At 37.9% G+C, this 243,793-nt stretch overlaps 13 protein-coding genes and 1 long non-coding RNA gene across 20 annotated transcripts; 7 read left to right on the top strand and 7 right to left on the bottom strand.

Moving 5' to 3' along the window:
* The first annotated feature begins 3,157 nt into the window (after nucleotides 1-3,157).
* Nucleotides 3,158-8,310, top strand: LOC136264057 (cartilage oligomeric matrix protein-like). Its single transcript, XM_066058740.1, has 23 exons — nucleotides 3,158-3,284; nucleotides 3,443-3,547; nucleotides 3,652-3,754; nucleotides 3,863-4,054; nucleotides 4,150-4,320; nucleotides 4,457-4,621; nucleotides 4,679-4,843; nucleotides 4,902-5,066; nucleotides 5,127-5,291; nucleotides 5,355-5,488; nucleotides 5,540-5,755; nucleotides 5,816-5,959; nucleotides 6,015-6,089; nucleotides 6,145-6,252; nucleotides 6,316-6,475; nucleotides 6,533-6,666; nucleotides 6,727-6,889; nucleotides 6,947-7,042; nucleotides 7,102-7,335; nucleotides 7,404-7,600; nucleotides 7,664-7,836; nucleotides 7,895-8,037; nucleotides 8,093-8,310. Exons 1-23 carry the CDS (start codon nucleotides 3,207-3,209, stop codon nucleotides 8,134-8,136), a joined length of 3,330 nt encoding a protein of 1,109 aa, XP_065914812.1. The 5' UTR covers nucleotides 3,158-3,206; the 3' UTR covers nucleotides 8,137-8,310.
* A 1,024-nt stretch (nucleotides 8,311-9,334) lies between these two features.
* Nucleotides 9,335-13,126, bottom strand: LOC136264062 (uncharacterized). The gene is made up of 3 exons (XR_010704944.1): nucleotides 12,962-13,126; nucleotides 12,808-12,911; nucleotides 9,335-10,065 (listed from the first exon to the last, which is right to left on the bottom strand). It is a non-coding gene; the product is annotated as an uncharacterized lncRNA (long non-coding RNA).
* Nucleotides 13,127-13,797: 671 nt separating this feature from the next.
* LOC136264061 (uncharacterized) lies at nucleotides 13,798-22,983 on the bottom strand. The gene is made up of 5 exons (XM_066058744.1): nucleotides 22,807-22,983; nucleotides 22,681-22,732; nucleotides 18,699-18,814; nucleotides 18,513-18,639; nucleotides 13,798-14,513 (listed from the first exon to the last, which is right to left on the bottom strand). The coding sequence occupies exons 1-5, from the start codon at nucleotides 22,851-22,853 to the stop codon at nucleotides 13,971-13,973; spliced, it is 885 nt and encodes a 294-aa protein (XP_065914816.1). The 5' UTR covers nucleotides 22,854-22,983; the 3' UTR covers nucleotides 13,798-13,970.
* Nucleotides 22,984-40,495: 17,512 nt separating this feature from the next.
* LOC136264055 (uncharacterized) lies at nucleotides 40,496-47,234 on the bottom strand. Its single transcript, XM_066058736.1, has 9 exons — nucleotides 42,018-47,234; nucleotides 41,810-41,968; nucleotides 41,618-41,761; nucleotides 41,481-41,563; nucleotides 41,346-41,427; nucleotides 41,203-41,296; nucleotides 41,005-41,078; nucleotides 40,777-40,945; nucleotides 40,496-40,719 (listed from the first exon to the last, which is right to left on the bottom strand). The coding sequence occupies exons 1-8, from the start codon at nucleotides 47,112-47,114 to the stop codon at nucleotides 40,793-40,795; spliced, it is 5,886 nt and encodes a 1,961-aa protein (XP_065914808.1). The 5' UTR covers nucleotides 47,115-47,234; the 3' UTR covers nucleotides 40,496-40,719; nucleotides 40,777-40,792.
* Nucleotides 47,138-65,362, bottom strand: LOC136264807 (uncharacterized). The gene is made up of 3 exons (XM_066059576.1): nucleotides 65,275-65,362; nucleotides 47,208-55,531; nucleotides 47,138-47,143 (listed from the first exon to the last, which is right to left on the bottom strand). Exons 1-3 carry the CDS (start codon nucleotides 65,360-65,362, stop codon nucleotides 47,138-47,140), a joined length of 8,418 nt encoding a protein of 2,805 aa, XP_065915648.1.
* LOC136264059 (tyrosine-protein kinase transmembrane receptor Ror-like) lies at nucleotides 65,310-74,566 on the top strand. Its single transcript, XM_066058742.1, has 8 exons — nucleotides 65,310-65,463; nucleotides 66,463-66,508; nucleotides 66,649-67,094; nucleotides 68,142-68,168; nucleotides 69,347-69,592; nucleotides 72,254-72,513; nucleotides 72,570-72,759; nucleotides 72,809-74,566. The coding sequence occupies exons 1-8, from the start codon at nucleotides 65,400-65,402 to the stop codon at nucleotides 74,275-74,277; spliced, it is 2,748 nt and encodes a 915-aa protein (XP_065914814.1). The 5' UTR covers nucleotides 65,310-65,399; the 3' UTR covers nucleotides 74,278-74,566.
* Nucleotides 74,567-79,543: 4,977 nt separating this feature from the next.
* LOC136264056 (DENN domain-containing protein 3-like) lies at nucleotides 79,544-96,035 on the top strand. 2 transcript variants are annotated; one of them, XM_066058737.1, is made up of 38 exons: nucleotides 79,544-79,742; nucleotides 79,942-80,104; nucleotides 80,496-80,623; nucleotides 81,001-81,043; nucleotides 81,854-81,962; nucleotides 82,019-82,130; nucleotides 82,371-82,419; nucleotides 82,473-82,618; nucleotides 82,675-82,821; nucleotides 83,070-83,197; nucleotides 83,310-83,434; nucleotides 83,490-83,539; nucleotides 83,590-83,661; nucleotides 84,259-84,353; nucleotides 84,417-84,494; nucleotides 85,361-85,554; nucleotides 85,617-85,663; nucleotides 85,720-85,809; nucleotides 86,015-86,073; nucleotides 86,121-86,214; nucleotides 86,416-86,459; nucleotides 87,259-87,389; nucleotides 87,860-87,963; nucleotides 88,012-88,088; nucleotides 89,806-89,933; nucleotides 90,095-90,202; nucleotides 90,497-90,606; nucleotides 90,829-90,973; nucleotides 91,248-91,291; nucleotides 91,349-91,450; nucleotides 92,040-92,121; nucleotides 92,177-92,246; nucleotides 93,074-93,146; nucleotides 93,894-93,978; nucleotides 94,038-94,159; nucleotides 94,792-94,914; nucleotides 95,643-95,705; nucleotides 95,761-96,035. In XM_066058737.1, the coding sequence occupies exons 1-38, from the start codon at nucleotides 79,614-79,616 to the stop codon at nucleotides 95,902-95,904; spliced, it is 3,813 nt and encodes a 1,270-aa protein (XP_065914809.1). In that variant the 5' UTR covers nucleotides 79,544-79,613; the 3' UTR covers nucleotides 95,905-96,035. The 2 variants fall into 2 exon arrangements, with proteins under 2 accessions (XP_065914809.1, XP_065914810.1); XM_066058738.1 differs by lacking the exons at nucleotides 93,894-93,978; nucleotides 94,038-94,159; nucleotides 94,792-94,914; nucleotides 95,643-95,705; nucleotides 95,761-96,035 and having other exon boundaries at nucleotides 92,193-92,246; nucleotides 93,074-93,148.
* A 35-nt stretch (nucleotides 96,036-96,070) lies between these two features.
* On the top strand, nucleotides 96,071-105,744 carry LOC136264058 (tyrosine-protein kinase transmembrane receptor Ror2-like). Its single transcript, XM_066058741.1, has 8 exons — nucleotides 96,071-96,277; nucleotides 96,670-96,715; nucleotides 96,771-97,210; nucleotides 98,370-98,396; nucleotides 98,675-98,920; nucleotides 102,422-102,699; nucleotides 102,961-103,162; nucleotides 103,888-105,744. Exons 1-8 carry the CDS (start codon nucleotides 96,220-96,222, stop codon nucleotides 105,540-105,542), a joined length of 2,952 nt encoding a protein of 983 aa, XP_065914813.1. The 5' UTR covers nucleotides 96,071-96,219; the 3' UTR covers nucleotides 105,543-105,744.
* A 7,735-nt stretch (nucleotides 105,745-113,479) lies between these two features.
* Nucleotides 113,480-116,470, bottom strand: LOC136264060 (NACHT, LRR and PYD domains-containing protein 4-like). Its single transcript, XM_066058743.1, has 5 exons — nucleotides 116,446-116,470; nucleotides 116,248-116,387; nucleotides 115,934-116,194; nucleotides 115,822-115,866; nucleotides 113,480-115,764 (listed from the first exon to the last, which is right to left on the bottom strand). Exons 2-5 carry the CDS (start codon nucleotides 116,297-116,299, stop codon nucleotides 113,507-113,509), a joined length of 2,616 nt encoding a protein of 871 aa, XP_065914815.1. The 5' UTR covers nucleotides 116,300-116,387; nucleotides 116,446-116,470; the 3' UTR covers nucleotides 113,480-113,506.
* Nucleotides 116,471-128,625: 12,155 nt separating this feature from the next.
* On the top strand, nucleotides 128,626-134,934 carry LOC136264027 (uncharacterized). Of its 2 annotated transcripts, none has more exons than XM_066058703.1 (5): nucleotides 128,626-128,745; nucleotides 128,797-128,857; nucleotides 132,103-132,218; nucleotides 132,282-132,408; nucleotides 134,302-134,934. In XM_066058703.1, the coding sequence occupies exons 1-5, from the start codon at nucleotides 128,693-128,695 to the stop codon at nucleotides 134,842-134,844; spliced, it is 900 nt and encodes a 299-aa protein (XP_065914775.1). In that variant the 5' UTR covers nucleotides 128,626-128,692; the 3' UTR covers nucleotides 134,845-134,934. The 2 variants fall into 2 exon arrangements, with proteins under 2 accessions (XP_065914775.1, XP_065914774.1); XM_066058702.1 differs by having other exon boundaries at nucleotides 128,788-128,857.
* Nucleotides 134,935-135,867: 933 nt separating this feature from the next.
* Nucleotides 135,868-139,735, top strand: LOC136264806 (uncharacterized). The gene is made up of 5 exons (XM_066059575.1): nucleotides 135,868-136,275; nucleotides 136,961-137,269; nucleotides 137,335-137,455; nucleotides 138,875-139,282; nucleotides 139,371-139,735. Exons 1-5 carry the CDS (start codon nucleotides 135,868-135,870, stop codon nucleotides 139,733-139,735), a joined length of 1,611 nt encoding a protein of 536 aa, XP_065915647.1.
* A 9,830-nt stretch (nucleotides 139,736-149,565) lies between these two features.
* LOC136264178 (plasminogen-like) lies at nucleotides 149,566-169,495 on the bottom strand. Its single transcript, XM_066058885.1, has 5 exons — nucleotides 169,256-169,495; nucleotides 151,970-152,241; nucleotides 151,503-151,704; nucleotides 150,496-150,897; nucleotides 149,566-150,024 (listed from the first exon to the last, which is right to left on the bottom strand). The coding sequence occupies exons 1-5, from the start codon at nucleotides 169,458-169,460 to the stop codon at nucleotides 149,756-149,758; spliced, it is 1,350 nt and encodes a 449-aa protein (XP_065914957.1). The 5' UTR covers nucleotides 169,461-169,495; the 3' UTR covers nucleotides 149,566-149,755.
* LOC136264613 (uncharacterized) lies at nucleotides 161,790-164,648 on the top strand. Of its 5 annotated transcripts, XM_066059388.1 has the most exons (9): nucleotides 161,790-162,053; nucleotides 162,108-162,315; nucleotides 162,846-162,909; nucleotides 163,032-163,136; nucleotides 163,392-163,456; nucleotides 163,517-163,545; nucleotides 163,596-163,734; nucleotides 164,143-164,207; nucleotides 164,267-164,648. In XM_066059388.1, the coding sequence occupies exons 5-9, from the start codon at nucleotides 163,448-163,450 to the stop codon at nucleotides 164,340-164,342; spliced, it is 318 nt and encodes a 105-aa protein (XP_065915460.1). In that variant the 5' UTR covers nucleotides 161,790-162,053; nucleotides 162,108-162,315; nucleotides 162,846-162,909; nucleotides 163,032-163,136; nucleotides 163,392-163,447; the 3' UTR covers nucleotides 164,343-164,648. The 5 variants fall into 5 exon arrangements, 4 of the variants coding, with proteins under 4 accessions (XP_065915460.1, XP_065915462.1, XP_065915461.1 ...); XM_066059390.1 differs by lacking the exon at nucleotides 162,846-162,909 and having other exon boundaries at nucleotides 161,790-162,249; XM_066059389.1 differs by lacking the exon at nucleotides 162,846-162,909 and having other exon boundaries at nucleotides 161,790-162,315.
* A 15,204-nt stretch (nucleotides 169,496-184,699) lies between the features above and the next one.
* On the bottom strand, nucleotides 184,700-199,444 carry LOC136264805 (uncharacterized). The gene is made up of 4 exons (XM_066059574.1): nucleotides 199,433-199,444; nucleotides 199,298-199,379; nucleotides 185,230-185,275; nucleotides 184,700-185,174 (listed from the first exon to the last, which is right to left on the bottom strand). Exons 1-4 carry the CDS (start codon nucleotides 199,442-199,444, stop codon nucleotides 184,700-184,702), a joined length of 615 nt encoding a protein of 204 aa, XP_065915646.1.
* Nucleotides 199,445-243,793: the final 44,349 nt, after the last annotated feature.

The following is a 243,793-nucleotide window of genomic DNA, read 5'->3' as shown; positions in this document are numbered from 1 at the left end:
TAATAGAGTATAGATTGTAGATGTTGTATACTGGATCAGGAAAAACAAACAAGTGTTATATACAGGCATACATGCATTATCATAGAGTTTGGCATGCTTGCCAATAGTGTGTTAATACATAGAAAAAAACTCCCAACTGCCTGCATGGCCCTACAGATACGTAGCAACACACGTTCCTAATCAGTGGGCATGGTTGTTTTTTGAATAGCTCTCTACACCTGCAATTACATCTAGTTTGTTAAATTACTATCAGGACACATGCTCCAATCCGGACACCAAGATCTGGCCTGCTGTTTTATTTTTACAGAATAAGGTGAAACGAAAACCAGACCAGCCAACTGAGGGACTTACATCTATGTTAAATGCTGGTCATAGCAATCTATTAATTGTAACAATAGAAGTTGATTGCACAAAATACCAACACCTATGCACACTGACATTCTAAAAACCACTTAACTTGTATAAGCAAACAGCCTGTATGCATGTAGTCCTGCAAGTACTCAGTATATGCATTTAAATGAATGCCATCCAGGCATGTCTATGCATGCATGTGACACAGGTAAGTTTACCATCTAACCTTAAAACCGGAGCAGCGGAACCTATGAGGAATCGAAATAGAAGTACTGTATGATACCATTCAAAACCAGCCATTGTCATAGTATGGTAATGCCGACGCCATGCACATTTGTCCATCCACTAAGAAAGTAGGCCTTGAAGGTCCCCAGCTGTCAGATCAATATGTTTCACTCAAATTAAAGGAAGCGCCGTACCATTGCAGTAGACAATTCTAAATTTCTAATGCATGGCCGGCTGAACTGACTTCATAGCAAAGTAACACTGAAAAATTATTTGGTATAACAAACAATCATAATAGCTAAATTTTATAGTAAGCAGTTCAAAACAAAATAATAGTTATAACAAATCACAGTATACACTAGAGTGATGTAATATTATAACATGCATAATGTGCGCATGAAATATTTTACACTAGCTAGATGCATGTTCTCTGACTAACTATAGTGTTATTGTTTGTCTAGATATCTGTATTCAAATTGCAAATCAAAATTATGGGTGCCAACTTACATAACCATTGACGTATGTAGAGACTCAATAGAGACATACAACTTGCTTTACTATATAGCTTAAAAAGATCACCAACATCTTAGAATCAGTTTACTCTCCTTAAAGGTTTTGTTGTATTATGATTCTAGCTTTCTCACAGGGCAAGGAAGACTTTATTGGGGAAGTTGTCCATATACCTGGAAATTACTTCACTCATTTCAACAGAATGTATATTAATGATATATATATATATACAGCTATACATGCATGCATGTGTGTGTGTGTGTGTGTGTGTGTGTGTGTGTGTGTGTGTGTGTGTGTGTGTGTGTGTGTGTGTGTGTGTGTGTGTGTGTGTGTGTGTGTGTGTGTGTGTGTGTGCTTCCTTTGCTTTATGTATATTATGTGTGTGTGCGTGTGCATGCGTGCGTGTGTGTGTGTGTGTGTGTGTGTGTGTGTGTGTGTGTGTGTGTGTGTGTGTGTGTGTGTACAGCCAGGATATAATGGCTGAAGAATCAAGCTAGTCCGTCCGATCAATATCAGGGCACTAAACAAGAACAAGACTACATGCACTGATGCATGCTATATTTATTTATTTATTTATTTATTACTGTGTAGGACTCCATCAAGGAGTATAACACACAGATACAAAAACAAAATCAAAGTAAATTCAGATGATTTAACAAAATGTCCTTAAAACAGTTTATAGATGGCTGATTGACCACATCTTCTGGCAAAGTGATCCATAATTTAATAGTGGATGGTAAAAAGGAAAATAAGTACGAGTTGATTCTTGCTTGTGGGATTCTGAAACATTGTGAATGACCTCTGGTAACTGATGACATTGATGTTAGTGAGATAGATGGAACTTCCATTTGACAATTGATTATCTTATAAAACAAGACTAGTTTGCAAAATGTACGTCGTGATTCTAGAGAGGGCCAATTAAGTGATGTGAGCATGTTAGTAACACTACTTCTCCAGGAGTAATTGTTCATTGTATACCTTGCAGCACTACGTTGAATCTTTTCTATGGCAAAAATATCAGATTGAAGGTGAGGAGCCCATATAGGTGAAGCATATTCTAGTATGGGTCTGACAAGGGACTTATACCAATGAGATCTTACAGAAATTGGAAAATGATTGACATTCCTCCTCAGAAAAGCTAAGGCTGAATTGGCCTTATGACAGATGTTATGAATATGATTTTTCCAATTAAGATGTTCATCAAATGTTATTCCTAGATATTTTGCCTTGGATACCTTTTGAACTAGGTGATCAAATAAGTAATAGTTATGTTCAATAATATGATGTTTATTTGAAATTGTAAGATGTACACATTTAGCTGGGTTAAATTCCATTTGCCATCTCCTGGCCCATGCTTGTAAAGTATATAAATCCTGTTGAAGATGCTTAGAGTCATTGGGAAAATGAATGATGTTGTAAATTAAGATATCATCTGCATAAAGTCTAACAGTACACTGGAGATATTGTGTAATATCATTTATAAATATTAAGAACAATAAGGGTGCCAAAACTGTGCCTTGTGGCACACCGGAAGTATATGCATGCATGCCTATATATATCGCATTCTAAATACAATTATGTGTACAGTAGCAATAACCATAGATAATATAGCTAGTTAGCTACCCCCCATCTATATGCTACCTGATAACTCTGTATATACTATGTGTATATCAGTGCTCACAGTGTGTTGGCATAGTCTAGTAACTGTTGATTGCAATCAAGTTTATAATATTTAGGCTATATAGCTATATTTTGTTCAAACTGAGAGCTAGTATAGCTATTTAGCTACAAAGTTAAGAGTGGCTGAAGCTTAGTAGCGTACAAGAAAGCTCACCGCGTTGTGGTTAACTGCAGTAGCTACATAAAATATTAAAATTTACTGACGTTATAACGTCCGTTGAGATTCTGCGAATGGGACTGTTTACATTGCCGCGGTTAGCAGCGACACGCATAATTAATTTTGTAACGTAAAACCGGTATACGTAAGAAACTTGTGACCTCAGAATACCGCATAGCTGGAATTGTTAGCAATTGCAGAAGCCATTTGGCGCCATAGTTAGGTACACTATAAAAGCAGCTCTTGCTACACACAGCTCATAAACCTTTTGCAACTTCTGCAAATGTGCAATCGAATCATGAGCAACCTGTTAGCTTATCTGTCGATTTTGCTGCTGGTGAACATCGCCATCGCACAAAGCGTAAGTAGCTCGATGTGCAGTTGTCGTTGATGGTTCAGCTAACCAGCCGCTGTGGTTCTTGTTTTAGTTAACCTGTAACTATACAATGTACTGAGTATTGGCACACGCGTAGCTATAGCTTTATGCATGGCTAGCTATATTCATTCTTGTAATTGTAGGACCTCGCCTTTCAATGTCCATATTGTGATGCATTGGAGTATGGCGTGTTCAGACACGGTGAAACTTGGACTGAAAAAGACCCTTGTGTTAAATTCCTTTGCAACGTAAGTTACAGTAAATTTAGTGGTCACTCTAGCTGCAGTAGCATGCAGCTATAACTACGCATACAATTTGAACAGCAGCTATAATAGCAATTTTCTTCTTGCAGCATGGAGCAGCACTGAAAGAAGACGTGAGTTGTGAGGAATTGTCCTGTGAAAACGGTACAAAGATAATGATTCCAGGCCAGTGTTGTCCTCAGTGTGAATCAGGTACGCTAGTTTCGGTAAAGTAAATTATGTAGATAATCTATATAGATATATATAGCTATACTGTCATCATGCATGTATGAGTAAAGTGATATGACTATTATATTTCAGCAATGGAGACTATCATCATTACTTGGTCACCATGGTCAGAATGGGGTAGCTGTAGTGAAGAATGTGATACTGGTAGAAGGGTCAGAACAAGATCTTGTGACAGTGATAAGTCAAAGGACTCAATGGATGTAATTTTCGATTGTGTTGGACATTCTCTTGATGAAGAACCATGTAACACCCATCCTTGTGCTGGTGAGTAGGTAATATGCATCATATAAGCTTATAGCTAAGAATGTGCAGTGGATGATTTTGAGGTGTATTAATTTAGTAATAATTATACTTTTCAGTTAATGGTAGCTGGTCAGAGTGGTCTCCCTATGGCACATGTAGTCAGTCTTGTGGTGAAGGTGTTGAATTCAGATTCAGAACTTGTACCAACCCACCACCTCAACATGGTGGCAGTGATTGTGAGGGTGAAGCAGTGGACAGCAGGCCTTGTAATACCTACCAGTGTCCAAGTAAGGAATTCCACAACACATTACTGCAGCAATGCTAAGGCACATGCCATGATAAGATAATACTGGCTGTAGCTATTGACTTATTGCAACATGTAGCAATATGAAGTATTACATACCTGTGGTCTTGCTACTATAGTTGATGGTGTGTGGACAGAATGGAGTGTGTGGGATGACTGTAGCAAATCTTGTGGCAATGGGACTCATACTAGAACTCGAACATGTGTACCACCCAAATTTGGAGGTGCTGACTGTGAAGGAGTTGACACAGAAACTGGTGTATGCAATTCTCATCACTGTCCCAGTAAGCACATGGAACTAACTCATAAGTATTTAATTGAACATAATTTTTTACAATTAGTTGATGGAGTATGGTCAGATTGGAGTGAATGGTCAGAGTGTCCAGTCACTTGTGGAGGTGGTATTCAAGTTCAGTCAAGAGTATGTACACCTCCTCAATACAATGGTAAATGGTGTGAAGGTCACAGTCTTGAAAATCGAACCTGCAATAGTAGAAGATGCCCTGGTATGTCATTAATACTATAATAAAAGTACATTTATACACCCCCAATTCTTTTGTTTAGTTGATGGTTACTGGAAACCATGGAGTGATTGGAGTACTTGTAGTGCTAGTTGTGCTGGAGGAATTAGATCAAGGAGTAGACGTTGTACGAGACCAAAATTTGGTGGTAAACAATGTCAAGGTGATGACTTTGAAACTGAAGAGTGCAACACCCAAAATTGTCCTGGTTAGTTCAGTGATTGTTAGTTTTGATGGTCTCTCATTGTATACATGTGATCACCATTAGTTGATGGAGTATGGACTGAGTGGTCAGAATGGTCTGAGTGTTCAGTAACATGTGGTGGAGGAGTTAGGTCACAAACAAGGAATTGTACACCTCCAATGTATGGTGGCAAGCAATGTGAAGGATCTAGCATTATACAAGAAACATGCAACCCAGATTCCTGCATTGGTAAGATACAGGACGCATGGCCAACTGAATTTATAGTGTTTAATCATTTGACATTATTTATAGATGCTTGCCGACCTAATCCATGTTATCATGGTGTCACCTGTTTGAATGATCCTAATTCCTTACACTTGCATCGTTGTGATCCATGTCCAGTTGGAATGACTGGTAATGGGACACACTGTGAACCAGTTAATGAAGTAAGTAGCATTGTGATGTTCTTCCTCACAATTCGTTATCTTTGAATTTAGTGTCAGTTGGCTAATCCTTGTGCTGATGGTGTGGAATGTATTGATCTTAAACTTGGATGGAAATGTGGCAAATGTCCTGATGGATACAATGGTGCAAGAATAAGAGGAAATGATTTGGTGTCTGCTTCAACTACCACACAAGTTTGCACTGACATTAATGAATGTCAAAAGAGAAAATACCCTTGCCATGATGATGCAGATTGCACTAATACTATTGTAAGTGTGATTACTGAACTAATGCATGATACATAATTAATTATACTGTTATTCATTTAGGGTGGTTATAGTTGTACATGCAAGCAATACTACAGAGGAGATGGCAAGAACTGCACTGTTGACAATGCATGCCAACTTGGCCTTCACAATTGTGACAGTGATGACTGGTGTGTCAACAGAGGCAATGGAGAATTTAGTTGTGAAGTAAGTTTGATAATAACATGTGTGCAACACTATTATGGATAATGTCTTATTGCAGTGTCCGATTGGATTTGAGGGTAATGGTATTGTTTGCCTTCCTGATAGTGATTTAGATGGAATAGTTGATGAAAAGGTTAGAAAACTATTAACCATTGTATGCATTCCATTAAGACTGTTCAAACTTGCAGGATAATTGTCCTGATACACCTAATGGTGGTCAAGAAAATGCAGATGATGATATGGATGGAGATGCTTGTGATAATGATGCTGACAATGACGAAATCCAAGATGAAAATGTAAGTGATTTTATCTTCATTAATTTCAGTGCGTCATTAGAATACTTTTGTCTTGAAACACAGGACAACTGCAAATTTATTAAGAACATAGATCAAAAAGATACGGATAATGATGGAATAGGAAATGAATGTGATAACTGTCCGACTACACAAAATCCAGATCAGAAAGACAGTGACAATGATGGTGAAGGTGATTTCTGTGATAGAGACATTGACAATGATGGTAAGAAGACTCAACTCTACATGTGATTGTTGCATCCAGCCATGTGTGTATTTATAGGTTTGATTGCAAGTTGGGACAACTGTCCATTTGACTACAACCCTGACCAGACAGACACAGATAGCAAATTTGGTGCTGGAGATGGTGCAGGAGATGCTTGTGATAACTGTGTACATGTCAGGAATAGTGATCAAGTATGTAACACACTCCACATTAGTGTACATGTTGTGATTACAATATTGTACCACTTGTAGAGAGACAAAGATGAAGACACTATTGGTGATGCTTGTGATACTGACATTGATGAAGACAATGATGGGGTACAAGATGGTAGACCAGATGGTGGTGTAAGATTTTTTGATAACTGTCGCTCCCTTGCTAATGCTGACCAACTTGACACTGATGGGGATGGATCAGGTATGCTACACAACACAATGTATTTAAGGTGTGTACTTTAACATGTTGTTCTGTTAGGTGATGCATGTGATAATGATGATGATGATGATGGCATTAAAGACCATGTTGATAACTGTCCTAAAGTATACAATCCTCTGCAACAAGATACCAATGGTGAGCTTTGTAACCTAACTGAAAGAATATGGAGTTGTGATTGTTATTGTATGTTGCAGTTGATGGAACTGGTGATGCTTGTGAAAATGATTTTGATGCTGATGGCATCGTGGATACTGAAGATGCTTGCCCTTACAACAAGGAGATCAAAATAGCAAACTTCAACAGTTACAAGACTGTTAAACTGTCCAACAACCAAGCAGCCAGGACTGAGAAACATGCTCAGTGGAAGGTGACTGGAAATGGATCAGAAATTACCCAATTAGTTGATAATCAACCAGAAATTCTTATTGGTAAGTTACATTATTGCAGCATATTTATGATCATCATCCTTTACTGTACAATGTCTGTACTCCAATAGGTGAAGATAGTTTCATGGATTTGGATTTCAATGGGACATTCTTTGTAAATGATGACGAAGATGATGATTATGCAGGCTTTGTTTTCAACTATCAGAGTAACAAGCGTTTTATGGTGGTTGTGTGGAAAAAGCAAAATGAGATTTACAGTGAGCGTAGCCCATTTGTATCTAGAGCCTTGTCTGGAATTCAAATCAAGGTATTGTTGTTGTTGTTGTTATGTACAAAATACATTGCTTATTTACTTTCCACAATTTGGTAGGTGGTAGATTCACAATCTGGACCTGGTACAATGTTGAGGAATGCTTTATGGAAATCACGAGATACCAGAAATGAAGTGAAGACAATTTGGCATGATTCTAACCTTGTTGGATGGGAATACAAGAAAGCATATAGATGGAACTTGAAATACAGTTCTGATAATGGCTGTATGAGGTAAGACTCAGAATCTGATATGATATGAACTCCACTTGAATTTATATTCTATCCTCAGGTTAAAGTTCTTTTCTGGATCAACACAAATCGTAGACAGTGGCTGTGTGTGTGACACAACAATCACAGGTGGAAAACTAGGTGTATTCTCATTCTCACAGGCCAATGTTATTTGGTCGAATATGAAGTATTCTTGTTTAACAGGTGAGAAAAGTAATCCTATTGCAATGTAACATATTCACAACTTGTTATCTTACAGACAATAAGTGTGAGACTCCATTGGGAAGAACATCAAGAAGATAACTGCTCATTAAATTAATCCTACTTTACATGAACTATAGAAGTTGACAATTAAGACTATAAGTCTTAATACACTCATGTATATAATGTTTAATATGTCATCACATGTATTGTATGTATGTATGCGTGTATCAAAATTGTACCATTTCATCATATATAACTTATTATTGTATTGAATATTAACATCACAACCAGCAAAGATTTGATGTTTAAAATTCCGACTCACTGTTTCCAGCCTTTCCTAGTGGGATAGTATTAACTAACAAGATGTATGACTACTACATTGCCAAATCAAGCTTTACCGGCTATATACTGCAGGATAATTAAATGGATTTGCTTACATGCATAACCACTTTTAAGTCAGTAACAGTAACTGATTCTCACTGTGTCTTATATTTTCAAATTTTATCTCCTATATAACTATAGATGAAAGCCTTGTAAATTTTTATACAGAACATTCCGTAGCTATATACTTGATGTTCAAGGGGGTCAATCGATTTCCTTTGAAATAAGGACTAACCTCAGCTAGTGCTACACTGTATACAACAATGCAGACAGTTCATGGTGTCCGTTGAATGAGCATTTGGTAACTCACCCAGGTCCAATTAAGTGCCATCATGGAGCACCCTGAGACAAGAAGCATAGTACTGCGTATTATATATCTACAGATATCTTTGGAACAATGTGAATGCATCCTACATGTTTTTCAACCTCCTATAGCTAAACAGTATACATGAGAAACAATAGAAAGTCTTCTGCTGAAATCTGTGCTTTCAGAAATATATTTTTGTCATGTCATAAACAAGTTTCTGTAAGTACCATACAATGCAACAAAAGTAGAATTATTATGGTATTATATGCGTAAGTAAGTTGTATAACTATAATAATTATGCATTTGCATGTACGTATGATTATGTATATACATGATGTGTGATGCCACTATATGTCTAATATTATATCACAGTCAGATTTTACACTTATCAGCCAGAGAGATATACAGCCATAAATTGCTCTGTGCTACACTTAAGTGCAAATATAGTTGCGTCAAACACTTTGATATTAATAAAATGTTTGTCCACCTTCATATGGAAGAAGTGTATTGCAATATAATATGATATGAGTGTATGTACTACAAATCAAAGAATCAAGGAATCTATGTTCATATGCAAATAAATATTCATAGTTTATTATTTGATCCATGCAGCAGTAACTAATTTTTATGAAAATGGTCATTTATATGAGCATAATATGATAGCACATGATGATTCACACAGAAATGTACATATCATCTAAAGCGAATGTTATTGTCCTTAGCAAAATACAAAAAGGTAAAGTTTAATAGCAGTTAAAGCAGCAAGTAGCACAGCAAAGGAAATGTCTTTGCCACAAGTTATCAGATAAATATTGCCATAGTCAAGTCAGTTTGTATGGCCTTGGAATTGATAGAAGATGGAAGGCAACAATCATGCTAACGACACTCAGTCTGATGTGTCAGAGTGGTTCCTCGCTCATAGGTGTTGCAGTTATGGTAGTGATCAGTGGGTGTATATTTGTCAAATGTGAGACCAAATATTCCAGACAGATGTACACCAGGTGCAGGTGGTATCCCATTACAAGCTGTACACAGATCTAACACCTTCTTGGCATCAAATAGAATAGCTCTAGTCCAGTGGTAATCTATGTTATGATTAAAATAACCTTTATAAGCAAACACCATTGTTCCTTTGTGATAGGCTACTACCATTTGTTCAGGGGGTTGAAAGAAGCTTTGTTAGGTACACTACACCATTCCTCATAACTGGCATCTTTGACACAAGGTTGATAATAATCAGAATAGTAGAACATCTTAGTATAAAGTGGATTGTACTTCATATAAGTGTGTTGCCAAACAAGAGTCCATCCTCCTCCATCAGTTGTCATGTCACAATAGATCTGCGTGAAAATTGAGCTACTTGAACATCTTATACAAGTAATACAATGCTAATATACCATATTTACTTGATTAAGCACCACAATGTTTATTACCTTAAAGTTAGCTCTAAACATTGATGCAGCGACTATTTGAAATGACCACCACTAATGCTCAAAAATGATGTTGCAGCCCCTATTTTCAAAATCAATCATTGTACCACTCGAATGCGGCTACTAAGGTGCAGCATTTAACCAAGTAAATACAGTAACTTGATTAGTTCCTTTGGCTTGCAAATTATTAGAAGTTGAAAATTATTAAATGAGATCCATTTGCTAAAAGGTAATGAAATAAGTGATATGATTGTATATGTGGGGAAATCCCTTTTTGGCTTGTCGATATATATATAATCTGTTCAATACTAAGGTAGAGAATTTCTACATATGATATATATACATAGCATAAAATGACATTTCATATTTTACTACTATTTTTAGCACATGGATCCGTACATCATTTTTTAAAATTAAAAAGTAGGTTTTCTCTTTGCTATGCTATAACTACATACTCTATATTATAAAAATATAACTAGACCTGTGAGCTGTAACAGTTCTACCAGAACGCTTAGTCTATGACAATTCACCTAACTGTTTTGTTAGGGTAACTGCTTTTTTAGACCTTCTGATCTTGCTTTTGCAAAACTTGGATCTCAGATTAAAGGGGCAGTATGCCAAGCCATTGCAGAAACAACCGGACTGACTCAATTACCAGAAAGCGCATGTTTCAATTATCAGATGGGTGTTATACTAATAAAAACAGTGGGATTCCATAGTACAAAGAAGTGGCATGGTTGACAAAAGAGTGTGTTATGTTTTTTAAAGGTTGTAATTCTACTGATAAAGGAATGGACAAAGGTTAACAGGTCATGTAAATTCAATACTGTAGATTTGGGGTTGTTGTAGAAGTGAGTTCAGCCTACACCATCATCAATGGCACTTTGCCTTTGTCACATTGAATTCCCATGGCAGTCTACTGTTAATTTCTATTTCAATGTTAATCACCAAACAATAAGCCAAGTCATAATCAAGGCCAGTGGTCACTGAAACTTCCACAGAAAAATACAGTACAACTTGGATTTTAACTGGCATAACCTAAGATGGCTGTAATGAAGGCAAATATTGGTGAGAATGCAGTCCAGAATAGTGTACTGCCATCTAACCAACCGCTGAGAAGCGTATGGAACCTAATACTCATCTCAACGACTGGAGTTCAAGCATGTCATCATGCTTAGCATCTGGAAACCAACAAGAGATTAAAAACAGATCTAGAACCAAGAGAAAGACTTAAAATTGGTTGGGAGCTGGTTGTTCCACTATTAATTACTGTAGATCCCTTATGTGATCATTGTGTGTTTAATTATCAAGCAATTTATGTGTGTATTTTTACAAAAAAAATCTTACCTGATACATTACGTGATCTGATGTGCTGAAATTTTGCATGGATGTTGATTAGACCTTCATAAATATACAGTGCGAGGCCATGACCAGTCATTGGACTATTGTCTGATAATTGAAACACACAAGCATACGGATTTCCGGTGATTGAGCCATGGTTTCGATAAATGATTACTTCAATTTTACACATTTTCAGCTGCTACTGGTTAGGGGAAGCACCTTTTGACACCACACTTGGTACACAGGAAGACAAATTCAAGCGGAATACTTCTGCCAAAAATTGTGCACCAGGAATGTTCTGTTGAGAAGGGACGTGCGTGGGAATAAATGTTCTGTTAATTGATTACAAGTACTGAAACCATACAAGTGTGACAAGCATTTTACGCAATGAACAGCAAATCTCACTTCCTTACAGCCTGTTACAATAACTTGGAATCATTTTATTGCGGAATTACATGTATATACAGGTTATACAGGTCAGCGTTGAAACCGGGTCACTACTGCTGACCCGGATGACCCACTGACCCGGATGTGACCCGGATTAAATTAAGCCGAGGCGCGCGATAAGAGCTATGTTTCGGGTATTCTCGAGCGAGCGAGACTACGTTTTGAGCGTTCGATTCGTGTTGAGTAAACGAGTAGTTATGTGATAACTAAGCCGGTAAGTTTGTAATTTAAAATCAGTCAGTGGGTTTGGTTCCACGTAGCTACTGTGAGTTTACAGACAGCAATTGGGTGTGGCTTCATACATACTTAGTATTGCAATTTCCCAATATATTAAAATGGGTGTGGCTCACAAAAGCACTTATCCTGCTGCAAGACTAGACCTAGACTATATACAACTCATACATTAATCGATTAGTGGGCGTGGCTCCACGTAAGCTTGCAGACAGAAACGGACACAGTTTCATGCTACAGACTGCACTTACTAATAAATGAGTATGTTTGTAACGCGATAAGTGGGCGTGGCTCACGAAAGAGCTAAGTGACTAGCGTTTATAGGTTCCACGTCGTTAAACGATCATTTCGTTTCTCACGTGATCCAATCCGGGTCAGACCCGGATAATTTGTAAACCGGGTCAGACCCGGATGACCCGGAGAAAATGTGACCCGGATGACCCGACCCGGTTTCAACGCTGATACAGGTTATACAAGTCAAGTAGAAGATTTTGAATGGCCTAAATGCTCAAAGGTAATGCAACAGCATGGAGTGCTTGGAAATGTAGCCACAAGAACAGTAGCACTAGCCCATAGCAGACCATTAATAAACTGAACAGGTTTGTTTCCTACAAGTTCTTGTGTGATACTTACAAGTAGGTACCAACTGCTAGAGCCTGGCTGAAGTGGCTGTTTGCGATTCGCATGAGGTGGAACTTTACAGAGCGGTTCTTTTTGCTACCAAACAATGATGTGAACTGCAAAGGAGATACCTTACAAGTAAAACACTATAAATTTATACCATTACCATTGCTTTAGTGTGCAATTATCCTATTAGAAGACCACTACAAGTTTGCCATTTTGTGGCATGATGCAATAAAACACAACAAGTTATTATATCATAAACATACGGGATGTAAAATTAGCACTTGTACTGTCCCTTTAAGCTATCCCACGTGATAAACTGCTGTGGGGTGTTTGCTACAACCTGATTGTATTAATGAAGCTATCCATTTCTCCTCAAATAATTCTGTGCTGTCTAACTATATAGGCACCATGCAGTAAGGTTTGTGTTAATACAAAAAGTTAACACCTTGATGCTTCTTGCATGAAGAAAAGAACAACAGGAGATGAAAAGTAAAGGAAAAACAGAGTGTGGACAATTGTTAGAGTATCAAAAGGTACATGCCACAAGTTAATTTGTTTTAGGTTGAATAAAATTAAGATTGTGCAATATGGCAGACAAGCACACAAGCAAGCAGAGAGAGCAGAGACAGAGAAGAAGATAATTGATTCATTATTCCCTTTAACAACAATCATAAAATCGGTGTGTGGTATTGGCTTTAGTTATTGGTTAGGATGAACACTTATACATATAGCAAGCATGAGGTACTGGATTCAAATCCCAATGTTTTTCACTCTTTCATTCATATTCTGCTATGAGTACCTCTTTTCTCTCTGCTTCTAAATGGTGCAACATTTTTACTGTTATGCACCAAGACACTACCGAGATACACGGTAGTTTGTTATGCAACCCAAAAAGCTGGCACACCACACTGTGAGTATATTGACAGGAAGAAAGAAAACATGTGTTTCACACATTTGTAGCTCCATGCTAGGCTTGAGTACTTATTCTGTAATCCATTTACGTTGGAATTTAATACAATTTTTAAAGTAAATAATGTAAATACAGGACACAGAGAATATGTCACATAATCCTAATGCTTTTGTTCTTTTTTTGTGCAATAAACTAATAAAATATGACAAAAGTTAGTGCAGCATCACAAAGTTCAGCAGTGGCAATTTCAACATTACATTTATCGAACAAAAATTGCCATAGTCATATCAGTGTTATATTTGGTGCTACTGATGGAAGATGGAATGTGACAATCATGCCAACGACACTCAGCCGGACTTGTCAGTGTAGATCCTCGATGATAAGTATTGCAGTTATAATAGTGGTTGGTGGGAGATGCTTTATCAAATGTGAGACCAAATATTCCAGTCACAGGTACACTAGGAGCAGTTGGTACTCCGTTATTGACTAAACATCTATCTATCACCTTCTTGGCATCAAGTAGAATAGCTCCAGTCCAGTGGTAATCTATGTTACGATTAAAATAACCTTTATAAGCAAACACTATTGTTCCTTTGTGATATGCTACTATCATTTGTTCAGTGGGATTGAAAGAAGCTTTGTTAGGTACATTACACCATCCCTCATAACTGGCATCTTTGACACAAGGTTGATAATAATCAGAATAGTAGAACATCTTAGTATAAAGTGGACTGTACTTCATATAAGTGTGTTGCCAAACAAGAGTCCATCCTCCACCATCAGTTGTCATGTCACAATAGATCTGGGTAAGATAACACAAGTACAGTATATGTATGCAAGTATCAAAAGTGAATAATTTGCCATTTTTTATAATTTCTGTTGTATAATATGTTTGCCATAATATGGGAAAGCAAACCATAATCACACTCACCACAAAAGGATTATAGTAACAAATATAATATATGATCCAAATAAAAATAGCCAAGCTGTCAAAAAGGTTGCAGGGTTCAGTTAGCTAAAAGCCACATTCTGTTTTCACAGCTTGGTGGTTTTGTGTGGATTTCACTTCTTTTATAAGTCCAGCCTATGAATTATCCACAGACACAATGATGACAAGAGTTATAATTGTATTGTATTGCAAGTTATATATCATTATTTGTTAATGCTACTGTAATACTCTAATAGAGCACATAGTGAAGTCTTCTTATACAATGCAAATAGCCTGTGAAATAATGAACTATTAAGAATTTCCTTATATAAAGTAAGGGAATTGCCTGTGATAGCAGTGCCTTAGTGATTAAGGATATGGGTGTTAGGTGTGGGGTCCCTGGTTGAATCCTGGCAAACATTTAGTGCTCTTTTACCCCATAGTGGCTGTTCTATTAGAGTATCTCAATCACAGGACTTGGATTTCACATTGTACTCTGTAACTGCTACTCCAGTTGCCTTTTTAAATCATTGAAAGGCACTGCTATGATGTTTAGCTCATGTACACATTTTTGAGTTATTCCCATATGTAATTTATCCTGTACCTGTGGCAAAACTTAATTTGTTTACATGAATAAATGTTTTTAAGAAAAATATTTTAAAAAATGAAAGTTTAACCACCCATACCTTGGGAATGGCTGGAGCAAATTCAATCAAGTTTGGTGTGTGGCATGCTTTGTCTGGCAGACAGCTACAATGCAAAATGGTGTGCTTCTCAGAAGGTACCATGCATGGAGCTAAAATCATATTTTTTTCTTCCTGCCAATATATGCGCATGTGGCATGCTGGCTTTCTTTGGCACTACTGTGTCTACAACTGACAACTACAATTTTTGCATCACTAAAGCTAAAAACAAAAAACTTTTCCCAAATCAGAGAGGTAGTCTTCGTTGATCTGACATTATGTCAGATCAAAGTCAAAGTTGATCTGACATTGTATGGCAATTATGCTTAGTAGCATGCATAAGCATGTCAAGTTGGGGTATACCCCCTGAAAACTTTTAGGATTTTCAAAGCTTGGATGTGAGTATTTTGACATCCAAAACTCCTTCAGAAGCCATCCACTGTTACATTGTGTAACCACATACGTGCATAATAAATCTGCAATAATAACATTATGATGATTCAGGGGCGGCTACAGGGGGGATCAAAGGGGGCTCTTGACCCCCCTCCAAAAATTTTTAGCATACCAAGATCGAGATACTCTAATAGAGCAGTCACTCTAATAAAGCAGCGACAGTACTAGAACAGTGTGTAGTGAGCTATTTAAGGATTTTTATGTACTTTATCAGCTATAAATGCGTGGTTAGTGAGGTGGGCAGCTATTTTCAGCTGGCTGTGACCTTTTTTTTTTTGGTTTCACCTTATGAAAACAGAGACAATGTAGTGCCTCAGTTCATTTTTGAACCCCCTTTCCATAAGTCTGGATCCGCCCCTGATGATTGGATATGAAATTGTCCAATGTGATGTTTGACATGTATATCATACACTATGATAGTAGTGTATAGTAGGGACCACAAAGGAGTAGGCATGGCCCACGAAATAACATCACCCAAAAACAGCCTCAATTTTCCCAGACGACAATGAGGCAGTATTGGTTAAGTAAAACTCAGCCCAAACAAGCTTTCAGATCAACCCAAAATGCTTTCAACAAGTTGCTATGGAATTTAAAAATAATTTATTTAACGGAATTTTCTACTGACTGACTGAGTAACTGACTGTGATGCCTTCAGACAAATGCAACTTGATAACGGCTAAGGCTACGGGCTTGATTTTTTCACTGTTTGACATCGTTTTGGCCCAAGAGGTGCCTTTTGGCATACCACAGTACACACAATGCATTCTTCATGGACTTACCAGTGTTCTCTTTTGTGTCCCATTCATCTTTGCTGGCAGCAAAAAGTGTCGATTTGGCGATAGCACGTGATGGCTTCCCTTCATAACGGAAATCATCCTTATTTTTAATAGTGGCTGTTTTGATTGCAGAGGTGCTTTTCGAACAGTTCTTGATTTGTACTGTTGCATAATGGGTTGAACATACGTGATAACAACAAGTAATGGATGCTTCCCTTTTCAGACGATAATTGATATAACTGGGACGTGCGGCTCCATTTCTTTCAGTGCGTGTGGATTGCAGAGGTGCTTTCCGAACAATTCTTGATTCGAAATGCTGTGTAACAGGTTGAATCTAGCTGACAAAGAAGTGTAATAGATACTTCACTTTTCAGGACATAGCTGGGGCATGCGGCGTATATATTCAGATGCAGTATGCGTGGGTTCTCCACAGTCATAATAATATTTTCAAAAAAAGTTAACAAATAAGTACACAGAAAGTTTTGGAGTTTTCAACTATAGTAGGGACCATAGCACATTGATAAAAAGTATTGAAACAAGCTGGAATAGTGCACGATATTAAATCACAGTAAAACAATAAGAAGTGTTACTTATATCCCTACTGTGCTCAAGAAATGCACAGTAGGGATATAACATTTCTTATTGTTTTACTGTGATTTAATATAGTGCACTACTCCAGCTTGTTTCAGTACTTGTTATCGGTGTGTTATGGTCCCTACTCTAGCTGAAAATTCCAAATTTTTCTGTGTACTTGTATGACATATCTATATCAATTATAGTTAGTTATGGTTTAAGCAACAGCAGGACATTTAAAACCCCATTTAGAAGCCACTAAACAGTGTGTGAACGTGTGGTAAAATGGTGCAGATTGCACTTCATTGAAAGGTGCAGGCTCAATTCCCCAAGTCAGACAACTTTTTTTCCCCGCTTTTTGAACCTTTTAGGTACACCTTTTTGAAAGCTGTTTGACTGCTCTAATAGAGTTTCTGACTGTTCTATTAGAGTATATCGATTTTTTAGCAGAAATCAGTCAGCCATCCTTGACCGGTTCAGTAGGTAATTGAGCGGTCTTCGAGCTTAAATGTCTGATGGCTGACCGTTATAATCCACTCTGCAAATGTATCACTACTAGTAGAAAAAGTTTGAGCTATGGGTTACTCTATGGGAATGAAAAACAATTATAGAACTTTCTGTTGGCAACACTAACAAAACAATGGCTTAATTATCCATAAAGTACAGTAGAAGTGTGAAGTGTACCTTACAGACCACCAACTGTGCTTGTACTTTACGAAACTTCAAAGTTTAATAAAGCACAGTCTAAGCAGTTCATTGTCAACAGCCACCATGAAAGCTGAGCCGAACAGTGCCATGTTTACACTTTTTGAAATGAGCTAATAAATAGAAAATTGTACAAGTTAGTATAGATCACTACTATAAAAGTGTTTAAACAGAGGTGTTCATCACCTCAAGTGCAAACTTATTTCCTACTTAACATCAGCTTGTTTCCAAGAGTAGCTACATTTATGAGTAATTGATGATGAGTAAAGAGATTGGAGTAGGGATGGCTCTAGGGAGTTTCTGAGGTTTCCAGGAACCAGTCATGTTTAGATTGAGATACTCTAATAGAGCAGTCACGGTGTTCTAAGCAGCAGTGCAGCAAGCTACGTAGGTATACTTAAGGATTTTTATGTACTTTATCAGTGATACTAATATCAGTGGAGGGAAGTTATTCTCAGCATGCAGTTTTAAGTTACCTTTTTTGGTCTTCACCCTCTTGATCAGAAACCAGTCACCAAAAATCCTAGAACCACCCTTGTTGAGGATATAGCTGAATGATGGATAATAGCATATTATGAAGAGTAAAGGTTCTACTAAGACCTATGCTAACTCTAATATCACCAAAAAGTGGTACAGTTTTGTATCTGCTCCACTTTACTGCTCTAGTACACAATCCACCTTACTTGTCTGTCCAAAACCCAGTACACTCCACTCTGAGGTGGTCTAGCACAATCAGTTGACAATGCCTCTTGTACTTCTTTACAACTTTTAGCACTAAGTGCTCTAGATTTCCCTGTGGATGCCACCAACCTATATACAATACAAAATTTTGCTCACGTTAGATATTCACTAAAATATTAACTACTTACTCAAATGGAGTCCATTTTGCATTTTTGCATACCCAAATCATCAAAGGATCAACTGAACTATAAAAACTTTCTGCTCCATTGTCTTTGGTACAAATTTTAGTTGGAGAAGATGAACGCTATAGTACAAAAAGTACATAGCAATTAATTTTCTATGCCCCTACATTAGATATGCAATAGTCAAAATTGTATATAACATCAATTATAAACTTCAAAATATAATCACTGCTGATAGCTGTACATCACAATAATTACCTAATGTAAACAGTAATGTATGTAATGTACAGAAACATGTAATGTACTGGTCTTATTAGTTTACTGCAATCTGAAGTGTGAGTTTAAGTTTTGTCAGCAGCTGTAACCATGCAGCTACAAAGGGCTTTGCATTACAGATACATAGTTGGGTGTGTGGAACCATAAGTAATGTAAAAATTGTAAAATTCTGAATTTAAATTTTGTAGTAGCCATTATTGAAGTGTGACTGCAAAAAAAAAAGCATGCTGGTATCTCTGAAAGTGGAATAGCATTACACAGCAAAGCACAAAGAAAGAGGATCAAGACACATGGTAGTGTGTCGTGCGGCCAAGAAAGCCGGCGACCACACTGTGAGTATATTGACAGGAAGAAAGAATACAGCTTTTTCGTGCATGCATAGCTCCATGGCCCCTTTTCCAAAGCACACCATTTTTGCTTTATAGCTGTCCCCCAAGTAGGGTACACCACATAGCAAATTTGATTAAATTCACAACAGCCATTTGCGAGATATGGGCGTTCAAAGTTTCAGTTAAATTTCTTCGTTTTTTTCTTCTTACGCAGTAGGTACGGGGGGCTACAGGGGCTTCAATTTATTTTTGCACACTTTGCAAAAATTGCTATAAAATGCAAATGTGTAACTCGATTGCCTCAATCTTTGGCACAAATGAAGAGCGTGTAACGGTGGATTCACATACCACGTTTGCTGTAATATGAGGAATATTTAAGGAGTTATGAATGTTTATTCATGCAAAAAAGATCAAACTTTTGTCACAGCTACAGGGTAAACTAAGTACAGAAATAACTTGAAAATTAGTGTGTAGATAGGCTGATAATCATGGCAGTGCCTTTTGATATTTTGAATAGCAATAGAGTTACAGCGATAAAGTTATACAGCAAAAACCAAGCATGTGTAAAATCGCGGGATCAAGATACTCTAATAGAGCAGTCACTGCGGGGTAAAAAGTGTGCAAAAAATGTAAAAAAAAACTTACCAGAGTTCGAACCAGGGACCTCCATAACTAACACCTGCATCCTTAAACACTGAACCACTGCTACCTTGGCTGATCACCTCACTTAATTTCTGCTTTATAAATGAAATTTCTAGTTGAAATCTGTTTATAATCAAAGTTTGTAATTTCATAGATCTACCAATAAAAGTTCTAGATTGTTCTAGAACATTCTATGTATGTTCTATTGGAAGTCCTCAAAAAAATGTTCACTCTATTAGAGTATTACAATAACATATTTCAAATATTGAATTAAATCATGCAATGAAATACATTTATAAGTCTGTCTTCAATAATCATCATTGTATCTACATAGAAAAGAAGAAATGTGAGTAAAAACAAACCTCAAAGTCAGCCATAGGCTGGTTTTGGGGCCTTATAAAGTACAAAAAGAAGAGAAATCCACACAAAAACAGCCAAGCTGTGGTGCGGCCTTAAAAATCCTGGGTGAAAAAAGTTGTGAAATTAAAGGTGGCAGCCAAGAAATGGCTGCAATGATGTTAATGCTAAAAATTTTTAATAATGGCTGTGAGCATTGTTAAAATTTATTAGCATTAACATCATTGCAGCTATTTCTTGGTCACCACCTTTGATTTCACAACTTTTTTTCACCCAGGCTTTTAAGGCCGCACCATTTTTTCACAGCTTGGCTGTTTTTGTGTGGATAAGAATAGCAGCGTTGATTTCCTTCCTTTTGAGCTTCCACACAAAATGATATTTTAAGTCTATCAGAATATTCTACTAAATAAATTGTTGCCTTCATCATTCTTTCCTTTGAGTTACTATTGCAAACAAGTTAACGAACCAGTGAAAGTAAAATTTTTAATTTTAGGAAATACTATTAAAAGTGCTGAAACAAGGGAGATATCACCTGATGCACACATTTAATCCCTATGTAAGACAACTGTGAGCTGTGAGGAAAAGAAGACTTTTTACATTTGAGTAGGGATCACAGAAAGAAAACAAAGAAAAGAGGGAAGTCATCTACATGCACCTGCAGCCTTGCTACCTGACATTCAATTCCTATTTCAGCCTGTCAATAGTATAGCTATGACTATAGTCATGATCAGTGGTGTAGCTAGCTATTTGGACTGCAGTTGTCTTGACTGTCATTTCACCTTAAGTGAATTAAAATTATGTAAATATGCAATGCTCAACTAATGCCCCAGTATCATGTGATCAGCCAGATGTGAGCCATGCATCATCACTGTCAAATCAAGGGAATAACACTATTTTAAGTCAAGAGAATAACACTATTTCATGCTTATGTGCTGAGTGAGGTCTACTTGAGTAAAGACTAAGTGATCAATTACGTTCATTTACTGCCAGCTCTGCATGACCAAGATCATTAATAGTGACCTGATATGGTAGCTACAAATAAAAGCTGCTAGCGATTGAAGATTGGATCAAGAATGAACCCTCAAGAGTTATGATAAAGTGTGAATAAACAGCAATCAGTATCTGATCATGCAAAAGAGCTATATAAGTAGTACAGTGTCAATAAGCTGCAGAAATAACAGCGCAGCAGTATATTTAACTAGTTATAGGCACAGCTGTCTACTTTAACAACAAACGTATAAAGAGTCTACAATCATATCTCATAATAATTGCATGTGCTTGCATGGTGAGAAGGTGTCACTGAAAGTCTATCTATTCCACTGGTCACAATGCAATACAAGTATTACAGAGTACATACTGTATATATACAAAGAAGGTAAATTTAATTAAGTGCGTGGAAGTCAATAAATATTTTCATTGCTCAGTATTAGTGCAGGGTATTTACTTAAAAATGCCTAGGCTTGCATTGGGAGAGCACTACTTTATCTATCATCGTCATTGTATCTATAGATACAAATAGTTTGTGTAAAAACAATCTTCAAAAGCCAGTTTATGCATGGTTGGCAGCTTTTTGGGATATTTAAAATACAAAATTAAGTGAAATCTATGCAAAAGCAGCCATGGCCACAATCTTTAATTTCAAAACTCTTTTAAACCAGATTTTGAAGACTGCACCCCTTTATACAGTTTAGCTACTTTTGTATGGATTGTTTACAACACCTTTAACAGTATAGCTTAGACAACTGAGAAGATGACATGGTCAGACAAATCTATACAAAAAGGAATGAGTAATATATCAGAACTTCAGTGCTGGTCACTGTAAAGTGCTAATAATAATAAATAATAATATATGTACACAGCATGTAATTAATGTAATTATGTATGAAATCATCCTGAACCTTAGAGTCAGTCATCTGTCAACAACTTGATCACAGCATGCCACTAATTTTTGTAAATTTTCTGTTTGCTTTCCACAGTATTAAGCCCATCATCCTCTAGGTTATAAACCAAAAAGTACCGGTTCAATGTGTGTATAGGATTCACTAAATCTGTTATAGCAGTCACCTGCAATTCTGTTGTCTGAAGCTATATGCTCCCATAGTCTTAAGAATAGCTATACATTACAATCACAAAAACACCTAGCTACAAAAGCAAAGAAATTTTAACAATATGTGTAGAAGAATTTTAGCCTGTGACAGTGTTCGATAATCTCATCATGATTTGTACATGCTTGAAGATTTTCAGTCAGATTTGCACTAAACAGAAGTTCAGTGCCTTACCTAAAGGAACGTCAACACGAACATGGCTGCGTATTGGTATAGCTAGCTATTGAACACCAATAATTCACAAAATTAGCTACTAAACTAATCAAATGTGTAACTCACTTTAGTAACAGTTGACAAGAAAGTATTATCAGTTGTTGAGGCCACTGTAGTGCTGCAGTGTTTGAAAGAAACATTAATGTATATAGCTACAAAAATGGAAATCCGGCTTAGAAATAGCTAACTTACCTTAATAGTACTATCAACATGAAACTGAGTTGTGGGAAGTAATCCATGGTGCAAGATGTTGATCTTATCGAAATCGTCACTTGGACCGTGTGAGTTGGCCGTGGTCACAGTGTCAATGTTGTCACGTGCCAATCATCTCAAACATTTTAATAGTCTGGCGGCACTCCCCTTTCCTCTAATTCGCAGAGTACGTGACATGTACGTTGATCACGTGAGTTAAATTCGTTTATTGCACACTGATTTTTACATCTGCTGGATCAACTCTAATAGCAGTCAGTTGTTCCAACCAACCCAATTTTGTGTAGAAATTAATTAGAAAAGAATTGATCACGTGACACCCAGAAATTAATGTTCTAAATGTTGTTGAATGATTGAGATACTCTATTATTTTATTCAGCAGGACCCTCCAGGGGGTATAATGCTGTTGTGCAGTACAATTACAATCAAATATTACATGATTTAATTATAATTATTACATGATTAGTGCTAATTTTTGTTTAGGCCATCATTATTAAATTCCTTGTTTCCCATCACCACCTGCATCGATTTTTAGGTACCCGCACCATAGGCTGGTTTTTGGGCCTTATAAAGTACAAAAAGAAGTGAAATCCACACCAAAAACAGCCAAGCTGTGAAAAAATGGTGCGGCCTTTAAAAGCCTGGGTGAAAAAAGTTATGAAATCAAAGGTGGTGATTGCCCAAGAAATGGCTACAGTGATGTTGATGCTAAAAAAAAAATTAATAATGACTGTGTGCATTGTTGGTATACGGAAAATTAACATCTCAATAATTATGGTTTCGTTAGATGAAGAAGGCAAGCAGCCTGATTGAAGATAAAAGAAATGACAAGGAGCAGAGGATCTACACTCGTCGGAACCCCAAAAGACACACCCCACTGGTGAGTTTATTAGGCCACTCCAAGAAAATTCATTGTTTCCCATTTCATTGATCTCAAAACTGTGTTTGGGCAGGTGGTTCATTATTCATTATTCATTATAGCTATGCTACAAATTTTTAAATTCATGACCTACACAACAGCTAAAAAAGGCATGAAATACAGTATCATAAAGTATTAAGCTTCATGGGTTATGTCTCTGAATAAGGTTATTGCTAGAAATAGTGCCTGTGTACAACTGCTACACATTCACGTGATAAATAATGAATAAATTGTTCAGTTTACAGCATAATGAATAACACCATGTGGAAGAGAATTTGTTTGCGGGCGGGAAATTTGAAACAATGAATTTTCTTGGAGTGGCCTTGTTGTGGCACAAAATGGTGGCTGTGTGCTACCTTGTTTGGCCTCTAAGCTTGCAACTGTGGTAGCTGCTGCAGCTGGTGAGTTAGCCCAGGACCAGAGACATCAAGATGCTGTAGAGGAGGTGGGGTGTGACTTTGTCCCACTTGTTGTAGAAACTTTTGGTGTTTGGTCACCATTTTGTACTTCAAACCTTTCATCCCATTGCCGGCGTTGACCGCACCATAGCCAGAAGTAGTGTGTCAACCAAACAGGCTCGTAAACATTTATATTACAACAACTTTCAGTTTCTTTATGAATAATGCCTGTATGATTTTACAGTACTGGGCTTTGCAGTGTGAGGACACTGAGTTTCCTTTCCCCAAACCTCTGTTATGATTGTGCTTGTAGTTTAGTTGTAGAGTAGTTTGCATTGTAGTTGTAGTTAATTTTGTGTTTGCTAATACTTCATTTTTCATTAAAAAACTGTGGTCAGTGAGTGAGTGAGTGAAGTGAGGCAGACCAAATTTCAAAGTTTGGCAATTTTTAAAAAAAATTCTGTATCTGGTTACTGGTAAGTGTTTTCTTGTTTTTAATGCTGTATTTCATGTTAGATGGACTAATATTATTCCGTAAAGATGATTTTTGTAGTGTGAGATGTCTCTAGGATGGTTTTGAAGGCGGCATTTTAGGAAGAGTGCGTAATTTTGGGGGATCCCTACTGGAACAGTACTACCGTACTGTTTGATAAGTCCAGTGAGTTGGTCGTTGCAGTGACAAACTGTCATCTGTGACATGACGGAAGCAATAAGCATGGGTGACAGAAGTAAGAACAGGACAAAAATTCAGAAGAGGTCCCCCACATCATGAATCCAACAATTTACACAACAGGCCAATAGAGCTGGAATTACGAGAGTCCAGTGACAAAAGAGTGGTACCACACAACCTCTCAGCCATCTTCTGATTTAAGTAGATGAGTGGCATCTACTTAAATTAGACTCAATTCTCTTCTAGTTTGACATCTCTATTACTTTTGCAGCGATCTCAATTTCCTGTATTTATTTTTATAAAGAAGCACTTTATATTAGTTTGTTTGTTTGTAATATACATCAGTCAGAGAGCCTCCATTAAGAATGTTATTTGAGTTGCCTAAAGGTTTGCATGCAAGTGTACCATATAGATACATGTAAATATGCATGTATACATGCATATACTATTGTATCTTATTCTTTTTAGTGCATTGATATTTTTATGATCCATTTAGGAATTAAATAAATTTTAAGGAGCAAATAATATGAATACAGGACACTGAAAAATATTTCACTTAATCTTAATGTTAAATGTTCTTTCATGCAATAAACTAATAAAATTAATAATGACAAAAGTTAGTGCAGCACCAAAAAAGTTCAGCAGTGATAATTTCAACGTTACATTTATCGGACAAAAATTGCCATAGTCATATCAGTGTCGCTTCTCCTGTTACTGATGGAAGATGGAATCTGACAGTTGTACCAATGACACTCGGTCTGATGTGTCAGTGTAGATCTTTTATGATAAGTATTGCAGTTGTCATAGTGGATGGTGGGTAAATATTTGTCAAATGTGAGACCAAGTATTCCAGTCCCATGTATGCTAGATGCAGGTGGTATCCCATTACAAGTTGTACACAAATCTAACACCTACTTGGCATCAAGTAGAATAGCTCCAGTCCAGTGGTAATCTATGTTATGATTAAAGTAACCTTTATAAGTAAACACTATTGTTCCTTTGTGATACGCTGCTATAATTTGTTCAGTGGGATTGAAAGAAGCTTTGTTAGGTACATTACACCATTCCTCATAACTGGCATCTTTGACACAAGGTTGATAATAATCAGAATAGTAGAACATCTTAGTATAAAGTGGATTGTACTTCATATAAGTGTGTGGCCAAACAAGAGTCCATCCTCCACCGTCAGTTGTCATCTCATAATAGATCTGTGTGAAAATTTAAATTAGCCAAGCTATGGAAACCCCTGGTAAAAATTGTGAAATCAAAAGTGAAGGCCATTAAAATTATTAAAGTAAGTTTAAGGTGGCAGCAAAGAAATGGAATAAAGTTAATGCCAATTAATTTGAAAAACATAGCTGTATCATTGCTTTTCACAGCTTAACTGTTTCTGTATCTGGTCCCTGTAGTGAAAATCTAGAAAAGGACACATTGTTAGGAGTCAACCTAAAAATGCAGGATGTAAGCTTATAGCTGTTAATTAACTCTATTGAGTAGCACATTAACCACTCCACTAGAGTATCTTATCAAAATTCCAGTAGTTGAATAGTGGTCTGGCCAAAACTGAACCAGCCAAACCAGTTCCTATGCCCTTGGGTCACCATAACATTTGTATTTCAAAAAGTTCCAGAGCTGGCCTATGGCTGGCTTCGAGGTTTAATTTCATTTTTATCAATCTTTAACCTGTTATTACAGAGAGGCTGTATCGTACATTGTTTTGTTGAATATATTTAAAATTGCAGTACATTTTGCACTTTAATACAACACACGTGTAACATTCTAGAACTATGTAGATGAATCAATTTATTTGACATAGATTGAGGCTAGAACTTTTATTTACGTGGTAAATCGTAGCTTAAAGCTTAGGGTAACTAGATTCCTGGTTAAATCCAGATCAACTTTTACACACATACATACTTTAAAAGCTTCTGCATGACTGTTTTGAGAATCACAGTTGTACTCTCATTACACATGCTCAGTTTAAATGTAGTTACGTGTAACTACTTTAATTCCTTTTAGACCACTGAAAGGCATTCAAATGACAGTTAATTATATAATTATTATTATCTACATACTAATTCTCTACTTGTACCTGTAAGTAGTTTATCCTAGCTGTGCAAGTGTGACAAAAGATCAATTCTTGTTCACAAAATCATTCATAGCTCCTTTTACAAGTGTAAGAAAAAATTCAAGTATTAAAAAGTTATGAAAAAAGGGAGGTCATCTACACCTGCAGTTATACTAGCTGACATTTAATTCCTACATCAGTCATACTGTAGCTATACTGTTGATCAACAGAAGTAAGAATTATAAGTCAACTAGTATAGGTGTAGATGACCTCCCTTGTTTCATTGCTTTTATCTATGACTCCTACTCAATTTAATGTAAAATTTCTAATTTTTTCTTACACTGAATAAAGAATTAAGAAGTGCTTCTGCAATCAATCCAGTCACACAGAAATAAAGCAATGAAGCCATGCTGTTAGTTATCACCAATCAACACCTATGCGGTAGTGAATAAAGAAATGAGACACAAAGGAGGACAAATGATACGTCATGTCTTGGGCCAAAGTAATGTTGAACAGTGAAGAAATTAAGCCTGCAACCTTACCCACAGTCGAGTTATGCTTGGCTGTCAGGAAGTTGGTCGGTCAGTCAGTCAGTCAGTTAGCAGAAAAATAAAATTTCATAGAAACTTGTTGGAAGGGTTTGGTGTCCCCTCTCATAAAAGTTAGCACACAGCAAGTAGGTACAAAGGAATGCTGCTAGATTTGTGTTTGGAAATTACTTGAGACATTCAAGTGTTACAACCATGCTACACAAACTTCACTGGTGAACAATGGAAAAGAGAAGAGATGAGCTAACTCTAACAAAATTATCAATCATCAAGTAGACATCCCTTACGATCACATCCTTCAAATCACTCCTAACTCCACCCGTAGTAGTAGTAGTAGTAAGAAACATTTACACTTACCGTCCAGAATTAATTCCTATCTGAACTCTTTTTTCCCCAGAGCTATTAGATTGCAGAATTCTTTTCCTGATCATGTTGTAGAAACTGACAATGTATAACTTTAAATCTTACCTAAGTTTAGCTGCTAGCTAATCATGTACTCATTTTTGAGGTCTTGTGCATCAAAGCTGGTTCCAGTAGCTTTTATTTGTGTGGTACAAATTTCACATTTTCTTCACACACACACACACACACACACACACACACACACACACACACACACACACACACACACACACACACACACACACACACACACACACACACACACACACACACACACACACACACACACACACACACACACACACACACACAGATCCAATTAAAAGTATCTAGTTGAAAATAGAAAACCTAAGATCTAACTACTGAATTCTGTTTAAATTTCATTAGTTCTGTGTTAATTTTCTCTTTAAACTGCTCTATACAGTATCTCAACCCACAAACCTTTTTTTTATTGTGAGTGACTATGTATTCAACTTAACTTGTTGTCATTCTCCTTTTGTGAAACAATTGAAGTTTCCTGTTAGGTACACTGCCTTTGTACTGCAAAAACTTGATAGTTTGATGTTTCTGCTACAAGCCTGCAATCTCAAAAATTCTCAGCAGTTCCTGGAACCTCAGGAAACCCCCTTCCATGCCCCTGGGTATACACTTGTGTTAACTGTGTGATCCATATTACCTGTCTGTCCAAAACCCAGTACACTCTACTCTGAGGTGGTATACAGTTAGTTGACAATACCTCTTGTATTTCTTTACAACTTTTAGCACTATATTCTCTTGATCTCCCTGTGAATGGCACCAATCTACAAAATAAAATTTGTTAAAAGATATTCATATAATGGCTTACTCAAATGGAGTCCATTTTGCATTTTTACATATCCAAATCATCAAAGGATCAACTGGACTATAAAGACTTTCTGCTTCATTGTCTCTGGTACAAGTTTTAGTTGGAGATGATGAATGCTATATGGTACAAAATACATATGTACCAGTTGTTATATACAAATGCTATATATACATGCCAATATTCATAATTACATGTAAAATCAATTGAGAATATCTATATAATTTAAATGTTGTACTAACATAAAGCAATTTTAACCTGCCGTGTAAGTATAACTAAAAATGCATGGACGTACCCAACCAGGAGGTTTCCATGGATTCAGGAAATCTCTTATGCACTGCTTTAAAACATTTAAAAATTGAGACTTCAAGTTTTCAAAATCAAAAAATTGTCATGAAAAACAGGATTCACCATAAACCTTAACTCACATGGTCATTTAATTTAATTAGTATTTAACAATAATTTGAGTGAACAAGTTCATGATACTTCAATAAAGTATTCAGGCAATATCACCTGTTTAAACAAGCACACACAAAGAAAAATTATGAAAGCAGTAAAACCGCAAGGGGTGTTGTCTATACCTGCAGATACACTAGTGGACGTTTAATCCCTATAATATATACTTCAGTATAATATATATATATATATATATATATAGACATAAATTATGGACTAAGTGTCCACTATAGAGTAATATATCTGCAGGTCCTTTATTTCATTAATCTCTAGCAAAATTTGGAATTCCTACTTTTCCTTGCGCTTGTTTGTTTATACTTGACTGGGGAGCTTACGCATACAGCATCAAAAGTTAGAGTGACATTAGACATGCCATAAAATGTATTTTGCACCTGAATATGCGCCCCACCATCAATTACTTTGAAGTGAAGTGGCCATTATGCTTTGTTTTCAGCTATGTTCAGCCAGTTACACAGCATTACACCCAAAGAACAGAATAAGAAAAATCTCTATGATCAATCCAGTATCTACAAAACAGCCACAGGGAAGCCATAACGCATACACCTCTGTGAATCAACACCATTTGCACTATCAATGAAAAGAAATAGGACACAAAGGAGAGCAAAGGTAAATCCATGATGCATGCATTGTATATACTGTGGTATGCCAAAAGATACTTGCCATGCTGAAGCGACATCTAATAATGAAAAAATTAAGCGTGCATGTGGCCTTATGAGTTACACTTGTCTTAAGACATATTAGTATCTGAAGACATTATAAATTAGTTGGTTAGTTAGTTAGTCAGTCAGTCAGTCAGTCAGTCAGTCAGTCATTCAGTCAGTCAATCAGTCAGTCAGTCAGTCAGTCAGTCAGCAGAAAATTTCACTATTTTTAAAATTTTGTAACAACTTGTTTTGGGTTGCACTGTGTACTGAAGACACTATTGGGCTTGGTACCATGAAAGTATTGTGAGGCTGGTTTCTCAGTGGTCAGTTTTTGTATGAATGTGCAAACCTCCTGATGATCTCCAAAAATTATACAGCCGGTATGATAGAACAATCACTTATGGTACTGATATAGTTCAAAAACTTTGGTTTGATTACTAAGAAATCATACTCACTGTAATTTTCACATCATACTTGCTACAGTCAAACTTGATGTAGATGTACTGTTTTCCATATGTGTACTATTTGACAGACTAAACTTATGTGACTCAAAACTTCATGTGCTTTGCTTCTCAGTAAGAGTATTTGGGGCTCTTACTTTTTCATCATGAAGTTTATAGCCTAACATGTCTATTACCCTTCACGCAGAAGAATTTTACAGAAATCAAGTGTATAGGAATTTTATACCTTGGTTATAGATTGTCACACAATGTGCAAATTTATTCTCTATATTAGCCCATATATGATTGACAATCAACTAGTATACTGTAAGTAGAGATTAAATTCAGATGATGACCTTCCTACATAGCATGTAAAATTCCTGGTAAATACAGTATGATAGTTCTGAGCTGTATGGTAGGGATTATGAAAATTTGGGGTTTTCCTGCCCAAAACATATCTCCCAAAACTAGCTTTACTTTCACAACAGCTTAGCAGTATTGGTTAGGCATAATTAAACCCTTTAGAACAACACCAAACTTAATAATAACTTTCTTTCTGCTAACTGACCTATCGATAGATGTCTCCAGCCAAGCACACCTCAACTATGGTGAATGTTATGGGCTTGACCATGATTTCTTCATTGTTCAATGTTGCTCTGTGCCTTAATTTGCACCAACCACAGCAGCTACCTTGCATGCATCATGGACTTACCTTTGTCTTCCTTTGTGTCCTATTCTTTTTCCACTACCTTGTAAGTATTGACTTATGGTAACATGTCATTGCTTCAGTGCTGGCTATCACAAGAGTCATCTGTAATGTCTGCAGTGACCAGATTGATTGCAGAGGCCATTTCTCATATTGTGTTATGATTGTAACACTGTAAAGCAGGTGTGACCTAACATAGCTGAATACAAAGTGGAATGAGTTTTTAGTAATTGATAGTTAGGGCATGTATTCAGTCATGTAATGGCTCAAGAGTAATGATTATCCATGCAAAAACAGTCAAACTGTGCTAAAAGGTGCATCTTCAAAAGCCTGGATGAAAAAAGTTCTGAAATTAAAGGTGTGGATTATCATTATTGCAGCCATTTTTTGGCTTCCACCTTTGATTTCACTTTTTTCACCCAGGCTTTTAAAAGCCGCACCTTTTTGCACAGTTTGGCTTTATTGTGTGGATTTCACTACTTTTTGTACTTTGTAAAGCTCAAAACCCAACCTATGGCTTTGGGGTTGATTTTACCCACATTTCTTCCTAGCTATCTACTATCTATACACATAATGATGATCATTGAATACAGAAGTCATAATTGTATTGTATATTGCATGTTTTATTTGACTACTTGTTTATAATTATTATTGTAATATTATGATAAATCACATACTTTTGAGGACTTCTAACACAATGAACATAGAAGTTCTCAAATTTCCACTGGTAGCTAAATGTAAACAAGAACAAGAAATTTCAAGGGGAAATTTAGTGAGGTAATCAGTCATGATAGCAGTGGCTCAGTGGTTAAGGATCTGAGTGTTAGGTGTGGAAGTCCCTGGTTTGAACCCTGGTAGGTTTTTTCCAACATTTTTTCATTTTACCCAGCAGTGATTGTTCTATTAGAGTAATTCGACCTCACAATTTTACTTTTTTTTCCTATGTAACTCCATAGCTGTCCCTTAAAAGCAATTCTAGTATAATGATTGGCCTATTTACACATCAATCTTCAAGTTTTTTTCCATATACAGTTTCACCCTGTAGTCATGATGAAAGTTTGACTTTTATGCAAATAAATACGTATTCATAACACTGTGTATATTTATCAGATTCATACCAAACTTAGTGTGCAAATTCACCTTTGTACACTCTTCATCTGTATCAAATTTCAAGGCATGCAATTGAGTTGCACGTTTGTGTTTTGCAACAGTTTAAAATTTTTATAAAGCATGTGGAAAGAAAAATCATGGCCCCTATAGGGTCCTTAAGAAGAAAAAATTGAAACTTTGGCCACCCATATATCATGAATGGCTTGATACAATTTTTCTGTGTGGCCTACCATACTTAGCACACAGCTATAATGCAAACATAGTGTATTTTGGAGAATGGACCATGGAGCTATGCATGTACATTTTCTTTCTTCCATTCAACAATATAATACAATGTGGTGCACCAGCTTTCTTAGCCACATAATACATAATTGTTATTATCTAAAGAAGGAAATGATAGATCTTGTAGATTTGAGCAGGCATCACAGAAATGAAAAAAGTATAAAATTGAAAACTAGGAAGGCTATCTACATCTGCATGCAGCTATACTAGTGGAGATTTAATCCCTAATTCAGCCATTACATTAATATGACTGAAGTAGGAGTAAAAATAATCTAATCCAAAACAGCCAAGCTGTAAAAAAAGTGTGCGGCCCTCAGAAAGGCTATGGTGAAAAAAGATGTGAAATCCAAGGTGGCGGCCAAGAAATGGCTGTGATGGTAGGTTAATGGTAAAAATTTTAATAATGACAATTTAGGTAAATTTTGTGAAGCGGCACAAAAATTCACTTGAATTGTCGTTATTAAAATTTTTACCATTAACCTACCATCACAGCCATTTCTTGGCCGCCACCTTGGATTTCACATCTTTTTTCACCATAGCCTTTCTGAGGGCCGCACACTTTTTTTACAGCTTGGCTGTTTTGGATTAGATTTCATTTCTTTTTGTATTTGTATACCAGCTTTGGGACTTTTTTAACCTACGTTTTTTTCTTTACTACAGGAAGAAGAAAAGATGAAGTAGATGTACTTTAAATATTTTATCAGAAAATGTACAAAATATATATATAGTATAATACATATTTGACCGCATTTGCGAAAAGGGGTCTTCCACACACATCCAATTTGCCAACTTTGACAATTGATAACTTCGGATTGGAAAGAGCTATTGCCTTGATATTTGGGCAGTGGTGAGCACCACTATAGCTGAATACATGGTGAAATTTTCAGGTTAATATGTTACTTGAACACTGAGTTATGGTCTCCAACGTTTACGGAATTGGATGTGTGTGGAAGACCCCTTTTCGCAAATCCGGTCACATATATTGATTACAGAAATCTCCATGGTGGTTTCTTTGTAACTGGACACTCTACAAGGTGACTTCTTCTAATTGCTCTCTCTACAGGGTGAATTGTTTGTAGCTGAACTATCTACAAGGTAACTTCTTCTAGCTGATCTCTCTACAGGGTGATGTGTTTGTAGCTGAATTTTGTATAGGTGATTTGTTTGCAGCTGAGCTCTTTACAGAATGGTTTCTTTGTAGCTGAACTCTCTAAAAGGTAACTTCTTCTAACTGATCTTTCTACAGGGCAATTTGTTTCTGGCAGAATTTTCTACAGGGTGATTTCTTTGCAGCTGAACTCTCTACATGGTGGTTTCTTTGTAGCTGAACTCTCCACAAGGTAATTTCTTCTAGCTGATCTCTCTACAGGGAGATTTGTTCGTAGTTGAATTCTGTACAGGTGATTTGTTTGCAGCTGAACTCTTTACAAAATGGTTTCTTTGTAGCTGAACTTTCTCCAAGGTAACTTCTTCTAACTGATCTTTCTACAGGGTGATTTGTTTGTAACTGAACTATCTACAAGGTAATTTCTTCTTGCTGATCTCTCTACAGGGTGATTTGTTTGTAGCTGAATTCTGTACAAGTGATTTGTTTGCAGCTGAGCTCTTTACAGAATGGTTTCTTTGTAGCTGAACTCTCTACAGGGTGATTTGTTTGTAGCTGAAATCCCTACAAGGTAACTTCTTCTAGCTGATCTCTCTACAGGGTGATTTGTTTGTATCTGAACTCTCTACAGGTGGTTTCTTTGTAGCTGAACTCTCTACAATGTGACTTCTTCTAGCTGAACTCTCTACAAGGTGACTTGTTTCTAGCTGATCTCTCTACAGGGTGACTTGTTTGTAGCTGAATTCTCTACAGGTGATTTGTTTGTAGCTGAACTCTCTACATGGTGGTTTCGTTGTAGCTGAACTCTCTACAAGGTAACTTATTCTAGCTGATCTTTTTACACTGCATATTTGTTTGTAGCTGAGTTCTCTACAGGGTGATTTGTTTGCAGCTGAACTCTCTACATGGAAGTTTCATTGTAGCTGAACTCTCTACAATGTGACTTCTTCTAGCTGAACTCTCTACAGGGTGACTTGTTTCTAGCTGAACTCTCTACAGGTGATTTGTTTGCAGCTGAACTCTCTACATGGTGGTTTCTTTGTAGCTGAACTCTCTACAAGGTAACTTCTTCTAGCTGATCTTTCTACAGGGTGATTTGTTTGTAGCTGAATTCTCTACAGGGTGATTTATTTGCAGCTTAACTCTCTACAAGGTGACTTCTTCTAGCTGAACTCTCTACAGAGTGATTGATTTTTTTTGCAGCTGAACTCTCTACATGGTGGTTTCTTTGTAACTGAACTCTCTACAGGGTGATTTGTTTGTAGCTGAACTCTCTACAGGGTGATCTGTTCATAGCTGAACTCCCTATAAGGTAACTTCTTCTAGCTGATCTCTCTACAGGGTGATTTGTTTGCAGCTGAACTCTACATGGTAGTTTCTTTGTAGCTCTACAATGTGACTTCTTCTAGCTGAACTCTCTATAAGGTGACTTGTTTCTAGCTGATCTCTCTACAGGGTGACTTGTTTCTAGCTGAACTCTCTACAGGTGATTTGTTTGCAGCTGAACTCTCTACATGGTTTATTTCTTTGTAACTGAACTCCCTGCAAGGTGACTTCTTCTAGCTGATCTCTCTACAGGGAGATTTGTTTGTAGCTTAACTCTCTACAGGTGATTTGTTTGCAGCTGAACTCTCTACATGATGGTTTCTTTGTAGCTGAACTCTCTACAAGGTAATTTCTTCTAGCTGATCTCTCTACAGGCCGATTTGTTTGTAGCTGAACTCTCTACATGATGGTTTCTTTGTAGCTGAACTCTCTACAAGGTAATTTCTTCTATAGCTGATCTTTCTACAGGGTGATTTGTTTGTAGTTGAACTCTCTACATGATAGATTCTTTGTAGCTGAACTCTCTACAAGGTGATTTCTTCTATAGCTGATCTTTCTACAGGGTGATTTGTTTGTACCTGAACTATCTACATGATGGTTTCTTTGTAGCTGAACTCTCTACAAGGTAACTTCTTCTAGCTGATCTCTCTACAGGACAATTTGTTTGTACCTGAACTCTCACATGATTGTTTCTTTGAAGCTGAACTCTCTACAAGGTGATTTCTTCTAGCTGATCTTTCTACAGGGTGATTTGTTTGTAGCAGAACTCTCTACAAGGAAACTTCTTCTAGCTGATCTCTCTACAGGGAGATTTATTTGTAGCTGAACTCTCTATACATGATTTGTTTGCAGCTGAATTCTCTACATGATGGTTTCTTTGTAGCTGAACTCTTTACAAGGTAACTTCTTCTAGCTGATCTCTTTACAGGGTGAATTGTTTGTAGCTGAACGATCTACAAGGTAACTTCTTCTTACTTATCTCTCTACAGGGTGATTTGTTTGTAGCTGAACTTTCTACAAGGAAACCTCTTTTAACTGAGCTCTGTACAGGGTGAATTGTTTGTAGCTGAACTATCTACAAGGTAACTTCTTCTAGCTGATCTCTCTACAGGATGATTTGTTTGTAGCTGAACTATCTACAAGGTAACTTCTTCTAGCTGATCTCTCTACAGGGTGATTTGTTTGTAGCTGAATTCTGTATAGGTGATTTGTTTGCAGCTGAGCTCTTTACAGAATGGTTTCTTTGTAGCTAAACTCTCTACAAGGTAACTTCTTCTAGCTGATGTATCTACAGGGTCACTAGTTTGTAGCTGAATTCTCTACATGGTGGTTTCTTTGTAACTGAACTATCTACAAGGTGACATCTTCTAGCTGATCTTTCAACAGGGTGATTTGTTTGTAACTGAACTCTCTACAAGAAAACTTCTTCTAACTGATGTCTGAACAGGGTGAATTGTTTGTAGCTGAACTCTCTACAGGGTGATTTGTTTGTAGCTGATCTCTATACAGGTTACTTATTTCTAACTGATCTCTTGAATTCTGTTCAGGGTGACTGCTCTATTAGGATGACTGCTCTATTAGAGTATCTCGATCTCGCACTTGCTACACCAAGTTGGATTTCGTGTTATAACTCTGTGGCTTTAAGTCTGATTTTTCTACACCATTGAAGAGCCTTTCTAAGATGATAACTCCATCTGTACAGCAATTTCCAAAGCATTACCCCAAGTGGTTTATCTGGTAGGCGTGGCAAGCATAATAATAATAATAATAATAAAATTAAAAAATTAAAAATTAGCTAACCTCGATTGCGTAATTGTTACACACTGTTGATTTTTTCGCTGTATCTTCCTGGTTTTTAGCTCGATTACTTTCAAACCACAAAAGGTTTGAGGTTCAATAGTTAACCTATTCACCCACCGATTTTCAGCTTCTTCCCATACGCGGTTTACCCTGTAGGCGTGACAACATATTGGTGTTATTTTTCGTGCATAATCGCTCATAACTCTTTGCCTGTTTATGGTATTCCAGCCAAAGTTGGTACCGAGATGCGCCTTTATACTCCCCTTCTGTGTGCCAACTTTCAAGGCAATCGGATAACGCGTTCGCGTTTTATAGCAGTTTTTGTAAGTGTGCGAAAAGAGGAAGAAAAATAAGAAGAAAAAAAAAACGAAGAAACTAAGCCAATTTTTGAAGTCGCATATCTCAGGAATGCCTGAAGCGATTTCGCTCAAATTTGGAATGTGGAGTGCTGAAGGTGGAGGGAATCTACACAGCAAAATTTGTCTTGTTTCATCAAGGCAGCACAGAGCTACGGAGGTGCGAAAATTGCGTTTTCTTTCTTCCTGTCAATATACTCACGGGGTTGCGCGCTGGCTTCTTGGGCCGCACGACACACTACCGTGTGTCTTGATGTCCACTATAGTATATATACGTAGCTATGACCTCCTCCCTTGTTTCAGTGTTTTTTTTTTTTTTTAAATTTCTATCAAGAATTTGGTCCAGTATATTAGACTGGAACTGAATTCATCTATAATACATTATTTTGAAGCACATTACACTGAGCATGTTTCTTTTCACTGGCAAATGCCACAAACAGCAACACTGCCAGGCCAACATCTTCAAACATGAAAAATGAATTAGTATTGAAAACTAGACATGGTCATTTTTGGCACATGTGCTTACAATTCTAATACCCTGTGTAAAGCTGTGGTCAGACTACATGAGACTATCATGAAGCTACTGTACCAAACAGCTTGAAGAGAACAGAACTCCATAAAGTATTTGAACACACTACAAGCACTAAATCAGGAGCAGTGGAGCAGGCCAAAGAGTGAGGGGGCCAGGCCAGCTGTAAGTTGAAGACCAAAAAAAAAAAAAAAAAGGTCACAGCCTCTTGAAAATAGCTGCTCTCCACCAATTATATCTCCTTAATTTTATAACTATGTATACGTAGCTAAGTAACTTGCTACACTGCTTCTCTGAATACCGTGACTGCTCTATTAGAGTATCCGGATCCTGACTGTTCCATTAGAGTATCTGGATCTTTTCTTGCAAACAGTGTCCCATAAAAGTGGGGGGGGATGGCTCCCCTGGCCCCCCATCTCCACTGCCTATGTTTAAAATATCTACTCCTATATAGTCACTCATAGTTTGAACAATAAAAAACTAAGTGTACATCCTTTAAATCACAGCAAAAATAGTGTTCCAATACTACCTATTCTAACCCCGTCTTTATTCAGTATTGGAACAACTATTTTTAAAAACTCCCTATAACGAGACAAAATGAACCTCAAATCTATAAACGACTCTAATGTTATTCACTATTGAATGCTGTGGTCTGTTGAATTTTTGGACTATTGGTTCCAACACCAAAACATAGACGGAATAAATACAGTCAGTATTTGTGTATGAATTATGCTGTGAATGTTGCTATTACAGATGACAAGTAGTGGGCCAAGGTCAATGTTTGCATACATACAACAATCTAGCAGCAATACCAGGTAGAAATAATACTGTGAAGTGGGCCCTAGGTTCAAATATAGCCATTATCAACAATCACCTGTATGGCTTACTACATGTACCACATGTACCACATGCCATTGTCTATTTTGTTGTGTACACTGATAACACAGGGATCAGTTGGAGGACCAATGAACATGCATCAGTACATACTCTGTGCAGTGATAGTACACAACTGATGTATAAATTTTTAGCAAGGTGTAAATAACAAGACAAACTTTTTTGTGAAAGACTTGTCCATAATTTAACTGTCAAAAAAAAATCATTTTTGTCCATAAGCTCATAATTGCTAATTCAATTATAAACTTTTGCTCTTTTGACATAATCCAAAATTTCACTCATTTCAGAGCTATATAGTTCCCTATGAAATTTCAGGTCATTAGGCCTAAGAGTCCTTGCTTCCCATCACCTTAAAAGTGATCATCCAGTAAGGAAAGGTGGTTATTTTTCATTAATAACTAAATTTTCAGTATTATGGTACAATTACAAATCAAGGTAATATATGGAAGAGATAAAATAATATTGGCTCCTCCTGATTTTTGGTAGCTGTGATGGGAACAAGATTCAGCCTAACAATGTACTTCAGCATTATGACACTGTGCAGCCCAAGAAATTTTGACACTAACTATTCCATTATCTCAATGTTTACTGATTGTATGGGACTAATAAACTACACAACTATACATAGAGGAAGGCTGGCTAGGTGGGTTGAAGATCCACTTCAATGTTAGGGGAGGGAGCTTGAACCGTTTTTACAGCAGGAATAACAACCAAAATACTCTAATAAAACATTCAGTTAACTCTATAATGATCCAGGTTAACTTTACATATAATTATCAAGTGCCTAATTAACTCACTTTGGCAACAGTTGACAAACTGTCAGCAGTCACTCCACTACTACAGTGATCAGGGGCGAATCCAGACTTTTTAAAAGGGGGGTTCCACTTTGGAATTGCAACTTCAGCCTAGCTGTAGGTTGAAGACCAAAAAAAGGGGTCATCACCTACTGACAATAGCTGCCCCTCACCATAGATGCCCTCTCCAATTATATTTCCTTATTTATAACTAGATACATAGCTTGCTACACTGCTCCTCAAAAGACTACTGTGACTGCTCTATTAGAGTATTTCAAGTAAGAGCAGCTCTCTCAAAAGAGAACCCCCCCTGGATCTGCCCCTGGTGATTGAAAGAAAAATCAATGCAAAGATGTATGTCCTCATAATACCTTAATAGTATAATCACCATTATATATATAGAAACAGAGTTAGGGGTAACTAGTTACTTTTGTAACTAAGTTACGTAACTAATTACTTTTAAAGTAACTAGTAATATAACTAGTTACTTGCTTTGTAACTAGTAACTTGTAACTAGGAGTAATTGTCTGAAAAGTAACTAAGTTACAATAGTAACTAATTACAATAATTACATTGTAACTATAATTAATTATACTTTAAAAGCAAGAGCACTTCAATTTTTGTGCCATATATGCTACAGCCACATTAAGTAGACAGATTCTGTGTACTGTTCTCTATGATTCAGCTTGAGTAACAGACATAGCAATGGTTAAAACTGACCTGAAAAAGCCACAGAATTGTTATTTTAAGTGCACATATTTATTACATCCCTTAATGATGCATATCTGAGCAAAATTCATGTTACAAAAGCTAAAAACAAGTCATAATTTATACTACGAAAGTAACTAGTAACTAGAGTACTTAGTTACCTTTTGAAAAGTAGCTGTAACTAAGTTACATGGGATAAAAGTAATGTGTAACTAGTAACTAGTTACATTTCTGAAGTAACTACCCCAACTCTGTATAGAATATAGGACGCTGGAAGTAATTCATGCTGCAAGATCTTGGCAAACGTCAAGCTGCCTCTTCATCTTGCCATAAAATTATCTTGACCATATATACTTCTATATTTCTATACAGTGCTACTGTGCAGATGCTCTGGCAATGACTGTTCTTTGTTTGAAGGGAGGAATTCTTCTCATCCGAATTTGCCATTGCAACTGGGATCTGATAAAGAAGACTCATCAATACCTTAATTGTGTCCATCTATCTAGATGATGCATATGTGTGTATTATTAGTACTGTGAGTACATGATCTCCTGGTTTTTGACTATCAAGCAATCTATCATTTCCATTCGACTCCTCGTCTGGTTTTACTAACAGTTGAATTGTCTAGTCATTATCAACATTTAATGACATTAACATCATCACAGCCATTTCTTGGCTAGCACTATGTCAGCTATTTAACGGCTGTAACCTTTTCCAAAAGCTAAACAGTTGAGTCATTTCCATAGGTACAATAGGTATCACATACAATAGTTTATGCAAACAAAGTTGAAGTTCTTGGCATAATGAACTGTACTAGAGATTAGCATAGCAACTAGATAAAAGAGCAGGAGAACTGCTACCTTCGTCAAACTGATCTCCTAGAGTGAATTGCAAGAAAAGTACATGTATGTTCTACCTAAGTAAAGTAAACAAACCTGCAATTGTGTATATTTATTGCCATGCTTGCCTGGGAAGGAACTCCTCTGAGTTATATTTTTGTAGCAAGGGAGACACTTTGTTTCTTTTGTACATTGCAGATTTTGTTCGCTGCTGCATCAGTCTCTTTGATGAATGGTCATGATCTGATGGTGGCCTCTCACGTTCCTGATACATACACAAATACCAATATAATATACTATCACTGCATGCACACTTTCACATACTGTTTTGAGTAGTGCATCGTATCTCCTTATTTCTTCAGATTCACTTATAGTTTCCTGTAGCTCTCTCCCAGAACCTGCAATGATCATTAATTCTCATATAGTAAGATAGTAGACACTGTATGAAAACAGCAAGCAACACTGCTGTGTTCACAGGGCAGGCAACTTATAGCTAGTGTCTGCTATTTTAGATTGACTTACCAGTCAAGTAAGATTGTAGTGGTGAGGACAACTGTTGAGACATACTCGAACGTTGTGCATGTTGCAGTGATACTCTATCCACAACACTTTGGATCTGTTATACAACAAATAACAGTTATATTACTACCTAATAGTCTACATACAGAGTCTTCTGAAGTGTCATATTGCGCAACAACACTGCTCATTACAGAATGAAGAGACATATGCTCATCAATTCTAAGAGGCCTACATGAAAACAATAATCATACTGTGAATTTGCTGCTGCTGTGTATGCTTACATTACTTCACCGGTCACTTCAGGTATATACTGTTGATCACTTTCCTGATCAGTTACAGGTTGTTCTGGTTGTACTCTGAAGTTCTATTCATAAAGTAAACTACATATAACATGCGTTTACCTCCAAGTCAGACTTACACGTCTGCGCCTCTTTCGATACAATATCACTACCAGTATAAGTATTAGCACTGTTACAGGAATAATTCCTAATATACTAACTGCTATTAACCCATTTCCATTATTAGATGTAATAGGACTAGAACATGAACCATGACTCACCACCTAAATTAGAATGCTATCATTATATAGACCATGCACTTTGGTGCATACCTCATAACCAAAGACTGCTGACAGATTTCCTTGTCTTAAAGCATCAAGAGAGCTTTTAATACACTCAGAAGCTACTGGAGATAGTGTACCATTACCAAGTACAACAAACATAACCTGTGTACTATTCATATCAACTTTTTGAAGGTTTACATCTTCAATCTAAAATTTTGAACACAATATTATGTACCAATAGTTTATCAAAACTTACATAGAACAGATTGCTGCTTGGATTACATTGCTTGTCTTGTAACTGAAGAAAACCTGCATTAACTGCAAGAGCAAGCTTACTTACTAAGGAATTGTCTCCAGTTAACGCAAAGAGTTCTTTCCTCAGTTTCACAATGAAACAGTATTGAAAATTTATACTTTTGGTACTTGGTATGACATCTGTTGGACTAACTGTCATTGAATGTGCTGGGCTTTTAGAGACAACTATTGTAGTAGACAAGTAGATAGAAGATGTTGTTGTGTGTATTGTTTCCACACTAAAGGCTGAGCTTGTTGAATGCTGTGCAATAGAAGAGGAGCCACTAAAAGATGTCACACCTGTACTGGAATTTAATTGGTTTACCATAGAATATGAAGATGGTAGGGACACAAGTGATGTTGAGACGTTGTTGTCAGCACTTAACAGCTCTGTTGATACAGTAGTTAAGACACTAGTGCTTGTAAACTGCTGCAATGTAGAATTTACTGAAGAAATCGACATCAATAATACTGCAGTAGGCACATCACTGGCTGAAATTTCGGTAGAAGGTGAAGAGGAACTTGTTACTGTTGTAGTATATATGAGCACTGTTGTAGAATGAACAAGTGATGAGGTTGAGTTTAGTAATTGTAATGGGGTGGTGACATGCAAGGTACTGGCACTACTGGAATCAATCATTGCTGATGACAATGAAATGTTGAGTAGAGATGACATTCTAGAGACAGGCATAGCTACAATACTACTGGGTGGGTCGGCACTACTCAAAACACTATTGCTTGATAATGTGGTGGGTGGCACTAAAGTACTTAAATCAACCGACCCTCTTGTTGGTGCATGCAATTTGGTTGTAACATTCTGAAAGCTAGTTGTGAGTGTTTCAAGTACAAAACTTGTTGAATTAATTAATGGCCGTGTTGACATATCCATTGCACTAGAAGCGGTAGCATTTCCACTAGTCTGACTCATTTGACTGGCTGGTGCTGAAAAGCTTTGCAATACAACTGATGTTCCTGATGACGGTGATTCACTATCCAATACTGAAGGACTATTTGTGGTTACACTAGCAATAGAAGACAATGTAGTTAGTGAGGAAGTTACTGTACTAGCCATAGTGGCTGATGAACTAGTCATCATCGCAGGCAAATTGTTTGCACTAGAGTAACTATGTGAGGATGAAATGTCTGTTGTTACAGCAGTGAACATAGTATTAGAATAATTAGATGATATGGAATTTAGCAAAGTGGTAACAGTGTATTCTGGTGATGATATTAGACCACCAGTTGTAACCAAATCCGTAACTACACCAATAGTGGTTATGTCAGTTAACACTTGTGAAATTGTAGTCACCACTGAAGGATGGGAATTAGATGACACTGGTGAAACAGATTGTTCAAATATTTCAGATGTAACAGGTGAAAAAGCACTGACAGTTGTAACTGCTGCTGAGGAAATATTTACACTTGCAGTACTTTGAATAAAGCTGGTAGTTACTTTACTAGACAATTGTGTTGATAATTCAGTATACAGTATGGTATTAGATCTGCCATGTGTAGAAGATGATGATGCAGATGATACTGATGTAAGTTGTGGCAATACAGAAGAGGGAATATCCTGTATAACATAACTTGACAAACTGATTGTTCTAGACAGGCTGGCAATGTCAAGTGACGATAATTCTGGCACACCAGTAAAAGTTACAACTGTGGTACCACGGCTTGGCTGATCAGTTACTAATGATGACAAGTTAAGTGTTGTAAAACTTGGAGCAGTCTTAATCTTTGTTGTACTTATATTGGTAGCTTCTAGCTCTGTAGTCAATGAAGGTAGTGTTGTACTGGATAATGTGACTGTAGAAACACTTGTAACTTGTAATGGACCAGGTAATTGTACAGTGGATGTTGTATATTTATGAAGTACAGTAGTTGTGGGCTCTGGTAGTGATTCTAAACTACTCACAGTCATCAAATATGTAGTTGCGCTGTTTGTATTGGAGACATAATCAGGTGTGGTCATCACCTCTGGCTGAGACACAGGAGAAGCTAATATAGATGATGATTGAGTATGTGTAGTGATGATGGTTTCTAGATGAAGTGATGCAGCTGATTCATTTGCTGTTATTACAATGGTCTCTAAAAACAACGCTGTGTCAGAGTTAGTCACACTACTATTGAAAAACGTAAGTGATGTACTTTCTGTTCTACTTAGTGAATGTGTAACTGGAGTAACTACTGTAAAGTGAGAAGTTGGTGAGTCACCAGTGAATAACTTTACAGTAGATGTTGGTGTACTAGATGTTAGTATAGAGTCAATCGGTTCACTTACAATGATGGAAGTATATGTGATAAAATCCATCACTAATGTGATGGATGTTACTGGTGAAGTTGTTATGGACATTTCTACTGACAATGGAGTTGTTAGAATGGTAGGAGATGATGATATAAAAACACTAACAGAATCATTTACTGCTGGAATCAGAGTAGATGGTGATGATGTGTTGATGGTGGTTGTTATATTAGAAGGTCTTATTAGTTCATCAGTTGATGAAGTTGGTGTTGGTATGATAACAGCTATAGTAGAACTAACTTCATAATCACTTGAAACTGGTGATGATGATATTTTATATACAGGATTTCTGGCTGAGGTACTATCATACATTACAACAGGACTGGTACTCAATGGAACTATTGGTAGCACTGATCCAGTGGTATAGATACTGTCAGTTTCATTTAATACTGACTGAAAACTTATCAAATTCATTGATGTACTTGTTTCTGGTGTAGCCAGAATTGCTGCAGACCCATCCTGTACCAATGAGTAAGTGTCCTGAGCTACACTAGTGAAGGATTGTGATAATGATAACAGATTGTCTGTTGTCACACCTCCTATTACACTACTAGTAGTTGTTGACAATTGGTATGTAGTAGGTACTGAGCTGGTTGAAGATGATTCAACATGTGAAAGCGACGTGACAACAACAGATTTCACTATGTAGTCAAGTGATGACAGATCAGGTAGACCAGTAGAAGCTACAACTGTGATACCACTGCTTGACTGATCAGTTGATAGTGATGGAGGTTTTGGTATTGTAGAACTTGAAGCAATCATTATGCCTGTAACACTTATACTAATGTCTGCTAAGTCTGAAGGTAATGATGATGAAATAATAGAGGCTGTTGGAACTTGTAATGATTCACGTAATATTACTGTGGATGTATAATCAGCTGATGAAGTCAATGAAGGCCTAACAAGTTGTGATGTTGTATCTGGTAGGATCGGTGAAGTAACAATATTTAATGCAGTGATAATACTTGTACTAATCATTGCTGGAGATGATGAACTAGAGAGTGGAAAAGATGATGTCTTTGATATAGACAAAGTTTCAGTATTAACATTACTTAACATTGCAGTGGATAGTACTACAGGAGATAAATCAGTTACCATTCCTGGTATGAGAGATGGATCTACAATGAAAGCAATGGTTGATGCTCTAGTACTACTAATAGGCTGAACAAGTGAAGATGGCAGATTTACAGAAAGACTTGATGTAACAATTTCAGAAGTAAATTCAACAACCATGGAAACTAACCCAAATATTACTGTATCTTCATGAGGCACAGTAGCACTGGTTTCTGGCAAACTACTCACTGTCGTCAAGCCTGTAGCTACACTGGAGACGTAATGAAGTGTGGTTGTCACCTCTGACTGAGATAGTGGAGATGCTAATATAGACAATGGAGGCGATGAATGAGTATATACAGTGGTGATGGTTTCTAAATGAAGTGACCCAGTTGATTTGCTTGTTACACTGGTCTCCATTAGTGATGTTGTACTAGTGGGTACAGAATTAATCATGCTACTGTTGTGAAAAGTAAGAGATGAGCTTATGACAATAGTAGTTGGAGTAGTCATAGTCACTTCTGCTCTACTACTGTTCATGACACTTAATAAATGTGTAACTGGAGTAACTACTATAAAGCGAGAAGTTGGTGAGTTTAGTGTATCAACAGTAAATGACCTTATAGTAGATGTTGGTGTAGTAGACGTTAGTATAGAGTCAAGTGATGATGTAGTTGGTTCACTTACAATGATGGAAGCATATGTGATAAAATCCATCACTGATGTGATGGATGTTACTGGTAAAGTTGTTATGGACATTTCTACTGACAATGGAGTTGTTATAATGGTAGGAGATGATAGTATAGAAACACTAACAGAATCGTTTACTACTGGTATCACAGTAGATAGCGATGATGTGATGATGGTGGTTGTTGTATTAGAAGATCTTATTAGTTCATCAGTTGTTGAAGTTGGTGTTGGTAGGATAACAGCTATAGTAGAACCAATTTCATATTCACTTGGAACTGGTGATGATATTTGATATACAGGATTTCTGGTTGAGGTACTATCATACATTACAACAAAACTGGTACTCAATGGAACTATTGGTAGTACTGTTCCAGTGGAATAGATACTGTCAGTTTCACTCAATACTGACTGAAAATTTGTCATACTTGTTTCTGGTGTAGTTGAAACTGCTGTAGACCCATCCTCCAAGTTGAATGATGTGATTTGTACCAATGAGTAAGTGTCCTGAGCTACACTAGTGAAGGATTGTGATAATGATAACAGACTTCCTGTTGTCACACCTCCTATTACACTACTGGTAGTTGTTGACAATTGGTGTGTAGTAGGCACTGAGCTGGTTGAAGATGATTCGACATCTGAAAGTGACATGACAATGACAGATGTCACTATGTAGTCAAGTGATGACAGATCAGGTAGACTAGTAGAAGCTAAAACTGTGATGCCACTGCTTGACCGATCAGTTGACAATGGTGGGGTTTTCTGTATTATAGTACTTGGAGCAGAAGTGACAAAACTTGGAGAAGATGATGTCATTGACATAGACACAGCTTCAACATCAACACTACTTAACATCACAGAGGATAGTACCACAGATAAATCAGGTACTATTCCTGATATGTGGGATGGATTTACAAGAAAAGTGATGCTTGGCGTTCTAGACTGAAAAAGTGAAGATGGCAAATTTACAGAAAGAGTTGGTGCAATTGTTTCAGAAATAAATTCAGCAGCCATGGAAACTGAATTAATCACTGTTGTTATATCTTCGTGAAGCACAGTAGCACTGATTTCTGGTAAACTACTCTCTGGAATCAAGCCTGTAGCTACATTGGAGACATAATGAGGTGTGGTTGCTACCTCTGACTGAGACTCAGGAAAAGCTACAATAGATGAAGAAGACGATGAATCAGTATGTGCAGTAGTAATGGCTTCTAAATAAAGTGATGCAATTGATTCACTTGTTACACTGGCCTCTAACAGTGACGTTGTGTTAGTGGGGACAGAGTTAATCATGCTACTATCGTGAATAGTAAGTGATGGGCTTATAGCAATAGTGGTTGGTGTAGTTATAGTCACTTCTGTTCTACTACTGCTTGTGACACTTAATAAATGTGTAACTGGAGTAACTAACGTAAAGTGAGAAGTTGGTGAGTTTAGCGTATCAACAGTAAATGACCTTATAGTAGATGTTGGTGTAGTAGACATTAGTATAGAGTCAAGTGATGATGTAGCTGGTTCACTTACAATGATGGAAATAGATGTGATAAAATCCATCACTGATATGATTGATGTTACTGGTGACGTTGTTGTGGACATTTCTACTGACAATGTAGTTGTTATAATGGTAGGAGACGATAGTATAGAAACGTTAACAGAATCATTTACTACTGGTATCACAGTAGATGGTGATGATGTGATGATGATGGTTGTTGTATTAGAAGATCTTATTAGTTCATCAGTTGATGAAGTTGGTGTTGGTACAATAACAGCTGTAGTAGAACTAATTTCATATTCACTTGGAACTGGTGATGATATTTGATATACAGGATTTCTGGCTGAGGTACTATCATACATTACAACAGGACTGGTACTCAATGGAACTATTGGTAGCACTGCTCCAGTGGAATAGATACTGTTAGTTTCACTCAATACTGACTGCAAAATTGTCAAATTCATTGATATGCTTGTTTCTGGTGTAGTCAAAACTGCTGTAGAATCATCCTCCAAGTTAAATGATGTGGTTTGTAACAATGTATAACTATCCTGAGCTACAGTAGTGAAGGATTGTGATAATGATAACAGATTGTCTGTTGTCACACCTCCTATTACACTACTAGTAGTTGTTGACAATTGGTATGTAATAGGTACTGAGCTGGTTGAAGATGATTCAACATGTGAAAGTGACGTGACAACAACAGATGTCACTATGTAGTCAAGTGATGACAGATTAGGTATATTGATAGAAGCTACAACTGTGATACCACTACTTGACTGATTAGTTGACAGTGATGGTGTTTTTGGTATTGTAGTACTTGGAGCAATCTTTATGCCTGTAGCACTTACATTTCTGTCTGCTAACTCTGAAGTTAATGACAATGAGGCAGTTGGAACTTGTAATGAATCACGTAACGTTAGTATAGATGTATAATCAATTAACAAAGTTGATGATGGTTGAACAAGTTGGGATGTTATATCTGGTAGGATCACTGAGGTAACATTATCCAAAGCAGTGACAATACTTGTACTAATCATTACTGGAGGTAATAAAGTGAAGGTTGGAGATGATGTCTTTGATGTAGACAAAGCTACGATGCTAGTTAATGCACCAATATTAACATTACTTATCATCTCAGAGGATGATGCTACAGATGAATCAGTTACTATTCCCAATACTGTGGATGGATGTACTATAAAAGTGATGGTTGATGCTTTGGTACTACTACTACTGCTACTAGGCTGAAAAGATGAAGATGGCAGATTAACAGAAACAGTTGATGCAATTATTTCAGAAACAAAATCAACTGCCATGGAAACTGAACTAATTTCCATCCCAAATGTTGCCATATCTTCATGAGGGGCAGTAGCACTTGTTATTGCACTGGTCTGCAATAGCGATGCTGTACTAGTGGGTACAGAGTTAATCATGCTACTGTTGTGAAAAGAAAGTGATGGGTTTATAGCAATAGTGGTTGGTGTAACTATAGTCACTTCTGTTCTACTACTGCTTGTGACACTTAATAAATGTGCAACTGGAGTAACTAACGTAAAGTGAGAAGTTGGTGAGTTTAGTGTATCAACAGTAAATGACCTTATAGTAGATGTTGGTGTAGTAGACGTTAGTATAGAGTCAAGTGATGATGTAGTTGGTTCACTTACAATGATGGAAGCATATGTGATAAAATCCATCACTGATGTGATGGATGTTACTGGTAAAGTTGTTATGGACATTTCTACTGACAATGGAGTTGTTATAATGGTAGGAGATGATAGTATAGAAACACTAACAGAATCGTTTACTACTGGTATCACAGTAGATAGCGATGATGTGATGATGGTGGTTGTTGTATTAGAAGATCTTATTAGTTCATCAGTTGTTGAAGTTGGTGTTGGTAGGATAACAGCTATAGTAGAACCAATTTCATATTCACTTGGAACTGGTGATGATATTTGATATACAGGATTTCTGGCTGAGGTAATATCATACATTACAACAGAACTGGTAGTCAATGGAACTATTGGTAGTACTGTTCCAGTGGAATAGATACTGTCAGTTTCACTCAATATTGACTGAAAATTTGTCAAATTCATTGATAGACTTGTTTCTGGTGTAGTCAAAACTGCTGTAGAGTCATCCTCCAAGTTAAAAGATGTGGTTTGTAACAATGTGTAACTGTCCTGAGCTACAGTAGTGAAGGATTGTGATAATGATAACAGATTGTCTGTTATCACACCTCCTATTACACTACTAGTAGTTGTTGACAATTGGTGTGTAGTTGGTACTGAGCTGGTTGAAGATGATTCAACATCTGAAAGTGACATGACAATGACAGATGTCACTATGTAGTCAAGTGATGACAGATCAGGTAGACTAGTAGAAGCTACAACTGTGATACCACTGCTTGACCGATCAGTTGACAATGGTGGGGTTTTCTGTATTATAGTACTTGGAGCAGAAGTGGCAAAACTTGGAGAAGATGATGTCATTGACATAGACACAGTTTCAACATCAACACTACTTAACATTACAGAGGATAGTACCACAGATAAATCAGGTACTATTCCTGATATGTGGGATGGATTTACAAGAAAAGTGATGCTTGACATTCTAGACTGAACAAGTGAAGATGGCAAATTTACAGAAAGAGTTGGTGCAATTGTTTCAGAAATAAATTCAGCAGCCATGGAAACTGAATTAATCACTGTTGTTATATCTTCGTGAAGCACAGTAGCACTGATTTCTGGTAAACTGCTCTCTGGAATCAAGCCTGTAGCTACATTGGAGAAATAATGAGGTGCGGTTGTTACCTCTGACTGAGACTCAGGAAAAGCTACAATAGATGAAGAAGACGATGAATCAGTATGTGCAGTAGTAACGGCTTCTAAATAAAGCGATGCAATTGATTCACTTGTTACACTGGCCTCTAATAGTGATGTTGTGTTAGTGGGGACAGAGTTAATCATGCTACCATCGTGAATAGTAAGTGATGGGTTTATGACAGTAGTGGTTGGTGTAATTATAGTCACTTCTGTTCTACTACTGCTTGTGACACTTAATAAATGTGTAACTGGAGTAACTACTGTAAAGTGAGAAGTTGGTGAGTTTAGTGTATCAACAGTAAATGACATTACAGTAGATGTTGGTGTACTAGATGTTAGTATAGAGTCAAGTGTTGATGTAGCCGGTTCACTTACAATGATGGAAGTAGATGTGATAAAATCCATCACTGATGATGTGATCGATGCTACTGGCGCATTAATAGTGGACATTTCTACTGACAATGGAGTTGTTATAATGGTAGGAGATGATAGTATAGAATCACTAACAGAATCATCTACTACTGGTATCACAGTAGATGGCGATGATGTGATGATGGTGGTTGTTGTATTAGAAGATCTTATTAGTTCATCAGTTGATGAAGTTGGTTTCAGTGTGATAACAGCTGTAGTAGAACTAATTTCATATTCACTTGGAACTGGTGATGATATTTGATATACAGGATTTCTGGCTGAGGTACTATCATACGTTACAACAGGCAATGGAACTATTGGTAGCACTGTTCCAGTGGAATAGATACTGTTAGTTTCACTCAATACTGACTGAAAAATTGTCAAATTCATTGATATACTTGTTTCTGGTGTAGTCGAAACTGCTGTAGAGTCATCCTCCAAGTTAAATGATGTGGTTTGTAACAATGTGTAACTGTCCTGAGCTATGCTAGTGAAAGATCGTGATAATGACAACAGACTGTCTGTTGTCACACCTCCTATTACACTACTAGTAGTTGTTGACAATTGGTATGTAGTAGGTACTGAGCTGGTTGAAGACGATTCAACATAAAGTGATGCGACAACAACAGATGTCACTATGTAGTCAAGTGATGACAGATCAGGTAGACTGGTAGAAGTTACAACTGTGATACCACTGCTTGACTGATTAGTTGACAGTGATGGTGTTTTTGGTATTGTAGTACTTGGAGCAATCCTTATGCCTGTAGCACTTAAATTTCTGTCTGCTAACTCTGAAGTTAATGACAATGAGGCAGTAGACACAGTTGGAACTTGTAATGAATCACGTAACATTAGTGTGGATACATAATCAATTAACAAAGTTGATGATGGTTGAACAAGTTGGGATGTTATATCTGGTAGGATCACTGAGGTAACATTATCCAAAGCAGTGACAATACTTGTACTAATCATTACTGGAGGTAATGAAGTGAAGGTTGGAGATGATGTCTTTGATGTAGACAAAGCTACGATGCTAGTTAATACACCAATATTAACATTACTTATCATCTCAGAGGATGATGCTACAGATGAATCAGTTACTATTCCCAGTACGGTGGATGGATGTACGATAAAAATGATGGTTGATGCTCTGGTACTACTACTGCTACTAGGCTGAAAAGGTGAAGATAGTAGATTAACAGAAACAGTTGATGCAATTATTTCAGAAACTGCCATGGAAACTGAACTAATCTCCATCCCAAATGTTGCCATATCTTCATGAAGTGCAGTAGCACTTGTTATTGTACTGGTCTCCAATAGCAATGTTGTACTAGTGGGTACAGAGTTAATCATGCTACTGTTGCGAAAAGAAAGTGACGGATTTATAGCAATAGTGGTTGGTGTAGCTATAGTCACTTCTGTTCTACTACTGCCTGTGACACTTAATAAATGTGTAACTGGAGTAACTAACGTAAAGTGAGAAGTTGGTGAGTTTAGTGTATCAACAGTAAATGACCTTATAGTAGATGTTGGTGTAGTAGACATTAGTATAGAGTCAAGTGATGATGTAGCTGGTTCACTTATAATGATGGAAGCATATGTGAAAAAATCCATCACTGATGTGATGGATGTTACTGGTGACGTTGTTGTGGACATTTCTACTGACAATGGAGTTGTTATAATGGTAGGAGAAGATAGTATAGAAACATTAACAGAATCATCTACTACTGGTATCACAGTAGATGGTGATGATGTGATGATGATGGTTGTTGTATTAGAAGATCTTATTAGTTCATTGGCTGATGAAGTTGGTGTTGGTGCAATAACAGCTGTAGTAGAACTAAGTTCTGGAACTGGTGATGATATTTGAAATACAGGATCTCTGGTTGATGCACTATCATACATTACAACAGAATTGGTGCCTAGTGAAACTATTCTGGACATTGTTGACAACACTGGTGATGATATTATTTGTGATATCGTACTGATAACATGATTACTGGATGACAATAATGATGTAGCTGATTCAAGTATGCTATTGGTACTAGGCAATGAGTTGGTTGAAGTTGATTCAACATATGACAGTGATGTTGTAACAGTTGTCAAAAATGTTGACTGTTCGGGTACACTAGTATAAATTAAAACTGTTCTACTACTGAGTGGATGATGATCAGATATTAGTGATAATGATTCCAGTATTGTGGTACTAGCTGGAGCAATCCTTATCCCTGTAGCATTTAAATTTGTGACTGCTGATTCTGTGTTCAATGGAGACAATGATGATGAGTTTGTAAAAACAGTTGGAACTTGTATTGAATCAAATAAAGTGGATATATAATCAGTTGATATGGTTGATAATGGTTGAAAAAGTTGTGATGTTGTGTCTATTAGGATCAGTGAAGTAACACCATTCAATGCAGTGACAATACTTGTACTAATCACTGATGAACTTGAGTTTGGAGAAGATGTTGTTTGTGTAGACAAAGTTATGACACTACTTAATGCACCAATATTAACACTACTTAACATTGCAGTGGATAGTACTACAGCAGATGAATCATTTACTACTCCTGGTGTGAGGGGTGAGTCTGCGCTAATAGTGATTGTTGGTGCTCCAGTAATAGGCTGAACAAGTGACGATGGCACATTTACGGAGATAGTTGATGTAATAATTGTTTCAGAATTAAAATGAACAGAAACTGAGTTAATCTCCGTCTCAAATGTTGTTATATCTTCATGAGGCAGAGTAGCTGTGGGTTCTGGCATTAATTCAAAATTACTTTCTGTCACCATACTGGTAATTACACTGCTCATACTTGAGACATAATAAGATACACTTGTCACCTCCAACTGAGATATTGGAGCTAATATAGACAATGAAGATGATGATTGAGTGTCTGTGCCTAAATGAAGTGATGCAGTTTCACTTGCTGTTATTATACTGGTCTCTAGTAGAAGTAATACTGTGCTAGTGAGTACAGAGTTAATCATGCTACTACTGAAAAAAGTAAGTGACGGGCTTATGACAATAGTGGGTGGTGTAGTTATAGTCACTTCTGTTCTACTACTGCTTGTGACATTTGAAAAATGCGTAACTGGAGTAACTGCTGTAAGGTGATAAGTTGGTGAGTTTAGCATATCAACAGTAAATGACCTTATAGTAGATGTCGGTATACTAGACAATGGTATAGAGTCAAGTGATGATGTAGCTGGTTCACTTACAATGATGGAAGTAAATGTGATAAAATCCATCACTGATGATATGATGGATGTTACTGGTGAAGTTGTTGTGGACATAATGGTAGGAGATGATAGTATAGAAACACTAACATAATCATTTACTACTGGTATCACAGTAGATGGTGATGATGTGATGATAGTGGTTGTTGTATTAGAAGATCTTATTGCACTTATTAGTTCATCTGTTGATGAAGCTGGTGTTAGTGTCGGTTCAATGACAACTGTAGTAGAACTAACACTTAAAATTGATGATGATATTTGAAAGGTGTTTAGCTGATGTACTGTAAGCAACGAAAGTGACGTCTCTTGTAACTCATTTGAAATATGTGACAATGATGGAGTATTGTCCACTAGGTAAGTACGCTCATGTACTGATTCTTGTGGAAACACAGTTGCAGTTGAAATACTTGTACCAATGCTACTAGATTGACTAAGCATTGACAAAAAGCTCATAGAAGGCACTGGTACAACTGTTCCCGGGTTAAACAGCACAGTGGCAGATCCTGCATGAAATGAAGTGAGTATGCCACTGCTTTGGGTATTCATGATTGGATCTTGTGTTGTTACTGGACTGTTAATATCTGTAGCTACACTCATTGTTTCACTGCCACTGGGGGTAATATGAAATATTTCATGTACAAGTACAGAGCTTGCTAGTGATGATTCAATAGGCAATAATGATGATGGAATAGTACTTCTCAGTATAGACCCATGTGATGATAGTTGAGTTGTGCTTGTAGAAATTACACCCGTAGCACTACTACTGTTAGACTGGTCTAGTGTTGATGATGACAATGTAGCATTTGGAATAATACTTGCATTTGTATCAGTAAGTGATAAGACTGTATCCCATGGAGAAGTAGATGGGACTGGAGAAGATGACAAATGACTACTTGTTGTTACCACTGATGATGATACATGATCAATTGTAATGACTTGTACCAATGGTGATGCTGAGCTCAAAGATACTGATGAAGTAACATTGTGTGTGGTTGGGACAACACTTGTATTGATTATTACTGGAGATGATGGACTGGACAGTAGAGAAGATGTTATCATTGAAGATAATGATTCAATACTTACAGATAAAGTGATATTTGTTGGTGTAATGGTCATTTGTTCATGTACTCTGGTTGAATGTCTTACTCCAGTGGAGGTAGCAATGAATGCAATGCTGCTGCTTGGTAGAGTAAGTGAAGTAGAAGATGTAACAATTTCAGATGTTAATGCAACAGTGGAGTGAATTTGTTCACTAATAAGCATGGAATTAAGTGATGAAATGATACCATCTTCAGATATCATATTAGTTGGTTCTAGTAATAGCACTAAATTGCTTTGATCTATAGCAGTATTGCTCTGAACTGTAATACTTGACACATAAGTAGATGTTATGAAGGTGGTCGTTGTTGGAGTAGATTGCACTGCTATCAGTGACACACTGTTAGTAGTAACGTCCATTGTTCCTGTAAGAGTACAACACATTAGTTACACCTTTATATTACTTATTTTACCATTTGGAGTGTTCTTATGTTAACCCTTACAAAGTACTTTGCAAAAGAATTAGCAGGCAAGGTAAATGTAGAATCAAAAGTATGCTTTTCTGATGCTGAATGGGCATGTCCCTTCAGTGTATATTATTGACCATGGTGACTACATGTCAGAAGATGCTGCCTATGAACCATCTGACTACTGGAAAGTAGCGTACAGGCAATACAGCCTAGGGTATCTTGGGAGAGGCAATCATAAAACCATACCCTCTTGTGTAGTATGGAGAGTGTGTGATCAATACCCATTTAAAACCAGCTACATGCCTACAGTCAGCAGGGGTGAGATTGTATACGCACCCAAGTGAGCAATACAGTTTCAAGTTAAAACAATTACGTTTCTTCTGTGAATGAAGGCTATTAATGGATCGCATAAAAGTACCCTCGAAGGTTACCTTCGAATCCTTTTACACCATTTTGTCATGGTTAAGTTGTAGAGATGAAGGGGAATTTCCTTGTGTCATTACTTTTAGTTTGTTTCATTCCTACTTAATTCCTAATAATTTTAACTCTTTGAACCAAATCAAAAGGAAAAATGGTACCAGACACATTAGAAAAGCAACTCCTGACTATCAATAATATTACTAGCAAAACAAGGTGTCCATTTTACTTCTTTTGCAGTTGTATTTGTGGCTAGAGTTAGATACTATAAAAATATGCTGAAACTGGAAACTAGACCAAACATGTTGACATGTTCACCTCACAATATCACATTCCTCATGTAATCCAGAATAACTGGCAATCACTCTGTGATCTAAACCATTCAGGTAGTCGGTGTGTAGATAGGCTGATCATCGTAGGAGTGCCCTTTGATAATTTGAATAGCAATAGAGTTACAGTGACAAAGTTATAAAGCAAAAACCAAACAAATGTAAAATCGCAGGATCGAGATACTCTAATAGAATAGTCACTTAAAAGGTGTACAAAAAATGTCAAAAAAACTTACCAGAGTTCTAACAGGGACCTCCATACCTAACACCTGCATCCTTAACCACTGAACCACTGCTTCCTTGGTTGATCACCTCACTTAATTTCTGTTTTGTAAATGAAATTTCTAGTTGAAATCTGCTTATAATCAAATGTTTGTAATTTCATATATCTACCAATAGAAGTACTAGATTGTTCTAGAACATTCTATGTATGTTCTATTAGAAGTCCTCAAAAAATGTATACTCTATTAGAGTATAACAATTATAATATCAAATATAAATCATGCAATGAAATACATTTATAAGTCTGCCTTCAATAATCATCATTGTATCTGCATAGAAAAGAAGAAACGTGAGTTAAAGCAAACCTCAAAGTCAGGTTTTGGGGCCTAATAAAGTACAAAAAGAAGTGAAATCCACACAAAAACAGCCAAGCTATGAAAAAATGGTGCAGCCTTAAAAAGCCTGGGTGAAAAAAGTTGTGAGGTGATGACCCATGAGAAGTTTTAAGCTTAACTAAAATTCCATGAGTTTAGAGCTACTGCTTGTGAGACCTTGAGCTTGGTAGTGAAATTGTGAGTCTCATGGTGAATTGGTGAGGGTTGGAAGGCCTGCTATACTCGGTTTTCCCTGTAGCCGTGACAGACGTTTGATCTTTTATATGTGAATAAATGCTCATAACTCCTTGGATATTCCTCAGATTCACAGCAAACTTAGTGCGTGAATCCACTGTTACACACTCTTCATTGGTGCCAAAGATCGAGGCAATCGGGTTACATGTTTACATTTTATAGCAAATTTTGTTATGTGTGCGAAAAGAAATTGAAGCCCCCATACAGCATAAGAACAAAAAAAACAAAAAAAAACCAAGAAATTAAAACGAAACTTAGATCTTGCAAACGGCTGTTGAAAATTCAATCAAATTTGCTGTGTGACGTACCCTACCTGGCAGACAGCTATAATACAAAAATGGTACGTTTTGGAGAAAGGGCCATGGGTTATGCATGCATGAAAAAGCTGTTTCTTTTTCTTCTTCACGGTGTGGTGCACTGGCTTTCTTGGTTGCATGACACACTATATCGTGTGTCTTGATATGCTAATAAAACTCATATACACTGACTAAACACTCTTATTGAACAGTCACTTTTTGTTTTCAGTATTCAGATAATCAAGGATACACTCTGTACAAGTGACACCTCTGCAATCAATCCACTGGCTTTGCATGTAAAAGAACTCCCATCTTGATAGCCACCACAAGAGCAGGCATTAACACACTATGCATGGAGTCATTAGCACAAATCAGCACCTTTGTGCTGGTGCATGCATTACCGGGAACTAAGTACTGTAGTAGTAAGCCTTTTGCCCAAGTAATTTCAGACAGTAAAGCAATCAAGCCTATATAGGCCTGCGTCAGGAATTAGCCATTGCTAGGTAATGCTTGGATAAAGGCACAGTTAGTTAGTTTGTCATTAGAAAATTTGATTCAGTATTAATAAATTCCATATATATAGAAAATAGTTGAAATAATTTCACTCTGAAGGCACATTTGGGCTTGACATATGACCTAATCAATTACTGGCAAGTCATAGTAAGGGAATGGTGAAGGTGGTTTTACATCACTTGCAGGCAGCTTTTTGTGCAGGTAATAATATTGCAGATAATAGTAATAGGGGCGGGAAGTGGGGAGAGGTGGATGGGCTTAATAATGAAGACGAGTGGAATCCAGAGGTCCAATTTAGGCTCTCCATGGACTCTCCTTCCACTTCCAAATGAGGAGAACACAAAATTAATTGTAAGCTCTCCTAGGCTTCCCAGCTCACTACACAACATTCCAACAAATTCATGGCACCAAACCTCTACTCATGACCTTCACAGGGTCTGATATGTAAAAGCTGCTGCAGAAATCAAACTCACCAATTCTGAATAAGATGGAGTGGAATATGATAGTGTATTAGGCCAGCAATCCATTTGTGGTAAAATGTGAATTTGATTTTGTGTGTGTGGAAGCCATGATGCAAAATATATAGTCATAATGAATTATGGAATTTCCAACCAGAGACCTGCTCCACACCTAACACCAGGGTCGTTGTGCTTGTCTGCACAGGTTGCTGGAAGACTTTCAATACACCCGTTGTGTTGCAAAGCATTGATGAAAGTTCTACTTTAAAATAAATGAAACACTTCAATGTGCTATTGTTTAATGTACTGTAATAGTCATACATTTCACTTAAATACTCTAATAGAACAATTGCTTCCATTTAAAATCCTTTGGGGTAGTAACTTTACAACAGTGGGAAGAAGCAGAGTAAGTGACAGTCTAAGAATTTCATGTAGCAGTGGTGATGGCCTTGAGTTGCCATATGAAGACAAGTTAATTCATTGTTGGGTATCTCAGTCAATTGGTTGACACTTTATAGAAAGTTATCAGTGAGTTTCATATAATATATTATATTGTCTCTTCTTTGTGATAAAGGTGATGGGTGGTTCTATATTGTTTAGAAATAAAAGTTTTATATTTTAACTGAATACTGTATTACATTGTAATGCAAATATGAAAGTGAGACTGGCTTTAATTTGGGGCTGATACAGAAATGCACATCTATGTCTAAACAGCTTTATCGTAACAAACTTGCTGAAGTTACCATTGCTAAAGCAGGAGCCAATACACGCCGCAAGACACAAAGGAGTGTAACACTCAGGATATAGCTACGTTTTATCTTTTGTAAAATGCCATTACAGCCACAGAGACAGTAGTAATTTCCTGGGCTGTGCTTGGTTATCAGGTGCTACCACTTAATAAGCAGCCATAGAGTGTTAACACAGCTGAGGTATTTAAAACAATGGTGATTTCATTTCTTGTCCCCTAAAGCAGAGAGAGAGTACTTCTAGTACATTGTTATGGCTTCCTTTTAATACCATGAAGGTGATGCAATAAACCACTGAGCAGCAGTGAATATAGGATGACTGCCCTATATGGACTTGCAGTTTAAGTAATTAGACAGATATGATTGCTATAGAACCACTAGTATCATGCTCCTTCATGCTTTTGACACTTGTAAGCTCCTGGCTAAAGGCATTTCGTGTTTTCTTTTTGTTTTGATATCGCGTAGTTTTCTGACTATATTCAGCATTTAGCTATGACTTTCCGATATGGTGTACATATCCACTCACTGTCTGTATTTGCTTATAGAAAACTTTTAAAGAACAATGTTGTAAGGTGCGGATCTGTCTGATGGCAGTGTTGCATGGTAGGGTTTTCCTTTTTGTGAGATATACAATACTGTTAACATACACAGGGTTACATTTAAAGGATGGGAGGCGCTCACCCCCCTGACAAACTCCCTTCCTCCTTGATTTTTAAGCAAAAGTTTAAAAAAAAGTCTCACAACAGCTGTAGTATTAAATGAAATGCATGATGTGCATGGGACATAGTGTGTTTGAAAGTGCATAACTGGTCTTACCAAGAGTCCTAAATATATTATGTACTCTTCAGTGGTCTTACAAACATTTTCACCATAATAATTATAAGTACCTCATTGACTCAAGTTCACCTAAACTACTACTTTTCTACTCTCTTTTGCATTTTGTCAGGTGCAGTAGCTGAGAACTGTACCTGAGAATGTATCAGGAACAGTAATAACCTTGTGCATGGCCATTCTCAGGTACCTGGCCTGAGAATGCTCCAGAGGCAACCTGAGAGAGTCTAAATTGAGGAGGGCATGTCCCCAGGCCCCCCTAAATGCCATGTGTATAACATGCACGAACATGCCCCTTACGCTCTTGTCCCCTCCCCCTCATTTTCCTACCGCCCCATACTCTCCCCCAACACTTGAGTATAGATGATGAAGACCTGATATATAAAGTTTGTAATTATGCACCTTTTATAGGCTATAGCTTTTCAGTGGAATCAAAAAAACATGTGTTGTATCCTATATCTCATAGTAATTTATTTATTATTTATTAGACAACTATCCCTCTAGGGACCTGGCAAGGAGGCTAACAGTAAGCCTGTGAAGCAGGGAGTCAGAAACCTGTAACTGAAAACTATGCTTAATGCAGAAAAAAATCCCAGGCCAGGCGGTGACTTGATCCACAGACAGCTTGCAGTCTAGGCAAGTGCCTGAGGAGCCACACAGTCAGGGGACCAGGATTTCCTCTGCATTCAGCCAGTACTCAAACATCTTGACCTCTCGTTTTTTCATTAAGGGTTATTTATTAGAGAACTATCCCTCTAGGGACTTGATGAAGTCCTCGGATACATGCAACCACAACTGAAACCAGGCAAAGAGTCAGCTGTGTAGGCACAGCAATGATTATAGAGCACAAAAGAAAAACAGCCACTGGCAAAATAATTATATAATAGCTAAATTTATTGTTTTTATTTTATTTATTATTGTATTACAGCACATAAGTACTGAAAGCCATTGGAAAGTCCTACCAAGGGCTAAAATTGTATGGTGTACAATAATTGGCTTTTAGATTTTGACCAACTTGAGTCAAACTGTAGTATATTATTGTACTCGACTTTGCATACCCACGTAACATAATACTGTCAATTGAATGTGACCAAATAGTCTATGCAGTGAGTAAACATTAGCACCTTTAGCAATGTACTGAGTGGACGGACTAGCTACAGTAGGCAATTACGTCAGTGCATAGCTAGATTATATTATCTATGGTCAGTGACACTTCGAACAATTTCACGTTTGAAGTCCCGACCATATACTGCTGCACACCATCACATGCACTATATATATTATACATTTAATACTAATTCTGACCTTGTACCATCATCAGACAGAAAATACCTTGAAAGTGGACCAGGAGTGACGGCAACTTCAATGGCTGCATTTTTGTCCCCAATCTCACACCTAGCCGCTGAGGTCACATGACTGGACACGCCTTGCCAAATCAATTCGCTGAAGAGTCAGAAAAATTTGGGAGTAGCTTCAATTTCGACTGAGCTAGTATGTTAAATAGCTATTCAGTGAGCACTTCAAGTTGTGGTGAATTTTTGATCTGGAGGATGATCTAACAAAAAGGACGGGGCCGGGCTGCCAATTACTGGCACACTGCCATAAATAATCACTATGCCTATATATGGTGTCCATGCATGACGGGTTTTATTATGATTATGATTAAAGTTCTTGGTAAAGGCACTGAGAACCTGTATATCAGAAGGCCTTATAAAGGCCTAAGATGTTTATATTAACTTCACTAAGTATGTTTGAAAAGTAGGAGAAAGAAGAAAAAATCCATGACTGCATGGACCTGGGTTTTAAAGCGGAGCTAGCTATATAGACGTTGCATGTTACTCTATAAATAGCAGCTATGCTTAGATATTATCTACTATACAAGTGTGATGCACTGTACTTGAAAAGCATAATTTTTTTTTCTTTGTTGAATTTGTTAAACATATAAAGTATACGCATGTAGTTACACGTTGAGCTAATTAAGTCCTGAGAGAAAGCCATCATTAATGATTAAATAACTATAGTATAGATTACAAGGATGTGAATCCTTCAGTGGTCCACAAACAGGACCGGCAGGCGTATTGGATGGCATTACAAGTTCTTGAAATTTGGTCGAGAACTTGGGTCATTTGTAGTACACCACTCGATCCCTTTTTTATTCAAATGTCAGACGAGCATGTGGTAAGATTTATGATCAATCAAAGTTTTCACTACGTGGGGACGCCATAAAGTACATTGTCTGTTACGGCCCTTTTCCCAAACTTGTAATGAAGGTCAATCTAGTACCTACACACATCCACTCTTGACACCTTTGCTGCTGTCACTAATCATCTAGTTGGCTGAAAATTCCTGAAATGCTAGTTCTCTTGAGACAAAATCTACTCGGGACTAACATACATGCATAGCTACCGTAAAGCGGTTCTGTTGTATGGTATACTTCAGCACATTAAGCAACAACAAGTAGCTTGTTTCACTATTAGGTAATAAAGTCTCCATTTGAATGTAGCTATAGCTACGTGATATATGTATGAAGAAATAAGGGCCGGAAATTATATGCACTGTATATTATACTTCTAGTTATGCTGAGCTAAAAGTCATTGGCTGCTATTACTATGCACAAATGGTTCATTTTAAGTAGATATATAGCATCTCATGTAGGCTGTATATAGGACCAGGTGTTTTACAGACCTTCAGCACTTGCATGTGCTATAAAATACCTTAAATAAACTAGTTCCCGTTTAGATCCACATGGGGTACTTTGAGATAATAAGTCACTCTCTAGAGTTTCTAGGATACAAGTACATGAAATTAATCTCCAGGCCATCTGACAGACAAGCATTCGAGCGTAAATTGGATGGCTGCAGGTTCAAGGCTACCATGGCAACGTTGAAACCGGGTCACTATTGCTTACCCGGATGACCCACTGACCCGGATAGCTATCCGAGACCCGGATGTGACCCGGATGTGACCCGATTGACCCTGATTAATTAAAGCCGAGACGTGTTTCGGGTAGTCTCGGGCGAGCGAACGAGTCTACATTTTGAGCGTTCGATTCGTGTTGAGCAACTTCAGCCTAGCTGTAGGTTGAAGACCAAAAAAAATAAATAAATAAATAAAAAATAATAATAATAAAAAAAAAGGTCTTCACCTACTGACAATAGCTACCCCTCACCATAGATACCCTCAGTTTCGTGCTACATACTGCACTTACTAACAAATAGGCGTGGCTGAGCATATGTTGGTAATGCGATAAGTGGGCGTGGCTCACGAAAGAGCTACGCGATAGCGTTTATAAGTTCCACGTCGTCAAACGAACAATTTCGTTTCTCACGTGATCCAATCCGGGTCAGACACGGATAATGTGACCCGGATGACCCGACCCGGTTTCAACGCTGTGTAACCATGGATTTTTCTCCTTTCTGCACCTTTTCAAACATACTTAATATAACATAGGTATAGGACCAGGTGTCCAAGCTTCAGCCCTTAAATGAAAATTACATATAATATGACAGACGTAACAGTGCATGCATGTCCCTATATATGCATACATGCATGCAATAATGGGTACATTGCATAATGCATATGTATAGCTAGAGTACAGTATACTACATATACAGGTGAAGGTTCAGTTTGTCCAACAATATGATGATGTCAGTTGCTGAGCTTAAGCTATGTACATAGCTACATACTATAGATCACACGTGTTGCTTCATGCTGTTCAATAGCCTATATATAATACACACCGTCTTTAGAAGTTCTGTATACTAGCAAATAATATTATTAGGCTCTCATCCCTGCCCACACCGCAGTTTTTCTTACTGCACCAAGGATTTTTTGTACCACTGGTGGCTGAGTGTAGCCATCCAGCACCTTTTAAAGTTGGTAAGTAGCTAGAACAGTCCAAGAAAACTACATTCTAAGTCATTTAAACTAGTTCCGGCAGCTATCAGTCTAGTTAATAATATTTTTTTTTAAATCAGTCCTCCCATGTACACTCAGGCTTGAGCAAGAAACTACCTCTTATATAAGCATGTGGTTCAACAAATAGATTGCTGATAGCTATTTGCTGATGATGTCACGATCTACAAGGAAATCTCATCACCTGATGATGTTAAATTGTTGCAGTTTGATCTCTCAAGTATAGCTCAGTGGGCGAAAAAGTGGCTCTTGCATCTCAATCCAATTAAATGTGATAGCATAGTGATTTCCAACAAGCGTTCCCCAATTTTACCTTCATACCATCTAGATTCTTCTGTTATTCTACACCATCCTGTAATTCGATACCTAGGCATTATAGTTGACACAAAGCTGAACTGGAATGAACACTGTAAATATGTTTCAGCTAAAGCTACTAAAGCACTCAATTTTCTTCGCCACTGCCTGTTCAATGCTCCTTCATCCATTAAATCTACTGCTTACAAATGCATTGTCCGCCCCGTTATGGAATATGCCAGTCCAGTTTGGCATCCTCATACTGCTAAAAACATCAATGCTCTGGAATCTGTTCAGCGTAGAGCTGCCCGTTGGGCTTCCAATAGTAGGTGGATTCCTTCATCTCACTGTTGGAGTAAGTCTTCTGACGAATGCATCCAAGCATTAAAGTGGCCTACCATTCAACAGCGTCACAACTAATTTACTATTTGTTGCATTCATGATAGTCTCTACCACAGGAATTCCTTACCATTTAGTGAACATTTTCAGTTGTCCCAAGCTCCCACAAGGTGTCACCCTCTATCTCTCCGGCCTGTGACATCGTCTATCAATTCGTTTCGTTACTCTTTCTTTGTGAACAGCCCATTTCTGTGGAATACCATACCCCATACCATCCTGCGAATTAAACAGCCACCCTTGTTCCGTTTAGCCCTCCGTCATTTTCTTTTTTGAATCTTCTGTATACTTAATGTTCTTGCTTTGTTAGTATTTATGTTTGTTCTTGTAGTAGTTTTGTTTTACAGGTGTATTTGCTTATGTCATTGTTTTTGTAATTTCTGGTGTGTATGTGCTTTTTGTGGGAAGTACGCCTACAGGCTTGTCCTTTTGTACAACCCGGTCTTTTGACAAAATTGATAATAACATAACATAACATAGCTACTCTAAAAAACCTATGAGACTGTCTTGTTACAGCCTAGTCTTGTTATGGCCTGTCCTTTGAATCATATGACACCCACGCACATGTGCGTGCTTGCATGATTTAGCCAATTGTGGTTCAAGTATCAACCCAAAATAGAAAGGCACTGCTTTTAGTGTATATAGCACTTACGAGTGCTGACTCGGCCACAGTTATTGTGTGGCTTTCCTTTGAGGTTTGTCATCCGGTCTAATAGTGACATAAAGTTGACACCGGACATTAGTCCCGCTTATTGGATTCGTTGCTCCTGAACATTCATGACATTCAAAGCGATGTTAGCCGTGCTAGTAAACCTGGTGGTGATACTGTTACAAGTAAATGGTAAGCCGATCATGTCTCAGTTTGTGTCTGAACAATTACTGTCAGAATGTGGTCAGTACTAACTGTACGTTTGTGTTATGAGTCGGATAGGGTTACTGATGCGTATCAGTTCGTATCATCAACGCTGATCAACGTGTGCACATGCCGTGGCTAGCTACATGAACCGGCACTGTTAGTTACTCCCATCACGATATCTACAGTGGTGTTATGTTGAGTAGTAGATTTTCGAAGCTTGTCCATGGAGACGTACTTAACGCGGCCTGGTGGCTTGTGTTACATTAGTTGTGTAGTGCATTAAGAGAGAATTGAGTCGAATCTGCTAGAGCTGAGCTAGCTAACTATACTAATCCGGGTAGCTATATTGTACACGTAGTAATTTTGTGACAGCCACAGGCTAGGTGGTTTCGGAACTGAAAAGTTAGGAATGAGGTGTACATAATATTATATAGTTTGTTATGTGACGTCTTTACTGCATGCCATATGTATATCAGTAGTATCAAGAGTTATCTAGCTACATTGTAATAGCTGTAAATATTAACTTCATTAAATTACCCAGAATTCAGTTTTCTTAGACTGCTGTAGCTAGCTTAAGGTGCTGGATGGCTGCACTTGGTACGTAAATCCTTGATGTAGGAAATAAAGCAATGTAAGAAAAAAAACGAAGCTGAAGAGAACCACAAGTCCATGACTCTTGAGAGAACTAATAATTAAATTTGTGTGGCCTTACTTAGACAAGGGTATATACTGATATTTGCATGTAGTTCGGTATACATATGTAGAGCTAGTTGGTTACCAACTATATGTTGAAATCTATCTGGTACACTGTTTTTAGTTTCTATCATTAGTCACTTATTAATAAAATGTTAGCCACACAACATAAACAGCCATACACATGTCAATTATCTCTTTGTTTGTGACAAACACAGATTGTCAGGTGTATATATGTGTGTATTTTCATGTGACTGAGAGAAACCTGATACATTTATATTTGTGTTTCAGCTCAAGGTGTGCCTGTGTTTGAGGATTCTTCTCAAGTCTCTGCAATGTAAGATTACATGTTGTGTAACAGTGTTTCTTCTTGTAATAATAGCCATACAATGTTGACATACACTTGTGCAATGCATTCTCATATGATTATGGGAATTGTCATCATAAGAGGATTAGGATGTTATTTCATTCATATAGAAACACAAAGGATATTGTATGTGAATCATACAACACTACTGGATTTTGTCAACGCTACCTTGGAGTGCTGGGTAGTCAAGTGAAATATGCTCGGAACACGTCACGTGCGGACAATATTTCAGAGTATGATGAAAGTGCTGCCCAGTTGCACGAGTTGTTACTTCATAGATTACCAACGCATCAAAAATGCTTAGATATCATAATTCCTTTTCTTTGTCGGTGGGTTTTTTCTAGCTGTGATCCAGCTTATAATATTCCAGTAAGACAGCGTGTCTGCCTTCAAAGCTGTCAGAGGCTTAGTACATTTGAATGCGGTGAAGTATGGGACATAGTATTACAACAAATTGCTATACTTGACTTTGGAATTTTGGATGCTCCAATGTGTAGTATTTTAAGTCCTGCCAATGGCGGTGATGCTCCAGATTGTATTGATGGCATTGCTGGAGGTAATGCTTGTGTGTTGTGTTGTGTGTGTGTTGTGTTGTGTTGTGTGTTGTGTTGTGTGTGTGTGTGGAGTGTGGTCTGTGTCTTTCTGATTAAATCATTGTTTTATTCCTGACCTAATGGTATTACCTAGCACCAAGGATATCTTAGCAACCTCAGATTTTATGCACCTGAGGCATAAACTTAACTGACCCATTATTAAAAGTAATCCCCACAATGATCACAGAATACTAAAGGTTGTTTTTAGAGGTTTATCGTATCTAAACTAGGTTAATCAGATTACTCCATTTGTGGAAAGGTGTTGCTTACTTAACTCCAGAACATGATCTCATAGTTACTAGATTCACGTCATTATGACCTGTTTGATAATTTACATCATGTCCTGTAATGAAAACTTACCAATTCATATATCCTGGCGTCCATTATGATATTCATTAAGGAATTGCTATTGTTAGAAGCACCTGGCTTCTATCTATATTGTATTGCTTTCAAGTGTGTATAAAAGTAGCGTCCTATGTTTTTATTGTATGATTTGAGTGAGAAAGCTATGCAAGATTTTAAAGTCGTTGTTTCTTGGGGGAAGGATTGAAAATATAACTACCAGCATTAAAATTGAAAACTTTAGAATGGAGCTCTCAAGATGAGGTTGTTTGTAATAATCCATACAAGTACTTCCTGCGAAACTTCATTATCTATGTGCACAAAACTTTGATTAAGCGAAAGTTTGGTTAGACAATAAAATAACTTCACAAAATTAAAACTATATTCAACAGATGATTCACCCAATTTTAGTCTTTACATTTGTCCATTTCATTTATGTGAAAAGGTCAATTTGTTGCTATACAGGATCACATAGTAACATTATATCATTACAATTTTGTCCCTTTTCTGATGATATATTCAAAGGAAGGGTGTGTTAAATCTCTATTCTTAGGACTTCTGTGTTCATTTATTATACAAAATATTCACACAGTGTAAGTATGTATGCTCTGTGTATGTGTTACAAATGTATTATATAGTCTTCTATTGTTGTTGTTTTTTTAATGTAGGAGAGATTCCAGAATTTTCACAAACAGGTTAGTTGTATTTGTAATAGTAAAAGTGCTCATACAATTATGTATGTATTTATTATGTAGTTGAATCTCATTTAGGTATGCATATGTGTACAAATATATATAGTGTGTGTGTGGGGGGAGAGGGCAGCATAGCCAAGTGGTTAGGGCATTGGCCTGGTAATCGAATAGTTCCAGGCTTGATTCCCAGCCGGACTGGGCCACTTTAGTGTTGTTGTTTCCTTGAGCAAGAAACTTTACTCACATTGCTCCAGTCAACCCAGCTGTTAAAATGGGGACCTGGTGCCAACTGGGGAAGCAGCCCACCCAGCTGTAACATCAATGGGAATGCTCAACTGTCCATGTCTCACATAGCAGTTGAAGGTCTAGGTGGGACTTCAGGTGCCCAGAATTTCACCTATGAGACATAGTACAGCCTCCTGCGGGTTACTAAACCTGTCCCAGGAGGGCATGCCTGCGCCGACCCATAGCACCTGAGTAGCGCACAGGTGCCCCGGTGCTGGCCACTGGGCAGCATGACTGCATAGCGGCAGCTGAAGGCTTTGTGTGTGTGCGCGCGTGTGTGTGTGTGTGAGAGAGAGAGAGAGATTGGTACCCCTGATGGCTTCAGTTGGATATGGTATTTGCATAGTATTAATTAACTAGACATGTTCTCTCTACATCTGTGTAAAATATGTTGTATCACATCACTAATCCAAATATTGATTTCCACCTCATAAGCTTACTGACACTGTTGGTTCTTATAGTAGTAAATGGTATGGTCATGAAGGGAAAGTGGTCATAAAGTACTGGCATGCACAGTTTCTTGTGCTTGTGTACATTTCTTTTTATTTTATTACCCAATATATAGAACTTAGACCTTACTATTGTCATTCATTCAGTATGACTCCACAGCTTTAAGGACACAGTACATACACACGATTTACACTCAAGCATCTTAAATTTTGGTGCACTTAATTATTTTGTCACATTCAAGTATGCATGCAAATTTATAATTGTAAAAAGTCAATTCAAGGGCTTGCCACCTTCATTCTTTAGGTTGGTATACAAATTGCATTTAGGAGAGTTTTGTTTGGTGCAATGTGATCATGTTTCACTGTATTTGTCATAGATATGTATGAGTAGCAGTGATATACATCTATGTTGTGCTATTAGTGAATTATACTTATTTCCATTCACAGCTGACTGTTTTTCTGGTCAGGGAAGAGGATACAATGGTACTATGAGCACAACCATATCAGAAAAAACCTGTCAAGCCTGGAATGTACAAGCACCACACCAGTTCATCCTACCATCTATACAGTATCCAGAGATAGCTGGAGGTCACAACTACTGTCGTAATCCTGGCTCCAGAGCTCCTAATGGTCCATGGTGTTTCACTACTGACCCAGACACCAGATGGGAATATTGTGACGTACAAAAATGTGGTAAGTCCCTTTATTGTGGACAGTAGAGACACATGATTATCATGCATGTCTGTAATGGTCTGACTTCTGGCTTGTGTAAACTTTGGTAATGAATGTTGTGTCTGGTCCATAATTAGTTGGTAGTGGTATGGTGATCATTGAATGCTTTTCTGTGGTATGGTTTTAAAATGAAATTCAGTGTACTTTACATGACTGTAATACAAAGAAAAAGAGTTCATAATGTGATGGAATTGGTGCTCAATACTGCTCATAAATAGTGTGACCGTCTCACCAACTTGTTAACACAACTTCCAATATTCTTTTTCTCAGCATTATGTAAAATGTCCAAGTGAATGGATCACCAAAGTTTCAGCCTATTGTGGTGAATGGTTTTGGAATTAGTGCTAGTCTATAGGAAGAACAAGAAAATCGATTTGTACAGCAAACAAAGTACAGGCACTTAAGTTCGCAGCCATAACTTCTGTTTGCATTGGCCTACAAACATTGGAATTGACTTAAAATGTTCACCATAGATTTGCAAATCAACCAAGGTATAGTGTTAGCTCTGTAGTCACTTGCGCATATAGGTATGAAGGCGGTTTAGTTACGTTTACCACATCATAAACAAACACATGTGACACGCATACCATTGGGGCTAACAGAAATGCAACAAAGATTTTCATGAACAGGTGAATAAGACGGTGTATAGTTTTAATCAATTTGAGTCTTCCTTCAATAGTAATGGCCTGATAAAAGCTGTGTCTTTTTCTTTGTAGCATGCATAATTTTATGATTTTTTTTTTCAAAATGCATGCTTGTGCGAACAAGTTAGGTTTTGGCTGAGACAGTCACAAGTACTAGTGTGGCATGTAAGTTTTCTTGAGCTGGCAACACATTATTAAGTATAATGAACTCTCCTGGTGGTATATATATGCTGGAGGTTTTCAAATCTCATTACATGTTTGGTTTCTGCTGATCATGTTGCACTACATTCCTTAGGTTGTGTTGATTTCATGTGTTCTATGTTACAATACTGCTCAATGTAATATTTTACTGAGAAGCATGGGAATATGCTACCACTTACACTAGTCTTGTCATGAAAACATAATTGCTAAAATGCATCTTGAAGACTTGTATGTGGTTCTATGAATCAAGTGTAATCCCATTACAGATTATCTGAATACAAATATGGTTTCCTTGTCTACTGATTAACTTACGTACATGCAGTTTCTTTATTTTGGCAACTTCAGCAGTTAGACAATACAATTAAATGGCTGAGATGCAGAAACAGAGTTTTTATATTTGTTAGTGTATCTACAGTTGTACACAACATGCCAAAATAATTCATTGTCAACGTTAAGTCATGTACAGTATGTAAAGACGGTAAATTTGAAACTTGAGACTGTCATTACTGCACAGCTTTTTAATAACACATAGCTTTTGGTTTTCGCTTAACTTGTGTTTTTAAAAAGGAGCCTATTATTTCATAGATTGCAGTAAGCTTGATTGTTTACTGAAGTATTTCAAAGATGTCTTTAATTATGGTGTATGATATTAACATTATTAAATGGAATTTTCTTGACTGATGACTTCAGACAAGCGTAACTCGATAATGTCTAAGGCTACAGGCTTGATTTTTTCACTGTTCGATGTTACTTCAGCGGACACGTTCCTTTTGGCATACCACAGTATGTCCAATGCATTCTTCATAGACTTACCAATTTTCTCCTTTGTATCCATTCGTCTTTGCTGGAAGTGAAAGGTGTCTGTAGCACATGATGGCTTCCCTTTGAAATGAAAATTGTTCATATTTTTCATAGTAGCTACTTTGATTTGCAGGGGTGCTTTTCGAACAGTTCTTGACTTGTAATTCTGTGGAACAGGTTGAACATAGCTGACAACGAACCATAATGGATACTTCACTTTTCAGCAATAATTAATAGCTGGGATGTGCAGCGCCACATCTCTGTTTTTGATGCGGTATGCGTGGGTTCAACAGTTTTAATAATTTTATTTACAAAAAAAGTTAACAAACAAGTACACAAAAAAAATGAAATTTTCAAATAGAGCAGGGCCAGCACATCGATGGTGCATGATATTAAATCACAGTAAAACAATAAGAAGTGTTATATCCCTACTGTGCTCAAGATACCATAACGGAAATGCACAGTAGGGATGTAAAACTTCTTATTGTGCACTACTCCAACTTGTTTCAGTGATGTGCCTCTATAGTCTAGTTGAAATTTCCAAAAATTGCACACGATTATCCAAACTGATCAAAAAAAAAAAACAAGATGTAAGCCTACAGCTGTGGCTAAATGCATTTAAACAGTACATAGCTTTGTTTTCATGTTTGCCTATCAAGTGTTCTCAGATCTACACTTGAATATGTAGTTAACTCAGAGGAGGTCGGCAGTGCTTTAAGCACTACTTTAAAGTATTACCTTAATTGCATATTTCGGCTTGAAATTTCTTGTGACCCTTAAATAGTCGCAATACAAAAACTACCAAACAGTGCAGTCACAGGGGGTTGTTTGATATACAGATTGCACTTATAAGCATATTCCACACATTTTATTTCATCCCAGAATATCAACTTTTGCGTAATGAATTTCTAAAGGTGCTTAATTGCTCCTCTGTAGCTAACTGATTATGTCACAGTGTCTTTTTTATTGTATGCAGACCCAGCTCCAACTTGTGAGTTTTATGTTGGCTCAGTTTGCTATGGAATGGGTGCAATTGGAAATGATTATGTGTATGTTGACAACAGTGATACCAGCCAGCAAGATCTTGATTCCAGATTGATGAGGCTAAACAGTACCCTACAGACCAAGATGTCCCTTGACATACCTCATTACTGTGACGACATGATATTAACATTGATGTGTCATAATTCATTTCAACTGTGTGACCATAACTCAACTACGCCTGTTCCCAGAAGGGTTAGTGACAGGAAATGTATTCATCCATATCTTTTCATTATTATTGCTTTCTATAGATCTGCAGGTCCTATTGTGAAGCAGTAAGCACTGGAGAATGTAGGCCATTGTGGGATGAATTGAATCTTGCATCTGTGTTAGCAGTCATTCAGCTACCAGATTGTAGCACTCTACCATCTCCAGAGGCTGGTGATTCTTTGGAGTGTTTTATTCCATATAATACTGGGAGACGTCCTAATAATCAATCTGGTTAGTAAACTACCCAGACATGTCTGTTTTATTTTTATCTGTTTTATAGAATGTTATCTTCCTAAGGATAAAGGAGTAAATTACAATGGCACTGTTAATGTCACTGTGTCAGGAAAATTGTGCCAAAAGTGGGACTTGACTACACCGCACTTTCACCCCCTGACCTCACGTTATCGACCATATCTTGAGGGACACAATTATTGCCGTAATCCTGAAGGGCGTGGTATACGTCCATGGTGTTATACAACAGACCTGAGTACAAGATGGGAATATTGTGATGTTCAACAATGTAGCACAAGAACACCTTCTGGTGGAGATGACAGTAATGATGATTCCACTATTATTATTGCTATCATAGTACCAATCTTGTTTGTGATTGCCGTATTGTTAACCATCATTGTGTTAGTCATAGTATACAGAATATTCCTTTATAAAAGAAATGAATCTAAAGGAGTTAAACTGGAAAATGGTTCTCCAGCAAGGAAAGGCTCCATTCCTAATGACTATACAGGGGGTACGTCACTCACACCCCTTGATGCTACAATTAAAATTGGTGACTTTAAACTGCCACACTATTCCAGAGCTAACATTACATATATTAGTGATCTCGGACAAGGAAATTTTGGTATGGTATTAAAAGGCCAAGCTAAGGAGATTATTCCTGGTCAAAGTTCTACTATAGTGGCTATCAAGGTTCTGAAGGAAGGCTCAAACACTAATGCTAAAAATGATTTTCTCCATGAAGCTTCGTTTACCAATCAATTTGATCATCCCAATATTCTCAAGCTGTTAGGAGTGTGTTTAGAAGAAGAGCCATTTTGTATGATATTTGAGTATATGGAATTGGGAGATTTGAATAGCTACTTGCGAAGTAAAGCAGTGAGTGTCAGTCAACCTAGTGCCATCTTATCTATTCAACAAACAGTCAATATGGCTGTTGATATTGCTTCTGGGCTAGAATATCTTGCTTCGTGTCACTTTGTCCATCGTGATTTAGCTACAAGAAATTGCCTGATCGATAGTCAGCTTCATGTTAAGATTGCTGACTTTGGACTCTCTAAAGATGTTTACAGTAAAGATTATTACAGGCTGGGTGAAAAGTCATTGCTACCAATTCGGTGGATGCCACCTGAAGCAATTGTCTTCTCCAAGTTCACAACACAGAGCGACATGTGGTCTTTTGGCATTGTTCTATGGGAGTTGTTCTCTTCAGGGGCCCAGCCTTATTATACACTATCTAATGAAGAAGTTGTGGATTATGTTACAAATGAGAAAGTGCTTCGATGTCCAGTGGATTGCCCATCAGAACTGTACGATCTTATGCTTGACTGTTGGGCAACAATTCCTGAAGATCGGCCGACTGCTTCAGATGTTCGTGAAGGTCTCCAGAACTGGAGTCCTGAATTATCAGCTCAGAATGCTGCTGATCATTTACAATATGTACAAATGAATGCTGCCAAAGATGCAGTACCCAAAGTTAATGGCACTTTATCACAGAGCAAAGAAACGATGGTGTGAATTGATTACGTTAGACCTTGTATATAAAGCTATTTCACTCTCTTGTGACATTCAATCACTACATAACCAAAATACAATAGTGTGTGTATATGTTAGGTAAATATTGATGTGTAAATAAAATGGTGTGTGTGACTGTGTTATTTGTAAAGTTATTCCAGTACAATTTAAATAACTGCATGTATATGGATTATTTTGGTATCAATGTTGAAAGTTGGGAGCAAAACTCCAGCACAGTTTTAGTGGGTTGAACATCACATTAACATTCAGTTTTTTATCATGTACTAGCACTTCATTTTCATTTTATGTTTCAATACACTCAGTGTGCAAAAGATGTCTACACTTGTATTGAGCTAAAAAACCTTCCAGTCTCTGGGTTCCTGCATGGTGTTGTACAAATAGCTGTTGTCCAACACTCATTCATGCATCTATACAATAAGCGTCAGATCAGGGCTGGGGGAAGCGTCAAATTATTGGTCAGGCAAAGTTATCAAAATAACTTTGTGATGGTAAATTTTCATGGATAACTTACTGTTATATATTACAGTAAAATGTTAGTCAGGCTCTTACCTGGGCTGCCTAGATACTTCCCCCAGCCCTGCAGATTTGAATGCCATGGAAAGTAGAGAATATGGAGATAGTTAGCTATGTATTATACTTTAGTGACAATATGTGATCATGTGCACGTGCAGTGGATCTATTCACTTACATGATTTTCTTAGTTTGCCCAATGCTGTCTGTATTAATATAAGGGTTCATGTAGAGAGCTGTACATGTATCCACCATTCTGTACCTTATTTTACTTACAATAATACATGATTTACAACAACATTGGTACAGAGGACAAAGAAATACACATGTATCATGTATGTATTGAAGGTCTACAGGTCTATTATGCTCATAATTGCAAACCATAATCAATTACAACTAGTGATGGGTGCATGTCACTCAGTCATGATCAATCATAGCTATAAAAGAAGTATCAATTAACAGTTGCAAGTAGCTCATAATAATTCTTGTAAGCTATATATATATATATATAGGAAACAAATTAAAAGTAATATGTATGAAAGAAATTTGAGAGGGGAAACAATGAATGCTGAACAGTTGCATGAGTCCATTTAGGCTAAATAACTGTACATGTGATTGAAAAAAATTCAAGTTCATCAATACAGTAAATTACAGTGCATTGTACGTAATAACTAAACAGCCTCCGTGCATGCTCATCATCACAACTTACCAATGTATACTTAAATATTATATGTACTAGCTATGAATGCTTATATAATGCAACAAGCTATATATAGTCCATTTTCAATAATGGCATTTTGGCAAAGACCAGACATAGAAATACCAATGCCTAGTGCCCGTCCATATGTCTTCTAGAGCTGTTACCCTCCCATGCCTTACTGATAAACTTGATAAGAATAAGTACGTGCAGTTGTGAGTTGAGCAGCTATCATCTAATGCAGACATTAATTCATCAACACATTTCAACAAAGTTTTTATTTTAAGACTATAGGATTGGAACATACTCCCTCTCAGTATAATTGATTGTGATAACACTGACCAATATAAATTCAGCAATTTTGTAGAACCTATATATGCTTATTGCAGCTATAGCTATGTATATACATGTGGCTCATTCAATGTAATATTGTAGCTTTGTGGACTTTTTTCTTAAGCCAACTCTGCTCAGTAAAATACTAAATGTAGTCTACTATCTGGCTGCATGTGTCATTAAGCCACCTATTGTTAATTTGATCAGGAAGTTTACCTAAACCAATGTGGGTAGATATGCACACAGCTCATTAGTCGGAGTTAGCTGAATGCTCTATATTAGAGCATTTTGATCTTGATCACTATAATCCTGTTGATCTTCCATTGTTGCTGGTTAGCTAGTCACCACTGGAATACCTGTCAAATAACGCTTTAGTCAGTGCCCATGTGCTGTCAAGGGGTGAGCTTAGAAGTGAAAGGGTTAACTTGAAACATCCACCCCCGATATTGATTGGACCAGGGGCTCTTCAGCCCATCCCTTCCTCTTTAGTTAGAGATATGGTCCTTGAATTCATTAAAACATTCTGACCTATAACAGGTAGACTGTTACTGATTGCTGATGGGAAAAATGAGTACTTGTAACAGGTGACTGGCTGGATGAGCTATGCATGGCCTCGGGAAATGTTATTTAGGTGGAGTAGAAGAAATGGTCATTCAACGGACACCATTGTAATTGTAATTGTAATTGTAATATTTAAACAGGGATTCCACTCAGTGAAAAACACTGATTTTCAGTGGAGCCCTGCGAAACAAGCATACATACATACATACACAAATACATATATACATACATACATACATACATAAACATACAACACAAAAGGGTATACAAAGAACAGTACACAAAACTACACAGATACAATCAACTAAATTTATCATGATATAACCGTACAAATTTAGATAAGTTGGTTGCTTCAGTAACAGTTGATGGTAAACTGTTCCATATCATAGCTCCCCTGTAATAAAAACTTCTTTTCCCATAATTGTTGTTTACTCTAGGAACAAAGAGTCTATTAATGTTTCGACCAATATGACCTGTGATATCTCTGGAATAGTGAAATATATTGTGGAGATACGAAGGTAGCTTCTGGTGAATAGATTTAAAGATCTGTATAGCTGTATGAAACTTACGACGTTCCACCAAAGTAAAGGAAAACTTGCTCTGGTACAATGCTGGCAATTTTTTCATAAACTTAGAGTGAGTTCTTTCAATCAGTGCAGTAAACTTAGCGGTGGTGGGGCACCACACAACATCACAGTAATCAAACAATGGTAGGACAAAAGCTGAATAAAGCAAACATAGCACTGCAGGTGTCAAATTTCCATACCGAAAGATTGATGAGAGTCTTGATCTAGCTCTAGAGGCTATATTAGTGATATGTAAGGACCACGATAATGTGGGATCAATTATAACACCCAAATATCGAACCGAGTCAACTTGGCTTAAAGCCATACCCCCAATTGAGACATTAAAACTTTTGCCCGAAATTCTTTGCCGACTTCCAATGAGCATGGCAGTTGACTTCACAACATTAAGACATAAATGAGAACTACTGATCCACCGAGCTACCTTGTCCAAATCAGATTGAACTTGTGCTTCCACAACACCCAAGTCTGAATGGCTATAATGTAACTCAGCATCATCAGCGTACAGGTCCATAGTAGAGTAATCAACGACAGATGGCAAATCATTGATGTATAAAGCAAAAAGCAATGGACCTAAAACAGATCCTTGGGGCACACCAATTGTAACAGTGCCCCAGTCTGATGTGTTACCATTAAACACCAGACATTGTTGTCGATTTAACAGATAGTCACATAACAGGGCATAAGACGCTCCGTGAAAACCATAACACTGCAACTTAGAGCACAGAATCGCATGATCAACAGTATCAAAGGCCTTAGCCAGATCCAAAAACACAGCTCCAGTGTATTCACCTCTATCAATAGCCCTAATCCATTTATCTGTTACATACAGCAGCACATCATGAGTGGAATAACCAGAACGAAATCCTGACTGATGAGGTGTCAGTAGATTGTACTTGTTCAGATGTGAAACCATTTGATCATACAGGATACGCTCAAGTATCTTAGATAAAGTAGGCAACACAGAAATTGGACGAAAGTGAGACATACTAGTACAGTGCTTCACCTTAGGCACTGGGGTCACAATAGCCTGCTTCCACTGATTGGGAACAGTGGAGCTTTCAATACATCGATTAATCAACACAGTAATCACCCTCACCATAAAAGGAGAAGCTTTAACAAACCGAGCAGAGACCCCATCAGCTCCAGTAGCTTTATGAACATTTAGGTTAGTAACAACAGATGACACCGTCCCAACATCAACACAAGAGAACCGCATCTGAGGCACAGACTTATTCTCCAGAAATTTTTCTAGAAACTCACAAGCTGGCACACTACCAGTCACGTTACCATCACATGGACATCGTTATATCAGCCGGACCAGGCTACTAGCTGCAATTGAAACTGCACTACTTTGAAGTACTTGCATTGCTTGTTCTTGCATAAAAATTATAGGAGCATAGCACAACCAGTGTGGATTAGAGAACTGCACTTTTCGAGGCCTTCCGGACCATCAATTAACGGAGGAGTGATGCATATGCCGGACAACAAAGAAATTACTTCCACATTGCAAAGAAACGTTATCTTTTTAGCTAACTACATGTCAGTCTATGTACATCATCAGGGGCGGATCCAGAGTTTCGAAAGAGGGGGGGAACCTTTCTGAAAAACAGTTGAAGACCAAAAAAACTTGCTGAAAACCAGTTGAAGACCAAAAAAAAAAAAAAAAAAAAAAAAAGATCACGACAATAATAGCTAGTTATCCTTACCAACTATATCACGTCTGTTATGTAAAATAAAATCCTATTTGTAGCTTCATAGGTAAGCTACACTGCCTCATGAACATTGTGACTGCTTTATTAGAGTAATTGACTGCTCTATTAGAGTATCTCGATCTTGTATGCAATTTCTTGAAGGGAGTGGGGGGGGGGCATTTGCCCCAAATGCCCCATCCTGGATCCGCCACTGATCATTCTATGTAGTCACCCCCTGTGGTTGGTAACGAGTAGTCAGCCCCTCCCTCCCTCTTTAATGCAGTCTCATAAAGGCGCCAAGTACCTAACCTTCAATGCACGGACCATAGCCAGCTATAAAGTGCACAAATTCCAGTGCATAGCTTTGGTAAATGGTATGTTATGGCATTTGAAGTCATCAATGGCACATTTTAATAAGGTACATGGGTAGTAGTGTCCGGAATTAGATGCAGTCCGTTATTATGTGGTGTCCGGAATTTGAAAACATACTCTACGTTCGGTGGATGTCGAGGTGGATGTAGACAAGTCCATATGAATTATTTCAGTTGTACAGTATCATCAGTTCTTTTTCTGCCATATGTTGTAAGCATATATTCATTATACATTAATTTGTGAAACTGATAATGGTGAAAACTTGCATGATGTTAGACATAGCGAGGATCTGAAACATATCAGTTGACAATATTAAAGTGGCTCAGCTAGTTTACAGCCTGCGTGGATTATTCGAATTCTATAAATCTATGCAAAAACTGAGATGCAAAAACCCAGCGATTCTGATAGTTCTTTTGTAGAATGATGTCAGATTAACGGACATACGTGTCATTTAATAGATTACGTAATCTAATAAAAACTTGCAAGTGGCAAATAAACTCTGCGCGTTAAACCAAACAGTTTTCTTTGGGTGGTGTACTTTGGAGGAGTATTTGAAAGTATGGCGTAATGGAAGCAAGTAACGGTAGTATAGAACAATCCTACAAACTGCCTAACAGTTTGATTGATGCCTGTGTGGTGTACGGCCTGGATGAACAACCTAGCGAGACCCTACAATCACGCTTTTCAAAAAGCAAGGTACGAATTCTCGAAATTTAGCCGCTAGCACGCACTATGGGTTTTTAGTGAGACCATGTTGTACTATACATGCAGTAATGAGATAGTACTCTAGTGTGAAGCACTGAGCAACCAAATGTCATAGTTATAAATCCTAGATAAAAGAAAATTCCTGTGAGAACTAGTAAATATGCTAATGATGTTGTTTGTATTGATACAGGACTTGTGTGCTGACCTTGCTGGTACAGAGGTTGAACCACAAGTGTTGTCGATAATCACAGCCACTCAGTGGGCAAAAACTAAGAGTGAATTTATTGCTGCAGAGAGGTCGATCAGTCTACCAGGAGATATCATCCCTGCATTGCATCACTCATTCTTCCTGGGTATGTTGTAATAGTTTAAACCCCTTGTAAAACATGTATCAAATTTAGATGGGCTCCTGCTAATATGCAGGGAAAAAAAATCCCAGTTATAAAATAGGTCAATACTAAATGGTGCTAGTCAAGAGTTTTCTGTGTGTGATATGGTGATGTTTTCAAAGTGTTAAATGTGTTTCATTGGTTGAATGCCTGTCAGGTTGATTTTGATTAGTCATTTCTGAGATGTTATAACACATGCATACCCAAAGGTCTATGAATAATATTCGAATTAGATTCTGTACATTTTGATTGGTTATTTGTGACTACAGATGTGCCACATGCACTAGTGTACACGTGCATGTTTTGTACACACCCAAAAATAGTTGAGTTTATAATTATCACTTTTCTTCTTCAGATGGAGCAGTGATTGCTGCACCTGACCAAGTACCCATTGCAGTTCTAATATCGACAGAGAAGAAGATAAATGACATATGTGCCTACTGTACTGGCTTCAGTTTCTCTCGTCCATTCACAGTTGTACAGGTGAGTGGCTTAACTATGTTTATCACGGTCCTACCTCTACTAGCAACTTGGGATATTTGACAATTGATTTGTACTAAACTTACAATAGTCCTTAAATTGCTAAATGATACCATCAGACTATATATGTGCATGTGTGAATATCTCTTCTCCATAAATACATAGGCTATATAAGCATTGCTGAACTTTTTAGGTGTAAGCAATGCTATAACTGCTAAACCAGCCGATAGCTAAGTGTTTACACATAACCAAGTTCAGAGTGTAGGATGTGTGCATGGTATTTCTATTGTGTAGACAAGCATTTTGTACACATTTTGCTGTGTTAGTAGGTGTACCAATAGTTACTGTAGATAGTTTGGTATGTGTTTATGTTACAATAGAACAATGATGGGACGTTTGGTTTTAGTCCACAAGCAAATAGTGGTAAGAACATGTGTGTGTGCATGCGTGTGTGTGTGAGTGCGTACCTCTGTGTGTGTGTACATGTTGTGTATGTGTGAGACATAGTTTATGTCATAGTGCACAGGTACATATTCCAGCTTTCATTAGATTGGTGGCTGTATTGGTATGTGCTGTGTATGTGTGTTTATGGTGACGTTAAAAGACAGAAGGAGTACACTGACCATAAACTGCCATATTCTAGCTTGGTTTGTTATATCAAGAGTTCTACTATTACTGTATGAACTTTTGGTTATATATACAAGTGTGAAGTGACCATAACAAGTATGTGTTGTATGTTACATGTACTACACGTGTTTGATACAAAATGGGATATTTAGTCAACTGACTGTGCTACAAAGTAGTTCAGTATTTGGTGGTGATTTGTTAGCTGTTCAGTGTGCATGGTGATGAGTAAAGACAAATCAATCGTACTTAGTTGTCAATTACCTGTGCAAACAAAAGTGATTGTTCTCAACATCTCGATTATATACTCTGTGTTTAGTTTGTATTGTACTGTACATTTGCATATATTGAAGAACGATGGCATGTGATGTCACACCACAGTTTTAATTGGTACTTGTGGCAAGTGCAAGAACTAGCACTTGAAAATGTAAAGTATGTAATTAGCATTGCTGGCTTGGGTTAGCCTGTCTTGCATGTGATGAGAAGCAGCGATTATTTTAGCAGCAAAGTACTCATGTACATTGTGCATGTTTCTTGTATGTATATTGTACCTTACAGTATGTGTGTACTGTATTATTTCAACACTGTGATATGAGCTGTACCCTCTAGGTGACACATCAGTGGAGGAGGAGGATAAGAACATCATTTATCTGCCGACTTGTATAGCACTAGTTTCTCGTAGTCCACTATTCCATGTGCAGAAAGAAATACTGTCATGGTATGGTGTTGTAGTGTGCGTGCGTGTCGTTTTGTATATATGTACTTGTCCCATAGGTTTTTCCAGAAGTTCAGTGATGTAGATAACACACAGTTCTTGAATGCTGTTGAAAGTTTTGCTAGACAACTATTCATGATCCCCGTCCCTCCTCATGGCAGGATTGCCATTGTAAGTATATTACATGTACTTCCTCTGACTGTAAAGCAATTCCATAACTGAACCTTTCAAAGCAACACCCTGGAATATGAGGACCTCAAGACACTTGTCCATGGTCTTATTTCATTAGTGTACATTTGCTGTAGTCAGGGAACCTCTAGTAGGGACACTTAAAAACAAGGTGTCCAGAATAGAATAGTTTCACCGTAACTGAGTTTTGTGTGGTGAATGATGAGTGTACTTTTCTCATAGGAATTTCATTTATTTGGTCATACCACTTGTCTAAACCCTCCAATATCTGGTAAGCCATTTCTTTCAGTAATATTGTTCTCATTATCATTTGTTGTACTACAGAGTTTGGTCATCTTGATACTCGGCTGAATTATCCATTTCTCTCATTGTCAATTGACAACGTGTTTGAAGTAATGAGTGCCTTATTAACTGAACAAAGAATATTGTTCACTTGTACAAGCCATACTGTACTGGCATATAACATTGAGGTTAAAAAACCTTTTGGTTTAAAACTATTTAAAAATTTTTTTCTCTCTTTCTCCAGTGTTTCTTATTGTACATTGCACCATTTGAATGGTGCCACACTTGTATCCCCATTCTACCAGAACATGAGTTTGAAATTTTTAAAAGCAATACTATTTTTATCGTTGGGTGTGGAAAGAAATACCTGAACTCAAATCTAATAGACAATGTAAGTGTACATGTATGTAAGCTTTATGTGTACTGTAGATACACAAGTTTTATCACGTAGGTGATGCTTGCAATTTTATTTCTCTTAGAATGTCTTACAGAGTAAAATTTTGTCATTCACAATCCCTTGTGCACATGTATGATATGGTAAAAATATTTAGAGTCATTTACGACATTTAGAGAATGACTCTAAATAAAGGACACAATTTGTACTGTGTGTTTTTGTTATGTGGACCCACTCATGTGTAGGCCAAGAATCTGGTGATAGTGGATTTAGATGATGATCAAGTTCACTACAGAAACTTTACTGGTGCTAAATTTGGTGGTCAGTGTGTCCCAGCATTGCCCAAACATCGTATTGATGATTTTAAAGAGCAGTAAGATGTACTGTGTATGTACGTGTATGTGTGTGTGAGTGCGTGTGTGTGTGCGCACACGGTGTAAGTACTGTGTGTTAAGGATATAGCACACAAGATTTATATTACACAGTTACTCCAAGCTACCACAACATTACGATCTATCGATGGTGGACAGACTAGTACAAGTCTCACCTAAAGACCGTATTTATGATCGACGACAATTTGAGTACCAAACTGACTTCAAACTATTAGCACGTAAGCAACAACATCCATAGAGACCTGTGTTTTATTTGTTTCTCATTCATTACAGTGTTACAATACTTTATAGCAGTTATGTTTGATGAAGTTATTCATCTACCGGTAACCAGTGGTGCTGTTGTTTCATTTGTTAATATTATGTTCTCTTGCAGGGAAGCAATACAGTTCAGGAGTGTGGTACATACCTCAGTGCTGCACCTTATGAACGAAGATTTTACGACTTAGTTAGTGTAGTGTTTTGTGTCTCCTTTCTCACTGTATTGTCAAGTACAGTACATACAATACATATTGAGGGAATGTACATTATGCTTGGAAGAAATTTACTTCTTTGCATCCATTACCAGCCAGCTGAGAAGTATTTATATGTTTACACAGTGTCATCAACTGCAATATAATTTTACAATAAAATCACAAAAGGCGCTGTATACAGTACACGATCAAATCTATGCATATTATGTACTTCAAGTTTTCCATCATCATGCATGTGTAAAGAAACGCATGATGAACCATGTCTTGTCTTGAGAAAACAGCTTGTAACTATCCCCAGTGTTTCAGACCATCTTCTCCCATTCCTTCCTAATGATAGGCATAATTAACAACTTGAACAACTAACAGTAGAAGTTTCCTTACATTTCCACAACTGTAACTCTCACACAATAGGATCCATTTACCACCCTGTAGGCATGAGGGCTTCAGGGTAAGTGCACTGCATTATAAGAAGTTGTGGTGTAGTTGAAATTGTACATGTTTTGGGTTGGATTTTTGGTGATGTGGTATTGTGTACTTCATTGCTGTTTGTATTTGTGCTTAATTTTATTTAGTTCTGTAATACAAAGATGTTTGCAAAAGCATACACAAGACGACGGAACAAAGCACTTCATGATTCATTTACCAGGCTATGTGATGTACACAGAAGGTATTTGGAATTACAGAGTACAGCGTTTGTTGTATTATGAAATATGTATTGTGTTATCTGTAGGTCACGGCATAAAGGCTTCTCTGTGGATACTGATAATCTTTTTAATGCTTCATCTAGTCCAATTGCCAGACGAAGAAGGTATTAAAGTTGTAACACAATGATATGACCCTTGTACACATGTTGTATACTGGTGAAACTACCCGTGTACACATTTTAAATTTCTATTTTTAATTGTTCCTGGACATAGACCATTTTTGCAGTAGAATTTTCCTCAGGGCCAGACACCTTCTATCCATCTAGCCATCTCTGGAGTACACACATTAATCTTCTTTTCACATCACGTGAACAACTCGTGCATGCTTGTCTGATTTACGTCTTCAAGTCTGAGACTAGCATTATGTTCTGATTTTTGTACAGAGTGCACGAAGAACTGATGAGTTTTAAGAGAAATCATGGATACCAATTTTTGTCATTCCTACTGGAAAAGATCAAACAGTTACAGTAATGCACCAAACATGTAACTGGCTCATGAACAAGTTACTCTGATAGAGCAGTCACGTAGCTAATTTTGAGGTTACAACTTTAATATTTTGTATATTATATATATATAGTGACACGGACTTCTAGCAAATAAAAAAAGAAAGAAACAAGCCCTAAGCCAGCTTTGGGGTTTGCATATATACAGAACGTAGATACCAAAAAAAATTCTAATCCTAAGTTGTGAAAAAAGTGCAGCCTTGGTCAGTGTGAAATAGATGTGATATAACAAAGGTGGCAGCCATTTCCAGTAATATTACTGTCAAGTGAAAAAGATGTTATTGTTACAAATTAACTTCACTGCAGTCATTTCTTGGCTGCCACCTTTGATATCACATCTTTTTCTCTCTGCTATTTTTATAGTTGCACTCTATGGCTGTATGTCATTTGTACTCCTGAATCCAATATGACTTAGCAGGGATCCCAAGTAGCTCTACTTCAAGTGTTCGTGGCTCTTATACTCACAGGTTTGGATCACAGAAACTGCAGCAGTTGGCAAAAGACAATCTTGTTCAGAGTGAGAGACATTTTTCGATGCCTTTAGGAGCTAAAAGATTGGACACCCCAAGAGAGAGAAGTAGTACTGAAGCTGATGACGTGTACTTACCTGGCATTGGAGTTCACCATATCCTTACCTTGCCTTCTCTGTCAGAAACTAAAGGTAGTTGAATGAAACAGAAATCTAGTCTAGTCAAATTTTATTCAATAATTTCCAACATATAGAGAAATATTATGAGGCAATGATGCTAGAATTATCAAGACTTATTGAGGTAGATTTGTCTTTCTGAATATTTTGCCTCTTTACAGTATTTTGTACCATTTCAAGGGAAGCAAAAATCCCATCGAGTCAAGTTTGATAGCTCCTGCTTTGTATCTGAGAGCCTGTGCAAACCTTGCAGCTGGAAGGTGTATCCAGGTAAGGTGAATTGTGTTTTGTATAGTGCATGTGAAAATAGTGATGGATGCACGTGTGTATTCCATATATCATCTCTGATCACTTGTTCTGTGGGCTTACTTTAATGTAGCTTAATTGTTGGTGTGTGTGCGTGTGCGTTTTTTGTGGTGAACTGTGTGTACTGTAGTCTGGATTTTGCTTTGTGTGCGTACATACACATTTTTAGGGTTTTGATGATTTTGAAACTTTGAGCAAACACTCAGTTCAGCTCTTACCTGATATAAGGTGATGTACATGTTATCATAGTGGTTAACACACTGTTTCATGTGCAGGATGATTCGTGAGATAACAGCACTGATGTCGACCAAGGACCGGGCAGTTCTGAAAACTAAACCATACTGGTCTATGTTTTCAACTAAACATCTTGTTAGTTTCAGCTGTATGTAATCATGTGCCACTGTTCATTGTTCCTCGATCTGTATAATTGTGTGTGTGCGTGCATGTATTTGTGTGATTGTGTGTACGTTCTTGTGTGCTATCTGGTAGAGCTACTGTTGAGCACGAAGCAGTTGTATAGCATGCTGAAAAGAATCTTTATTATGTACGTTATACATATATTCTGTGTAGATCAAGCAAAGTTTGCAGAACCGTGCCGATCAACAAATTGCTGAGTTGAGTGTGCTATGCATATATCATTATAATGATTGTGTCACTACCATATAGCCAGAAATTTTTGAGGGACGAAACTTTCACAAAATTGTGTAAATATGATTTTCACTTTTTTTTTTAATCCATGAAAGCTTAGAAAACGTTTCCTTAAGTAATAGCTATCTGTATATAACCTCAAACAGTTCATGATTATATTGTTATTACAGTGGAACCTCTCTATTATGGACATTTTGGGACCCAGAATTTTTGGCCGTTTTTGCTGCAATATAGAGGTTTTCCTCTTTCAGAGGTAAAAAATGTATTAACCGGACCTGTTGGGACCAAAATTTTTGTCCACATTTTGGAGGTTTTTTATATTGTGTCCTTAATTCGGGAAATTTGTTAAGAGAGGTTCTACTGTACTTACGAAATTTGCGAAAGTTTCGTCCCTCTTTATGGTATTTGTGTACGTGGGCCCATTCAATATGTAGCATGGATATTGATTTTGACCTGGTGAACTGATGCTTCCAGGCATCAGAATTCCACTGAGCTGTCTATCTAGATTCAACTATCTTCACATTGGCCAGAGGGCTTAGATGACTCTAGATTTTTCAACAAACACTTTGTAGGTACTACAACTTGCAAAAATCTGCAAAATTTAGAAAGACGTACATGTACATGTACAGTATATAGAGGAACACTTGCAAAATGTACAGGAACACTTGCAAAATGTACAGGAACACTTGCAAAATGTACATCTGTGTACCGATACAAGTCGCACTGCATAACATGTTGAATGTCATGTCTTTCTTAATCTTGTAGTTTGGAGGTTTGTGTTCCTACAAAGTCACTGACAAAGGAGCAGTTTGTGGCCACAATGCAACATAACAGAATTATCAGCGACGCTGACACAGCCATCAGAGTATTTCATGCCCTTAGGCAGGACAAAACAGGTATATTGGGATACATAGATCTCCCAATTATAGAATGATTGTTGATTTCATTTGACTGCATCTTGACCAGGTCGGTTGTAATATTTACCAAGATGACACATGTTTAGTAACTCTGACTGCTCTATTAGAGTATATATTTGAGCTTGACTGCTAAAGCTACCTCCTATTTGTAATTTGTGTTCAATTTGTGTTAGAATGAAACAGAAAATAGGTAGTTTGCGTTAAGAGGATTATATGTCATCTTTTAAAAAATGTGTTTATTCTATTAAATGCGTATCAGCATATCCAGAATAATGTTTCTGTGAAAACTGATTCATAAAATGAATACGTGAAGGCTTTGTATTAGCTGGACATGGAACAATTTAAACATTACTAATCATCTTTCTTTATGTAACCACTGTTGTATTGTCATACAGAAAAATGCAGTATTTTCTATATTATCATAGAGTGAAATTGTAATGTCCACACAGGGAAGGTGGAGCCTGAAGAGTTGGAGGTGTTTTATGATGCTTGGAAAAGTGTCTTGAATGTAAACAAACATGCTCAAATGTTGGCAGGCTTCAAAGGTGTAGAGGTTAGCAACACTTAAGTCCATCATTAAAGTGTTATGATGTATACACAGAGTATCCTTGTGTACTACAATGACTCTAAGGTGATTACTAGTGAAGGAGATGGCCACCTTATTCTGACCTCCTACAGGTAAGTATATATGTATGTACCTATTCAAAGGTACCAGGCCTGCACAGATTGTAGCACAGTGAAAATCCATCAGCTCCCCCTGAATACTGTTTGTTCTAACACAAATGGCCTGAAAAGACCAACTTCACAATTTTTGGCACCAGTGAGTGTTACCTGCTTGTTTCATTTCAGTGTAAAGGTGTCTGGCCAATGTCAGTGTTTTTTCAATGCTATGTGTTTACAAGTAATTAGTTAATCACTCCAGATGTTGTTTACAACAACTTGTCAGCTGATGATAACAACAGCAGCTGAACTAGTATCATGACAACAGCTATATAAGAGTTCTCGAAAATCATTAAAAATGGTGTGGTGATGTTGGTGCAATAAAAGTCTATTAGTCCAATTTTTCAGATTCTCAGTGAGAGCAATTGTGCAAGAAATAAATGGCTTTTTCTTGCTAGATTTTTACAAGAGATCTTAATCTTTTAAGGCTGGTATGCGGGATTGTTAATTCATTCGTCCTCTTTTATCTTTACTATAGCAACTCCCAGTATGTGCGGTGTCCTTTCACTGTTTACCCTATAAAGAATGTACTGTATACTTAGCACAGCTTCATGTACTCCACTGAAGATTGTAAGCGTATGTACGTACAGGCTGTACATAAACAAAATAATTACCATACTGGTGCAATTATGTACTGTAATGAATTGAGACATACTGCTATCTGTATTTGTGCTTTCAGAATGTAGATACCCTCAGTTGAGTACTTGCTATATACTTGAAGTATTGGTTAAAATGTTAGTGTAGCCCAGCTCTACATGAAGTATGTTTATCTGTACAATTGTGTTGGCCTTTCTGGTTGTCCATTCTTGTTCCTGGAAAATTGTGCATCTGTTTGTGTGCATAACTGAATGCTCAAGACAGCTTGTGTTTGTCTGCATGACTGTCAATGGTCGAATTCTCCTTATTTCATTCCCATGGTGTGTGAATCAATAATTTAAAGAATGACAGCTATTTGTTGACAGCTATTTGTTGACAGCTATTTGTTGACAGCTATTTGTTGACAGCTACTGTAGTAAACACCTTGGTGGGTGATAGCTAACAACAACAGTGTTACATAACTGCATCAAAGTTTATGTGACAATGTTATTCTATGTGATCATAATCCAACTGTTCTCAACAGATTAATAAGGTTCCCAGCAAGAGTTCATAATATATATACTGAGGAGAGTATCCTACTCTCATATACCCCTGTAGAAGGGTGTATCATGAAGTTATGACGTAACAACAAGATGTTGTGGTTTGTGACGTAGGAGCAGCCGTAAAAGTGCAAGAATTGTTAGCACACTGGAAGCGGTCTTAACCCATGAAGGATTGTAGTTCGGTGAGAAACGCTTAGAGCTGGGGTTAAATTGGGTGCTAGTGACGTTGTTAGGCACGCATTCAATCGATACCATGTTCAACTAATAACATCATTAATTATACAAAGAAAAACGGGCGAACTCAGAAGTGCTACGTCATAACTTCACGATACGCCCTTCTACAGGGGTATATGAGAGTAGGATACTCTCCTCAGTATATATATATTATGATTTATGAACTCTTGTTCCAAGATTTTACTACAGAAAAAAACTAAACAGCTTTAACAGTATAGAGATGTAGGGATCAGAGTTGTTGAGTTACTGTATTACATGATCCCATACATGTGTCCCTTTATAGTGGCGTGTGTGTGTTGTAGGTTGTTGGTAAAAGTGGCCTCATCTGTCAATATGATATGTGATCTAAAACTTCCTGAATGGAAGTTGGTGAAGTGTAATGCTTCAGTGGAAAAACGTCTACGCCCAGCTGTATCTTTTGAGAGTACAAGTGAGTAGTATGGGTTATCCAAGTGTCCACTCCACTGTACCTGTTCCTAGAATTTTATCTTGCATTTTTGAAATCACAACTGTATGTGTAGTGCCTGTATTCATACATGTAATGATAAGTACATAGTGTGATGTATGTTATGTTGTTGTTTACTTGTGTAGATTCGGAAACTTCTTCATCACCTTATGCTGTATTTGGTGATACATCAACCAGAGATTTTTGGTATAGACTGATTAAGGAGCTACGAGCAAGCCTACAGCTTGTAATTAGTAAGATATATATGTCCATTCCACTATCAGTCTGTTTATTAGATACAGTTTTTATTATATGGCATGCGTTTTTGAGATAATGTGATTTTCTCCAAATGACCAATTTTAATTCCTTGCCAGAGTTTGTATGTATGCTGTACATGTGGGATGAATTTTTAACTCAGCACTGACCCTATACTGTTGTGTATAAACACATGTGTGGGCTGTGCACTTGATGTGTATGTGGTGTTGTGGTGTTATACACGCTTAGTATTATACCCAGTCGTGTGCTCATGAACGTTGTTTGTGTTGCAGTAAAAAGAAATGTGGACATCATGCAACAAGCAGAAACTAACATCATGTTGTTTAATGCAATATTTCATAGTCCACTACAGTGTAGATCTGCTATACTGAAAGATCCTTCAGTAAGTGGTGTGTGTGCGTGTGTGTGTGCGTGTGTGTGTGTGTGCGTGCGTGCGTGCGTGCGTGCGTGCGTGCGTGCGTGCGTGCGTGCGTGCGTGCGTGCGTGCGTGCATGTGGGTGTGTGTGTGTGCTCTGGTAAGAATACTGTTATATTTGAAAGGCTTTTGTGTGTGTACACTGTCATTGAGAGACATACAAACATACACACTGATATTATTGTACAGATTATTCTCCAACTATCCACCAAAGATGTCACACTAGAGGACACCACATCATGTGATCACTCATATAAACTACTACAACGTATTAACCCATCCAAAGATGAATCCTCCAAAGCCACAATCAGCTGTGCCCTGTACATTCCATCAGGTACAACACACATTATACTGTCTAGCTGCTACTGTGAATTTTAAATGCCTTTTTACAACAGCTGGTGCAAAGTATTACCTACCATAGGTTTTATGTATTATGTTTGTCACTATTATATTTCATGAGATAATGAATCAGCGAATATTTCTATTGCTCTGATGTAGTAATGAATTTCTGTAGTTCAAAGAATATATAGATGTCTGGATAAATCAACAATGAAAAATATTCATAGTACTAAACACAGTGCAATAACACTTGGGTTTTGTTCCAACAGGTTTGGGTTCTCAGGAGCATTCAGGCAAGCTATGGCTGGGACTGGTAAGGCAGTTACGGTTGTTGTTACACTGAATGACATAATGTTGTGTTACACGTTAGGGTAATGGTCTACTGAAGGTGTATACAATGGGATATCAGTTGCATAGTGACCAACTAGCTCACAAGATCACTGGAGTCAGTCAGAGTAAAGGAGCTCGACTGGTGAGTTATACACTGTACTCTGTGTATTATGGAAACTGCATAGACCCTTAGCATTTTGTACAGTACCTACTGGCAATTAAACTGTATAGTAGGTTACAGGAAGTTTGAAAAGTTCACGTATAATGTTTTAAGTTCTATTTACGAATATGTTGCCTCTATTTATGGCTGGTCCTATTTATAGTAGTTGCTGGGAGTAGAGATTGAGCATTTCAAAACAGTCACAATTCTGTACAATGCAATAAATTGTTGTACCATCAATTGTTTGTGCACTATTCATTTCATTATGTAGTTTTTATTTATACAATAATAATAATGTTTTAAGAAATTTCTGCTCCATGGCTAGTAATTGTTGTCTGCTTTCACATAGATACTGAAAATCCTGTAAACCATTAGCTAAATGTATTCACTGTTTGCCTTGTATAACATTTGGGGGTAACAAAATATATGGAAAGCCCTATACTTCACAGTGTAAGGCTGTAGCAGGGATCATGGAGGTTTGTGTCTTCCCACCAATAATAAATATGGTCTTAATAATGAGGTAGACTTGTTAAAGAGGTGGTTACTAAATGAAGTTTACACCCTTTTTTAGTCGTTCTTCCTACTGGTCTATGATACAGTATGGGCCACTGCTAACAGGAGTATCATTATTATAGATGCTGATACTAGTTCAGGTTAGTCAGAAACTGGTTTAACCAGTTTGTCCTGATATATATCCTGTTTCTATAGTAATTTCACAACTCAGCTCTGATCTAGAAGATGATCCAATTGTATTAGTATTGAGTTCTTCACAACCAAGGTGGGTTCATAGTGTATATATTACTTATAAATAATATGGTCTCAGTAATGAGGTGGTCTTATTGACAAGGTTGTGGATTACACCAAAGTTTTCACTATAATGAAGTGGTCTTTTTTATGAGGTTGTGTTACTATACATTTACTGCATGTTATATGGGCATGGTGATGGAAGTACTGGCCACTATAACAAGGTGGTCTTATTAACAAGGTGGCTACTATTGAATGTTTGTCACTATTTTATGAAGTATTGTTAGCACCCAAATATGGCATAATCCAATTAGCTAATAATGCTATCTGCTGTGGCATGTGCAGTTGTTGTTGGTATGTGTTTTGGTAAGCAATACCCCTCAGAGTGTATTAAACATGTGTTGTTGCTGCAGAGTAACAGGATAAACATTTGGTGTGATTCAGTTTCCTCAACTATGGTCCTTGGTAGGATATACATGTATTGTGAAGGGGACAATCTTCAAAAAAAACCATTGAGGACAAATCATGAATTCTTCCTTGGTACTGAAAAAAGTTGCTATCTAATAAGTTTATAGGAAACATTTCCTCCTCCCAGCTTAACATGTAGAGTATACCACACAGTTAAATACAATGTCATCACTCTCCTTTAAATTATAATGTGCCACACAATTGTGGCACCATGTGTAGGGAGGTTATTCTTTGTTCAACAAGGCCACAAATATTTCTAATGAGTTATGAATATCTGATCATTAGCAGAGCATGTGGTATAGTCCCACCTAGTTTGTTTACTACCAAAACCACCAGCCTTATTTGTAGCTTCCCACATATAGTGTGCTAATTGTGTTGTTCCCATTTGTGTAGTGTGGTGTGGTCACTGCTTGCTAATGGGACACTAATAACATGGAACCCTTATACAAGGGAGAGGATCTCTATAGTAAGTGCTTCACTGTGTCTGTTATTACATTGGTACCTGATTGTATGGTGTGTGAAGTAAATGTGAAGCCATGTTTGGATGCATGGTTTGTCATTTCTCATCTTTAATTTTACACGTACTGTGTCATTTTTGCTTGGCACAGATTTGAAGCCACTTTGATACTGCCATGTAGAGAAAAACTGGCTATTTGCTACAAATTTGCCAAAGTTTAAACTCCTGCCAATTACTCGTTACACCTGAGATTAGCATCTTTATAGCTAACAATTGAGCTTGACTTTACCAAAGTTTGTTTCATCAATGCAGTTTAACTGGCTATTCTCCAAAGTGTACCTCTGCTAAAGTTTCCCTCTTTGATATACTTTGGATTTCTAATATTTTTAGGTACCTCAATCGCACACTTATAAAATTCATGTAGTTAAGATATGAGATTTTGTGTGTGCATGCTACCAAGGGATTTCCTGAACTTAGCCTCAACAGGGCATTATATCATGCATACACTCAAGCATTCTTTTGCAAAGGAAGGTTGATAACTCAGGCCTGCTACCCTTCTAGAAGTTTGCTCACCCAACCTAAATAAACAGTGTTGTAAAGAGTAGTGCTTGACTTGTAATGGGTTGTTCAGTGTATCCTCCGTAGAGGCTGTTGTACAGGCAGCAAAAGTGTGTGCGCATGTGTGTGTGTGTGTGTTGCCCTAATTGATTGCCCTAAAGTTGTACTCCTTTTAAAAACATGTTCTACTTGTACTAGGTGAAAGTGTCGGTTAAGTCGTCATCAGATGAGATCCCTTGTGTGTGTATTAGCATGACTTCTTGGCAGGACCAGTTGTGGATTGGTCAGTTAACACTACACACTGCTAATACTCCAATATGGCGGGCATCTCTTTGTTGACAGGTACCAACAAGGGAAGGATTATAATTGTACAAAGTGAAACTCTACAAGTCACAAAGGAACTAGTGGTATCTGAAGAAAGAAATTGTCAGATTCGCAGCATGCATGTATCAAATAGTGGGAAAGTTAGTATATAGAGTTTTGATTGTGTGTACAGGAAGTCTGTGTCATGTTATAATTATAGTTACAATAGCTATAATTGATTAAATGTCTTCTTGGCTACCCAAGGGGATCCCCAGTCAATTCCAAATGTAACATACAGTAAAGTATATAGGTTTGTACTGGAAATGCTATTTTAAGACCAGTTGTAAAGATTTGTCTTGATCTCTTTTCCTTTCAAAATACATACGTACGGTACAGCTTTAATCCAATGTCGTTCAAGCAAATTGCTTTCCATTAAATAACTCACTAATTTAGGGGTGTGACAGCCATTTCGCTCATGAATTTTCATCTTAAGGCTTGAGGGATGAAGACTTGTGAGGAAAATGGTAGCCACACCCCTTAATTAGCAAGTTATTTAATCGCGAGCAACTTGCTCGAGCGACGCTGGATTAAAGCTGTACCGTATATACACCCTGTAATTTGCCCAAATGTTTACTGCTACTATTCCCTTCAGTATCATACACTGTACCATTAGTGCTGGTGGTGTCAATGGTGTGTTTACCTGACATAATACACTGAAAGAGGACCACTTGATTGACAGTGTACATACTAGTAGTAAACTCTTGCAGTATTTTCACATCATTTGTGTTTGCAGATTTGGTGTAGCACTTACAGGCCTAATCTACTGAAAGTGTTTGATGCTGATACTTGTACTGTTGTATTTGCATATGATGAGCTGGACCAAGCTGTATCTATCTCCCTACCTGTTGACAATCAGGTTGTGTGTGTGTGTGTGTGTGTGCGTACGTGTGTGTGTGTGTGTGTGTGTGTGTGTGTGTGTGCAGACAGTATATATATATATGTGTTTTGAAACCTTTTCAGTTACACATGCAGTTCTGTTGTACTGTAGCTTGCTCACAGCTAGCTTCTTGGTACTTCCGCTAACTGTAACTATATGCTTTAACTGTTCATCCAATTCTTCGCAATATAAAATATTCTATACTCCAGACCATTGGCCGTAGCTTTAATTTTTGTATACCAATGTACTTAACTTTTAGTGATGAAAATACAAGGAGATGTATTAGTCTCACACCAAATCTTTAAGGACTGAATTTACATAGCGATAGTATAGGTGGTGGCATCACGAATATTTTATACACTAACATCTACAAAAGTATAGACCATATTGAAATGTTATATTATGCATGTGGTTCTTGACAGTAAACTAAAGTATTGTGGCTTATGTCAGAAATGTGTATCACTTAATTTTGTATAGTTCATGTATAGATAATAGACGTATGGGGTGTCTATTATCTATGGTACATGCAATGCACCCTTTCCATCACACACAGTTGGGTGCATCTGTAAAGCAGTGAAGTAGGTTTAGTTGAGCACACTGCCATACCATGCATGTCAAATTAAACATTTTAAATTCAAATAATTGTCTATTGTGTGTTACCATGTCATAATGTCGCAGGAAATCAGAATGGATTGTTTTTCAAATAGGTATGGTGCGGTACAAGGAATGGCAAGGTTTTGATATTTCAAGATGGGGACAGTACAATTAAAGTGAGATTTAAGCATCTCAAATAACCACTACTCTTATAATCCATTTCTTATCCAGTATTGTAATACCATCAAGGCTCACGATGACACAATACATTCTATGGTGGCTACTGAAGATGGACTGGTTGTAACTGGTAGTGGTTCAATGGATGGAACTGTAGCCTTGTGGCTTTCTACACCACAGGCCTATAAAACCCTGTAAACTCATCTTTTTTATCTTGTAATTTTAAAAAAATGTATGCAATCTGTATTATAATTACGCAATAATGTTTTAGTACAATAAATGATGTAATTATTACATTTTTGATTAAAATTTTTTTGATTGCTTAGAAACCATTCATTTGCCCCACCCGCAACGTTTCCTGCGAGTTGTACTTGCAGCAATTAATTGTTGGTAACTGGTGAAGAGTTTTGTGAAGACTAAAGAAGTGTTCACTTCTTGCTGCCTCGTTGTTGCTGTTGTTTACGTGTGATTTCTGGGAAACGTTTGGCGCGTACTGGAAGAGAAGGAGCTAGGATGAATCTGTCTCTATTCGTTTATGCTATATCATCCCTTCTACTGGCGTTAGTGTGTGGTAAGTCAGTTGCAACTGTATAGGCTAGCGATTTAGCTTTATAATTGTTTCAACTTTTTTTATAAAGCAGCTGGCAGTGATCAGTGAAAGTCGTTAAAGCAACAGCCTGTCACGAGGCCGTGTGTGCGTATTGTATATCTCGTGCAGTTCCAATGTAATCTGTATTAAAAGTTTGGAAGAAAAGCTGTCGATATAGTTAGCACTTTTGACAGCTATACTGGTGACCACTTTTGCGGGTTCACTCATTGAGGCCATCTATATCAAAGGATTTGGTAACGAAGGTGTGTATTGGTATTGGTCACTGAAGGGCAAAAACAAAATCGTTTTCCACAGTAACTGTTTATGTTATCTACAGGACAATTTGTACATGTACATTTTGTTGTACTTTGCAGGTCAAAGTACCTCAGATCCGGAGCCAGTATTTGAGGAACCTCCAATGTGAGACCAAATACAAGCTATCATATTGCAGTGTTTAAAGGTCTTATTTTTGTAGGAATTATATATTTGGAAATCTAACATGTGAAACGTTTAATGGAGGTGGATTATGTGCGCCATTTCTGGGACCACTTGGAGCTGATATTATTGTCAATCATTCTCGAGTTTCAGGCATCGCCGACTATGAACAAACGGCTGTGATACTCCAGCAAGTTTTAAATCAAGTAGCTCATGAGAAATGTGTGGAACTCCTAGTACCACTGCTATGCCGATACGTGTTCATCACATGTGATCCAGCATTTAATGATACCGTCTATCAACCGATATGCCGTCGTGGCTGTGATGTTGTCAGTCTATTTACATGTCCACTTGTCTGGCAGTTGCTGATATCCCAACTCGGCATATTGGAGTTCGGAATAGTTGATCCTCCCCTTTGTGACCCTCTGGGGGATGCTAACGGTGGTGATGCTCCTGATTGTATTGATACTACTGATGGAGGTATGTGGTATATGTGACAACACACACGGTGACACACTACACAGGCAAACATACAACACATGCAATGAATGGAATGCAGGCACGCCTTGTAAATCCAAACTTTGATCTGGATTTGTGTTAAGTAAACAGGATCACTGTTTATATTGTCAACAATTTCTCAAGGTGCAGGCAATTGTACAAATAATTGTAAACACACAACCAAAAATTATATAAAAGCTTATGATGAAACAGTTAAACATATTCCTGGTCTTGTGGCACACTACCCAGCCATTAGTGACAGACCTCCCACATGACTTGACTATGTAAATTATTGACTTCAGGCCTTGTTAACAAATTTGGCCTCTCATGTGGCCCATCCTGTTATTACAGAAGGTGGTCATGAAATGAAATCCTGTGGTTATATCACCTGTTAATTTACATACCTAGTATGGGTATTGTTGTTACAATGAGTCAGATATGGTTAGTACATCATAAACCAAACTATTAGTTCAAGAACTTTATTATTTAGGCAGTTGTTTAATCGGCAAGCCACAATTAGTTCAAAAATGTTTTATTTTCTTTGATGTATATATACAAATAGAGTGTAGGTGATTGGATGTTTTGAAGTGTCGAAGCTGTGTTGGATGGCCATGCATACATAGTATTGAAACAATTGAGATGGTATCTATTATTAAACGTGTTAATTTTAATTGGTCGTGTGTCCCAAATGGCCTGTGGATCAAGTTTATAAACCTGCTATATAGCTTTGTATTGCTGGCTTGGAAGCCATATTAAATGGAATTTTAAAAGTGCAATTATTTGTAGATAAGATTGACTCTTGGTGGTTCTCTTTCATCATGTTTTGCAGCTTCCAGAAGATTTTGGTTGGTTTCCATTTGTTTTGAAGCTCACTATCATTTCTAGTGCTAATTGCCTGGTCTGTATTGAGCTCCTTAAGAATTTAATTCTCAATTGTATACCTAGCCTTGTAAAGATATTCAGCTCTGTACTTGAAAGGGTTTTTGGGCACATTTCTGGACAAGTTATGAAAATGACAAATTGCTTCTAATCTAGGTTTATAGCTATATATACATGTGTACTTATTCTGTTGGTAATATAATGTTGTGTATATATATTTATATATATATATATATATATATTTTTTTTTTTTTTCTTGTAGGACCCATTCCAGCCTTCACAGTCACCTGTAAGTATCGTGTGTTTCCTTGCATTTGTGATTTGTGTCTTGCTGTCTCTGGGGTTATGGGGAGCATTACACATCCTTGCATGTATAGTTGTGTTTGGATGAAGCAGTTGTCTGTCAGACTCTGTCAAACACATCTGTCAGTCAGTTCTGTTGTTCTTTCTAACACTTTGCTTTTTATTACTTAGCTAGGAGGTAAAGGGTAGACGAGTTGTTGACACTTGATGTTGATGTACAGTGTGGTTGTGTGTATGATTCTTTGCTTTGTTTTGTTTTCCCAGCTGACTGTTTTACTGGTCTGGGAAGAGGGTACAGTGGTACCATGAATGTGACTAGAACTGGAAAAACCTGTCAAGCCTGGGATGTACAGGCACCGCACCAGTTTATCTTGCCGTCCAGTCAGTACGTTGAGCTAGATGGAGGTCATAACTACTGTCGTAATCCTGGCTCCAGAGCTCCTAATGGTCCATGGTGTTTCACTACTGATCCAGACACCAGATGGGAGTATTGTGATGTACCAAAATGTGGTAAGTATTTAGATTATTACTTGTCATCATGTGTAATAGGTTGAGTCTATCATGTGGTATTTACATTAATGATTTTAACTAGCTGTGTTTGATGTTGTGTATTACAGAAGTAATGTTACAAGGTTTTATGGAAAATGGTGCTGAGTGGCTTCAGATCTGAAGTTTATTTTGAGCTCTAACTGTAGTTATTTTCTGTTATTGTTTGGACTGTTCATTTTTTGGGATTTAACCTCATTGTTTTTAACTATCAGTTTATCAGTAGATGTCTATAGAATCTACTTTTGGTTATAGACCAAACAGCTAGTAAATGGTAGTAAACACCACAGGTCAAAGAAAGCTAAAGTATTCACTAATAGTCTTAAATGTTATCCCTTGAAGTGCATGGACACATGTAAACTATAAACTGGAAGTAGAATGGTTGTAAAGATGGTGAGAATTCTTTCACAGTCTGTACACAAGCTCACTATTTAGTTGATGATGTCAAGATATTTTATGTAATTTTTTGAACGTCATGCATCATGATGCATGTATCTCCTTGCTAAGTACTGTATGAAATGCTAAGCAAAAAAGTTAGGCTGGAGTGGTGGCAGGCACCATTAGGTGTTCAGATATCAGGGACGATGATGTAGTACAAGTTTCAGTCTTTGTGCACTGTGTGTTGTGTACACACACACATACATTCGGGATGTTGCACTTCATAATGAATTTGCATAAACATTGCTTATATATTACAGGTGTGAACAGTACTTACAATTGCCATGTTAGGCTATAGCAATTTTGACTTGAGGAAAGCACCACATATTTTTTCTTTGGATAGCCTGAATATCAGGATATTGTTCAATTTGCATGGGGAAAGTATATACATTTAGGCTGTACTGTTCGGCCAGGCATACTTCCTCTGCATTCAGACCAGATGTCAAGTTTTGGCAGCACAAGCGTTGTGAAGTATCTCCATTCCTGTGGTCCGAGGGACTATCTGTCTGGTGGCACCTTGTCTAGATCTACAGCTGATCATCAGAGTACTTGTATGGCTTTGACCATTCCAGTGGTTTACTATGAGCAATAATACAACTGTCTTGATGAAATTCATGCAGTGCCTGTGTTGGTGTACTTTAATCTATACGGCTTTATTGTAGCTTTATTGTCGTTTAATCATAACCATTTACAAGTTTAGTTTACACTTGAAATGTTTCAGTACAGACAATGATGCAATGATGTTTTGATTCAACTGACATGTGGTCGAACCATCCAGACTGATTGTATTGCTTTGCTTTTCTATTATTTCTCTGTTAGTAAGGAAAAACACGGTGGTAGAGACGTAGCCAATGGTGAATGGTTCCAGTCCATTAATTAAATATATACCCTGTACAATAGGCTGGCTTATAGTGGACCGAAGTTTCCCTGCAGAAGTGTAGTAGTGTATTTTGTAGAAGGTATTCTTTATCAAACATCCTATAATGAAATCACTGTGTCTAGAATACTGTTTACAATGTATATTTCTTGTATAAAAATTTGTCCAATATCTACTTGGTTATGTTCAATTAGTGGTAAATGTTTCAGTAGTTGTGTGTACATTAGAACATGCAAGGTCACTATTATATAGACATTCTGTGGCTGCTAATGGTGACCTAGGTACAACACAGCTGGCTAAATGTTGTTCCTAAATAGTGAAATAAACTTGGTTTACAGTGATGGTTGATTTCTGTTCTCTATTTTATAGTCAGGTTAGTAGGCATGATAAAGTCTTAGTTTCCGACGACAACGTCTCTGTTCCATGGAATTAGTGACTATTCACTTGCACGTGTACCTGTTTGTTTTTGAGCCCTTATAATGTTCTTGAGGCTGTCCTTCACCTAAATACTTCGTTGTCACTTCATTTCATCACTACAGTTGACATTTTAGGTGTAGTTCTCCATATCTTTACTTTGTTTATTAAAGCCAAATCGAACTGCAGGGTTGCAACCGTTTATACTGGTACGTGGAACGAACTAGATTTCAGAGTGGTTTGACATGATTCAGTTTGATACGGTATATGTTTACTGTAACTTGAAATCGCTCTGATTTGAGATAGTTGGCTAGTGTAAACAGGCTGTTAATGTTGCTATTTTGTAGTACAAAATATAATGTGTTTGTACAGTTATCTTGTATTTTGCCATGTTGTCGTGATGTAGTATAAAAACTATTTCACCATTTCAAGTTTGGTAGCTTTGATATATACTCCTTACATTGTAGCCACTAGTTCCCTCTTGGTAGATGGCAGCTACCAGCTCCCCTCCTTTCAATCCTTTGCTGACTGTACTGTTTACATCATGGATATGGCTTAGGTGAGATTTGCCCACTCAGTGTGTGTCCTGGCTAAGGCTTCTCACTTTGAGCTTAATAATGATCCTGTCCCATGAACCAGAGACTGCACAGCTGTTTGTTCTGTTTGAAGATAATAGGTCACCCACCGGCACATCCCCTATGGCCAAAACCTACTCTCTGTGCACACACGATAGTTGCCCCGACACTCCAGGCTTTGTCAAGTCTCTTTGTGCCACACCATATCGTTATTTAATGGAGACCCTCTCACAGCACACGCTTATTGATAAGCATACTGAACTATTGAATAAGTGCCATGGGGAGAAAGGGAAAGCCCCCTAGACTAGATCTAGTGTGAGGATAAGACTTTTTACAGCTTTAGGTTTCAGTGGCAAAACCCATCATTTTTGTGACCGTTTTTACCAGTAGGGTCAAAGGTATCATGAACTATAGCCTGTACTGTTTTTATGTTTATGCTTTTATTCATAATCCAAAGTTCATGTAACTACAGGTATCTTTGTACAAAGTTTTATCATTACCACAAATGTGTATTACACTGTCATGTCTACACACTGTAATTTTCTGCAGTATTTCAATTATATTCACATTTCTCCCACAAGTTCCACTGTCTATCTGCTCAGTCGTATCCTACACAATCACTATAGTTACAACACATACTAGTGTATATGTTAAAATAATATTAGTGGAGTATTTTTTTGAAATTGAAACAATTAGAATTCAGGAAAGTGCTGTCTTAAGTGCTCTTTCATACAGTACAGTAAGTACACTACTGTAAATGGCTATAGTGCAAACATATTTACATACCTAAAAAAAATACATATCTAAAAGCAGCTGTGTACAACAAAGGAGCTTTTATCATGTTTCTTGCTCTTTTAGTCCATACACTACTATCGCTGCTTAGTAGTTTGTCTCAGAATTTTAATGCCAACAGATTTAATTGTTTCAAGCCTTACGTATTGTTTATTAACAGATACATTAAGATGCCAGAAAAATACTGACAGCTAATGAAAGAAGACACCTTAGTAGCTGTAGTTTTGGCTTTAATGTTTATAAATTTTCTAAGGATTGTTGCTGCTAGAGATAATAGTATTTCAGAGTGCAGTATTGTATTTTCATAATTGTTTCAATGCTACTACACGTGTTGTGGTTTATAGTGACCACATTATTTGCATCTTTCAGATCCTAAACCATCTTGTGAACTCTACACTGGTAGTGTGTGTTATGCCAGAGGTGTCATCGGGAAGGACTACGTATTTATCAACAACACTCAAATCGACTCTACCTTAACTGATCAAGCGTACTGGGAAGATGCTATGGTGAACTTCAAGTCAAGTCTTGAAACAACCGTACAGAGGGTCGGTGCTCCTCAGTCTTGTGTAGATGATATGCTCTCCCTACTCTGTTTTCACACATTTCCAGTGTGTGACTACAGTTCTAACACTAGTGTCCCCAGACAGGTATGTAGATAAGAAAATACACGTATATATGCAGTGTGTATGTATGCTTGGTGTAACTAGTAGCCTGCAGATCCTCCTTTTAAGTAAAGCATTTTGGTGGAAGACAGGAGGACAGAACCCAGTTAATTTTAACAGACAAAGTTTAAATATGATCATTGTTTTGATTTACCCCTGAAAGAAGGACAAACAGCATTTATGACATTATAATATGTGTTTCTATTGTAACAACCAGTCACAGAGTTTATCTGACATACTTACCAGATCTGCAGGTCATACTGTCAAAGAGTCAGGACTGGACCATGTCAGATGGTGTGGAACAATTTCCTACAACTAGCTGCACTGCAGAGAATCAGACTACCTGACTGTGACATGTTACCGGAGGCCATCGGAGGAACTTCACCAGAATGTTTCATACCTTTTAACTCTACCGATCGGAGAGAGAATCATCCTGCAAACTCAGCAGGTAAGAACCCAGGACTGTAAACACACATTCGTATTAGTCTCGCGTGCCAGACGATTTGTGTGGGGGCGGCAAATAAACCGTCCGGTCACTGTTGCACCCATTCCGGGACCACTGCCGGGATGTTGGCAGAGCCAATCAGATCGCTTCGTGCACTCTGTGACGAAACAACCACTAATAATTCAAATTCTTAGTGTAATAAAGAACTGAATCTCGGCTACGGATCACTTTTTCGAAAGTTTAACGACGCCATGGGCTTAGGATCTTTGTTTCCCTAGTACAGGGCTCTTAAAAGCGTTCGTATAAGAACGATCGTGGTTCGCTACGGATTTGTGAAACGACAGAGTTGTCGAGGGAAACGTTCAGCAATGTTTCGAATACGTCACCAGGACATTACCAGTACAATTATTGTCTTAGTCTGCTTAAAAAGGTGATTGGAACGATTATTGCATCATCCTTGGTGCAAAACAATGCCGTGATGTAATCTAATTGCATTCCAATGAGTTCACGGAAAGTGTGCAACAGTGACCAGACGGTTTATTTGCCGCCCCCACACAAACCGTCTGGCACGCGAGACTACATTCGTATATGCAGTAAAAATTTATTCCCCAAGTATTACCACATGAACTCCCCCTATCCCCTTAAAAAATACTGTGGTATGAATTATGATTAGAAGTATGCTGGTTAATATTGGTGTGTGTAACTGTAACCTAATTTTGCCACTACAGTGTGCTACAACTTGGAGGATAAAGGAGACTTCTACAATGGGACTATCAATGTCACGGAGTCTGGGAGGGTCTGTCAGAAATGGGACTCAAATACTCCACACGTTCACCCCCTGACCTCTTTGTATCGTCTTTATCTTGAAGGCCACGATTATTGCCGTAATCCTGAGGGACGTGGAGAGCGTCCTTGGTGTTATACAACAGATCCAACTCAACGGTGGGAATATTGTAATATTAACCCTTGTAGAGCTGCTTCTGAAAGTGATAGCAGTGATGATGAGTTTCCTTTAGTGACAGTTTTAGTAATAATCATTCCAGTTCTTGTTGGTATTTTGATAGTGCTCTTGATAGCATTTTTAATGGTATGGTGTTGTAAGGAGAGAGCTAGAGGCAGTACCAAACTAGTAGCTATGGGTAATGATTACCAAGATGCTGGTCATCTCAGAAAAGAAGCATTCAAACTTACGTGTAATAAAATTGACATTTATCAAGCTGACAACTTAAATCCAGCATACGTACAGCATGGTGATCTTAATGTTACATCTCTTACTGGTGGTGTAGATCTTCCCAGTTTCCCACGTGATAACATTGTCTATATCAGTGACCTTGGGCAAGGAAATTTTGGAGTTGTAATCAAAGCTGAAGCTAAAGACATCATTGCAGATCAAGAGACTACTGTTGTGGCTATTAAAGTTTTAAAGGAAGGAGCAAATGACCAAACTAAGAAAGATTTTTTCCGTGAAGCTGTACTCATGCATGAATTCAACCACCCTAACATTTTGAAGCTGTTAGGTGTTTGTATAGAAGAGGAGCCACTTTGTATGCTGTTTGAATACATGGAGCTTGGTGACCTAAATGGCTACCTGAGAAAGAGCTGCAGTGTAGCAAATGGTAGCCAGCCGAATTTGATAAGTGGTAGTCAAGATGGGTTACACAATGGCCTCCCTATGCAGAAACTTGTAAACATGTCCATCAACATTGTGGCTGGTTTGGAATACTTGTCTCAACACCACTATGTCCACCGTGACTTGGCTACCAGAAATTGTTTAGTTGACACTAACTTTGTAGTCAAGATTGCTGATTTTGGATTATCACAGGATATTTATGCAACGGACTACTACAGACTGGGAGATTCTGCGCTACTGCCGATACGCTGGATGCCACCTGAAGCTATCATGCATGCTAAGTTCACTACTCAAAGTGATGTGTGGTCATTTGGTGTTGTCCTGTGGGAGATATTCTCTGGTGGTGCCCAGCCTTATTTTGCTCTGTCTAATGAAGAGGTCGTGGAGTATGTACGCACTGGTAATGTGTTGAAGTGCCCACCAGGTGCTCCAAGTGAGCTCTATGATTTAATGGTGGATTGTTGGGCTACAGAACCAGATGATCGTCCAAATGCAACAGAACTGCATGTTGGGTTACGTCGCTGGAATCCTGACATTTCAGCGTCACTCTCTGATGGTTTGGCACAACCCAACCAAGGCCAGTACCAAAACATGGCTACTGTTAAAGAAATGGAAAGGAAGAAAAGTCTCACCGTAAAACAGCAACTTAACACACAGCAGTCAGGGTCAAGTGAAGGCTCCCGGTTTGGTTCACAAAATTCTGAATCCCCAACTCTCAGTGACACTGACGTTGGTGTACCCCTTAATCCCTAGTTATTCAATTGTAATGATGCACTATTAGCTATAAATGGATTTCACGCATAGTGTAAAGTTTGTTGTATACTACACACTCAGTCCATTATAACTGGTACATTGTAAGATTTTTATTGTGTGTGATGATGGTACCAGACATTGTATATTTACCATTTGTATTGCTGTTGTGTGTGAAATAATATCTTCTATGTTGTGTTATAAATGTTTGTTTTCTCTAGTAGCTAGTGGGAAGATTCTTAGATTCATCTATATGTTACAGACAATGTAATGCAGATGGGAAAGGTCTTGTCAGAGCCATGTCTTATGGTGACTAGATAACATTCAAATACTGATACTCAAATGTACCTTGGTTCTTGTCAAAATTAATGCTATAACAAAACAGTCAGTTCTTAGCCTGCCATTGTACTTGCATTATTAGAGTATTGATTGGAGGTTGCATGTTATATTTTTAAACCAAACTTGGTATAATATGTGTCTGCCCTTTATACAAACCCAGTTTGCCTTTCTCAGTAGAGAAAACTACTGTTAACACAGCATATGGTAGTCAGTCAGGAAATGTTAAGAATGAAGAAGCAGTTGCAACTCCAGAACTGTTGTACAGTCATAACATCTTTGATCAATCAACTGATTGCTCTATTAGAGAATTAGACAGTTTCATAATATCAATAATGCAAACAAAACCTCATAATATCAATAATGCAAACAAAACCTCATAATATCAATAATCTCATAATATCAATAATGCAAACAAAACCTCAGGTATGTAGGACACCATGCAGAATAATTTAGCCCAGACCCTCACCTTGTATATATCATTGATGGAGTAATCAGATGTATTCTAATAGAGCAATCAAAACTACTCTAATAGAACATTCATAATAGAATACAGTTTTAAATGGTACTTCAGTGGAACCAAATTTTATTGAAATGTGACCTGGTCTGCAAAAATGCGTTATAGCCTTTTCGATTGCATGTACTTGACAACCTGTAAATTCACTTGTGAATGGAAATTTAGTCCCCCTTATACCCCTAATGTAGCACTATGGCTTGGTATAATATGAAGGTGATTGGTTGAAAACAGGAGGAATCATGATTAGTCAAACTTGACAATTTGGAAATGCTATAGTGTATAAGATCCCTTTTCACAGACCGGGCCACAAATAGTTTATAGTATTAATTCATAAATTTTAATTTACATAATTTGTCAGCAGCTGAGGCAGTGTGCTCCCAGACCCCTGCACCTATAACTCACTAAGAAATTTGGAACCACCTATGAAAAATCCTGGATACACCCCTGTCACCAAAAATGAAACTGTAGCATAGGTCATAGGAATTAAACAAGCATTTAGAGAAGTAGTACCGTCTTTTCTTTTACCTATTTCACAAAAGACTCTGAAGCTCCACAATTTCTGCAAGCACACCATTGCTTAACATATCACCTCACCTTTCAGAATCTGTAATGTAAAAAGTTTTTAGTTAGATTTATGACAAACATACATGTAATTACGGTATAGTCACTGCTACATCCTGCACTCCCTGTGTTTAAATAAGAGTGTGATGTTGTCCTTGAATATTAATGTAACTTAAAATCAGCCAGGAGTACATTTGTGCTTTTTTATTTGACAACAGTATTAAGGTAGCTATGTATACTATTCATGTATTTTATTTATATAACATGTATTGAGCAGTTGAGATAGTCAGTGTGTATCATATGTGTACAGTGGCAAGATTTGAAAAAAAGAGGGAAGATCATAGGAATATATAGCAGGGGTAAGAGATATCATTTTTTTACATTTATAGTTCTTGATACTTTGTAGTTATTATGTACAGATAACTAATATAATTGCAGCAACATAAATAATTATACTTTCTGAATGAATAGTCTTCATCGAATATGAGCTGTAAATAGGGATCAATGACAGTGGTGATATCCATAGTTTATGACTCTAAAGTCATGTAGTTATGGTGGTATACAAAATCATGCATTTGTAAAACCATCCCAGGCCCATTGTCACACTGATACACTCTCTGTGTTGCATGCGATGACTGTTCTATTAGAGCATTTGACTGCTCTATTGGAGTATCTCAATCTTGAAATATTATTTTAGTTAACTGGTTTGAGGGTGGGGAAAGTGGCACATGCATGTCCCTTGGACCCCTCTCTAGATTAAGCTGATTTGGTTAAACCCTAATAATTATTTTGCATAATTATTATAATGTGTATTGTAGGGTTAAGTCAAAAGAGCATGGGAGTGCACTAGTCTTGCCTGGCCAGACTGCCTTTGTCATTGTGTAGGGAGAAAATGACAAAGAGAAAAAAGTGGTATGGCCAAGCAAGAGTAGGGGTGTACTTGCTTCCAGTGCACCTTCTGGATCCACTCAGCCCTGCATGTATATTGCAAGTTGTATGTACCATTGAAAGACGGACTGATAGTCTTAACCAAGTTAAGGTATATATAATAGAGCTATTGATGACATCTCACAGTAATAGTACCCAAAAACTTGCATAGCAGGCCTGTGTTGTCAAGCTACATGCATCAAAAGCTCCTGTTGCCCAGCAATATACTATATATAGAACAAAGCATTATGTGCCTCCCGAGGCCAAAGACATGCATATGCACAACAAGCAAGCTACGTAGCATCATATAAATTATGCATTAAACAGTGCCCTGTAAGTTGCATGGACATGTACACAAGTTGCAGCAAACCATTGCTGTTGCACCAACGTACTATATAATATTTGCTTGTTTAAGGTGTATGCAAGCATCATTAAGCTGATTGTTCAAGGCAAAACAGCTTTGGCTCCTTGTTAAAATAACTCTGAAACAAATGTTAGTTATGGCAAGGTAACTATCAACAAAGCCATAATGTTAAATTTGAGGTCTCAAAACTGAATAGGAGTAAGCGGAGCAACTGAGTGAAAATCATTTGTTTCTGCATTACTAAATTTACAAAGCCCAGTTACCATTTTTTGTACTGCAAGCATTATAATATCATCTAAACCAAAACAGCCAAGCTGTACAAAAAGAGTGCAGCCCCCAAAAAGGCCAGGATGAAAAAAGATGTGAAATCTAAGATGGCGGTCAAGAAATGGCTCTGATGGTAGGCTAATGACAAAATTTTTAATTACGACAATTCAGGTGAATTTGCGTTGCCTCCTCCACTAGGATTCGGCACCAAATTCACCTGAATTGTCATAATTAAATTTTTTGCCATTAACCTACCATCACAGCCATTTCTTGGCCGCCACCTTGGAATTCACATCTTTTTTCATTTTGGCCTTTTGGGGGGCTGCACTCTTTTTTTACAGCTTGGCTGTTTTGGTTTAGATATCACTTCTTTTTGTATTGCAAGCCACAAAGCCAGCCATTAACTGGCTTTGGTGCTTCCTTCTAACTTGTTTTTTTTTTCTTTTCTGCAGGAATTGTGGAACAAAGGAAGAAATTTTGTGTACAGCTTTTTGTCTGATTAAAAATATTTTTATATTTAACAATTAAAGATAATCATACTGTAGGTAATAAGGTGACTTCTTATACATAACTGAACTGTAGTTGAAACTCCCATTGTTTGTAGTTGAACTGTTTTCAGAGTGACTTGTTTCTAGCTGAACTCTCTACATGGTGATTTGTTTCCAACACATATTTCTACAGGGTGATTTTTTTGTAGCTGATCCCTATAAGGTAACTTGTATCTAGCTGATATCTATACTGGGTAGCTGATCTTTCTACAGGGTGACTTGTTTGTAGCTGAACTCTCTACATGATGGTTTCTTTGTAGCTAAATTCTCTACAAGGTAACTTCTTCTAGCTGATCTGTCTACAGAGTCACTTGTTTGTAGTCGAACTTTCTACATGATGGTTTCTTTGTAGCTGAACTCTCTACAAGGTAACTCTTCTAGCTGATCTTTCTACATGGCAATATATTTGTAGCTGAATTCTCTACAGGGTGGTTTCTTTTGTAGCTGAACTCTCTACAAGGTGAATTCTTATAGCTGAACTATTTACACAGTGATCTTTTCGTAGCTGAACTCTCTACAGGGTGATTTGTTTGTAGCTGAACTCTCTCAAGGTGATTTGTTTCTAGCTGATCTCTCTATAGGGTAACTTGTTTGTAGCTGAACTCTCTACAGGATGGTTTCATTGTAGCTGATCTCTCTACAGGGTGACTTACTTATAGCTGAACTCTCTACAAGGTGATTTGTTTGCAGCTGAACTCTCTACAGGGTGGTTTTTTGTAGCTGAATTCTCTACAAGGTGACTTCTTCTAGCTGATCTCTCTACAGGGTGATATGTTTGTAGCTGAATTCTCTACAGGGTGATTTGTTCGCAGCTGAACTCTCTACATGATGGTTTCTTTGTAGTCAAACTCTATGCAGGGTGATGTGGTTGTAGCTGAACTCTCTACAGGGTGATTTGTTTGTAGCTGAACTCTCTACAGGATGGTTTCTTTGTAGCCGAACTCTCTGCAAGGTGATTTCTTCTAGCTGATCTCTCTACAATGTAACTTCTTGTAGCTGATCTCTCTACTGGGTGACTTGTGTCTAGTTGTACACTCTACAAGGTGATTTGTTTGTAGCTGAATACTCTACAGGGTGATTTTTGTAGCCAAACTCTCTGCAGGGTGATTTGTTTGTAGCTGAACTCTCTACAAGATGGTTTCTTTGTAGCTGATGTCGCTACAGGTGACTTTTTCTAGCTGATCTCTCTACAGGATGGTTTCTTTGTAGTTGCAACTCTCTACAGGGTGATTTTTCTAGCTGAACTCTCTCTAGGGTGATCACTTCACCTCTACAAGGTGGCTTCTTCTATCTGATCTCTCTATAGTGTGATTTGTTTGTAGCTGAATTCTCTACAAGGTGACGTTTTCTAGCTGAGCTCTCTCTTGTTTCTAGCTGATCTCTCTACAGAGTAACTTGTTAGTAAAGTTGAAGTTTTTACATGGTTGATTTTGGTGGTTAAGCTCTCTGCATGAAGACTTGTTTGTAACAGAACTTCTACAGAGTGAATTGTTTGTAGCTGAACTCTCTACAGGGTGCATGACTTGTTTATAGCTGAACTCTCTTCAGTGTGACTTGTAATGTTCTGAATCACTACAGCAATATATTTGTAGCTGAACTCTCTATAGGGTGACTTGCTTCTTACTGAACTGTCTATAAGATTAACTGTTTGCAGCTGAACTCCCTACAATAACTTGTAATGTAATAGAATTCTATAATGGAGTAAATAAATTAGCTGAATGCTCTATTAGGGTGACTGTTCTATTAGACTTAGAGTATCTCGATCTCGTATTTGCTACACGGAGTTGGCTTTCGAATCATAACTCAGTGGTTTGTAATCCGATTCTTCTGTACTACTGCAAGGACTTTCTATGAAGATTATTCCAACTATACACCGATTTTCAGCTGATTACTCTAAGCGGTTTGCCTAGTACTGTGGCTAGTAGACGTAAAAACTAATACTTTAAAAAAAAAATCGATTGCATAATTGTGACACAGGTTGGGTTTTGTGTCATATCTCCATGGTCTTTATCTCGATTCCTTTCAAACTACCAAAAGGCACTCCTACGATGGTTACTCCATCTACATAGCAATTTTCAACTCATTCCATGAAGCGGTTTACCCTGTAGGCGTGACAACAAATCAATCTTGTTTTACGCGAATAATCGGTCATAACTCCTGAGCCGAACCATTCATCGGATTTGCACCAAATTTGATGCTAGAATTCGCCTTTGGACTTCCTTTCTGTGGGCTAAATTTCAAGGTGATCGGAGTACGCGTTTTCGCTTTATGCAAGTATGCGAAAACACGAAGAAAAAAAAACAAAGAAAAAAATCGAAACTTTGGTAGCTCGTATCTCGGAAATGGCTGGCGCGATTTCCTTCAGATTTGGTATGTAGACTCCCCTAGCTGGCAGGAAACTCTGTAACAAATTTGGTTCCAATTGGAGTAGGGATCACCGAGATACAAAGGTGTGAAAATGACCTTTTTCTTTTTTCCTGTCAATATACCCACGGTGTGGCGCGCCGGCTTCTTGGGCCGCACGACACACTATCGTGTGTCTTGATATTTAGTACTACCAAAGAATCGCAGTATCATAATATACTGAATAAAGATTTTTAGCAATACCACAGACAGTGGCGTAACTAGAATTGTACCGACACCAGGGCCCAGTGCAATAAGTTGAAGTTGTATTCACAAGTAAAGCTATTACAGTCCTGTTGGGTTTTCATCCAGGCCAGCTTTCGTTTGTGCTGCGAGCTTCATCAGATACATTACCAACTCCGTTAAATTTACGTCGCTGGCATATACAAACTGGTGCAACTTGTTCACTTTGTTTGTCACCTCGTCCAACTTGTCACCATGTGCTAAATGGGTGTCCTGTGGCTTTGCAGCAAGGCAGGTTTACTTTTCGTCATGATGCTGTTTTATTATGTTTGATGTCTGAGTTGCAAGCTTGTTTGGATAATGTAGAAATATTTGCTGATTTGGATGGCAAACGTGCGTCTGACTCTCCTCCTGCCACCATTCCCCCTGCTGTACTAGTGTGTTCTCACCGACCTGACATTGTTATATATAATGCAGAAATGAAATCTGTTGTACTTCTGGAACTTACCTGCCCATTTAATTCTCGTGCTGACCTTTCTACTGCACGAGAACGTAAGCAGGAGAAACCAGAATATCTGCAAATTATTGCTGAGCTTGACCGCTTGGGTTTTGTTAGTCATTACCACACAGTTGAAATTGGTTGCCTTGGCCATTACCTTACAGAGACAGTAACATCTATGAAAAGAGTTTCAAATCTGAGTTTTTCCAAGACGAAAGCATTGCTTGATAGAGCAGCTGCTGTGGCTATAACTTCCTCTCAGAGAATCTTTTATGCATGTAGTAATCCAACCTGGACACTTTAAGTTAAGTTTATTTATATTTTTTCATTTATTTATTGATTAGCAAACACCCAACAGGGTTTTTACGCTAATGTACAAGGTACGTACACATAAGTGCCTAGTTTAAGTTACAATAACATAAGTGCCTATAATTTAGGTTACAATAATGATTAGTACTAAGTTACAATAAGTGCTAAGTTACAATAGGTGTTAGGTTACAACTAGTGCTAAATTACAGTAAGTGGTAAGTTACAATAAGTGCTAGAATTACAATGAATACTAAATTACAGTGAGGGCTAAGTTACAATAAATACAATAAGTGCTAAGTTACAGTTATAAAGTAGGAGTAGTTGATTGTTTAAATGTTTCAAGATCAATGGTAGATAGATTAGGGATACATAGATCGTTCCAATGGGGAATAGTTCTGGGTAGGAATGAATAGAGATACGTGTTTACTGAAGACTGTATATGATTAAATTTCTGATCATGATGGGCTCTGGTAGCAGTTTGATTTAATGATGGCAGACAGCGATTTGGGACCAATAATAAATGATTAACTATCTTGTACAATAGGATGAGGCGTGCTTGCTTTCTGCGTTCTTGTAAAGATGGCCAATTTAGTAGTTAATTATTTTTGTATGTATCCTTGCCATGCCTACGCGGATCTTATCTTTGTAGTCGCATGTGTCCGAGGCTCTGTATGTAATTTTGTCATTTCATCATTATTCTGATGGTTAAAAAAAAAAAAAAAAAAAGTGGAATTATCGAAACGATAATTATTTATAGAGGCGCTTGTACTGATAACCTGGTAGTTTGAAGTGATTTTACTATAACGAAAGGTAATATAGCTTTGCAGCCTAAAATGTGTGCTATTGTCAAGGTCTCGATCGATTATTCGGTGAAATAGTCTTTTCTACTACCCTATAGCTAATTCAGTGGGCGTGACTTGATTGCTGACACCCGGGCCTGGGCCCGGGTAGGCCCGGGTTTAGTTACGCCACTGACCACAGAGCCTAAATGATGTCCAATATTACTACAGATATGAGATATGGACAAATATAAAATTAAATTAAGAAAAGTAGCTACATACACACAATGTTCAGTTTTGTTTGAAATCCTCTACTTTCTCTGCTCTTGATAACTTCTTCTTGTAGAGATCTAATCTTCCTTTCAACATCATTAGGATACCAGGGTAGTTCCAGCACCTCCAATGTGTTGTTATAGTGGAGGGATTGTATTAAATGCTGAGCAGCCTCTGTGCTAATCTTGTTGAGATTCATGCCTAGTTTGACCAGCGTTGCATTGTTATTGAGTGTGGTGGCAATGATATCACAAGCTTCATCCGTAATGTCATTATCACCGATGTAGAGTTGCTGCAGTTTATTTTCCCTGGCTAGTGCTTTGAAAAGGACAATGGTTGAAGAGGATGATAAGCCAGTAACAACCATACGTAGTTTAACTAGCATAGAGGAGGGATGGGACAGTGCATTATAGAGAGCAGGGTCTTCTCCAATGGTGTGGTTACCACTAATTCGCAATACTTCAACTCTACAGTGGATGGTGAGATCACTGATGAAGGTGGAAGATGAACTGGTTAGGTCATTAACCGACAAGCCCAGCTCTTTAATTGTAACGTCACTCTGGGATAGATTACGGTGTAATACATGAAGACCATGATCTTGGATATGGCAACCACGTAAATCAAGCTTCTCCCACTCCTTGTGAGATGAGCAGATAAGAAAGAGTGTAACACACTCAACATCATAAGGTGATAGACTAGTGTAGTGAAGATTGATTACTTTATTATTAAAGGTTACTCCATTTTGTACGGAAGTGTAATAGAATTTGTCTCCAGCCTCATGGAATGAACGAAACAAATGAAGGCATTTTAACTGATTTTTCAAAAATTGCTCAGAAATGGTAATTGAACTGTGCCCCGCTGAGAGAAATTTTTTAAAAGCAGACCATTGGCACTTGGTAAGTGAGGTGTACATTGCAAACATGTTAGAATGAAGATTACTCCAGAATTTGGCTTCAAGTACTTGCAGCTCTTTGTCTGGTAGAAGATGAGTGATATGGTAAGCAGCCAAGAACTCTTGGATGGAAAAGTGGACAAAGTTAAATGTCATTACATTCCCTGTCAAACCAAAATGGTGAATAGTTTGCAAGAGTCCAAAGCCATTGATTGCTCCCGGAATGACTGCAATATCTGGACAAGCTGCTTTCATCTCCTCCAAGGTAAAGATTAGTTTGTTGCTGTTGAGACCCTCAAGTGACAGTTCAGACAGCTGTTTGACTATTGTATTATAAGGCTCAGGAAGGCTGACTAGATCGTTGATGGTGTTATCAAGAAGGTGACCACACTTGGCAAGATGTCGACAGATTGTCAGACAGATAAAGTAGTTGTAGAGCTGAGTAGAATTTCTGGGAAGAGGGATCCCTTGCTTGTACAGATAAATCAAGATCACCATATTAAAAGGGATGAAACACAGACCATTTATAGTTAGGTTACATTCAAGATAATCAGTGAACACTTTGACTGCATCTGGCAGTGCTTGTTTAATAAAAGTTACTCTATCTGTTTCAGTGAAACCCAATATGTCTACCCTAAGTGTTGCTTGTTTGCGGAGATTCGATGATGCATGTGGACGAGATGATACAATCAAGCCACAGTTTGGTAGTACACGACGTTTAAGAACTTCTAAGATCAAAGTATTTTTTTGCATTTCTAATGGAAATTCATCAAAACCATCCAATAGGAAAAGGAGATCTTGGCCACCATTCTCAAAAAGGTAATCCCTGCAAGCAGCAGTAATTTCTGGTGCTCTTTGGTGCCCTACACAGAACAACTGGAGGAGGTCATGGACTGATGTAGTTTGTTGTACAATAGGATCGCGCAGGCAGACAAGGAGAACAAACTTAAATTTTTTTAATATTCTCTTTTTACCCCATCGGTAAGCAATTTCCTTTAGAAAAACAGATTTGCCAATACCGGGAGGACCTTCGATCAAGATAAATTGTGATTCATCCTTATTTTCTAGTGGGGATAAGATTTGCTCAATTTCTTTAGTTACAGCACTATTATCAATGACCTCTTGTAATGGCTGATAGCTAGGATGATATTTGGGGACTGGTTGATTACTAGCTAATGAAGCAATGTCACCTGTTTGTGTCAGTTTAGTGATGGCCATGGCTTGTTGTAAGTTGCGATGTCCTTTGTAATGAATCAGTAGGAGAGGTATAAATTTTTTTGGCTGGTCTGGTGGCCAAGTGTTATCATCAGCCATAAACTGTAATTGTATGTTAACCTGGCTCACTATGTTGGACAATATGGAGACCCCTATAAAAATCATCAGATATATAGAGAAGAACATATAATTATGTCTACTGACTCTACCTTGGTCAATGGTTATTAATAACACGTCAGGTAGTTTGGTGATTGCTGTAGTTAGTAAAGACAACACAACATAGATATTCATGCAATTGTTCATCTACTAGCTATTGGTCACCTTTATCTGAACGTTGATCAGTGGACACTGCAGGTGATTCAATCACCTTCAACAACCTCTCCCAACTAGCAGAGAGGTCTATTTCAAGCCACTTTTCCAACATTCGGTTACAGCACCATTTCATGTTAGTAGGATAACCAGCCTCTATGCTCTTTAATTCTCCATTTGGTAAACCTAGTAGTATTCCTATCACTTTCCAGTCTGCAGCATATGGTGGAGTGATGTGTTCATAAAGATCTCTCAGTAGTGGAGTAATACCAGCTGCATGATGAACTCTGTATACTGCATTAGTATCCAGATATAAGGATACTTACCCTTCTCAGGTGTTTTAAACTGAAGTAGTCCTTCGTAATCACTTTGATCCATGTCCTTTGAATGTCATGCACTGCGTGTAGAAGTATAATGAAGGATTCGCTGCTTCGTCCAGTGTAAATCGGCACTGTCTCTTCACTGACTATAGTAATGGATTCAGGTAGCAGTGTACCGGCAGCATCACTGATGTCATGCCTTACTTGTATTGAGTTGACTAAAGTTGACTAAAGTTTACAAGTTGTTTCCAGCCACGCCTTTTTTGTGGTTCGAGACTAACTCCTCGATCAGGGTCGATTGTGGGTCGAGCTGTGGGTTGTGTGGTGTTCTTCTGAAGCTCTTGACTTTAAAGGTTGTAGTGCCGTGGCGAATTGATACAGTCTGGAAACGGAGTCAGAAAGTTTTGCTTGGCTCTTCGTTTGATTTATTTGTGTCCTCTCCCGGCATATTTTTGTGATAGTGCAAGTATTGGATTAAAGCATAGATTCTGGTAGGGAATGTATAATCTATGATAGGGTCCGCAACGTGAAATTTCGACCTCCGAGAATCAACTACCAAACCACCCACAAATGCTAGGCTAGGTACCACTTAGAAAATGCCAGATTGGCGTTATTTTTCATTAACGTATTGTCGTGCAAATCGGCGAATATGTTTACAAATTATGAGATTTTTTGCTATATCTTCAAGGAAATGTCTTTTAAAGCTATAATATGCGCTTTCAACCTTTCTTACTAACTGTACTCTAAACTAAAACCATCAGTGGCTGCATTGTCTGGAGCAATTTCCAGCCGCAGCATCGCGAAAATGAAATTTCTGACTTGAAAAGGGTTTCGATGTCACTGGAGCACACAGTATCGATGCCAAAGTAACCCTCCCAGGTCAAACTGGTCTGGCATGGGTCCAACTACTACCACACCAAAATTGTTTGCCATCTGGCTGAGCTCGACGGCTGTCAAAAATTCGTCAAAAATGCCGATTTTATTCACTGACGGGAACTTTTGCTAGCCAGATGTGCTAGTTTATTTCTCAAAAGCTTGCTAGACCCATAGCCTGGAGCTTTCATTCATAGGATTGGTCTGGCAGCTCTTCAAGCGACCTCAAAAACCGCCAAATGCCGATATCCACGAATTTTGCCGATATCGACCAATTTACAATGCGTTAAAGAAATCTTGCACACCAAACGTGATGCTTTGCCTCTCTAAAGTCATACTGCATCCTTGTTTAGTTATATTCGTCCATAGGGTGGCACTGGCGGCTCTCTTATCTAGGCCAAAATCTATCAAAATGCCCATCCGATCTCGCCTTTTGTCATCAGTATTAGAACGTTTTACATGTCAACTGAAACATGTTGGTTTACCTCTCTACATCCTTGCTGGACCATTCAATCACCTTCTTTTGTGTAGGCAGTTTTATTCAGTCTCTTGAAAACGCCAGAGCACGCCAATTGGGCGCAACCATCAATATCAGTTAATGCTTAGCTATTTTGTTTCATTGGTTCCACGCAAGAATATAAATAAATAAATAAAAATAAATAAAAATAAGAATGACAGGAGAACTAGCAGAAAATTTTTTTTTTCACGCTACTGAGAACTTTTTTGTTACAGTTACAATACAAATTACTCTACAACTAAACTACAAACACGATTAATTACAACGCCGGGGGGTTGGGGAAAGGAAAATCAGAGTCCTCACACTGCAAAGCCCATGCAGTACCGTAAAATCATACGGGCATTGTTCGTCCATAAAGAAACCGAAATTTGTTGTAACAAGTGTTTATGAGCCTGTTTGGTTGATGCACCACTTGTGGCTGTGGTGCGTTCAGCGATGGTACGAAGGGTCTGAAGCGCAAATGGTGACCAAAAACCAAAAGTTTCTACAACAAGTGGGACAAAGTCACACCCTGCCTCCTCTACAGCATCTTGATGTCTCTGGTCCTTGGCTAACTCACCTGCTGCAGCAGCTACCCCAGCACAAGAAGAAGAAAAAGAAATGTGAGAAGGCTGGGTAGTGCTACGAACAGACACATCAAAATAAGCTGGACGACCATGCTGAAAGTCAGGGTGGTACACATCACCTGGGCGAGAATTATCTTCATAAGAAACACGTTGTTCCTTCAAAACTCCTGAGTGACTCTGGGACAAAGCATGACAAACAATGCCAACTAGAGCATCATGGCGACGAATTCTCATAGGACCATGAGAACATTCTAGAAGATGGTCACCAAATTGGTCAATGGAAGTAAGACACACACATAATGGGGAAAGTGGAAATAGAGGGATTCCGAGCCACAAACGAAGGCCAACAACAAACTCAGGACCAGGAATAGCCAGAGCAAGGGAGACTTGAGGAATAGCTTTGAGCCATCCATTGCTAGTACCAGATGAGTGAGAGAGAGCAGTAAGTCGAGCACGGTTTCGGATGTTGAAAGAAGCAAATAGTTGGTCATACTGATTTTGATCTAACAGAGCCTGTAAGTCCTGCTGGGTAGCAGAGGGAATAAAGATATCAGATGTAAACCTAGCAGAAATTTAATAGAGCGCAAATGGAGTTTGCTAGCTCTAAATATTGTACTCTACATGTTTATACAAATGATTACCGAAATGCAAATTCCGATTATCAAAAACCACAATTGAAATTTCCATTCGTGTAGAGTTCAGAAGGGTGGATATTTAAAACTAGACTAACTCCAGTTGGGTTTTTGCTGGGTTTTCGTGGAATCAATGAAACAAAATAAGCAGTAAGTGGTGTTGATGGTTGCGCCGTGGCCCAATAGGCGTGCTCTGACATTTTCAAGAGACTGAAGAAAGGTGCCTACACAGACGAAGGTGATTGAAACATCCAGTAAAGATGTAGAAAGGCAAACCAGCATGTTTGACTTGTAAAACTTTCAAAAACTGATGACAAATGGTGAGATGGCATTTTGATGGATTTTGGCCTAGAGAGCCGCCATTGCCACCCTATGGACGAATATAGCTAAACAAGGATGCAGCATGACTTTAGAGAGGCAAAGCATCACGTTTGGTGTGCAAAATTTCTTTTAACACATTGTAAATTGGTCGACATCCGGCGCAAAATTCGTGGATATTGGCATTTGGCGGTTTTTGAGGTCGCTTGAAGAGCTGCCAGACTAATCCTATGAATGAAAGCTCCAGGCTATGGGTCTAGCAAGCTTTTGAGAAATAAACTAGCACATCTGGCTAGCAAAAGTTCCCGTCAGTGAATAAAATCGGCATTTTTGACGAATTTTTGACAACCGTCGAGCTCAGCCAGATGGCAAACAATTTTAGAATTCGATGATATTTGGTGTGGTAGTAGTTGGACCCATGCCAGATCAGTTTGACCTGGGAGGGTTACTTTGGCATCGATACTGTGTGCTCCAGTGACATCGAAACTTTTTTCGAGTCAGAAATTTCATTTTCGCGATGCTGCGGCTGGAAATTGCTCCAGACAATGCAGCCACTGATGGTTTTAGTTTAGAGTACAGTTAGTAAGAAAGGTTGAAAGCGCATATTATAGCTTTAAAAGACATTTCCTTGAAGATATAGCAAAAAATCTCATAATTTGTAAGCATATTCGCCGATTTGCACGACAAGACGTTAATGAAAAATAACGCCAATCTGGCATTTTCTAAGTGGTACCTAGCCTAGAATTTGTGGGTGGTTTGGTAGTTGATTCTCGGAGGTCAAAATTTCACGTTGCGGACCCTATCTATGATTAAAGCGATATAACGATGTCTGACGGAGCCAATGGATGAAGTAGCCTCATGCCCAGCCGGGCTCGCGCTAATGCGCAAACACCGTCTGGTGACAATGTTCGGGCCCGGAAGTGCTATAGAGTAAGCGATCGGACACCATCTATAATCGGACACCATCTATAATCGGACACCATCTATAATCGGACACATTTTCTCAGAAACTACCAGGCCGAATCTTCTGAATTTTGCCACAGGTAAACTTCACACTTAGCGTAGCCAGCAACATAGCTTCCAAAATTTGGGCTGGAAAGCTTTTGTGGTTGCTTTGCTAGAGCCGATTAAGGCAGGGTGACTGTACGAAAACCTATAATATCGGAAGCTTACCTCTTTCATCGGACACCGCCCAGCAATTCTCCACTAAAAGATGAAATTGCTCACAACCACCATTGACTGTTAGGGTAATACATGTACTTTCAAAGAAGCCATAGTTTGTTTTTTTCCTCCACTCGTAAGCGGAGCTGCAACCATTAATATGCGGGTGGGTCGCGACCTCTAATCGGACAGGGCAGAATTTCATTCCATGCTGTTTGATCAGTTCAAAGCTACCTTTAGTTATAATTAGCTATGAAAATGAAAGTTGTGGTACAATGGATTTCCAAAGAGTCGTAAAATTTTATCATTTTAGCGATCGGCCGTATATGCTACAGTGCATGCATGGGGTTGCACGAAATGACTTATCGACGGTTCCAAAGAACTTTTAGCACTGAAATACATAGATGTAGCACAAAGGGAGAGACTAAAGTCCCTCCACCCCTCCACTTCCTAATTTCATGATGTACTCTAATAGAGCAGTCAGCTACTCTAATAGAACAGTAGTGTGTTCAAACAAACATTTAGATGCAGTTTTGAGTAAAATTCAGTCACTTTTAATTGTTACCAAAATCTATTTCAGAAGACTAGCTATATACTTTTCAACATTCTTTTGGGGGGTTTCCTCCAGACTAGTACTCCCTTGATAGAGCATGCCGGCCTTGCATGGGAAGAATGCTTCTCACTCTCAACCAGCTACCCATGCATTCTACTTAAGCCCCTCATGTACCTAATTAATTTTTGCTATTTGTTCTACATGTCACACATGCTTTACAATATGCTAAACAAAAGGTAGTTTTGTATGAAATAAACAAATAACTATGTGATATATAACAAGATATTATAGATTTTAAAAAATGAACCAAAGAAAGCCATGACATGTACATGCACTATACAGCTGTGACAAGTGTATATTATATTATAGGTTACAAAAGCATATAATTAGCTCCACCATAATTAATTTAATCCTCTGCACTGCATGGCTGCAGAAATGGCAAATGTATAGTGATAGTCATCCTTGCTGGCTGTTACTCTTGCTACTCCAGCACATAAATATGTGGTGTGTCACTCTTTGCATCTCTCACATGTGACCCAATTTCTTGACTGCATGGATGATAGAAGCTCCTAGCAATGCACAAGTTTTTGTTTTCCACCTGCAAAAATTAGCTACACATGCATGCATGCATAGGTGGCGGAAAGGGGGAAGGGGGGGGCTATAGGGGGCTGAAGTCCCCCCTCAGAATGATACTAAGCCGAAATTATCCTTCTTGGAGTGAGGCTGAAAACCGCGATAAAGATCGAGATACTCTAATAAAGCAGTCACAGTATTAGAGCAGTGTGTAGCGAGCTATATGTAAGGATTTTTATGTAGTTTATCAGCTATGAACGTGTAGCTGGTGAGGTGGGCAGCTATTGTCAGATGGTTGCGACCTTTTTTTTTTTGGTCTCATCTTACCAAACTATAGAGACAATGTAGTACCTCATTTTCATAAGTCTGCAGCAACAACTTTGACAGGGTGGGAGTTCCAGATTCTGATGGCTGGTTTGAAAGGGCAATCAATGGATGAATTTCATAATAACTAAAGTTGTCCCTAGCAACCTGAATTTTACAATATTTGTAGGCTAGGGGTAAATGTCCATAGTAATATCTCCAAATTTTAAAAGGATAGCATATATAGGTCATGAGATATAACATTTTTAAGTTTGTCATTTTTCCATACATTGTCTATGAGAAGAGGCAACAGTTGCCGGCAATCATATAAATAATGTGTGGGAAAACAACAAATTCATTTAATGTCATTTCTCAATTTAACATTATTTGTAGCTGTGAATCTCACAATCAACCTCTCAAAATTTAAAAAAATGGAGTATATAGATCATGAGTTGTGACATTTTGAAATTTGTGGTTTTCCCATACATTATCCATGTGATTGCCCAGAAGGGGCAATTGTTACCCTCTCCCATAGATAATGTATGGGAAAACTGTAAAGTTTAAAATGTTATATCTCATGACCTATATATGCTACCCTTTTAAAAATTGGAGATGTTACTTTTGACATTCACACCTACAAAATAATGGAAATTCAAGTTGCTAGCGCAACGGTTTAAAATTCCTTATTATGAAATTTATCTATTTTGACTTGCTTTATACTACTCAGTGGTGCAGCTTCAGGGGCAGTAGTTTCTGAGGTTTCCAGAAACTCTACATTGAAATACTCTAAAAGAGCTGTAAATTACCCTAATAGAACAGTCAAATTTTCTCACTTATTTTACCAGTAAAAAAAGTTTGAAATTGTTTCTCAAAGTATATGAATCCTGAACACATTTTCCCAGAGAAATGCCCCCATAACCCCCAGAATGCCCCCATGACCCCCAGAATGCCCCCATGACCCCCAGAATGCCCCCATGACCCCCAGAATGCCATCCATGTCTGTTGTACTCATCTATGTAAGGCCACGAAAAGTTAATTATATGTTTCTAGTTCCCTTCCTGGTAAATTTTTTTTGCTGAATGAATTGTGCAATCACCATACAATAATCTATAATATTTTATACCTTGAAGGGTTTTCATTTCTTGTAAACACTTTTTTCTTATAAAGATACACTAACTTTATACATTAATCTTGTATAATTCCATGTACTGCCATGTCAAATGTAGTGTACCACATCAAAAAGTTGCAAAAAAAAAAAAAAAAAAAAGCCTGGTCACCTGGTCAATTCTGGGGAATTTGAAGGACCAGAAACATATAATTAACTTTGTATGGCCTAATAACTAGGGCTATATATCAAGTATTTTTGTTCTAGTTCTAGGACTTGGTGGAATGATATTACTCATCCTGAATGTGTTATTGGTGTTAAATCTATGTATTTATGTGATGATGGGTGTTAGTAATTACTATATGTGTGTGCGTGTAGCCGTGTATAGTTATTGGTTGGTTGATGTACTGTACTTTTGTTTTTGTATCTGTTTGTGTTGTACGTGGTAGTTGACCAATTGTTATGTAATTGGATATCAATGTCTAGAATAGATTATAGATAGGTCAATCTATCTACTGAATTCTATATAGTTAGCTTATTTAACAAGCTTTATGATATCTATAGCTCACTAGGGTAGCAGCATTTTTTACAATAATTTTGAAACACTTTAATCAGCTAGTGAATGCTTTATTAAAGTATTAAGTGACTATTTTATATAGAGTACTTAATTACAGGCAGAAATACAACATCATAATAATTTATCAACAGTTTTTTGTCACATGAAAGGAATTGTCAGAATAAATATTGAAACTTGGGGATACTGAGAAATGTATTTAAATAATTACTACACTTACATGAAGTTAAAAAGAAATTGCCCATGTTCTTTAATGGAAATAGAAAATGGTATAGTCACAAAACTTGTAGAATTTGATTTATAGAGTTTGGGCATCAACTTGATGTATTGAAACCACTGTTAAATGCTCTGGAGGCGTTCTTTTAATGTTCTGCAATTTTCATATGCAAAACTAGGGAAACTAAGGGTTTAAGCAATCACCATGAATTTTTAGTACTAGTTTTCTACTGTCCAGTGACCAATTCAGAACATTGGAGTGATCATAGATTAATCCACCTAGGATTGTGATGGATCTAATGTAAAAAAAAATATTAATAAACTATTTTTATCCAAAACTATGATAAATCTACGTACTAACAGTTTTGGTATTTTATTGGATAGCCACACTATTCATGCAGCTACAAGCTGAAGAAAACAAGGGTATTCTATGATGACTTTATGATGGGAATAAGATTATGTGCATAAAAAATAGGAATACAATAGCCATTGTATTGACGTCTTGTATTAACAAGATCAATTTACATTTCTAACTTTTGCTAAGAAGTTACTGGTCCAATAAAAATGGGCGGTTTAGACAAAGCACTTTCTATCCAGCTCAAAAAAACATATTATAGGTGTAAAGTGTATGGGAAAACTATAGATGCTGGGAGATTAAATACCTTTAAATTTGGTACATTCTCTTTAGCTACTTATTAATATATCACTTATAATACATAACTAAAGCCTGTTTAAAATTTGCTTTGGCTTGCAAAATATGCACAGCAACCAGCTATTTGAGCTAGGTCAATGCAATAGAGTCTATATGTATGCATGCTTTGCCATCAAGTAATCGGACCTGTGAGAGAGTGATTGCTTGATGCAGTGCCTTGCACTCTGCCTATTATCTAACACTTGGAATATTATGGAAGGTTGTGTGTTTGCTGAACATCTATAATATGAAGATTATGCCGCAAGCATCATTGCCCTTATGCACTTGCAGTAGTTATATTATATATTCAAGAACAGAGGAGAGTAACTGCGTGTATAACTTTCCTGCAAGTTGGACTGATTTGGACATGTGTTGCAGCATTAATTAAACACATCATGATGGAGTATATATATATATACTTCATCATTCAGTGAACTTGTGTGCGCCTCAAGTAAAAATGGAACATTATGGATTTTACTATATAATGAATAAAAATTATGATAATATGGGCATGCATGCAACCTCATGCTAAATAATTGAATGGTCAATTGAGTTGAAAAGGTAGCTATTATACTTTTCAGTCAGTCTAGACAGCTAACAAGAAGTGCACTCGTATTTTTTTTTGTTAAAAGTTTATATTTTAATTTCAAAATGTTTCACTCAAACCATTTACATTATTTTACTCATCACTTTTATCATCTTGTGTGTATGTATCCATGTCTGTATAATTATGTAAACTATGTTTGAACATCTATAACCAGTTGATCATGGGATGAAAGCTCTATTGATTCTTTATGTAAAGAAGGCTCAGTTGACCAAGAGCTGTGTGATAAGAAATGTAAATAACTTTAGCAAAGTATATTTATAGTTGGTGCTGAATTAAGAAGCAGCATGGGCGCCTAGATTATATGACCAATATTCAAGTCTCATACTTCAAAAAGTTATAGTTTGCATCAAATTACTTAACATATTTACACATGTACTATATCCATGTATTTGTGCACCGATTGTGATATATTACTGTACAAATTCCCTGTAAATTAAAAATGACACAGCTATATACCTATTGTATGAAGTGCTTCTAAACAACAAAGATTGAAAAAAATTGCTTTTGTGATTGTTTTTTTGCATTCATCATTTAACCAAATACTTTCTATGAGTATAAATACATAGAAATGCAAAAGTCTTAATATAACTACATATCTAACAACTTTATGTGTAAAAACTATAATTATGTGAATGATTAACACAGCAGTTGTAATAGATTGATACTTGACACACCATAGGAAGGATTATCTACATACTGACCACTACCAGCTCTTCCACTCATGGTCTGATTTGCTGGGTCATCTTTCACCATTGTCCTTACTGTACCCGATGTTGAGACTTCATAGGTTGGATTGGTGTCCATTTTTACTGTATCAGGACACTGGATGAGCTGTAAGGATGGAAAATTAGTGTTACAGTAGTCATTAAAAGAATACAACATATAACTACTTGTGGTAGTAAAGCCACCATCACCTTTGGTGGCTCATCAGCTCCTGATAGTACTCTACCAGTTTACAGCTTAACTTGTCCATGTACATTAGTAGTTAGTGAAGACTGATAGGTACGTATAAGTGTAAAAAGTAAACTAGGTACATAAGATCCTATAATTCAATAACTCTATTATAGCATACACAGATTCTACTACTTATGAGTGATTGTCCCTACCAATGTGTGCTTTATTCCAGATGTGATGCACATGTTCATCCCCTAACAGCATTGCATCATCTTTATCTTGAAGGCCACAACTATTACAGAAATCCTGAGGGACGTGGAGTGGGTCCTTGGTGTTATACAACAGATCCAACTCAGCGGTGGAAATATTGTGATGGTGACCCTTGTAGGGCTACTGGAATAGCTTCTGAAAGTGGTAGCATGCAGTGATGGCCTTTCCATTGGTGACAGTTTTAGCAATAATCATACCAGTTTTGTTTGGGATTGTGACACTCCATCAGAGTATATATATTTATTTATTGTACACACACATTTATTGAGTTCAGGTACTCACACAGAGGTGCAAGTATGGCGATACATATGGTGTATTAAAAGTCTGTAGGCTTATGCCTACAGCCAAAAATATGGTAACTATAAAGTGATAAAGATCACATGATAAATTGTCTATCACATGATCAGTAACACACCGACTATAGGGACAGAGGTAGTGCAGTGTATGAGGATTGAGGGAGTCAAAGTCACGAGTGAAATGATCCCAGAAATGTGACTTAACCGAGTTAACTCTGCTCCTGATAGTGTCAACAGACATATTAAATGTGGATTAACAGAAGGGCATTCCATAAGCGACGTGACAGATCCTTACGAAGTAAAGTGTGTTGCTTGTTAGTGGTAGAAGGATAATTTGAAGCCTCCTAATCTGGCATTGGTTGAAAACTAAATATATATAGTGTATATTATTCCAAAATTTAATTGTTCATAAAAAATCACTGCACCCCTGAAATGTACATTATCTATGGGTCACCTCAAACCCGTAAAGATATTGAACAATTTGAAGTCACTGCTTACTGGATCTTTATGCTGATGATGCTGAATTACATTTTTGTGGCTCGGATTTAAGGGTAGTGGAAAATGGTTTACAATCAGATCTGAATTCTGTGGCTACATGGTTAGGGAGCTCACGTTTGTGTTTAAATGTTGATAAGTCTAGTTGTATGCTCATTGGTAGCCGTCAGAGGGTGACAGGTCAGACCCTTTCTGTCTCAATTGGTGGTAGTGTGTTGTCTCGGGTGCATTCTGTTCGGTATCTTGGGGTATTAATTGACTCTGCGTTGTCTTGGAACTTGCATATTTGTAATATGTTGTCTAGAGTTAGATCAAGACTTGCTTCAATTATTCGGTTTGGGTCTCTGCCACCTGCAGTGTTGTGTGTATTATATTCAGCATTTGTGATGCCACTTTTTGATTACTGTGATGTTATCTGGACTCCATCTACGGCAAAACAGACTTGTATGATTGAAAGGATTCATTCCAAATTTATGCATAAGCTGCCATCATCTTTCAGTTCCAAGTTTCAATTTACATTGACTGAACGTCGCCGTTTTCATACGACTATTCAGATTTTTAAATCTTTACATCGAATTTCTCCTCCTTATTTACAGGATATATTTCAGTTTTCGAAGGATGTTACTGGTCATCTTAGTCGTAATGTTAAACGTTTATTTGTTCCTAGAGTGTTTACCAACTATGGCAAACGAACTTTTTTCTACCGAGGAACTGTTTTATGGAACAACCTTAAGTCCACTGTTACTGGGGCTGCCACTTTGTCGTCATTTCGTAATTATTATCTTAATTCTTAATTCCTGTGTAATTTTGTCTATGTATCCTTAGTTGTGTATGTATGTTTGTTTGTTTTTTTTGTATATTATTAGTTATTGTATGTGTCTATTGTATGTTTGTTCAGGGCTCCACTGAAAATCAGTTTTACTGAGTGGACTCCCTGCTTAAAAATTACAATTACAATTACAATTACAATTACAACAAGTGCAAAGACAGTATGCAAGGTTTATAGCAAGTGATTACTCCTGCTTCAGTCCGTTCTAAGTGTAATGTACCTATCACTGTTAAGCCCCACCCCAACCCCCGGGGATCCCCATACACCTACTGGGGATTTGACATCTTATATCATGCCCCACCCCTGGGGCTTTTGACGGTGGCAGTTTACTGAACCAAAACTTAATTTTATATTGATAGGTAAATCAAATCCCCTCTTTCGAGATATAAAGGTTCTTGAATATTATTATTATATTATTATATTTATTACTGTGCAGCAATCAAAAGATTATGACGCACAGGTGTGATCATAAAAGTTACTTAAGTTATTACAAAACTCATTAGGGAATTTGACATGAGACTTTGTCAAATCCCCTGTATTGCCCCACGGGTGGGGGGTGGGGCACTAACATGCTGTTGGATTTTGACATCCCCAGCTACTGGTATTAAAGGCCGGATGCATGTGAACGTGTAGATTTCACGAACATATAGACGGGTTTAGCGGGAAGGCGTGGTCACCCTACGTCACGTAAAAAATCACGTGAATTATCGATCCGCCATTTTTGTGAACAGGGAACCTGAACATCTTAATACCATACTTTTTGCTTTGTACAGCCAATGGCACTGCAACTGGACGGCATTCTCGACACTAACAACCTTGACCGTCTTGCCCTACAAAAATGGCGGATCAATAATTCACGTGATTTTTACGTGACATAAGGTGACCACGCCTTCCCGCTAAACCCGTCTATACGGAAATCATACGTATAAGTGATAGCGACCACACCCAAGTGAAACATTCGCCGAGAAAAATTCCAGCATGGATTGTTTCCAACGTCCTATATTTTGTATAATGGTGATTGTACTATTAAGGTATTTCTGAGTGCATACATATAAAATTGATGTTTCCTTCAGTCACTGTAGCAGTGCAGTGGCTTCAACAACTGGTCACAATAAAGACACATTCTTGTCAACTGTTACCAAAGTGAGTTACGTATTACAAGCTACTTTATGAGTTTAGTGAGTGAACAGTAATAGTACGAGATCAAAGCAGCTGTGTAAGGGTTCGGTCTTTACTGACCAGCAGATCAGTCTGGTCAGGTCACAGTGGACTGATGTTTTCAGCCCACCTTCTAGATATGTTTCCTATTTCATTTTATTCAAAGATTTTTGTTTAAGGATCCTAGCTATAGTCTAGAGGCAAACATCCTATACAGACAGTGAGACTCAATCTGACTTCTGTATTCACTCTCCAGTGCCCATCTGTTAGGTAAAGTACTCGTTCTAGGCATTTGTCCCATTTCATTCTGGGAACTATTTTTGCATAAAATATAGCAATTTGATATTGTAAGTCTCTCAGCGGCTGGAGGCTGCGCCCCCAATCCCTGCTTCTGGTAACTCAATACAGCTGATGGAACCCCCTTTCAGCTACGCCCCTGGTAACATGCATAACTATACAAGTACCATAGATAGTAAAGGTGGCGGCCAAGAAATGGCTGCAATGATGTTAATGCTAAAAATTTTAATAATGGCTGTGTGCATTGTTAAAATTTATTAGCATTAACATCATTGCAGCCATTTCTTGGCCGCCACCTTTGATTTCACAACTTTTTTCACCCAGGCTTTTTAAGGCCGCACCATTTTTTCACAGCTTGGCTGTTTTTGTGTGGATATAATATACAGGGTGTGCAGTGTTATCTACGTATGCGAGAACAACTTGTGTCTGGGCATTTTAAATAATTTTGTAGCATCTACTAGTAGAAGGGTGAACACAGAAGGCAGAGCCTGCATGAGATATTCAGCATACCTAGGGACTTAAGCAAAAGTCTTTGCATAAAGTATAACATTAATTATAATGCATATTATAGCATACAAGTGTCTAATACTAGAGATTAAACTACCTAGTGGAAACAGACAGCATAACACATAGAGACACATATAGACAACTGTAAGTGAAAGTTATCCCACTGGTATAGGAACCATGAATCCACTGATACAAATGGAATGACTTACAATCAAAATATTATAACTACAACTGTCAAATATACATAGTATGGATTCATTTTGCATGCATTACTGGAGTTCTATATCTTTAAACACTGCACACCAAAACTATAGCAGTATAAGGTCATGCTCAGTTTTGCATTTAATGTTAGAATGTCTGAAAAACTCCACTAATGAAGTTCCTTAACATATGGATATTTTCATGCATGTTCTATTAGAGTATATATACGTGACTGCTCTATTAGAGTATATGCTTGACTGCTCTATTAGAGTATATTGATCTTTTTAACAAGTTTTCAAGAGGGCTCATGTTACCTCTGTAAATCCTTCCCTGAGAGATGAATGCAAGCTTTATCAATTGTTGTGCTGTGCCATACACTATTATTCACTCATTTTATCCTGCCACACTAAGACCAGGCAAACTTGATTAATTGTTTTTCATCCCCGCCTGCATCCCTTTTTACCCCACCACCTCTAAATTTTATTATTGCTGTTATCAATCATGTGCACATGTATTTTGATGCCAGGAAGGCTGGTTATCATTTTACAACACAGCAAATGTCACTTGCGCCTCAGAAACGGTAGCTAAAACATAAGTCCTGCTATAAACTCAAAAGAGTAAATTTAACAGGGCCTATGCCCCTGTATGTTTAGATTGACCACGCCCCTTTATGATCTAGCAGCACCAATAATGATTGAGCATCATGAAATGCCCCTTAATGGTCTAGCTGTGTGTACTGTGATCAGTCATATCAACCACTCCTCTTACTGGTAGCACAGTCATAGATAGTAGTATACAGATATATTATCTATGGTATGATGAAAAGGAGACATGGAAAGACCACACACCCTGAAAATACTGCATAGGCTAGTTGTCTGAGGCCCACTCAAGATACTCTAATAAAGCAGTCACTCTAATACAACAGCCACGCTCAATATTCTAATAGAACAGTCACACTTTTACACTATAGCTACGTCTATAATAAAACAACTAAACAAAAATGATGTAGGGATCCAAGTAATAGAACAAGATATATGAATGATTGTATTACAGCATAGCTTGGTAGGAAAATCCCTACTTTGGCATTGGCACTACTTTGGCATTGAGCAAAATAATTGTTATGACATGCCAATGTAGGGGATTTTCCCACAGGGCTATGTTATTCTGTATGTCTTGTTTCAATAGTTTTTATCACTCAGGTCCCTACTTCATTTTAAATTAATTTAAATTACACTAGTTACAATGCACTATAAATATAAGTGCATAATCTACTGGATAGCTAGAAATTTGGCATTCTTTTAAGAGTCTAGGTCATAATTTGCTGGCAATTGAACAAGTTATCAGCGTTCATTCAGGAAAGAATTGAATAACTTATTAGTGTTCATTCAGGAAAGAGTTGAAAAAGTTATCAGTGTTCATTCAGGAAAGAGTTGAACAAGTTATCAGAGTTCATTCAGGAAACAATTGCTAGCACAGTTATTGGTAAACCACTTGAAAGAATAAGACAATTAACCATTGTAGGAGTGTCTGTTGGCTGCTTAAATGTGTATACCATATATAGTCTGGTTATTAGGCATAATTATGTGCTTTATAAAAAAGTTGCACGAAGATTCATACTATTTGTAAGTGGTGTGAATAAAATTGGGAATATAGGTGTACCATAAACAAGGTCTGTAAAGGTCAAGGTCAAGATCTGTAAATAAAAACAATAATTATACAGCATGGTAGTACTGTATATTAGGGATAATTGTGGTTTGCACTTTCTCACAAAAATATTGACCAGAATTACCTTTGTGGTGCCTTTAGTGCAAGGTTGCTATGAAATTTAATTTTTTTTTATTCTATAGAATTTTCTACTGACTGAATGACTAACTACTAAGCAACCATTGCCTTCAAACAAGCACATCTCAATTATGTCTAAAGCTAGCTATAGGCTTGATTTTTCACTGTTAAACATCACTTCAGCCTGATAGGTGCATTTTGGCATATATTTAATCACTAATTCAGTCATGGGTATAGACTGAAGTAGGGGATCAAGCTTTGACACACTTTTCTGTTTTAATTAAATTTGGGCTTCATATGGATTAATATTTGGGTCAGTGGGTCAGCTGGATCCACTTACCACTCTTTCCCCCAACTTTTTTTTTTGCTTTGGCGTTTTGAAGCCTGCATGCACTTTTATATTGGTTTGTGTGTAGTGTATAATTGTGCTATTTGTATTGTAGCGTTCATCATCTCCAACTAAAACTTGTGCCAGCAACAATGAAGCAGAAAGTTTTTATAGTCCAGTTGATCCTTTGATGATTTGGATATGTAAAAATGCAAAATGGACTCCATTTGAGTAAGTCATTAATACTGTTAGTGATCATATAATATTTTAAGCACAATTAATTTAATTTTGTAGGTTGGTGGCATCTACAGGGAAATCTAGAGCACTTAGTGCTAAAAGTTGTAAAGAAGTACAAGAGGCATTGTCAACTGATTGTGCTAGACCACCTCAGAGTGGAGTCTACTGGGTTTTGGACAGACAAGTAAGGTGGATTGTATACTAAAGCAGTAAAGTGGAGCAGATACAAAACTGTACCACTTTTTGATGATATTAGAGTTAGCATAGGTCTTAGTAGAACCTTTACTCTTCATAATATGCTATTATCCATCATTCAGTTATATCCTCCACAAGGGTGGCTCTAGGAGTTTTGGTGACTGGTTTCTGATCAAGAGGGGGAAGACCAAAAAAAAAGGTAACTTAAGGCTGCATGCTGAGAATAACTGCCCTCCACTGATATTAGTATCACTGATAAAGTACATAAAAATCCCTACATAACTTGCTACACTGCTGCTCAGAACACTGTGACTGCTTTATTAGAGTGATTGACTGCTCTATTAGAGTATCCTAACAATGTGACTGGTTCCTGGAAACCTCAGAAATCCCTCTAGAGCCGCCCCTGCTCCAATCTCTTTACTCATCATCACTTACTCATGATAAATGTAGTTACTCTTGGGAACAAGCTGATGTTAAGTAGGAAATTGCACCTGAGGTGATGAACACCTCTGTTTAAACACTTTTATAGTAGTGATCTATGCTAACTTGTACAATTTTCTATTTATTAGCTCATTTCAAAAGTGTAAACATGGCACTTACTAAGTTGGTTCGGCTCAGCTTTCATGGTGGCGGTTGACAATGAACTGCTTAGACTGTGCTTTATTAAGCTTTGAAGTTTCGTAAAGTACAAGCACAGTTGGTGGTCTGTAAGGTACACTTCAACTGTACTTTATGGATAATTAAGCCATTTTTTGTTGGTGTTGCCAACAGAAATTAAAGTTCTATAATTCTCAAACTTTTCTATACTAATAGTGATACATTTCATTTTGGGAAAAAGTTTCAGCTTTAGTGGAGCAAAAATAGTAGCTGTCAGTTGTAGACATGGTAGTGCCAAAGAAAGCCAACATACCACATGTGCATATATTGGCAGGAAGAAAAAAAAATGATTTTAGCTCCACGGTACCTTTTCCGAAGTACACCATTTTACATTGTAGCTGTCTGCCAGATAAAGCACGCCACACACCAAACTTGATTGAATTTTCTCCAGCCATTCCCAAGGTATGGGTGGTTAAACTTTCATTTTTTCTTAATTTTTTTCTTAAAATGACATTTATTCATGTAAAAAAATTAAAGTTTTGCCACAGCTACAGGGTAAACTGCATATGGGAATAACTCAAACATTGGTGTGTACATGAGCTAAACATCATAGCAGTGCCTTTCAATGATTTAAAAGCCAACTGGAGTAGTAGTTACAGAGTACAATGTGAAATCCAAGTCCTGTTGTTGAGATACTCTAATAGAACAGCTACCATGGGGTAAAAGCGCACTAAATATTTGCCGGGATTCAAACCAGGGACCCCACACCTAACACCCAGATTCTTAATCACTAAGGCACTGCTATCACAGCCAATTGCCTTACTTTATATAAGGAAGTTCTTAATAGTAAAAGTTTATAATTTCACAGACTATGTGCATTGTATAAGAAGACTTCACTATGTGCTCTATTAGAGTATTACAATAGCATTAACAAATAATAATATATAACTTGCAATACAATACAATTATAACTCTTGTCATCATTGTGTCTGTGGATAATTCATAGGCTGGGCTTATAAAAGAAGTGAAATTCACACAAAACCACCAAGCTGTGAAAACAGAGTGTGGCTTTTAACTAACTGAACCCTGCAACCTTTTTGACAGCTAGGCTATTTTTGTTTGGATCATATATTATATTTGTTACTATAATCCTTTTGTGGTGAGTGTGATTATGGTTTGCTTTCCCATAATTATGGCAAACATATTATACAACAGAAATTATAAAAAATGGCAAATTATTCACTTTTGATACTTGCGTACATTGTACTTGTGTTATCTTACCCAGATTTATTGTGACATGACAACTGATGGTGGAGGATGGACTCTTGTTTGGCAACACACTTATATGAAGTACAATCCCCTTTATACTAAGATGTTCTACTATTCTGATTATTATCAACCTTGTGTCAAAGATGCCAGTTATGAAGAATGGTGTAATGTACCTAACAAAGCTTCTTTCAACCCCACTGAACAAATGGTAGTAGCATATCACAAAGGAACAATAGTGTTTGCTTATAAAGGTTACTTTAATCGTAATATAGATTACCACTGGACTGGAGCTATTCTACTTGATGCCAAGAAGGTGGTAGATAGATGTTTAGTCAATAACGGGGTACCAACTGCTCCTGGTGTACATGTGACTGGAATATTCGGTCTCACATTTGATAAAGCATCTCCCACCAACCACTATTATAACTGCAATACTTATAATCAAGGATCCACACTGACAAGTCAGGCCGAGTGTCGTTGGCGTGACTGTCAGATTCCATCTTCCATCAGTAGCACCAAATATAACACTGATATGACTATGGCAATTTTTGTTCGATAAGTGTAATGTTGAAATTGCCACTGCTGAACTTTTTGCTGCAGCACTAATTTTTGTCATATTTTATTAGTAAAGAACAAAAGCATTAGGATTAAGTGACATATTTCTTTGTGTCCTGTATTTACATTATTTGCTTTAAAAATTTATTAAATTCCTAAATGGATTACAAAATATCAATGTACTGCATTTTGGATATATGTATCTAATCCAAAACACTGAGCCAAGCTGTAAGAAAGGGTGTGGTCTCCAAAAATCCATGGTGAAAAAAGACGCGAATCTAAGTTGGCGGCCAAGAAACAGCTGTGATGGTAGCTAGGACTCGGCAACAAATTCACCTGAATTGTCATTATTAAAATTTTTGCCATTTACCTACCATCACAGCCATTTCTTGTTGGATTTCACATCTTTTTCACCATGACTTTTAGAGGCTGCACCCTTTTTTTACAGCTTGGCTGTTTTGGATTAGATATCACTTTTTGTATTTGTATACTCCAAAGCTGGCCATTACCAGCTTTGGGGCCTCTTTTTACCTGTCTTTTTTTACTACAGGAAGGGAAATTAGATGTAAAGCAGTTGTAGAGTTATACATACATTTTTTATAATTGTACAATTTTTATATAACAAGCTTTTCTCAACAGGCCAAAAGAATGTAACTATCCAATTTTGGACAGTTAATCCTTGTTACAAATTACTATGTAACTAGTTATATTACTGTAGTTACTTTAATGTACTGGGGGTGTACTGCATAACTTAGTTACAGAAGTAGCTGAACTCTCTACTATATCACTTGTTTGCAGAGACAATTATAATTTTTTAAAACCCCTGGCCAGTAAAATTGTCAGGCAAACTAAAGCTTTACCTGACATTGATACACTGCTGCTTTACACAATTTGACATTAAGGGAATACATCAATAGATTTACTTCGCTTTAGATTAGTTGCTAGAGCTATAGTTGTGCCTCGTCAATGTAACGTGGTAGTGAGGGTAGTGAACACAGAATTAACACCAGTGAAACTCTACAAGAATATGAAAATTGCTAATGCTGAGCCTGTTGAAGACCACAGTATTTGTGAAATCTCAAATGGGAAAAGTGACCAAGAAGTGAACAGTGACGAAGCATTTGAGATGATTTTGGCAAAGCCCCTACCCAATGATGTAACACCAGATCAAAAAGAGAAATTCTTTGCACTGATGGCACATCTTGGCAGATGGTCCAGGAAACTAGGTCGCACAGGAATATTAAAGCACAGTATTGACACTGGCATTGTCACACCTATCTGTCAGCAAGCCAGGAGGGTATCTTTTCTTCACAGAGAAACTGTGCACAACTTACTGCAGGACATGTTATCTAAAAATATTTTATCACCATCACAGAGCCCTTGGACTTCACCAATCATGTTAGTGGCGAAGAAGGATGTGTCAACAAGGTTTTGTGTAAATTATAGAAGACTTAATGCAGTCACCCGCAAAGATGCCTATACCCCCTCCCTAGGGTTGATGATAGTTTGGACACCCTAACGGCTCCAGGTGGTTTTCAACACTTGGCTTGAGAAGTGGTTATTGGCAAGTGGAAATGGCCCCAGAACACCGAACAAAGACAGCATTTTGTACGCAGGAAGGGCTCTTCGAGTTTAATGTTATGCCATTCAGATTATGTAATGCGCCTGCCACTTTTCAATGGCTAAAGGACTCAGTGCTAGCAGGGCTTCAATGGTCAGCTTGTTTAGATTATATTGACGACATCATCATAATGGGTAAAACTTTGCACTCACACCAGGGTGCTTATCGTTGTGGTAAATCTACTGAAGATATTTTGTTATTGGCAGTCGATCATATTGCTATATGATTGGATAAAGGCAGTGTAGTTTGTGCTGCATTTATTGACTTGAGGAAGGCGTTTGACTCACTTGATCACTGCCTGCTATTACAAAGAATTTCTGAACTTGGTGTTCACAGTACAGCAGTGGAATGGTTTAAAGATTATCTGTCTAACCGTTATCACAGAATTAAGTCATCTGCTACATTTTCATCATGGAGACTTATGAAGGGTGGCATACCCCGGGGGAGTGCTCTTGGGCCATTGTTGTTTTTAATTTATATGAATTCTCTTCCAACACAGTTGGCCAATGGTCTACTTTTACAGTTTGCAGATGATACAACTATTATTTGTACTGGTTCCACCCCAGCTGCTGTACAAAATACTATGTGCTCTCAACTCTCATTAATACAGCAGTGGATTTTACAGTGTAGAATGGAAATTAACTTTAAAAAATCTTCCGTTATGTGGTTTAAAACCTCCAATCGTTCCACAAAGTTTACACATCCTTCTATATCTGTTGGTGGTGTTGTTCTACAAGTTACTGAGAAACAGAAGTATTTAGGACTTATTCTTGACTCTACTATGTCTTGGACCCATCATGTTGCTAATGTGTGCCATAAAATGTCGTACTATCTATGTTTGCTTAGGTCTCATCAACATGTTATTGACAATAGTTTGATGAAGATGTTATTGGAATCCCTGGTATTGTCTCATTTGTCTTACTGTGTAACAGTTTGGGGACCATCACTGGGAAGCACTCTACTGCAAAGACTTCAGAGGATGCAGAACCGTGCAGTAAGGCTGTGTTATGACCTAAGGAAATATGATCATGTGTCTGAATTTTATCATAGATGGCAATGGTTGCCACTGCCTTATTTTATTCAGTTTAAATCACTGTGTTTAATGTACCACCAGTACCACCAAGTTAAATGTATTCCACTCGAACCACCAATTATTTTCGGTGGAACTACTTCTTATAGTACAAGGACACCAGTATATTGTGCAAACATACCTATGTTCCACTTATGCTTTACTCAACGTTTTTCGTTATAAAACTATTCAATGGTGGAATGCATTACCATCATCTGTAACTGGCTGTATTAATTCTCTATTTTATAAGTATGTGGATGTCCTTAAGCAGCACTGTGACTCACTCCTTTGATAACATTAATATGATTGTAACTATAATTATGCATGTTTTTTGTTTGTGTGTGTGTGTGTGTGTGTGTGTGTTGTAAGTTGTTTACTTTGGTTGTCTTTGTATCGGTTATACCTTGCTTTGTTTAGTTTTGTGTGTATTATTTATGTATTGTATGTGTCCCTCTGGGCAAGGAAGAATGGCTGTAGCCGATTGCTCGGAGATTAATTAAAATATTCAGTCAGTTCAGTCAGTAAGTCAAGTGACTAGATCTAAGTCCTTGTAGGTTAGGTAATCCTAAGGCTGTAGCACATGTTGCTGTCAGACCTTCAGTGCTGGTCACTGTAAAGCGCTAATAATAATAAATAATATAAATCAAAATCAAATCAAATCATACGAGAAACGTACAAGCTGTATTTGAAAGGCTGAGGCAAGCTGGCCTAAAGCTACACTCTGAGAAATGTCAATTCTTACAACAGGAAGTTTACTTCCTTGGTCATGTTGTCTCTGCACATGGACTTCTACCTGATCCTCAAAAGACATTTAATTAAGGTAAAAGAATGGCCAACTCCATGTACAGTACAAGAGGTACAACAATTTCTTGGATTAGCAAACTACTACTGTCGATTTATTCACAATTTTGCTATAATTGCTAAGCCACTCAACCAACTTACAGAGAAGCATACTAAGTTTCAATGGAATGAAGACTGCCAAAATGCATTTATTGCCTTGAAGACTTGTCTTACCTCAGCCCCAATTCTAGCTCTACCTGACTGGTCAAGCCTGGAGCTATGCTATCCCAGATTTATCAGGATGGCAGTGAACATGTTATTGCCTATGCCAGCCGCACCTTGAACAAGGCAGAGCGCAACTATTGTGTGACCCACAAGAACTACTAGCAGTTGTCACTTTTATGAAACATTTCCATCAGTACCTTGTTGGCTGCAACTTTACAGTGCGAACTGATCATGATATAGTGTGGCTTCAGAACTTTAGATCTCCTGATCATGAGGGGCAAATGGCCAGATGGCTTGAGATTTTACAGGGTTATCACTTCAATATCATTCATTGACTAGGGTGGAAACACAATAATGCAGATGCATTGTCACGGTTACCATGTAACCAGTGTGGAAGAGAGTCACACTTGGACAAACCTGAAGAGCGAATTGCTGCAATATCAACCTCCAATTGTACGGGTGGTCACTCAACCCAGAATATTAGAAATTTTCAGCTTAATGATCCCTGCATTGGTGAACTGCTACTTGCACATGAGAGGAACCAGAAACCTGCACAAGATCAGACCAAAGGTAAAGACCTAGAGTACCGTAGATTACTACAACAGTGGGAGCAGTTAACTGTTAGAAATGACATCCAGTTTGTTCACCCTAGTCATGATGAGGGATGGTTGCAATTGGTGGTACCACATAATTTAAGGGATGAAATTCTAAAGGAAGCTCATGAAGGAATAAGTGGTGGCCATCTGGGTCAAGAGAAGACTTTACACTGGTTAAAGGAGAGATTTTATTGGCCTGGCAATTACAATGATGTATGCAATTGGTGCCTGACTTGTAGACTGTGCAACCAGAAAGACTCCTGCACCAGCACAAAGAGCACCCATGGGAACAATTAATGCAGGCTACCCTACACAAGTTATGGCAGCGAATTTTGTAGGACCATTACCAAGTGGTAATTCATACATTCTGGTAGTGGGTGACTATTTTACCAAATGGATGGAAGCTCTCCCAGTCCCCAATAAAGAGGTTGTTACTGTTGCTGAGAAGTTAGTTGACGAGGTTTTTCTTCAATACTCTATTCCAGAGCAGCTACATTCATACCAGGGTGCACAATTCAAATCTCAGTTGTGGGAGAAGTATGCAAGCTGCCTACACATTAACAAAACATGGACTACCCTTACCACCCTCAATGCGACAGACTAGTTGAGCGATTTAATAGAATATTGCTTAACATGTTGGCTACTTGTGCAAGTGATCACCCATTTGATTGGGAGAAGCATATTCGTAAGGTGTGTATGGCTTATAACAGTAGTGTTCAGTTGTCCACTGGATATACGCCATTTTATCTTATGTTTAGTCGGCAAGTCAGACTATCTTTACACACTAAGTATGGGACAGAAGAACATCATGTAGCTCAATCTCCATCTGAATATGCCATACTCTGAAGGAAAGACTAACAACAGCATTAATTTTGCTTTATTATTATTATTATTATTATTATTAACACTTTACAGTGACCAGCTTTAGTGAGGGAGAACGATTGGCAACAACACTCAATGGCGGATCCAGGATGGGGCATTTGGGGCAAATGCCCCCCCCCCCCTCTCCTCCTTGTGGAGGAACCAGCCATGCTTCTGATTAAAACAGCTAGTAAGTTTTATGTCAGGCCAACCAAGATCAGTTTAAAACTTACAAAAATATGCACATTTTACTAGCATTTATTACAAATTCACCTGAGACCAAAGCGAAACGGAAGTCAAACTAACTGTAAAATAGTCACCCAGCACCTTCGTGCGTACTAAGCGCCTCTAAAAATAATTATCGTGTTGCTGTTATTTAAGACATTCAGAGCCTTTTAAACAGTTTTAAGACTTCACAACCATCTGAAAAGGCCAAAATGGCAAATATCAACAGTGAGACACCACTAAGAGGTGATTATTTGCTGCTTTTTTGCAGCACTGAACTATAGAAAATATGGTTCTCCCCATGCATGCAACCACCTACAACTTACCCTATTTGTGCCCCTCCCCTAGCCAGCTCCTGGATCCGCCCCTGAACACATCAACGCCAAAAAGAATGGTATAGGTAGGGTCCGCAATCCGAAAAATCAACTTCTACAAATCAATCCCCCTACCATTGTGGGATGTTCATTGTAGTATCCCAATGCTTGATCCACCATGAAACCGGAGGCACGATTGTTGTCTTCACAGAAATATTGTTTTCAGTATCTCGCAAGATGCAAAATTTATTTTTTAAATTTCGTGCTCCACACAAAGGACCGGATGAAACTTGCTACTTAGCCAAATCGTATCCAGAGTTGTTGTAGTTGAAAAGTACGCACATAAATAAGTAAATGATTTGCTGGGTGCCCGGCACAGGGTTGCTTTCTTTGAAAAAACAGACAAAGAGATGCGAAGTTTCGAATTCAAACTGCCCTACCACCCAGGGCAAGAGAAGCCAACTCTTCCTCATAGTGTTTCGATACGGTTGGGTGCATAGTCTGTCTATGCTGTTAGTTTGGAAAGGATCTGAGACTTCTCACCATCTGGGTGACGAGCGTCAAAATTTTCTGCAGCATTAAAGAATTTCTAGCCATTTCCAGCACTTCAGCAGCCACAACAATCATCAATTATAAACTAAAACTATGGCAAAATATGTCCCTGAACGTTTGGTAACAGCGGTTGTCAATTATTATTTCATCCACGGCTTCCACGCCTCGCTCTAAGCTATGCATCAAGGGAGGCAACAAAATCGTCCAAATTTGACTTCACCTCTCACGCTCCACAGCAGCTTCAAATCTCCACTAGATCACCCTACATCACCATTATGCTGCAAAACACCCAAAAACAAACCGAAAAAAGCACAAAACCTTTCATTTTTGGTTCGAGCTGGGTGGAGCTCCTGGTGAGCTGCTGGTATACTGCATCATATGAAATCACAGAAACACCAACTGCTACTACCACCAAACGTTTTGATCCATCATTTATCATCATTCTAAACAAAATTAAGTGACCAGTGTGGCATCAGAAGTACTGGAAAGCACTTTGGTACCATTGAGAGAATCCCTTGAAATGACGCACGAAAATTTTGACGTTCTTCACCCAGATGGTGAGAAGTCTCAGATCCTTTCTAGACTAACAGCATAGACAGACTATGCATCCAACCTTATCACGTCACCATGAGGAAGAGTTGGCTTTTCTTGTCTTGGCTGGTAGGGCAGTTTGAATTCGAAAATTATTGTTTGGCTTTCTACTTTTTGAAAGAAAGCAACCCTGTGCCGGGAACCCAGCCAATCATTTGCTTATTACTGTGCGTACTTTTTAACTACATTAACTCTAGATAATATCTAGCTAAGCAGCAAGTTCTATCCTGTTCTTTGTGTGGAGCACGAAATTTTAAAAATAATTTTTGCATCTCACGAAATACTAAAATCGATATTTCTGTGAAGACAACAATCGTGCCTCCGGTTTCATGGTGGATCTAGCAATGGGATACCACAATGAACATCCCACAATGGTAGGGGGATCGATTTGTAAAAGTTGATTTTTCGGATTGCGGACCCTAGTATAGGTTATATAGAGCCGGCACCGGTTACACTGTTTTTCCGGCTATTTTCCGGTAGTAGAGGGTATAATACTTAGAATGTTACATGCATTAAAAAATTGGCAAGTTATATAGTGCCAGAAGTCACGTGCATTTAGACAAAAAAAAACCTAAGAAAGCGAAAAAAAAAGTTGTCTCAGCAAGGGCTCGAACCCAGGCATCCGTACTCATAAGCAATGTTCGCAACGATTATACCACCGGTGCTGCAGCTTTTTATTTATTTATTTATTTATTTTTATATGTAGAAGTCACTTCACTTCAGTCGGATGTTTATAAGGTAGAAACTAAAACGAGGCGAGTACCGGTGCTGCAGCTACTCACCTCGTTTTAGTTTCTACCTTATAAACATCCGACTGAAGTGAAGTGACTTCTTCATATAACAAGAGTAAAGAAGAAACCAAAGCTGAACCCTAGCCTACCCCTAACGCTAAGGAACTACTTTTCGCGTCCCCTAAACAGGGGCGGATCCAGACTTATAGAAAGGGGGGGGGGGGGGGGGGGGTCAAAAATGAACTGAGGCACTACATTGTCTCTGGTTTGATAAGGTGAGACCAAAAAAAAAAAAAAAAAGGTCACAGCTTGCTGAAAATAGCTGCCCACCTCACCAACCACGTATTTATAGCTGATAAAGTACATAAAAATCCTTAAATAGCTCACTACACACTGTTCTAATACTGTGACTGCTTTATTCGAGTGACTGCTCTATTAGAGTATCTCGATCTTGGTATACTAAAATTTTTGGAGGGGGGGTCAACAGCCCCCTTTGACCCCCCCCTGTATTCGCCCCTGGCGAATTTTTTTTTTGGACGCACTTCTAGTGATGGGCGATACCAGGATTTTCAGAACGATACGATATCAATACGATATTGACTAAAATTGACCGATATTGATACTTTTCGATACGATATTGTAACATTAATTTGCACGTGTAAATTGCTAGTTTTCTCACATAATTTGATATTAGGTAGCTATGGCTATACACAATGGGGATTTCCTGTCCACATACACAAAAGTAACAGTAATTAGAAAATTGCTGAAGGTAATGGAAAGCTACAATTAACTATTAAATAAGCTAAAATAGACATTTTAAAATTAAATCAGATCACGTGATGTATCGTATCGAAATATCGAGTTTTGAAAAATATATCGATACTTTTCGATATCAGCAAAAAATCAAACGATACGATATAATATCGATATATCGCCCAACACTACGCACTTCTGACTTAGAAAATTTTTCATGTTTTGTGAACTTACCGTCAAAAGTTTTCTTAGTTTTACGGAAAGCAACATTGTTTGCGGAGAAGGAAAAGGTCTCTGTATTAAGTGTGTTGGTCGTCTTCAAAGATGTTGTGAACAACGGACGAGATGGATATTTCTTCCTTGCCGCCCGCCTGTCATCTCACAACACTGGTGTGACTCGATCGCTGAAAACTTCTAGGCTATGGGTAAACACCTCGAACAGGCTCTGCCTTCTGTGTACACCCTCCAGTGCCTAACTGGTAAAGTAGATAACAACAACAACTTCGAGTGAAGGCCAAGGTGAAGGCATGAAAGGATAGAAGGATACTTGTAAGAAGGTGTCACAAGTAATAACAACAGTTGGGAACTGAATGTGTACTTTGTGACTATTGAGGGCTGTAATGGTAGACTCTGGGTATCTAAATCAGTAAATGTTTATGTTATCTTTACAGCGACCAGAACTGAAGGTCTGCATGCATGTCACTAATTTTACAATATGTAGCTACTCAGTGGATTTGAAAATATTGTTACTTGTGTACTATAGGAATAGTGTTTTTTTTGCTATAACATCTGTGGAGCTCCATTACAGTGAAACCTTTTATTATTGGACACATCTGTTATCCAGTAGTCTAACACTGTACTGCCTGTTCCATCAATCATCAAGGATGTATCCAGGTTTAGAATACAAGAAACAAGGTTAGGCCCAGAGGATTTAGTGTGGGGCCTTAGGCCACTCCAAATAAATTCTCTGTTTCCTGTCCGCCACTCGCATCTAGTTACTGTCAGCTCTAACTATTCCATTACTCCATATTCTTCCATTATTTTCCTGTTATTCTTGCATACTGACAGACACAGTAAAAGCCATTTTGAAACAGTGTCAGCAACGCTATCAAGTCAACACAAACTTCATGTTTGTGCTATTTTTGCAACTTAAAAAGGAAGAAACAAGCTTATGCGTGCTTTTATGGTTGTACTAGGCAAATAATGGCTTGAAAAGCTGCATCCCCGAATCATTTAACACTATACCTTGATAGTCAAGCAACCTTGATTATAATTTTAGTTCAGATTTAGCCTTAATAAAATATACATGAGCATCGGGTTATAGAGGTTTCACTGTACTTTTGTTAGCATTTATTACACTTGTTCACAAAATTGATGCAACAACTATTCAACCTTGACCACTACTCAATATAAAACAATGTTTTTTTTTAATTATGACACTGCTCAAATTCAGCCACTGTTAAAGGTGTGGTGGTGTTTAGCTATGTAAAAATGGTACTTGTATTATGCATGAAGTATATAATTATACTTAAGGCTTGGGACCTAATTAACATGGATGTTATATCATGACGGGTGATCTTTCAACAAAGTCTTAAAATACACATGAGCTATGTTTGGGACCTACTTGAGTTGGTCACTTTAAATGAGATAATCTTATTAATGAGCTTGTCGAGTATACCTTAGCTATGTTTGGGACCTAGCTACTCAACGTGGTCACTGTAATGAAGTAGTCTTATTAATGAGGTCATGCAGTACATCTTTAACTAGAGACATACTTGATATCGTCACTATAATGAGGTGGTCTCAATGAGGTTGTCAAGTACACCTTAACTATGTTTGTTACTCTACGTGAGCATTACTATATTAAGCATTATAAGGTATCATTGTGTATGTATGTATGTACTTGTTGTGTTCACATACTGATTTGGCTTCCATAAACACAAAATCAAACTTATCTTTTGAATTGCTGGCTAAATAGACCACCACATTGGAACTGGAGAGTCTGGTTTCTGCAGCTTTGGCACTTCTATAGCCATGGCTTTGTTGGAAATGATGTTTAGTGAGCTGGAAAACCATGAAGGGCCAGTCGCATATACACAAGAAGCCAGTACAATACTTATGCATTACTGTAGATGCATACAGAGATAACTTGCTGAGTGTGAGGTCTACAATATAGTGTACTAGGAAAAGTAAATGCTATCACATTGTTTTAAATAGCTGCTAAAGAGTATACTACATAACTACATGATGTTGTACATAATAATCACTGACTCGTAGAATATTCTTAACGTCGATGTAGTAAGTAATATATGTGACTAGATTTGTTAGCTCACATACGTACGTACATGCTTGTGAAATTCTCAGGTATCACATTAAAGTGTTCAAGAATGACAAAGCTATGTCCATCTATACCTTCAAATCAACCAGGCTGCTTGAAGACATCTTACGTTTGACAGCCTTGTACAAAGGCAGCTGAATGTATTGCTCAAGTGGAGCAAGGGAAATTATGTATAGATGTAGCAATCAAGTTGCAAGGTAGTATACCAGAATTGCAAGTTGTGCAAACTGGTAGATCCAATCAGATATTGCAAATCAATATATGTGACCAGATTTGCAAAAAGGAGTCTTCCATACACATCCTATTTACCAAATTTGACGATTAATAACTTAAGATTGGAAAAAGATATTGACTTGAAATTTGGTTAGTAGTGAGTACTGACATAGCTTAATTGATGGAGAAAATGTCAGGTTTATATGTTAACTGAACACTAAGTTATGGCCTCCCAAGTTTAGAGAATTGGATGTGTGCGGAAGACCCCTTTTGCAAATCTGGTCACATATGGGCAAAAAAAATTTTTTTTAATCTATAAAAGTAGGACCTCAAGTAAGTATCAACTAATTGGTAGATGTGCAGCATGACCTCAATATCCAGCCAATCATTAATGGTCGTTACAATGATGTTCATCTTATCTTCAAATGTGCAGCTGAACTCAATGTGTATGCACACGTCTCCAATAGCTGACAGTTGATTACATTTTTTTGGTTTCAGCATTACCCTTACATGTTTGATTATTGGGTGGAAAAGAGATGGATGTGGTGGTTCTTCCTTTGTTGGTCAAATAGCCAGTACAATGATTTGACTTATTCTTGCCAATTATATTGTTAGTCCATATAAATCATCACACCAAGGTCTTCAACAATAATTACATGTGGTCTAAAGTATAGCTGTGTGATTTAAATCTAAATTTTGAGTAGTATAGTTAAGTAGTTAGGTTACTTTTCTTCAACATAAATAACAATCTGGTTCCATGGTCTGGTCAATGGCTGACCTGTTTTGGGTAGAAAGCCAAAACAGTTATAATTTCATGACCACGGTCAACCTAAGCAAATTACATTCCCAGGCAATATGCTACCTTTGAATGCCCATTATGTGACCACATTGTGAAATAGGTCTTCCAAATTAATTTTGATGATTCATAACTGCAGACTGGATAGCTATAGATAGCTATTGGCATGATGTTTGGTCACAGGTTAGTATTAACATACATTAATTTGATCATGGATACTGCAATAAGTCTGTGGATCAAGTCACTACCTGGTCTGGGATTTATTCCTGGCCATTCCTATAATTACTAGCTACTTTGGTCATTCCAATAATTATTCAAAAGCGGATGAGACCCACTAAACCTGGACAAAATGTAACCCAAATGATGAAGGCACTTACAATGTTGGTAAGAATGACAGCATCAGTAACATGAATTCACAAAGCAGTATTCAAGGGTGCAGTGCAATTGTAGAACAAAAACAAAATTCTTCTGAGAGCCAAAGATGTGGCACAACACAATATTTAAAACTCTTACAGAGTGGATCCCATTTGTATTTTGCAGACTTTGAATGAAGCTAGTAAGGCCACTCCAAATAAATTCTCTGTTTCTCTTAGCAGGCGGTCCATATATTTCTATTATGAAATTGGCAGCTTTTCAAGTTATTATTTGCCTATAGGTACAGCCATAGCAAACAATGTAATAACATTTTCAGCTTGTACCTTCATAATTTACATTGCAAGAATAACACAAACATGAACAGTGATAACATTCTGACATGTGAGCTGGCAAACCTTGCAAAACCAATTTTATTAAGCCTGTACAGTATGCAGAAAACAATGGAAGAATACGGAATAATGAAACAGCTGGGAATAAAGAGATGCAGGTGGTGGATGGGAAACAGAATTTATTTGGAGTGTCTTAAAACGAGTGCTAACCTTTTCATACCCCGGCAGTTGCAAACTTTATTCAATCACACAATACTATGGTACATACCGTAATGAAAATGATGTTAACTTTACACAGAACAAACAAACTACTGTGGTCACAACCTGGATACATACATAATGACATTTAATTCAAGTACAAGATAGCTATAGGTAGTTTCACTCTCAGAGTGTATACAGCAAACAAGGATATTACAGTCACATACTACACATTCGGTTCCCACCCTTGTGACAACTTCTTACAAGTGTCATTCTATCCTTTCACGCCTTCACCTTGGCCTTCACTCGCCATGATCGAAGCCGGTTTTCAGCGATCGAGTCACGCCAGTATTGTGAGATAACAGGCGGGTGGCAGGGAAGAAATGTCCATCCAGGTAGGTCTCATCCGCTGTTCACAGCATCTTTGAAGACGACCAACACACTTAATACAGAGGGGCTAATAGTTTCAGTGTGACCTTTTCCTTCTCCGCAATGTTGCTTTCCGTAAAACAAAGAAAAACGGTAAGTTCACAAAACATGAAAATTTTTCAGTCAGAAGTGCGTATAAAAAAAAAAATTCGCCCGCCCCTGCTAAAGTTGAATGCTCGGGGCAACCTACTAGACGCGTGCCCTAAAGTTGAATGCTCTGGGAAACCTACTAGACGCGTGCCCTAAAGTCGAATGCTCGGGGCATATTGGACGCGTACCAACTCTAGCTCGCCTAGACATGCACAACTGGTTTGTTTGATAGTCCAGCAACTGATCGACTTGTGCTGGTAAATAGCCGTTCACGTTCGTAACTGGTGCCGGCACTATATCCACTTTGAAAAAGAATTTTATGACCAGAAAACACTGGGATGGGAAACCATATGAGCGAGGCACTCTTGTTTGGCTACATTCCCTGTTCATAGATAGAGGAGACTATCACATAAGCTTTACCATCCATGGACTGGACCATATTAAGATAGTTAAACAACTATCAGAAGCCACCTACTGCATTCAAAAACTCAATGGAAGAAGACAGCATAAAGTAGTCCATATTGATTGCCTCAAGCCTTGCCCAGCTAACATGAGATTTGACTCCACAACAACAACAACAGACAATCCTGTATCAACAGACAGACATAACACCACCCAGTCTCGCACACCTAACACCTTGAGTTATTGGAAGAGGATGACAATTGGGAACACTCCGGGTCAGCAATGCCCTTAACAGCTGCAGCGCGCAACACTTGATACCCTTATAGAGATAGAAGACCCCCATCACATTATGACAGCTTTATTCGCCATTAAGGCAAGATGGAACATCTTCTAGAGAAAGGGGGATAGTGTAACAGTATGTATGACATTGAGTAATACAGCCTTTGTAATTATTAACACTTGTGACTTGTTGATGCACACACAATAGGGCTATGTTTTATAAGAGAGACTCTATTATTTAATTTCTTGTATTAAGAGTAGCCTCGTGACACAAATTTGAGTAGTTTTCCTTCAATTCAAATGACCAAAATTTTGGTACTATAGTAATAACCCAAGGATGTACTTGCCAGTTTATTTTAACTGTGAGATATAGTCATATCACCTAGATGTCCCATGGTCTCTTCAACCTCGAGCTAAGTGTTTGAAATAACCTTGCCATCATGGTTACTTCAACCATCTGTTGTAAAATCAACTCTCGTTACAAAATGTTTGTTTGTTTACATTACTTAATGAGTCAGTCATCACTAATAATAACATACATCATATGTACATGCATTAATCTATGACACATATTAGCAATAATTGTTACATACTGCATCTTAACAGCTTAAACATATACCTGATCTTATAGTTTTCAAATTGTACATAAAATTCATGTTTTCCATGTTCACTTTTGATTGTGGGATGTAAAGTAGCTAACAGTATTAACCACAAATACTATAATGACCAGTGTACCAATGTATGCATGTAGCTGGTCATCTAAACTTTACCATAGTAGACTTAACAATACACAATGAAATTACCAAAAAACGTTAATTGAACATCCTATGTACACAGTTATATTGACTTCTCTAGTTTTTTTTCACTGATTTAGTTTAGCTATATACCTACCTTGGTTACAACCGCATTTAGATGGTCATTTTAACCAAACTTTATGTAGTTTAAATTTACCCATGGAGGTCGAATTGACCCATTTCAATTTACAGTGAATGTTTTTGCATTTATCATAACCAATATACACTAAATTGTAAAATATCATACAGTACCAAAATACATATCTAACAACTCTAAGTATATATAAAAACTAAATTACAGTATATGAGAATGATAAACATAGCCACAATAGATTGATACTAGCTTTTTACCCATTAAGGCAAATCATAGGCAGGATTATGTGTCATCTCCACATGCTGATCACTACCAGCTCCTGCACTCATAGTCTGATATTCTGGGTCATCTTCCACCATTTTTACTGTACCAGATGTTGAAACTCCATAGGCTGGATTGTTGTCCATCTTTATTGTGTTAGACTTTGATGCTTCATAGGCCGGATTGGTGTCCATCTTTATTGTGTTAGATTTTGAGACTTCATAGGCTGGATTGGTGTCCATTTCCACTATGTCAGGCACTGAATGATCTGTAAGGAAGGAAAAATGGTGCTACAATAGTTATTTAATAAAATACAACAGTGATCTACAACTAGTAGTCTAAAGAGTAAGCCTATGTATGTATGTGAATTATAGAGCCTATAATTCAATCACTTAAATATAGCATATATACCCAGATTCTACTATTTCTGAGTGAATGTCTGATACCAATACATGCTTTACTGCAAGCATAGAAAATGTACGTTTTGCAAATACACTGATTTGTTGAACAAGTTTGGAATAATTATGATAGAAATAGCTCTATATTAGATGACAAAAGTATGATACATGCAAACTCTCAAACTTGTTGAACATTCAGCGCAAAAATAGTTATGTAAACTGCAAAGGGGATATTCTTTTAGAAAATTGTAGAGTGTTATTAAGGAAATTGACATCGTTATTTGAGCAGTCAAATATACATATAATAATACTCTCTGATAGAGCATCACATATTATTTTACCAACAGTATTCAGTTTAGCACTCCTAGCCTTTTCTTTATGACGGAATATTAAAATCACTATCAACAGCATTAACAAGATCCCAAACAAAACTGGTACAATTATTGCTAAAACTGTCACTAAAGGAAACTCATCATCACTGCTATTACTTTCAGAAGCTCTACAAGGGTCAACATCACAATACTCCCACCGTTGATTTGAATCAGTTGTATAACACCAAGGACGCATTCCACGTCCCTCAGGATTACGGCAATAATTGTGGCTTTCAAGATAAAGACGATACAAAGAGGTCAGGGGATGAACATGTGGAGTATTTGAGTCCCATTTCTGGCAGACCCTCCCAGACACAGTGACATTGATAGTCCCATTGTAGAAGTCTCCTTTATCCTCCAAGTTGTAGCACACTGTAGTGGCAAAAATTAGGTTACAGTTACACACACCAATATTAACCAGCATACTTCTAATCATAATTCATACCACAGTATTTTTTAAGAGGATAGGGGAAAGTCATGTGGTAATTAATACTTTGAGGAGGGATCCGCCTATTATGCTCAAAATTTTACCTATTGTGCTATATGCTGCACTGCTCAAAATTTTTACCTATTATGTTCAAATTATGCTCAAGCTTTATGCCTCATTTCCCATGTTTTGCTAATAAATTTGCAATTATGGACACATAATAAGTGGCTGAAGCACATCTTTGCTCCTAAAAATGCATGTGACAGAAAAGATCGACAAACTCTAATAGAAAAGTCAGCTTCTTGATTGTTATATTAGAGTTATTGACTGTTCTATTAGAGTATATTGATCTTTTTCTGTATAATGTATTTTTACCATCAAAGATTTGTAGTATGGCTCAAATATTCTTCCTATTATGCTAGCATTATGCTCAGTGCTTTCAGGCACCTATTATGCTCACAATTATGCCAGCATAATTGGCGGGTCCCTAACTTTGAGAATAAATTTTTACTGCATACACGAATGTGTGTTTACAGTCCTGGATTCTTACCTTCTGAGTTTGCAGGATGGTTCTCTCTCTGATCGGTAGAGTTAAAAGGCATGAAACATTCTGGTGAAGTTCCTCCGATGGCCTCCGGTAACGTGTCACAGTCAGGTAGTCTGATTCTCTGCAGTGCAACTAGTTGTAGGAAATTGTTCCACACCACCTGACATGGTCCAGTCCTGACTCTTTGACAGTATGACCTGCAGATCTGGTAAGTATGTCAGATAAACTCTGTGACTATTTGTTACAATAGAAACACATATTATAATGTCATAAAATGCCGTTTCTCCTTCTTTCAGGGGTAAATCAAAACTATGATCATATTTAAACTTTGTCTGTTAAAATTAACTGGGTTCTGTCCTCCTGTCTTCCACCAAAATGCTTTACTTAAAAGGAGGAGGATCTGCATGCTACTAGTTACACCAAGCATACATACACACTGCATATACACGTGTATTTTCTTATCTACGTACCTGTCTGGGGACACTAGTGTTAGAACTGTAGTCACACACTGGAAATATGTGAAAACAGAGTAGGGAGAGCATATCATCTACACAAGACTGAGGAGCACCGGCACTCTGTACGGATGTTTCAAGACTTGACTTGAAGTTCACCATAGCATCTTCCCAGTACGCTTGATCAGTAGAGCTGATTTGAGTGTTGTTGATAAACACGTAGTCCTTCCCGATGACACCTCTGGCATAGCACACACTACCAGTGTAGAGTTCACAAGATGGTTCAGGATCTGAAAGATCAAATAATGTGTTAACTATAAACCACAACACATGTAGTAGCATTGAAACAATTACGAAAACACAATACTGCACGCTGAAATACTATTATCCCTAGCAACAACAATCCTTAGAAAATAAATAAACATTAAAAGCCAAAACTACAGCTACTAAGGTGTCTTCTTTCATTAGCTGTCAGTATTTTTCTGGCATCTTAATGTATCCGTTAACAAGCAATACATAAGGCTTGAAACAATTAAATCTGTTGGCATTAAAATTCTGAGAGACAAACTACTAAGCAGCGATAGTAGTGTATGGGCTACAATAGCAAGAAGAAACATGATAAAAGTTCCTTTGTTGCACACAGTTATTTTTAGATATGTATTTTTTTTAAGGATGTAAATATGTTTGCACTATAGCCATTTACAGTAATGTACTGTACTGTATGAAAGAGAACCTAAGACAGCTCTTTCCTGAATTCTAATTGTTTCAATTTCAAAAAATACTCCACTAATATTATTTTAACATATACACTAGTATGTATTGTAACTATAGTGATTGTGTAGGATATGACTGAGCAGATAGACAGTGGAACTTGTGGGAGAAATGTGAATATAATTGAAATACTGCAGAAAATTACTGTGTGTGCAGACATGACAGTGTAATATACATTTGTGGTAATGATAAAACTTTACACAAAGATACCTGTAGTTACATGAACTTTGGATTATGAATAAAAGCATAAACATAAAAACAGTACAGGCTATAGTTCATGATACCTTTGACCCAACTGGTAATAACTGTCACAAAAATGATGGGTTTTGCCACTGAAACCAAAAGCTGTAAAAAGTCTTATCCTCACACTAGATCTAGTCTAGGGGGCTTCCCCTTTCTCCCCATGGCACTTATTCAATAGTTCGGTATGCTTATCAATAAGCGTGTGGTGTGAGAGGGTCTCAATTAAATAACGATATGGTGTGGCACAAAGAGACTTGACAAAGCCTGGAGTGTCGGGGAAACTATTGTGTGCACAGAGAGTAGGTTTTGGCCATAGGGGATGTGCTGGTGGGTGACCTATTATCTTCAAACAGAACAAACAGCTGTGCAGTCTCTGGTTCATGGGACAGGATCATTATTAAGCTCAAAGTGAGAAGCCTTAGCCAGGACACACACTGAGTGGGCAAATCTCACCTAAGCCATATCCATGATGTAAACAGTACAGTCAGCAAAGGATTGAAAGGAGGGGAGCTGGTAGCTGCCATCTACCAAGAGGGAACTAGTGGCTACAATGTAAGGAGTATATATATAAAAGCTACCAAACTTGAAATGGTGAAATAGTTTTTATACTACATCACGACAACATGGCAAATACAAGATAACTGTACAAACACACTATATTTTGTACTACAAAATAGCAACACTAGCAGCCTGTTTATACTAGCCAACTATCTCAAATCAGAGCGATTCAAGTTACTGTAACCATATACCGTATCAAACTGAATCATGTCAAACCACTCTGAAATCTAGTTTGTTCCACGTACCAGTATAAACGGTTGCAATCCTGCAGTAGCATTGCAGACTGTAACTATGTATAGACACAATAATATAGTTTACAGTATGTAGATAAATAAACAGCAGCAAGCACAACTACACAGCAGTTATCAGCCTAAGGGCACATTTTGTGTATGTAGTGTTTGTTATCTGAATCACGTTACATGGGATGTGATTACGGCAATGTTTATAGTTTTTGTCTCAAAATAAAATAATGCATGGTGATGACAAAACAATGTAAATTAAAATGAAACAAACAAAACCACAATTGTTCTAATCAACAAGAATACGGCTTTCCACTAAACGCAGCTCAGTGGAGACAGCAGGGAGCTATGTTGACTGTAGCTTTCTGCTCCCATGAATAGCCAGTACAGCAGAACGTAATAGTGAAAACAACAAAGCACAGTGTATCCAGGAAAGTGTCTGGTTGTTAGAAGTATTGTGCTTCTGTGACAAAGTGATCTCACTCCTGGCACCGAAAGGCTTCAGGTTGAGAGCTATGTATTTTCACACACAAACTTATTAACTGAAATTTGTGCTGGCATTAATGTTCTCCACACAATGGCCGGCTTGCATAGGCGGCGGAAGAGGGGGTGCTGGGGGTGTTCCAGCACCCCCAACTATTTTACTGGGGGTGCTGAGCACCCCTAACTCAAAGCTGTATTATGCAATAGTTGTCACATGAACTTCCAGAAACTTGACAATCACGATCGAAATACTCTAATAGAGCAGTCACCCTAATACAACAGTCAAGCACATATTAAAAAGTACTAGTATTTGAATAAACAGCTAAAACCACTGAAAATGCCTCCTAATTTTCACAATTTTCCTGGAGGGATGCTCCCAGACCCCCCTAGAATTAGCATGCTTCGCCACACCTAGCTACTACTACCACCATAAATTTTGGGCACCCCCAATGTAGCACCCTTCTGCCTCCTATGTGGGCTTGCCAGGCCCAATGCAAATCTACTGGTAGCTGAGTGCCGGTACATTAATAGTGTGGCAATGGCATAATGATGTGTAACACATGCAATACTGTACAATATACAGGAGATGCACTATGTACCATAGAACTGTATGCAGCAATGTATTATTGGCACTGAAGTTGACTGAACACTGGATATGGAAATAATTCAGCTAGCAAGCCAAGTAAAGGATGAACAGAAGTATACAAAATTATACAAATACACAACAAACAATCATGTTAACATACTCTTAATCTTGTTCATCACCTAAAACGTGTCCACTGGTACCTGGCATGGTGACTTGGAACTCACTGTGCCACCTAAACATACTTGTAATAGGGACCCGCCTATTATGCTCAAATTTTACCTATTGTGCTATGCTGCACTGCTCAAAATTTTTACCTATTATGCTCAAATTATGCTCAAGCTTTATGCCTCATTTCTGACGTTTTGCTAATAAAAATGCAGTTATGGGTACATAATAAGTAGCTGAAGCACATCTTTGCTCTTCAAAATGTATGTGACAGAAAAAGATCGATACACTCTAATAGAACAGTCAGCTGCCTGATTTTTCTATTAGAGTTATTGACTGTTCTATTAGAGTATATCGATCTTTTTCTGTGACTAGTATTTTGACCATCAAGGATTTGTAGTATGGCTCAAATATTCTTCCTATTATGCTAGCATTATGCAGTGCTCAATGCTTTCAGGCACCTATTATGCTCAAAATTATGCCAGCATAATCGGCGGGTCCCTAACTTGTAATCTTGTTGTTTACGCATAAAGTGGCCTCTGGCTTTCCTGCAATCACTTGTGTGGGTGTGGTACTAAATGCTATATAGAATTACACGTACATTAAAGTCATCAGCACAAATAGGTGCAATGAATGTGCCTTCGTTCACAGGCAAATCGATCCCCAGTTAGTTTATGTCTCTAGGCCTTGTAGTTTACTCAAACATTAATTATTTATATATTTGCTTATTTAGGACATAATTTTAACCACATTTCGTATTATTCTTAGTACTTGGATGTATAGTTATTAATTTTATAGATTTTATAAAGGTGCATTGTTTTAAACATCCTCAATGTGACTTACTGCTTTACATTCTTGCAGGTCCCTAGTGGCATGAGGCACAGAGCAGTAAGTACAAGCCAGTCCCTCCTCCCAACTTAATTTGCTTATATCAGATTATATGTTCAAATCACTATGCAGCAATACTGTAGATGGATAAACCAATAGTCTGTGGAGCACACTCAGCATGTGTAGCATGCTCATACTGGGGGTCTGCAGCATGCTCCACCAGGAATAGGAAAATTTGTAACATACTATGTAGAAATACTATCTGGAGGCATTTTCAGTTGATTTTAATTGTCCATCACATTGCTCATAGTGTACACCAAGTCAAACAAACACAATATTTACAAACATGGAGATTACTACCACTACAGTTAACGGAAATGACCAGTTTTAAAGTTGAAATAAGAACAGAAGACAGTAAGCAACAGTTAAGCGATGGCAATTGTACAGCTGGCACACAGGAAAAGGCATGCATCAAGGTGGATCCAGGATGGGGCATTTGGGGCAAATGCCTCCCCCCCCCTATTCCTCACCTTGTGGAGGAGCCAGTCATACTTCTGATTAAAATAACTACTAAACTTTGTCAGGCCAAGAGACTCACGACAATATACACATTTTACTAACATTTATTACAAAACCAAAGCAAACCAAAGTCAAACTAGCTGTGAAATTGTCACACAGCACCTTCGTATGTACCAATTAAGCACCTCTAAAATAATTATTGCATTGCAGTTGTTTAAGACATTCAGAGCCTTTTAAACAGCTTTTAAGACTTCCCAACCATCTGAAAAGGCAAAAATGGCAAAAATCAACAGTGAGACACTACTAAGAGGTGATTACTTGCTGCTTCAACCACGCAGCACTGAACTAGAGAATCTGGCTCTCCCCAACCGCTTACAACTTAGCCTGTTTGTATCCCTCCCCTTTCCAGCTCCTGGATCTGCCCCTGTGCACTGTATATAATAATTATGTTGCACTGCATGTAGTATGGCTGTAGAATTTTAACTCCAAGATGCTGTAGGATTTTTATAATTTACATGTAAATGCCTTAAAATCGATGATACAAGCAGGCTGAAGGCTAAAATTAATATAGATGTAAAAGTATTTTTCAAGCTTTGCTCCCCCACAGCCTGGGGGCCTGTACAAGGGTGCAAACCCCTTACCTTGCACAACCAATCCTGACCAGTGAACAACCTATGGGAGGATACATGCATTGCATTCATCATATAGCTGTTGGCATGGTAGCTATACAGTTGTTAACATATAGAATAATAGTCATTTTAGCCTACAAAATAGCATTTATGAATGCTAGTGGAATTTCAACATCACATACACCACATGTGCACACTTAAGGATAGTCAAAATGCAGCGCAAAAAAGAGAAAATGTTAAGTCTAGTTGTACAAGGCTGCCCAGACTTGTATCACAGTTGCCTGTCAAACAAGTCATTACTAAGGCCAGAAACTTCCTTCCAAGGTTGTAGAAAGGCTTGTGTACCCATAAACCAGTCTTGAGTGTTGAGTTTGATGCTGATCTGTAGTTTAATAATGTATACAGCTAGTACAACTTTCAGTATAAGAAGCCCCATAACCAATGCAATACAGAATAGTATTTGACAAGAATTAAAATTTCTACAGAGAATATACAGTAAGTGCTTAATTACCTGTATAGACTGAAGTATTATGAAGATATAGATTGAGTTTGATAATAATTTTTACTGAACGTTAATAAATAAACACTGCCACTTCAACTAAGTGAAAATAATTATTCTCTAGCAGTGGTAATGTACACAAAAACAGCCAAGCATCATTGCAATAATTTCTTGGCCGCCACCTTTGATTTCACCACATCATTGCAGTCTTACAGCTGCACCATTTTTTAAAGTTTGGCTGTTTTTGTGCAGATTTCACTTCTTTTTGCACTGTGGTCCTGAAACCAGCCAATGGTTGGGGTTAATTATACTAAACTGTCATATGTATATAAAAGGGCACAACATTTAATGCTGCAGTATGATTGTATAAACATAAGCGGTGGAAAGGGGGTGATGGAGCACCCCCGACCATTTTATTTGGGATGGTGAATATCCCTAATTCAAAAGTATATTGTGCAATAGGTGTTACATGAACTCTACAAGGTTTCCAAAAATTAATCAAGCAAGATTAAGATACTCTTATAGAGCAGTCACCCTAATGCAACAGTCAAGCATTTATTAAAACGAGTGTTTGAAAAACTGCTGAAACCACTGAAAATTCCCCAAACTTCAATCTTCTGACACTTAACTTTCAGGGGTCATGTCCCTTGACTTGCCCTAGAATTAGATAGGCTTCACATGTCGAGTGTGGTTTGTACTAGTAATAGCATGGGTAGCAGTGAAATTTGGGATAAATATCACGAGTGTTGTATTGGAAATGGTAAATTTCACGAGGCGAAGCCGAGTGAAATTTACCCGCCTCGTGAAATTTACCATTTCCAATACAACAAGAGTGGTATTTATCCCAAATTTCACTGCTATACCCATGCTATTCCCAGTTAATACCATACTCGCTGTATATACGCATGCTGTGCATTAACGTTGCTATGTACGCAATTTGTTACTATGTACTAAACACGTGTCAACACTAATTGGCGCTACATTGTTAACATAAATTCTAGCCAATGAAATTGCAATTATAACTTTTTCACTGCTACCAGTGAAATACGGGATAAATTTCACTGCTACTATTGAGACTTTTGTATGGGCAGTGAAACAGGTATGGTATTAGCACACAAACTACTCTACTACCTACATCATGAACTATAGTAGTGGTTCATAATAGAGATAGCCTATGTTTTTTTCTGCCAAAATCCTAATAGAACACACACCTAAACACCACCTTAGAAAACTCCCACAACCACAATAGAAACATTAGAAGTTAATTTGGAAGAAGTATAGGCCCACTGGAAAATGTGAAAGTACTTCTTAAAATAACTGAAATATGCCATTTTGTTCATCTTCTTAATTATCATTACTAGTGTAAAAATAATTTCAAAAATTAAAACATGGTAATAGAGATTCCTGAAAAAAGTAAAGAAACAAGAGTCAAACAAGCCAGCATGTTAAACACACAGAGATCTCTATTTGGACTCAATGGATATGGTAGAAACTAAGGAAAAAACAGTAGTTTCTCCATAAATCAGGGGCAGATAAGTACTGAGAATGCTTCTGTATAAATGTTTATTTGAGGGATCTCTGTGTGTTTAGCATGTTGGCTTGTTTGACTCTTGTTTCTTTACTTTTTTCAGTGATCTCCATTCCAATGTTTTAATTTTTTAAATTATTTTTACTCTAGTTTGTTTACTTTTTATAAATCCATTTATGGATAGCTAACATGATAATAAGAGATGCTGGTGGTGCTTGATATTACACAGACTAAATATGTATATCAGAGTCAGTCATCATGTACAGTAGCTGTTAAGTAGTCAGTTAATAGTATCAGAGTTAGTAAACACCAGTGTATTGTTTCATTACTAATGAATGTACTTTGTACAATACAGCTTTGACATATCCAACTATAGGCAGTGTATAGCATGCTGTGGTCACAATAGTATGGCTTCTGATTTACAGTGTTGGGCAAGTTACTTTTTAAAAGTAACTAGTTACATATTACATATTACTTGCAACTGAGCTATTTAGTTACAGTTACATATTACCCATCAAATAAAGTAACTATGATAATATTACATATTATATTACTTTGTGTCCACAGCCTTAAGCTGTCACGTGTGAAACTACCATCTTATCACGTGACATGATTGCGTTGTTGGACAATGTGCAAATCTTGGTTATAAGTAAGAAGCTGGTGAATTAGCTACATTCAGTAGGCTTCAATACTTCGCTGTGGCTAGGCGTTACTCAGTGGATTACTAACAAGATTAGTAACTCCGTTACTTGTAGTAATAATTCACCCCAAAAACACCTTCGCTGTAAAAAAGGAGTGCCCAAGAAACTAAAAGTACCTGGAACCCAATGTAAAAAAACAAAAAGAAAAAAACAGCTCAGCTGAAGTGAAAAGTAACTGGTAACTTAAAGAGCTGATATCAGAAGCGGCCAAGAATACAATTACTAAAGTTTAATCCATGCAAGAACACCTTGGCTATAAAACAGGTTTGTACATGAAAGTAACTGGCAACTGAAATGGCTGATATCTGAAGCGGCCAAGAATGAATGGTCATATACAACTAATTCAAAAATTTAACACTGAACCTTTATAATTCAGCTGTGTTCTATATTCACTCTTGCTGCATCGTAAAGTAATTTCTTTTAACTCTAATTGGCTGGTAATTTGGCCGCCTTTTTTAATAGTCAGTATAATAGAGCAAAAAAAGGCGGCCAAATTACCAGCCAATTAGAGTTAAAAGAAATTACTTTACGATGCAGCAAGAGTGAATATAGAACACAGCTGAATTATAAAGGTTCAGTGTTAAATTTTTGAATTAGTTGTATATGACCATTCATTCTTGGCCGCTTCAGATATCAGCCATTTCAGTTGCCAGTTACTTTCATGTACACACCTGTTTTATAGCCAAGGTATTCTTGCATGGATTAAACTTTAGTAATTGTATTCTTGGCCGCTCCAGATATCAGCTCTTTAAGTTACCAGTTACTTTTCACTTCAGCTGAGCTGTTCTTTCTTTTTGTTTTTTTACATTGGGTTCCAGGTACTTGTAGTTTCTTGGGCGCGCCTTTTTTACAGTGAAGGTGTTTTTGGGGTGGATATCACTCATTTTTGTCAGTGATAGACTCTACATTTGGTTTGAAAGGTAACTTTTTTTTGGAAATGAGCAATTAACATTAATGCAGAATATTATCTTGGAGAGTCAGTAAAATCCATACATAATAATGATTGTTTCATAACACCGTAAATTCGGAAGTATGAATTTACGGTGTAGTATGACTGTTCTATTAGAGTAAACCTATCTTTACTGCCTACATGTGACGAATATATCTCATATCTGTGCATGTTAAATGCTTCAGACACCTAATTAAACTTGCAAGTGCCTAATTAGTTCACAGTTGCTACACAGCTATAAATACATTTGTAATTGTTATCACCATAATCGTTTATCATGTTATACCATTTTTTAAATATGTTGGTCACAACTTCAGGATTAGAGCAGTAGAGAAAGGAATAGAGGACTCAACCATCAAGACTTGTATATGGGAGATGGAACAGTATTGCGATGGACAATGCCGGTACTAACCCCTCAAGGGTGTTGCAGTACAGTATAGATGCAAGACCAGAGCCTCGATTGTCACCTTTTGACTGTGGTCACAACTTCAGGATTGGAGCAGCAGAGAAAGGAATGGAGGACTCAATCATCAAGACTCGGGGAGATGGAATAGTATTGCCATGGATAATGCCAGCACTAACCCCTCAAGGATGTCACAGTGCAGTATCGATACAACCACTCCAACCAGTGCATAAGACCAGAGCCTCGATCATCACCTTTTGACTGAAATTTTATACATGATGAAGCAATTAAAACAAAAAAGTTGTAGTACTTATACTTTCCTGAGGGAGCATGCCCCCAGAGTCCCAGACTCCCTTGCCTGTTCAGCAGAATAATAGGATTGAGCCTTACTACCACTTTCACCTTTATTCTTGGCCCGGATGTACATATCGGCAACATAATACAGTAGCTGTAGATAATGCTAGCTAATGCCCCTAGGCACAGCTATAGGGGTGGGAATTTTTCCCTACTATCACACTATCACAGTAGTTCTTCTCGCAGTTCTTTGCCTGGCCATCATCAACTGCTGTCAAAACATTAGTGTCGTCCCCCAGACCCTTCCTCAAGCATACTTATCACACAAAAATAACTTAGTTTAGCAGTGCACAAACAATTATTGACAGCTTATACTATATTAAAGTACACTTACCGCATTGTTGAACCATGTATACCACCAGAATCCACCGTATTGACAACTAACACGTGATCTATTTAGGGGAAATCTCGTGGAAAGTCCCTAATTACCTTAAGCGGACACTCGTGATACGTGGTTTTAAATTGAATGGTTTAAGAATGTAACTAGATGGTGAGGCGTACTTTAATCGGCTCGACTTTAATGAGAAACTCGAGCCCCTCGTGAGAAACTACATCGCTTGAGCAACGTTTGAAGAAGTAAGAGTCAAGAATACTGAGGTACTCTATGATGTATGCCGGTCTTGAATGCTAACGAAACGAGGAGTGAAGTTTGTGCAACGTGTCACATCGCCACACACTGATTCACCGTGTTTGTGCGATAGGATTTATGGACCTGTCCACCAGATGCTGAAAGGAAATTCATTCCACCACATGTTGAAAGGAAATTCATTCCAACTTGTGAAGTTATTGATATAGTCATTGTTGGGGTCCACGGGGACATCAATGATCATTTACCAGTCAGCTGTAAGTAATGTCACAACAGAAGGAAAGGAACCATTTCCATACCCCTATGGCATACTGATTTTCCTGGTCAGTTTATGTACACTCAACCACAGAAATGTAGAACTTTGGTTGCAGGTGGAAAATAAACACATTTTACTCAGTTACAAGAGATTCACCCGGCTGGGATAAAATGTTGAAGTGAATGTCGTTATAGTATGTTCATGTTGAGCTGAATCCTGAAAAACAGCTAAAAATTTAAAAGTGGACTTTTTTCAATAGAGTTAACATTTCAGCCAACCAGATGATTATTGGTAAACAGCAAAAGTATCAACAACAGACACGTACAGTTTGGCTCCATTACAAGTTCGGGAAAGGGCTGTAATGGACACTGTACTTATATGGCTTCCCCATAGGAAATGTATTGTAAAAATTTTGGTTGGCCGTAAATATTATGTCAAACATTTGAACAAAAAGATTTTGAACTATTTTTAGCGGGTCAAACAGTACTACAAATGAGCCAAATTTCAAGATCGTGTGTAGTTGCATCCATGAGTTATTAAATGTTTTTGAGGATTCAGCTGAACGTGAACATACTGTAGTACTAACTTGTTCATCAGGTATTGGACAATTCCAAGTGTCCAGATTATGCAGTTGTCCTCATGTTCAAGTTTACACATTTAGGCAAGTTCCACAACGTCCTATAATCTATTACTATATCAGTGTGGAATAATGCTTATATAATATTTTTCATATTCCAGGCTTTAGGTGTATTGTATTTAACACCTGCTTGTTGGTTTTTGCAGGCCATCTGGTCATACTGGTTTATCCACTAGCAGTTGAATGTGATCATGGTACATATGTAAGTTGAGACCATGCAAGAACAAAGATACAGGTGTCATGAATTTCAGGTCAGTTAACGTTCAGAGGAATTGTGTTATTGCAATTGTTCTTTTTGTAGTTATCAATTATCAGTGACCAGTTTGTGATAGCATACTTTTGTTTGACTAATGACCTAATGTTCTGGTTTACATGCTTACCCAACAGTTATGTTACTCACTTAACCTGCATATGGGATATATATATTTTTAGTTCATTTTGATTATCCATCCTTTATTGGTACAGCCTGACATATTGATTTTTTGCACATTCTCTTTTTAATTCAGTGCCTGCTGGATTGTTTCGTCAGATATCGAAACAGGTGTCTTTGGTGTTGCGACCGATGTTCCAGGTCAGTTTGCATATGTGTTTAATTTAAGGTTGACTTCAGTGCCTGCTTATTCTTTTACAGGTCTCGGTGTCGAGTGTCATGAATTTCAGGTCAGTTGACGTACAGAAGAATTGTATTATTGCAATTGTTGTTTTTGTAGTTATCAATTATCACTGTATACTAGTGATGTGACTCTGAATTTGCAGGTCAGTCTACTGAGATGTATCGGGCATAGTGTTGATGGGTTCAAACAAATATCCAGTGTAGACTGTAGTGGCATCAAGGGTGTTAATTTCCAGGTCAGTTTACATGTTGTGATGTTAGTGATTTTTTCCTAGTACCCAGATGTTAAGTGTATTGTATTTAATGCCCACCTGTTATGTTTTTAAATTATGGTATATCAGTGTAGACAGTGCAACAGTAAGCCTTCTGTGTTGTAGTAACTATTTGTTTCATAATTATGCTGTTGTCCCGGAATGGCACAATTTTTGGGCAACCAGTGTGGTACAAACATTGTATTATGACCAAGTTGTGATAGTGTACTTTTGTTTGACTAATGTCCTAATGTTCAGGTTTGACATGCTTACCCAACAGTTATGTTATTCATTCACTTAGCCTGGGATATAATTTTTGTTCATTTTGATTATCCATGCTATTATTGATACAGCCCGGCATATTGATTTTTTGTACATTCTCTTTTGATTCAGTGCCTGCTGGATTGTGTCATCAGATATCGAAACAAGTGTTTTTGGTGTTGCGACCGATGTTCCAGGTCAGTTGCATGAGTGTTTAATTTAATGTTAACTTCAGTGCCTGCTTATTCTTTTACAGGTCTCAGTATCGTCATGCTGACATACAAGAAATCATCACTATTGTTGGAACTATTTTTAGTCAAGTCTTGATGTGATGTTGATTAACGTTGTTACACATTGTTGTATGTTTACCATATGACAAGAAATTTTCATGGCCATCATGAAATTTGAATATTGTGTAAGTTGTGTGGAACAACCCCAACTCATACATGGTCACTGGCAAACCACGAGCCACATTCGAGCCACAACACCACCAACCACATTCGAGCAATCCATTACAAAATTTTGTTGCACCATTTGTGTGTGCATAATACTTAATGAAAGCCACAACACAAGCTACATGGTACACACTACATAGAGGTGGTAACCTCTAAAGGCTTGTTACCTTTTGTATTCACCTTACTGGCCTTTGTGGTTAATCTATTAAAAATTACATGTAAATAGAGAATTGAAGAGTATGCTTAAAGCACCTTCACTAGTGATTTTGTTCTTCACACCATAAGACAACTGGCGATTTATAAACGTTCGCATGGGGTGTAGCACTAAATGGAATTTAAAAGATTTCTGCTTAAAATGCCATCCCTAGGGAACTTACGGTTCAGCACGCTGTCACAACTTGTTTATCAGGCATTAGAGTTTGTGTCCACGTCGTGTCTTTAAAAGTTATTGTAGGGATTAGAGGTTTGATTGAAGAAAATACGCGTATAGGCAAACCAGGATTGGATAATGTCAGTGCTAGATGGACTATACAAACACGACTATGTTGACTGGTATAACGTGACAGTAGTTGTAACATAAGGTAGAGAAATACGCCTATTTTTTATTTTGCGATGGTTACTTTTTTATTTTATAGCGAGGTCGCAAGAAAACTATGATGATGATGACGACTCCTAAAGATTTTTTTTATCATGTAACGCAATACAAATCTATTGAGAGATGTTGCATAATCTAGGACTAATATTGCGAAACTGGCCCTACACGTAAATAACTCACAGTAGTGGCCGCGCGTCTTTTAATTGGGCATGCGCTTTGTAGTTTCTTGGCTGCGCGACTCACTACTGTGAGTCTTGATACAAGTATCAATGCACAGTAGGGATATTCACTTCTTATTGTTTTACAGTATTTGGACATTACGTACTACTCCGATCCAGCTTGTTTCAGTACTTTTTATTGCAGCATTATACATTGTCCCTAATCTAATTTAAAATTCCCAATTTTTTCTTATATTTGTTTGTGAAGTTTTTTTGCAAGCTCATGACCACTAAATATCTGCTGAGTTACTCACAGTACTATTATACTAGATTATGACTCATACAATAACAACTGATCAGTGGGCGTGGCTCTATATAAGCCTGCAGGCAATAATGGACGTAGATTCGTGCATATCTACATGGGCGTGGCTACCATATGTCTACAGACAGTAATTTACGTAAGTGGGCGTGGATTCGTGCATACCTACACACTGATGAATGGACGTGGCTACCATATGTCTACAGACTGTAATTTACGTAAGTGGGCGAAGCTCACGAAAGAAGCAGAGCTACGCTATGACGTGTGGTAACACATCCACATTTAATTTAGCACGTAGGGTCAGACCCGAATAATCTGTAAAGCAGGACCTGGATGATCCGACTCGGTTTAACATTGTTACTAATTAAACTATATTTATTGACTTACACATTGCTATATAGTTCGCCGTGAGTTGCTCCCTCTGATCGATATCAACAGCGAGTCTGACGTACGCGTGTGTTTTTGGTACAACCGGCGACCATGAGTATTCGAATTGTTTGATGCAATATACATTGGTATGGAAGCCGTACTGTAGTCTATTAACACTCAGTGGTAGAACCTTGACTGATGGCCATTGTAAAGAAGGATAAAAGGTAAGACAATAGCGCAAGCATTGTATGTTTATCAATATACCAAAGGTTTTTTCTTAAGCGATCTAGAAACGTTTCTTAGGGCTGTAGCTGTAGCCAGTTTTCCGCTACGCTTGACTGAAGGCGTCAGGCAGGTAGGCAGGCAGTAGAAAATTCCATTGACTAAATTTTTTTAAAATTCTGTAGCAACTTGACGGAAACGTTTCGGGTCGATCTGAAGACACTTTTGGGCTTGGTTTTACCCAACCAATACTTTCATGTCGTTGTGAGGAAAAATCGCGGTAGGTTTTTGGGTTATATTATATCATGGATTGCCCCCACACCTTCGATGTCCCTAATATACAGTACTATCATACTGTATGATAACGTAATATTAGATTCGTTATAGTAACTATATTACTTAGGTAACGCGTTACATTTGTAAGTAAAATAACTTGAGTTATATTACCTGTTTTTATAGTGTATTTCGTTATATTACTTAGTTACCACAGAAGTAATAATATTACGTAACGTGTTACTTATGTAACGCGTTACTCCCAACACTGCTGATTTATCATATGGTATATAGGCATGCACACTTGTGCAGTGATGTGATCACAGTAAGTCATGTACACAGTGGTACACAACAACATTGTTGCTCTGGTATGAACTTAATCTACTGTGGTTAAATATAGGTAATGATATAGGGTTTCCAAATGAACGTGTTGACATGAATAGATGGGATACTTGTTAACACAATTAACACTGTCGTTACCCTTGCAGAAACTAAGCCAGAAGATCAATGACAAAGTGAACCTGCAAGAAGCAAATTTGCTTGAGAATGGGTGTCATCATTGTAATATGCATTTAGAAATAGGTCATGGATGTGTAGAAAGACATAGGAAGGAAAGTTATGCAGTTTTTATCCCCAAAAAAGTACTCACATTTTGCTCTAGCCCTGTAGAAAAAATAATAATGATCAGAATAAGAAGATGAACAAAATGGCATATTTGAGTTATTTAAAAAAATACTTTTACTAGTTCCTTTTGACTTCATCTTTTCCAGTGGACCTATATTTCTTCCAAATTAACTTCTAAGGTTTCCTTTGTGGTTGGTGGAGCTTCCTAAGGTGGTGTTTAGGTGTATGTTCTATTAGGATTTTGGCAAAAAAAAAACATAGGCGATCTCTATTATGAAATGGTTACTTTTTCCCACAGGGCTAGAGCAAAATGTGAATACTTTTTGGGGATAAAAACTACATAACTTTCCTTCCTATGTCTTTCTTCATGTCCATGACCTATTTTTAAATGCGCATTGCAATGTTAACATTTACTTTCAAACAAATGTGCTTCTTGTAGGTTCACTTTGCCATTGATCTTCTGACTTGGTCTCTGCAAGGGTAACCACAGTGTTAATTGTGTTAATAAGTATCCAATCTATTCATGTTAACATGTTCATTTGGAAACCTTATATCATTACCTATATTTAACCACAGTATATTAAATTCATACCAGAGCAACAATGTTGTTGTGTACCACTGTGTACTTGACTTACTGTGATCACATCACTGCACAAGTGTGTATGCCTATATGATAAATCAGAAGTCATACTATTGTGATCACAGCATGCTACACACTGCCTGTAGTTTGATATGTCAAAGCAAAGTACATTCAATAGTAAGGAAACAATACACTGGTGTTTGCTAACTCTGATAATATTAACTGACTACTTAACAGCTACTGTACATGACTGACTTTGATATACATATTTAGTACTGTGTAATATCAAGCACCACCAGCACCTCTTATCATGTAAGCTACCCATAAAAAGTAAGCAAACTAGTGTAAAAATAATATTAAAAAATTTGGAATAGAGATCACTGAAAAAGTAAAGAAACAAGAGTCAAACAAGCCAGCATGTTAAACACACAGAGATCCCTATTTGGACTCAAATAAACATTTATACAGAAGCATTCTCAGTACTTTTCTGCCCTTGATTTATGGAGAAACTACTGTTTTTACCTTAGTTTCTACTATATCCGTTGAGTCCAAATAGTTTCTACTATAGTTTCTACTTGTTTCTTTACTTTTTTCAGTGATCTCCAGGGGCGGATCTAGAACTTTTCAGAGGGGGTTTCTGGTTCTCTAGAATTGCAACTTCAGCAAAAAAAAATAATTTTACACTATATATTTTGGGCACCCCTAACTCTAGTAATCTTCCCACCAATGCTAATCATATTAAGGGCTCTGCATGGGAGTACAGTGTAACCTAAATAAGCTGTAAGATATTTAACAAATTAATGCTAGCACTATAAAATGCAACCATGGCCAGTAATATCAGTTCCAAAGATTTTCCAATTATTTTCAGGTAATTGCAGATTTCTGATTCATTTTGTGGTTATATTGAGGATCATCATAATATTATTTGGAATTTTAAGGGATGGGTACTTTTGCTGTTTATGTTGATAAAAAACTTTGTATATGTGCAATGTACAAGTAGACATGTTATACTCTGATTATATTTTGCTTGTTCTAAAGCATTAAAATTTGAAAACTAAGAAAAGGTGTGGAGCTTGATAAAGGGCATAGGCCGCACAGTTCCTAGATACCTTAGCCCTTTATAGATGCTTACAATTTTAGTGTTTTAGTTGCAAAAGGAAACATTATAATCTGAACATTAAGTTTGTAACTAGAATAGAAAATACCCACTATCTATTTAACCTAACCTTTCAAGAAGAAATGATGTCTTATAATTCAGTACACAAAAGGATAAAATTTAAGCATGTGCAATTGGTATGACAGGATGTTTGGCATGGTTACATACTGGCCTTTGTTCTGTATAGTTTTAATGATGGATGTTCTATTAGAGTAGTTGACTATTCTATTGAAGTATTCAAGTTTTTATCAGTTTTTAGTGGTTTAACTCTTAAAATATAATTTTGTCTCTCTCTCTTGTTGATTCCTAGGGGAGATTAGCCTTCTTCCTCGCTTTAAATTGCCTATGTATGTATGCTTAACATGCAATTGCACCTGTACTGTACTGGATTACTATATTTTCAAAGCTATAGTACTACAGACTACACTACATCCACACTATGTGACATACATATTCATCTACAGATAGCAACAATTTAATATCTAAATACTTACCACATTTTGGTACGTCACAATATTCCCATCTGGTGTCTGGATCAGTAGTGAAACACCATGGACCATTAGGAGCCCTGGAGCCAGGATTACGACAGTAGTTGTGACCTCCACATAGCTCAACATATTGATTTGACGGCAAGATAAACTGGTGCGGTGCCTGTACATCCCAGGCTTGACAGGTTATTCCTGTTCTAGTTACATTCATGGTACCACTGTACCCTCTTCCCAGGCCAGTAAAACAGTCAGCTGCAGGAAATTAGAGCAAAGAATAACACCCACACAATATTAAGACACATGGTAGTGTGTCAAATGGCCAAGAAAATATTGACAGGAAGAAAATGCAATTTCCACACATACACATATCCATGGTCCCTTATCCAAACCACATGGATCATGCGTTATAGCTGTCTGCCAGGTAGGTCAGGCCCCACTTTCAAGATACGGGCAGCCCAAGTTTTGATTTTTCTTAGTTTTTCTCTTCAGAATTTCATGAGGGCTGATTAATTGACTCACAATCAGAGGAGGCTGGTCACATGTCATAACCCTATGATGCATTGCTATGTGTAAATGCACAACTAAACATGATGTTTGATGCTGGCATCGTTATTTCACATTCATGAGAAGTATGGATAATGTAGCATTGTTTTTTTTAGCTAGGAAAGTGTTGGGTAGCTGAAAATAGGGCTCGGGGAGCCATACTTTCTTGATATTAATTCATACATTAGAATACCTTATATTGATACTGAGGTGTTGAATGAGTTGAAACTTTTCTTTGAGATCACAAGATATTTGATGATTAATGACTAACCTCCTCTGACTCGGCTGTAGCAGGCTTGCTTATTCAATGCTATGCAGAGGGACAGCTGTACAAGGAGGAACAGCTGTAGCTGTTCCTCCTTGTTGGAGTACTACAGTATAGCATTGAAAGGACAAGCCTAGGTTAGGCATATATATAATAATCTATTGACATTGCGTCAATTTGTGTGTGTGTACATAATTATGCAACTGGATACGAATGATCATTTTGGTTACAATAATTATCAATTAATATGACATACAATCTATTAATAAGACTAATATTCTACAGGTAATGACAGTTTAGTACAGTTTGGTTACTGCATAAACAATGCCCTTTTCAGAGACAAAAACTATGCTGCTAACAACCTTTCTGCAATTGTAGTGCCATCGATTATTTGATTATCTCCTCAATTACATCTGCAAACATCATGAGAGAGTGGTCACCATGCTCAGCACTTTATAACTTTTTGCATTGTTAAGCATTTGGAATTTGGTACACTCACCCAGAATTTCAGCAGTGGTAATAACCTTTTCCTTACAAGATTTGCAGCTTGGATGCTCAATGCAGGACAGCACTGCATCTATCTCCCCTTCAATTGTATGACCTTGAATGGTAGAGCCCTGCAGCATTTTCAATAATATCATTTACAACATCTCCAATGTCTTCAATAGGCTGGTATAGTACTTGTGAACCACTTGCAGACAAGTGTTTGGAGCCATTATAAAAGTACACCAGCAAATTTGTAATGTTTTATCTGACAGATTCTTGTAACTGATTTACATGTCTTGCCATAGAGCAATATGGCAGTTGTTTAACTGATCTGCAATGTAACAATTTTTCATTGTAAGTGTTCTGTCATCTTTTTTAACATCTTTAGGAGAAGACCCTTTGATAACTTTAGTGGCTACGCTTGCTTTCTCATTGACAGAGATATCTTTGATGTCACTAAGCTGCACAGGTTTGGTATCTGGTTCAATTGGTTGATCATCGTTGTTCGCAAATGCAAATTTTCGGGCTGAACTGTAGATGTAGTGGTAGCTAGGAGTTCTAATAGTGTGCCATCTCTACTGAGCTTGACAATGCAACTATTTCTAATGTTGCAGATTTTCTACATCTGTAAATCAACCATTGGTTTTCCTGGTGCCTCCATTATCTTTCACCGGTGATAGTTGGCACATGGGTGGTACCTAGTTTGTGGCTTGCAACTGATGCAAACATATCACATTCTGTGAATGTTATCCCACTAGGGAATTGCCTGTATATCAATTCTTAAAGCAACACAAAAAACTATTTTATGTGCAAATACCATATTATTAAACAACCACTTCATAGTTTGTCAATTGTCTGTAATAGTGTTAGCTCATACAGATTAGTACCTCCTATGCCATTGTAAGGTTTGGGGTAAGTAGAATTCTAGGAAAAAGGGACAGGACAGGAACGGAAAGTGGGAACAGGAGCAACCAATGGAAATTCCTGATAAAGGTAATCATGCCAATGTAAAAGACAGCACAAGACTTCTTTGCAGTGTTGTTGGACCCCTCCGCTAAAACGGTCAAAGCGCTTTAATAGAGCAGTCACCTGTAGTAAAATATTCTAATACAGCAAGCAAGAATGTATCCCACCAGGGACCTGCATTTAAAGCCTGTGAATTGATGGACTATAGCTGGGTATAACTATATGGACTAGCTAAGTCATCAACACTGAAAACTAGCTATACTCCCTTAAATCCATAAACATATATCGAAAGATTCAGCCATTGGACAAAAAGTTTCAAACACACTTTCTGTAACAACTTTCAACAGGCTGTAGGACCAGGTGTCCTACAGACCTTCAGCACTTGTGCTGTAAAGCCTTAATAAATAAATAAAAAGAAGTTTACATAGCAGTCTAATAAACTGACAGTGCCTGTATATAGAAACAGGAAGTTGTACCTGCAAAAGTCATATCATGGGGACATCATGGGGTATGTAACAGCTGCAGTATGTGTCAAGCTGAGGTGGCTTTAATAAGGAGACTATGGACGATATAAACAGTCATGGAGGGTAGCGTGGTAAGCAACTGATGTATATCCATCATACAACTGCTTATCTGGAAGTAGCAGAAACAGTTTATAAAGCTTGTATTAGGTACCGTCTGTTAACTAGAATATTTTGTGAACCTCATCATGTTTAATAGTTGAATCTTTATCCAACCTGTATATTGATTTTTTATCAGGAAATTTCCGTATTCCCTCATTCCGTTCCTGTTCCATTCCCAGTTTCCTAGAATTGTACTTACCCTAAGATTTATATGTCACATGAACAAGCTAAAGGCGGATTGAAGCAACACAAGAATATAGTCTGTAAGAGTGTTACATAGCTCATACACATTAGTGCCTCCTATGACATTTATAAGGCTTGTACACATCACATAAACAAGTATGTTGTGAATCACAGAATAAAGGTTTTAGGGAGTAATGTTGCTAAGCTGTGACAAATAGGACAGCCAATAAACAAAAGCAGTACATACAGGCGCTAATGCACATAAAGCTTCTCCTGATGATGTAAGTAGTCTTGAAGTAGTCTTGAAGTAATTGTATGCATAGCAAAATTGGCACATGCTAATGCTTATCAGTTACTTGTGGGTAGAGGTAAATGGAGCAATTGGACTGTGGATGCAATGTGTTATAAGACAGGAGGACCACTTGATTTACCAATTGCTGTAATGGTGAGGTTTGACAATTATCATGGCACTGTTGCAATTACTCCTGGGTGTACAAACTGTGGTGTACAGTATTCATGCATATATAGCATCCATTAAAACTGGCATGGGCTGTGACAATACATAAGTTGCAGAGTTTAACTTTGGACAGAGTTGTAATTGATTTAGGAAAGGGACATGTGTCCTGACATTTGTAGCATGTTCACATGTTAGAGATATTGTCCTTCTGTACCATTCCAACCATTAAGCAGGTGAGCCTTGCAAACAGTAAATGCATGCAAGAAAGGCAGGAAGAAGATAAGAACTCTGTCAAGAATGTCAGAAACCGAATGTAGCACAAATGATTGTATAAATCATTATACAGTACGATAGTACCTCAGTACGTAAAATGCACGCATCATGGACTATCCTTTGTGTCCCATTTCTTTTTGCTGACAGTCCAAGGTGTCAATTCACAGTAGTGGAATGCATGGTTTCCTATTTGTATAAGGGAATCGTCCATATTTTTCGTGATGACTGGATTGATTGTAGAAGCATTTTCATTGTGTAACAAGCTGAAAACAGGCCAATAATTAATGGCTGGGGTGTGCATTCAGACAAAAGCATTAACTCTGGTGCCATCCCTTCTTTTGATGCGGTATGTGTGGATTCACCAGTGGTAATAATGTTACAAAAAAGTAAACAAACAAGTATAAGGTAAATTAGGAATTTTAAGTTCGATTAGGGATCATAGAAAAAAAGTAGGGAAACAAGGGAAGTCGCCTACACCTGCAAATGTACTAGTGAACATTTTAATTCCTAACTCAGTCATGGGTATAGACTGAATCAGTGATTAAATGTTCACTAGTATATATCTGCAGGTGTATAGGCAACCTCCCTTGTTTCCCTGCTTTTTTTTCTATAATCTCTTTAAAATTCCTTATACTTGTGATAATAGTGCTTATAGCTACTGGGTGATAACTAATAGAAGGAAACAGTATGCATAGTGAAGCCACATATAGTACTTGGGTGGCTTTTGGTTTTCATGTTTGGTGTAGCCTGTGAACGCACAGCACAAGTGGTTAAGCAAGCAAGCAACTTACACACCAATTCATCCATCACAGCTATTCTCATATGGCAAGGCTTGCCCCAACAATAAACAGAAAATACAAATACAGTAACAATAGCAACTCATTTGTTTGCAATACAAAAACAACAATAAAACAAACACAGTAAAAGCACACGGAACATTATAATTAAAATTTTGCTAAAAGTTTGTAAATGAAGTTTGCTCCTTCAAAGCATCTTGTAACAAATTCCATCAATGGGTGGTCTGATGGCAAAAAGAATTTTTGGCATCTGGTGAATTTGGCAAAGTGTGGTATAGTCCAAACTGAATTGGTGGATTAAGCTGATAAAATGAAAATAATGGAACATCACACAAGTGGTACCAAATTTAACCAATTGTTACCATCATACTGTACAATAGCACTGTATAGTAGGGACCACAAAGGTGTGGGCATGGCCCATGAAAAAATATCACCCAAAAACCAGCCTCACATTTCCCTGATGATGATGAAGCAGTATTGGTTAGGTAAAACTAAGCCCAGAGCTCAAAATAACAGTCGGCAGTCTGCAGTTTTCCATTCAAATCCCTCCTACAACCGACCAATATTTGTTATGGTCGGCAGTTACTGCCTAGCATGTGGAATAATAACTTAGCAGTGTATTCATGTGTCATAATAGTGTAAAGTAAACATTCACAGTATTCTGCTGAAGTCACTCTCAGATTTGGCATGCCTCCAGGCCCCCTAGCTTAGCATCTATAACACTGGTGTATGCCATCCTGGCTACATCCCTCATTATGCATAGTTGATAATGTAGCACTGCAAATCAATAGCCAGCAACTGCAGGGCAAATTTGGTTTTGATCTGTAGTCACTGCAGTACATATCTTTTTCATTATTTTGAGCACTGTAAGCCCAAACAAGTCTTCAGATCAACCCAAAATGCTTTCAACAAGTTGCTACTGAATTTAAAAAAATATATTAAACGGAATTTTCTACTGACTGACTGACTGATGCCTTCAGACAAAAATCGATAACGGCTAAGGCTACGGGCTTGATTTTTTCACTATCCGACGTCACTTCAGCCCAAGAGGTGCCTTTTGGCATACCGCAGTATGTACAATGCATTCTTCATAGACTTACCAGTGTCCTCCTTCGTGTCCCATTCATCTTTGCTGACAGTGAAAAGTGTCGATTTGGTGGTAGCACATGATGGTTCCCCTTCATAACAGAAATCGTCCGTATATTTCAATGTGGCTACTTTGATTGCAGAGGTGTTTTTTGAACAGTTCTTGATTTGTAATGCTGTGTAACAGGATGAACATAGCTGACAACGAAGCGTAATGGATATTTCACTTTTCAGACGATAATTGATAGCTAGGGCGTGCAGTGCAATTTCTTTCTTTTGATGCGGTATGCGTGGGTTCACCAGTCATAACAATTCTATTTTACAAAAAAAAATAACACACAAGAACACAAAATTTTAGGAATTTTCAACTAGAGTAGGGACCATAGCACATTGATAAAAAGTACTGAAACAAGCTGGAGTAGTGCACGATATTAATAGTAAAACAGTACCCCTACTGTGCATTTTCATTATGGTATCTGGAGCTCAGTAGGTATATAGCACTTCTTATTGTTTGACTGTGATTTAATACAGTGGAACCTTAGTTATCCAGACCCCACTTATCCGGAATCTCGGTTAACCGAACTACAGAAATGACTGAGTAGTGACTGTTCTATTAGGGTAGTTGATAATACTGAAAATTCTAAAAATGTTTTTAATGCTATTTTAATGTTATTTATACACAGTTTCAAAGATATGGACTTATCAGACTTATGGACCATCCCTAGTCCCAAGAGATTCAGATAATTGAGGTTCCACTGTATTGTGCACTACTCCAGCTTGTTCCATTATTTTTATTGATGTGCTATGGTCCCTACTCTAGTTGAAGATTCCTAATTTTTGTGTACTTGTAATAATAGATGATATTTGTCATAAGAGACAGACTGCATCATTCTGTATATATGTTGGATTCTATAAACTTTGTTGTGTTAGGGAGGTACTCGATATTGAAAGAGCATAATTTAAGTGAGACATGACTAGTGACTCTAGTGATGTTATCAGGGAGAACAGACTTGTTAAAATTTATGAGATAATTCATAGTATGACACATCTTCCTACACACGCTGGATACTTGATAATTGGACTCAAATAAACGTTTATACAGAAGCATTCTCAGTACTTATCTACTCTTGATTTATGGAAAATATTGTTTTTCTTTAATCCGAATAGAAATCTGTATGTATTTAACTGTTTGGCTTTTGTTTTTCAGCAATCTCTAATTTTAGTACTGATTATTTAACAGCAAGTTTATAGATAGATCTGCCACTGAAAATTCTATGAGTTTTGTATTAGAGGTCCTCAAAAATGGCATTCTAAAGAAGAAATGAGGGTAAAACATCAAATCCGACCCATACTGTATGTGGTTTTTTTTTGCGATGATAGATTTTCACGAATGTACAAAAAGTTGATAACTCACATTTTAAGTTTTCACGAATTGCTGATTTTTGCTCACACACGTGATTAAACTGGACACGTTTTCATTCCAGCTACATAGCAGCGTACGAGGATTCCATATCTATCAGGCCATCTGGACTCCAGTTTACAGAGAAGTACTGATGTGTGTTAGAGAATTGCACAACAGAAGCAATAGATTTGCAGTAGCAGTGCAAAAGGGAGACGGTAGTTGGAGAAGTTCCATGGGACTATTCGCGCATTTGTTGAGATGAGGTGGTTCAATAGCTAGCACAGTAAATGGTCCCAGATGCTAATCATATGATTTGAAAATGGAGGCTTGGAAATACCCTGTATTTGTACATTTAGTTGCAATGGGAAGGATCGTGAGTTTATGGACAAGACGAAGGAGCGACTGGGAGAGTTAAAGGTGGTTACAACAAAAATTATAGCTAATACCAGTGTAAACAACCAAGAAGTTCATGGAGAACAGCCTACAACAGATGACAGTGCAGGTAAAGATAATGATGACACCATAGATTTAATGCAAGCCTCAGAAGGTGTGCCAGAGGAGGACCATGATGTAACATGGGTTACTATTAGGGACATTAAACTGACACAGGTTGATAAAAGGATGATTCTTGGTGAAGAAAAGTTGATGGATCAGCACATTAATAGTGCCCAAAGATTAATATGTGCACAATTTCCCAAACTAAATGGATTAGTTTTGTCCTTGTTACAAAACCAATTTCTGATAGGTGCAACCGATAATGCTATACAAATATTTCATGTCCATGGTGATCATTGGATAGTAGCCACGACAGCCCCAGGTAGCAAGGTGGTTTATGTGTATGACTCTGCTTATTCCTCTCTCGATCAATTGTCTTCCAAACTCATTACAGGCTTTTTTCATTGCAGTCCCTGTAGCATTAAGATAGTGGATGTACAGAAGCAAACAGGCTGTAACAAGTGTGCAATTGCAAATGCCACAACAATTGCATTTGGGAGAAGTCCAAGTATGACCAATGGCACATGAGAGATCACCTTGTAGCATGCCTTATGCAGCAGAAGATGAAAGTCTTCCCATGTATAGTGTGTGTAGGAGTGTATAGTATTTCATAGGCTTCACAGTCTAGAAGTTAACATTATTATATTAGTGGTGTACATATTTTTATAGCTATAATAATGTGGCAAACTGCAATTGATATAATTGGTCAATACAATAAACTAATACCAGTATCATTGTAAACACATGAGCGTGTTCAACAGGCACTTATGGACTTTTAGTCCAACCTCTTTGTGGTTACTTGATGGCATTAGTTATTCCAGCTGCACCAAACATTTTGCACCAAATAGCTCAAGTATACCGTATATGACCGTATTAAAGCCGGGCTCAAATACACGCAGGGGCTCAAATATACGCCGGGTACAGCTAGGGGACTGTCATAATAAATTCCGGGGCTCATTTAAACGCCGGGGTGCTAATGATATGCACTGAAAGGGGTTCTAAACTCGTGTCAGCTGCTAACTATACAGTGATGTCTCGTCACCAGTCTTATGATGTCTTGTCTTGTTCAACTATGCCTTCTCTTCTGGTGATGGTCATAGCGTGGTCATTGTCATCTTTCCGCCCGACTTCCAATGTTTCACCTAGCAGAGGAGTCCAAATGGGTTTATGTACGTGATGGGCTATGGATTTCGTATTTCGTAGGTACTTGTACTGGCACCTGTCATTCTCAACGAGTGGCTAGTAAGAAATGAAAATAACAAGGAGAAAACATCCTGACCACCTGGTAGACTCCTGTAAGCGTTTGAGCGTAAATCGGATGGCTGCAGGTTCGAGGCTACCTAGGTCCAGTCATGGATTTTTTCTCCTTTCTCCAACTTTTCAAACACACCTTAAGTAGCTAAAGTCTTTGAGCAGGCTGTAGGACCAGGTGTCCTACAGACCTTCAGCACTTGTGTTGTAAAGCATTAATAAAAATAAATAAATAAATAAATAAAAAATAAACGCCCGGGTCCAAATTAACGCCGGTCTTGTTTAAACGCCGGGTCAAAAATGATTTATAAGAAATAAACGCCCGGGCTTCTATATGGTCATATACGGTACTTAACCTCAGATCAATCGGCTTGTAAGTGCCGTTCTGTTGCCTAACCTGGTCAGCCTACCAACTTGAAAATAAGTTCTTCATTGTAGCTTTAATAGATTTGTTGACACTTACATCCAAAGGTTGCAGGCAATCTGTGCAGTTAGGAGGCACATCAACCACAAAGATATTGTTAGATTCCTAAACATTCTGCACACGGTCTGTAAGCTGGCCTTTGAAATGATCAGGGCTGGAAATTAGTGGGACAATTTCAACTCTTTATGGGTGTCCGCTATATACGTACAGTAAGGGAGGAGTATGTTGTAAATGTAACCTAACACAGTATCCTCATTGGCCCAGTGATTGACTATATTATGTGCCAATCAAATGGAAAGATTATTGGTCCCAGTTAATGATCAGATCTGAAGGAATATCCTCCATTGTGACTACATTTCGTATATCACTATCCCTTGCAGCTCTTTGAACTCCTCAGGATCTACTTTCGTACCTGTTGAGGCTTTATGTTTGACGAACCCCATTCTCCTTGTCATTCTCTGAGCCCACTCCATAGACAGGTCAATTTCATAGCGGTTCTCAGCAAGCAGGCTTGCGTCTTTTACTAGTATAATTCCCATAGCAGCTGCTAAGGTTACTGCAGTGTTGACTACCCCCCATCATCTCTCAACTCACGAAGAAACTGTCTAACATTCCACATCTTTACCAATGAGTAAAGGTCAACCTCTATTCTTTTCTTCTAAACTAGTGACATTGGCCATAGAAGATGACGGACCAAGAGAAGCCATAATCCCTCTCAACTTCTTTACCCATCCTCGAATAGCAGACTCCTTTAAATCAGTAACTCCTTGGTTTCTTTAAATGTCTTATTGCTGTCGTTACGCCATTCTCTGCAGCAAACTTAGTCACCTTGGCTTTATATCCTCCTGTATACATAGTATAGTTGCCTCTTTTCGAGCCCGTCTTTTCTATATGCTCTTCAGCTTTAATTCCTGACTTCCCTTAGAGTGCTGACTGCAGAATGTTGGGTGGTAAGCTGGATTTGCAGTCATCCTTCTTGGTTCTGAGAGGTTTAAAGAACTTGGTAATACTTTTAGACATGATTGTATGAGAATCACTAATTTCACAAAGTAAATTTTCACGAATGAAACAGGAATTCGTGAAATTCATGAAAATTCAGTGTCATAAAAAAAACCCACATATGGTAGCTGGCTGTATGGCCACATAAAATACAAAAAGAAGTGAAACCCACTCTAAGCTGAAAAAGGGTGTGGCTTTCAAAAGCCTGGGGAAAAAGTTGTAGTGGTGGCCAAGAAATAGTTGAAATGATGTTAATACTAGCTGTGCATTATTAATATTTATTAGTACTAACATATTGCAGCCATTTCTTGACCGCCATTTTTGATTTCACAACAGGCTTTTGAAAGCCATACCTTTTAAAACTTTTATAGCTTGGCTGTGTTTTGAATGGGTATCTATATCAATTGCATAACCATGTATCTCTGAAATGGTAATAAAGAAAGAGTAACAGAGCTTAATCAAGGATAGCTGATCAACAAGCACTGACAGACATGTTGTACAGAGTCTGACGTAACAATCGTTTCTAACTAATCACCCAGCTATATAGCTGCAGCAAGGTTATGTACTATTTTATAATCTCAGAGATAGAAGAAATTGCACACAATGACCAAATCACAAGTATAAGTAAACACAGAGTACTTACTAGTCACTGCAAAGACTGGAATGAGCCCTACAGTAAAATGTTATAACATAAATACAGCAAAAGTAAGTAGTTATACCTGTAAAGTTTTATGAAATAATAACATTGCGGTAGTCAACAATAAAGTAGAAATATCAAGACACACGGTAGTGTGTCGTGCGGCCCAAGAAGCCGGCGCGCCACACCGTGAGTATATTTACAGGAAGAAAGAAAACGTCATTTTCACACTTTTGTATCTCGGTGATAGCTTATCCGATTGAAACCAACTTTGCTGCAGAGTTTCCCGCCAGCTGGGGGAGTCTACATTTCAAATTTGAAGGAAATCACTCAAGCCATTTCCAAGATATGAGCGGGCAAAGTTTCGTTTTTTTTTCTTCGTTTTTTTTTTCTTCTTATTCTTCTTCTTCGTCTTTTCGCACACTTGCAAAAATTGATATAAAACGCAAACGCGTACTCTGATCGCCTTGAAATTTGGCACACAGAAGGGGAGTCCAAAGGCGAATCCTAGCATCAAATTTGGTGCGAATCCGATGAATGAGGCAGGAGTTATGACCGATTATTCGCGTAAAACAAGATCGATTTGTTGTCACGCCTACAGGGTAAACCGCTTCGTGGAATGAGTTGAAAATTGCTATGCAGATGGAGTAACCATCGTAGGAGTGCCTTTTGGTGGTTTGAAAGGAATCGAGATTAAGACCACGGGATATGACACAAAACCCAACCTGTGTCACAATTACGCGATCGATTTTTAGTAATAAAAAAGTATTAGTTTTCACGCCTACTAGGCAAACCGCTAAGAGCAATGAGCTGAAAATCGGTGTATAGCTGGAATAATCTTCATAGAAAGTCCATGCAGTAGTATAGAAGAATTGGATTACAAACCACTGAGTTATGATTCGAAAGCCAACTCCGTGTAGCAAATGCGAGATCGAGATACTCTAATAGAACAGTCACCCTAATAGAGCATTCAGCTAATTTATTTACTCCATTATAGAATTCTATTACATTACAAGTTATTCTGTAGGGACTTCAGCTGCAAACAGTTAATCTTATAGACAGTTCAGCAAGAAGCAAGTCACCCTGTGGAGAGTTAAGTTACAATTATATCACTGTAGAAATTCAGAACATTACAAGTCACACTGAAGAGAGATCAGCTACAAACAAATCACCCTGTAGAGAGTTCAGCTAAAACAAATCAACCTGCAGAGAGATCAGCTACAAACAAATCACCTTATAGACAGTTCAGCTACAAACAGATTACCCTGTAGAGAGATCGACTACAAACAAATCAACTTGCAGAGAGATCAGTTACAAAAAATCACCCTGTAGAGAGATCAGCTAGAAACAAATCACCCTGTAGAGACTTCAGCTACAAACAAATCAACCTGCAGAGAGATCAGCTACAAACAAATCACCCTGTAGAGAGATCAGCTAGAAACTAGACACAATGTAAGGAGTTCAGCTACAAGCAAATCACCCTTTAGAGAGTTCAGCTACAAACAAATCAACCTGCAGAGAGATCAAATCACCTTATAGAGAGTTCAGCTACAAACAAATTGCCCTGTAGAGAGATCAGTTACAAACAAATCAACCTGCAGAGAGATCAGCTACACACAAATCAACTTGTAGAGAGATCAGCTACAAACGAATAACCCTGTGGAGATCAGCTAGAAACTAGACACAATGTAAGGAGTTCAGCTACAAGCAAATCACCCTGTAGAGATTTAAGCTGCAAACAAATCACCCTGTAGAGAGATCAGCTAGAAACTAGACACAATGTAAAGAGTTCAGCTAGAAGAGGTCACCTTATAGAGAGTTCAGCTACAAAGAAACCATCATGTAGAGAGTTCAGCTGCAAACAAATCACTCTGTATAGAGTTCAGCTAGAAAAATCACCTTGTAGAGAGTTCAGCTACAAAGAAACCGCCATGTAGAGAGTTCAGCCTCAAACAAATTACCGTGTAGAGAATTCAACAACAAACAAATCGCCCTGTAGAGGGATCAGCTAGAAGAAGTTACCTTGTAGAGAGTTCAGCTACAAAGAAACCATCATGTAGAGAGTTCAGCTACAAAGAAAGCACCATGTAGAGAGTTTAGCTGCAAACAAATCACCTGTAGAGAGTTCAGCTAGAAACAAATCACCCTGTAGAGAGATCAGCTAGAAGAGGTCACCTTTTAGAGAGTTCAGCTACAAAGAAACCATCATGTGGAGAGTTCAGCTACAAAGAAATCACCCTGTAGAGAGTTCAGCTAGAAGAAGTCACCTTGTAGAGAGTTCAGCTACAAAGAAACCATCATGTAGAGAGTTCAGCTACAAAGAAACCACCATGGATGTAGAGAGTTTAGCTGCAAACAAATCACCTGTAGAGAGTTCAGCTAGAAGAGGTCACTTTGTAGAGAGTTCAGCTACAAAGAAACCATCATGTAGAGAGTTCAGCTACAAAGAAAGCACCATGTAGAGATTTTAGCTGCAAACAAATCACCTGTAGAGAGTTCAGCTAGAAACAAATCACCCTGTAGAGAGATCAGCTAGAAGACGTCACCTTGTTGAGAGTTCAGCTACAAAGAAACCATCATGTGGAGAGTTCAGCTACAAAGAAATCACCCTGTAGAGAGTTCAGCTAGAAGAAGTCACCTTGTAGAGAGTTCAGCTACAAAGAAACCATCATGTAGAGAGTTCAGCTACAAAGAAACCACCATGGATGTAGAGAGTTTAGCTGCAAACAAATCACCTGTAGAGAGTTCAGCTAGAAGAGGTCACTTTGTAGAGAGTTCAGCTACAAAGAAACCATCATGTAGAGAGTTCAGCTACAAAGAAACCATCATGTAGAGAGTTCAGCTACAAAGAAAGCACCATGTAGAGATTTTAGCTGCAAACAAATCACCTGTAGAGAGTTCAGCTAGAAACAAATCACCCTGTAGAGAGATCAGCTAGAAGACGTCACCTTGTTGAGAGTTCAGCTACAAAGAAACCATCATGTGGAGAGTTCAGCTACAAAGAAATCACCCTGTAGAGAGTTCAGCTAGAAGAAGTCACCTTGTAGAGAGTTCAGCTACAAAGAAACCATCATGTAGAGAGTTCAGCTACAAAGAAACCACCATGGATGTAGAGAGTTTAGCTGCAAACAAATAACCTGTAGAGAGTTCAGCTAGAAACAAATCACCCTGTAGAGAAATCAGCTAGAAGAGGTCACCTTGTAGAGAGTTCAGCTACAAAGAAACCATCCTGTATATAGTTCAGCTATATTTTAAGTCACCCAGTAGAGAGATCAGCTGCTAAAAATTATCCTGTGGGGAATAATGGGCATGTAATAAATATATGTATATAATTTGTATAATTACTAATAAAATCAAAAATAATTGAAGTATTAAAAATCTTCTATAAGTTCTTTTCTTCTTCCTGTGGTAAATAAAAAAAACACATGGGTTAAAAAAGCCCCAAAGCCAGTCATAGGCCGGCTTTGCAGTATACAAATACAAAAAGAAGTGATATCTAATCAAAAACAGCCAAGCTGTAAAAAAAGGTGCGGCCCCCAAAAAGGCCATGGTGAAAAAAGATGTGAAATCCAAGGTGGCGGCCAAGAAATGGCTGTGATGGTAGGTTAATGGTAAAAATTTTAATAACGACAATTCAGGTGAATTTTGTGCCACTTGGTCTTGGCATCAAATTCACCTGAATTGTTGTTATTAAAATTTTTACCATTAACCTAACATCACAGCCATTTCTTGGCCGCCACCTTGGATTTCACATCTTTTTTCATCATGGCCTTTTTGGGGGCCGACCTTTTTTTACAACTTGGTTGTTTTTGATTAGATATTAATAACATGACAGATAATGTACTTAATGCAAAATTATCAACTTACATTATGACAGATTATGCTTTGAATTATGAGACACTGTTGAGTTTCAGAGCACAATGAAACCCATTCACATTGGATGGAAATTTTGAGAAAAACTAGGTACTATAATTATATTCATACAGTTTCAAAACCATGTGTGTAGTGATTATGTGCTACTACAAACTGTTTTGATTTGGTTAGCCAATAGAATTGTAAAAAGTGTTCAGACTTCAATAGGCTACTTGTAGCAATTAAGCCACATACGTAAGACGGTTTCCTGAAGTACTGTAGCTAAATGGTCTTAGTTCTTGCTGGTGTTGATACATTAATTATTAGTGCTCACTCACCTTAGACATTTTCAAAACTGCAGGCTGGAATTCTGAGTCCATTTTTCAAAGATGTTACTACCGGACCTACAGACAACCCTTCATTTGGCGAAGCAGTGCTCAGCCAACACATCAACCAGTTACAAACAACACCATTAACGTATGAGACTGAGCCTTCTGAATTATAATTCATAAATAGCTCACAGACTATGGAGTGGTTGGAATTATATGAAGAAGGTGAAGTCAAGCATGTCAACGGTCCCACCTGGTTGTAGCTAATCAAAAGGCAAAAGTGGATGGTTTGATTGTGGGTTTTGTAACTGCAAATAGCTAGCCAAACCATCCATATGCTCTCCTTCATGTAATTCGCAATAGCTGGCAACCACTATGTGGTCTAAGCCATTAATGAATTAATGTGCTTGATCTTACCTCCATCAGTAGTATCAATACAATCAGGAGCATCACCACCGTTAGCATCCCCCAGAGGGTCACAAAGGGGAGGATCAACTATTCCGAACTCCAATATGCCGAGTTGGGATATCAGCAACTGCCAGACAAGTGGACATGTAAATAGACTGACAACATCACAGCCACGACGGCATATCGGTTGATAGACGGTATCATTAAATGCTGGATCACATGTGATGAACACGTATCGGCATAGCAGTGGTACTAGGAGTTCCACACATTTCTCATGAGCTACTTGATTTAAAACTTGCTGGAGTATCACAGCCGTTTGTTCATAGTCGGCGATGCCTGAAACTCGAGAATGATTGACAATAATATCAGCTCCAAGTGGTCCCAGAAATGGCGCACATAATCCACCTCCATTAAACGTTTCACATGTTAGATTTCCAAATATATAATTCCTACAAAAATAAGAACTTTAAACACTGCAATATGATAGCTTGTATTTGGTCTCACATTGGAGGTTCCTCAAATACTGGTTCCGGATCTGAGGTAGTTTGACCTGCAAGTACAACAAATGTACAATGTAGGCATTTTCATTATTGCACAGCCCTGAAGATAAATTAAACTTCTTGAATTGGTTTTCAAAATTAAATATAAAATAGCTTTATGTTTATTAAGGTTACGGGATAGTGAGCAACTGTGGAGCAAAATTTTTGTTACGTAATTTAAGCGGGCTTGATGTTGTTGTGTTGTGTATCAGCTGGTAGCAGACTTAAATTGTTGGGAGAATAATAGCGTGCTCCTGTACAGGTACAAGGTAGTCCTGGTTGATACTGAAATAATGCTATTCGATATATTGACAAGCTTATATTCACGATATGACTAAATATTGAGTATAATTAAATTTGTCAAGCAGTAAGACTAGTAATGTTACATAACACATTATTGCATCATATTATATCATAGAATGTGAAATGGTGCCAGATAACAGCTGGAATTTGCCCATAATCGAACTGCTTTTCCTTGTAAGTATATAACAAGTGCAAGAAACATATATAACCACTAGCCAGATTTAATTAAGCAATATAGGCGATATTGGCGATTATATTGTCTAGACGATATTATTGTGGTTCTATAATTTATCTCGATACAATATATTGTGTAGTTCAATATTGCAATATTGCCAATATGTTGAAATATTTCCCAGCACTAGTACAAGGTATAAGAAAACACATGTAACAGTACAAGATAACATGGAAACAACCCACTTAGCAACTGGTGCAACTGTAGGTGCATGCGCAGTTTTGCTCACTAATGGCGATATTTTCCTGAACCAAAAATCATGGCTGTCAAACAAGTTGTTAACATTTTGTATAAACAAACAACTAGTTTGGCTTCTTGTCTAGGTCCTGACGGAACGCAGTTTGTAAGAAATAATGTTTCTAGTGCTTGTGATATGAATTTAAAAATTAATTTTGTAACCACAGTGTCTTGTTTTAGGCCACATTGTTGCCATATTTCAGCAACTATACACATTACTCACAAATCCTCTTGTCAGTCCCTCACAAGTGATGTTCTTCAACCTTAGAATTGTTAGTAAGTTCTCATGGTTCTTCATTGGTCTGATTTTTGGTTCATAGTTTTCACTAATTGGCATGGGGACAATTCATGTTTCCATGACAACATTTGAGTTCCATGTCAATTAACAAGAAGTTAAGAATGTATAAATATTAGGTAACATTGGATTAAGAAAAATCAAAACCCTAAATCACGAAAAATGATTTAAGGTGTACATGTGGGTTTGCGGTATCCCGTAATTTTACATCTGCTACTAATATACAGCATTATGCTTGCATTTGTCTAGTAATAACAACTACTATTTTATGGATACGATGTTATTATAACCATTAGCTTATAGCTAACTATACAAAAGTTCAAGCCATTAGATCACTGATTAGCAGATGTAGCATGGGACTACTTGAATAGTGGTCTGAAAAAACAACTTTCTGTGTACACTGTTGAAAATAGGTTAAGAAATAAAGAGCATAAGTTGATTCAAGACAAACTTTGCGGCACTCAACCATGTGTCAACTATTTGGCTTTGTATTAAATACAGTTCTCAAACTTATGTAAAGCAACAGATCCCTTTGTTGTTACAGTGCTGAGTGCTTGTTGCATTTTTCTTCAAAAATGAAATACTGTACAAAAATGAATAATGTAAAATGACCTCACAGCTGCATGAAAAATCCCAAATTTATTTATTTATTTATTATTACTTTACAGGACTGTACAGATCAATAAAAAAATTAAACTAAATTTAGTAGATATAAGAAACAAGTAATCCAGTTTGCTTGGCCTAAAATGGCATCTATATCAAGACACAGAGTAGTACGTAAAGTTCCACTGAAATGGAAAATTCACTTGCCATTTTGTTGAACAAATAGGTTGTTTGTATCATGCAATGCACAAAAACACCTTTTTAATAATTCAATTATGTTGTTATACTGAGATCAGTATTAAGCCACAAAGTCTAGTACATCAAGCTGTGACGCAAGACAAAGAAATGGAAGTACTGTTAATACACACTTTACAATGGGAAAGGTACATAATGAGTGAAAGTCTAATGTGCAGGTGGCAATACCAAGCTCTCTTTTTCTACTTTGTAGCTATTACCAGAACATTCTGCTGGAAAACAATGGCAAAGTTGTTGCCTTTAGCTCAGCGTGTAGCGGTGCTTCGCACTATCGAATTCATTAAGCTTCTCTGAAGTAAGATTAGTTTGGTTTGCTTACAAAACTGGGTTAGCAGTACCATGAAACAAACAATGGTATCACCGTTACACTTTCCTGAGTTGCTTCTCCACCTGGCAGGGATAATATCTTGTGCATATTTTTCCAGCAGCACCATTGTTTTTTTTTCTAATGTTTCTCTACCTCTATCTGCTGTATTGGACACTAAAACGAAATCAAAAACATCCAAGATATAATTACTTACTACGTTTAGCCATTTGTTATTTGTTGTTAAACTGAGATCAGTATCAAGCTAGTTACGTCACATTGTGACACCAGATAAAGAATTGGAAGTATTGTTATTACACAGCGTTCTTGAGCCCCTAGACCAGCATAAATTCACTAACTACCTCTTGTACACTTATAACTGGCTGCAGTACATATTCTTACCTTGTTTCAAGTTGTTATGGTAGATATTACATTAAACTAAATCAAATTTAGCTGTAAATGGACACTTCTATTGCTTTAACGGTGTTTAATGGAACCTAATGCATACTAAAGTTTTTTGGTCTGATGCGTTATGAATTGACTAATCACAATACACTAAAATGTATTATATCTACTATAGAAAACAAAATCTGACTAAATCACATGCACCAACCTATCCCACTAGTAGCAAGGATTGATAATAGTCAAAGTGTATTTTACCATTTCAGTGGACCTTTAAGAAAGCCGGCATGCTACACCGTGGGTATATTGACAGGAAGAAAGAAAACACAATTTTCATGCATACATAGCTCCATAATCACTTAGGTGAATTGTTTGTAATTGAACTCTCTAAGGGTGACTAGTTACATGGCTGCTAAACACTCTACAGAGTAACTTGTTTGTAGTTGGACTCTTTACCTGGTAACATGGTGACCTGTTTGTAGCAGTGAACTCCCTAAAGAATGATTTATAATGTAGCTGATCTCTCTACAGAATAATTCTTGTTTATAACTTGGTGTAACTCACTACAAGGTAAATTGCATGTAGCAAGGTTGAAGGAGTTCACAATGTTGAGAGTTCAGTTACATAACACCCTGTATAGCATTCGATTACTGTATGTAACAAGTTACACTATTAGCTATGTGATAATTTTATTCAGTTTCAAATTTATAAATAACAGAATGGTTCAAATAGACACATAGTCACATAAGTCTGCATTGATTAAGTGACTCATCTAATTGAGTGCACTGCTGCACCTGATGAGCAGGTTTTTCCACAACAGCTCATTGTAACAGGCCAAAATTCTGAATGCTAGTCATGGACAGCATAACAAATGCTACCTTTTATAACCATTATGCTCTGGTTAAAACATTATTGCTTTTTCCAAGCTTAGGGTGAGTTTTGTGCATTTTGTAGTGTCAGTTATGGTTATGATACTTATTGTGTTTGTTTAAACAGTACAGTAGTACTGTTTAAGTAGGGATCCCCCCAAAATTCCATGCACCGCCTAAAATTCCGCCTTAAAAAACATCCTAGAAACATCTGACACAATGAAAATCACCTTTATAGAATAATATTAGTCCACCTAACATCAAGTACAGCATTAAAACAAGAATACACTTAAGGCAGCTGGATACAGAATTATAAAACAAATCATTAAACTCCAAAATTTTTTTGTCTGACTGCCTGACCACAGTTGCAAAGCTGGAGCTCAAGGTAGAATTGGACGGCCACCATTTTATGTCCTAATAACAAATTCAACAGTGGGATGTACCTTTTGGGGTTCTAAAGACTGTGTGCCCTCTACACCTTAATTGTCTTTCCTTTTATCTTCAATCAGGCTGGTCTTCGCCCTTCTACATGATGCATTGAAACCATATTGAGATATTTTTAAAAAATTGTTTATTTAAATGAAGTAAGGATCTATGCAATAAAAAGTAGTGAAACAAGATATGAATGATGGTATTAAAGCATAACTCAGTGGGAAAGTCCCTACTTTGGCATTGAGAAAAATAATTGTTATAGCTAATGTGCCAAAGTAGGGACTTTCCCACTGAGCTATGCTGTAATATCATCATTCATATCTTGTTTCACTACTTTTTACTGCATAGATCCCTACTTCATTTTTAAAAATTTTAAATACTAGTTTGTTAAGTTTTTGTTGCAGCACAGCCAGCTACAATGTAACTTGTGACTGTTCTAATAGAATATTTCTAACATGGTCAACTGCTACCACCACTCATTTCTGCCATCGACCATCAGAATCTGGAACTGCCTCCCTACCAAAGTTGTTGCTGTTGAAAATGTTGATGACTTTCACACACATGCACACACTCATGATTGAGTTCCTTGTGCATTAAATCAAATAAATAAATATCATACATGACGAGTGGCTGTTGTATTAGAGTATATCTCGAGTCAGCCAAGAGGTGTGCAGCTAGCTAGACCAATAAGGGGTGAGGTCATCTTGTTTACTGGTAAGTAAACAGCTATAACTTTAAGAGGTGTGGTCTCCGTGTTCTATCGCTATTACTCCACCTAGATCTTTAATTGATGGGCGTGGTCGCAAATGGGATACCAATCGTGAACTTGCAGATATCTAGCTAGCGTATCTCTTATAATAGTGCTGGGAATGAAGTGCTTCTGAAATCTAGCCCTGAAATAATTCTGTGGCATCTAAATATGCTGCTGAAAGAAAGTGTTGATATGGAAAATTAATGCCTTAATGTGGTTTCATTGGATGAAGAAGACAAGCAGCCTGATTGAAAATAAAAGAAAAGACGAGGCGCAGAAGGCCTACACCTGTCGGAACCCCAAAAGGCACATCCCACTAGTGAGTTTGTCATTGTCGTGTGAAATGGTAGCCGTGCGCTGCTTCATTTGGCCTCTAGCCTTGCGACTGTGATCAGTCAGGCAGTGAGACTAAAATTCGAGTTTTAGCAATTATTAAAAACTCTATATCCAGCCACCTGTAAGTGTTTCATTATATTTAATGCTGTATTGTATATTATATGGACTAGTACTATTCCGTAAAGGTGATTTTCATCATGTAAAATGTCTCTAGGATGATTTTTAAAGGTGGAATTTTGGGTGGCACGAAATTTACAGGGTGATCCCTACTTAAATGGATATTAATTTTCCCTATCAACACAGTAGCATATTTAGATGCCACAAACTTATTTGAGTGCTTACACTTGGTAGATACCTGTAACTTCACAATAGGTTCAATACAATGCCTATCAACATGATCTTGGCTGATTAATAATGATCGAGCAACTGAGACCATACTTATTAACAACCTACTTACTCAATCACGATGACACACCCCATTATTATTGGTCTACATAATGCTAGCAAAGTGAAATAATGACACCCCACCAGCTAGGTGAAAGGCTGAGTCAAGATACTCTAATACAGCAGTCACCCTAATAGAACAGTCACCCTAATAGAACAGTCACACATGTATGTGATAGCAAAAAACTAGTACATTAAAAATTATTAATTTAAAAGTGACGCAAGGATCCAAGCGATAAAAAGTAGTCAAACCAGAGATGACTGATGCATAGCTCGGTAGGAAAATCCCTACATTCACATTGAACAAATTCATTGTTTTAACATGTCAATGTAGGGATTTTCCCACCAAGCTTGCTGTGATACCATCATTCATCTTTTGTTTTACTACTTTTTATCGCTTGGATTCCTACTTCATTTTAAATTAATAATTTTGTAATATACTAGTAATACTTAAATAAGAACTGGCTTTATCATAGAGTACAGTAGTAGTACAGTGTATCATTGAGGTTTGCACTTTCTCACAAAAAAAATTAACTAGAAACCATCGTCACAAACAGTGTTAGGGGTAATGCGTTACTTATGTAATGAGTAATCATTATTAGTTTTTGTGGTAACGAAGTAAATTATGAAATATGCTATAAAACCTAGTAATACTGTATTGTATAACTCAAGTTACTTTACTTACAAATGTAATGTGTTACCTAAGTAATGAAGTTACTGTAACAAATCTAATATTTAGTAATTTTATTACTACAAGTAACAAAGTTACTATTCTCATTATTAATCCACTGGGTAATGCTCAGCCACAACGAAGTAATGAAGCCCACCTTGAATTAATGAATGAAGTCTATTGACCAGTTTCTTTCTCTCTTGAGTACAAGATCCCAACAATGCAACTATGTCACGTGATAAGGTGGTAGTTGCACATGTGACAGCTTAAAGCTGTGGACACAAAGTAATATAATATTATTATAATTACTTTATTTTATGGGTAATATGTAACTGTAACTAAATAATTTTCATTGCAAGTAATAGTAATGTGTAATGAGTTACTTTTAAAAAGTAATTGCCCTGTGTGCAACACTGCTCACAAATACCTTCATGATATCTGCAGGTGTAAATTGTTTCATTACTTTTTATTTCTATTCGAACTTAAATTCCTTGTACTGTCTTGCTTACTTTTTTTGTAACACAATATAACTGTGAGCCTGTGTGTTACTGCATCGAAAGAAAGAATGGTGCCAGACTTATGTTTTTGTCTGAACACATGTGTCAACTATCGATAACTGAAAAGTGAAGTGGCCATTACGCTTGTTTTCAGCTATGTTTGGCCTGTTACATATAGGCGTAGGCGACCTCCCTTGTTTCACATAGTGTATCCTAATTAACCTTAAAATTTCAAGTATAGGTCGTGTGTGTAAAGTTTTCTAATAGCCAGAGCAACCGCATCATCCACTTACTGGCCACCTATATCTTTTGAACTGCACAAATATTTAGGCCCTTCTTGTGTGTTAGTGGTTAAGCTGTTTGCATACCTAATTGATTATCAAATCCATGCCCCAACTTCTTGGTTGATAATAATAAAAATAGTTGATAATTGTATGCGCACACCCTTGCTATGAAGCCTACGATCACCACTCTTTTGATTGTGGACTAGCTAATTTTATTAATTGTTATGCACTTACTTATTATTTAACTACTATAGCTACTTTACTCTATATCTAAGTACATACTATATTGCACATATAGTAGAGTCCTGCAATTGTTATTATAATATAACAATCTGTGTTGAGAGATAAATAGATCAGTATAGCTATAGCTAGGTAGTTGCGTCAAAATAATTTTCAGTCTTCAAAGAAGTGAAAGAACGGTTAATTAGGTAACACACTATTAACTATGCTAATAGATATTTGCGGTACACAACACATCAGTGCAGCACATGCAGAGCTAGCTGCTCAGATAGCTACTTTATAGCATCACCTAACCCTTCCAGTGGACGTTTAATGCGCCTATCAATGTTAAGCCCCTACTATATACACAGTAAAAACAAACTAGTGAAGGTCACTACTATAAGTTTGTAGTGACCACCACTACTATGTAGTGAGGGTCACTACAAAAGTAGTGAATGTCACTACATAAAAATAGCTAGTGGGTATTGTGGCAGAAATTAGTGTAGTGAAATTCACTAATTCTTTTAGTGCACCCATAATCCCCCTACTTAGCCCGTACTGGGGTATCAAGACACACGATAGTGTGTCGTGCGGCCCAAGAAGCCGGCGTGCCACACCGTGAGTATATTAACAGGAAGAAAGAAAACGCAATTTTCACACCTATGTAACTCTGTGATCCCTTATCCGATTGGAACCAAATTTGCTACAGACGTGCCGGCCAGTTACGGGAGTCTACATACCACATTTGAAGAACATCGGTCCAGTCATTTCCGAGATACGAGAGAACAAAATTTCGTTTTAATTTCTTCGTTTTTTTCTTATTCTACTTCTTCATTTCGCACACTTCGCAAAATCCGCCATAAAACACGAATGCATGCTCCAATCGGGCTGAAATTTGACACAATTGAAGGACTCATTAAGGCGGACCTCAGTACCTACTTTGGTAGGAATCCGATGGACATTCACGGAGTTATGATCGATTATTCGCATAAAATAAGGTCGAAGGTCTGTCACGCCCACAGGGTAAACCCCTTGAAGGAATGAGTTGAAAATTGTTATGTAGATGGAGTAACCATCGTAGGAGTGCCTTTTTGTGGTTTGAAAAGAATCGAGATAAAGACCATGGCGATATGACACAAAACCCAACCTGTGTCACAATTACGCAATCGAATTTTATGAATAAAAAACTATTAGTTTTCACGCCTACCAGGCAAACCGCTTAGAGCAATGAGCTGAAAATCGGTGTGTAGCTGGAATAATCATCATAGAAAGCCCTTGCAGTAGTACTGAAGAATCGGATTACAAACCACTGAGTCATGATTCGAAAGCCAACTACGTGTTGCAAATGCGAGATCGAGATACTCTAATAGAACAGTCACCCTAATAGAGCATTCGGCTACGTTTATAACTTACTCCATTAAAGAATTATATTACATTGCAAGTTATTCTGTAGGGAATTCAGCTACAACCAGTTAATCTGATAGACAATTCAGTTACAGGCAAGTCACCCTGTAGAGAGTTCACCTAGAAACAGATCACCCTGTAGAGGGATCACCTAGAAGTAACCTTGTAGAGAGTTCAGTTACAAAGACACTATGCACCATGTAGAGAGTTCAGCTGCAAACAAATCACCCTGTAGAGAGATCAACTACAAGAAGTCACCTTGTAGAGAGTTCAGCTACAAAGAAACCACCATGCAAAGAGTTCAGCTGAAAAAAATCACCCTGGAGAGAGTTCAGCTACGAAAAGATCACCCTGTAGAGAGTTCAGCTAGAAGAATTCATCCTATAGAGAGTTCAGCTGAAAATAAATCACCCTGTAGAGAATTCAGCTACAAACAAACCGCCCTGTAGAAAGATCAGCTAGAAGAAGTTCAGGGGCGGATCCAGAGTTTGGAAAGAGGGGGGGGCACCTTGCTGAAAAACAGTTGAAGACCAAAAAAAAAAAAGGTCATAACAATAATAGCTAGTTATCCTTTACCAAATATATCACGTCTGTTATGTAAAATAAAATCCTATTTATAGCTTCATAGGTAAGCTACACTACCTCATGAACATTGTGACTGCTTTATTAGAGTAATTGACTGCTCTATTAGAGTATCGCGATCTTGTATGCAATTTCTTGAAGAGGGGGCATTTGCCCCAAATGCCCCATCCTGGATCCGCCATTGAAGTTACCTTGTAGAGAGTTCAATTACAAATAAACCATCATGTAGAGAGTTCAGCTGCAAAGAAATCACCCTGTAGAGCGTTTAAATCACCCTGCAGAGAGTTCAGCTGCAAACAGTTCACCCTGTAGAGAGATCAGCTAGAAGAAGTTATCTTGTAGAGCGTTCAGCTACAAAGAAACCATCATGTAGAGAGGTCAGCTGCAAACAAATCACTCTGTAGAGAGATCATCTACAAAAAGATCACTCTGTAGAGAGTTCAGCTAGAAGAAGTCACCTTGTAGAGAGTTCAGCTACAAAGAAACTATCATGTAGAGAGATCAGCTACAAACAATTCACCCTGTAGAGAGTTCAGCAAGAAGAAGTTACCTTGTAGAGAGTTCAGCTACAAAGAATCCATCATGTAGAGAGTTCAGCTGCAAACAAATCACCCTGTAGAAAGTTTCAGCTACGAAAAGATCACTCTGTAGAGAGTTCAGCTAGAAGAAGTCACCTTGTAGAGAGCTCAGCTACAAGAAATCACCATGTAGAGAGTTCAGCTGCAACCAAATTACCTTGTGGAGAATTCAGCTACAAACAAATCACCCTGTAGAAAGATCAGCTAGAAGAAGTCACCTTGTAGAGAGTTCAGTTACAAAGAAACCACCATGTAAAGAGTTCAGCTACAAACTAGTGACCCTGTAGAGACATCAGCTAGAAGAAGTTACCTTGTAGAGAGTACAGCTGCAAAGAAACCATCATGTAGAGAGTTCAGCTACAGTACAAACAAATCCTGTAGAAATATCAGCTAGAAGAAACCACCTTGTAGAGAGTTCAGTTACAAAGAAACCACCATGTAGAGAGTTCAGCTACAAACTAGTGACCCTGTAGAGACATCAGCTAGAAGAAGTTACCTTGTAGAGAGTACAGCTGCAAAGAACCATCATGTAGAGAGTTCAGCTACAGTACAAACAAATCCTGTAGAAATATCAGCTAGAAGAAGCCACCTTGTAGAGAGTTCATTTGCAAAGAAACCACCATGTAGAGAGTTCAGCTGACCCTGTAGAGACATCAACTAGAAGAAGTTACTTTGTAGAAAGTTCAACCACAAAGAAACCATCATGTAGAGAGTTCAACTACAAACAAGTGACCCTGTAGAGACATCAGCTAGAAGAAGTTACCTTGTAGAGAGTTCAGCTGCGAAGAAACCATCATGTAGAGAGTTCAGCTACAAACAAATCACCCTGTAGAAATATCAGCTAGAAGAAGTCACTTTGTAGAGTGTTCAGTTATAAAGAAACCACCGTGTAGAGTGTTCTGTAATAAATATATGTATTATATATATATATAATTTGTACATTTACTGATGAAATCAGAAATATTTAAAGTATTTAACATCTGCTTCATCTTTTCTTCTTCCTGTGGTAAAGAAAAGAAAATCCCCAAAGCCGGCCTATGGCCAGCTTTGGGGTATACAAACACAAAAAGAAGTGAAATCTAATCAAAAACAGCTAAGCTGTAAAAAAAGGTGCGGCCCCAAAAAGGCCATGGTGAAAAAGATGTGAAATCCAAGGTGGCGGCCAAGAAATGGCTGTGATGGTAGGTTAATGGTAAAAATTTTAATAATGACAATTCAGGTGAATTATGTGCCAAGACCAAGCGGCACAAAAATTCACCTGAATTGTCGTTATTAAAATTTTTACCATTAACCTACCATCACAGCCATTTCTTGGCCGCCACCTTGGATTTCACATCTTTTTTCACCATGGCCTTTTTTGGGGCTGCACCTTTTTTTACAGCTTAGCTGTTTTTGATTAGATACTGGGGTTACAAATGCAACACATCCACGCAAAAGGAATACCAGCTATTAGAAATTTAAGACCCAGTATCCGGGGTGACGCTTATCAATAAGAGATTATAAGCACCAGAGGGCTTTATAATCTGTAATTGATAAGCACCACCCCGTATAATGGGTCTGCGAGGACGAGACTTTATTATGCAGGTGTACGGTTATATGCATACATTAGCTTAATTATAGCCTTGATTCCTGCATTGTCCAGCTGCCGAGGGTCCGGAACTCCCCTGAAATTTTAGCCAAGTTCCGTGTATTTCTGTATTCTAGTCTGGCGCGGCCGCCCTTCACTTGCAGGAAGGGTCTAGAAAAAAAAAACAGCACTTGTGCGAACTTACCGAAAACTGGTGCATCCAATCATATTGCTTGCCTGCTCATTTAATGACGTGAGTATCCGTTTTGGTTAATTAACATACAGCAAACTATGGCTCAGCACTTTCCTAGAGTCTGTAGTGTACAGATAGAAAGGCCATGCCGGAATATCATAGATCTATAATGATGCAAGAAGAATAAACGTCTTAATGATTAAGACAAAATATACATTACAAGCATACAGGGGCCTAGACACAGGGGTACCATGTGCTGATGGATCAGTACAGGAGCCCTGGCAAGACTTACATTAACTAATTAAATTACAATACACCAAAAAAAAATCTATATCTACATAATATGTAATACTTAAAGTTTACCTAAGGTGGTCTAAAAGATCCCAGCCAGGGGAGGCTATAGAATTAAAAATTCTGTAAGAACAGGACACAGCAATGCGAGCTGCCTGCTCAAACAAGGATCTTATGGTTTTCTTTGGCACTTCACAAGCAGTAACCATTTGAGCAATTGTTTCTGACAAAAAGTGGCCTAAACAACCAATTTCAATGGGAACAAGATTGACAGTTAACCCAGAAAGTTGGAGGTCATATTGCAAGGAGCTATATCGATCTTCCTTTCTAGCTCTAGCAGCAAGAAGATGTTGCTGGGTATTAGTTGGTACTGTCAATTCGAACAAACAAATGGAATCATTAGAAACCAATACCAAGTCAGGCCTGCTGAGGGTGGAGGAAAGATTGGTTGGGATGGTACTAGGGGGGCTGGAACTAGCTAGATAACCTGGAAGGTCAGCGTAAAGTTTGAATGTTTCAGGTAAATGCTGTTGGAGCCCATGAACAAGGACCTGTAAAACTGAATCATGTCTCCAGGTATACCTGCCTTGATCTAGAGCAGCAGGGCAGCCAGTCAAAATATGGTTTGTTGTGGGTTGAGGAGCTTGACAAAGAGCACATCTAGGATCAGTAATGATGTTCCATCTGCATGGCCAGGTTCATAGGGGTTGGTAGAGTGTCACAACCAGCACGTAACAGGAAGGACAGCTGTTTTTCAGGGAGGCCATACATCAATCTCTTCCACAGAGGGTAAGCTTGCTCCAGAGTTACAATATCTAAAAATTTATTTTGAACAGTTAATGGTTCCAGTTTTGATTTCCAATATTCAATGTGAGCAGAACATAAGTTGTGGTGAGCATGGTTCTTGAAAGTTGCAGAGTGAATGTAGGCAACTGAAGCCTTAGCAGCAGATAAACAGTCAAGGACAGTGGAAGAGATATTGGATCTGTTAGCTAAAATAGAATGTCGCAGCTCTTATAATCAGTGGATCAACTGACCGTTCAATAGCCAGAATGTATGAAAGCTTGGCTGATTGCTTCAGGTGTGGTAAAAAGGGGAGATCCAACACATCCGGGTGGAAAACAGTTCCAGGAGTACAATTTCTGGTGAGGTTCAACCAATTTTTCACAAATTTCAATACTGCTGACTGTGCTGAAATAATAGAAGACACGGTAAGCCTCTCAACAGCTAAATGAAAATGTAGAACAGAAGACACAAAGTTTTTTAAGATCCATATCTTATATTCTCCCCGAACAGAACACTTATCGATGGATTGTAAAAAATTTAAAATTTGTTGCTTCATGTTAGCAGAAGCTACGGATCAAGCAATAGTTGGAGAAACACCAATAGTGCGACCCAGAAACTTAGTACAATCCACATTACAGATATTAATGGTATTCCCAGCCGCCATTGAAAATACAGTAGAGGAAACCATATGATGACCATTAAAGTAAAGGGAAATACACTTTGGAGGCTGAAATTCAAAACATGTGTCTATTTCCTTTAGGACAAGTGATGATAAAGCCTGCTGATGAGACTTGACATCTTGGAGATGACAGTCAAGTCATCAGCAAAACCCTTTGCTCTATGCATTGATGAATAACAAATCTTAGGTAGAGCAGCAGCTGCACTAGTAGAGGTTGATGGTTGGGTATTAGGTTTATCAGAACGATAAACTTTGCGATATCTGCCTACATAGCACCATTCCACAGTGTGAAGATCCACAGACTGCTCACTATCACCATTATCATAAACTAGATTACAGGAGCCATCACAACGATAAGAGGTCACGATTGCTCTGTACCAACCAGATGGTGAATCATCCGAGGAATCAGACCATAACACATAGATTGCAGTCTCAACAGGAGGAAGCCCAACAGAGTTGGCAGCCTGTAGTTGAGCAGAGTAGCCACAATACTCTGATGTGGAGAGATAAGCTAATTATACACAGCCATCTCTCTACCATTAATTGCATTCCACTCTGACAGGTGCTAGAGTTACCAGACCCTTCCTGCAAGCGAAGGGGCGGCCGCGCCAGACTAGTGTGCTTCGTCCAGCATCCTCATTCACCATGAGTTTGAAATCTTACCAAATCTCGTAGCCCGTTACAGGATTTTTCAATTTCATACGATTGCGGACCCTCGCCACTGAGCTGCTTACACAGAATCAGTTGTGAACTTAGCTAATTCAGAGCTTAATTCTTTAATTACAAAACTCAGGCTACCTATCTGAGTATCATGACTCACCACACACTAACGCCGGTAGAATTACAGCATAGACAAACAAGTAACAACTCATTCTTTGCCTTCTTGCGGCGCCAAACACGCGCTGAAATTAAACCGCAAATATCACATGAACATACACGATAACAAACGTCACACCGCTGCCCGCATGACGTACTGCATGAGTCTCCGCTGATCCAGGAGAACTGATTTTTTCTGGACGCACCCGCACACGCTGCCACACGATGTTCTCCCCTGATGTAACTTACATGTAACGAAAATGAAAGAAATTTCAATATGGTCAACGGTGCGCATGAACCAGCAATTTCTTTCCATTCGCACGTGAATCCTCACGCGATCCAATAGAAAATTGGTTTACATGTCAGTACGTGCACAGATGATATTCAGTGTTATTAACTATTCGTTATGTCCGAGGTTATGCAGTGTTATGTCGTCGTCGTCTTCTTCATCGTCCAAGAAGTCTAGCCGCGAGGCCAAGCCTGCCATTAGCTACAAGAAATGTACACTTCTGCACATTTGTCAAAAAGTGCTGTTTGTTGTATTAGAGTATTTAAATACTTGCACAAAAACCTATAAATTTAACAAGTTTTATCAAGCTAGCTACCATAATATTACACGTGTAGCATATAAGGGGGTGGGAGGGAGGGGTGGGCGCGGCGCCCACGCTCAAGAACACGTAAAAGTAAAATAGCTGGCGATAAGCTTCACAAAAAAGGCAAGGAGTCTTTATTATATCGCCACTACTATGAATTATTTTGTGGGCCATAAATTTGAATGACAAACGGAATCACGAATTGTCCGGCCCACTCACGATGTATGTATCTAGCAGTGGCGTAAAGATGCTATAGTGACGGTCTGGGATGTATTTTTCTTTATGAAATGCCTAGTCCTACGTTTGTTTGTTTGTTTGTTTATTTGTTTGTTTATCTGTAATTTTGTTTGCTTTACTGTGCCCATTTATTATGCTTATTCTAACTGATTATTTAGTACAATGTTGTAATTCTAACTGATAAAGTGCGAGAGGTGAGGATGGTGACCTCTCAATGCCCCTTCAAAATTGGTGACCCATGCAAATATATATGGTGAGTGTGTAAATTACAAGCATGTATGTCAGAGTTCATGTAGCTAATTCACATACGACATGACTACCTTCAGAGTATAAAACATTGCTAGTTTAACTTGCACTTCACACGGATATGATTTTGTTATTAAAGAAGTTGTCAGGGGTGCAGACACAGGGGTGTAGAAACAAAATTGCTCTGTACAAAATAGCTCTGTATACACATACTTGAAATAAGGTGTTAATAGAAATGAATTGTGTGCTGATTTAAATGCAGTAACTGTGTGTGTGTGTGTGTGTGTGTGTGCGTGTGTGTGTGTGTGTGTGTGTGTGTGTGTGTGTGTGTGTGTGTGTGTGTGTGGGTGGGTGGGTGAGTGAGTGAGTGAGTGAGTGAGTGAGTGAGTGCTTGCTTGCTAACTTCTTCATACTGTTGTTTGTATGTGTGACCAGTGCCTGCATTCATACATTCATCTGTTATTAATATCTGCCATAAAATAATGTCATTTATTCCCCAATAGGTTCCTGAAGACTACTGACTTGCAGCTAAACTGACAGCCATTAGATTGATTATAACTAATTATTTATTAATTTTAATTATATGTGATCACGTGATATAATAATATACGTATAGTCCTGTCTAAATGGGTTTGCTGCAAAGGAGAGACGCTAAACTGCTGGAATCAAGTTTTCTGTATTGTGCGGCCAGGACTGAGCGCCGCCAGAAATATTAAAAGCTAGACGGTGTGGAGAGAGTAATAACTGAAAACCAGGATCTATCCTTCGTTAATAGAGATGAGATTAGGTGCAAATGAAGATGATAAGGAGCTAAGTCTCTTGGATACAGACCCACGTAAGTTCGTGTTGTGCGTAGTGTATTGTGTTTAAAACCTATGCATTTCCTAAAGATTTATAAAATTTAGTTGCCAGCCTTAGACCACCTTCAATCTGACCATTTAAGATACTGCATGTAATTTTATGGTACAGGTATTACTTTCAATGTAGAGTCGAGTTAATGTTTAACCTGTAGCTGTAGAATCCCATTCAGCACTGTATATTGTTTTCGCTTCTCAAATATCAGGTCTACGACCCCTGATTTCTTATAATGCTATAGCTATAGATACTGGCAATTTACGACTTCGCCGCTTTGCGGTAGGAGAGAAGTTTGGCAGAGGCGAGAGGCCTGCTAAGGACTCACAGTGGCACCATAGATAATATATACCTCTACGGTGGCACAAACTGAGTTTTTTTATTTATTTATTTTTAAATTATTCAAACACACACACACAAAAAAATTGCATATAGTTCATCAGTCAGAAAGAGGGAGCTTTCCCTCACTCACAGCAAGAGAAAAGTCAGTGAGATCTTTATGAGGCCGACCAGCAGCAGAACGACTTCCACGAAGACAAATAATAGCCGAACGTAGTAGGGAAAAAGATAATCTGTAGCGAATAAAGGTGATCATAACATTATATTGTTGATTCTTCTTTGTAGCTAGGAGTGAGGCTAATCTTTTGTAGGTGGTTTCTGCAGGCTTGTTCATTCCTCCCAAAGCTGAGAACACAAGAGGTGTGAATGATGCCCTTTCAATTTCAAGCACACGTTGTTCGTAAGTCCTACGCTTTTCTCGATCATGAGACCGAAAGCAACTGGCAAAAGAATTGCAGTGATTTGTGCTGGCCAATGGATTAAAAACATGAACATCAAAATAAGCTTGCTGATGACGAACACCCCAGAATCCCTGAGCTCTCACATCCAAACGAGCACCACATTCAGTATTTGCAGAGCGATGAAAAAATCATTCACTAGAGACAGGCTGCAAAGTAGGCTCAGTGGCTACATTTGGACAAACTTCTGACATTAACTGGGCTGTAATATCTCTAACTTTGTTATGGCGTAATGTTGGATAACCACCATGGGAACAGGTAAAAGCATGTTCAACTGTAAACGAAGTCCCACAGATACACTCAGTAGGCAGATGGAGTAGAGGCCAGCCATAACGGAGGCAAACAGCATCACGGAAATCACTCTTATGCAGAGCAAACCCATGCTCATCAATTGGTAAAGCAGTCAACCAGCTGGATACTTCCTTCAAACAAGCAAATTCCCTAGCACGCTGCAGATCCAGAGAAAGCTGGGGATGAAGAGCAGAAGCCAGCTCTTCACAGCTGCGATGGTTCTTGAGATAGATTTCCTGCTTCAAAACAAATTGCTTATCAAGTTCAGTGACAGTGAACTCAGTTATCTGTTCAATAAGGAGAGACACCAGGCCTAGGGGGCCAGTCACTTTCTGTGAAGAATCAAACTGAGCAAAAGATGACACACACGGGTTAATAATGCCAAGACCACCCAAGCGTGAAGGCAATGACAATAATTACAAACTGAGTAATTATTGTCATTGTCATTGCCGGCACAAACTGAGTAGTCTGATGCGACCGCCCCTTCGAAATTGCGGCCGCGCCAGACTAGGCACAATTCTTGTAAAGAAATTGAGCCTTGTCCACAGTGCTGTGACCAGAACAACGTGTATTTGCGGATATATCATCGTCAACTTGTGAGTAGAGTCAGCAATTAGTTTTATTGCCGCTAATCAGCCGGCTACTGTGCAATATTTGCGAATTAATTTTAATAAATCACAATAGCAGGTCAGTACCGAGGGAGGGGGTTGAACCCCCTGGAAACTTTCTTTTACTCTAATCTGTGTACTATAGCATCTTCCATGGCTTCTACCAGCCCAGCTGAACTGCGTGTGGCTTTCAGGACTGCTGTTGTTAACCATAACACTTCGAGGTTATCTGTGTATTAAAATAGAAACCATTTTAATGATGCATGCATGCATGAATACAGACAGTGGTTAATTTTGGTCATACATACTTTGGCGTATTATGGGGGTAACTTGCCTTTGTTAATGTAGTATATGGTAATTCTGTAGTGGTTTTATAAGTATTGTAGTTATGTAGTAATAGCATTAGGCATGTGATTGTACGGCTTCTGGTTAGTATAAATACTGTGTACTTTGTAGTTATAGACACTCTCCATATTGTGTTGTACAGTTGTTATCACTTGTTAATAGTTATTAGTGTGGTCATTAATATAGCTAAGTATATAGCTAATACAGTTAATAAAGGGAAGATTTTACGTGGATGTTTTCTTTGTTTATAAAGGGAAGATTTTACGCCAATGTCTCCTTTGTGTACTTAATGGAAAGATTTTACGTAGAGTAAGTGACGTAAAACCCAATGCATGCAATTGCATAGTATGTGCTTTCTAAAGGGAAAATTTTACGCAAACTGTCATTTAACATAATAGACACTTGTGGTAACCATGGTAACACTATGAAATGGATCCTGATGTATCAATGGTAACAACAGACCATAGTATTGCAGTATCCATGGCAACACTACTAAACATGCCTCCAAAGTTACAAACTTAATTACAACAGATCGTGGTATTGCAGTATCTATTGCGACACTATAAAAAACACTCCTTCAGACTTACATTTGTATGATTATTATTATAGTCTATCATGTACATCTTCAACAACAAACTTCTTACTAATATAACAGTCTGGGTTTACAAAAGGTGTAGAATAATATATAAAATCATGGGGAGTAAGTAGTGTACTTGTTACCCACCCTTGAAGAAAAAGAATACACATATTTTATCTGCTTCTAAGCTGCATGTGTGAAGAGGAGGTTGGTTAAAAGTGTGGCATTTCTCTGTGAGGGAAAACCTCATAATTAATAATTTAAATAAGCCAGTTTGTAGTTTTCCTCTTCAAATTTGAAGAATGAGAAGAGGTTGTCAACTTGTCTAAACTAACTAGCCCCGCTACAGATTACTCACAGTCTACCACCATGCATATGCTAGACTGCAGTAGCACTGGCAGGGGCTGCATAGAAGAGAGTATAAGGAATGAAATAAATTTCTAGAAAGGATTCCAGCTGTGGAAGTATGGTATGACTCTTTTTGATGTATGGTACTTACTATACTTGCGCCATTGGTTATAAATCATTTGCAATGCTTAATATATTAATTTTGGGGTAGGGGTGTAGTGACCATACTGAATCCTATCAATACTGACAGCACTGAGTTGTATGCCTGTCAGAGGTGAATTCCCACAGCCTGTCTTCCTTAAGAAAATTTTCATAGTGTTATACTCATTGTACATATCTAGGTTCTAATTATTTCAAAGATTTTTGTGCAGTTTATGATTGTGAATATATCCAATCCTATCCCTACCCATGACATAATATTACAAGGGGAACATGGGAAAATAGATGGCTTTAACTTCTGTCTGCATTAAAATCGAGATACTGTATTAGAGTAGTCACTACTTTAAGAGTAGTATAATTATAAAACACTGTACTTGATCATTCATCTACAAAGAATATCTGACTAGGATCTAGGTCATAGTAGAGTTTGGAGAATCGGTATTTTGGTTGTTTAAACTGAAAAGCAAAAGCACCTGTTCACCTCACACCAGCAGTGCCTATTGCTTGTACTTTAGACCTTTTAGCTGCTACATTCTGTTTTCTAGCTCAGTACTGTATATACGTATATGAATTTTCAATAAAACAACTTTAAGTTGAAGTGCCATCACATGCTATCTCAAAAGTTCATAATTTCTTCAAAATTTCCTTTGGAGAGATAATTCCACACCCCACTAGAAATCTTATGTTTGCATTTTGCAGAGTTAATCACATGCACTGTGTGGTTACTTCTACCAGTGTGCTCTTCTTTTGCAAAAATTCCAGATCCACCCCTACTGCCATCATATTACTAGTGTGGATTAGCCCTCCATATGTATAGTATGTAAATTGACTATACTACTATTGTATATATTATTAATTGGTGGAAGGCACAATAAAAACATGGAATTGCTATAATCCCATGGTCTTTAGTCATACAGCTATGAAATGGGCTGTAGTAGTATGCATGAGATCCAATATGGAATGATCATTTTAGTACCATGATTCATATATACTAAGAATTGTATGCAAGTTTTGAAATTGAAAGAGCATGCAATTATAACTGGACTAGATCATGCCAAAGGGTTGCAGAGAAAGTAAACCATTCTCTGAAGGGTAACAAAAAGAAAGTCACAGATGAAATGTTTGCAAAATTGCCACCAAACTATATAGCTAAAGAAAAGCAAGACATTCTACACTCTTTTATGTCCTTCAAGTTACTGTGACTTTTTGCTTCTATTCAGGACTTGGCAGAATTAACAGACAAACAGAAGAAGTAATTGACAACTAAATGGTATGTAACGCCAGGACAAAAATCGATCCAGCTAGACCAGTTTTGATCAAAAATCGGTCCAGCCAGACCAGTTTGGTCAAAACTGGTCCAGCCGGACCATTCTTGGCATCCAAAACTGGTCCGGTTCAACCAAAATCGGTCCAGGTCAAACCAGGGGTTGCCAAACCAGTTTTCAGGTGTGGTGTGAATTTTGCGATGTAGTTCACCAAACTACATGCAGTATATAGCTAGTTATCAGTTTTGTTCACCAGACTGGTCCAAACGAAGCAGGCTTACCCGAGAGCTTATAGCTAGCTACCACTGGATGCATACAAGCTTGGCCTGTGGGTAGGTGTTTAGCCAGATTATAGCTAAGCTCTTTTGTTTTCAGATTTGGCATATATATATATATCCAAGGAGAGATGGGTAAATGGAATTATTCAAAATTGGCATGATTATTGCCATAAGGAAAAGTGTATTTAAGTATTTATCATAGAAATAAAAAAGCCCTGAAAGGAGGAAGATTGCCTACACCTGCACATTTAATTTCAACTTCGATCATTATACAGCCTGTCAATGTAGTATAGCCACAACTTGAGTAGGAATAAACCCATTAATGGCCACTGCTGCCATATGGTGGCACGGCATCATAACTCACTCATAGAATAAACTTTAGACTCGCTACACCTTGTAAAACGCATTTCATAGCAAGATGTGCTAGCACTAAAACGGACGCGCCCATAGAGGTCCCGTTTCTGGGATAACCAGATCCTTCCTGGACTAGTGTGCATTTGTTATGTAATAGCATAAAGTGTAACCTGTTATAATAGGCAAATTAAATCATTCTTCGACTTAAAATCTAGTAGCTGATAACAAAGAAAGTGTTATACATCGATGGAGACAGGTAATGCCGACAGTCGGCTGCTTTATCCCAGACGGTGGCATGGTGGACACGAGTGCAGATATGCATGCGCAATAGCAATCACAAAGAAACTGGCTGTGGGATGGATCGCACTATAAGTAAACTGTATAGAATAGTTCTTTGGAGTGTAATACACCTTAGTAAATAGCTAGTTGGGATTCCGTTGTTTGCTCAGGCTGGTTTTTTACCAAAGTTTAGACTTTGTTGTCTAATAACTTCGTTGCGGTTACTGTTATGCAAACAAAAACAACGCAGTTGACCTCCTTAGTTTATAGCGAGTATTTAGATATATGATTACTAAGTAGTTCTGTGTACTGGACGGTTAATATGGGGCGATTCGGCAATTCGGCCAGGGGTCCTGGCGAATCTGGCTGTCAATGGGTTAAGTGTCCTTTAGTAAATGCATAACTGAGGTTGTAAAATTATGGTCTTCCTTTTCAATGGCTTTTATTTCTTTGTCCATATACTCGTAGCCAAGCTGTCACGAAGGAAGGTTATGATGACGTTTTATGGCAGGAGAGTATATATATGTGTGATACCTATTCCATACTATACAGTACTACCATACTTTAAAATAATTAGTGCTGTACAGAACTACAGAGTACTCACCTTGTTTGTTTTATTGCATGATAATTGATCACGGTTTTAAAGTGTGGACTAATAGCCCTCAGAACATTATTCATGCATCATTATGCTTTACTATGTTAGAACATGTGATTGTGGGTTTTATCGGTTGGGCTGTATGATCACTTTAGTCAAAGAAACTGCTCGAGCCAGACAATATCTTAAGAACACGGCTTTGATACCCAACTGATTCAAAGATACGTTTGTGATATACTTTTTTTACTTGTATAATGACTATTATTGAGCAGCACACAGCAGTATTAGTTTCTTAGTCAAGCTGAGAGTAGTCACAAAATTATGACAAATTGACTGTTTTATGATGAATGGTTACTAAATCGTTTGGGAATGCATTGATACATATTTCTATGCATGACATGTTGAGCATACCATGGAGCAAGATTACATTGTGTTATATTGTCCTAAGTACATTACCAGGAGCTTATGAGCTGCCGAAGACAGCGAAGGAGTGTGAAACTGAGTTCCATGACAATCCAAATTATGTCACTGTGTTTGTTTTACATCACATGCAAATGGCACTCCAGCTGCATGAAGTAGAGATGAGTTCGCCAGAGAAAGACCTCGAGGAAGACTCAACCAACTTTACCATCACCATGTGTCACTGGTCATGTGCAATTTTGTATATAGCTTCAAATAAATGGGATTTTACTTTCCTTATATGGAAACTAATCAGCGATTGATTTGGAATGTGATGGGCAGTGTAAGTTTCATGCTCCTTCAGCTGTTCATAAGCTCCTGACATTTCTTATACAATAGCAAAGTTAGTAGCCTTAATGTAGTGCAAAAAAGTAAAAATGAAAACTCATGCAGCAAAAATCTTCATGTGGACCAGGCTAAATCATCTACAAATGCTTTACAAATATGACCTCAAGTGATCGGGACTAAGCTCCACAAAGCACCATTGGACTTGAGCAGGCAAGATTTACTTGCAAATAATGGTCATCAAAGAACATTATCATATATGCAGCAAAGCAGTAATATAGTCTTTTTATGAATAAGACAAGTTTTTTGCTTTATAGGATATCACTGCAGCAGATAACTAAAAGCTTCCTATCACAGTTCTGTCGATCAGCAGCAGTATTCTAATAATTCTGCACTGAAGAGGAAAGCATGATGAGAAAAGTACCAAATGATAGCTAATGAGTGTTCATTTAAGCCACTACAATTTCTCCTCAGAAAAAAAGAAGCATGGAAAGAATAAGGAGTACAGCAAGTCAGAATTCAGAAACTGAGATCTGGTACAATGATGGTAACCGGTGCAGAGAACGATTGTCATCATTTAACATTGCAACAGAGATGTAGGTTGCTGAATGTTGATGACAGAAGTGAAATTTCATGCAAACATGTTAAGACTTGTTATAGCTACTAAACTAAAAAAATAAATTAGTGTAAGGCCTAGGCTGCTCCCCATGGAAATTTTGAAAACTAACATTCTGAGATTGATTTTGGCTGAAATGTGCTGAGTTCAACACTGGAAGTATGAAAGGTAATAGTAGCTATGTACTGAGCTACTAAACAGAATTAGTTGATATAGTTTCCTCAATAATTTGAGATTGAATTTGGTAGCAATTTTGAATAAAATTTGTAAATGTAAAATTTGTTAATGTCTATGAAAATTCAATGCTGGAAGTATGAATACTAATAAAGTCTATAAGGAAATTTTGAAAAACTGACCTTTTGAGAATGATTCTGGTAGTAATTTTGATTGCCATTCATGAGAAAGATGAATATTCTTTGCAGCATCTACACCTAAAGAGATTGTAACTTTTACAAGTGCTGCAACCCAATTTATGATTTACACAAATAAGCCAAAGGTAGGAACGTTTTATCCAGCCACATTTTCTGGTTCCAAAAACTAAGTAAATGTGTTACAATATCACTGCTAGTTGGTACTTGCTCCGCATAGTAGCCATTAGAGACAGGATGTTATCCGTAACACGGATAATGAGATTTTACTAGTATACTAATAATTCTAACCACCTTGTGTATAGAGACTATAGCCTGTCTTTAGAGTCTACCTTGACTAAACTGTCTACACAGTCAATAGTGACTAACCTGTCCATACAGTCTATAGTGACTAACCTGTCTAAACAGTCTATAGAAACTAACCTGCCTATACAGTCTATAGTGACTAACCTGTCAAAAATGTCTATAGTGATTAGCCTGTCTATACAGTCTATAGTGACTAACCTGTCTATATAGTCTATAGTGACTAAACTGTCTACACAGTCTTTAGTGACTAACCTGTCTATATTGTATATAGTGACTAACCTGTCTGTAGTGACTAACCTGTCTATAGTGACTAACCTGTCTACACAGTCTATACTAGTGACTAACCTGTCTATATAGTCTATAGTGACTAACCTGTCTATAGTAACTAACCTGTCTATAGTGACTAACCTGTCTACACAGTCTATAGTGACTAACCTGTCTATACAGTCTATAGTGTCTAACCTGTCTATATAGCCTATAGTGACTACCCTGACTATATAGTCTATAGTGACTAACCTGTCTACACAGTCTATAGTGACTACCCTATCTATATAGTCTATAGTGACTAACCTGTCTATACAGTCTATAGTGACTACCCTGACTATATAGTCTATAGTGACTAACCTGTCTACACAGTCTATAGTGACTACCCTGTCTATATAGTCTATAATGACTAACCTGTCTACACAGTCTATAGTGACTACCCTATCTATATAGTCTATAGTGACTAACCTGTCTATACAGTCTATAGTGACTACCCTGACTATATAGTCTATATAGTCCACAGTGACTACTCTGTCTATAAAGTCTATCTTGACTATACTGTCTACACAGTCTATAGTGACTAACCTGTCTATATAGTCTATAGTGACTAACCCGTCTACACAGTCTATAGTGACTAACCTGTCTATATAGTCTATAGTGACTACCCTGTCTATACAGTCTATAATGACTAACCTGTCTACACAGTCTATAGTGACTACCCTGTCTACATAGTCTACAGTGACCAGCCTGTCTAGTGACTAACCTGTCTATATAGTCTATAGTGACTACCCTGTCTATATAGTCTATAGTGACTAACTTGTCTATATAGTCTATAGTGACTAAACTGTCTATAGTTTACAGTGACCAACCTGTCTATACAATCTACAGTGACTAACCTGTCTATACAGTCCATAATGACTAACCTGTCTATATAGTCTATAGTGACTAACCTGTCTATACAATCTACAGTGACTAACCTGTCTATACAGTCTATAGTGACTAACCTGTCTATACAATCTACAGTGACTAACCTGTCTGTACAGTCTATAGTGCCTAACCTGTCTATATAGTCTATAGTGATTAACCTGTCTACACAGTCTATAGTGACTACCCTGTCTATATAGTCTACAGTGACTAGCCTGTCTATATAGTCTATAGTGACTACCCTATCTATACAGTCTATAATGACTAACCTGTCTGTATAGTCTACAGTGACTACCCTGTCCACAGTCTATAATGACTAACCTGTCTATACAGTCTATAGTGACTAACCTGTCTATATAGTCTATAGTGACTAACCTGTCTACACAGTCTATAGTGACTAACCTGTCTATATAGTCTATAGTGACTAACCTGTCTACACAGTCTATAGTGACTACCCTGTCTATATAGTCTACAGTGACTAGCCTGTCTATATAGTCTATAGTGACTAACCTGTCCATACAGTCTATAGTGACTACCATGTCTATATAGTCTACAGTGACTAACCTGTCTATATAGTCTATAGTGACTAACCTGTCTATATAGTCTATAGTGACTAACCTGTCTATATAGTCTATAGACAGGTTAATCACTGTAGATTATATAGAAAGGTTAGTCACTATAGACTATATAGACAGAGTAGTCACTACAGACTGTGTAGACAGGTTAGTCACTATAGACTATATAGACAGCCAGGTTAGTCACTATAGACTATATAGACAGGTTAGTCATTATAGACTATATAGACAGGTTAGTCACTGAGGACTATATAGACAGGTTAGTCACTGTAGATTGTATAGATAGGTTAGTCACTATAGACTATATAGACAGGGTAGTCACAGTAGACTATATAGACAGCCTAAGACAGGTTAGTCACTATAGACTGTGTAGACGGGTTAGTCACTGTAGACTATATAGACAGGTTAGTCACTGTAGACTATATAGACAGTTTAGTCACTATAGACTATATAGACAGGTTAGTCACTGTAGACTATATAGACAGCCATGCAGGTTAGTCACTATAGACTATATAGACAGGTTAGTCATTATTAGACTATATAGACAGGTTAGTCACTGTAGACTATATAGACAGGTTAGTCACTGTAGACTATATAGACAGGTTAGTCACTGTAGATTGTATAGAAAGGTTAGTCACTATAGACTATATAGACAGGGTAGTCACAGTAGACTATATAGACAGCCTAAGACAGGTTAGTCACTATAGACTGTGTAGACAGGTTAGTCACTGTAGACTATATAGACAGGGTAGTCACTATAGACTATATAGACAGGTTAGTCACTATAGACTGTGTAGACGGGTTAGTCACTGTAGACTATATGTAATCAAAAACAGCCAAGCTGTAAAAAAAGGTGCGGCCCCTCAAAAAGGTCATGGTGAAAAAAGATGTGAAATCCAAGATGGCGGCCAAGAAATGGCTGTGATGGTAGGTTAATGGTAAAAATTTTAATAACGACAATTCAGGTGAATTTGATGCCAAGACCAAGTGGCACAAAATTCACCTGAATTGTCGTTATTAAAATTTTTACCATTAACCTACCATCACAGCCATTTCTTGGCCGCCATCTTGGATTTCACATCTTTTTTCACCATGGCCTTTTTGGGGGCCGCACCTTTTTTTACAGCTTGGCTGTTTTTGATTAGATATCACTTCTTTTTGTATTTGTATACTGCAAAGCCAGCCAATGGCTGGCTTTGGGGTTTTTTTAACCCATGTGTTTTTTTCTTTACCACAGGAAGAAGAAAAGAACTTAAAGAAGATTTTTAATACTTCAATTATTTTTGATTTTATTAGTAATTATACAAATTATATACATATATTGATTACATGTCCATTATTCCCCACAGAATATTATTTTGCAGCTGATCTCTCTACTGGGTGACTTGAAATTTAGCTGAACTATCTATAAGGTGACCTCTTCTAGCTGATCTCTCTACAGGGTGATTTGTTTCTAGATGAACTCTCTACAGGTGATTTGTTTGCAGCTAAACTCTCTACATGGTGCTTTCTTTGTAGCTGCATGAACTCTCTACACGATGGTTTCTTTGTAGCTGAACTCTCTACAAGGTGACTTCTTCTAGCTGAACTCTCTACAGAGTGATTTGTTTGCAGCTTAACTCTCAGAGTCTACATGATGGTTTCTTTGTAGCTGAACTCTCTACAAGGTGACTTCTTCTAGCTGAACTCTCTACAGGGTGATCTTTTTGTATCTGAACTCTCTACAGGGTGATTTGTTTGCAGCTGAACTCTCTACATGATGGTTTCTTTGTAGCTGAACTCTCTACAAGGTGACCTCTTCTAGCTGATCTCTCTACAGGGTGATTTGTTTCTAGCTGAACTCTCTACAGGTTATTTGTTTGCAGCTAAACTCTCTACATGGTGGTTTCGTTGTAGCTGAACTCTCTACATGATGGTTTCTTTGTAGTTGAACTCTCTACAAGGTGACCTCTTCTAGCTGATCTATCTACAGGGTGATTTGTTTCTAGCTGAACTCTCTACAGGTGATTTGTTTGCAGCTAAACTCTCTACATCCATGGTGGTTTCTTTGTAACTGAACTCTCTACATGATGGTTTCTTTGTAGCTGAACTCTCTACATGATGGTTTTTTTGTAGCTGAACTCTCTACAAGGTAACTTCTTCTAGCTGAACCCTCTACAGGGCGATTTGTTGTAGTTGAATTCTCTACAGGGTGATTTGTTTGAGGCTGAACTCTCTACGTACATGGCAGTTTCTTTGTAACTGAACTCTCTACAAGGTGACTTCTTCTAGCTGATCTTTCTACAGGGTGAATTGTTTGTAGCTGAACTATCTACAAGGTAACTTCTTCTAGCTGATCTCTCTACAGGGTGATTTGTTTGCAGCTGAACTCTTTACATGATGGTTTCTTTGTAGCTGAACTCTCTACAAGGTGACTTCTTCTAGCTGAACTCTCTACACGGTGATTTCTTTGTAGCTGAACTCTCTATATGATGATTTCTTTGTAGCTGAACTCTCTACAAGGTGACTTCTTCTAGCTGATCCTTCTACAGGGGGATTTGTTTGTAGCTGAACTCTCAACAAGTGATTTATTTGCAGCTGACCTCTTTATGTGGTGGTTTCTGTGTAGTTGAACTCACTACAAGATGACCTCTTCTCTCCAGGGTGATGTGTTTCTAGCTGAACTCTCTACTGGTGATTTGTTGCAGTTAAACTTTCTACATAGTAGTTTCTTTGTAGCTGAACTCTTTACAGGTGACTTCTTCTAGCTGAACTCTCTACAAGGTGATTTCTTTGTAGCTGAACTCTCTACATGATGGTTTCTTTGTAGCTGAACTCTCTACAAGGTGACCTCTTCTAGCTGATCCTTCTACAGGGCGATTTGTTTGTAGTTGAATTCTCTACACGGTGATTTGTTTGAGGCTGAACTCTCTACATGACGGTTTCTTTGTAGCTGAACTCTCTACAAGGTGACCTCTTCTAGCTGATTTCTCTACAGGGTGATTTGTTTCTAGCTGAACTCTCTACAGGTTATTTGTTTGCAGCTAATCTCTCTACATGGTGGTTTCTTTGTAGCTGAACTCTCTACATGATGGTTTCTTTGTAGCTGAACTCTCTACAAGGTGACCTCTTCTAGCTGATCTCTCTACAGGGTGATTTGTTTCTAGCTGTGTGAACTCTCTACAGGCGATATGTTTGCAGCTGAACTGTCTACATGGTGGTTTCTTTGTACCTGAACTCTCTACAAGGTGACTTGTTTCTAGCTGATCCCTCTACAAGGTGACTTCCTCTAGCTGATCTCTCTACAGGTTGATTTGTTTGTAGCTGAACTCTCTACAGGGTGATTTGTTTGTAGCTGAACTCTCTACAGGATGGTTTCTTTGTTACTGAACTTTCTACAAGGCAACTTTTTTCTAGCTGATCTCTCTACAAGGTGACTTCCTCTAGCTGATCTCTCTATAGGGTGACTTGTATCTAGCTGAACTATCTACAGGATGATCTGTTCATAGTTGAACTCTCTACAGGTTAATTTGTCTGTAGCTGAAATCTCTTGTTTCAAACTGATCTCACTGTAGCATAACTTATTTGTAGCTGAACTCTCTACAGGATGGCTTCTTTGTAGCTGAACTCTCTACAGAGAGATTTTTTTGTAGCTGAACTGTATATAGGGTGATTTGTTTGTACCTGAACTTTCTACAGGGTGATTTGTTTATAGCTGAATGCTCTGTAGGGTGATTTGTTTGTAGTTGATCTCTCTACAGGGTTTCTTTGCAGCTGAGTTCTCTACAGGGTGACTTCTTCTAGCTGAACTCTCTCTTGTTTCTAGCTGATCTCTCTACAGAGTAACTTGTTTGTATAGCTGAACTCTTTACAGAGTAGTATTTTGGTTGCTGAACTTTCTACACGGTGACTTGTTTGTAGCAAAATTCTTTACAGAGTGACTTGTTGGTAGCTGAATTCTCTACAGAGTGACTTACTTGTAGCTGAACACTGTATAAACTATAAAGTGACTTGTCTGTAGCTGAACTCTCTTCAGGGTCACTTGTTTGCAGGTGATCTCTATAGGGTAACTTGTTTGTATAGATGAACTCTTTACAGGGTAGTTTCTTTGTAGCTGAACTCTCTCCACAGTGACTTGTTTGTAGCTGAATTCTCTAGAGAGTGTAGCCGAACTCTTTACAGGGTGCATGACTTGTTTATAGCTGAACTCTCTTCAGTGTGACTTGTAATGTTCTGAATTACTACAGCGATATATTTGTAGCTGAACTCTCTATAGGGTGACTTGCTTCTTGCTGAACTGTCTATAAGATTAACTGTTTCAGCTGAACTCCCTACAGAATAACCTGTAATGTAAAAGAATTCTATAATGGAGTAAATAAATTAGCTGAATGCTCTATTAGAGTGACTGTTCTATTAGAGTATCTCGATCCCGCATTTGCTACACGGAGTTGGCTTTCGAATCATAACTCAGTGGTTTGTAATCCAATTCTTCTATACTACTGCAAGGACTTTCAATGAAGAGTATTCCAGCTATACACCGATTTTCAGCTCATTGCTCTAAGCGGTTTGCCTAGTAGACGTGAAAACTAATACTTTTTTATTCCTAAAAATCGATCGCGTAATTGTGACACAGGTTGGGTTTTGTGTCATATCTCCGTGGTCTTTATCTCGATTCCTTTCAAACCACCAAAAGGCACTCCTACGATGGTTACTCCATCTACATAGCAATTTTCAACTCATTCCATGAAGCGGTTTACCCTGTAGGCGTGACAACAAATCGATCTTGTTTTACGCGAATAATCGGTCATAACTCCTGACTCATTCATCGGATTCGCACTAAATTTGATGCTAGGATTCGCCTTTGGACTCCCCTTCTGTGTGCCAAATTTCAAGGCGATCAGAGTACGCGTTTGCGCTTTATAGCAATTTTTGCAAGTGTGCGAAAAGACGAAGAAAAAAAAAACCAAGAAAAAACAACGAAACTTTGGCCACTCGTATCTCGGAAATGGCTTGAGTGATTTCCTTCAAATTTGGAATGTAGACTCCCCTAGCTGGCGGGCAGCTCTGTAGCAAATTTGGTTCCAATCAGATAAGGTATCACCGAGATACAAATGTGTGAAAATGACATTTTCTTTCTTCCTGTCAATATACTCACGGTGTGGCGCGCCGGCTTCTTGGGCCGCACGACACACTATCGTGTGTCTTGATACACAGGTTAGTTACTGTAGACTATATAGACAGGGTAGTCACTATAGACTATATAGACAGTTTAGTCACTATAGACTTTGTAGACAGGTTAATCACTGTAGACTATACCTAATCAAAAACAGCCAAGCTGTAAAAAAAGGTGCGGCCCCCAAAAAGGCCATGGTAAAAAAAGATGTGAAATCCAAGGTGGCGGCCAAGAAATGGCTGTGATGGTAGGTTAATGGTAAAAATTTTAATAACGACAATTCAGGTGAATTTGATGCCAAGACCAAGTGGCACAAAATTCACCTGAATTGTCGTTATTAAAATTTTTACCATTAACCTACCATCACAGCCATTTCTTGGCCGCCACCTTGGATTTCACATCTTTTTTCACCATGGCCTTTTTGGGGGCCGCACCTTTTTTTTACAGCTTGGCTGTTTTTGATTAGATATCACTTCTTTTTGTATTTGTATACTGCAAAGCCAGCTTATGGCTGGTTTTGGGGCTTTTCTAACCCATGTGTTTTTTTATTTACCACAGGAAGAAGAAAAGAACTTAAAGAAGATTTTTAATACTTCAATTATTTTTGATTTTATTAGTAATTATACAAATTATATACTTATATTTATTACATGCCCATTATTCCCCACAGGATATTTTTTAGCAGCTGATCTCTCTACTGGGTGACTTAAAATATAGCTGAACTATATACAGGATGGTTTCTTTGTAGCTGAACTCTCTACAAGGTGACCTCTTCCATCTGATTTCTCTACAGGGTGATTTGTTTCTAGCTGAACTCTCTACAGGTTATTTGTTTGCAGCTAAACTCTCTACATCCATGGTGGTTTCTTTGTAGCTGAACTCTCTACATGATGGTTTCTTTGTAGCTGAACTCTCTACAAGGTGACTTCTTCTAGCTGAACTCTCTACAGGGTGATTTCTTTGTAGCTGAACTCTCCACATGATGGTTTCTTTGTAGCTGAACTCTCTACAAGGTGACGTCTTCTAGCTGATCTCTCTACAGGATGATTTGTTTCTAGCTGAACTCTCTACAGGTGATTTGTTTGCAGCTAAAATCTCTACATGGTGCTTTCTTTGTAGCTGAACTCTCTACATGATGGTTTCTTTGTAGCTGAACTCTCTACAAGGTAATTTCTTCTAGCTGATCCCTCTACAGGGCGATTTGTTTGTTGTTGAATTCTCTACACGGTAATTTGTTTGAGGCTGAATTCTCTACATGGCGGTTTCTTTGTAGCTGAACTCTCTACAAGGTGACCTCTTCTAGCTGATTTCTCTACAGGGTGATTTGTTTCTAGCTGAACTCTCTACAGGTTATTTGTTTGCAGCTAAACTCTCTACATCCATGGTGGTTTCTTTGTAGCTGAACTCTCTACAAGGTAATTTCTTCTAGCTGATCCCTCTACAGGGCGATTTGTTTGTTGTTGAATTCTCTACACGGTAATTTGTTTGAGGCTGAATTCTCTACATGGCGGTTTCTTTGTAGCTGAACTCTCTACAAGGTGACTTTTTCTAGCTGAACTCTATACAGAGTGATTTGTTTGCAGCTGACTCTCTACATGATGGTTTCTTTGTAGCTGAACTCTCTATAAGGTGACCTCTTCTAGCCGAACTCTTTACATTGTGTCTAGTTTCTAGCTGACCTCTCTACGGGGTGATTTGTTTGCAGCTTAAATCTCCACAGGGTGATTTGTTTGTAGCTGATCTCTCTACAAGTTGATTTGTGTGTAGCTGATCTCTCTGCAGGTTGATTTGTTTGTAACTGATCTCTCTACAGGGCAATTTGTTTGTAGCTGAACTCTCTATAAGATGGTTTCTTTGTAACTGAACTCTCTACAAGGTAACTTCTTCTAGCTGATCTTTCTACTGGGTGATTTGTTTGCAGCTGAACTCTCTACATGATGGTTTCTTTGTAGCTGAACTCTCTATAAGGTGACTTCGTCCAGCTGATCTCTCTACGGGGTGATTTGTTTCTAGCTGAACTCTCTACAGGTGATTTGTTTGCAGCTAAACTCTCTACATGGTGGTTTCTTTGTAGCTGAACTCCCTACATGGTGCTTTCTTTGTAGCTGAACTCTCTACAAGGTGACCTCTTCTAGCTGATCTATCTACAGGATAATTTGTTTGTAACTGAACTCTCTGCATGATGGTTTCTTTGTAGCTGAACTCTCTACAAGATGACTTCTTCTAGCTGATCCCTCTACAGGGGAATTTATTTGTAGCTGAACTCTCTACAAGTGATTTATTTGCAGCTGAACTCTTTATGTGGTGGTTTCTTTGTAGCTGAACTCTCTACAAGGTGACCTCTTCTAGCTGATCTGTCTACAGGGTGATTTGTTTCTAGCTGAACTCTCTACAGGTGATTTTTTGCAGCTAAACACGCTACATGGTGGTTTCTTTGTAGCTGAACTCTGTACATGATGGTTTCTTTGTAGCTAAACTCTTTACAAGGTGACTTCTTCTAGCTGAACTCTCTACGGGGTAATTTCTTTGTAGTTGAACTCTCTATAAGATGGTTTCTTTGTAACTGAACTCTCTACAAGGTAACTTCTTCTAGCTGATCTTTCTACTGGGTGATTTGTTTGCAGCTGAACTCTCTACATGGTGGTTTCTTTGTTGCTGAACTCTCTACAAGGTGAATTCTTCTACCTGATCTCTCTACAGGGTAATTTGTTTGTAACTGAACTCTGTACAAGTGCATTTTTGTGGGTGATCTCACTGCAGGTTGATTTGTTTGTAGCTGAACTCACTAAAGGGTGATTTTGCTGGTAGCTGAACTCCTTGCATTGTGTCTAGATTCTAGCTGATCTCTCTACAGGGTAGTTTGTTTGTAGCTGATCTCTCTACAAGTTGATTTGTGTGTAGCTGATCTCTCTGCAGGTTGATTAATTTGTAGTCGATCTCTCTACAAGGTAATTTGTTTGTAGCTGAATTGTCTATAAGGTGATTTATTTGTAGCTGATCTCTCTGCAGGTTGATTTGTTTTAGCTGAACTCTCTATAGGGTGATTTACTTGTAGCTGAACTCCTTACATTGTGTATAGTTTCTAGCTGATCTCTCTACAGGGTGATTTGTTTGTAGCTGATCTCTCTACAAGTTGATTTGTGTGTAGCTGATCTTTCTACAGGTTGATTTGTTTGTAGCCGATCTCTCTACAGTGTAATTTGTTTGTAGCTGAACTGTCTATAAGGTGATTTGTTTGTAGCTGATCTCTGTGCAGGTTGATTTGTTTTAGCTGAACTCTGTACAGGCTGATTTACTTGTAGCTGAACTCCTTACATTGTGTCTAGTTTCTAGCTGATCTCTCTACAGGGTAATTTGTTTGTAGCTGAACTCTCTATAAGGTGATTTGTTTGCAGCTGAACTCTCCACATGGTGGTTTCTTTGTTGCTGAACTCTCTACAGGGTGATTTGTTTCTAGCTTATCTCTCTACAGGTTGTTTTGTGTGTAACTGATCTCTCTACAAGCTGATTTGTTAGTAGCTGATCTCTCTGCAGGTTGATTTGTTTTTAGCTGATCTCTGTACAAGTTGATTTGTTTGTTGCTGATCGCTCTAAAAGTTGATTTGTTTGTAGCTGAACTCTCTGCAAAGTGTTTTGTTTGTAGCTGACCTCTCTTCAGGGTGATTTGTTTCTAGCTGATCTCTCTACAGGGTGATTTTTTGTAGCTGACCTCTCTTCAGGGTGATTTGTTTCTAGCTGATTGCTCTACAGGTTGATTTGTTTGTAGATGAACTCTCTACAGGGTAATTTGCTTGTAGCTGAACTCCTTACTTTGTGTCTAGTTTGTAGCTGATCTCTCTACAGGGTGATTTGTTTGTAGCTGATCTCTATACAAGTTAATTTGTGTGTAGCTGATCTCTCTGCAGGGTGATTTGTTTGTAGCCGATCTCTCTACAAGGTAATTTGTTTGTAGCTGAACTATCTATAAGGTAATTTGTATGTGGCTGATCTCTCTGCAGATTGATTTATTTTAGCTGAACTCTCTACAGGGTGATTTGTTTCTAGCTTATCTCTCTACAGGTTGATTTGTGTGTAACTGATCTCTCTACAAGCTGATTTGTTTGTAGCTGATCACTCTGTAGGTTGATTTGTTTCTAGATGATCTCTCTACAGGTTGATTTGTTTGTAGCTGAACTCTCTGCAAAGTGTTTTGTTTGTAGTTGATCTCTCTACAAGGTGATTTTTTGTAGCTGACTTCTCTTCAGGGTGATTTGTTTCTAGCTGATATCTCTACAGGGTGATTTTTTGTAGCTGACCTCTCTTCAGGGTGATTTGTTTCTAGCTGATCGCTCTACAGGTTGGTTTGTTTGTAGCTGAACTCTCTACAGGGTGATTTGCTTGTAGCTGAACTCCTTACGTTGTGTCTAGTTTCTAGCTGATCTCTCTACAGGGTGATTTGTTTGTAGCTGATCTCTCTACAAGTTGAATTGTGTGTAGCTGATCTCTCTGCAGGTTGATTTGTTTGTAGCTGATCTCTCTACAAGGTAATTTGTTTGTAGCTGAACTGTCTATAAGGTGATTTGTTTGTAGCTGATCTCTCTGCAGGTTGATTTGTTTTAGCTGAACTCTCTACAGGGTGATTTGTTTGTAGCTGAACTTCTTACATTGTGTGTAGTTTCTAGCTGATCTCTCTACAGGGTGATTTGTTTGTAGCTGATCTCTCTACAAGTTGAATTGTGTGTAGCTGATCTCTCTGCAGGTTGATTTGTTTGTAGCTGATCTCTCTACAAGGTAATTTGTTTGTAGCTGAACTGTCTATAAGGTGATTTGTTTGTAGCTGATCTCTCTGCAGGTTGATTTGTTTTAGCTGAACTCTCTACAGGGTGATTTGTTTGTAGCTGAACTTCTTACATTGTGTGTAGTTTCTAGCTGATCTCTCTACAGGGTGATTTGTTTGTAGCTGATCTCTCTACAAGTTGATTTGTGTGTAGCTGATCTCTCTGCAGGTTGATTTGTTTGTAGCCGATCTCTCTACAGGGTAATTTGTTTGTAGCTGAACTCTCTATAAGGTGATTTGTTTGTAGCTGATCTCTCTGCAGGTTGATTTGTTTTAGCTGAACTCTCTACAGGGTGATTGCTTGTAGCTGAACTCCTTACATTGTGTCTAGTTTCTAGCTGATGTCTCTACAGGGTGCTTTGTTTCTAGCTTATCTCTCTACAGGTAGATTTGTGTCGATTTGTTCATTGCTGATCGCTCTAAAGGTTGATTTGTTGTAGCTGAACACTCTGCAAAGTGTTTTGTTTGTAGCTGATCACTCTAAAGGGTAATTTGTTTGTAGCTGAACTCTCTCCACAGTGACTTGTGTGTAGCTGTATTCTGTGTAGCTGAATTCTCTACAGGGTGCATGACTTGTTTATAGCTGAACTTTCTTCAGTGTGACTTGTAATGTTCTGAATCTCTATAGTGATATATTTGCTTAACTCTCCACATGGTGACTGTCTTCTTGCTGAACTGTCTATAAGATTAACTGTTTGCAGCTGAACTCCCTACAAAATAACTTGTGATGTAATAAAATTCTATAATGGAGTAAATAAATTAGCCGAATGCTCTATTAGGGTGACTGTTCTATTAGAGTATCTCGATCTCGCATTTGCTACACGGAGTTGGCTTTCGAATCATAACTCAGTGGTTTGTAATTCGATTCTTCTGTACTACTGCAAGGACTTTCTATGAAGATAATTCCAGCTATACACCGATTTTCAGCTCATTGTTCTTAGCGGTTTGCCTAGTAGGCGTGAAAACTAATACTTTTTTATTCCTAAAAATCGATCGCGTAATTGTGACACAGGTTGGGTTTTGTGCCATATCTTCGTGGTCTTTATCTCGATTCCTTTCAAACCACCAAAAGGCACTACTACGATGGTTACTCCATCTACATAGCAATTTTCAACTCATTCCATGAAGCGGTTTACCCTATAGGCGTGACAACAAATCGATCTTGTTTTACGCGAATAATCGGTCATAATTCCTGAACCATTCATCGGATTTGTACCAAATTTGATGCTAGAATTCGTCGTTGGACTCCCTTTCTGTGTACCACATTTCAAGGCGATCGGAGTACGCGTTTGCTTGTTATAGCAATTTTTGCAAGTGTGCGAAAAGACGAAGAAGAAAAAAAAAAAGCGAAGAAAAAAAAACCAAACTTTGGCAGCTCGTATCTCGAAAATGGCTGGAGCGATTTCCTTCAAATTTGGAATGTAGACTCCCCTGGCTGGCGGGCAACTTTGTAGCAAATTTGGTTCCAATCAGATAAGTGATCACCGAGATACAAAGGTGTGAAAATGACGTTTTCGTTCTTCCTGTCAATATACTCACGGTGTGGCGCGCCGGCTTCTTGGGCCGCACGACACACTACCTTGTGTCTTGATAGACAGGGTAGTCACTATAGACTATATAGACAGGTTAGTCACTATAGACTGTGTAGACGGGTTAGTTACTGTAGACTATATCTAATCAAAAACAGCCAAGCTGTAAAAAAAGGTGCGGCCCCCAAAAAGGCCACGGTGAAAAAAGATGTGAAATCCAAGGTGGCGAGGCACAAAATTCATCTGAATTGTCGTTATTAAAATTTTTACCATTAACCTACCATCACAGCCATTTCTTGGCCGCCACCTTGGATTTCACATCTTTTTTCACCATGGCCTTTTTGGGGGCCGCACCTTTTTTTACAGCTTGGCTGTTTTTGATTAGATATCACTTCTTTTTGTATTTGTATACTGCAAAGCCAGCCAATGGCTGGCTTTGGGGGTTTATTAACCCATGTGTTTTTTTTTATTTACCACAGGAAGAAGAAAAGAAAGATTTTTAATACTTCAATTATTTTTGATTTTATTAGTAATTATACAAATTATATACATATCAAGACACACGATAGTGTGTCGTGCGGCCCAAGAAGCCGGCGCGCCACACCGTGAGTATATTAACAGGAAGAAAGAAACCGCAATTTTCACACCTATGTAGCTCTGTGATTCCTTATCCGATTGGAACCAAATTTGCTAGCGACGTGCCGCCCAGTTAGGGGAGTCTACATACCAAATTTAACGAAAATCGCTCCAGCCATTTCCGAGATACGAGCGAACAAAATTTCGTTTTAATTTCTTCGTTTTTTTCTTCTTCTTCATCTTCTTCATTTCGCACACTTCGCAAAATTCGCCATAACACACGAATGCGTGCTCGGATTGGGCTGAAATTTGGCACACTTAAAGGGCTCATTAAGGCGGATCTCCGTACCAACTTTGGTAGGAATCCGATGAACATTCACGGAGTTATGACTGATTATTTGCGTAAAATAATGTCGAAGGTCTGTCACGCCTACAGGGTAAACGCCTTGGAAGAATCAGTTGAAAATTGATATGTAGATGGAGCAACCATCGTAGGAGTGCCTTTTTGTGGTTTGAAAGGAATCGGGATAAAGACCATGGAGATATGACACAAAACCCAACCTGTGTCAAAATTACGCGATCGATTTTTATGAATAAAAAAACTATTAGTTTTCGTGTCTACCAGGCAAACCGCTTAGAGCAACGAGCTGAAAATCAGTATGTAGCTGGAATAATCATCATAGAAAGTTCTTGCAGTAGTACAGAAGAATCGGATTACAAATCACTGAGTTATGATTCGAAAGGCAACTACGTGCAGCAAATGCGAGATCGAGATACTCTAATAGAACAGTCACCCTAATAAAGCATTCAGCTGCATGTATAATTTACTCAGTTATATTACATTGCAAGTTATTCTGTAGGGAATTCAGCTACAAACAAGTCACCCTGTAGTCAGATCAGCTAGAAGAAGGTACCTAATAGAGAGTTCAGCTACAAAGAAGCCATCATGTAGAGAGTTCAGCTCAAATAAATCACCCTGTAGAGAATTCAGCTACAAACAAATTGCCCTGTAGAGAGATCAGCTAGAAGAAGTTACCTTGTAGAGAGTTCAGTTACAAAGAAACAATCATGTGAAGAGTTTAGCTGCAAATAAATCACCCAGTAGAAAGTTCCGCTATGAACAGATCACACTGTAGAGAGTTCAGTTAGAAACAAGTCATCCTGTAGAGAGTTCAGCTAGAAGAAGTTACATTGTAGAGAGTTCAGCTACAAACAAATCACCCTGTAGAGAGTTCAGCTACAAACAAATCACCCTGTAGAGAGTTCAGCTAGAAACAAGTCACCCTGTAGAGAGATCAGCTAGAAGAAGTTACATTGTAGAGAGTTCAGCTACAAAGAAACTACCATGTACAGAGTTCAACTGCAAACAAATTGCCCTGTAGAGAATTCAGCTACAAACAAATCACCCTGTAGAGAGTTCAGCTAGAAAAAAGTCACCCTATAGAGAGTTCAGCTAGAAGAAGTTACATTGTATAGAGTTCAGCTACAAAGAAACTGCCATGTAGAGAGTTCAGCAGCAAACAAATTGCCCTGTAGAGAATTTAGCTACAGACAAATCAACTTGTAGAAAGATCAGCTAGAAGAAGTTAGCTTGTAGAGACTTTAGCAACAAACAAATCACAATGTAGAGGGTTCAGCTACAAACAAATCACCCTGTAGAAAGATCAGCTAGAAGAAGTTACCTTGTAGAGAGTTCAGCTACAAACAAATCACCCTGTAGAGAGTTCAGCTAGAAACAAGTCACCCTGTAGAGAGATCAGCTAGAAACAAGTCACCGGTAGAGAGTTCAGCTAGAAGAAGTTACATTGTAGAGAGTTCAGCTACAAAGAAACTACCATGTAGAGAGTTCAGCAGCAAACAAATTGCCCTGTAGAGAATTCAGCTACAGACAAATCACCTTGTAGAAAGATCAGCTAGAAGAAGTTACCTTGTAGAGAGTTCAGCTACAAACAAATCACCCTGTAGAGGGTTCAGCTACAAACAAGTCACCCTGTAGAGAGTTCAGCTAGAAGAAGTTACATTGTAGAGAGATCAGCTAGAAACAAGTCACCCTGTAGAGAGTTCAGCTAGAAGAAGTTACATTATAGAGAGTTCAGCTACAAAGAAACTACCATGTACAGAGTTCAACTGCAAACAAATTGCCCTGTAGACAATTCAGCTACAAACAAATCACCCTGTAGAAAGTTCAGCTAGAAGAAGTTACCTTGTAGAAGAGAGTTCAGCTACAAACAAATCACCCTGTAGAGAGTTCAGCTAGAAGAAGTTACATTGTAGAGAGTTCAGCTACAAAGAAACTACCATGTAGAGAGTTCAGCAGCAAACAAATTGCCCTGTAGAGAATTCAGCTACAGACAAATCACCTTGTAGAAAGATCAGCTAGAAGAAGTTACCTTGTAGAGAGTTTAGCAACAAACAAATCACCCTGTAGAGGGTTCAGCTACAAACAAGTCACCCTGTAGAGAGTTCAGCTAGAAGAGTTACATTGTAGAGAGTTCAGCTACAAAGAAACTACCATGTAGAGAGTTCAGCTAGAAACAAGTCACCCTGTAGAGAGATCAGCTAGAAACAAGTCACCCGTAGATAGTTCAGCTAGAAGAAATTACATTGTAGAGAGTTCAGCTACAAAGAAACTGCCATGTAGAGAGTTCAGCTGCAAACAAATTGCACTGTAGAGACAAACAAATCACCCTGTAGAAAGATCAGCTAGAAGAAGTTACCTTGTAGAGAGTTCAGCTACAAACAAATCACCCTGTAGAGAGTTCAGCTAGAAACAAGTCACCCTGTAGAGAGATCAGCTAGAAACAAGTCACCCTGTAGAGAGTTCAGCTAGAAGAAGTCACATTGTAGAAAGTTCAGCTACAAAGAAACTACCATGTAGAGAGTTCAGCTGCAAACAAATTACCTTGTAGAGAATTCAGCTACAAACAAATCACCTTGTAGAAAGAACAACTAGAAGAAGTTACCTTGTAGAGAGTTCAGCTACAAACAAATCACCCTGTAGAGAGTTCAGCTAGAAACAAGTCACCCTGTAGAGAGATCAGCTAGAAACAAGCCACCCGTAGAGAGTTCAGCTAGAAGAAGTTACATTGTAGCAGTTTGGCTGCAAACAAATCACCCTGTAGAGAATTCAGCTACAAACAAATCACCCTGTAGAAAGATCAGCTAGAAGAAGTTACCTTGTAGAGAGTTCAGCTACAAACAAATCACCCTGTAGAGAGTTCAGCTAGAAACAAGTCACCCTGTAGAGAGATCAGCTAGAAACAAGTCACCCTGTAGAGAGTTCAGCTAGAAGAAGTCACATTGTAGAGAGTTCAGCTACAAAGAAACTACCATGTAGAGAGTTCAGCTGCAAACAAATTGCCCTGTAGAGAATTCAGCTACAAACAAATCACCTTGTAGAAAGATCAGCTAGAAGAAGTTACCTTGTAGAGAGTTCAGCTAGAAACAAATCACCCTGTAGAGAGTTCAGCTAGAAACAAGTCACCCTGTAGAGAGATCAGCTAGAAACAAGCCACCCGTAGAGAGTTCAGCTAGAAGAAGTTACATTGTAGCAGTTTAGCTGCAAACAAATCACCCTGTAGAGAATTCAGCTACAAACAAATCACCCTGTAGAAAGATCAGCTAGAAGAAGTCACCTTGTAGAGAGTTCAGCTACAAACAAATCACCCTGTAGAGAGTTCAGCTAGAAACAAGTCACCCTGTAGAGAGATCAGCTAGAAACAAGCCAACCGTAGAGAGTTCAGCTAGAAGAAGTTACATTGTAGCAGTTTAGCTGCAAACAAATCACCCTGTAGAGAATTCAGCTACAAACAAATCACCCTGTAGAAAGATCAGCTAGAAGAAGTCACCTTGTAGAGAGTTCAGCTACAAACAAATCACCCTGTAGAGAGTTCAGCTACAAACAAGTCATCCGGTAGAGAGATCAGCCAGAAGGATCATCTTGCAGAGAGGTTAGCTACAAAGAAATCACCCTGCTTCATCTTTTCTTCTTCCTGTAGTAAAGAAAAAATGACAGGTTAAAAAGCCCTAAAGCCGGCCATAGGCCGGCTTTATGGCCGGCTTTGGGGTATACAAATACAAAAAGAAGTGAAATCTAATCCAAAACAGCCAAGCTGTAAAAAAAGAGTGCGGCCCCCAGAAAGGCTATGGTGAAAAAAGATGTGAAATCCAAGGTGGCGGCCAAGAAATGGCTGTGATGGTAGGTTAATGGTAAAAATTTTAATAACAACAATTCAGGTGAATTTGGTGCCGCTTGGTCTTGGCACAAAATTCACCTGAATTGTCGTTGTTAAAATTTTTACCATTAACCTACCATCACAGCCATTTCTTGGCCGCCACCTTGGATTTCACATCTTTTTTCACCATGGCCTTTTTGGGGGCCGCACCTTTTTTTACAGCTTGGCTGTTTTTGATTAGATATCACTTCTTTTTGTATTTGTATACTGCAAAGCCAGCCAATGGCTGGCTTTGGGGGTTTATTAACCCATGTGTTTTTTTTTATTTACCACAGGAAGAAGAAAAGAAAGATTTTTAATACTTCAATTATTTTTGATTTTATTAGTAATTATACAAATTATATACATATCAAGACACACGATAGTGTGTCGTGCGGCCCAAGAAGCCGGCGCGCCACACCGTGAGTATATTAACAGGAAGAAAGAAACCGCAATTTTCACACCTATGTAGCTCTGTGATTCCTTATCCGATTGGAACCAAATTTGCTAGCGACGTGCCGCCCAGTTAGGGGAGTCTACATACCAAATTTAACGAAAATCGCTCCAGCCATTTCCGAGATACGAGCGAACAAAATTTCGTTTTAATTTCTTCGTTTTTTTCTTCTTCTTCTTCATCTTCTTCATTTCGCACACTTCGCAAAATTCGCCATAACACACGAATGCGTGCTCGGATTGGGCTGAAATTTGGCACACTTAAAGGGCTCATTAAGGCGGATCTCCGTACCAACTTTGGTAGGAATCCGATGAACATTCACGGAGTTATGACTGATTATTTGCGTAAAATAATGTCGAAGGTCTGTCACGCCTACAGGGTAAACGCCTTGGAAGAATCAGTTGAAAATTGATATGTAGATGGAGCAACCATCGTAGGAGTGCCTTTTTGTGGTTTGAAAGGAATCGGGATAAAGACCATGGAGATATGACACAAAACCCAACCTGTGTCAAAATTACGCGATCGATTTTTATGAATAAAAAAACTATTAGTTTTCGTGTCTACCAGGCAAACCGCTTAGAGCAACGAGCTGAAAATCAGTATGTAGCTGGAATAATCATCATAGAAAGTTCTTGCAGTAGTACAGAAGAATCGGATTACAAATCACTGAGTTATGATTCGAAAGGCAACTACGTGCAGCAAATGCGAGATCGAGATACTCTAATAGAACAGTCACCCTAATAAAGCATTCAGCTGCATGTATAATTTACTCAGTTATATTACATTGCAAGTTATTCTGTAGGGAATTCAGCTACAAACAAGTCACCCTGTAGTCAGATCAGCTAGAAGAAGGTACCTAATAGAGAGTTCAGCTACAAAGAAGCCATCATGTAGAGAGTTCAGCTCAAATAAATCACCCTGTAGAGAATTCAGCTACAAACAAATTGCCCTGTAGAGAGATCAGCTAGAAGAAGTTACCTTGTAGAGAGTTCAGTTACAAAGAAACAATCATGTGAAGAGTTTAGCTGCAAATAAATCACCCAGTAGAAAGTTCCGCTATGAACAGATCACACTGTAGAGAGTTCAGTTAGAAACAAGTCATCCTGTAGAGAGTTCAGCTAGAAGAAGTTACATTGTAGAGAGTTCAGCTACAAACAAATCACCCTGTAGAGAGTTCAGCTACAAACAAATCACCCTGTAGAGAGTTCAGCTAGAAACAAGTCACCCTGTAGAGAGATCAGCTAGAAGAAGTTACATTGTAGAGAGTTCAGCTACAAAGAAACTACCATGTACAGAGTTCAACTGCAAACAAATTGCCCTGTAGAGAATTCAGCTACAAACAAATCACCCTGTAGAGAGTTCAGCTAGAAAAAAGTCACCCTATAGAGAGTTCAGCTAGAAGAAGTTACATTGTATAGAGTTCAGCTACAAAGAAACTGCCATGTAGAGAGTTCAGCAGCAAACAAATTGCCCTGTAGAGAATTTAGCTACAGACAAATCAACTTGTAGAAAGATCAGCTAGAAGAAGTTAGCTTGTAGAGACTTTAGCAACAAACAAATCACAATGTAGAGGGTTCAGCTACAAACAAATCACCCTGTAGAAAGATCAGCTAGAAGAAGTTACCTTGTAGAGAGTTCAGCTACAAACAAATCACCCTGTAGAGAGTTCAGCTAGAAACAAGTCACCCTGTAGAGAGATCAGCTAGAAACAAGTCACCGGTAGAGAGTTCAGCTAGAAGAAGTTACATTGTAGAGAGTTCAGCTACAAAGAAACTACCATGTAGAGAGTTCAGCAGCAAACAAATTGCCCTGTAGAGAATTCAGCTACAGACAAATCACCTTGTAGAAAGATCAGCTAGAAGAAGTTACCTTGTAGAGAGTTCAGCTACAAACAAATCACCCTGTAGAGGGTTCAGCTACAAACAAGTCACCCTGTAGAGAGTTCAGCTAGAAGAAGTTACATTGTAGAGAGATCAGCTAGAAACAAGTCACCCTGTAGAGAGTTCAGCTAGAAGAAGTTACATTATAGAGAGTTCAGCTACAAAGAAACTACCATGTACAGAGTTCAACTGCAAACAAATTGCCCTGTAGACAATTCAGCTACAAACAAATCACCCTGTAGAAAGTTCAGCTAGAAGAAGTTACCTTGTAGAAGAGAGTTCAGCTACAAACAAATCACCCTGTAGAGAGTTCAGCTAGAAGAAGTTACATTGTAGAGAGTTCAGCTACAAAGAAACTACCATGTAGAGAGTTCAGCAGCAAACAAATTGCCCTGTAGAGAATTCAGCTACAGACAAATCACCTTGTAGAAAGATCAGCTAGAAGAAGTTACCTTGTAGAGAGTTTAGCAACAAACAAATCACCCTGTAGAGGGTTCAGCTACAAACAAGTCACCCTGTAGAGAGTTCAGCTAGAAGAGTTACATTGTAGAGAGTTCAGCTACAAAGAAACTACCATGTAGAGAGTTCAGCTAGAAACAAGTCACCCTGTAGAGAGATCAGCTAGAAACAAGTCACCCGTAGATAGTTCAGCTAGAAGAAATTACATTGTAGAGAGTTCAGCTACAAAGAAACTGCCATGTAGAGAGTTCAGCTGCAAACAAATTGCACTGTAGAGACAAACAAATCACCCTGTAGAAAGATCAGCTAGAAGAAGTTACCTTGTAGAGAGTTCAGCTACAAACAAATCACCCTGTAGAGAGTTCAGCTAGAAACAAGTCACCCTGTAGAGAGATCAGCTAGAAACAAGTCACCCTGTAGAGAGTTCAGCTAGAAGAAGTCACATTGTAGAAAGTTCAGCTACAAAGAAACTACCATGTAGAGAGTTCAGCTGCAAACAAATTACCTTGTAGAGAATTCAGCTACAAACAAATCACCTTGTAGAAAGAACAACTAGAAGAAGTTACCTTGTAGAGAGTTCAGCTACAAACAAATCACCCTGTAGAGAGTTCAGCTAGAAACAAGTCACCCTGTAGAGAGATCAGCTAGAAACAAGCCACCCGTAGAGAGTTCAGCTAGAAGAAGTTACATTGTAGCAGTTTGGCTGCAAACAAATCACCCTGTAGAGAATTCAGCTACAAACAAATCACCCTGTAGAAAGATCAGCTAGAAGAAGTTACCTTGTAGAGAGTTCAGCTACAAACAAATCACCCTGTAGAGAGTTCAGCTAGAAACAAGTCACCCTGTAGAGAGATCAGCTAGAAACAAGTCACCCTGTAGAGAGTTCAGCTAGAAGAAGTCACATTGTAGAGAGTTCAGCTACAAAGAAACTACCATGTAGAGAGTTCAGCTGCAAACAAATTGCCCTGTAGAGAATTCAGCTACAAACAAATCACCTTGTAGAAAGATCAGCTAGAAGAAGTTACCTTGTAGAGAGTTCAGCTAGAAACAAATCACCCTGTAGAGAGTTCAGCTAGAAACAAGTCACCCTGTAGAGAGATCAGCTAGAAACAAGCCACCCGTAGAGAGTTCAGCTAGAAGAAGTTACATTGTAGCAGTTTAGCTGCAAACAAATCACCCTGTAGAGAATTCAGCTACAAACAAATCACCCTGTAGAAAGATCAGCTAGAAGAAGTCACCTTGTAGAGAGTTCAGCTACAAACAAATCACCCTGTAGAGAGTTCAGCTAGAAACAAGTCACCCTGTAGAGAGATCAGCTAGAAACAAGCCAACCGTAGAGAGTTCAGCTAGAAGAAGTTACATTGTAGCAGTTTAGCTGCAAACAAATCACCCTGTAGAGAATTCAGCTACAAACAAATCACCCTGTAGAAAGATCAGCTAGAAGAAGTCACCTTGTAGAGAGTTCAGCTACAAACAAATCACCCTGTAGAGAGTTCAGCTACAAACAAGTCATCCGGTAGAGAGATCAGCCAGAAGGATCATCTTGCAGAGAGGTTAGCTACAAAGAAATCACCCTGCTTCATCTTTTCTTCTTCCTGTAGTAAAGAAAAAATGACAGGTTAAAAAGCCCTAAAGCCGGCCATAGGCCGGCTTTATGGCCGGCTTTGGGGTATACAAATACAAAAAGAAGTGAAATCTAATCCAAAACAGCCAAGCTGTAAAAAAAGAGTGCGGCCCCCAGAAAGGCTATGGTGAAAAAAGATGTGAAATCCAAGGTGGCGGCCAAGAAATGGCTGTGATGGTAGGTTAATGGTAAAAATTTTAATAACAACAATTCAGGTGAATTTGGTGCCGCTTGGTCTTGGCACAAAATTCACCTGAATTGTCGTTGTTAAAATTTTTACCATTAACCTACCATCACAGCCATTTCTTGGCCGCCACCTTGGATTTCACATCTTTTTTCACCATAGCCTTTCTGGGGGCCGCACTCTTTTTTTACAGCTTGGCTGTTTTGGATTAGATATTTATTACATGCCCATTATTCCCCACAGGATATTATTTTGCAGCTGATCTCTCTACTGCATGGGTGACTTGAAATGTAGCTGAACTATCTATAAGGTGACCTCTTCTAGCTGATCTCTCTACAGGATGATTTGTTTCTAGATGAACTCTCTACAGGTGATTTGTTTGCAGCTAAACTCTCTACATGGTGGTTTCTTTGTAGCTGAACTCTCTACACGATGGTTTCTTTGTAGCTGAACTCTCTACAAGGTGACTTCTTCTAGCTGAACTCTCTACAGGGTGATCTTTTTGTAGCTGAATGCTCTACAGGGTGATTTGTTTGCAGCTGAACTCTCTACATGATGGTTTCTTTGTAACTGAACACTCTACAAGGTGACTTCTTCTAGCTGATCTTTCTACAGGGTGCTTTCTTTGTAGCTGAACTCTCCACATGATGGTTTCTTTGTAGCTGAACTCTCTACAAGGTGACCTCTTCTAGCTGATCTCTCTACAGGGTGATTTGTTTCTAGCTGAACTCTCTACAGGTGATTTGTTTGCAGCTAAACTCTCTACAGGGTGATTTGTTTGCAGCTGAACTCTCTACATGATGGTTTCTTTGTAACTGAACACTCTACAAAGTGACTTCTTCTAGCTGATCTTTCTACAGGGTGCTTTCTTTGTAGCCGAACTCTCTATATGATGGTTTCTTTGTAGCTGAACTCTCTACAAGGTGACTTCTTCTAGCTGAACTCTCTACAGGGTGATCTTTTTGTAGCTGAACTCTTTACAGGATGATTTTGTTTGCAGCTGAACTCTTTACATGATGGTTTCTTTGTAGCTGAACTCTCTACAAGGTGACTTCTTCTAGCTGAACTCTCTACAGGGTGATTTCTTTGTAGCTGTTCTCTATATGATGGTTTCTTTGTAGCTGAACTCTCTACAAGGTGACTTCTTCTAGCTGATCCCTCTACAGGGGGATTTGTTTGTAGATGAACTCTCAACAAGTGATTTATTTGCAGCTGACCTCTTTATGTGGTGGTTTCTTTGTAGCTGAACTCACTATAAGACTACCTCTTCTAGCTGATCTCTCTCCAGGGTGATGTGTTTCTAGCTGAACTCTCTACTGGTGATTTGTTGCAGTTAAACTCTCTACATAGTGGTTTCTTTGTAGCTGAACTCTTTACAAGGTGACTTCTTCTAGCTGAACTCTCTACAAGATGATTTCTTTGCAGCTGAACTCTCTACATGATGGTTTCTTTGTAGCTGAACTCTCTACAAGGTGACCTCTTCTAGCTGATCCTTCTACAGGGCGATTTGTTTGCAGTTGAATTCTCTACATGGTGATTTGTTTGAGGCTGAACTCTCTACATGGCGGTTTCTTTGTAGCTGAACTCTCTACAAGGTAACTTCTTTTAGCTGATCCCTCTACAGGGCAATTTGTTTGTAGTTGAATTCTCTACACGGTGATTTGTTTGAGGCTGAACTCTCTACATGGCGGTTTCTTTGTAGCTGAACTCTCCACAAGGTGACCTCTTCTAGCTGATCTCTCTACAGGGTGATTTGTTTTTAGCTGAACTCTCTACAGGTTATTTGTTTGCAGCTAAACTCTCTACATGGTGATTTCGTTGTAGCTGAACTCTGTACACAATGGTTTCTTTGTAGCTGAACTCTCTACAAGGTGACTTCTTCTAGCTGAACTCTCTACAGAGTGATTTGTTTGCAGCTTAACTCTCAGAGTCTACATGATGGTTTCTTTGTAGCTGAACTCTCTACAAGGTGACTTCTTCTAGCTGAACTCTCTACAGGGTGATCTTTTTGTAGCTGAACTCTCTACAGTGTGATTTGTTTGCAGCTGAACTCTCTGCATGATGGTTTCTTTGTAGCTGAACTCTCTACAAGGTGACCTCTTCTAGCTGATCTCTCTACAGGGTGATTTGTTTCTAGCTGTGTGAACTCTCTACAGGCGATATGTTTGCAGCTGAACTATCTACATGGTGGTTTCTTTGTACCTGAACTCTCTACAAGGTGACTTGTTTCTAGCTGATCCCTCTACAAGGTGACTTCCTCGAGCTGATCTCTCTACAGGTTGATTTTTTTGTAGCTGAACTCTCTACAGGGTGATTTGTTTGCAGCTGAACTCTCTACAGGGTGATTTGTTTGCAGCTGAACTCTCTACAGGGTGATTTGTTTGTAGCTGAACCCTCTACAGGATGGTTTCTTTTGTTACTGAACTTTCTACAAGGCAACTTTTTCTAGCTGATCTCTCTACAAGGTGACTTCCTCTAGCTGATCTCTCTATAGGGTGACTTGTATCTAGCTGAACTATCTACAGGATGATCTGTTCATAGTTGAATTCTCTACAGGTTAATTTGTTTGTAGCTGAAATCTCTTGTTTCAAACTGATCTCACTGTAGCATAACTTCTTTGTAGCTTAACTCTCTACAGAGTGATTTTTTTTGTAGCTGAACTGTATATAGGGTGATTTGTTTGTACCTGAACTTTCTACAGGGTGATTTGTTTATAGCTGAATGCTCTGCAGGGTGATTTGTTTGTAGTTGATCTCTCTACAGGGTTTCTTTGCAGCTGAGTTCTCTACAGGGTGACTTCTTCTAGCTGAACTCTCTCTTGTTTCTAGCTGATCTCTCTACAGAGTAACTTGTTTGTATAGCTGAACTCTTTACAGAGTAGTATTATGGTTGCTGAACTCTCTACACGGTGACTTGTTTGTAGCAAAATTCTTTACAGAGTGACTTGGTGATAGCTGAATTCTCTACAGAGTGACTTATTTGTAGCTGAATTCTCTACAGAGTGACTTACTTGTAGCTGAACACTGTATAAACTATAAAGTGACTTGTCTATAGCTGAACTCTCTTCAGGGTTACTTGTTTGCAGGTGATCTCTATAGGGTAACTTGTTTGTATAGATGAACTCTTTACAGGATAGTTTCTTTGTAGCTGAACTCTCTCCACAGTGACTTGTTTGTAGCTGAATTCTCTAGAGAGTGTAGCCGAACTCTCTACAGGGTGCATGACTTGTTTATAGCTGAACTCTCTTTAGTGTGGCTTGCAATGTTATGAATCACTACAGCGATATATTTGTAGCTGAACTCTCTATAGGGTGACTTGCTTCTTGCTGAACTGTCTATAAGATTAACTGTTTGCAGCTGAACTCCCTACAGAATATGGTAATAGAATTCTATAATGAAGTAAATAAATTAGCTGAATGCTCTATTAGGGCGACTGTTCTATTAGAGTATCTCGATCTCGCATTTGCTACACGGAGTTGGCTTTCGAATCATAACTCAGTGGTTTGTAATCCAATTCTTCTATACTACTGCAAGGACTTTCAATGAAGATTATTCCAGCTATACACCGATTTTCAGCTCATTGCTCTAAGCGGTTTACCTAGTAGGCGTGAAAACTAATACTTTTTTATTACTAAAAATCGATCGCGTAATTGTGACACAGGTTTGGTTTTGTGTCATATCTCCGTGGTCTTTATCTCGATTCCTTTCAAACCACCAACAGGCACTCCTACGATGGTTACTCCATCTACATAGCAATTTTCAACTCATTCCATGAAGCGGTTTACCCTGTAGGCGTGACAACAAATCGATCTTGTTTTACGCGAATAATCGGTCATAACTCCTGAATCATTCACCAGATTTGCACCAAATTTGATGCTAGGATTCGCCTTTGGACTCCCCTTCTGTGTGCCAAATTTCAAGGCGATCGGAGTACGTGTTTGCGTTTTATAGCAATTTTTGCAAGTGTGCGAAAAGACGAAGAAGAAAAAAAGAAACGAAGAAAAAAAAACGAAACTTTGGCCACTCGTATCTCGGAAATGGCTTGAGTGATTTCCTTCAAATTTGGAATGTAGACGCCCCTAGCTGGCGGACAACTCTGCAGCAAATTTGGTTCCAATCGGATGAGGTATCACCGAGATACAAATGTGTGAAAATGACGTTTTCTTTCTTCCTGTCAATATACTCACGGTGTGGCGCGCCGGCTTCTTGGGCCGCACGACACATCACGGTGTGGCGCGCCGGCTTCTTGGGCCGCACGACACATCACGGTGTGGCGCGCCGGCTTCTTGGGCCGCACGACACACTATCGTGTGTCTTGATACACAGGTTAGTCACTGTAGACTATATAGACAGGGTAGTCACTATAGACTATATAGACAGGGTAGTCACTATAGACTATATAGACAGGTTAGTCACTACAGTGGCGTAGCCAAGGGTGGGCATGGGCGGGCATTTGCCCAACCATCACAGTTTCTTGCCCAACCATCACAAACTTTTGCCCAACCATCACAAGTAGCTTAAGATTCATGCGAGGATTCACAGCAACACACAAAATCACCCTACTTTGATACTGTAATGCGTAAACATGTACCTCATTTCTTGAACCATGACTTCAGAAGGGATCGAGATAGATGGTATATCACGTGATCCATTACGCGGAAAATCCCTTAGGAAGTCCCTATAAAAGACGCACGTGCCACGCTCCTTGGCGCGGTTTAAATTCGAAATTTAAAATGGAGTCAAAGCGTGGTACACTACAGTCGTGGTACTGTATCTCTGAGTCACAGCGAGTGATAATCGTCAGTAGGATTCAGTGTGGATGGTGCTGGCAGCAAAAGATTTCGTTTCAGTGGATTTGTCAAGCGTATTTTTTTGATAAGGAAAGTACCGTATAGCCTACCTTACTGCTGATGAAAGAAAACAGGAAAACGTGACTCTTCTAGATAACAATAATAGTATATGCAAATGGAGCTGGAAATGGAGAAAAGGTCAAGTCATTATAAAGCGTCACGTGCACAAATTGTACTGATTAACCGAGTTGTGGTTTACACCAGATTCATGCAAAATGTACATTGGCTGCTGTAAGTCTGGGACGAAGCTTCCTTGGCATGCTGATATTTGTGTTATAGATCATAAATTAGCGCCCCCGGCCTTCATTTGGGACCATGTGGCGTTTAATTGAAAAAGCATTTCATATCGCTGTGGTGGTTGGTCTGTAAACTATACTGCCAGTTGATTGTGTTAAATATGTGATGAACTGTTTACATTGTTGGTTCTTGTAGGTTCAGCAGTTTAATGTCACGTGATACTCAGCTACGGCGATCGTCGGTGGATGCCTGCCCTACAAGTTTAATAGATAGCATATAGCTAGTAAATGTTTGCATGCATGCAAGCAGCATTTATTTACACTAGTATAGGTAGCTGTAGACCTTGTGTGCATACACTTTTTTATATTTTTCTTTGATAATGTCTCACATGAAGGTGAGCGTGTTTCTTGTGTGTGTGTGTGTAGTTAAGTTGATGTTATGCCCAACCATCAAATGTTGGTTGGCTGGCTACGCCCCTGAGTCACTGTAGACGGGTTAGTCACTATAGACTATATAGACAGGTTAGTCACTATAGACTGTGTAGATAGGTTAGTCACTATAGACAGGTTAGGCATTTAGACTATATAGACAGGGTAGTCACTAGACTATTTATTTATTGTTAATCAGCAGGACCCTCCAGGGGTATAATGCTGATGTGCAATTACATGTGTACAATTTCCATTAGTTACTTAACTATATAAGTATGTACAATTACGACAAGTTACTTAATTATGTACAATTACAATAATAAACTATAAAAATATATACAATTACGATAAGTTACTTAACTATATACATAGAAGGGGCTAATTTTTGCTTAAATTCTTCAACACAGTCAGTCTCAATAATTTCATCATCTAATCTATTCCATTCTGGTACAGTTCTTGGGAGGAAGGAATATTTATATACATCAATTCTTGGTTGGTAAGGTACTAGTTTAAAGTTGTGTGAGTGTCGGGTCCGTAATACAGTAGATTTAAATGGGAGATAACAGTTCGGTATAATTAATAAATCATGTAGTACTTTATATAGTAAAACTAGTCTAGCTGATTTGCGACGTTCTTGTAGTGTAGGCCATTGCAAGTTTTCAAGGATGTTAGTGATGCTGTCTCTATTATTTCGTCTCCATGGTTGACCTGTGACAAAACGAGCAGCTCTATGTTGGACCATCTCTACTTGATTTATGTTGGTTTGGTGATATGGATCCCATATTGGGGAACAATACTCTAAAATAGGCAAGACAAATTGTTTATATGCTAGCTCACGTAGATGGCTAGGACAATGCTGAAGATTTCGTCGCAGAAAACCAACAGCTCTGTTTGCCTTATTGCAGATGTAATCTATATGTGGCTTCCATGAAAGTCTGTGATGTAACTTTACTCCAAGATACAAATGTTGTTCTGTAACTGCCAGTGAGGTGCCATTCATTACATACAAAAATAAACTTTTGCTATGGTGATTAGAAATTTGCATTATCTTACATTTGCTGATGTTAAAAGCCATTTGCCATTTATCTGCCCACTTTGACAGTATTGTCAAGTCTTGTTGGAGTGTTTGATGGTCTGTTGAACTGTGAATAACTTTGTATATTAAGCAATCATCTGCAAAGAGTTTCATTTGGCTACTAATACCCTCAGTTATATCATTTATGTACAGTAAGAACAAGGTAGGACCCAAAACTGAGCCTTGTGGTACTCCCGATGTGACTTTACAATAATTAGAAAAGGAACGATCTACGACAACTTGTTGGTAGCGATTGCTCAAGAAAGACTCTAGCCATTGTAAAATCTTGCCTCTAATGCCATAGAATTCAATTTTGCTTAGCAGTCTTTTATGTGGAACTTTATCAAATGCTTTGGACAGGTCTAGTATACCAACATCTACTTGGAGTTTATTATTCAATGCTTTTGCAAAGTCATCAGTAACAGTAAGCAACTGCGATTCACAGGAATGCCTTGATCTAAATCCGAATTGACTGGGGACTAAGATATCATGAGCTTCCAAGTGTTTCATAATTTGACTTGTGAGTATATGTTCCATTGCTTTGCAAATGATTGATGTCAGAGATACTGGTCGGTAGTTTTGTGGGACAGATCTTTTGCCAGATTTGAAAATGGGAGTGACATGTGCTAGTTTCCATTGTCTAGGGACCACACCAGCGGACAAAGATTGTTGAAAGAGATGGGTCAGCATCGGAGTAATTTCAGCAGCAGTTTGTTTTACTAAATGTCCAGAGATAGCATCAGGGCCAGGGGATTTATAGGGATCCAACTCAGATAGTATTTTGAAAACCCCATTTGGTGATATATCAATGTTGTTTATAGATGGATATGAGGATGCTGGCATTTCAGGGATGCTTTCCAAGTCCTCTACTGTAAAGACCGATTTAAACTGGTTATTTAAAGTTTCTGCAATTTCTTTGGGTGTAGTTACTTGATCAGTAGGTGTCTGTAATGTGCTAATGCCAGTTGTATCCTGCTTTTGAGACTTTATAAACCTCCAAAATGTTTTTCTTCTGTTATTGTCACAATCTGAGTTTAGACTACTAGTAAGATATTTAAGGCGCTGTTGCTTTAAAGCAGATTGTACTTGGGATTGCATGTCTTTATATGCTTTCCAATCAGAAGGGCGTTTAAATCTTTTAGCTCGCTTATACAAACGTTGTTTTCTTTTAATCAGCCTTTTGAGTTGAGAGGTCTTCCATGGTAAGCGACTTGATGTAGATATTTGCTTAGCTGGAATATGGTCTTTAACGATTTGTAGAATACTTTCATGAATAAAGTTCCAATTTTGTTCCACAGTTCTAGAGCTATTTTCATTCAAAGTTAAATACATGTCTGAAACTGTAGAGACCTTTTCCCTAACAGTTTGCTCTATTATAAAGGTATATTTTCTTCTGAACATTCTTGTGGCCAACCTGAAGATTGGCCAGTTCTACAATAACTGTCTCATGGTCACTGAAGCCTGATACTGTTATACACTGATGGATATAGTCAGGGTGGGTGGTAAAGCACAAATCTAAAATGTTATTACCTCTGGTTGGCAAATTAACAGTTTGCTCCAACATAAAATCATGAGCTAGTGTTATCAAGGATTCTCGGAAAGTTGATGTTACGTAAGAGTCCATAAGTGAACCAGACGACCAATCCACCCCAGGGCAATTAAAGTCACCTCCCAATACGATCATTGTGGTTGGAAATTTTTGCCTTACTTGTGTTAAGCTTTCAGAAAGCTCATCCCATACAGATGATGGAGAATTTGGAGGAGCATAGAAAGCTCCCAGGATGATGTCATGAGAATGTTGGAGATGTAAAAGGACCCAGATAACTTCACAAGTTGAGTCTATCTCTAGAATTGATGATGGTATGGATTTTTCAACTAGGATAAATACTCCTCCTCCATGAATATTTCTATCCTTCCTGAATACAGAATAGTTTCTGGGGAAAACTTCTGAATCAAAAATTGTATCGTTTAAGTGCGATTCAGTTCCTATTAATAAGTGAATATCTTGATTATCTAGAAACAATTCCAATTCAGCTTGTTTGTTTCTAACACTACAAAAATTAGCAATGGCAAGCCGTGGTAGTTTAAAACTAATTTCAGGGGAATCAGAGTTATCAAAAGTGCAGGGGCCAGGAGAAGAATCAAATTGGCTGCTATAGTTTAAATCAGATGTATGAGACATGGAACAGTTACTCAGGCCATTTTGAAAGTTGTCAGGAATGTTGGTTTGTAGTAGGTACAGAGTTCTGAGTAGCTGTGTTACCTCTAGCAGGTATATAGGAACAAGATTGACAGTTAACCCAGAAAGCTGAAGGTCATATTGCAAGGAGCTATATCGATCTTCCTATCTAGCTCTAGCAGCAAGAAGATGTTGCTGGGTATTAGTTGGTACTGTCAATTCGAACAAATCATTAGACAGGCCTGCTGAGGGTGGAGGAAAGAGTGGTTGGGATGGTACTAGGGGGGCGGGAACTAGCTAGATAACCTGGAAGGTCTGTAACTATACAAATATGCATAGCATGAATTCATTTTGCATAACACAAGTGATAAATTACTGGAGCTCTATATCTTTAAACACTGCACACCAAAGCTATAGCAGTATATATAAGGTCATGCTAAGTTTTGCATTTAATGTTGGAATGTCTGAAAAACTTCATATGGACATGGATATTTACATGCATGTTCTATTAGAGTATACCCGACTGCTCTATTAGAGTATATACCTGACTGCTCTATTAGAGTATATACCTGACTGCTCTATTAGAGTATATACCTGACTGCTCTATTAGAGTATATCGATCTTTTTAAAAAGGGCTCATGTTACCTCTGTAAATCCTTCCCTGAGAGATGAATGTAAGTTTTATCAATTGTTGTGCTGTGCCATTATACTATATTGCTCACTCATTTTGTCCTGCTACACTAAATGGTGTGTTAGAATCCTGCTTGCAGAAGTCTAAATTTTACAGGGGGGTTCCTGAACCCCCGGAACCCCCCCTCCCTACGCCCCTGAAATATGCTATCCCAAACAAGCTAGTTTTAACCAATCAAAAGCAAACAATACCAAGTTTACTCTACATTACTTATATAATCACCCATGCAAGTGCTTATCTTGCATAATAGTGACTAGTACATTTTAGCATATATTTTAGCTACAAATCAGCATAATGGATGTTTTTATGATTGCTGCTGAATTTTGGAACTAGGAGAGTTTAGAGCTACAAAGAGGGTGCTTGAACATATCATTACGAGGCTTATGGATTAGGCAATGCCAGATATAACAGATTACCATGAGTGGTGTCTTCATGACACCCTGACACAGAGGTGTTGAAAAGCACAAAGGGTGTTCACACACATTCTTTTGGGATGTTATACATTAGAGAACACCCAACAGGTGTACACTGTGTAAAAAGAGGAATATAAGATGGTATATCTAATGGCTTAAACTATATAAATAATCTCAGTATAGTCTTGCATTATACTAACTATCTTATACTTTAGTATAAACCCCATCTTATATTAAGGGAAACAGATTATACTTTAGTTTAATACACATTCTTTGTATGGCTTTGTTTACTTAACTAAATGTGATAACTTTTTAGGGACATTGGAAACAGTGGAAATTGAAAACTGAAACTGAAAACTGAAACTGAAAAACTGAAACTGAAAAACTGAAACCGAAAAACTAAAATTGGTCAAAACTTCATATTAACAGGTACCTCTTAACAAAGACCACCTCTGTAATAAGACCACCCGTATAATAAGACCGCCTCTAATAAGACCACCTCATTATAGTAGTTATGTCAAGTAAGGTCCAACGAAAAGACTATAAGGTGTACTCATAATGTAATAAAGTATCAATCAATCAGACAGTACTTAAAAAGTTAAAATGACAGCTGCAGGGTTGTACCAAGAGTTCATAATATAGAGAGGGAGGGAGAGTATCCAACACTGTATTACCTGGTCAAAACACACTGAGTTCAAAGATTGTGCAATGACCATCAGCACCAAAACTTATTAAATCACTACTGAAAGGGTGTTAATTCTATTAAAGCAAAGCACTAAGAATGCTTCCCTTTGATAAATCAACACCTATCAACGCTCTTCAGTAGGTGAAGTCAGGTGACAAATTTATACGGAATTATACTGAAATATTCAGGATATGATGCAATCTTTGAACCAGTGTGTTTTGACCAGGTAATACAGTGTTGGACACTCTCCCTCCCTCTTTATATTATGAACTCTTGGTTGTACATAAGGATACACTGTCTTATCATGCCAAGACAAGTCCATGGTCATGTCACAATGAAAAAGGGGTAATTGCATGCATAATTTACTCTGCTGACACTGGATTTGATAATGGATTTCTCATGAATTGTGCATGACTTAAGAGTTGCATAGTTAAATTAATGATCTTGGACTTTGTGTCTTGGTAATAGTTAGACACTCGTGATAGGCGTCTTCGTCTACGAGTGCCTAACAATTATCAAGACACAAAGTCCAAGATCATTAATGTTGATTTTGTAACTATGCAACTCCTAAATCATGCACAATTCATGAGAAATCCATTATCAAATCCAGTATCAGTGGAGTAAATTATGCATGCAATTGCTCCATTTTCATTTGTGACGTGACCATGGACTTTAGGTCTTGGCACGGTAAGATATAGTAGCTATATCCAACCCTGCAGCTGTCATTTTAACTTTTAAGTACTGTCTGATTGATCGATACTTTATTACATTATGAGTAGAACCTACTTGACATAACTACTATAATGAGGTGGTCTTATTTTTAGAGGCGGTCTTATTATACGGATGGTCTTATTACAGAGGTGGTCTTTGTTAAGAGGTACCTGTTAATATGAAGTTTTGAACAATTTTAGTTTTTCAGTTTCAGTTTTTCAGTTTCAGTTTTCAGTTTCAGTTTTCAATTTCCACTGTTTCCAATGTCCCAACTTTTTAGCTTCACCATCAGGTCTCATTATTGTCTCATTTTTAGCTTCACCATCTCATTATAAGCATCTCATGTGACTTCAGATTTTTTTTACTGTACCAAACAAAGTCATGATGATTTTACAATAAGTAGCTACACTTCTGTTAATCACTAGCTAGCTAACTAGCTATAGCTTCAGTTTGTTGTGATAATTTCATACGCACACATTTTCATACGGCAAAGCATATAATACCAGTAAAATTAATTATTCAATCTAAGAGCCATACAAATCTAGATTTTCTTGCACAGTTAGCACACCTGCAAAAGTTCGTAGCAATGCTTGTTTAAAATTGAAAGGGTCAGTGGTTTTCGCATGCGTATTAGGTGCAATTAAGTCGCCATCTTTGTCGCTATTGTTGTATCAGAGGTTGTAAATGTGAGTGATACGACGGTGTATCTCGCGGAGAGAGTGT

This window comes from Dysidea avara, chromosome 8, assembly GCF_963678975.1.
Source record: "Dysidea avara chromosome 8, odDysAvar1.4, whole genome shotgun sequence".
Classification (NCBI taxonomy): domain Eukaryota; kingdom Metazoa; phylum Porifera; class Demospongiae; order Dictyoceratida; family Dysideidae; genus Dysidea; species Dysidea avara.
The sequence above is the reverse complement of the archived record's forward strand: the minus strand, read 5'-3'. Positions and strand labels throughout refer to the sequence as shown.

Bases quoted from the DNA above. Each gene is read 5' to 3' on its own strand.
- LOC136264060 (XM_066058743.1), bottom strand. From the start codon at position 116,299: ATGGATCAAAGTGATTACGAAGGACTACTTCAGTTTAAAACACCTGAG. The intron at 116,195-116,247 runs GTAAGTATCCTT...TTCATCATGCAG, and splicing joins GTTTAAAACACCTGAGAAGG to CTGGTATTACTCCACTACTG. The intron at 115,867-115,933 runs GTGACCAATAGC...TACTAACTACAG, and splicing joins TGATCAACGTTCAGATAAAG to CAATCACCAAACTACCTGAC.
- LOC136264057 (XM_066058740.1), top strand. From the start codon at position 3,207: ATGTGCAATCGAATCATGAGCAACCTGTTAGCTTATCTGTCGATTTTG. The intron at 4,844-4,901 runs GTATGTCATTAA...TCTTTTGTTTAG, and splicing joins CAATAGTAGAAGATGCCCTG to TTGATGGTTACTGGAAACCA. The intron at 7,043-7,101 runs GTGAGCTTTGTA...TGTATGTTGCAG, and splicing joins TCTGCAACAAGATACCAATG to TTGATGGAACTGGTGATGCT.
- LOC136264806 (XM_066059575.1), top strand. From the start codon at position 135,868: ATGAAAATTGCTAATGCTGAGCCTGTTGAAGACCACAGTATTTGTGAA. The intron at 136,276-136,960 runs GTAAATTATAGA...CTTCCAACACAG, and splicing joins ATGTGTCAACAAGGTTTTGT to TTGGCCAATGGTCTACTTTT. The intron at 137,270-137,334 runs GTGTGCCATAAA...TATTGACAATAG, and splicing joins GGACCCATCATGTTGCTAAT to TTTGATGAAGATGTTATTGG.
- LOC136264058 (XM_066058741.1), top strand. From the start codon at position 96,220: ATGAATCTGTCTCTATTCGTTTATGCTATATCATCCCTTCTACTGGCG. The intron at 97,211-98,369 runs GTATGTGGTATA...TTTTTCTTGTAG, and splicing joins TATTGATACTACTGATGGAG to GACCCATTCCAGCCTTCACA. The intron at 98,397-98,674 runs GTAAGTATCGTG...TTGTTTTCCCAG, and splicing joins TCCAGCCTTCACAGTCACCT to CTGACTGTTTTACTGGTCTG.
- LOC136264056 (XM_066058737.1), top strand. From the start codon at position 79,614: ATGGAAGCAAGTAACGGTAGTATAGAACAATCCTACAAACTGCCTAAC. The intron at 82,822-83,069 runs GTAAGTGTACAT...ACTCATGTGTAG, and splicing joins ACTCAAATCTAATAGACAAT to GCCAAGAATCTGGTGATAGT. The intron at 93,979-94,037 runs GTCAGTTAACAC...CTTTGTTGACAG, and splicing joins GCAGGACCAGTTGTGGATTG to GTACCAACAAGGGAAGGATT.
- LOC136264178 (XM_066058885.1), bottom strand. From the start codon at position 169,460: ATGAATGTAACTAGAACAGGAATAACCTGTCAAGCCTGGGATGTACAG. The intron at 152,242-169,255 runs GTAAGTATTTAG...TTGATCTTTCAG, and splicing joins TTGTGACGTACCAAAATGTG to ATCCTGAACCATCTTGTGAA. The intron at 150,898-151,502 runs GTAAGAATCCAG...TTGCCACTACAG, and splicing joins CCATCCTGCAAACTCAGAAG to TGTGCTACAACTTGGAGGAT.
- LOC136264027 (XM_066058702.1), top strand. From the start codon at position 128,693: ATGGATTGTTTCCAACGTCCTATATTTTGTATAATGGTGATTGTACTA. The intron at 128,858-132,102 runs GTGAGTTACGTA...TTTGTATTGTAG, and splicing joins TCTTGTCAACTGTTACCAAA to CGTTCATCATCTCCAACTAA. The intron at 132,409-134,301 runs GTAAGGTGGATT...TATCTTACCCAG, and splicing joins ACTGGGTTTTGGACAGACAA to ATTTATTGTGACATGACAAC.
- LOC136264807 (XM_066059576.1), bottom strand. From the start codon at position 65,362: ATGTCCGGTGTCAACTTTATGTCACTATTAGACCGGATGACAAACCTC. The intron at 55,532-65,274 runs GTAAGTGCTATA...GTACTCTTACAG, and splicing joins CTGTGGCCGAGTCAGCACTC to GAACAATGGACGTTACTACT.
- LOC136264613 (XM_066059388.1), top strand. The intron at 163,735-164,142 runs GTCAGTTTACAT...CTTTTGATTCAG, and splicing joins TCAAGGGTGTTAATTTCCAG to TGCCTGCTGGATTGTGTCAT. The intron at 164,208-164,266 runs GTCAGTTGCATG...ATTCTTTTACAG, and splicing joins TGTTGCGACCGATGTTCCAG to GTCTCAGTATCGTCATGCTG.
- LOC136264055 (XM_066058736.1), bottom strand. From the start codon at position 47,114: ATGGCTGCTGAATTTATTTCTGAAACAATTGCACCAACTCTTTCTGTA. The intron at 41,564-41,617 runs GTAAGTCTGACT...CTTTATGAATAG, and splicing joins ATCGAAAGAGGCGCAGACGT to AACTTCAGAGTACAACCAGA. The intron at 40,946-41,004 runs GTATGTGAAAGT...TGTATGTATCAG, and splicing joins ACGATGCACTACTCAAAACA to GAACGTGAGAGGCCACCATC.
- LOC136264805 (XM_066059574.1), bottom strand. The intron at 185,276-199,297 runs GTGAGTCATGAT...TTGTACTTGCAG, and splicing joins TCTACCGGCGTTAGTGTGTG to GTCAAACTACCTCAGATCCG. The intron at 185,175-185,229 runs GTGAGACCAAAT...TTATTTTTGTAG, and splicing joins GTATTTGAGGAACCTCCAAT to GAATTATATATTTGGAAATC.
- LOC136264061 (XM_066058744.1), bottom strand. From the start codon at position 22,853: ATGGATTACTTCCCACAACTCAGTTTCATGTTGATAGTACTATTAAG. The intron at 18,640-18,698 runs GTAAGTAGTTAA...TATTGTATATAG, and splicing joins GCAAAATGGACTCCATTTGA to GTTGGTGGCATCCACAGGGA. The intron at 14,514-18,512 runs GTAAGGTGGATT...TATCTTACCCAG, and splicing joins ACTGGGTTTTGGACAGACAA to ATCTATTGTGACATGACAAC.
- LOC136264059 (XM_066058742.1), top strand. From the start codon at position 65,400: ATGACATTCAAAGCGATGTTAGCCGTGCTAGTAAACCTGGTGGTGATA. The intron at 67,095-68,141 runs GTAATGCTTGTG...TTTTTAATGTAG, and splicing joins TATTGATGGCATTGCTGGAG to GAGAGATTCCAGAATTTTCA. The intron at 72,514-72,569 runs GTTAGTGACAGG...TGCTTTCTATAG, and splicing joins CTACGCCTGTTCCCAGAAGG to ATCTGCAGGTCCTATTGTGA.